Genomic DNA, 276,691 nt, shown 5'->3' on the forward strand with positions numbered 1-276,691 from the left:
TATGGAGATATCTGTTTATCTGCGTCCATTTTATGCCCATATATGAGATCTCTGTCGCTTTTTGTTTGTTTCTTCTTTAAGCAGAATACACAGCCTGCTTATTTATGCCCATATATGGAGATCTCTGTATCTGTCTGTCTGTGTCCCTTTATGCCCGTATATGGAGATATCTGTTTATCTGCGTCCATTTTATGCCCATATATGAGATCTCTGTCGCTTTTTGTTTGTTTCTTCTTTAAGCAGAATACACAGCCTGCTTAAATCTGCATCATTCAAGTCATCCTCCCAGTCCCACGCTTTGTCGCTTGTCTTATGTTTGTCTTTGTCTCTTTTATTTTCTTTTTTGGAGCGGACCCCATGAATGCCCCACCCTTTAATGCAAACCCCAATATACCTGTTGTCATAGGACCCGTTTTGACCATCTGTTAGCCTTTGTCCCCACCCTTTAATGCCACCCCCAATATACCTGTTGTCATAGGACCCGTTTTGACCATCTGTTTGCCTTTGTCCCCTTATGCCCATATATGGAGATCTCTGCACACACAGTACCGGTTGACCATCTGTTAGCCTTTGTCCCCACCCTTTAATGCAAACCCCAATATACCTGTTGTCATAGGACCCGTTTTGACCATCTGTTTGCCTTTGTCCCCTTATGCCCATATATGGAGATCTCTGCACACACAGTACCGGTTGCGGAAAACTCTGATGTCAGACATCAGCTCCCCATTCGGGGATTCATTTTATGCCCATATCTGGAGAACGCGCGTGCCGGTGGGAAGAACGGTTCTCGAGATTCACATACATACATACACATTCACAGAGATTTTTTGTTGACTCATGCGGCGTACGTGATGTCAGAGCCTTTTATGAAGTGATGTCACAATGAGTCAGCGATTGTGCCGATTTCCTCAGGGACAGCCTGATGTCAACAATCAGCTCCGCGTAAGGAGATTCCGAACGTTTCGCGCCGCTTCGGGAAAACCGCATGCCGAGTCGGGCCGAGGCCCGGCACTGCACTCCGCGCGGCGGCGGGGAACGCGCGTGCCGAATCTGAAGCCGGTGGGACGAACGGTTCTCGAGATACGCGGATTACAAACAAACAGACAGACAGACAGACAGAGATTTGTCGCATTTATAGATAGATTGATTTTGGCAACACAAAATCTTTCTCAAATGTCATAAATACATCTACCTAACATCTGAAACAAGTATTGGTGCCTTAGTATACTCGTATGCAAATTTAGATCATGTAATGTAGCAAATTTGTTGAAGGAAATGCTTCAATGTAAGTGATTGTCAGTGACTGTAATTTTGTTATAATGACAAGTAAACTTGGTGTCTATTTGGATTTCACAGCAAGAGAAACTCAATGGACTTATCTTCATGATTGGGTGTGTCTGGATCTTAATTTACATATTTCCAACATGGACGCCACCCGCCACCCTAGAGCTTTACTATGACATTTACAGTGACAGCAGGCTGTTATGACAAAAGCAATATGAACACATTTGGTCAGTTTTACCTCTATCAAGAGTTGTGTGGATGATTGCGGAGAAAAATCGGAGAAAACGTACATACAGCTAAATGTATCTTAAAGATGACATTTTTAATTCATCACATTGCTGAACCACCTACTCCCAAGTGTTTCTTGTCAGCAAGCAAAGACAGACAGAAGTCCAGGTCTCCTGAGCACTGGGAAGTTGGAGATTCTAGAGACTTCATCAGATGTCTTGGCTGAAGACCTTTTACTGTAGGTAGAATAGCTTCCAACATCACAGTTGCTGAATGCTCCTCCAGATGCAGAAACTGGTTTACCTGGCTTTTCAGCATTCTGTGTAAACTTTCACCCACAGGCTAGCATTATTGGCTAACTTCCACTCATCCCAGCATCGCCAACTGTCTGATCCTTCCGTCCTCAGAAAAGAGATGAAACGACTCTTCACTACATAAGTACACTATTATCACTGGAGATCAGACAGCACCAAGATGAGTTTGGCAATGTAGTCCTGTTGCTGGGAGGCTTCCACCAAGCTCACAACTACTGAACATGAAGGCTATTTGCAAGATTATCAGGGATGCAGGGGCAGATGATCTGCTTGTTGCAGCAAGTCTTTGTCGAGAAGGAACTGTCAAGAAGATGTTTGTTGAAAAGACATAATACTACCAAACTTTACATGCCCTCAAAGTCCTGTTTGAAAAAGAGATAACTGGCAGAAGTTAGAAATGACGAGGCATCCAGAGATAGCAGTCTTAGGAGATCAGCTGCTGCTTTTCAGGAATCATTCAATGGGCAACCAACTGCAGTCCTCTGGGCAAACTTCCTGGAGATGTCAGATATTCTCCAAAGGTTTATCTACTACGAGCGGGAAGGTGACTGGACAGGACGGAAAGGTGACTGGACAGGACATCTCTGTGAATCAGCAAGAATGCTACCCTACCTCACTTTAGTAGGCCACTACAAGTACGGGCAGCAATCTTTACCTTTGTATTTGCCTTAGATGAAGAAATTACCGGAAACCGCTTCAGAGGTATATGAAGCACTGATGGCAGGTGTATATGTCACAGTTAGTTTGAGATTCAGTTAGATTGAGAACAGGAGCACTCGTTTCTGTGCACAATGTGGAGCAGGCGCCGCCTCCTTCGGGGAACTAGGAATAATTTGACTGAGGTTAGGGTTAGGATTAGGTTTAGGCATAGTTTTACTGAGGTTAGGTTTAGGGTTAGGTTTAGGGTAAGGGGTTAGGGTTAGGGTTAGGGTTAGGTTTAGGGTAAGGTTTAGGGTTAGGTGTTAGGGTTAGGTTTAGGCTAAGGTTTAGGGTTAGGGTTAGGTTTAGGGTTAGGGGTTAGGGTGAGGTTTAGGGTAAGGGTTAGGGTTAGGGTTAGGCATAGTAGCATTCACCAGCGTGGGACTAATGCAGTCAAATGCTCTACCACTGGGACATTAGGTGAACAAAAACAAGCGCTCCTACCCCAATCTAACTGAGTTACCCAAACTAACTGTAACATATACACCTGCCGAGCAGATGGCAGCCACAACAGTAGTGTTTCTTTTGACATGCTACTGGAACAGACATATAATGCTGATGCCAAGGAAGCAAGCAGTCTGGATGGCATTACACTCAGCCCTGTCTCTGCAGAGCTCAAGTCTATGCTTCACCTCCATCCCTCACCATGTCAGCAGTGGACACTAACCCATCTACAGTGACCACATCATCCTTGCTCAACATATCTACAGGACAGTGTGCTGATTCCACAGTCAAGTGTTTTGCATTTTGTTCACTAACCTAAACCTGTACAGTATGTCTGCAAGACTGTCTTGTACTGGTTTATTTCAGTGCCAGAACAGGTCGGAAACAGAGTGTCAGAACTGTGAGAATGTTTCAAAAGCAACAAGCTTTATGGGATGATGACTCTGATTAAGCAAGGGTCATTCATCACCATGCTGGCTTTTGGTGGAGATTCATGTTGAAATATCTTTTTTGCCACGGACATACTAAATGAGTGGACAATAATATATACCAGAAACACAAAGAAGAGCAAGCCCTGAATTACCATACAATCTCAGAGTTAAGGGCGTACTAGTACTGGTTGGACTCCTACTATGCCAAAATGTCACAATGTCATAGATATTCTGAAGAAAACCTGTCGACTTCGAATTCAGTAATTGGATCTAATGATCAAAAACAAGAACATTATAATATATAAAATCAGCCACTGACACATTTTGTCCGTAGTACAGACATATTAATGACCCCTGGATGAACGTGATAGGGATGAGTAATATACGCACCATGTCACCATGTAAAATTAGCTAAATACTTGTTTTATTTCAAGATTTGCTTATGCAATATATACATGTGGGAGGAAAACGCTTAACATTTGCTGTATTTTGTCACAGCACAGCCTTACGTTTACTTATGCTGCCAACATTTGTATGCCTTTTTGTTTTGGTTGGGGGGTAGTCTCGCGTTGCCAGACAACTATTCCACAATCTCCGAATGCTATATGGAGTCTGGGACGGCAGCTCCCGAACGGCGAGTATCGGAAGTAGCCAGTGCTGTTAGTCCCCTGGTAGTCCCATTGGAAACATAACAGAAACACAATAGCTCAGACAAAGTCATTCGAGCGGCCTATTCTTGTTATGGGTGTATAGTTTAAGAAAACGTTTGAAAACATCATGGAGGCAACACCAACAACACCAGAGAAAGACAAAATAACGCCCCCAGAAATATTGAAAGGAGACATAACGCTTCCAGTAGGACATGTTATTGCTACTGCACCAAGGGAGCGGTTGCGTCACATCCGCTTTATCTCGCACTCATCGTTTCTATTTCCGTTTGCCAGACTGTATGCCGGGAGCATTTGCCCAAATCGCGGAGGCAACAGTCTGGCCTTGCGAGACTAGTTGGGGGGTGTCTTGATGTAACCTACAAATGACAGATGTTGGGACAATCTGTGGTACTTAAATACATATTTTATACCTGACATGACCTTTTGTGCATTTATTATAGTCTTGTCCATTTTGTGATTTTCTCCAATTTAGGGGGGTGTGATAGCAGTTTGATTGATTTTCATCCATTTCTGGCCAAGGTACCTTTCATTACACAGTTGGCTGTGTTATGTATGAGACATAAGCTTTTAGCTAAATTTACTGTGTGTATGTTTCATTTTGCTGGGTGCCAATCACATACTGTACAATGAGGCGTTTTCTTCAACAAATTTGCTATATTTCACGATCTAAATTCACTTATGAGAATAAAAAGGGACCAATACTTGTTTCAGATGTTAAGTAGATGTATGTATGACATTTGAGAAAGATTTTGTGTTGCCAAAATCAATATAGTACATTATACAAACAAAAACAGCAGCACAAGATTTTCGTTTTTTTGTTATTCACTTTTATATACAATTCTGGCTGGTGACAAAAGTCGTGCAGGTTTCGTGCGGAGAACTTTTAACCCAAAGTCCACAGGGGTATTGTCTATGCAAAAATGCATTGAATGAGTAGTGCCCAGACGTGGGAACGAAATTCATTTTCTAAGCACTTTTCCTTATAATGCAATACGGCCTAATGGTTCCGAAACGCTTTAGCACGAAGCAACGTGTTGTGAGCGGCATTCGTTTTCTAATTTATGGACTTTGAAAGTAAATTACTTTCAATCATTGCATATTTTTCATAACTTGGCCTATTTAATATAAAGGTATAGTAAATATGTACTAACTACAAAGGAAAAAAAGGGGGACATGGTTAATCCTACAAGAGCGCAAACTAGGCACTGTGCTGCCGCCGCATCCGCGGGTACCGCAATATTTGAATTTGATGCCAATGCTTTTGTACTTTACCTCAAGTAAAGGACAGGCAGGACTTTGTTGCACGCAACAGTGCACATCCAAGCAATTCACACTTGAATGAAGCGTTCCAAGAAGGGGTTTAACCAACTCTCAAAGAAAATGGACATAAGAGAAAGAGCAGCTTCCTAAATTCCTCTTGCTGCTGTGACAAAACACAACAATGTATTTGTATGTCTGACTGGCTGTACAGTTAACAAGCTTCTGCTTCTCCTTAAGGCTGCCTCAAATCGCCGCTGGTCCAAGGAGGTAGACCGATCACTGTATGCCTCCAGAGTCTACGCCTCCAAGGACCCCAACCTAAGCCCCATCGTAGAGACCCTGTCTTCTAACAGACGCTTATCTAGACGGAGTAAGACCGAGGAATGCCACACAAGTCCAAATGAACCTGTCGACACTTGCTTAGATGTAAAAATCTCTAACACTGTGAGTATGTCAGAGTCGGCAGACCCAATTCAGGGACTAGCTGGAAATTACTTCATCGTGCAGGAGGGTAAGCGGTCCGTGCGTCGTAGCCTGAGGAACTGGCGCAAAGTGGATCTCAGTGACACCTGCGCGGAAAGTAGCTTAGGGATGGCCTGGGTCCCCCACACCTCCCCAGACTCCATCAGGGCGGTGCGCAGGAGGTTACGTGGACAGAGCAGCGCTGCCTTACCCCTCTTGGATGTTCCCACCTCATCCTGCTCTTCCTGAGGAGGGACATGGCTCAGTTCTCTCCCATGTCCACCAAGTACATCAGCTCCTTGGACTTAGATTTAATTGATTTTACAGTGACACAGTTTTTTTTAACAGTAAATTGCTACTTAAAATCAGTGTGCATATTCAAATGTCCTTTTATTAAGCGTGCCTGCCATGCAATGCAATGGCAAAACACTTATTGTAATCCGCCATACTTAAGTAAGTCAGTAAGTCATGTTCTTGCAAATTTCTGCACGTAATAACTGCCGCACGATTTACGCCACCGCCGCAATATATACATCAAAACGTGCGGCTCGGCCGGGAATGGTGTGCTATTACTTTTCTTGCCGATCCGTGTTACTATTACGAAGTAATTCGCAAAAAACGACGCCCAAAAACCCCATTAACTTAGAATGGGGGAAATTTCGGCACGTAATAACTGCCGCACGATTTACGCCACCCCCGCAATATATACATCAAAATGTGCGGCTCGGCCGGGAATGGTCTGCTATAACTTTTCTTTCCGATCCGCGTTACCATGGCAACGTAATTCGTAAAAAAACTACGCGCAAAAACCCCCATTGACTTTGAATGGGGGACTCCGAAAAAAAACCCAGAAACTTTGGCCCGACATTACTCTGACATACTTTTGCCTAGCAACGTCACTTAAACTTTAAAATGCACACACAACTTTGGTCTTTTTCCGGCCAATAGGGATGAGCTGTAATTGATTAAGCCCCGCCCCCTCTGTATTCCTATTGGCTGGGTTTTAAACAGCCACTACTCCAGTTCACAGCATGGTACCGTCTTGAAACTTGGTGTCTGGACTTAAACGGCCAATAGGGACTTATTACTTAAGCCCCACCCCCTCTTAAGCCCCGCCCCTATCTTCCTATTGGCTTAGCTTTAAACAGCTTTATCTCCAGTTTGCAGCATGGTACCGTCTCGAAACTCGCTGTGTGTACTTACATGGCCAATAGGAATTATCTGTAAATGCTTAAGCCACGCCCCCTCTGTCTTCCTATTGGCTGGGCTTTAAACAGCCATGTCTCCACTTCCCAACACGTTACTGGTCTCAAACTCGGTGGCTGGTCCCACAGTCCCAATGGCTAACTGCTAATGCTAATTGCTACTTTTGCTAATGCTAAGCTAAATATGCTAATGCTAACAAATGCTAACACATGCTAATGCTAACAAATGCAATTGCTAAAAATGTTAATGCTTACAATTGGTAATGCTAACCATGCTAATGCTAACACCAACTGCTATACAAGGTTGCACACACTTAGCGAGCTGCAGGCACACTTAAAATTTCTTAGAAATTTTCTTTTCTAGTTGATTTTACAGTGACAGTTTTTTTTACAGTAAATTGCTGCTTAAAATCAGTGTGCATATTCAAATGTCCTTTTATTAAGTGTGCCTGCCATGCAATGCAATGGCAAAACACTTATTGTAATCCGCCATACTTAAGTAAGTAAGTAAGTCAGTAAGTCATGTTCTTGCAAATTTCTGCACGTAATAACTGCCGCACAATTTACGCCACCCACGCAATATATACATCAAAACGTGCGGCTTGGCCGGGAATAGGTTGCCATTACTTTTCTTTCCGATCCGCATTACCATGGCGACGTAATTCGCAAAAAACGACGCCCAAAAACCCCATTGACTTAGAATGGGGGAAATTTCGGCACGTAATAACTGCCGCAAGATTTACGCCACCCCCGCAATATATACATCAAAATGTGTGGCTCGGCTGGGAATGGTGTGCTATTACTTTTCTTTCCGATCCGCGTTACCATGGCAACGTAATTTCAAAGTCTTTTGAATGGGGGACTCCGAAAAAAAAAAAAGAAACTTTGGCCTCACATTACTCTGACATACTTTTGCCTAGCAACGTGATTTAAACTTTAAGATGCACACACAACGTTGGTCTTTTTCCGGCCAATAGGGATGAGCTGTAATTGATTAAGCCCCGCCCCCTCTGTAACAGGAAGCGCCCTTCGCCAAACAGGAAGTGCCTCTACATCTCATGAACCGTTTGTCGTACAGATGCGTGGATGGTTTCATATGACTTGATTAAGAGTCCTTGACCTTAATTGGGGCCTATTTCGCCAAACAGGAAGTGCCCCTCACCAAACAGGAAGTGACCCTTTACCTCGTGAACCGTTTGTCGTACAGACGCGTGGATGGCATCAAATGACTTGATTAAGAGTCCTTAAAGTGATCCCTGGCTAATACGACAAATATGCCTTAATACATTATAATAGTCCTCTATAACTACAATGTAAAATTAAAAACACCTTAAATATTTTATTTCTCAGAGAAATAACAAATCTTTCACTCAATAGGGGAAATGCCTGTCGCAAGTTGATGATGTCATAAATGTTATGTGTGATCTATCCCTATGGAATTTACGGCATGCATGTGCAAAAAACACATTTGAAATATTGATTTGATGCTCATATTAACCATAGGAAATATTACGTTTGTTTTTATTTTCACATGCATGCCATAAATTCCATAGGGATAGATCACACGACATTTATGACATCATCAACTTGCGACGGGCATTTCCCTTGTTGAGTGAAAGATTAGCTATTTCTAGGAGAAATAAAATATTTAAGGTGTTTTTAATTTTACTTTGCAGTTATAGAGGACAATTATAATGTATTAAGGCATATTTGTCATATTAGCCAGGGATCACTTTAACCTTATTTGGGGCCTATTTCGCCAAACAGGAAGTGCCCCTCACCAAACAGGAAGTGACCCTTGATCTCGTGAACCGTTTGTCGTACAGACGCGCGGGTTGCGTCAAATGACAAGATTAAGAGTCCTTAACCTTATTTGGGGCCTATTTCGCCAAACAGGAAGTGCCCCTCACCAAACAGGAAGTGACCCTTTTTCTCGTGAACCGTTTGTCGTACATACGCGTGGGTGGCGTCAAATGACTTGATTAAGAGTCAACCTTAATTGGGGCCTATTTCGCCAAACAGGAAGTGCCCCTCACCAAACAGGAAGTGACCCTTTATCTAGTGAACCGTTTGTCGTATAGACGCGTGGGTGGAGCCATATGACTTGATTAACACATGGGCGGCCAAGGTTTATAACATTTATAGCTGTTGCTGGTGCCACCATTGACTTACGTTATGTTTTGATGAGCCCCGCAAGCTTCGTGCGTGTGCACGTGCGTGTCCAGAGAAGATTGAGGAGGTACTCCATTTGTTTACAAACGCTCGCGAAACTCGCGGTAAAAAAATCGCGGTAAATTCGCGGTAAAGTGTCGCCGTGAAAACAATCAGCTCTCTGCCTCCATGGGGCTGTTTTTACCTCATTCTGAGAAAAAGCTGTTCTTATGTTTCAAAGTAGAATCTAAAGCCATGTAAAATCCTTCCGTGTGGGGAGAGACAGGGGGCTTCCTGCCCTGGCTGGGTGACGTAATGGATTCAGGGCATGCAAAGGGAAGCTGCGGTCTCGAAAAGTTAACTATTTGTTGACTCGTCCCTCGACGATATAACTTCCTGTGGCAGGGTGACATCTAGTGGCCAAATCTCGTCCCTGAACGAGTTTGGCTCCCCAAGTGTTAAGAGTCCTTAACCTTAATTGTGGCCTATTTCGCCAAACAGGAACTGCCCCTCTCCAAACAGGAAGTGACCGTTTATCTCGTGCACCGTTTGTCGTACAGACATGTGGGTGGTGTCATATGAAGAACCATAATGTTAAAGCTTATGCAAAAAATGCTAATGTTAAAAAAATGAACGCTAATGCTAACACCAACCGCTACACAAGGTTGAACAGACTTAGCGAGCTGCAGGCACACTTAAAATTTCTTAAAATGTTCTAGTTTTAATTTTATCCCCCAATGTCCTTTTTATTTTAATTTTATCCCACATGTTTTAAAATATATTAGAAGTGCCACTCTGGAACCCTGTTTGATATTCAAGCCCTACGTGTCTAAGTGACATGTACCGGTATACAACTTTGATATTTGCCATAACACCTGCAACAATATGGGAGAATATTAATTTATTTTTAATTATTCATTTTCACAGTGTCATTGAATTAAACTTTTTTTTAAATTCGGTGCGTGCCCACACTTCCAAATTTAGCACTACAACACTGGCCAAAAGGAGCTCACTTCTTGGTGAAAATGCTGAAAAGCTTGTTTTCCTCTATTACAATCTGCCACTGGTTGACTATCAGTACTAGTTAAAAAAAAAAAAAAGCAACAACACGTTTTGTTTTTTCATTCAAATTATTTTGGAATGCAGCTTAGTGGAGAGTGAGACTAAGAACTGATAATGGTGCCCCAGCAGCCAGATTGATAATACAGTAGCACCTTTGTTTTAATTTAACTTGAATGCTGCAGAGCTGCAGAGAAAGCAGACATATACTGCTACTAAGTTTACAGATGCAGTACATTTGAGTTGTTTCACTTTTATGTTGGAAGTAATTGTATGTATTGTACATTCTATGCTGCTTTCTTTTCTTTTGTTGCTTCATGAGATTCCAACTTATTAAGTGTGCCTGCTATGCAATAGCAGAACACTTATTGTAATCCGCCATACTTAATGATAATGATCCCACAAATTTCGGCACGTAATAACTGCCGCACAATTTACGCCACCGCCGCAATATATACATCAAAACGTGCGGCTCGGCCGGGAATGGTGTGCTATTACTTTTCTTTCCGATCCGCGTTACCATTGCGACGTAATTCGCAAAAAACGACGCCCAGAAACTCCATTGACTTTGAATGGGGGACTCCGAAAAAAAACCAGAAACTTTGGCGCCAAATAACTGCCATACTTTTGCCTAGCAACGTCATTTAAAATGTAAAATGCTCACACAACTTTGGTCTTTTTCCGACCAATAGGGATGAGCTGTAATTGATTAAGCCCCGCCCCCTCTATAACAGGAAGTGCCCTTCACCAAACAGGAAGTGCCTCTATAATTCATGAACCGTTTGTCGTACAGACTCGCGGCTGGTGTCATACATTTTTTTTTCCTCAAAAATTTTTTTTTCTCAAAGATTTTTTTTTCCTCAAATTTTTTTTTTCTCAAATTTTTTTTTCTCAAATTTTATTTTTCTCAAAAAAATTTTCTCAAAATTTTTTTTTCTCAAATTTTTTTTTTCTCAATTTTTTTTTCTCAAATTTTTTTTTCTCAAATTTTTTTTTCTCAAAATGTTTTTTCCTCAAATTTTTTTTTTCTCAATTTTTTTTTTCAATTTTTTTTTTCTCAAAAAACTTTTTTTTTTCTCAAAAAACTTTTTTTTTCTCACAAAACTGTCGTTAAAGTGCGACCCGTGATAACGGCCAAAAATGCGCCAAAACGCCACTAATTAGTCGAAATGGCTGACTTCCTGTTTGGTTTCTGATTGGCTGCTGGCCTTGTGACGTGGGTAGAGCTGCGAGGGCCCGGTCATCGCTGCTTGCAGCTTTAATTCATTAATCGTCCATGACCTTAATTGGGGCCTATTTCGCCAAACAGGAAGTGCCCCTCACCAAACAGGAAGTGACCCTTGATCTCGTGAACCGTTTGTCATACAGACACGCGGGTTGCGTCAAATGACAAGATTAAGAGTCCTTAAACTTAATTGGGGCCTATTTCGCCAAACAGGAAGTGCCCCTCACCAAACAGGAAGTGACCTGTTTTCTCGTGAACCGTTTGTCGTACAGACATGTGGGTGGTGTCATATGAAGAACAATAATGCTAAAGTTTATGCAAAAAAATGCTAATGTTAATAACGCTAATGCTAACACCAACCGCTACACAAGGTTGCACAGACTTAGCGAGCTGCAGGCACACTTAAAATTTCTTAGAAATTTTCTTTTCTAGTTTTGTAATGTAATGCAGCTTATAGTGGAGACTGGAGACTAAGAACTGTTAATGGTGCCCCAGCAGCCAGATTGAGAAAATAGCACTTTTGTTTTCATTTAACTTGATTGCTGCAGAGAATGCAGACATATACTGCATGTTTACAGGTGCAGTACAGTAACAGTTGAGTTGCCCAGCTGCCAGACTGCTAAAAAGCTGGCCTTTGTTTTCACTTAATAAAAAAAGGGTTCAAAGCTGCAGAGAATGCAGACATAATGCAAGCTTACAGATGCAGTACACTAACTTGAGTTTCCAGCTGCCAGACTGCTAAAATGGCAGGCTTTTGTTTTCACTTTTTTTTTTAAAGTTCAATGCTGCAGAGAATGCAGACATTGCAAGTTTACAGATAGTTTTGTTTGTGTGTAGACAGTGTATGTTTTACATTCTATGCTGCAAAGAGTGTAGGGGTTGTGCTATTTTTACTAGGGCTTCTGTTACAGCCTACCCCAAACCCACAAGCGGTGTGCCTTTTTACTGTTGATTTGCACTGCACCACAATCAAATATGCCTTGTTGCCTTCAACCTACTTTGGTCATGTTCAGTATCTTAACCACATAAAACCTGTTCTGTATCTTGCCACTTATAATTGTGCCAGAGATCATTAATATGCAGTGTTGCGTATCACAGTTTCTCATCTGTTGTTTGCCTCAGAGAGACCTGTTAATTTGTCTAGTAGCCTATCCTGTGGTTTTGGTTGGAGTTGATGTTCAGCTGTTTTGAGCAATTGTCTTTGAAAATGTTATTAAAACACATTTCTTGAAGGTTCTGATATATTTTTCATTTTATTTTTATTTTTATTACAAAACGGCACCATATATATATATATATAATGAAATATCGGTATCGTATCGGTATCGGTGTCTAGTACTCTCCAACATCGGGAGATCGGTATCGGGCGAAAAATATGGTATCGGTCGGGCTCTAGTAGAGAAACCGTTATTAGAGCACGAAGGGTTCCCGAAGGGTTCCCAGTTTGAATCCGGCTCCCACTGAGTTAATGTCGAAGAGTCCTACTGCACAACTGATTTCCATCACATTCGCATGGCATAGACATTTCTCTTCAGTTCAAAGCCATTTTCCCCCCTGCTGCAAATTATGAATGAAAGGGCCAATAAATATCTGAAACCCAGCGTTTTGGCCTAGCCTAGCCATGTGCTTGTCCAGTAGAGAGCGCTAGAGCAGTAGTTCCCAAACATTTTCGCCTGTGACCCAAAAGAGAAATTAGACATTAAGCTTGGGACCCAAACTAGTGAAAACAGCTGATCTGCAAGCTCACAACAATGCACGAAGCGACGTGTTGTGAGCTTGTAGATCGGCATTTGTTTTTTTTAATTTATGGACTTGATTAATGAAATTACTTTCAATCATTGCATATTTTTATATTCAGGAAAATCATAGCTTTTTTAAAATGTTATATAAACAAAACGTCGACGAAAAATAGTTTTCCCTTTTATTTTTCTCCACTGTAAATAGCCATTTTGTATTTGCTGATGACATGTATTATGTGTTAATATTCCATGCTCTGTTGATGAATTGAATACACATTTTTTGTGTTATCCTTTTAGCCTAAATTAGTAAGTATCCAATCAATCATTCGATCAATCGATCAATCACCCAGGCGGACCCAGAAGCGTCATCGCAGAGCGGGGGCTACGACGTGGACATGTTCGTGGAGACCCCCGACTATGACCTGATCTGCACCATATGCCAGGGGGTCCTCTGGACGGATTAATTGATTTACACAAGCTACAGTCCCATGCGTGTCTGGAGGTGTACAGAAGTCAACGTGTCATGGTGTCCAGCATGGCCGTACACAAGAGCATGATCTACATCGGCTGCTATGATGGATGTGTCCTAGCTGTGGCACAACTGGACCTGAAGTAGAACCTCCACTACTCAAACCCTCAACACCATAATTCTCGTCCAAACGGATTACTACAGACAGGCAGTCAATTGAAGTAGGGAGATGAGTCGGTTTTTGCATCTTACAGTGGCTGAAGAGGTATACTGTCACCACAGACACCAACACGGTGGATACATAGAACTATAGAGAAGAACGCCTTCAATCATAATGGTTGCTTATGTATTATTATTATTTATTTTTTCTCTTAAGGCTTTGCCAAAAGATCGGATCGGGATCGAATCAGGAGCAATAATTTGTGATCGGGATCGAGATCGGAAACAAAAAACGTGATCGGGGCATGCCTAGTTGCTGATTGTCCATTCCAAACTGAGAAGGTTTATACCATATGCCTCGTCAACCAGCCTCCTACTGAAGCTACGTTCCATTTGCACCGGATCAGAATTTCAGGAGAAGGCTGGTTTACGAGGCTGATAGGGCAGGGGTGTCCAAACCTTTTTTCAAATAAAAAAAACAAGCCCAAAGGGGACGGACGGACGCACGCGCGCGCGCGCGCACGCACGCACACGCACACGCACGCACACACACACACACACCTTCAGATTCAGCCAATTGTCAGCTACACACAAGATGGGCTTTCCTGGCACAACCCACTTTCAGACAGAAGTGTGTCCAAAGAGCAGCGCATTAAATGTGTGTTGGTATTAAATGTGTGCATTCTGCTAAAGATCAGATATCAATTTGCCTTTGACACCTTGCCCTCCCCCGAGATCCTCCTTTTGATTCATGAGGATTACAGTGAATCAGTGACACTCGCGTCACCCCAGTACTGGACCGGACTGGACTCATACACAGAGGCAGAATACCAGTTGGCCATAGACTAGTGGTGTAAAGTAACTAAGTATTTCCAATACTACTTTACTTCTACTCCACAACATCTCGGATCCAAATACTGTACTTTTACTCCACTAAATGTATATGAAAACTTTAGTTACTAGTTTCTTTGCAGATATAAATCATATTATAAAACAAATGAAGCACGTTTTTCCACCACTGCTCAGTGTGAACTCCCCTTGTTGACTGTGTTGAAAACATTTACATACCCCCCCCCCCCCCCCGTATCTACCATGATTCCCCAACCATTCCAACTGAAAAGCACGAGAAACGTTTTGTTTAAGGTACTGAAGACAGGCTGTATGAAAAATACAGTGACTCATTCAAAGCAGACAAATCCTTGGAGGTTAAAACGCCAAAGCTCAACTTGAAGCCCTATCAAGTGTAAGAAAGTAGGCGCGCCAACATCTCAGACTGCTGCACAACTGATTTCCATCCTATTCGCATAGCATAGAAATTTCTCTTCAGTTCAAAGCCATTTTCCCCCCTGCTGCAAATTACTGCCTATAGCTAAGGGCCAATAAATATCTGAAACCCAGCGTTTTGGCCTAGGAGACCAGCCATGTGCTTGTCCAGTAGAGGGCGCTAGAGCAGTGGTTCCCAAACGTTTTAGCTTGTGACCCAAAAGAGAAATTAGACATTTGCTTGGGACCCAAACTAGTGAAAACAGCTGATCTGCAAGCTCTCAACGCTGCACGAAGCGATGTGTTGTGCGCTTGTTTTCTAATTTATGGACTTATTTATTAATGAAATTACTTTCAATCATCGCATATTTTTATATTCATGAAAATCATAGCTTTTTTTATGTTATATAAATATTTAAAAACAAAATGTAGACAAAGAAAAACATAATTAAGGAACCTATAAAAATATGTCTGCAACCCACAAATGGGTCCCGACCCAGTGCTTACAGTCACCACTCTGCGTTTTCCCATCCATCTGTCTTTTTTCCTCTAGTGGACAGATGGATGAACTGACCAGGAGGTACAGTACTCCTGTCACCCATTGGATCAAATTCTATATGTTTTTAAATAGGGAATGCGGTATCGGTACTCGTGGTATCGGTACTCGCCCCGATACCGGCCTATTTTGCGGTATCGGTACTCGTCCGATACTGCTCACAAAGCACCCGAGTAACCTGTGTTCCACCACTTCGCCTTTCTCTCTCTCTCTTAAAGTATCAAAAGTAAAAATACAAAATGTTTGAGCATAGCAGATCTAGAAGATCATGCACAGTACAGGAATTTCCATTGGCTAAACCTGAAAAAAAAAGTGAAATGTGTGGCAGTTGTACCATGTTCTGGGAAATCAATGCAATTTAATGTGTTATATACAGCCAGAAAGTGAGGAACATCTGATAAAAAAAAAAGAAAAAAACATAATTTAAAGACATTTTGTATTATTAATTGTACTCGTATCGGTACTCGGTATCGGCGAGTACTCAAAATGAAGTACTCGTTCTTGTACTCTGTCAGCAAAAAAGTGGTATCGGGACATCCCTATTTTTAAATACTTCCCCCATGTCAGAGGCAAATATTACCAATTATTACTCTACTACTACAAAGCATACATGACATTAAGCCCCATCCTTTTTCTAGTCGTACATAATCTACAAGCTCACAAGACGTTTTTGAGCGGTGGTCACAGCACTCCTAAGTTTGAGTGTGTGTAAGGTAGGTTTGTTACTATGCATGTGGGACTGTGGGTACGTAGCCCGAGCATGAGCTGCAATACCACACACACACACACACACACACACACACACACACACACACACACACACACACACACACACACACACACACACTTTGAATACAGGACTCTATATTGTGGTATTGCTACTTTTGCCCGAGTAAAACATATAAATGAAATAAATAAACAAATAAAGAAACAAATACAAATAAAAATTGAGTACTTCTTCCACTGGTCTCACACAGTCAGACATCGGGATACCCATCTGCCAAATTGTCACCACCCACCTCTAGCCCAAACACAACTAGACTGTCAACACTTAATGTCAGTAGGCGGAGATCTGTGAAAGTCTGACTACATGAGACCATTATTTTAGTATATTGTGATTGACTATATAGTCAATCACAATATACTAAAATAATGACAATATTATTGTCACAATAATCAAAAGAGCAGATCTACAAGCTCAAAACACGTCGCTTCACGCCGCGGTTTGAGCTTATAGATCTGCTACATTAGCAATCTGAGTCCTGGAAAGTAATAATTGTGGACATTCGATTTGTTCCACCACGGGAACAGAACCATGTTTCAAGCGAAGAGTTAACAGAAGTGAAGCTCTCCGTTCACACACACAGAGCTGCTGTGCCCTTCACAAAATCTGGATTTCTTTTCCATTTAAAAAAGGTCTCAAAAGATGAGTTAAGCCCTTCTGAAGAGCTTTTCAGGGCATGAAGGAGACCAAACATGGTGGTACTCGCTCGTGCCAAACCGAGAACAAGACACTCGGTACCTTATCCACACCGTCGATGACAATGACAGCGTCCACCACTCAGTACCTCCGCAGTGACAGTGACAACGGTCGCCCGTGGCGTTGTGATGAAGTCAAGTCTCCACCTCATCCTCTTGTACAACCTAGGGGGGGAGAGAGAGAGAGAGAGAGAGAGAGAGAGAGAGAGAGAGAGAGAGAGAGAGAGAGAGAGAGAGAGAGAGAGACTTGAGCACGTGGTGGATGAAGTAGGCCAAAGATTAATTATTTTGGTCGAATGTTCTCAAAAAGCTATCAACGCCGGGTCACGATAGCAGATCTGCAAGCTCACAATGTCCCGTTTGCCAAAAGTGTGCCTTGGTTCAAAAATCCATCTGGGAGAATAGTTTGGTGTTGGTTCCTGAAGGCAAGGCAACTACAAGTGTGTTTGAGCTTTACTAAGGCATTCAATGGTTCTCAACCTTTTAAAGCTATACTGTGTAAGTTGCTCAACTAGTGGTCAGTAGCAGTAGAGCAAACCGCGGTCGCGTCTGCTTTTTTCGGCCGTTTTTCGCCGCGGACCGGGCATTCAGACCACCGCGTCCGCCTCGCCGAGACCTATCCATAGAGGTCTTTCGTGTCCCTCTACGAGCCTCGGTTGGGGAGTTACATGCTAGACTCCTAGCCCAGTGTAAACACTGCAGTGTACTTCCTGAAGAGCTCAGCAGTGTATGATCTGGGCTTTGATTGGCCGGTAGGGAGACACATGTACAGAATGATGCCAAAACAGCCCCGGTCACGGCCACCAGGGCTCAGTAGAACACATATAAAGAAAAGGCTTTGGGAGCTGAAATTAACAGAGTGGGGGTTCTAAAACTTTAGCGATTTAATAGTTAGGACAATTTTAAGATATGTTTTATAAAAAAAGTTACATTGTATAACTTTAAGGCTGCAACCCCCCAAATAATATTTTAACTGGGGACCCCCCACCCTGCAGAGCACTAAGAGTTGAGGCATTAACATTTTAGTTTATCACGGTTTTATTGTGAAAATAGCAGCTCTACATGCTCACAACACGTTGCGAGGCGTTATGAGCATGTAGATCGGCTATTTTCATTGCCTCTGATATTTGACAATTTGGCCAATGTTTAATTTGTCATTTTAGAGGTATTAAAAAATCCTTAAATTGTCTCTGTGCTGATACCCTCTATACACTTAAACTGGACAACTGAATTTCCCCCTTGGGATAATAAAGGTATCTATCTATCTATCTAAACTTTATGCTGGTTTGTTTACTGTTGAGTGAAAAAACAATGTTGCACATTAAGTTAATCATCTGGGGACCCCCTAAAATAATTTGGGGACCCACCTAGGGGTCCCGACCCACAGGTTGAGAACACTGTTCTAGTCCACCATTTCCCAAACAGTGTGTCCAATTTTTATGGGTTGTGAGGAAATTACGATTTAATAATTTCAAAAGAAAAACATTAAAGATTATTCACAAAAAAAAAAAAAGCAAAATCCATTCATTAGAGGGCAAAAAAGTATATGCATTGCGACATTGTGCGCTTGCAGATCTGCCATTTTCAAGACGAATCTCTCTTTTGGGTCTCAAGCCAAAAAGTTTGGGAACCACATGCACTGAAGCCCAATCTAGTCCAGCTTTACAAACAGGCTTCAATGCCCTTTCCCCGACCTCTGAATCCAAATCCCCCCGTTAACCAACTATGCCATTTTGCTTAGAGAACTGCCACAGAAAACCAAGCTAGCATTTAGTCACTGTCGGCAGAAACCTCCATGTTTCAAATGTACTTTGTCGCACAAAGCTAGTGAAAACAGCAGCTCTACAAGCACACAACGCCTCGTGTTGTGTGCGCTTGTAGATGGGCTTGTTTCACTACTTTAAAATCATGATAAATGAGGTTTTGGACGTAATGTACAAGGTTTCCACCCGACAACAACGATTTGCACTGAGTGAATGCTGTACAGTAACCCACCTGTCAGGCTGCAGACTAGCCAACTCCAAACTCCAGCTTAGGCCTCCTAGGATCGCTGAACTCCACTCCCTCCAAACCAGCATCGTCTTGAGCTCTGCAGTGCTGCTAGCTCCGCTGTCCCTCTGCGGTGTGTAGGTGGTGCACCTCCTACCTAAAAGGGGGGATAAAATGAATTGAGTGGCTCCTGAGTAGATTTATTTTAAACGGTCAAGATAACATTTCCATGAGTTTTGAATAAAACAGCATAACACAAATAAGTTCTATTGCTTTCCAATCAATAACACTTCACAAGATCAGCATGGTTAAATGTGCTAATGTTTTATTATTAACCACACATGAACCAGATAGATAGATAGATACCTTTATTATCCCAAGGGGGAAATTTACCCTCCCTATTCTGGTGAACAAATGGCTGTTTTATAAGCTTACAAATTGCTGCAATTAGACACTTTGTTGGCTTGTAGATTGGCTTCCTGCAAAGACATTGATTATAGAAGGAACAAAGTATAGGGGGCAGGGTGGTGCGTTCTTTTTTGTTTAAGTTCTGCAATAGAAAAAGTTAACAGAAAACATTTTTAGGTTGGATCCCCAATTTCATACAATCAGGTCAGAACAAAACGGACCTGGAAATTAATTTGGCAAACCACCCAAAAATGTATTGTGTGTTTATTGGAGAGCTGGAGAGACCCCTGTTACTAAACAAACACTCTGTTTGCAACGATTACATCCATTTATATAGCACTTTAACAAAGAACTTTAACCACCTCTTATAGCTTTATTTACAACTAAACACTGCCAACCTGAGGGAGATCAAATGATTCACATGATTTTTCAGGGGCATCAGGGGATGCAAGTACCACCCCCTGGTGTTCACTTTTAACTTCAAATTAACTGATTTTATGCATAATTATTGTTCCCAACCATGAATAGTTTTTGCCCGTCCATCTACATGTGATGTTTTATAATTTAGATAAGTATTTTATTGTATGGAACCATTAATGTATCAATTACTTTCAACGTGGCATCCCCATTTTAGGAATGGCATTATAGTCGAACATTTTCCAACACTCTTTTTGCCCCCAAACAAATAGTGAAAATAGTGGCTCTACAAGCTCTCAACGTGTTGCCAAGAGACGCGTTGACAGCTTGTAGATCCACTATTTTTGCTACTTTAGAAATGGAGCTTAAAGGGGCACACTGGTTGTGAGGAAATTATGTTTTAACGATTTCAAAAGAAAAGAAAAAAGAAAACATGCACAAGTTAACACAAGTTAAAGATTTTCGAGATAATTCCATTAAAAAACGTCCATTCATCCACAAATCCATTCGAGGGCGAAAAAGTAGGCCTATATGCATCGCGACGTGTCGTGTGCTTGTACAGAAGATCTGCCATTTTCACTATCAAATTTCTCTTTTGGGTCTCGAGCTAAAATGTTTGGGAGCCACTGAAGCCTGTTTGTAAAACTGGACTAGATTCTATTTCACAGTTGACAAAAAGGCTTCATTGCCCCTTGCCCCGATCTCTGAATCCACGTGCCCCATTTACCCGACTGCCACAGAAAACCATAGCTAGCATTTAGTCATTGTCGGGCAGAAAATGTGTCAAATGTGTACGTTTTATCGTCAAGTAAAGTCCTGCTTCATCACACAAAGCTGGTGAAAACAGCAGATCTACAAGCACAACGCCTCGTGGTGCAAGGTGTTGTGCGCTTGTTTCGCTACTTTAAAATCATGATAAATGCAAGACCAGTGGTTTTGGACGTAATGGAACAGGTTTCCACCTGACAACTACGAGTCAATGCTACAGTACAGTAACCCACCTGTTGATGTCAGGGTGCAGACTAGCCCACTCCCAGCTTGGGCCTGCTAGGATCGCTGAACTCCACTCCCTCCAATCCATCATGGTTGTCTTGAGCTCTGCAGTGCTGCTAGCTCCACTGTCCCTCTGCGGTGTGTCTAAATAGGTGGTGCACCTCCTACAGGGATGTGCAGAGAACATTAGAGAGGCAGGGGCTGACATTTCTAAAAGGGCCTTTTGGTGGAAATATCGAAAATAGCAGACCTCCAAGCTCACGTTGGCTATTTTCACTGAACTAAGCATAAATCAAGTTAATGCTAGCGATGTGGCCTAACAGATTTCTACACAGAGAGGGCAATTGTTTCAACACTAGAGGTTCGCGGCCCTTCGGGCCGCTCACATCTAGAGTCCACGCCCGCTTTTTTTTTTTTTTTAATTAAAAAAAAAATTTTTTGATTTTTTTTTTTTTTTTTTTTTGAAAAAAAAAAAAGGTTTTTGGAATAAAAAAAAGTTTTGGCCTAATTGTGTTATTATTGTTACTGTAATAGGCCTGCCAATGTTTTATTTTCATTATTTCAATGTTTTCATTTTAGCAACACACACACACACAGACAGACAGTATCTTGCTGTGAACTCTAGATGTGAGTGGCCCGAAGGGCCGCGAACTTCTTGTAAGATACAGGCTCTCGGCTAGCTAGCTACAGGCTCTCGGCTAGCTAGCCCAGTAACAGTGGATTCTAGTTTGTTAATTCCAGAAGAAAAGCTTGGTTGCTGGTTGGCTATTTCATCTTCCCCCCTGGACCCAGGGTATGGTATATAGCTGCATACCCCTGCCATACCCAAGTGACGCCCCTGATCCTAGCGATTGAGTCTCTCTCTCTCTCCTCTCTCTCTCTCTCTCTCTCTCTCTCTCTCTCTCTCTCTCTCTCTCTCTCTCTCTCTCTCTCTCTCTCTCTCTCTCTCTCTTCTCTCTCTCTCTCTCTCTCTCTCTCTCTCTCTCTCTCTCTCTCTCTCTCTCTCTCTCTCTCTCTCTCCTCTCTCTCTCTCTCTCTCTCTCTCTCTCTCGCGCCCCCCCCCCCCCCTTCCCTCTTGTAACCGGAGACTCTCTCTCTCTCTCTCTCTCTCTCTCTCTCTCGAATGAGCGGACGGCATAGGGTTGTGGGCGGTATTCCTTACGTTCTTCTCCCTACAAGGTACGTTCTTCTCCCTACCGTTGAGTCGAAGTAGAGTTGGAGTGGATGTCAGAGTGGGCGTGGACGTTTTTGGAAGTGGGATGCGGCAATAAGCCCATTGTAAATATAAGATACAGTGTGACGCTGCATTCAAGTTTGGACAAGGCAATTCTCTCTTCAGAATGCCACCTTCAGGTATGGCATTTCTTTCAACATAGTAAAAACTCCATTCATGGTCTGGGGAGGGCACTTTTTTACAGATGGGTAAAAGGGCAGGGGCTCAAGCCCTCTTTGATGTCTATGCATGCACGTGCTTGACCTATCGGCTCCACTATCACTATAAAAGGGTGGTGGGGAATTTAGCCTCGCGTAGCCAGGCTTACTCATCTGTGAAGAGAAAAGCCTGGTGACAACATCAGGCAGAGACCGTTCAACTTCCGCCGCGAGAATTTCACCGGAAGACTGCAACGCATTACGTAACGTCCGTTAAACTAAGCACTTCCGCTACTTCCGCTAGAACCAACCGGAAGTTATATTGTGGCCAGGGTGGGGGAGGGGGGAATTAGCTCCAGAGTAGGTTTATTTTAAACAGTCATAACATTTCCATGAGTCTAGGTTTGAATAAAACAGCATAACACAAATAAGGTCTATTGCTTTCCAATCAATAACACTTTTCAGATCAGCATAGTTAAATGCACTAATGTTTTATTATAACCACATGAACCCTAGCATCCCTCTCTATTCTGGTGAACAACAAATAGCTGTTCTATAAGCTTACGAGGTGCGGCAATGAGACACATTAACATGTAGATCAGCTTTCTGCAAAGACATCTGTGATGGAAGGAAAAAGGTAGGGCCGTAGGGGGCAGAGCGGTGCAACATTCTCTTTTTTGTTAAAGATCCACTATAGTGGTCAGTGTCACAGTCTCTTCAGCTCTTTAGTAATCAGAATATTGTAAGGTTGGATCACCAATTCATACAGTTAGTGATGTGACCGAATATTCGGCACCGAATATTTTCGGCCGAATAGTGCCAGAAAACACATATTCGGTTTCGGTTCGGTTTGATTTTACAGCCGAATAATTATTACCGAATAGTACCGAATACCAAATACCGAATATTACAGAATACTGAATACCGAATACTACCGAATACTACCGAATAATGTATAGGATATTCAATATATATATATATATATATATATATATATATAATATAACAATAATTACATTGATATTTCTTTATGATGCAATAATTCAACTATATGGAATGTTAATATTTTGAGACATAATTTGTCTTTTATTACAAATTTAATAGACAATAGTAAATACAATTCTACACAAAAATAAATATGTTATGTGTGCATTCAAAAGTGAGAAATAAATGTTTTATGGAACCATATGGTGATTATTATTTAAGTTGGGTTTTGCCATAATCATGACTTTTGCCATAATCAGGTAGCTTTACAACAAAGGTACAGCAATGGTGCAAAAAATAGTAATACAAAATAAATCATATGTATTATTCGGCTATTCGGTATTCGGTTTTCGGCAAAATGTTTCCAATATTCGGTATTCGGTTTCGGCCAAGAATTTTGCTTTCGGCACATCCCTACATACAGTCAATGAGACAACTCATGTTGCAGACAAAATGGAATTTGTATTGTACGTTTATTGGAGAGCTGAGAGACTCCTGTTACTAAACAAACCTGGCAGAGATCAAATGATTCACATTATTTTTCAGGGGCATCGAGGATGCAAGTACCACCCCCTGGTGTTCACTTTTAACTTCAAACTCACTTATTGTATACATAATTATTTCCCCAACTCTGAATAGTTTTTGCCCAGCCATCTACATGTGAACACACTTACCCCTCCATGTTCATCAAGCAGCCCCACCTCCCTGTCCATCTCCAGTTGTTGGGTTTGATTGGCTATGGGTGGCTGTTCCTGCAAAGACATACAGACATTAGAGTAAAAGTACAAAAGTGTTGCCATCAAAATATACTACTGTAGGAGCAAGTAGTTAATGTATATGTCTTTCTGACTTGCCTCTCCACGTTCAGCAAGCAGCCCCTCTTCCCTGTCCATCTCCTGTTGGCGAGGCTGTCCCTGCTAAAAACAAGCAGACATTCACTCAGCAATGTGGGCTTAGCCAAGACAATAACTTGCTCCCTCCCTGTCATGTCAGTAAAGTGATTTGAAATGAAACATTACACATTACACAACATGTATTACATTAACAGTTAACTATGAAAACCAGCACATCTCGTCCATGCATCTCTGTAGGTCATCATCTGTAGGTCATGCCTGAAAATGGTTTCCCTGACACATCACTGTGACATCACAGGTCTATGGGTTTTTCGCTCTGACATCATGCTCTGGCTTCACTGTGATGGCACACTAACAGAACCCCTTTTATGCCCATCTATGGAGTTCCCTGCTGTTCTCACTTACCTCTCCAAGTTCATCAAGCAGCCCCTCCTCCCTGTCCATCTCCAGTTGTTGGGTTTGATTGGCTATGGGTGGCTGTTCCTGCAAAGACATACAGACATTAGAGTAAAATTACAAGTGTTGCCATCAAAATACACTAATGTAGGCAAGTGTATGTTGTGTATTCATAATCAAGGTCAGATCACGGGTAAAGAAATAGCATCTCCAAATTTACTTTACTTTGTTTACACCACTGACTGCATAATGCTTACCAGTTCAACTATTTCACAGTCACTGGCTGAGTGATCTGTGTCTATCACGGAGGGTTCACAGTCACTGGCTGAGTGATCTGTGTCTATCACGGAGGGTTCACAGTCACTGGCTGAGTGATCTGTGTCTATCACGGAGGGTTCACAGTCACTGGCTGAGTGATCTGTGTCTATCACGGAGGGTTCTTCCTCCGAGTCCAACTCTGAGGACGAGTCAGAGGATGAGGCTAGTTGGAGGGCAAGCCCACACTTCTGGGGGGTTAAAGAAGCAGCCCTTCCTTCAACAGCAGACATCTAGAGATTGAAATGGATTATAAATATATTTTTGTGTCAGTAATTCTTAATAACTTCTCATCACTATAATTCTCACTTACCTCTCTGCTTTCTTCTCTGCTTTCTTCACGCAGGCCCTGGTCCCTGTCCATCAACTGTCGGGGTGGCATTGATTGATTTAATACTTCATATTTGATAATTATTAGACAGCAAAGTAAACAGCACAGCAACATGGCTTGGTTGGCAGCTGTAGGATTTGAATTCATGGCTTGCATTTGTAGTCCTACAGCAGCCATGTTGAGGACCCTGGACCAACACAGGTTTTCTGATTGGTGTAGATTAGAACATTAGTTCTATGCCAATTAGTGAGATACTTGTTGCACTAACTAGCATTGACTGCTATGGTCACTTTTGATTTGGACACTGTACTATTTTGATAGTTGTTCTTAAGGACACTGTGTGTGTGTGTGTGTGTGTGTGTGTGTGTGTGTGTGTGTGTGTGTATATATATATATATATATATATATATATATATATATATATATATATATATATATATATATATATATATATATATATAGGTATATAATGTGTTCCCTCTCTTGATGTACCTTGCTCTGTATTCTGTTCTTGTTTTGTTGTTATTCTGTAACTTTTGTAAATAACCTTAATCTATCTAGACAAATTGAAATACCTGTTAGTCCTCAACAACATGGACGTGTAGGACTACACATGCAACCCATGGATACTTTAAGTTTGCATAGAGGACTACATTTGAAACTCATAATTAAATAGGATAACAAAGTCCTAGCTTGTTTCCATTGTAGTCCTGTCAAGAGCAATGTGAGCTTAGCAAACAATGCTGACAAAATAACGTGCTCCCTCGCTGTCCTGTTTTTACTTGAGTAAAAGTAGCATTACCAGTACCAAACGTGTATAAAATAGTAGCTCTTAGGCCTACTATTACAGTAAAAGTACAAATGTGTTGCCATCGAAATTAAAGTAAAAGTACTTGACAGGTGAAGTGGTTAATTTGTTCTGCATTACATTCATCTAAACCTGCTAGACACATTCTCAGGTAAAGTAAAAGTATCTGTAAAACTAGACACATTCTCAGGTAAGGTAAAATTATCTGTAAAACTACACACATTCTGAGGTAAAGTAAAAGTAACTAAAATGCACATTAATTTACACCACTGACTGCATGATTGATGCTTTATGCTTACCGGTCCAATTTGGGGGACAGGGCAAGCAGCCACGCTGCTTCCCTGGAGAGGAGCTGTGTGTTTGGGCTGGGGCTGGGGGGAGCAGCAGCAGCAAACATGTCTGTAATAGTATGGCATTTTTTGGCATCTTCTAATCTTTTTTTCCCTCTGCTTTTCAGCACCCCCCTTGCGTTTTCTTGGCAATGGCATGTTTCTTTTTCTCTCTCTTTCTCTCTCCCAACGTCGACAACAACACACTACACACTAGCCAGCTTTAAAATCTGCACACCTGCATCTGCCTGCTAATCAAACACAGCAGCATGATCCACCGGAGGATCATGCTGCTGGAGGATCCGCCGGGGGGGGGGCGCTGCCACACTGTATCCATATAGACACGCTCCTCTCTTCCAGCGGCCGCGTGGTCCTAGTGCCGGCGGCGAGTTTTGAAACTCTACGCTTGCTAAGGGAAAACCACGCCCCGCACTCATTTTGAAGCTTGTGATTGGCTGAACCGGAGGTAGGGAGCGCTCCATTGTAGTCACTTGGACCGCGGAGGAGGTGAATAGAATGCGTTTATCGTGGGCTTGCCCAGGCCGTAAAATATAACGATTGCATTAACCACGGCTTCGTAACTTGTGCGGCCGGCGGAGCGCCGCTCGGGCGCGAAGAGCAGGACCAAGGACCGCTGGCCTTCGCCCCGCTTGCAATGTCGTGGACAATAACTGCCGACGCTGTAGAAAACGAGCGCTCCTTCCCTTAGCAAGCATAGAGTTACTAAACTCGCGTGCCGGCGGCCGGCCCCATTTGAGGCTTTTTTCCTCTCCTTTTTAGAATCTAGCGTCGCGGCGGCCCAACTGGTGGTCCGCGGCCCACGGGGGACAAAACGTACGCGACCCCCCCCCCCGTCTCTTACGCCGCTAAAATATTTGACACATCAAGTATTCTGGAAAAAATATTATGATCAGATATTTCCAGATATGACCCGAGGTAATTTATGGAACGTATACTTGACAAAATTAAAATTACGCCTGTACAATATTTGTCTCCATGATATATATTTGGTTCATATTTGACCAGATATGGCATTTTTATGGAACACAGATATGCATCAGAAATGTTCTGTTTCATGACCTATCGGTATCAGTTAAATATCTCACCCAAAACATGCCAAATGGCAAAATCTGTAGTAAGTATATTTGATATGAAAATCGTTGATGATATATGCTACAGATATTGTCATTATTCTTGTCAAAATATGCAGTCAGTATTCATTGCGACCGTCAGGGAGCAGTTTACTATGAAAACCTCCACCGGCCGTCCGTCCGTCCGTCCGTCCGTCCGTCCGTCCGTCCGTCCGTCCGTCCGTCCGTCCGTCCGTCCGTCACACGTCACACCTTTGTTTGTGTACGGTGTGATGTCATATATCTTCAGTATGACATCACACCACATGTGTACACAAACCTTTGTGTACGTTGCTGTGGCAACAGTCTGTTGTTGCTGGTCTGTTAGTGTACGTTAGCAACCACCTTAGCAACCATGGTTTTACCCTAGCAACCAACTGTTTACCCTAGCAACCAACTGTTTACCATAGCAACCATGTTTTTTTACCCTAGCAACCAACTGTTTACCATAGCAACCAGATACGCAGAGCAGGGATCTCCATATATGGGCATAAACAGGTGACATCACACTGATGTCAGATACTCAGAGCAGGGATTTCTCCATAATATATGGGCATAAAAGGGATTCTGTTAGGGATCTCCATATATGGGCATAAAAGGGATTCTGTTAGGGATCTCCATATATGGGCATACAAGGGATTCTGTTAGGGATCTCCATATATGGGCATAAAAGGGATTCTGTTAGGGATCTCCATATATGGGCATAAAAGGGATTCTGTTAGGGATCTCCATATATGGGCATAAAAGGGATTCTGTTAGGGATCTCCATATATGGGCATAAAAGGGATTCTGTTAGGGATCTCCATATATGGGCATAAAAGGGATTCTGTTAGCTGTTAGCGATCTCCATATATGGGCATAAAAGGGATGCTGTTAGGGATCTCCATATATGGGCATAAAAGGGATTCTGTTAAGGATCTCCATATATGGGCATGAAAGGGATTCTGTTAGGGATCTCCATACATGGGCATAAAAGGGATTGTATCCCAGATGATGCCCTGTTAGGAGATCCACACTAACAGAATCCATATATGGTCCTACCGACAGCTGCTATAAGCCAACCCTGGCGATAAGGTCTGAGTCGAAGAAATGCTTCTTTCCTGGCAAGAATTGCCCCTTTATACTGTAGGGCTCGTTTGTGTATTGTATGACATCACGCCACATCATCGGCTGAGGACTGTGTGTTGTCATCATATCTCCATATATGGAGACATAAGTTGCTCATGTAACCATGGCAAACTGTCAACTGCCCGTATGTCTTGATAATTGGTAAAACAAACTTTTGGCCTATTTGTGGAGATAAGCGACCAACGGTCGCTTATCTCCCGATTAGGGAGTCTTACTGGTATTTTACTTCATTATACTTTGTATATGACAAGGATATGTATACTTTGTCCATATTTGATAAGATATGGTTGATGTCAGCAAAACCTTAAATATGCCTCAGAAATGGTCAGTATTCTCTAGCAGATCCACTGTAAAGATATGACTTGAGGTCATATATAAACTCACTATTTGACACATCAAGTATTCTAGAAAGAATATTGTGATCAGATATTTACAGATATGACCTAAGGTCATTTACGGAACATATATATGACAAAAATAAAATATTTGCTTGTGTAGTGATACGCGGAAGCGGGGATTAAACCCAGGACTCCCACTCGCCAGCCCAACGCACAACCAGTCGTGCTAATAGGGCTGAGCCCGATTAGCAGGGCTGTTGTCGCTGGTTCATGGCTGATACTAACTGTGGGGTGCTACATTCACCCCTCAGGTCTTTTGGAGCGCGCACTCGCGCTTCACACATCACGCCACGGACCGCCGCACACGACGTGGCACTGTTCCTCCTCACGAGGGCATCACGCTCCTCATCCTGCCGACAACGCCAGATGTAGTGATACGCGGAAGCGGGGATTGAACCCGGGACTCCCACTCGCCAGTCCAACGCACAACCAGTCGTGCTAATAGGGCTGAGCCCGATTAGCAGGGCTGTTGTCGCTGGTTCATGGCTGGTACTAACTGTGGGGTGCTACATTCACCCCCCAAGTCTTTTGGAGCGCGCCCTCGCGCTTCACAGTTCACGCCACGGACCGCCACACACGACGTGCCACTGTTCCTCCTCACGAGGACATTGCGCTCCTTATCCTGCCGACAACGCCAGATTGTAGTGATACGCGGAAGCGGGGATTGAACCCGGGACTCCCACTCGCCAGTCCAACGCACAACCAGTCGTGCTAATAGGGCTGAGCCCGATTAGCAGGGCTGTTGTCGCTGGTTCATGGCTGATACTAACTGTGGGGTGCTACACTTGTATCCTAGTACACCATATTGTCTTCATGATGTTTATTGGGTTCATATTTGAGTTCATATATCGAGGGCTTGGAGCGCAAAGGGCCTATGTGACATTTTCAGAATTTTACAGGAGAGCAAAAACAAAGTTTTAATTGACTGTAACTATTTTATTAAAAACAACATGCGTAAGCAGTCTGTACTTTTATACATATTAAGCTAAAAGGAATTGATATTTTAATAGTTATATATATAAAAAAGTACAAAACAATTTAAAAAAAATACAAAACTAATACGTGTAAGCTAAAACGTCACTTAGGCCCTTTGCGCTCTAACATTGTATAGCTTTTTGCTTCACGTTTAGGGTCTAAGTGACATTCAGAAAATAATAATACTGGACCAGAGACATTAACTTGTTAGTAACTGCTCCGATCCACACCAAACTTGGCATGAACACTAATCAGGGGCCTGCCATCAGAGTAGCCACACCAGGGGCCACATTTGGCCCCCAGTTACAAAAACAGAGGCCCCTGGGGGCCCATGGGTGCCAAAAGTGCACCGTTCGTCCAATCTGCGCCAATCTTGGCATGAACATTGTTCAGGGGTCTGCAATGACAATAGTCACATGAGGGGCCACATGTGGCCACCAGGGGGCACAATAGGGGCCAACTCAGGGGCCCCTGGGGGTGCTAAAGGTGCACCGTTGCTCCAATCTGCACCAAACTTTGCACAAACACTGTTCAGGGGTCTACCATGACAATAGTCACACCAGGGGCCACCTCACAGGCCTTATCAGGGTCCCCAGTGTACCATATCAGGGGCCCCCAGGGGCCTCGGGTTCCAAAGGCACACCATTGCTCCAATTTGCATAAACTTAGCATGAACACTGTTTAACACTTTCAGTGCCAGGGCGTCATATGACGTCCGACACGACCTTGGCAATGATGCCAGAAAATAATATTGGCGTCATATGACGCCAGATGCTTTTTTTTCATATTACAGTAGTACAGTGTTGGATCTATGCGGTAACCAAGATACAGCCCTTTTGGACGATGGGACGGTCGTCATGCATGACAATTCAGTGGCGTCAGTTCAGAACAAGCTAAGGTATGGCAACATGACTGGTGTCTGGTGAAGACACCAGTCATGTTGCCATACCTTAGCAACAGGCACGATGAAAAGTACATTTTTATTATTTCCCCCTGTCAAGGTATGGCAGCTGCATACCCCTGCCATACCCAATTGACGCCCCTGCATGACATCACACGCTTATGTGACCAAATTCAAGCATGCTGATTGGCCGGTTCCCCCCAGAAACAAGGGTCTCAAAGACGAGTTCAGTGACTTTTACCGTCCGGACACAGCAATCAGAGGGAGAGAGAGATATATTGAGAGAATGAGCTAGAATTAGTTATAAAATCATTAGATGTAGTATTATTTAGAGAGATAGAGATAGAGAGAGAGATCGGAAGGTAGAGGTTTTACCTCCGCTGATCAGAGAGCAAGTCATGGCCGCACATGGAGACCAAGCAGGCAGCCGAACCATGCCCCGTGGCCGTGGACACCACCAAGCCCGCAGCCTGCTGCTGCCCAGCGCCGCCACCGACCATAATCAAAACCCGAAGCACCAGTTGGACTTTCGTTTGTTGCTGCGCGGCTGCGTTTGGGACTTGACTGAGGCGACGCGTGAGGATGAACGGTGATGCCGTTGAACGCTGATGCCGGCGATTTGAAGAGAATTCTGTGTTTTTGCTGCTGTGTCGGGGGAGCCAAGGAACGTCGCCAGCCATCCACAGTGGACGGAGGAGCTACGGCGGTGATCCGGACCGGAGGCAGGCTGTTTGGAGCAGTGTATCATCTTACGGCGCCCACCGGCTGCACCGATAGGTATGGCCCCGGAGAGCGGAGTTGCAGCGGGCGCTAATACACCCAAATGAGGCCGTGCGTGGACTTAGCCAAGGAGGACGACCCGGTCGCTGCGGTGTGTGTGTGCTGCGATCAGCGAACCGGGTAAGCATTATAAAGCTATGCTTTTTACGTTTCAATATGTTCTATACGTCTGTCTGTCTTTCAATGTTATATGAGATCAGTGCTGTGTTCTGGGGACTCACCGGGGACTACCCTCCACACCTCGCCCGCCGGCCTCTATACCTCCGTGATGGAGGAACAATAAAATATGAACGGCGTCTGCCCTCGTGAACCTTTCAAAGTAGCGTATTTGATAGGGATTATGTACTATAGCGTCTGCCCTGGCCAAACGAATAGTAGCTGATCGTATGCCCTCAAAAAAAGTCTTGAACACACCACTGTATGATATGCATAAAGTGTGTTCCTGTGGAAATGAGCCATGAATCTGTAGGTCTACTCTAATGCAAGCTTGTAATACATTCTTCAATCAATCAATAACCGATGTCAATAAGCCTGACCTGCTATTGTTTTTTTTCCACGTAGGGTGCATTTGGTAATATACAATTCAATTCAAAGGAGCGTTATTGGCATGAGAAAACATACGTTTACATTGCCAAAGCAAGTATCACACATACAATAAAACTAGACCAGGTCAACCTGGTTGTGCCAGACCCCCTGTCTGTCATCATCATTTATGACATCATGGCTTTTGTAGGCATGTCATCATCATGTCATCATCATATATACCCTTTATATAGAAAACCAGGACAGACAGACAGACCGACATTTGCTTATGTAGGCCTACCCATTTCATGGGTCTGGCAAAAAACAGTTGAAAATATACAGTTGGAGGGGGTACAGCATTGTTCAAACAGAGCTATGTCGCATTGTCATTGCCAGACCCATGAAATGGGTAGGCCTACATAAGCAAATGTCGGTCTGTCCGGTTTTTCTCCATAGATGGTCATGATGATGACATGATGATGACATGAGGGAGGGATAGACCGACAGACAAAGCCTTCATGTCATCACAATGTCACAAATGATGATGACATGAGGGAGGGACAGACAGCCTATAAAGGGACAGACAGCCTATAAATGTACCATTAAATTTATAGGCCCAGAGGGTTGGCAGAACCGGGGTCTGGCACAACCAGGTTGACCTGGTCTAGTTTTATATATATACAGGGTACAAATGGCAGCATTATTTTCCTCATAGTACATAAAGGTATCAGCTCTGTTTCATACTGTATGTGCAGTAGGTCTAGATGTCAATCCATGGTTTGTAGTAGGTGTATGAAGTTCCTCCAACTTCTTCCAGTAAGAATACATTTCTTTATAGTTTAGTTTTTTATTGTGTGTGTATACCTAGATAGATAGTTTAGTAATACAATCAGTGTGTGTGTGTGTGTGTGTGTGTGTGTGTGTGTGTGTGTGTGTGTGTGTGTGTGTGTGTGTGTGTGTGTGTGTGTGTGACATAATAATCTATCAAATCGATCTCAAATCTGTATCAAATTTGTATCAAAGCAGAGCCTATAGAATTCAGTGGCCACGTATATATACATATATACATTTGAAATTATTTAGACTAGTGAAAACAGCCGATCTACAAGCACACAACGCCTCGCTTGTAGATCTGCTGTTTTCACTACTTTTGTGCGACAGCCTTTGCTAAAGAACATACAAATTATACAGAAGCACGTTCATTTAGTATTTTGTATTTATTTCTATCATATACAGGGCCCGTGGAGTCTGACTGGATGGAGGAAGGATGGGAGCCCGATCTGCAACCAGACCAATGACAACGCAGAGGACAGTATGATGGCGGAGATAGCGAGAGCGGAGGAGTCAGGCATAGGTCATACACACTGTAGGTTCGCTGCCTGGACCAATGTCACTCTAGGGGAGCTGAAGAACTTTCTGGGACTTCTCTTCCTCACAGCTATCGTTCACAAGCTGGAGATTGCCATGCAGTGGTCAAAAAAACATTGCCATGCCGTACTTTCCCAGAACAATGGCAAGGAACAGGTACCAGGCCATTTTGAGGCACCTGAGGTACACACACGCGCACACACACACACACACACACACACACACACACACACACACACACACACACACACACACACACACACACACACACACACACACACACACACACACACACACACACGGTGAACAGTACCATCTTTGACCTTTATTTGTGATTTCTTTTTTTTTGGAAATATTTGTAAATATTGTTGAACATAAATATGTTCATGCTGGATGTGTGAGGTACTCACCAGGGTTAGGGTTCGATGTTGCCATAAAATAAAAGGTTGACATCGCTTTTCTGACTTTTTGTCTTCCTGACCTTCTAGACCAGGTAAAAACACAGTGAATTCACAGTGCATAGTTCTATCAAAATGTAAGGCAATTTCTACCTTCTGAGTCATTTCATACTTTTTCACTTTGCCCCCTTGAAACTAGACGATGGTACAATATTTTTTTAACTTTTTTTGCACATAATGAAAGTAGGCATGTCATTCTTTCTGTCAAGGGTACTTGTGTTCCGTTACCATTTACCAATTTGTTGCTATGGCTTCCTAAAGTTTTTTTTCTTTGAACTCAAATATCTCAGAATCTAGATTTCTGAGGTTATTGACTGGTTTGCGCAGTGCGCACTCTCGAGCACCTATCTCCAAAACCGGTCACCGAAATCACTCCAAAATTTTTTGGGTAAAAAAATAAATCCTCTTTTACCAAACCTCCCATTTTTGTTCCGATGTGAATATCGGATCATTTCCAATTTATTCCCTGGAATTGGGGCAGAAATGAATGGGACCTAATGGTGGCACTGGTAAGGGACGGGGGGCAGGGGGGGCTGGCACTCAAAGTGTTAAGGGTCTGCCATGACAATAGTCACACAAAGGGCTTCACCAGGGGCCCCAGGGTGCAAGTGGCCCCTGGGGGCCCCGGGGTTCCAAAGGTGCACCGTTGCTCTGATCTGCACCAAATATGGCACAAACACTGTCCATGGGTCTACCATGACAATAGTCACACCAGGGGTAACCTCACAGGCCTCATCAGGGGCCCCAGTGTACAATATCAGGGCCCCCCAGGGGCCCCGGGGTGCCAAAAGCACACTGTTGCTCTGATCTGCACCAAATATGGCACAAACACTGTCCATGGGTCTACCATGACAATAGTCACACCAGGGGCCACCTCACATGCCTTATCAGGGTCCCCAGTGTACCTTATCAGGGGCCCCCAGGGGCCCCGGGTTCCAAAGGCACACCATTGCTCCAATTTGCATAAACTTAGCATGAACACTGTTTAAGGGTCTGCCATGACAATAGTCACACAAAGGGCTTCACCAGGGGCCCCAGGGTGCCAGTGGCCCCTGGGGGCCCCGGGGTTGTGACTATGCCCTGGTGTGACTATTCTCAGGGCAGAACCCTGGACAGTGTTTGTGACAAGTTTGGTGCGTAATGGGGCAACAGTGCGCCTGTGGCACCCAAAGGCCCCTGGGGACCCCTAATGTGGCCCCTGGGGGCCCCTAATGTGGCCCCTCGTGTGACTTTTGTTGTGGCAAACCCCTGAACAGTGTTTATGCCACGTTTGGTGCAGAGTGGACCAACGGTGCAACTGTGTCATCCAGGGGCCCCTGGGGGCCTTGATTTTGCACCTGGGGGCCACACATGGCCTCTGGTGTGGCCACTCTGAATGCAGACCCCTGATTAATCTTTTTTTGGTGCGGATCAGAGCAGTTTCTGGCAAGTTACTATCTCTGTTCCCTTGTGTTACCCAGGGCCCACCAGGGGCCCTAATGTGGTCCCTGGGGGCCCCACAAGGCCCCTGGCGTGACTATTGTCATGGCAGGCTCCTGAACAGTGTTGGTGCCAAATTTGGGTGCCTATTAGGGCCACGGTGTGTCTGGTTTGGTATTCTACACGTGCACTAAAGCCTTTTGCGCTCCAAGTTCAACTGAAGGGTTTCACATGAGCCTTTTTGGTTTTTAAGCTTTATTTCAAAAAGTAAAAGTTATTATTACGAAAGATTTTCACCATCTGATAGAGTTCGCAGAGACCTTTAAAATGATGTAAAAAAGTCATTTTTGCAAAAAATGTCACATAGGCCCTTTGCGCTCCAAGCCCTCGATATGGTGCATATAAAAAAAAGTCCGGATATGTGACGGAAATGTCCGTATTCCAGAAAGAATCCAAATTAGATATTTTGGGATTCTTGCTCTTTTCGCCCAGTGTATATTTTAAGGAATTTGAATCTAGTCTACATTTATTTCTTGGTACAATGACTTAATTGTATGCTTTATTTTTATGCCATTGCATTTTCAGTTCAGGTCAACATTCTATTTCATTAATGTGCTGGATTAACAATATTTCATTCTCAGAGTTTTGTACTTTAAAGTTTAATGCACCATACGTTATCAAGTATAGAAGTAACTAATAACTAATTGCAATTATAGTACGTGGAAACTCTTTGAATTTTACTTGCTTTGTAGTGCAAAAATAAATCAACTTTAATGAATGACATTCAATGGTGTTTTTTATGTGCTATTATTCTTAGTTTTGTATTACTTTTATCTTCTTATAAACATGTGGTCTGAAGCAGTGGTTGTGTAGCATTTTTGGCTTGAGACCCAAAAGAGAAATGTTGTCTCCCCAGGACCTACAAGTAAAAATAGCCAATCTATAATCTGTAAACTTGTAAGCTCTGCTTTCACTACTTAAAGAAATGAGACTATGTCTTTCTCTCCATAACAGTGGAACTTGTTGTGATTTGGCACTGTAATCAAAATTAATTTAATTGTCTCCTCAGCTACAGTACAAAACATGAAACAGAATTATGTACAAAATTTTAAAAAAAATTAAACAACGTGTGTGTCCCTGCCCTGGTACGAAATATTTTCAAATTTATGTTTGCGGTCTAATTATGCATCAAGTTTGGGAGGTCCTTGTGAAAATGTTCAAGAATTAGGAACATAATGGAACATGTCAAGAGTTATTTTGCATCAAAGTAGGAATGCTAACAGTGACATCTAGTGTTGTCATTATGTATACAATCCCAAACCAAGTAAGATGAGAGCCCAATACATTTTTCAAGATATAGGCTAGAATCTTCTCTAACAAACGGTTGGGCAGGACATTGAAGGGCTCCTGTAGTAATATAATGTGGGGTTTTTATTAGTTTTTTATTTGAATGTATCCTGTCTATGTTGTTTAATATCAAAGTTTAGATTAGCTCCACGCTGTAAATGCTACTTTATTATTAGCCTATCTTATTCCACAAGGGAACTTCATTTTTCAGCTTAGCCCAGCTGAGTGCCACCCACAGAGTAGCACTTGGGGGGGTGCAGTTAAGGGTTAGGTGTCTTACTCAGGGACACTTCGACACAATGCTGGGATCGTACCTGGGAGCTCCGGAGTCCTAGGCGGGCTCACTATAGCCTGGTGTAGCCATACTATATCACACACTGCAGTTAACTGCGTGAGTATTAACATGGTTGGATAGTTTAGCTGTGCGAGGGTAGGCTCACTAACCCAGTGTTTCTCAACCACTGTGCCTGGGGACCTTTGGTGTGCCCCTAAGAAGGGTCAAGTGTGCCCCTTGAAACTGCTTGAAAGCCAGTATTGTATTTATAATTTTAAAAATGTCAGCTTAGGTGGTTCGGGCATCTAGTGCGGATGCCCACCGAGCGCCTTCCTAGGAAGGTCCTCGATGCACGTCCCACTGGGAGGAGACCCCGTGGCAGACCTAAGACCAGATGGAAGGATTATATCTCCAGACTGGCCAGGGAACGCCTTGGTATACTCCCAGAGGGAGTGGAGGAAGTTGCGCAGGATAAGGAAATCTGGAAGTCTCAGTTGGAGCTGTTACCCCCGCGACCCGATTCCGGATAAGCGGTTGAAGATGGATGGATGGATGGATTTAAACTAGTGAAAACAGCCGATCTACAAGCACACAACGCCTGTGCTTGTAGATCTGCTGTTTTCACTACTGTTGTGTGACAGCCTTGTATGATGAAGCAGGGCTTTACTTTCCGAAGAAACGTACAAATTATACCCCCGTATTATGTTGGTGTGCCCATGGATTCTTGGGACATGAAAAGTGTGTCCATGCAGAAAAAAGGTTGAGAAACACTGCACTAACCATTCAGCTATGTTTGCCTGCCATGTGATGACACTGACCATGATACATGATAGCCTACTAACATGATACTATCATTCAGTTATCTGTCTCATTTAATATGTTTTAATCTGCACCTTTGAACCTGGTCACAGCACGAAAATGAATCCAGTGAATAATTAACTTTTACAAGGAGTGAAGTATACATTTTGACTGACATCTCAGCAATGTACAGTATGACACTCACAAGTAGAATACAGCCACAGCAGTGTGACAGCTGAGCTCATATGACAAAGCTTATTCCTCTCTTCCTGTGCTAACATGGTAGAGAGCAAGAGGATGAGGAGAGAGATGGAATGAGAAAGAGAGAGACAGAGACTAGTGGAGGATGTGAAGGGTTAACAACTACAGTACAAGGAGGAGTTTCCCTGCAGTGACGCAAATCTAGTGAAATGAAAGTTGAACTGTGGACTGAGGCAGTGCTCACAACAAGCTCTACAATAGCCTACATTCACTCACAACACGACTTTACAATCATAGTGAAAAGGTGAGTACAGCGGATCAGGACTTAATATTCAGTAACTGTTAAGGTAAAACCATGATCTTATCCTATTTTCACTTTCCTTGACAGTCCTCAATTTAAGGTTCAAGGTTCAAGGTTGTACTTTATTGTTACGTCTTTTGTACAGGTACATAAGAGTAAAACTTATTCTTTTTCGGCTTCCTTACAGACAATGCAGTGGTATATAAAATAAAGCAGAACAACAGAAGAAAAAGAAAGTTGCCTAATAATGACTTGGGAAGAAAGAGAGTGCAAAAGGAAAAAGAGCAAAGAGAATGAAAAAAAGCATCCTCAGCTGTGCATGTGCATAAAGTTTGGTGTATTAATGTTACAGTTTGTATGGTTTCCAGGAAGTACAGTAGCAATTCAGTTCAATTCAATTGAAAGGAGCTTTATTGGTATGAGAAAACATTAGTTTACATTGCCAAAGAGTGTCAAAATATAATAAAAACTGTTGAAAATGGGGGAAATATATACAGTTGGAGGGGGTACAGCATTGTAAACAGAGCTGTAGCTCTGTTTACTCTGAGCTGTGAGCTGTAGCTGTACTGTTTACTCTGAGCTCTGAGCTGTAGCTGTAGCTCCGATCTACATGCTCACAACGCCTCGCGTTGCGAGGCGTTGTGAGCATGTAGATCTGCTATTTTCACAATGTTCGCCTCTTGCTTAATTAATATTTGACAGTTTGGCCAACAGTATGTCACATTGTGTCTTATACTGTATACAGTATAGGCCCTGGGACGTGCTGGCCATTGGGAAAAGCGGGAAAACTCCCAAACGGCCGGTTCATTCCCGGCCTGGACCGGCCGGCCATTAGGAAAAAAATCAAATGTCGGCCTTCGTTCCATTTTGGGGGCTAGGCGGCCAACAAAGTAAATCGTCACTGTCGGGCAGAAACCTTGTATCTCCAAGTTTCAAATTTGTACATTTTTTCGCAAAGTAAAGCCCTGCTTCATCATACAAGGCCATCGCACAAAAGTAGTGAAAACAGCCGATCTACAAGCACACAACGCCTCGCGGTGCGAGGTGTTGTGTGCTTGTAGATCGGCTGTTTTCATTAGTTTAAATCATTTTAAAAATAAATGACAAATACAAAACAAACGGTTTTGGACATGCAAGGTTTCCACCCGACAACGACGAAATATAACTCATGTAATTGGCCCACTGGCTTGTCACTTGTCATGATCTGAAATGGCAAATCTTTGAGTACCAGCAGCGCTATAGAGAGAGATCTCTCTCTATAGCGCGCAATGAGGGCCTCTCCAACTCTTTTTCCTGGGCTGAATCAGGGGCCCAGTATGTCCCTGTATAGGCCTAACAGTATATACAGGGTATAAAGCTTTTATACCCTCTCTCCTCAATATGACTTCAGTTGTATACAAAAAAGCCTCAGATTTAAAATGTTAAAGATAGCAGCTCTTATACTGTATGTGCAGTAGGTCTAGATGTCAATCAATGGTTTGCAGTCCTTAGGGTGGTTGTATTCCATTCTCAAGCCTTCTTTTATTGCAACAGTTCACACATCTTGCTGCTGCTGTGTTCACATGTTATATGTTTCCCAGTATGCATGGGAGTTTTTTGTCGTTGGTCATGTTTTCAAACTCACTTTAGGTGCATGTAGTATCGTTAGTTATTGTTCTTTTTATTTATTTCCAGTGTGTAGACATGGCCTCTGCCAGCATTCTCCTGTCTGAAGAGCAGTTCCTGTGTTCTATCTGTCTGGATGTGTTCACTGATCCAGTCACCACTCCATGTGGACACAACTACTGCAAAACCTGCATCACACATTACTGGGACACCAGTGATGTGTGTCAGTGTCCACTATGCAACGAAACCTTCGATAAGAGACCAAAGTTCTCTGTTAATAAAGTTCTTTCAGAGATGGCTGATCAGTTCAGGAAGTCAAAGCTGCGTAAAGACACTTCCAGCTCAAACCCAGAACCTGCTGAACCAGATGAAGTCTCCTGTGACGTCTGTACTGAGACCAAGCTCAAAGCCTTGAAGTCATGTCTGGTGTGTCTAGTCTCTTACTGTGAGACTCACCTGGAGCCTCATCTGAGAGTCACAGCATTACAACGACACAAACTAATCGACCCTGTAAAGAACCTGGAAGACTTTATTTGTAAGAAACACGAAAAACCTCTGGAGATGTTCTGTAAGACTGACAACAAGTGTGTTTGTCAGATGTGCATTAAGTCAGACCACAAGTTACATCAGATTATATCTCTGAAAGAGGCATATGAAGGAAAGAAGGCTGAGCTGGGAACGACAGAGGCTGATGTTAAGCAGATGATCCAGGAGAGACGAGAGAAGATTCAGGAGGTCACACACTCAGTACAGCTCAGTAAGAAAGATGCAGACAGACAGACTGCAGACAGTGTGCAGGTCTTCACTGCACTGATCAGCTGTATTCAGAGAAGCCAGGCTGAGCTCATTGATGTGATTGAAGAGAAGCAGAAAACGACAGAGAAACAGGCTGAAGGCTTCATTAACGATCTGCAACAAGAAATCACTGAGTTAAAGAAGAGAAGCTCTGAGCTGAAGCAGCTCTCACACACTGAAGACCACCTCCACTTCCTCCAGAACTTCCCAGACATCAACACCTCTCCACCCACCGAGGTCAATATCCATCAGTTTTCATTTGTAGGGACTGTGAAGACAGCTCTGAAGACACTCAGTCAGGAGATGGAGAAGGAGCTGCGTGAAGCTGAGCTGAGAATGGTCCAGCAATATGCAGTGGATGTGACTCTGGACCCTGATACAGCACATCCCAATCTCATCCTGTCTGAGGATGGAAAACAAGTGAGTGATGGAAACATAAAGAAGAATCTCCCAAACAACAAAGAGAGATTCTCTGAACATAGACGTGTCTTAGGAAAACAAAGCTTCTCCTCAGGAAGGTTTTACTATGAGGTTCAGGTTAAAGGGAAGACATATTGGACTGTAGGAGTTGCCAGAGAGTCCATCAACAGGAAACAACAAGCCAACAACAGTTACTGGTCTATGCATTTGAGGAATGGAAATGAGTACAGGGCTAATGCTGGCTCTTCAGTCCTCCTCCCTGTAACAGAGAAGGTCCAGACAGTGGGAGTGTTTGTGGATTATGAGGAGGGTCTGGTCTCCTTTTATGATGTGGAGACCAGAGTTCATCTCTACTCTTTCACTGGCTGCACCTTCACTGACAAACTCCATCCAATCATGAATCCAGGTTCTAACATTTTTGGAGGTACAAACTCTGCTCCTCTGATCATCTCTCCTGTCAATCACACAGATTAGACTAATTTAATCTTCAGTTAGTTTTCAATTAAGACAATGTGTCATTCTTACAGATGCATTCTATGGAGAAAGCAATTTGGATAAAACATGTTTTTCTCTTTCTTTCTTTTTTTTTTAGTCTAGTCTACATTTATTTCTTGGTACAATGACTTAATTATTTTTATGCCATTGCATTTTAAGTTCAGTTCAGGTCAACATTCTATTTCATTAATGTGCAGGAATAACAATATTTCATTCTCAGAGTTTTGTACTTTAAAGTTTAATGCACCGTACGTTATCAAGTATAGAAGTAACTAATAACTAATTGCAATTATGTGGAAATGGCTGTGAACTCTTTGAATTTTACTCACTTTGTAGTGCAAACATAAATCAACTTTAATGAATGACATTCAATTGTGTTTTTTATCTGCCATCATTCTTAGTGTTGTATTGCTTTTATCTTCTTATAAAAAAGTGGTCTGAATTTAGTGGTTGTGTAACATTTTTGGCTTGAGACCCAAAAGAGAAATGTTGTCTCCCAAGGACCTACAAGTAAAAATAGCCAATCTATAATCTGTAAGCTCCGCTTTCACTACTTCTCAGAAATGAGACTATGTATAAGAAAGACTTTTCTCTCCACTGTTATGTTAAGTGTGTCGAGACAACTTGTTGTGATTTGGCACTGTAATCAAAATTAATTTAATTGTCTCCTCAGCTACAGTATAAAACATGAAACTGAATTATGTACAAAAATTTAACAAAACATTAAACAACGTGTGTCCCTGCCCTGGTACGAAATATTTTCAAATGAATGTTTGCGGTCTAATTATGCATCAAGTTTGGGAGGTCCTTGTGAAAATGTTCAAGAATTAGGAACATAATGGAACATGTCAAGAGTTATTTTGCATCAAAGTAGGAATGTTAACAGTGACATCTAGTGTTGTCATTATGTATACAATCCCAAACCAAGTAAGACAGAGCCCAATACATTTTTCAAGATATAGGCTAGAATCTTCTCTAACAAACGTTTGGGCAGGACATTGAAGGGCTCCTGTAGTAGTAATATGTGGGTTTTTTATAATTTTTTTATTTGAATGTATCCTGTCTATGTTGTTTAAATCATTTTTAAAATGATAAATACAATACTAGCTTTCAAGCATTTTCAAGGGGCACACTTGACCCTTCTCAGGGGCACACCAAAGGTCCCCAGGCACAGTGGTTGAGAAACACTGGGCTAGGCTCACTAACCATTCATCTATGTCTGCCCCCATGTCATGACACTGACCATGATACAATACATGATAGCCTACTGACATGATACTATCATTCACTCTCCCCAATAAACTTCATTGCTTCCAATTCCCCATTTAATTGTACTTGTACTTTATTCTGATAGTAATCATTGCTATAGTGTTCACTAACAGGGGTCTCCCCATCTCTTCAGCTCTATAATGAAGAGGACAATACATTTTCTGAAGAAAGAAAAAAAAGAAAAAAAAAAGAAAAGTCATGTACCCTACATTTAAATGGCTGTTCTGTTTAATATAACAGAGACATTCAGTCTGTGTGTATATTATATGTTCAACACTTGCTTTTCCTTACAGCCAGCTAGTCACAATCACAAATATTAACAGTTCTAATAATAACTTAGTTATAGTTAATATACGCAACATTACAAAACCACTGGAGGAGACACAATGGACCGTCAAATAATATTTATTTCACTGTAAAGGAATTCATTTAACAATTATAGTTTATAGAAAACAAGAAAAGTACAAAAACAAAACTGGTGTGAAATATCAATATCAACCGAGAATGATTCCTTTGGAATCATGTTCTAAACAAAGACTCCCGATCTTTGTTTTCCTGAGGCAACAGATTCACAAAATGGATGTTTTTATGGGTTTGTGTGTCAGATTGTGTAAATGTTAATGAAGCATTATGATGTCACATTATACTCACATGTTAATGAAGCATTATGATGTCATTATACTCACATGTTAATGAAGCATTATGATGTCATTATACTCACATCCTACACTTTACATCCCCAAATCTACACCTTTAACATGTCAAGACCTGAGGGAGATTCTACCAATCATCTGTCGAATCTATAAAACTCGTACTTTTCGGGATTTAAATTCAAAAGTAACAGATCGACAAGCTCGAAACGCATTGTTTTGGGCAGCGTTTCGCGCGTGTAGATCTGCTACTTTTGTGTGACACTGTCGTATGATCAAGGGTTAAAGGCCAGTACATGCTCCTTTCCGACATTCAAACTTTTTCTTCTGACAGGGAGGTGATGTGTAACCACAAGTTGATGTCATTCCGAACTTCTGACAGTCAGTCTGTCCAAAACTGGTGATTTTTGGACAGACTTCTTCCTCCGTCGGGGCAGAAATCGCTACGTTTTTTCTTTCGTAAATTAACGCCCTACTTGATCATACTACAGCGTAGGGGTGGGCGATATGGAAAAAGACAATATCACAATATTTCCCCAAGCTGTATCACGATACATGATTTTATCACGATTTTGTTTTTTATGGTTATTTTTCAAGTTATTCGACAAAAACTAGACTCTCTGGGTTCCTTTTGGGAGGTCTAAATTGAACTTTACAAGTATGTAACTCTGACAGTATACAAATGAGGGTCCATTTGGTTCCATTTTAATGCTGTCAGAGTTAAGTGGAGAACCTTGACATTTTAAAGTTTGAGAACCACTGATTTAGACCAAAATGCAGGTTTAAATTGAATTCTGCAATGAATCTCTGTATTAACGATTAAACAGGATTTCTTACAAGGCTCCCTCAATTGTATCACGATATATAGGATACCTCTGAAAAGGCATATCGTGGAGACATTGTATCGTCTCAAAGATAATTATCACCATATCGCCCACCCCTACTACAGCGTCGCACAAAAACATTAAAAGTAGCAAAAGTATCACGCTCGAGCTTGTTGATCTGCTACTTTTGAATTTGAATCCTCAAAAGTTAACAATTTTGGAAATAAAGAGGATTCCACCCGACCAGAGATGATGCATTGTGGTCTTTATGAGCTCAAATAGAAAAGGTAGGGGAAGAAAGCTCTCCGTCTCTCGTTTCCGGGTCTGAATGAGGCTGTGATGGCGGGAGGAGGAGCCAGAGGGGGGCGTGTCTGGTCCAATCAGATGACGGGGTTGAGGGCGTCGTAGAGACGCTGCACGGCCACCTCCACCATCTCCCTGAGAGACTCGTCATCAGCACTGCCTTCCTCGTACTCCACCGTCTGCAAACACACCATCATCATCACCATTTAGGCCTAGAATTATTGAACGCTTTAACAGGTGAAAAATAGCAGATATACAGCATTTCAGCTGCAGTACCACCTTTGGCCTGAACTGCGCCACCCCCCCCCCCCCCCACCCCAAAAAATAAGTTTTTATTTCTTTTTTGATGATGACGTCACAATCGGCAGATGACGTCACAATCGGCAGCAAATCTGGATAGCCTGTTTTGAGAACCCGTGGGATACTTTTAACCTTCGCCTTCTCAAAACCAGAGAAAGACACAACGGACTTTGTGAGGATATAAGGTGCTAGTGGTACCCCAAAAAAAGGTTTTAAAATAGGAAAAGTGAAATTTCATGGTGTATCACCTTTAAAGCATATGTATTTTTTGTATTATTTCACTCTATAGTAAAGTCTATGAGAGCCCAACTTTAGACAAATCTGCGATGCCCCAAAGCCAAAATTTTTCCATATGGCATGTTCTAACTGTGTGCCAAATTTCATGCTTCTTTCATAAAGTGCACGATTACATCAAAATACTGCCCGAAACGCCTGGACTATTTTTTATATTACCACTTGAACCCTAACGTCCATATTCTGAGAACCTTTAGCCAAAAATAGCAGATCTACAAGCTCACCTCGCCTCGCATAGATCGGCTATTTTTTGCAAAGAGGTTTGGTGTAGAGGGGAAAAAGAGCAGACTAAGTACAGAGTGAAAGGTCAAGTTTATTAAGTATTGACGGTTCAAGTGGTTAAATATGTGGAACCACAAATTGACATGAATACAATTAAAATACACTGATGATTGTGCTGTCAAACAATAAATCTATATGGAATCTGGGGGTCCTAGCCAGGCGGCTTCGTGATATAATCGTTCACTTTGTGATACAAGTGCCAAATTTTGCACAAAGTTTCCTCTGGACCTACTTTTTCCGAAAAGCAAGTTAGCCACTCAATTAAAAACAAATAGGGTTGGGGTCCCATTGACTTTCTATACAGTAAAATAATACAACAAAATAAATCTGCTTTAAGTAGCAAGTGAGGGGTCAAACTAGGGGTTTTTCATGAGCCTGAATCCAATGCAAGCGTTTGTTTTGCACGAAAAACATTCCTTGGGCTAGAAAGGCCCCCACGAAAGCGTGAAAACCACGGTGAAAAGTGATGACTCATGACTAAACCATAGTTTGTGGTAGCCTTTTCTAGCCCGATGAATGTTTTTTGTGCAAAGCACATGCTTACAATGGATTCAGCACCATGAAAAACCCCTAGTTTGACCCCTCACATGCTATTTGAAGCGGATTTGTATTCTTTTACTGTATAGAAAGTCAATGGGACCCCAACCCAATTTGTTTTTAATTGAGTGGCTAACTTGCTTTCTGAACAAGTAGGTCCTAGCCTAGGCATTGTTCATGCCAAATGTGTTGCTTGTAGCCTATCACAAAGTGAACGATTCTATCAATAAATTGACTTGGGGCCGCTTGACTATCCCTGCTTCATCTCTCTCTCAGCTGAGGGGTCCTTGGCCTGAAAACGTTGAAGACCCCTGGCTGGCCTAGACTAGAGTATAGCCTAGGTCTCATCATTCAACAGACCAGGCTCAGCTGACACCCACGGGTGAGTCCACTCAGGGCAATCAGCGAGGGGAAACAGACTGAACTCTATCCAAGACAAAAGTAATGGGCCAGTGAAGTGGTAGAGAACAATTCAAATAGGAGAGTGGAATGAGACAGACAGTCAGAGACTAGTGGAGGATGTGAAGGGTTAACAACTAACTACAGTACAAGGAGGAGTTTCTCAGTGACGCATATCTAGTGAAATGAAAGTTAAACTGTGAAACGAAGGCAGCGCTCACAACAAGCTCTAGGCTACAAATACATTAATCAAACACAGCTTTTAGGAACACAGTGAAAAGGTGAGTAGGCTACAGCAGATAAGGGCTTAATATTCAGTAACTGGGAATTAAGTTGCAACTGTCTGTATCTAGAAATTCCCCAGTCTAATGTTTTGGTTGTAGGGTTTCCATAGCCCCATATAGAACCTCACCCGTCGCTGCATATTGTTGTGCCCCGAGAAGATTTCCCCGTGGAGGGGGAGAACGCCTCCAGCGTTTAGTAGAAAACACTTTTCCCGAAATTGTATCCACAAAGTAAAGGTAGTTGACGTAGTTCCGAGCTCCCGAATGTTGCATACTGTGACAGTATGCAGCGACGGTTGAAGGTCTATATGGGGCTACGTTCGACCAGAGGAGGCGCTAATGCTGCCATTCCGGCTGCAACTGTCTTCCAGGCTTGTAAACATTGATTGATTGAAGACTTTATTAGAAGTTTGCATAGGAAAAGGTACAGTTTCATGACGGTACAGTTCACTGGTACAAGGTCTACTAAAAGGAGATCCATGAAAAGACTAAGCTTATTTCCACTGGAAACCATTGAAGTATCTCATATAACATTGAATGACAGACAAATAGAACAGTACTATGCAGTAGATATGCAAAGAAAAACAAAATAGAAGACAGTAAGTCTAAACAAACAGTACAAAGAAGGGGCAGGGGAGGGTAGGGTTGGGCTAGGTTCTTTTTTTTTTACCAGTTGCGAATGGCTGCTGCCTGTAAGTGGTTTTTCAGGGCAATTTTAAAGGATGCTAGTGATCCACACTCCTTTGTGGCCTTCGGTAAGGCTTTCCACATTTTGGTGGTATAGCAGAAAAAAGAGTTTGACCCTTTGTTGGTTTTGACTCTGGGTTGAAAGTGATCTGTGGCGCTGCCTCTGGTGTTGTAATTATGGACATCCTTTAGACCGGCTGACAAAACTAGCGATTTTAAGGGGTTGTTTCGTGCCCTAGTTCATGTTTTATGGACCCTTGTTAGGTTATCACAGTCTGGGAGCTCGGAACTACCTTTACTTTGTGGATGCAATTTCGGGAAAAGTGTTTTCTACCTAAACGTTGGAGGCGTTCCCCCGCCCACGGGGAAATCTTTATAGGACCTCGTCTCGGAGCACAACAGTATGCAGCGGTGACGCAATTGTAGTCCTTAGCGGCCATCTTTTGGGTAAAAACACAGGTGTTTCAATTGTTTGAATGCATAGAACTAATGCTTTACTCCAATCAGAACACCTGTGTAAGGCTGTGTTGACCCAAGAAATGGCCGCTCTTAAAACTACATTTGGCACACGCACACCCTATATGGGGCTAGGGTTTCCATAGCTCTGGTCACGTCACCTCCAGTGCTCTGACAGACCCGTCGGCAAATGAATAGACCGCGTTTTCTCAGCCCCTAAGAACGCTCAACTTGAGTCAAAATAAACAAAACTACTTCACTACTCACCAAACCAAAGGTAGTTTTGTGTTGTTGAAAGTCTATTCTCCACGGTGGTGATCCCCTCAGCACCCCACCCAATCTGCAAAATACACTATTTTTGGCATGAAATAAAGTGCATATCCAACTCGACCGCCGCTTATTTCCGGGTTGTGAACCATGTATCTGCGGTGGCCGCTGGGTGGCTCGAGGTGGGTGCGTTTTATTTCATGACAAAAATAATGTATTTTACAGAGTAGGTGGGGTGCTGAGGGGCTCACCACCGTGGAGAATAGACTTTCAACAACGCAAAACTACCTTTGGTTTGGTGAGTAGTGAAGTAGTTTTGTTTATTTTGACTCAAGTTGAGTGCTCGTAGGGGCTGAGAAAACGCGGTCTATTCATTTGCTGACAGGTCTGTCAGAGCGTCACTGGAGGTGACGCGATGTACCAGAGCTAGGTTTCCAGGAAGTACAGTAGCCTGTAGTATATCATTATCAACATTATTATTTTTTTTTTTAATGCTCTATTCCCAATTAGATACATTACTATTTAGCTGTGAGAAGTTATTCATCCTTTTATCTATTTTCATTTTGTGTAGACATGGCCAGCATTCTCCTGTCTGAAGAGCAGTTCCTGTGTTCTATCTGTCTGGATGTGTTCACTGATCCTGTCACCACTCCATGTGGACACAACTACTGCAAAACCTGCATCACACATTACTGGGACACCAGTGATGTGTGTCAGTGTCCACTGTGTCAAACAATCTTCTGCAAGAGACCAGACGTCCTTGTCAATACTTTCATTTCTGAGATGGCTGATCAGTTCAGGAAATCCAAGCAGCTGAACAAAACTCCCAGCACAAACCAAGAACCTGCTGAACTAGATGAAGTCTCCTGTGACGTCTGTACTGAGACCAAGCTCAAAGCCTTGAAGTCCTGTCTGGTGTGTCTGGTCTCCTACTGTGAGACTCACCTGGAGCCTCATCTGAGAGTCACAGCATTAAAACGACACAAACTAATCGACCCTGTAAAGAACCTGGAAAACTTTCTTTGTAAAAAACATGAAAAACCTCTGGAGCTGTTCTGTAAGACCGACAACAAGTGTGTTTGTCAGATGTGCATTAAGTCAGACCACAAGTTACATCAAATCGTTTCTCTGAAAGAGGCATATGAAGGGAAGAAGGCTGAGCTGGGAAAGACGGAGGCTGATGTTAAGCAGATGATCCAGGAGAGACAAGAGAAGATTCAGGAGGTCACACACTCAGTACAGCTCAGTAAGAAAGATGCAGACAGACAGACTGCAGACAGTGTGCAGGTCTTCACTGCACTGATCAGCTGTATTCAGAGAAGCCAGGCTGAGCTCATTGATGTGATTGAAGAGAAGCAGAAAACGACAGAGAAACAGGCTGAAGGCTTCATTAACGATCTGCAACAAGAAATCACTGAGTTAAAGAAGAGAAGCTCTGAGCTGAAGCAGCTCTCACACACTGGAGACCACCTCCACTTCCTCCAGAACTACCCAGACATCAACACCTCTCCACCCACCAAGGTCAATGTCCATCAGTATTCATTTGTAGGGACTGTGAAGACAGCTCTGAAGACACTCATTCAGGAGATGGAGAAGAAGCTGTGTGATGCTGAGCTGAGAATGGTCCAGCAATATGCAGTGGATGTGACTCTGGACCCTGATGCAGCACATCCCAATCTCATCCTGTCTGAGGATGGAAAACAAGTGAGTCATGGAGATTTGAGGAAGAATCTCCCAAACAACAAAGAGAGATTCTCTGAAATTACACGTGTCTTAGGAAAACAGAGCTTCTCCTCAGGAAGGTTTTACTATGAGGTTCAGGTTAAAGGGAAGACTAGTTGGGGTGTAGGAGTGGCCAGAGAGTCCATCAACAAATCAACCATGCAGAGTCCCAACAGGGGATACTGGTCTATAGAGTTGAGGATTGGAAATGAGTACAGGGCTCTTACTGACCCTCCTGTCCTAGAGAAGCTCCAGAAGTTGGGTGTTTTTGTGGATTATGAGGAATGTCTGGTCTCCTTTTATGATGTGGAGGCCAGAGTTCATCTGTACTCTTTCTCTGGCTGCACCTTCACTGACAAACTCTATCCAATCATGAATCCATTATCTAACGATGGAGGTACAAACTCTGCTCCTCTGATCATCTCTCCTGTCAGTCACACAGATTAGACTAATTTAATCTTCAATTAGTTTTCAATTAAGACGATGTGTCATTCTTACAGATGCATTCTATGGAGAAAGCAATTTGGATAAAACATTTTTTTTTTGTTATTAGTTGAAGTTTTCTTATAATGCCATGGCCAAAATAGGAAAAAGGTGTTAAAATATATTGTAAGGAATTTGAATCTAGTCTACATTATTTCTTGGTATAATGACTTTGCTTTATTTTTATGCCATTGCATTTTAAGTTCAGTTCAGGTCAACATTCTATTTCATTAATGTAAAGGATTAACAATATTTCATTCTCAGAGTTTTGTACTGTAAAGTTTAATGCACCATATGTTATCAAGTATAGAAGTAACTAATTGCAATTATAGTACGTGGAAACTCTTTGAATTTTACTTGCTTTGTAGTGCAAAAATAAATCAACTTTAATGAATGACATTCAATGGTGTTTTTTATGTGCTATTATTCTTATTGTTGCATTACTTTTATCTTCTTATAAACATGTGGTCTGAAGCAGTGGTTGTGTAGCATTTTTGGCTTGAGACCCAAAAGAGAAATGTTGTCTCCCCAGGACCTGCTAGTAAAAATAGCCAATCTATAATCTGTAAACTCTGCTTTCACTACTTCTCAGAAATGAGACTACAGTATGTATAAGAAAGACTTTTTTTCTCCACTGTTAAGTGTGTTGAGACAACTTGTGATTTGGCACTGTAATCAAAATTAATTTAATTGTCTCCTCAGCTACAGTACAAAACATGAAACAGAATTATGTACAAAAATTCGTGTGTCCCTGCCCTGGTACGAAACCTTTTCAAATTAATGTTTGCAGTCTAATAATTATTCATCAAGTTTGGGAGGTCCTTGTGAAAATGTTCAAGAATTAGGAACATAATGGAACATGTCAAGAGTTATTTTGCATCAAAGTAGGAATGCTAACCGTGACATCTAGTGTTGTCATTATGTATACAATACCCAAACCAAGTAAGACGAGAGAGCCCAATACATTTTTCAAGATATAGGCTAGAATCTTCTCTAACAAAGGGTTGGGCAGGACATTGAAGGGCTCCTGTAGTAATATAATGTGGGGTTTTTATTAGTTTTTTATTTGAATGTATCCTGTCTATGTTGTTTAATTTCAAAGTTTAGATATAGCTCCATGCAGTAAATGCCACTTTATTATTAGCCTATCTTATCCCACGGGGGAACTTCAGTTTTCAGCTTTTTTCTTCAGTTTTCAGCTCACTAACCCAGTGTTTCTCAACCACTGTGCCTGGGGACCTTTGGTGTGCCCCTAAGAAGGAGTGTGCCCCTCGAAACTGCTTGAAAGCCAGTATTGTATTTATAATTTTAAAAATGATTTAAAATAGTGAAAACAGCCGATCTACAAGCATCTGCTGTTTTCACTACTGTTGTGTGACAGCCTTGTATGATGAAGCAGGGCTTTACTTTCCGAAGAAACGTACAAATTTGAAACTTGGAGATACACGGTTTCTTCCCGACAGTGACGATATTTACACCCCCGTATTATGTTGGTGTGCCCATGGATTCTTGGGACATGAAGTGTGCCCATGCTGAAAAAAGGTTGAGAAACACTGCACTAACCATTCAGCTATGTTTGCCTGCCATGTGATGACACTGACCATGATAGCCTACTAACATGATACTATCATTCAGTTATCTGTCTCTCCAATAAACTTCATTGCTTCCAATTCCCCATTTTATTGTACTTGTACTTTATTCTGATAGTAATCATTGCTGTAGTGGGAGTCTCCCCATCTCTATAATGAAGAGGAAAATACATTTTATGTTAAAGAGCTGGAGAGACTGGGAAACTTCTGTTAGTGATGACTATAAGAATATAGAGCTATTTAACTTATTTCAACAAAAGAAATGTCACGTATGCTACATTTAAATGACTGTTTTGTTACATATAACAGAGAAATTCTGTATGTATATTATATTTTCAACACACTTGCTTTTCCTTACAGCCAGCGAGTCACAATCACAAATATTAACTAACAGTTCTAATAATAACTGGAGTTATAGTTAATATACGCAACATAACAAAACCACTTCCTGGAGGAGACACAATGGACAGTCAAAAAATATTTATTTCACTGTAAAGGAATTCATTTAACAATTATATTCATTTTATAGAAAACAAGAAAAGTACAAAAACAAAACTGGTGTGAAATATCAATATCAACCGAGAATGATTCCTTTGGAATCATGTTCTAAACAAAGACTCCCGATCTTTGTTTTCCTAAGGCAACAGATTCACAAAATGGATGTTTTTATGGGTTTGTGTGTCAGATTGTGTAAATGTTAATGAAGCATTATGATGTCACATTATACTCACATGTTAATGAAGCATTATGATGTCATTATACTCACATGTTAATGAAGCATTATGATGTCATTATAATCACATCCTACACTTTACATCCCCAAATCTACACCTTTAACATGTCAAGACCTGAGGGAGATTCTACCAATCATCTGTCGAATCTATAAAACTCGTACTTTTCGGGATTTAAATTCAAAAGTAACAGATCGACAAGCTCGAAACGCATTGTTTTGCGCAGCGTTTCGCGCGTGTAGATCTGCTACTTTTGTGTGACACTGTCGTATGATCAAGGGTTAAAGGCCAGTACATGCTCCTTTCCGACATTCAAACTTTTTCTTCTGACAGGGAGGTGATGTGTAACCACAAGTTGATGTCATTCCGAACTTCTGACAGTCAGTCTGTCCAAAACTGGTGATTTTTGGACAGACTTCTTCCTCCGTCGGGGCAGAAATCGCTACGTTTTTTCTTTCGTAAATTAACGCCCTACTTGATCATACTACAGCGTAGGGGTGGGCGATATGGAAAAAGACAATATCACAATATTTCCCCAAGCTGTATCACGATACATGATTTTATCACGATTTTGTTTTTTATGGTTATTTTTCAAGTTATTCGACAAAAACTAGACTCTCTGGGTTCCTTTTGGGAGGTCTAAATTGAACTTTACAAGTATGTAACTCTGACAGTATACAAATGAGGGTCCATTTGGTTCCATTTTAATACTGTCAGAGTTAAGTGGAGAACCTTGACATTTTAAAGTTTGAGAACCACTGATTTAGACCAAAATGCAGGTTTAAATTGAATTCTGCAATGAATCTCTGTATTAACGATTAAACAGGATTTCTTACAAGGCTCCCTCAATTGTATCACGATATATAGGATACCTCTGAAAAGGCATATCGTGGAGACATTGTATCGTCTCAAAGATAATTATCACCATATCGCCCACCCCTACTACAGCGTCGCACAAAAACATTAAAAGTAGCAAAAGCATCAAGCTCAAGCTTGTTGATCTGCTACTTTTGAATTTGAATCCTCAAAAGTTAACAATTTTGGAAATAAAGAGGATTCCACCCGACCAGAGATGATGCATTGTGGTCTTTATGAGCTCAAATAGAAAAGGTAGGGGGAAGAAAGCTCTCCGTCTCTCGTTTCCGGGTCTGAATGAGGCTGTGATGGCGGGAGGAGGAGCCAGAGGGGGCGTGTCTGGTCCAATCAGATGACGGGGTTGAGGGCGTCGTAGAGACGCTGCACGGCCAACTCCACCATCTCCCTGAGAGACTCGTCATCAGCGCTGCCTTCCTCGTACTCCACCGTCTGCAAACACACCATCATCATCACCATTTAGGCCTAGAATTATTGAATGCTTTAACCAGCAAAAAATAGCAGATATACAAGCTCACAGCGCGGCACCGAGTGCCGCGCTGCGAGCTTGTAGATCTGCTATTTTTGAAAAAGTCGTGAAAATGTGGGCAAATCTTTGAATATATATATTTTCAAAGCGAACGATTGTGACTCAAATTTTGCTTCTGGGTGGTCCTTGGAACAACATATTTTGACATGGGGGTCCGTGGCCAAATACATGTCATTTTGGGGGTCCTTCACATGAAAAGGTTTGAGAACCACTGACATAGTAGTCTCTCAAGAACAGACTAACTGAGCTCCAGTTAAGTGAAAAGGACCTTTTCTTTGACGATGGCTAGCCAGATTGCTGACATAGAAAGGATTCAAAAGACACTTATAGAATCGGGTCAAAATTCTATTTTCACGATTTTTCAAAAATAGCAGATCTACAAGCTTGTATATCTGCTATTTTTCAATAGTTAAAGCATAAAATAATGATACACAATAATGTGTACCTGTTCTGAATGGGTTAATACCGGTTATTATAATTTATCACTGCTGCCATCTCACTCCACCGTCTACAAACACACCATCATCTTCTTCATGAATACTGGTTCTTATCACTGCTGCCATCTCCATTCTTTTAGCTACAATGATGTCTGGGGGGAGATTTTAGGCCTGAGGCTGATCTATATCAAAACGGTTATATATGTAAATAAATACAAATAATGTTGCTATATAGTAGTACTGTATACTATATAATATATAGCAACATATAAAATGAAACAGATGCAGCATTGTGCTGTCCCAGTTGTGGTCAGAAGTTTACATACACATGTAAAGAAAATGTTTGACTTTCCAATCATTTCTAAAACTATAATGTCTCAATTTTTCTTTACATTTAATTTACATTAATTTATTATGGGTTTTCTGAGAGTTTGATGAAATCTGCTGGGTCAAAAATATACATACAGTAAAGCTAATATGAAATGTGACCATATCCGCTGGGTCAAAAATATACAAACAGCAATGTTAATGTTTGCTTGCATGTCCCTGGGCCATGTTCAACCCAATTAGACACTTTTTGTAATCCACAAGCTTCCGGCAGGCTTCTGGATTAAACTCTGACCAGAATTGGTTCAATTAATCAGCCTCCCCTGACCCTTCTTTGTATTTACCTACTGTATATATTTTTGTCACCGTTTATTTTATTTTATTTACTATTTTTTTACTATATCTACTGCATAGTACTGTGTTTTATCCGTCTGTCATTCAATGTTGTATGACATACTTCAATGGTTTCCTGTGTAAATAAGCCAAGTGCTTTCCTAGGATCTCCTTTTAGTTTACCTTGAACTGTGAACTGTACCGTCATGAAACTGTACCTTTTGCTATGCAAACTTCTAATAAAGTCTTCAATCAATCAATCAAAAGCAACACCACACACACTAGCGCTGTTTCCTGAACAATGAACACAATATGCTATGTAAAATTATAATGAAGTACATTTATTTTCAGTCAGTTCTAACCAAAATGGCTATTATCTCAACGGTTTCCTCGCAACATAATCACTAAAATATCGTCACTGTCAGGCAGAAACCTCGTATCTCCAAGTTTCAAATGTGTATGTCTTTTGGTAAAGCAAAGCCCTGCTTCATCATACAAGACTGTCGCACAAAACTAGTGAAAACAGCCGATCTATAAGCACTGCTTTTTTTCACTAGTTTACATTTTATAGATGATAAATACAAAACGAACGTTTTCGGACATACAGTTTCCACACGACAACGACGATATGCTATAAATATAAGGTGCTGGGAGTGAAAATTATAATGTAGGGGTGCCTCGGATTAAAAAAATATATATATATATATATATATTTATGGGGTGCCCTGAGACAAAAAAGTTTGGGAACCCCTGACCTAGTGTACTGTGTAGGCTACTAATAGAACCATTTGTACACTCTAAGTTACAGACCCATAAGGGTCCATTTGGTTTCTAAGCATTTTCTTTTTTTTGCTAAGACAAAAAGTAATAGTAGTAAATTGACCCCCATTGATTCCGGATGGGGACCCAAATGCATCCGTGTCCCCATCCGGAAAATGTATTGTAATCAAAGTATTGTCTTAGAATGCGAACAAAAACAAAAAGATATTACTACTAATAATACTACTCCTTTAACTACTGGCAACGACTGGAGATGATATCTGATGCTGAAGCCTGTGGTCATTTTAATCCCCTGAACAAATGAGATTATCCCCCCATGTTGGATTAGTGGGCTGCGACCTCCCATTAGACGTGTGTCTAAGGCAGGCGCACACACACTCTCAAACTCACGTCTCACACACACACACACACACACACACACACACACACACACACACACACACACACACACACACACACACACACACACACACACACACACACACACACACACACACACACACACACACACACACACACACACACACAATTAACGAAAAAGTCGACAAGTCGACTGAGTCGACTTCCACCAGAGAAAGTCGATGTGTGCGTCTGTACAGCATTCATACAGTAGGATTGCTTATTGTCAAGGACGGAATGATCCAATATTACAGTGCTACATTACATTTGGTATAACATGGTTCTATTGTGAAAATAGCAGATCTACATGCTCACAAGTGAGCATGTATATGAGCATGTATTTTCACAATTTCTGCCTAATATTTGACAATTTGGACAATGTTTAATTTGTCATTTTAGAGGTATTAAAAAGTCCTTAAATTGGCACTTTACAAATGTTCAGATACCCTCTAGTCTATATACTTAAACTTTATGTTGGTTTGTTGACAGTTGAGTAAGAAAACAATGTTTCACATTAAGTTAATCATCTAGGGACCCCCCAAAATAATTGGGGGGTCGTGTGTGATGTGATGACGTCATCAAACGAAGCGATAAAGTCGACTTCAACTCAACTTTTTACTGAGTCGAGTCGACTTGCAAAAATAACAAGTCGTTAATGCCCTAACACACACACACACACACACACACACACACACACACACACATACTTTTCACTCTGCGACAATTGATTGACAACTTTAAGTACGTAGCTAGCTATACAAGTCCAATTGAGCCCTTTTTCATACTCCGGCTGTTCAAAAAATAGTCGGATCTACAAGCTCACAAGGTGTTTTTTTGTTTTTTTTGACAAAATATTTTTACTTTTTGATACTTCAAGTTAGGAATGGTACGATTATAGTGAGAAAGATACTCATGGTTTCACGATCATCACGACTATTAACGCATAGTGATTATGTTGTGAGGAAAACATTGAGACAATAGCCATTTTGGTTAGAACTGACTGAAAATTACTTTGTACTGATACTAAATATTTTTTCCAAGTGTCCAAATAAATACCAAATATTATCAAATTATCTTGTGGCACCCCTGGACTGCCGCCACGGCGCCCCAGGGTGCCCCGTCACCCACTTTGAAAACCCTGCTATAGAGGCGTTGCAACGTTTACTTAAGTAAAACAAACCAGAGTACACTGTGTGTGTAAGGCAGACCCCCTGTTGATCCCTCTGGCTGTAATCCCTGCATTCAGCCACACCTTAGTGAGCAGTATAAAGAGCCTGGCCTCATCAGAACCTCAGCATCAGTCTCCTCCAGCCTGTCTCATCCCCAGCAGATCTCATCTGGAACCAACCTCCTGACAGCCCAAGCATGGAGTTCAAAGCCAGCGTGGCCTTCCTTCTGATGCTGTTCCTGGGACACTCTCACTCTCACCCTGGCCCGGTAACTACCTCAACACTTACATTATAACAACCTGCCTGATGGCTCAACTCTTACATTATAACACCCTGCCTTAGGGCATTCACAAATAGTGATTTTTAGTATTCGAATTATTCGACCTCAAAGTATTTGAATATTCGACAGGACTGGCCAAACTGTCAAATATTAACTTAGCAAGAGGTGAACATTGTGAAAATAGCCGTTCTACATGCTCACAACGCCTCGCAATATTTATCTGTGGAACCGAGTCACATCAAATGTAATACCTACAATTCCAAGTGCTTAGTTGTCAGGGTGGGGGTCCCCAGTTCAAATATGTTTATTTTGGGGGTCACGGCCTACAAAGGTTCAGTCCCCGACTGGGATATTCGAATATTTGGTGAATGCCCTACCCTGCCTGATGGCTCAACTCACATTTCTTTTGATCGCTATTTTTATGTCTTTATAATATGAAGACAAATACTGTAATCAACACAAAAAACTTTTAATATATATATATATAGTTTTAATAATTGACTAAATCGTTAGTATTATTAACCCCTTAAGCCCCATTTTATACATTGTTATATGCCAATCTATAAGCTCATAATGCGTCACATCTGCTATTTTCACCAAACGTAGCGTAGCCCCCAGCAAGAGTGTCAGACACCCGCTAGTCTCATTCTCAGTGACTGACTGCATAGTGGAAGAACAACGCATGGTGTGTTGCCATGTCTGATTATTATAAGCCACGTTGAGCTTGTTTTTATGTAAAGTTGCTTGTAGGCTAAATAATGGTGGATGCGGTGGTGAGCTTCTAGATTGGCTCGGCCACTTTCAAATAGCCGACGAATATAGGTTTAAAGACCTCACGTGGCCTATATTCACTTATTTAAGCCTTGTTTTCATAGACCTGCTTGCTTATTCCTCTCGCAAAATTTGGCAACACAGTGAACACACCCGTCTATTTTGGTTATAGTAATGAAAACTTACAGAGGCTATTTGCTCAAGCTTGTAGCCTACTATAGTATCTCTTGTTGTGTGCAAAACAATTTGTTCATAAATAAAGCACTTTGTAATTGAAGACGACGGCCAATATTGATGATAATGATAATAGAAAAGAAAATCTTTTTCACCCTTTTTATTTGTATTTTATATTATTATTATTTTTAACCCACGTTAAGGCTAAGAGGCACTGTCATAATTCAATTTGTTAGAAGCAAAATAAAAATCTATTTTTGGAAAGTCAAACTTTTTTTTTTTTTTTTTTTATGCAAAACACCGAACCGTAACGAAACCGTGACCCCAAAACCGAGGTACGAACCGAACCGTGGGCTACACGAACCGTGGCACCCCTAATATTGATGCCAGGTTGACAGTGGTTAAGAAAATGTCATCCTTCCCAAAACCAGTTCAATTAACTACTGCACGCCTACTGTAAACAGTATTACATTGACCGTCTGTTTTCTTTCTATCACAGCACCAGGGAGATCATGGCCCTCATGGTGAGTGCTCCAGTCTCTGCATGCATTCATGTCTTGAATGATGAGATTATTTACACAATGATAACGGTGACACATTTAGGCCTGTGTGTCAACCCATTTAGGCCTAGAATTATTGAATGCTTTAACCAGTGAAAAATAGCAGATATACAAGCTCACTGCGCGGCACCGAGTGCCGCGCTGCGAGCTTGCAGATCTGCTATTTTTGAAAAAGTCGTGAAAATTAAATTTTTAACTGAGCTCCAGTTAAGTGAAATTTGTGAAAAGGACCGTTTCTTTGACGACGGCTGGCCAGATTGCTGACATAGAAACATAGCTTTTTCAAAAAACCTAAAAGGATTCAAAAGACACTTATAGAATCGGGTCAACATTCTAATTATCACGACTTTTCAAAAATAGCAGATGCCGCGCTGTGAGCTTGTATATCTGCTATTTTTCAATAGTTAAAGCATAAAATAACAATACACAATAATGTGTACTCGTTCTAAATGGGTTGATAACGGTGAACTGTGTGACACATTAACTTGACATGAGAGATGTTCTGTTTGCCTCCATAGAGGACATGGGAGAAGAGGAGGACATGGACATCAGCACAATCATCCTGACCATGAACAACGGTTGGTCCTCCGTCACTGACAGGAAACATGACACCGACACAGGAATTATTCCATTGATTCTCAAGCCTTTTTAACCTGATATTCTGATACTGTATCTGTATGTGGATTCTCTGACTGTATATAGGATCTAGGGACTTTCTGCTGGAGGGAGACGTGTTCATTCCCAGGACGAGGAACGCCATGAGATGCTTCAGCAAAACCTTCAGCTGTTATTGGCCAAAGTCTGACAGCGGGACGGTGGACGTCCCGTTCACCTTCAGCTCCAAATACAGTAAGGCTTCCTTGACAGTGTTGTTTTTGACAGCAAGTTTTGATTTAGTTTTAGTCATAGTCTTTTGAATAAAATGCAATTTAGTTTTAGTCATAATAATTTAGTCACCTGAAAAGTTTTAGTTTTAGTCTAATTTGAGTCGACTAAATATCATAAGATTTTAGGCGACTACGGTAAATCTACAGTTGATTTAGTCAACCGAAATTGTCAGGCCTTGATGCCATCGTAATAACAGATTTTACTCTTGGTTGTGTGCTGAAAATAGCAGATCTACAAGCTCACAACTTGTCGCGCTGCGACGCGTTGTGAGCTTGTAGATCTGCTATTTTCAGCACACAACACCTGAGAGGAACCAAACATAAAATGATTCTCTTCTCCACTAGTCCCTCCCTAACGTTTTAGTCTAGGTTTTATTTTGTTGACGAAATTGTCAATATTTTTAGTCTTAGTTTTAGTCATCACAGCTTAGTTTTTATTTTGTTTTTGTCAGTGAAAAAAACGCAGTCGACAAACATTTTTCGTCAGAGTTTTAGTTGACGAAATCAACACTGTTCCTTGAGTCAAGGTTTAACACAGTACGTCTCCAAATACAGTAAGGCTTCCTTGCCTGGAGTCAAACGCAATACGTCTCCAAATAGGCAAATACAGTCCAGTGCTACCATTCTAGGGCTGTGTATATCGCCTCTGTCGGGTGGAAACCTCATATGTCCAAAACTGTTCAGTATTCCAATTAAAAAATAGCAAACATAGCAGATCGACAAGCTCAAAACGCGTCGCTTTGTGCCGCGTTTCGAGCTTGTGGACCCTGCTACTTTTGATGCTTGTGTGTGACTTTGCAGTATGATCAACTTAGGGCAACAATTTAACACCAGATAATAAGTAGGTTTCTGCCAGACAGCAACGATATATAGAATTGATTCAATCTATTGGTTTGATTAACAGTTTCTTCGCCTTCGTTCCAGTCAAGTGTTCCACACATTTTGCTGACATATGTTGCCGTTTGTCTCTCCTCCGTACGCTTGCAGACGAAGACGAGAGGGAGCTGATGCTGAGCGCTATGGAGGAGTTCCACTACAGGACATGCGTCCGCTTCGTCCCCCGCGCCGCGCAGAGGATGTACCTCAGCATCGAACCCAAACACGGGTGAGCCCACCATGCACCGCGTCCACCGCTGCACGCTTGTTAACAGTAAATGCATTCCCAGCAGCATCACACAGCTACTAAAGCCCATTTAGGCTTAGAATTATTGAATGCTTTAACTATTGAAAAATAGCAGATATACAAGCTCACAGCGAGCTTGTATATCTGTATTTGAAGCTTGTAGATCTGCTATTTTTGAAAAAGTCGTGAAAATGTGTTCAAATCTTTGAATATGTATTTGGCCAAATACATATCATTTTGGGGGTCCTTGACATGAAAAGGTTTGAGAACCACTGACATAGTAGTCTCTCAAGAACAGACTAACTGAGCTCCATTTAAGTGAAAAGGACCTTTTCTTTGACGATGGCTGGCCAGGTTGCTGACATAGAAACATAGGTTTTTTTTTTAAAAAAACTTCAAAAGACAATTATGGAATCGGGTCAAAATTCTAAATTTCACGATTTTTCAAAAATAGCAGTTCTACAAGCTCACATTGTAAGCTTGTATATCTGCTATTTTTCAATAGTTAAAGCACAAAATAATAATACACAATAATGTGTAAAATATATAAATATATATGTCTCTAAAAAATGGCATGCCCTGAGACCACATTGGCCTTAACTCAGTCGGTGCCATCTTTAAAATGGGATGACCTCTTATATTGCCGGTTCGCCAACAAAGGGTTAAAAAAATAGTGTGCACGCTGGTGCACACATTCGTGCACAGATCATGCACTATGCATGTGCATGCTTTTCACAGCTTTCAAACAAAAAAATCCGCTTGGAAATCCGTTCAGGCATTCAGGAGAAAGGAGCCCTTATGTTTTCTTCAAATGTAAACAAACATGGCTGCCATGTTTGAAAGATGGGGTTGGTATGGGGGTTAAACATGCAATTTCGCGATCGCGATCATGCCTAGTACACTGTTGGAGGTCCAAAAATCTTTTTTTCAAAAAAAAAAATTTCAAAAAAATCTTTTTTTTTTTTTTATTAATTTTTTAAAAAAGACGTTCAGAAGACGTCTGGCAGGGAGGTCCATAGTGAAAAAGACGTTTTAAAGACGTTTTTATCATAGAAACGTCTTTTTTGGCAGGGTATGAGTTAATGCCCCAGCTGACTGTACCACTTTTTCCTGTGTCTCTGTCTTGCCAACATGTAGACACCAGTGTCTCTTTCTTGTCATGTAGACCAGTGTCTTTTGTTGAGTCCCATCTAGTCTTCATATAACATATAACACAAAAAAACATTCTTAACTCTTTTACTGCTTCAGACGTTCCCGTTCGCCCCAATTTTGACCCTAGCTCGCTGACAATACGAACACTCGTTCTTTTACTTACTTTTGATGACTGTAAGCTGATAACTGGTCGCGCCGCCGTGTACAGTAAAAACATCTCCTGTAACTCCGCTCTAAAATTTCCACCGCCCGTAAACAATAATGGAGTCCCAAATCACTTCCTGGCTGTTTTCTGTGGATCTGATCTAGAAATGCATTTCTACCACTTTTTTGAGTCACGTGTTCAAATACTGGATTCTGATTGGCTAAATTCCGGAGGTTATGAGAGGACAACTGCCGCAAAGTTGTGTGAGGAGATCAATGCGCCTCAGTGTACATCCGGGGACTTCAGGAGGTAGTCGGAACACCTTTCCCCCAACCAACAAATGACGGTGGCAACGGTCCTATGTTTACTAACGTGCATGCTATAGTCGCCGATTTATTTGGATCCAATGCAATCCGCCAACTTTAAAGCCCCTTTTCTCTGAACCTATGCCTTTCTGGAAGCGAACAGCCTCTATTTACGGCCGGAACGGTACTTCTAACTGACGTTAGCTTAGCTGTAAGCTAGACGCATGGATTAGTATGGAGTTGGCGCCATCTGTTGGTGAGTAGAAGATGTTGTTTGTGGAACTATCTGCTGTCTCGCGGAAGTTTTATAGGCAATAATGATTGTAACTTAAGATCCTTGCAAGTTACAACTATGTGTTTTCTTTCATGTATACGGGAAAAAGTGGTAGAAAAGCTATTTACCACTCGGGGTCGGACATTATGCTCTCATAATGTCCTGAGTGAGGGTGCTATCGGACTCGGCTGCGCCTCGTCCGATAACACCCTCACTGCGGACATTATGAGAGCATAATGTCCTCTCACTCGGGGTAAATTGCTTACTTCTATGCTCTGAATGGACAGCAAGCGGAGCGGCCCAATTCACATTCATTCTTTACATAAGGCTGTCCTCTGCCGCCAGCTTGGCTAAAGTACACATATAATCGGTCCAATGAAAATAAAATCGTTTGGAAATAAATAATCAATAGATCTTTTTCTATAACATCGCAAAGGTAAGCTGCTTTTTGCTGGCACTAGCCCCAATAAATAAATAATAAATCTGGCAGTAGAACTGTTAACCCTAAATTCAATTAATTCTTTCAAAGGACCAAAATATTGTTTTATTTGATGGCCTTCCTGCCCTGGAACTTGGCCTTTGTGCCCTCAAACAATGGACAACACCAAAGGCCAAGTGGCCTTGACCCTAAAATCACAAAATTCCAAGCCTGGACAGGCCCATTATAGCTAGGTGATGACCACAAATATACATTTCGATGCAACAATGACTGAACCGAACATGGATTAATCTCTCTCTCTCTCCCTCTCTCTCTCTCTCTCTCTCTCTCTCTCTCTCTATCTGTGTGTGTCTAGGTGCTACTCGTCCATGGGGCGTACGGGGGACAGGCAGGTGGTGTCCCTGCAGAGGTTTGGCTGCGTGCAGCGCGGCGTGGTGCAGCACGAGCTGCTGCACGCGCTGGGATTCCACCACGAGCAGAGCCGCAGCGACCGCGACCAGCACGTCCACATCAACTACCAAAACATCAGGAAATGTAAGAGAATCATGATGGTTGTATAGAGCAGGGTTTTTCAAAGTGGGTGACGGGGCACCCTGGGGTGCCGCGACGGCAGTCCAGGGGTGCCGCGAGATAATTTGATAATATTTGGAATTTATTTGGACACTTGAAACAATATTTAGTATCATTTTAAACTTGAAGTACAAAGTTATTTTCAGTGAGTTCTAACCAAAATGGCCATTATCTCAACGTTTTCCTCGCAACATAATCAATAGAATATCATTACTGTCAGGCAGAAACTTCTGTCACACAAAACTAGTGAAAACTCGCGTTGCGAGGCATTGTGCTTGTAGATCTGCTGTTTTCACTAGTTTAGTACATTTTATAGATGATAAATACAAAACCAACGGTTTTTGACATACAAAGGTTTCCACCCGACAACGACGATGCTATAAATATAAGGTGCTGGGAGTGAAAATTATAATCTAGGGGTGCCTCGGATTAAAAAAATATTCATGGGGTGCCCCGAGACTAAAAAAGTTTGGGAACCCCTGGTGTAGAGTACGTTAACGTAGATAGGTGAGGATGAAAGCCCAGCAATTTTCAAAAGGTTACAAATATGACAGACTGAGTTGACTAACCTCATTCTGGACGGGTACACATTAAAGTGTATTACAGTATTTTACAGTATGTAGTACAGTCATTTTTTAAAAAGATATTTTAAGTTTTTCTGATTATTTTCTAAGAAAGCCAAAGGTGTAAGCTATCAAATTGTTTTGGAATTTTGTTTCTAACTGCTACAGAGGCTGAGTAATACGTTTTCCAGAAAAAAACAGTGGGTAATTTTCAAATCGAACTTAGGGTCTATAAGGCTTTGTTCAAATGGGATTTAGGCCTAAATGGGTTAATTGATTTTGTACAGTTAACTCAAGGAGCCCCTGATGCCCTGGTAATGGCATCTCCAATGAAAATACATTGTTCATGAAGGGCCATTATCTAAATAACTGAAGCAGATTAAAACATAAAAAACATGGCAGGCTAGTACAGTAAGCAACACAGCAGCAGTGAATCAAATGAATAATGGGTGTGTTGGATTTAGGTGTGCCCAGAACTAAATGGGTTTGCCAACGTGCAAACAGAGACAGTAAGGTCAGTCCTATGCAGCCCAGTCATGCTTTTACCCTGCTGTAGTTTCAACTGCAACATTAGGCAAGGCTTTCATTGCCCTTTAAAATGTCTAGGACTAACGGTATGAAATGGTGTTAACCCATTTAGACCTAGAATTATTGGATGCTTTAACCAGTGGAAAAATAGCAGATATACAAGCTCACAGCGCGGCACCGAGTGCCGCGCTGCGAGCTTGTAGATCTGCTATTTTTGAAAAATCGTGAAAAATGTGTTCAAATGTTTCAATATATATTTTCCAAAGCAAACTTTTGTAACTCAAATCTCTGCTTCTGGGTGGTCCCTGGAACAACATATTTTGAGATGGGGGGGCCGCGGCCAAATAAATGTAATCTTGGGGGTCCTTGACATGGAAAAGTTTGAGAACCACTGATTTAGTGGAAGGATTTAAAAGTCGGGTCAAGGATCGGTTCAAAGATATTCAAAGACACACATTTTCACGATTTTTCAAAAATAGCAGATCTGCAGATCTTGTATATCTGCTGTTTTTTAATAGTTAAAACATAAAAATAATGGTTGAAGTGGTTCAAATCTAACGCGACTCGGGCGCGTCCCAGGTATTTGAGAGTTAATATTTCATGCCGGTCCACCTGACACAGTGTCTTCTGCCTCCACAGATTTCAAGGGCAACTTCAAGAAGCACCAGAGCAATAACCTGGACACTCCGTACGACTATAGCTCTGTAATGCACTACGGAAGGTAAGACTATGACTCTATCAAGTCAACGTACTTTTGTTACTGTGCACTAGGGCTGTCACCATTATGACATTTGAAATGACGATTAATTGTCACTCAAATAATTGCAATCAACGATTTAATTGTGTTTTTGTCGTTGACAATTACATTTCTGTTTTGCACATGGCAGATAATGACACACATAACCTAAATATACGAAGAAATTAACTCATACCCTGCCAAACCCGAGGAACCCGAGAATTTCGCGATGTCCCTCCCTGCCACGCCCGAGGAACCCGAGAATTTCGAAGGAAAAAAATTTTTTTTTTTTTTTTTTCAAAAAATGTTTTGGGACCCCAAAAACGTTAGTAGGCATGATAGCGATTGCGAAATTGCTTGTTTAACCCCCATACAACCCCCATACAACTCAGGTAGCAGACCTCCAAGCTCACAACAGTGTAAAACATAATGGCTGCTATCTCATGAATGCCTGAACGGATTTCCATTCGGATTTTTTTGTTTGAAAGCTGTGAGCAATGTGGACACACATGGTGCATTATCTAGGCATGGGTGTGCATGATCCGTGCACTATGAATTACATGGAAGTCTATGGAGACGAATGGCAGTTAAAGAGTACGAAGGTATTGTTAAATGGCAGCATATGAGTTAAGGACATATTTGACAACTTTAGACTTTAAAAAGAACATTGATAGTGGAAATAGCAGATCTAGATCTGCTATTTCCACTACTTTTTTAAACGTTTGAACATACTGTATATAAACACTTTTCAACATGTAAACGATTATGACGATTATCCCAAAATAATTGCGATTATGTCAAATAATTGCGATTAGATGATTATGTAATAATTGTGACGGCCCTACTGCGCACCACTTCTATGCAGTCACCACACACTACCGTTTATTTGTTTATTTGAGCGCCAGCTACATGTATATAGTTACACTGGAGAGGACCTGGTTTCCTCACAATCACAGCGTCCAAAGCCATTCCTCCATTAATTTGCGTGGGGGAAAAGAGCGAAAAAAGCATCGCCCACAAGTGCTTAAAGTGCACGATCCATACACATCGATGTAAGCGCATGTAATCCACTCCGTGTGCAGCCTCCATGTCAACAGTTTTCTGAACGAACCCACCACGGACAGATGCTAAGCTAACTCCTCTGCCTATAATGTAAGTGAACGGGACTGTGGATTAGCCTGCCTCGAAAGGGACCAGAAGCACTTCCGGGTCAAACGATGAGAGAATGATCCTTTTAGATAAGTCGAAGAAGAGACAGAGAAGGGGGTGCCGATATGTTTTGTTTTTTTTTTCTCGATCATTATCATTTATTTCGTTTTGAATGACCTAGTCCGGAAAATTCGTCCGCTACTTGATCCTTCTAAAGAAGTTCGGGCGAGCCGAGGACGGTCAGGCTGAGAAAGAGTTCATGCTTAAATTAATCCTCTTGTTTTCCCCTCTCTGCAGAAAGGCCTTCTCCAAGAGCGCGAGGCTGGAGACCATCACGCCCGTCCCCGACGCCTCCGTCCAGATCGGACAGCGGGAGAGCATGTCCGCCATCGACGTTCTCCGCGTCAACAAGCTCTACGAATGCCCGGCGCTCACAGAGGAGCAGAGAAGGCGAGGGGAAGAAGCGAGGCTTTTCCTCGAAGCCAAGGAAGCCAAGGAAAAGCTAGCTAAAGAAGAGAGCAAGAAGAAGCCCAAGGGCCCCAAAAAAGTATTATTCAAGAACAAATCTAGTCTGTTCTAGATTTGGTTAAGCTATTTAGAACGGGTACACATTATTGTGTATCATTATTTTATGATTTAACTATTGAAAAATAAAAAATAGCAGATATACAAGCTTACAGATCTGCTATTTTAGAAAAATCGTGAAAATTAAAATTTTGACCACTATTTTAGAAAAAAATTGAAAATTAGAATTTTGACCCGATTCTATAAGTGTCTTTTGAATCCTTCTAAGATTTGATTGAAGATATGTCAGCAATCTGGCCAGCCATCGTCAAAGAAAAGGTCCTTTTCACTTAACTGGAGCTCAGTTAGTCTGTTCTTGAGAGACTACTGTGTCAGTGGTTCTCAAACTTTTTCATGTGAAGGACCCCCTCCAAAATGATATGTATTGCCATTGTGTCAAAAACTGTTACTTTTCAGGATTCAAATAAAAAAAAGTAGCAAAACTAGCAGATTTACAAGCTCATTCGTAGTAACCAGTACTTCCTATATGGTTTCCTATCAATTCTGCGCTTCTCCCCCATTGGCAATGGACCCATCTGGCCCTTGGTCTGGTCCGGGGTCTCTCCCTAGTGGGACATGCCGTTTATACTTACAAACAACTGCTGCACAATTGCTTATTTGATTGACACAACTTTCTACATGGCCAAGGGACATTAGCATTGCTGTATGTGTACGGTATTTTCGACCCAGCAGATTTGGTCACATTTTCGGAAAACCCATAATAAATTCATAAAAATAAAATAAACTGTGTGGATTTTTTTTGTGTGAAGTCAACCTATCACAGAAAAATACGAATTTTAGAAATGATTGGAAAGTCAAAACTGCCATGACATGCATGTTCTTACACCTCTCTCTGTGTGTGTGTGCGTGTGTGTGTGTGTGTGTGTGTGTGTGTGTGTGTGTGAGGGGTTTCTTACTCTGGTCACTGGGTTGACGTAGGCGGTGGTTCCATCCACTGTCACACTCAGGCACTTGTTGTCTTTTAATTGGACACACTCCTCCCCGAACATGTCCCTGACGTGGTGACGCACACACACACACACACACACACACACACACACACACACACACACACACACATTAAAGCAAAAATATAATCTCACTAATATCCTAATGTGTCCTAATGTGCGATCTCTGAAACATTACGAAAGGAGCCCCTCCCCCCCCAACACTCACACACACACACGCACGCACTAGAAAAGGTTCCTTAACAATCAACTCAATATTTAAATTGTGATGTTTTAGTAATATTGGCCAAGTTTCCCAAAGCAATTTTAGCCCTTCGTAGCTCACGGATGGTCGTAGAGACCAAGCCCCAACCGTCATGTTCCCGGGTTCACATGGGTTCGGGCAGAGCGACTTATTTAGCCCCCTACAACTACACCATCATTAAGATTTCACAAAGTGCTTAATAAAGTCTCACTCCTGTCTAAATATGGTACAGTATTCTATAATTACCCGTATCCTCGTGTTCTTTAACTCATTTAATGCCAGCCTATCACCACTAGAGGGCGCCCAGTGACCAGAGAATAATAGAGATATGCTGGTAATGCATGCCCAAGCCCTGGAGCCATGACTTGCCAGAACACTTTACTTTGTGCATGTACAGGAAGAGGATGAAGTTAGCTTGAAGTTAGCTATTGGCTACCAAGCATTTTAGATTTAGATTTTCGTCAACTTAGCCATGATTAAACCTTGCACACCTCATGCATGGGAGAAAAAAACAGAGAAAATGAGCTCTAAAGATCCTGGATTGCATTGGAGTGGATGGTAAATATCAGCAAATATCAGCAAATATCGTCCTCTGTAAACAAAGGACAAAAAAAAAAATTTTGAAAAAAGATTTTTTTTTTCAAATTTTTATTTATTTATTTTTTATTAAAAAGCCGAACTAGTTCGGGATTGGCACTCTGGGATGCGATAATAAAGCCGAACTAGTTCGGGATAGGCACTCAATGAGTTAATAAGAAGCCTTATCCGATCACGTTCTGTTTTCCCATTTATTTTCTGGTGTTCCACATGCGCACCAAGCCCATTGAGATAAACAGACAGTGATCGCATAAAAAGGCTTCTTATTAAAGAAAACGGAGGATACGGGTAATTATAGAAAGCTGAATCGTATTTAGACAGGTGTGACCGTGTGAGACTTTATTAAGCACTTTGTTTGTGAAATCTGAATGATGGTGTAGTTGTAGGGGGCTAAAATAAGTCGCTCTGCCCGAAACCATATGAACACAGGAACATGACGATCGGGGCTTGGTCTCTACGACCATGCGTGAGCTACGAAGGGCTTACGATGGGCTAACATCGCTTTGGGAAACCCAGCCATTGTTCCTGCTCTTCTACATATTGCCAACCAGGTGAAGAAATCACAGAGTGAGTCTTTAAACCTTTGCTTTATATGAAACTAGAGGTTCGCGGGCCTTCGGCCCGCTCACATCTAGTTAAAAAAATAAAATAAAAAATAAAAAAAAAATAAAATAAAAAAATAACAATAATAATAAAAAATGGGGGGGAACTATTGTGGCGGAACTATTGTGCCGCAGCGCACGTTTCCGGTCGGACATATTTGACCGCCGGACGCACTTCCGGTGTTGTCCGCAAATCTTTCTTGTGTGGATCAGCTGCCTCTGAGATTGAGTGGGCTGAGTGGGGCTGGGCGTGGGCAGCGTGGGCTGGGTGGAGCGTAACCGTGACAACAGCTGCTTGCAGGCTGGTGCAGGCTTGTTGTATGGGCTGGTGTAGGGTTACAGATCCATTGGCTGGGCGGACGTTAAGATCCCCTGGACTGGGGGACGTTATAGCCAATTGGAGTGCTGCATTTGGTCTGTTGGTGACACTCAAATACCGCTGGCTGCAGTTCTAAAATGTAATATAAGATATCCGAGACCATTACACGCTCTTGCAGATTTATTTTATATAGAGTCTATTTTCACTGTGCAACATGCTGCCATAGAAGATATGCATGGCATCTATGCATCCAAATGAACTTTAGTCCGCATGCACGCACAGACAGACAAAAACAAAAAACAAAATAGCAGACCTAAAAAGGTCAACGGGTCACATGCATGGAGTTTGTACATCTGCTATTTTGTAAGCCAATCATGACATGGTTTACTGGCAGGTTTATAAATTGGGGAAGCAGTACATACTGTAGCATCAGAGCCACTCTCTGGACAAACAGATCCAAGTCCACGTCTTCTTTCTTGGCGTCCAGAACTGGAACACAAAACACCACCACATTAAAGCAGTATTTCACTCAAAAGATAACATCTTTTCCATCAACTTCACACCCCATGAAGCCTTGAATTCTGTAGCATTCCTAAGCCATTAATTTGATAAGCGGGTCATTGGTCAGTAAAGGTCTTTACACACCGGGGGCGAATTAGCGAATAAATTTGCTTTTTCTTTAAAACCCCTTTTTAATGGAAGCTTCCACACCGAGTCACGGACAGCAAGTTTCGAAAACGCAGCTGTTAATTATTCGCTCGTTTCTACTCAAACAAATGTACTTTTAGTTACTTTACAAACCGCTGCTGCTGCTGCTTCTGCTGCTGCTGCTGCTGCAGGGGAACGGTGAGCGATTCTGTGTTGTCCTCTCTGCTGTGATGTGATGGGTTGTGTGACCCAAACAATGCGCACAACAGATCACTTACTGGCATTCAATTTGGTGAATTTAATACGCATATTCGCATGGGAAAAGGCGCAAGGCGAATTCTTCGCATTTTCAGTTCGTTTTCCGCAACACTTCGCTAATTCGCCGGTGTGTAAAGACCTTTAGAGACTCCTACTCAAAACCTACTCAGAGAGTCTCAGAGACTGCCGGTCAGCATATTATTGGCATGCAAACAAAATAAAATACAATACATCAGATTATAGGAATGCAAACAAAAGCTCAGTGATTCCAAGGCTTCATGGAGTGTGCAATCAATAGAAAATAAGTTAATTCTTTGGACACTGTTATAAACTAACTTTATAATGCAACACAACAGTGTCACTTGAATACAATGCAATCATGAAACAACGGCAAGGACTTGAGGCTTCTGATGCAAGTGATGTGGCCAATGACTTAGTACCTCATAACAGTGGACTGGGGAGCTCTGGACCACTTTTTAAAGGGATTACATATATATATATATATATAATATAAATAATATAATATAATATAATATAATACTAGAAATCCGCCGCTCCATTCCTAGGACTTCGCGCCCTCCGGGCGCTCAGGCAGGACTGCTCTATATTTGATCATTGATGCTTGTCTTGTAGCGGGGACTCTGCTGCCGTGCTCTGCACTCACTTGTGGAGGCAGCAGCAGCAGCTGCACATGCAAACACAGTGGTGTCAAATTTCACTCTCTCTCTCTCTCGCTTGCCCGCCCCCCCTCCCGTTGCCTCCTCTCTCTCGTGCTTAGCGAATGAGCGGGCGGCATAGGGTTATGGGCGGTATTCCTTACGCCCTGACGACTACCGACTACCTATGCGACTACCTATGAGTTGAAGTCGATGTAAAGGGGGCGTGAATGGGCTTGGAAGTGGGATGCGGCAATAAGCCCATTGTAAATATAAGATAATATAATATAATATAATATAATATAATATAATATAATATAATAATATTTACAGTGTACCATGCAAAAATACAGAAAATGTAGAATTTATATCAAATGGGCAAATTAACCCATTACATGTGAACACAGTGTGCGTGTTGGTACAGTGTTGTTACAGTGTTGGTACAGTGTGTACTGACACTTCTGGGCCTTTGGGTTGGACTGGACCTCCAGGATCACCGTGGTGACGGCGTCAGCGTACATGTCGTTCAGAGGGTTGGCCATCCACTGGAGGGGGGGCGGAGACACAATGAAACAACCAATCAGCTTCTGTTATGCAGTCTGGGTGTCAAACCTTTTTTCATTCCCAGGATTTCTTTTAACAATAAATATAGAGTCTTCAGTGGTGCATATTATAAGGCAGGCGTCCGGGACCCCTACGGGGTCCTCATAGTTACTACAGGGGGTCCTCCAAATCCTTCTAATCCTTATGTTATCCTTATGTTATATTAACAACTTGAATCCTAGTGACCATATTCTGAGAACTGTAGCCAAAAATGGCAGATCTACAAGCTCACAACTGAGCTTGTAGATCGGCTATTTTGGGCAAAGAGGTTTGGTGTAGAGGGGAAAAAGATCAGACTAAGTACAGAGTGAAAGGTTATTAGGTGATGACGGTGGTTAAATATCTGAAAACACAAATTGACATGAATTCAAAATACACTGAGGATTGTGCTGTCAAACGATGAAACTATATGGAATCTATGAACAGGTTGTGGGGGTCCCTGCTTGATCTCTCTCTCAGCTAAGGGGTCCTTGGCCTGAAAACGTTGAAGACCCCTGTTGTAAGGCATGCTGTGAGGGTTCCTCACCTCCAGAAGCACCATGCCAGCTTCATGGATCAGAGTGATGCTTTTGAACACCTTCACTGTGATCTTCTCTGTTCCATCCAGCACCTCCACATCCCCTGCACACACAATGACACAAACAGTTAGGGTTACAGCCACAAAATCATGGCAAATGCCTTCAGGATACAATAAGCCTGTCACACCTGTACATGTACCAAAAAATAAATAAATGATGACATTTTAAAGTATTGCAATCCAAATAAAGTGATATTTGTGTTTAGTTACTGTACATTTTGTTTTATTATGGTAATAACATTGTGAGCTTCTGCTCTGCTGGCCGCACTGCATGTAGCTGCTCTGAAAGCGAGCACGAGGGCCTCTTTATTTCCCGCTGCCCAGGGGCCTAATGTCATATAAATCCGGCACTGGTCTTTATAAGAAATAATAGTCTGCATCTATAGCGCAGCTCTGAGATGGTATGTAGAAGTGGTTGGTAATGATCATAACAGCTTCCTCTAGGCTAGGGTCAAAGGTGAGGTCTATGACAAATACAATACTAACCTGCTAGGTTCTGCAGCTGGCTGACCAGTAGAGAGATGGGACCAGTGAAGGGAACCGCCTGGGTCTGTTTGACCGTTCCCATGGCCAAGTCTGTGTAGTCTATAGAGAGACAGACAGACAGACAGACAGACAGACAGACAGACAGACAGACAGACAGACAGACAGACAGACAGACAGACAGGGTTGTCAGAATCATGAAACGTTACTTGATGATTCATTGCCATCATATCTGCGATAACGGGTACACATTATTGTGTATTATTATTTTACGCTTTAACTATAGGAAAAATAGCAGATATACAAGCTCACAGCGCGGCACCGAGTGCCGCGCTGCGAGCTTTTAGATCTGCTATTTTTTTTTAAATCGTGATAATTTGTCTTTTGAATCCTTCTAAGGTTTTTTTAAAAACCCTATGTTTCTATGTCAGCTATCTGGCCAGCCATCGTCAAAGAAAAGGTCCTTTTCACTTAAATGGAGCTCAGTTAGTCTGTTCTTGAGAGACTAATATATATGTCAGTGGTGCTCAAACCTTTTCATGTGAAGGACCGCCAAAATGATATTTATTTGGCCACGGACCCCCATCTCAAAATATTTAGTTTCAGGGACCACCCAGAAGCAAAATTTGAGTTACAAACGATCGCTTTGAAAATACATATATTCAAAGATTTGCACACATTTTCACGACTTTTTCAAAAATAGCAGATCTACAAGCTCGCAGCGCCGCGCTGCGAGCTTGTATATCTGCTATTTTTCACTGGTTAAAGCATTCAATAATTCTAGGCCTAAATGGGTTAACAATTTAATTGTGTTTCTTGTATTGAACATTGGATCATATAAATACAAATTACACGGATGCGTTTGCCTTTTTAGGCTTTGTAAATACCGTAAATATTTCACAGGGCAGATCTGACCTATCAAAAATAAATAATGAACTATGGCCAAAACAGGCCATCTTTGATAACTGTATTCTTTGTGGTTATAACCGATCTACAAACTCATGATGCGTCGCAAGCTTGTAGACCTGCTATTTCTACCATTTTTGAAAATGTATAAAAAAACATTCAACTCAATGGAAACTATTCTGATGGTTAGTCAAAAATAATTGTGTTTATCGAATAATTGGCAAATATGCAACAATCATGACAGGCCTAACAATATTAGTTTTCTTTCTTTTCTTCTATTTTTTTTACCCTAAAACAACCATTTCTCTTGTGTGGACAACACAAGTTCTATTATTCAAATTGTACTATACACACACACATCGGTATCGGCTTTGCTGATCTACATGCTAGATCAGGTATTTTCACAATATTTATCTGAGGGACTGAATGTAACCTCAGCTTCAACTCCTACAAGTTGAATTTGATACTGAAGGACCTCAGCCTGCAATCTCCTAATGTTTATACTTAACCCTTTCCAAGCCACGGGGAGCCCCTTAATATTAAAACCGTACTATTTCGGACTTCCTAGGGGGGGGGGGGGGGGGGGGGGGTCTCAGCCGCTCGTCTTTTCCCGTACTTTCCCGTATTTACCGAAATAAATGATTTTCATCCGAAAATCGGCGATCGTCTAACCTTCCCTAGTCACCACTCGTGCATCGATAGCTCTCGCTGGTCTGACATGAAGCAGAAGTGATGTCATGGCCCTTTCCTTCTCCAAGGCAACTTCCCCCTTTCGGTTACTGTCTGTACACGAGTGCTTCTACTGCAGCCGTGCTGGGGGCTATGCTAGCAAAACTTTTCAGTTCTACTCTTGAGTCACACGTGGATTATTTGAGGGGACATTTACGTGAATGGATCGCGCACGCGAAACGCACGGGGACATGATGCGTCAGCCGAATCTCCCACTCTAAGCCAATGCAGATTGAGAATTTCACTGGGAACTGGGGTGAGTATACAACGGGGGATCGCGGTATGGTAATGGGGGATGAAGACCACGTGATATAGCGCTGGATGTCTGGTAAAATGAAAAAAAAAATGTGAAACTTGGAGATACGAGGTTTCCACCCGACAACGGCGATATATACAGTACGTAAATGCTGCTACAGTAACACAATAAATAGAGGAATTTATGGATTTGACGCTGTGATCGGGAATATCGATATCGGCAGATACTGATTCCAGTTGATCGTGATCGGAGCATCTCCAACACACACACACACACACACACACACACACACACACACACACACACACACACACACTTGTTTTTGCTACATACTGAGGACTTTACATTGACTTCCATTCATTAAGTGTGCCTGCTATGCAATAGCAAAACACTTATTGTAATCCGCCATACTTAAGTCAGTAAGTCATGTTCTGGCAAATTTCGGCGCGTAATAACTGCCGCACGATTTACACCACCCCCGCAATTTATACATCAAAACGTGCGGCTCGGCCGGGAATGGGGTGCTATTACTTTTCTTTCCGATCCGCGTTACCATGGCGACGTAATTCGCAAAAAACGACGCCCAAAAACCCCATTGACTTAGAATGGGGGACTCCGAAAAAAACCCAGAAACTTTGGCGCCACATAACTCTGCCATACTTTTGCCTAGCAACGTGATTTAAACTTTAAAATGCACACACAACTTTGGTCTTTTTCCGGCCAATAGGGATGAGCTGTAATTGATTAAGCCCCGCCCCCTCTGTATTCCTATTGGCTGGCTTTTAAACAGCCACTACTCCAGTTCACAGCATGGTACCGTCTTGAAACTTGGTGTCTGGACTTAAACGGCCAATAGGGACTTATTACTTAAGCCCCGCCCCTCTTAAGCCACGCCCCTATCTTCCTATTGGCTTAGCTTTAAACAGCTTTATCTCCAGTTTGCAGCATGGTACCGTCTCGAAACTTGCTGTGTGTACTTAGATGGCCAATAGGGATGAGCTGTAATTGATTAAGCCCCGCCCCCTCTGTAACAGGAAGTGCCCTTCGCCAAACAGGAAGTGCCTCTACATCTCATGAACCGTTTGTCGTACAGACGCGCATATTGCGTCATATGACTTGATTAAGAGTCCTTGACCTTAATTGGGGCCTATTTCGCCAAACAGGAAGTGCCCCTCACCAAACAGGAAGTGACCCTTTACCTCGTGAACCGTTTGTCGTACAGACGCATGGATGGCATCAAATGACTTGATTAAGAGTCCTTAACCTTAATTGGGGCCTATTTCGCCAAACAGGAAGTGCCCCTCACCAAACAGGAAGTGACCCTTTACCTCGTGAACCGTTTGTCGTACAGACGCGTGGATGGCATCAAATGACTTGAATAAGAGTCCTTAACCTTAATTGGGGCCTATTTCGCCAAACAGGAAGTGCCCCTCACCAAACAGGAAGTGACCCTTGATCTCGTGAACCGTTTGTCGTACAGATGCGCGGGTTGCGTCAAATGACAAGTTTAAGAGTCCTTAACCTTAATTGGGGCCTATTTCGCCAAACAGGAAGTGCCTCTCACCAAACAGGAAGTGACCCTTGATCTCGTGAACCGTTTGTCGTACAGACGCGCGGGTTGCGTCAAATGACTTGATTACGAGTCCTTAACCTTAATTGGGGCCTAGTTCGCCAAACAGGAAGTGCCCCTCACCAAACAGGAAGTGACCCTTTATCGCGTGAACCGTTTGTCGTACAGACATGTGGGTGGTGTCATATGAAGAACCATAATGTTAAAGCTTATGCAAAAAATGGTAATGTTAAAAAATGTAACGCTAATGCTAACACCAACCGCTACACAAGGTTGCACAGACTTAGCGAGCTGCAGGCACACTTAACATTTCTTAGAAATTTTCTTTTCTAGTTTTTCTTCCATTCCTGTGGCCTTACCCTAACCCCTAACCCTAAACCTAACCCTAACCTTAACACAACCCCTAAATTTAGTGAGGACCGCAACTTAGTCCTCACTTTCCAAAAATGTCCTCACTCTGTTGGTTAAAAACTATTTCCGGTGCTCACTGGGTAGTAAGAACGGGTAAACACACACACACACACACACACACACACACACACACACACACACACACACACACACACACACACACACAGTCCTTACTGGAGAGGTCGTTGGGGGTCAGGATGTGGTAACTGAAGTTGCGTTTAACGAGGATCCCCGACACTCTCTGACCCTGAGCCGTCTTCTTGTCCGCCAGGGAACCCATCACCTGCAGCAAAGGATCATGGGAGTCAGTGCTTTTGTTACCGATTTCTTGAGTTTACAAAGAATTTCACAAATAACTAAATTGTTATTTTAACCAATCTGTATGGACGAGTAGGTCCACAAGTCTATTGTCTACCATGCTCATTTAATAAGCATGTATCTTTTGCTTGCCAATAGAGCTGGACAATTTGACTTCCAATCAATATCACGATTATTTTAAACTTTGGCTTCAATTCAAATGACTGTCCGTGGTCAAATACATATCATTCTAGGGGTCCTTGACATTAACTCTCAAATACCTGGAACGCGCCCGAGTCGCGTTCGATTTTAACCACTTTAACCATTATTGTATGCTTTAACCTTAGAAAAATAGCAGATATACAAGCTCACAGCGCGGCACCGAGTGCCGCGCTGCGAGCTTGTAGATCTGCTATTTTTGAAAAATCGTGAAAATGAGTGCAAGTCTTTGAATATCTTTGACCCGATCTTTGACCCGACTTCCAAATCCTTCTTCTAATCTAAATCATGCTGCTCTCAAACTTTTTCATGTCAAGGACCCCCAAAATTACCTGTATTTGGCCACGGACCCCCATCTCAAAATATGTTGTTCCAGGGACCACCCAGAAGCAAAATATTTGAGTTACAAATGTTAGCTTTTAAGTAGATATATTCAAAGACTTGCAAAAAAAAATCATGATTTTTCAAAAATAGCAGATCTACAAGCTCGCAGCGCGGCACTCGGTGCCGCGCTGTGAGCTTGTATATCTGCTATTTTTCAGTAGTTAAAGCAGTCAATAATCGTAGGCCTAAATGGGTTAAAAGGTTTGATCACCACTGACAGCAACATAGGTTTATCAGACAACCATTAGGATTTAGAAGACATTTTACATGACCATTAAGTGTCACTCAAATAATTGCGATTAACGATTTAATAGTTTTTTGGTCGTTGACAATTAGCCAGTAGCTATGCCCCTCCCCTAAAAGCTTTTTTCCAATGCTAGCTTAGCAACCGGCAGCTTGCCAAGGCTGTTGCCAAGGCAAACCTTGGCAAGCAGGAAGTTATTCTAAGCTAGCATTGGACAAAAGCTTTTTTGGGAGGGGCATAGCTACTGGCTAATTACATTTCCGTTTGGCTTTTAGGCTTTGAAGTTGCACATGGCAGATATGACACATAACCTAACTATAAAAATATGTGACTGACATATTTGACAACTTTATACTTAAAAAAGAACATTTATAGTGGAAACAGCCGATCTACAAGCTCACAACGCGTCGCATCGCGATGCGTTGTGAGCTTGTAGATCGGCTATTTCCACTACTTTTTGAAAGTGTTTGAAGCTATATGAACATTTCTCAACATGGAAACGATTATGACGTTTATGCAAAATAATTGCTTTTACCTCAAATAATTGCGATTCGACGATTATTGCGACCGAAACCCTCCGTCACACGTCACACTTTTGCCCTGCTCATATCTCCGCAACCGTTGCCCCGATCCATGCAAAATTTTGCACACACGCCTGCCAAACCACAACCTCCACCCAATTCTCACATGGCCCTCTTCTAGCGCCACCATGTGGCCGATTCTTGAAAAACACATTTGTGGACACTGCTCCTACAATTTTTGCCCTAAAATCACGCAAATCGGTACACAGTATGTCTACACTCATCTCATCAACATGGATGTGTACCATTTTGCGCCACCTTCAGGCCGATTTTTTAAAACACATTTTTGGACACTACTCCTACAGATTCTGCTCTAAAATCACGCAAATCGCTACATAGCATGTCTACACTCATCTCATCAACATGCATCTGTCCCATATAGCGCCACCATCAGGCAGATTTTTTCAAACACATTTTTGGACACTGCTCCTACAGATTTTGCCCTAAAATCACGCAAATCGGTACACAGTATGGCTACACTCGTCTCCTCAACATGCATCTGTCCCATATAGCGCCACCATCAGGCCGATTTTTACATACACATTTTTCCACACTTCTACACATTTTGGCCTGACGGTCACTTATCTCCCGATTAGGGAGTCTTACTGGTGTATGAATTGTGACAGGCCTAGGCCTCAGCTCTCAGGCCTAAATGGGTTAAATTTATTTATAGTTATTTATTTTCCCCCGTCAATTTCCCAGCCCTTGTTGCTGCCCAGCGGTGCGAGGCCTGCGCCGTCACCTTGGCCAGCTTCTCTCCTCGGTAGTTGAGAGTGACGGCCTCCGTGTTCCTGGGGCTGTGCACCTCGATGTGCACCTCCTCGTTGTCCTCGTACTCTCTGATGAGGGCCGCCTTCAGGCGGGCCATCTCGTTCGCCTCCCCGTGCACCAAGATCTGAACGCACACAGAGACACACACACACACACACAGACACACCTCCATCAACCAGTAAGACTCCCTAATCGGGAGATAAGCGACCGTTGGTCGCTTATCTCCTGTCACACTGCTGACAGTATGACATCACACCGTACACAAATGACCCTTATATAAGACCGGCATTATCTACCGACAGATTAGTAACAAGATGTCAAAATCATTGAAGGTTTACCCTACTAACCAACTGTTTACCATAGCAACCATGTTTTTTACCTTAGCAACCAACTGTTTACCCTAGCAACCAACTTTTTACCACAGCAACCATGTTTTTTTTACCCTAGCAACCAATTGTTTACCATAGCAACCATGTTTTCTTACCCTAGCAACCAACTGTTTACCCTAGCAACCAACTGTTTACCATAGCAACCATGTTTTTTACAGGGCCTGGGATTGATGACATCAGAAATCTCCATATATGGGCATGAAAGGGATTTTGTTTCTGGAAATATGTCTGTGGGGTGCCACATTTGGAATAAAACACTTACATCACACATCTGGATATCCATACAGCCCATCTAGTTTGCCTGTGTCCATTTATGCCCATATATCTGATGACATTGGGACAATGATCTCCATATATGGGCATAAAACTTATGTTAATTAGTAAAGCCTGGGGATCTCCATATATGGGCATGAGGGGTACCCTAAAAGGGCATCATCTGGGAATAGCAAATATAGTTATCCTAGAAAGTGAAAATCTTACATCAAAGGCCATAACTACCTACCTACCACCATACTGCATTCCTCATTAAACTACCTACCAGTAAGATGCCTAAGGGAGAAAAGCAAAGGGCGAGGTTGCACCATTTCTTGGTCTTCTGGCCAGTGATGTATATCGGACCATTTAACCATATATGGAGACATCTGGTACCCAAAGATATTCACAGATATGGGCTTAATATTGATGACATAAGGGATCTCCATATATGGGCGTAAAAGGGATTTGGTTCCCCTGGCATCACAGGGATCTCCATATATGGGCATAAAATGGATTTGGTTACCCTGGCAACACGGGGATCTCCATATCTCCATATATGGGCATAAAAGGGATTTGGTTCCCCTGGCATCACAGGGATCTCCATATATGGGCATAAAAGGGATTTGGTTCCCCTGACATTACAGTGATGTCAGTGGCTGGTTCTACAGAGGGGATCTCCATTTATGGGCATAAAAGGGAATGTATGTATGATGATGTCAGATATCATAGACGTCATAGGACTTTCACATAACGAATAACTGAGTAAGCATGTAAACCCGTAAAATCTATATTTGGGCATGGCTGATTTATGACCTCATCATGATGACACGAGCAAACACAGCTGAATTGTATAAATGATCAGTGCAGAAACCAACAGAAGTATTTGACCAAGACTCTTCGATTTAAACATCAACAAAGGTGTGACGTTTGTTGATGGTCACGTGTGACGTGTGACGGACGGACAGACGGACGGACGGACGGACGGACGGACGGCCGGTGGAGGTTTTCATAGTAAACTGCTCCCTGACGGTCGCAACAACATATCACCTTCTTAACTCATTTCAGGTCTGCCGGAAACCCTGTTTTACTTCTTTTCCACAACATCTCGGATCCAAATATTGTACTTTTACTCCACTAAGCTCAGAACTAGGGGTGTAACGATACATTTTAATAGAGATTCGATACATATCACGATACATGGTTGACGATACGATACATGGACGATATTGGTTCATTCATGGCGATACGATTCGATTCAATGATTTAAAATCGATATACTAACTATTTAGCAAAGAAATTAACTTATGTTGCAATGATTTTTTCCGGCCAATGTCCCGCGTTGCCATGGTTACCATAGACTTCCATGTAATTGTGCAATTGTGTAAAAAGTGCACGCCCATGCCTAGATGATGCACCACGTGTGTGCAGGCTGTTCACAGCTTTCAAACAAAAAAATCCGCTTGGAAATCCGTTCAGGCATTCATGATTTATGAGCCATTATGTTTTCTTCAGATGTAAACAAACATGGCTGCCATGTTTGAAAGAATGGGTTGGTATGGGGGTTAAACATGCAATTTCGCGATCGCGATCATGCCTAACACATTTCTGGATGTCCAAAAAAAAAATTTGAAAAAAAAAAAATTGATTTTTTTTTTTTTTTTTTTTTTTTCAAAAACGGCCCAAACTTGGGAAACTCGGGGTTGGCACAGCACTAGTACCAATACAAACTCGGGAAACTCGGGGTTGGCACCAGATGTGTTAAATCTGTGTGAAAAAGTGTAGATAGTGAAGGTTTTAATCGATACAATCGATTCGCACTGCCAATTCGATACGATACAAAATTAAACGATATGATTCGATTTTAGCTGTTTTCATTTCGATATACTTAGTTTTTTTAAGTTAAAAACGATATTTCGATGCTGTTACTATATCGTTACACCCCTACTCACAACGCGTCGCAATGTAGATCTGCTATTTTCAAAAGATTTTTATACATTTGAAAACTTGAAAGGGGAGATTCTGAATAATACTTTGTGTACATTTTGATACCAATACTTTTTGTACTTTTACTCAAGTAAATTTTGAATTTCTGACTTTTACTTGTAATTTCTACATCCTCTTGCCTTTGTTACTTCAACAAAGGCCAAGGGTGCTGACAGTAGGCCTGGGTCGTCCAAGTTGATAAGCCAAGGTGGACGGAATAGTTTATCGTGAAGTAAAATGAGCACTCCCTTCCCCAGTGCCGCGCTGCGAGCTTGTAGATCTGCTATTTTTGAAAAAGTCGTGAAAATGTGTGCAAATCTTTGAATATATGTATTTTCAAAGCGAACTTTTGTAACTCAAAATGTGCTTCTGGGTGGTCCCTGGAACTAAATATTTTGAGATGGGGATCCGTGGCCAAATAAATATAGTTTTGGGGGTCCTTCACATGAAAATGTTTGAGAACCACTGACATAGTAGTCTCTCAAGAACAGACTAACTGAGCTCCAGTTAAGTGAAAAGGACCTTTTCTTTGACGATGGCTGGCCAGATTGCTGACATAGAAACATAGGGTTTTTCCAAAAACCTTAGAAGGATTCAAAAGACACTTATAGAATCGGGTCAAAATTCTAATTTTCACGATTTAAAAAAAATAGCAGATCCACAAGCTCGCAGCGCGGCACTCGGTGCCGCGCTGTGAGCTTGTATATCTGCTATTTTTCAATAGTTAAAGCATGAAATAATGATACACAATAATGTGCACCCGTTCTGAATGGGTTAAATACATAATAATATGAGGGCTTGTGGCGACTGTAGTGAAGGTGCAGTAGTTCGTTACCACGTGAGGAGGCTTGAGGGCTCTGATGAACTCGCTGGTCTGCTGGTAGTCGGTGTGAGCAGAGAAGGAGATGTAGTCCACCGACATCTTCAGCTGCAGCTTCTGACCCGACATGGTGCTGATCTCCTCTGGTTCTGTCATGATGTGCTAAAAACACACACACACACACACACACACACACACACACACACACACACACACACACACACACACACACACACACACACACACACACACACACACACACACACACACACACACACACACACACACACACACACACACACACGTCATGCCATCAACATGGATCTGTCCCATTTCCCATATTCCCTCCTGATTGGCTACCATTGCCTCCTAAAGTTTGTGTATGCGACCTGACGGTCGCTTATCTCCCGATTAGGGAGTCTTACTGGTATTAATATATGACATTAACATCTTAACCGATTTAGTGCCAACCGCGAGATGTCTCGCGAAAAGTACTCGAGTACTAGTAGTGCCGATCGCGAGATATCTCGCGAAAAGTAATCTATTACTGTAACGGCGAGTACAATACCGAGTAGAATGGCCGGCGGTCCGGAGACGAAATCCGTCGCTGATTTGTCATCATCACGGCTCCACGAGCACAAAATAGTAATCCCATAACATTGAGGTGGACGGGGGATCTCATCTTTAATGTCCATTATCTCAAAACTACACATTAGAAGCTAGGATGGAGGCAGATGCTCGCTTATGTTACACAGTTATAAAAGCTCCCGGTCGGCCATTACACATTACACGTGGACACGGATCGGTTCCGGCGCATGATCCGATAACGTCAGACCGGAAGTGATTGCGTGGTGGACTTCTGGCCTTCAAAATAAGATAACGGCGGTGATGCCAGCCTGAAGGTGGCATCGTGGACTTTATAATCCGTTAATTTCAGGGGCACTAAATGAGTTAACACATAGCTTGCCAAAAAATCCTTAAGACGCCTGAGGACGTCTTACCTGGTTGCCATGGTTACCAGGTAAACATGCCAAATAGGGGCTGTTTTGGCACCAGGTGTATGTATACAGTATGTATTACATACATTGTAATATATATCCATATATATATATGGACTTCATATTAACGTTTCCGGGAAAGGTAGGGTGCAAAATCAAATCAGAGTAAAGCAGGCTCTCGAGCCATTTAGGGCCTGGGATTGATGACATCAGAAATCTCCATATATGGACATAAAAGGGATTTTGTTTGTGGGAATGATCATATATGGACTTATATTACTGTACTGACAGACAGACTGACAAGCTGTGACATTTCGACCTTTGGCCGCAATAATCTATCTAGAGCAGTGGTCCCTGAGGGGGTTCCAGGTGGTCCCCAGACCAGGCTAAATGATGGAGTTGGTAACCAAATGGACTCGTATTGATCTTTAACTCCAGTGTAAAATTAAACCAAAGGGTCACTGAAGAGTTAACCCATTTAGGCCTGAACACATTATGACGCAATATTTTATGCTTTAAATATTTAAAAAATAGCAGATATACAAGCTCACAGCGCGGCACCAAGTGCCGCACTGCGAGCTTGTAGATCTGCTATTTTTGAAAAATCGTGAAAATTTGAATTCTGACCCGATTCTATAAGTGTCTTTTGAATCCTTCTAAGAGTTTTGGAAAAAAACCTATGTTTCTATGTCAGCAATCTGGCCAGCCATCGTCAAAGAAAAGGTCCTTTTCACTTAACTGGAGCTCAGTTAGTCTGTTCTTGAGAGACTATTATGTCAGTGGTTCTCAAACTCTTTCATTTGAAGGACCCCCAAAATGATATCTATTTGGCCACGGACCCCCATCTCAAAATATCTAGTTCCAGGGACCACCCAGAAGCAAAATTCGAGTTACAAACATTCGCTTTGAAAATACATATATTCAAAGATTTGCACACATTTTCACGACTTTTTTCAAAAATAGCAGATCTACAAGCTCGCAGCGCGGCACTCGGTGCCGCGCTGTGAGCTTGTATATCTGCTATTTTTCACTGGTTAAAGCATTCAATAATTTTAGGCCTAAATGGGTTAAATGATTTTAAATCATAATATAGAGTGTAGAACTGTTATTTTTCAAAATGTTCCCGTCATCTCACCTTTGGTACCAACATCTATTTATACAGCATGGCAGGAAGGGTGGACAGTCACAAAACCTTTCAAAGATAACAAAATATTTGTATGTTTTGGTTCTGAGAGGCTAAATCTCATCAAATGGTCCGTGGTTAAAAAACACTGAATAAAAAAAATGGGTTAGGGTTGATATGAAAAAGGTTGAAAACCAGTGCTTTAGAGTGTTAACAGGAAATCCCCAACCATTCACTTCCACTTTCCCCCTTACTTTGCCTATGTCAACGGTGAGGTCGCCGGGTTCCCCCGCATGGCTTCGCGTCATAGAATTACGCCTTGCTGGTGAGTCGAGCTCAAGTTCATGTGTATCATAATCTGCCGCGGTAAGCTGCAGTTCCGGAATAGGCCACCATTACCTTAGCGCTTCACTTCTCCCTTTTGGTTCTGGGGGCTTGGTGTCTGTCTGTCTGTGTCCTTTTATGCCCATATATGGACTTCCCTGTCAGTGATGGCCAGATATGGAGTCCAAGGTCAGTCTATGATGTCAGTATGAGTCATGTTGATGACATCATGAAACTCCATAGGGTTTTGTGGACTACATATCCATCACATATCCATCTCCATACATGGAGATGTTTGCACAAACACAGAGCCAGACGTAGGAGCTGTTAACAACAACAAAAAAAACCACCAGTGCGATGTGAGCGGTGCAAACACAACACACGTGCATATCTCCTTGTATGGGCCGTTCTGTCTGTGACGTCAGTTACTTCATGTGTATGAGCATTGTTCTCCGTGCACCAAATACGTTTGGCTAATAATACACACAAAGTGAAATGTAGGAGCGCTTTGCACCGCTCAAAAATGAATCCGTGATGATGCGTTCCTTTATTTTCGACGCATTCCTATTTTAGGGTCTGTAGAAAAAAAGCTGATTTTGACCAAAAACGCAACCTGGGAAAAGAATCTGCGATTTTTCAAATCCAACAACCTGGAGGTGATTGGGGCAAAAACATTTAGGGATGACGTCATTTCCGACTGTCTTCTAGCAAACTATCACCGTTCACACGTTGGCAAAGAGCGCCCTCTAGCGTAATAACTGAAGACCCTGAAATGATGAGTTATCTCGGCAATGGCAGTGAACGAATAGAGTCTGGAACGATGGCTCCCGAACGGCGAGTATCGGAAGTAGCCACTGCTGCACGGAACTGTAGTCCCACTAGAAACATAACAGAAGCACACGCGCACAGAGTCATTCATGCAGCATATTCTTGTAATGGGTGTACAGTTTAAGAAAACGTTTGAAAACATCATGGAAGTAACACCAGCAACACCAGAGAAAGATGAAATAAGGAGACATAACGCTTCCAGTAGGACATGTTATCGCTACTGCACCAAGGGAGCGGTTGCGTCACATCCGCTCTCTCGCACTCATCCTTTCTATTTCCGTGCCCCAGACTGTATACCGGGAGCATTCGCAAATCACGTTAGGCAAAAGTCTGGCCACGCGAGACTACATCCTCTTCAATCGCTTGATCATTTTCGGAGCTTCTGTTGCTCCAGACAGCGGGGAAGCGTATGAACATTTCGGGAGGCAGGTGGCGAGTGGCGGCAGCCTGGCTCGCGAGACTAAGCGCCAGCCTAGCAGCCGACGCGGCGGTGAACGTGAATGACCTCCAGACAGTAGGGACAGCTGTGGGTGACGTCGCTCAGGTCGTCCATCAGAAAGGGAATCAGGCAGCACCAGAGGTTGGCCAGGCAACACAGCAGGCACGCCAGCGTGTTGAGGAGGCCCGGCTGGTGTCTGACCAGCGTGACCACGCCCGCCTGGCAGTGAGGGCACACCACGGGCACCGGCTTGGTCCCAAACTCCACCGCCGCCTCCACTCCTCCGTAGGGAGGTAGCGGAGGAGGGGCCGTGTCCACTTCTGGTCCCGGGACGTGGCGGTAGGAGGACGACTCGTAGGCGGGCGGGGGACCTTCGGGAGGCGGGAGAGCCGTTCTCGCGGGAGGAGCCCTCGCTTCGGATTCTGGAAGAGGCGGACTGCCGGTGGTCTTCTCGTCGGGTGGGGAATCACTGGGAGCTTGGGAGTAAGGAGGAGGAGGAGGAGGAGGAGGAGGGACTCCGGACATGCTGGAGGGTGGGAACTCTAAACGGGAGTGGAGGGAGAAGCTCAAGTCTTCTTCAAGTCTCTTTGCGTTCGGCTGCGCCTGCGGTTACCGGACCCTTTGGTCGAACCGTAAAATTGTTTTTTTGTGATTATGCCGGCTTGAAGCTCCTGCTTCTTTCAGGTCTTCTATTGTCTGTCTGATGAATTCAATATAAGCACATCCTTTCCTTATATATATACAGATCAGACTGCTGGCGTGACGTCACACTAAACTAAGTATCGTCATGCATGTTTAGCGACGCCGATTCACGCAGGCAGCCTCCCACTTCCTTCAGTGTCCCGAAGGTGTCCCTGTTGTGCGCTCTGACCTTCTTTTCTGCATGCATTTATTTCTCTCACACATCACCCATTTTCAAGCTTTATCCTTCAGATAAATTGTCCTCACTAATGCTCATTTTGTCTCCTCAGAGGGAGGGCTGTGGACACTTCAGAAAGCTGCCTACCAGTGACATCTTCGGTAGGAACACTTGGACATCTCTACGCTGCCTTCACAACTACGTCGACGTATCTGACCCATATTGTCCTCAATACGAGTCATAGTGTCTGGTACTTTGTACCCGTTGTACCAGTCTGTCTGTGTCCCTTTTGAGCCCATCTGCCCATATATAGAGATATCTGTATCAGTCAGTCCTTGTCCCTTTCATGCCCATATATGGAGATCCCTGGTCTCATCAGAATATAGCCTATTAGCCTATCCTCCTATTAGCTAATGCAACACATGGAGTGTCACAGCCCGTTAAAGGCCCTATTATAGTGTAGTCAGGGGTGATAAGCCATCATCGCGGTGTAGTCTTTCAAAGTCAGAAAACTACATTACATCATTCGCCACAGTGAAGAGCTATCACCGTGAACCCCGCAATCTCCTCTGTTTTTACCTTCAGACATCTCCCCATCACCCTGTTCACTGATTGGTCGATCTAGACCAATCAGTTTGCCCCTGGTTTCAGAGGCACAGAGGCATCATAGTCGCGGTGATAGGACTTCACCGTGACTATGATGGCCTACACTTGTTATCTCATTTTTTGGTGATAGCTTATCACCTAGAATTTGAGGTGATAGCTCTTCACCTTGGACTCTGATAAAGCCTCTGGTTACCCTGGTAACCGATATGCCCCGTGATACGGAAGCCGCGAATGAGCGAAAAAACAACATTTCCCATGATTCCATAACTTATACACAGATCATCGCGGCTGTATTTTCTTCTTCTCTGTGTGAAAGAAAATACTTTGAATGGCCGTGAATGGGAGCAGCTGCGCGCACAATGGGCATGTGCAACGTGCATGGAGCGATCATAAATCTGGTAAATAACATAGGATTAGCCTATGGCGGGTAGAAACCACATGTCAAAATGAACACTGCTCAAGCGGCCAGGTCTTAGCCCAGCGCGAGACGGGTCTCATCGGTCTGTATATACAGTATATATACCTTGGCCAGGGTTCCCTCCACGCTGTATCCGGCGATGATGACGCCGTTCCTCTTGTCGGTGCACCAGCTCTCAAACAGCTCCCTGGACAGGCCGCTCTGCATCATGCCTGGAGACGCCATCACCACGCTGGGCCCGATGTCATCAAAGTGGTCCATGCTCTGTCAGGATGCACAGCAACATGGTAACAACATGGAACGGATACAGGCATTTCAACCCATTAACCCATTTAGGCCTAGAATTAACTAATGCTTTAACTATTGAAAAATAGCAGGTCTACAAGCTCACAGCATGGCACTGGTGCCGCGCTGTGAGCTTGTAGATCTGCTATTTTTGAAGCGGTGAAAACCGCTTCCAATGAATGGCTTTGTGTGTATCACGCCCATACATGGTCATTTCAGTCCAGAATGAACAGGCTTTTTCAAAAACAGAATGTCTGTTTAATTACCATATATGGTGATCTCAGTCCAGAATGAACAGGGTTTTTCAAAAACACAAAGTATGTTACCTTATGTCCATATATGGTTACTCCAGGCCAGAATGAACAGGTTTTTCCTGTCCCGTACGTGTACAATATCAGTCCAGAATGAATAGGCTTTTTCAAAAAGCAAAATGTCGATGTCCCTCCCGGTTAGATGAATGGATACTTTGAGGATTGGTCAAGCTTCACATGATAATTTGGCCTTCAGGGTTTAAAAAATGTAGTAAGCCACAAATACATTCAGAATAGAGGTTTTATCTATTCCGCTTCACTTCGAACCGAGGTTTGATTTTTCAATAGCTAAAGCATTAAATAATGGTTAAAGTGGTTCAAATCTAAAGTGACACAGATTTGCGTTCAGGCCTAAACAGCTTAAACCAATAAGAATGAGAACGCATTATTGCACATTATTACTTCAACCATTATTTTATGCTATAACTATTAAAAATAGCAGATTGACAAGCGTTGTGTGCTTGTAGATCGGCTATTTTCACTAGTTAAATTAGTTTTTAAAATGATTGATACAAAACAAAGGGTTTTGGACGTTTCCACCCGACAGCGAGGATGTGAGCCTCACCTTGAGGTTGCTGATGTGTTATGATGTATTGAGGCAATGTCAGGCTATTTGATATGTATTGCATGGTTGAATATGAGACTCACCTTGAGGTTGCTGATGTGCTTGAAGACGAAGGGGTTGTTGATGTTGATGGCCTTGCGGATCTTCTCGTTCATGGCGTTGACGTAGGTCTGGTAGACGGCCATGCACTTCTTGGCCAGCGCCGAGGCGTAGTAGATGGGAATGTCGTGGAGCTCCGGGTGGTTCTGCCAGTACTCGTCTGGGGAGAAAAACACCAGTTTTAACCCATTTAGGCCTAGAATTATTGAATGCTTTAACCAGTGAAAAATAGCAGATATACAAGCTCACAGCGCGGCACCGAGTGCCGCGCTGCGAGCTTGTAGATCTGCTATTTTTGAAAAAGTCGTGAAAATGTGTGCAAATCTTTGAATATATGTATTTTTTTTTTAAATCGAACGTTTGTAACTCAGATTTGGCTTCTGGGTGGTCCCTGGAACTAGATATTTTGAGATGGGGGTCCGTGGCCAAATAAATATCATTTTGGGGGTCCGTCACATGAAAAGGTTTGAGCACCACTGACAGATACATAGGTTTTTCCAAAACCTTAGAAGGATTCAAAAGACACACAGAGATTTGGGTCAAAATCGGGTCCAAATTTTCCGATTTTTCAAAAATAGCAGATCTACAAGCTCGCAGCGCTTCTAAATCTAAATGCAAAAACTCCACTTATCAAATCCAAGTTCTTTCCAATGAATTATCAAATCTTTTAGGTAAACATTAGTGAACAGTGAACAGAGCGAGGAAAACTATTACTCTGTGAAAATACCAGTGAGGCGGGGGGGGGGGGGTTTAAAGCAGGGGTCTTCAACATTTTCAGGCCAAGGACGCCTTAGTTGAGAGAGAGATGAAGCAGGGACCCCCACAACCTTTTCATAAATTCCATATAGTTTCATCATTTGACAGCACAATCATCTGTGTATTTTAGATTCATGTCAATTTGTGTTTTCAGATATTTAACCACTTGAACCGTCAATACTTAATAAACTTGTCCTTTCACTCTGTACTTAGTATGCCCTTTTTCCCCTCTACACCAAAGCTCTTTGCCAAAAATAGCCGATCTACAAGCGTGAGGCGTTGTGAGCTTGTAGATCTGCTATTTTTGGCAAAAGTTCTCGGAATATGGACGCTATGGTTCAAGTGGTCAATATAAAAAAGGAGAAAAAAGGTTTCTATCACACAAAGATTTGGAGGACCCGCTGTAGTAACTCTGGACCCCCTGTTGAAGACCCCTGGTTTAAATAGTTGTGCATAAATGGTGAAGACGGTCACCCAGAATGAGCAGCAGTTCCTGGGCTCTGCCCAAGGCGAACACGGGGATGAGACACCGGCCTTCTCTGTTGACGATGTCATGGACCGTGTTACAGAACCGAGCCTCTCTCTCCTCTCTCTTCTCATGGATGTGGGTCCCATAGGTCGACTCCTGCACACACACACACACACACATTAAAGGCCCTATCATAGTACAGTCTGGCGTGATAAGCCATCACCGCGGTATCTCTTTTAACCCATTTAGGCCTAGAATTATTGAATGCTTTAACCAGTGAAAAATAGCAGATATACAAGCTCACACTCGGTGCCGCGCTGCGAGCTTGTAGATCTGCTATTTTTGAAAAAGTCGTGAAAATGTGTGCAAATCTTTGAATATTATGTATTTTCAAAGCGAACGTTTGTAACTCAAATTTTGCTTCTGGGTGGTCCCTGGAACTAAATATTTTGAGATGGGGGTCCGTGGCCAAATAAATATCATTTTGGGGGTCCTTCACATGAAAAGGTTTGAGAACCACTGACATAGTAGTCTCTCAAGAACAGACTAACTGAGCTCCAGTTAAGTGAAAAGGACCTTTTCTTTGACGATGGCTGGCCAGATTGTTGACATACAAACATCGGTTTTTCAAAAAAATCTTAGAAGGATTCAAAAGACACTTATGTAATCGGGTCAAAAATCTAATTTTCACGATTTTTCAAAAATAGCAGATCTACAAGCTCACAGCGCGGCACTCGGTGCCGCGCTGTGAGCTTGTATATCTGCGCGAGCGACAGACGGGGGAGAGAAGGAGAGAACAATAGAAACAACATTATAGTCACGGTGATAGGACTTCACCGTGACTATGATGGTCTCCACTTGCTATCTTCTTTTTTTTTTTTTAGGACAGTAGACTGACTGACCTTGTTATCTCATTTTTAGGTGATAGCTTATCACCTAAAATGTGAGGTGATCGCCCTTCACATCGGACTATGATAAAGCATTCAGACACTGGGCTTGTGAGCAGAGTTGTTGAGGATTTGAATCCATGGAACAGAAAAAGTGAATAACAGGTGTCTGAAGTATGTTAGTGAGAGTCAGTAGCAGGTGAGGATACAACAGCAGTGACAACACAGACATGTGTGTGGGGAGAGATTAATATGCATAACAACTAAATTGACCCCAAAAGTTAAAAATAAATGTATGGCTATTGGCTAAGGATCGCCTAGAACGCCAGGCATCTAGCGCCGAAAACGTTTTAACACATCTTGGGCACTGAAAGTGTTAAGGCCACTTGAACCCTATTGTCCCTATTCTGGGGAAAATAGCAGATCTACAAGCACACTGTGCATCACATTGCAATGTGAGCTTGTAGATCTGCTACTTTTGGCAAAGAGAACTGGTGTAGAGGGGAAACAAGATGTCCAGTTTTTTTAAGTATAAATACTCGTAGATACTCGTGTCCAGTTTATTAAGTATAAAAGCAGACTCACAGTGATGAGGATGTCTGGTTTAACGGAGGGAATCTCTGCTGCCATCAGATGTCTGTCCTCCTGGCGAGAGAAGTCTCCTGTGTACAAGATCTGAAGACACAAGACACAGACCATGCATCACTAGGACACTGCTACTAGTAGGAGACAGCTGAGAGAGACAACGTAGGAGAGACAGACAGTTATTAGGAGGCTGAGAGGTAGACAGTAGGGCCTGATTTACACTGCCACCGAAATCTAGCCTGAATCAGATCTGTGTCACATCAAAAGTGGAATCCGATTTAAATGCAGACAGGTCACATTCAGGTCACATGAAATCCGATTTTGAGAAACCACATCCAGAGGTGGTTTCAAATCCGATCCAAATTGGATTTCAGGACATCTGTCTCAGTCTGAAAGCAGTAACCATATCCACCCCATAGAGTTATACGCAAGTCACATGCAAGTCACATCAAACTGTCCAAACGTCACTTGCTGCGCGACCCGAGCGCAGAGCTCCGAATGACGTCATTACAGAGCGCGAGTATTTACTATTTGATTACAGCGTGCTGAGCACATGAGAAAAACAAGAGAGAAGAGAGCAAAACACGTGAACTAAATAGATAAAACCAGAGAGAAGAGCGAAACACAAGAGAAAAGAAAAGAAGGGAGAAAAACAATATTGTAACGTGTGATTGTTTTTGTTGTTGTCGCCTGTCTGTTATGTCGCATTTCCTGAATATAATCAACTAGCCTCAACGTTGTGACGTAACGTCATGACGCCTACGTCGTCACCAAGGTAACCAAAGCAGATATGTATATATGGGCAGCTGCTGTTAAAATCAGTCTGAACGCACAGATCAGATCTGGTCACTTGCAAATGCAGTGAAAAATCGGATTTGGGCTAGATTTGACTGCAGTGTAAATCCGGCCTAGGACAGCTGAGAAGGAGACAGTGTAGGAGAGACAGACAGTAGGAAAGCTGAGAGGGAGTGTAGGACAGACAGACAGACAGACAGTAGGAAAGCTGAGAGGGAGTGTAGGACAGACAGACAGACAGACAGACTAGGAAATCTGAGTCAGACACTGTAGAAGAGGCAGATTAGCCGATCGACAAGTTCACAGCACGTCGCGTTTTCGATGCACTGTGAGCTTGTAGATCGGCTATTTCTGGCACAGATTAAGTACATTGGTAAACTTAGGTGCGTTCCACTAAGTACACAGCAGCGGTTCTCAAACTTGTTTGTCTCAGGTCACCCCTGTAAAGAACCTTTTTCATCTAAGGCACACCTGAATTACACGGTTACTTTATAGAACCTTACATCCAGGTCAAATTACGATAGGTAAATATGTCAGTCTTTGCCCCTAAGATACAGTATGTGTCACAAGGAAGACTTGAGAGAAAAGTGATTTCCATTACGACTGAATATAACTTCATACTTGAACCCCAGTGTCCCTATTCTGGGGGGGGGAAGCATTCACCAAAAATAGCAGATTTACAAGCTCATAGCTCAGCTTGGTTGTGCTCAAAATTATTCAACCCCCCTCTGCAAATCTGGTTGGTTTATTGGCTAAATTCACAAACTGACAACTAAATGAAATAAATAAATCATACAAGAACAATGTAAACAGCTCAACAAAAGTAAAATTATTATTATTATCTTTTTTACAAATTCAATGCTAAATGCCACTTTCACTTTCAATTATTCACTCTTAATTACACCTGAAAACATCTGTGATCAAATGCAATCGACTAATCAAGGGCTTAAATAGTTGCATCAGATGTGCAATCTGGACTGACTAGAAGTTTGACATTCCTTAATCTAAGGAATGGTCAGAAAAGTTCAGAGAAGAGATTATTGCTTTGTACAAAAAAGGAAAAGGATATAAAACAATTGCAAAGACACTGAATGTCCCAAAAAGTTTTGAGCATAGTTCACAAGTTCTAAATCAAAGGAACAGTGGCTAAACTAATGAACACATTTGTCAGAGGGGGTTGAATCATTTCGAGCACAACTGTAGATCGGCTATTTTTGGCGAGGAGGTTTGGTGGTCCGACTTACTGAGGGTTTAAGTTGAAGTAAATTCCCAATATTATTATTATTATCAAAGTATCCTGCAGCACCCTTGCACCCACTTTGAGGACCACTAAAGCCCCTATCATAGTAGGCACCGCGGTGATAAGCTATCCACCGCAGTGCAGTCTTTTTAAGTCATAAAACTACAACATTACGCCATTACTCGCGGTGAAGAGCTATCCACCGCGAACCCCGACACATCTCTCTGTTTTTACTTTCAGACAGATCAGCCCGTCACCCCGTTCACTGATTGGTCGATCTAGACCAGTCAGTCACAGTGATAGGACTTCACCGTGACTGCCAATGGGGCTCTTAAGCCGTGACATCATTTTGTAGTCAGGTGCCAAGCAGATTTATTGTCAATATGGGCAGTGCTGTGTCCCTCACTATTTCAACAGATCCGAGACCAAAATAACGTCTAAAGTATAATTCTACCACTTTTCCTGTCAACAAGAAAGAGAAGACAAATTAGCTTATAGTAAAAAGATTCACGGGCGCTGGTGCCTCTTGGCACCAGAATTTTTCCTCCGCCTACAAAATGATGTCAGACTTAAGAGACCCATGATGGCCTCCACTTGTTTTCTCACTTTAGGTGGATAGCTGATCACCTAAAATTGGCTCTTCACCGCAGACTCTGATAATGGCTTAAGTAGTCTGAGAGGTTTGGTTCACCTTGACTCCTGCGATCTCGATCATGAACATGGCGGCTCCCAGCACGTGGCCAGCGTGGTAGCACCAGAACTTGATGCCGGCCACCTCCTTCACCTCGTGGAAGTTGATGGTCTCGATCTTGTCCATGCTCTCCTCCAGGTCCGTCTCCGTGTACAACATGTCGTCTGCTGAGATGTTACTGTGGACGCACGCACGTGGACGCGCACGCACGCGCACACGCACACGCACACACACACACACACACACACACACACACACACACACACACACACACGGTAAGACATGGGGAAAGCTTAATGTTGGTTACACTGTTTTGTTGCTTTAATAGAACCATATTAGGTCAACTTCCCTTTGTTTAGTTTTATTGAAGTATTAATGTTAAAAAGGCAGACAGTGCAGGAAATGCAGTACGAAAGCTAAGATGCAGGCAGCATAGTGTAGGACAGGGATCTTCAACGTTTTCAGGCCAAGGACCCCTTGGTTGAGAGAGAGATGAAGCAGGGACCCCCACAACCTTTTCATAGATCATGTCAATTTGTGTTTTCAAATATGTAACCACTTGAACCGTCAATACTTAATAAACTGGACCTTTCACTCTGTACTTAGTCTGCTCTTTTTCCCCTCTACACCAAACCTCTTGGCCGAAAATAGCCGATCTACAAGCTCTCAACGCCTCGCAGCGCGAGGCGTTGAAAGCTTGTAGATCTGCTATTTTTGGCTACAGTTCTCAGAATATGGAGGTTAGGGTTCCAGTGGTTAATATAAAAAGGATTGGAAGATTTGGAGGACCCCCCTGTAGTTAACTCTGAGGATCCCCTAGGGGTCCCGGACCCCCTGTTGAAGACCCCTGGTGTAGGAGTAGGACAGGTGAGAGTGGACAACTGACATCAAATGGGGGTCTGTGCCTGAGGCCCTAGCAGTGCATCAAACTGGGGGTCTTTGTAATGAACACCAGAATCACTGCACCAGCCGTATCCCACCTGATTTTGACGCAGTCAGACAGCAGCCAGCGGTAGATGGCCTTGGTGGCGTGAGTCATGAACGTCCTTCCTTTAAAACTGGTCTTCTGCAGGAACCACGGCAGCGCCCCACAGTGGTCCAGATGGAAACTGACAAACACAGAGATAATCAGAATGAATGACTGTAAATAACATTACGTACCATGTGTAAATAATAATTACAATAACTGAATCTTTTGAATCATTTTTAGGGATAGTTCACCCCCAAAATGTTATTTTTTTTTCTATAGATTACTTGAATTCGTGGATATGTTTTTGTTTGTTTTGCCAATAATGTGATGATAATTTATGAAATAACAAGATCCTCATGTATCCACTATCCAGTAAGAGACACAAGGGAGACTCTGTGTCTCCTATTGGATACATGAGGGTCTTTATTATTATCATCAAATTAAAAAATATATATATCCATGGATTCCGCTTGAGCCGACTCAGCGCCGTTCCAAGTTGTAAACCAGCAGGCAATTATAGTAAATCTTCGTCCCCCCGACTTTCGGCACCTCCACGCGGTCCAAGTGAACACAGCTCCCTCCTGTTCGGCCAATCACAAGCTTGCGCGGGCAGGTCTTGCCTTAACCAAGGTGCTTTTTTGATACACGCGAATAGGGGTGTAACGATATAGTAGTAACTGTATCGAAATATCGTTTTTTTAACTTAAAAAATCGAAGTATATCGAAATGAAAACAGCTAAAATCGAATCGTATGGATTTGTTTTGTATCGTATTGAATCGGCAGTGCAAAGAATCGATTGTATCGATACGACCTACTTGTGCACTGTATTTAGCATTTTTAAGAAGACAAAATGAAAAGGAGAGGTTTAATTACTTTTCCCTAAATGTGTGTAATCTCTGGGTTCATATGTCAAGGTGCAGGTTTGTCAATATACAATGTCCATGTATTTGGCAGATAATCACTGTGTTTACTTATTTATATCCATAATAATACATGTTTCCCTTAAAACCCTGCACTATCCACACACCTTTGACACAGATGTAATTGCTATGCTAAATAGTTACTATCTCGATTTTAAATGATTATATCAGTATACAGTTTACAGTTTAGGCATTTAGCAGACGCTTTTAATCCAAAGCGACTTACAATAAGCAGAATCGAATCGCATTGTATCGCAATGAATTAACCAATGTCGTCCATGTATCGTATCATCAACCATGTATCGTGATATGTATCGAATCGCTATTAAAATGTATTGTTACACCCCTACAAGCGAACTACTTCTTTAACCCATTTAGCCCTGAACACAATATGACGCTAATATTTTATGCTTTAAATATAAAAAAAAATAGCAGATATACAAGCTCACAGCGCGGCACCGAGTGCCGCGCTGCGAGCTTGTAGATCTGCTATTTTTGAAAAATCGTGAAAATTAGAATTTTGACCCGATTCTATGAGTGTCTTTTGAATCCTTCTAAGATTTTTGGAAAAAAAACTATGTTTTTATGTCAGCAGTCTGGCCAGCCATCGTCAAAGAAAAGGTCCTTTTCACTTAACTGGAGCTCAGTTAGTCTGTTCTTGAGAGACTACTATGTCAGTGGTGCTCGAACCTTTTCATGTCAAGGACCCCCAAAATTACAGGTATTTGGCCGCGGACCCCCATCTCAACATATGTTGTTCCAGGGACCCCCCAGAAGCAAAATTTGAGTTACAAACGTTCGCTTTGAAAAATACATATATTCAAAGAATTGCACACATTTTCATGACTTTTTCAAAAATAGCAGATCTACAAGCTCGCAGCGCGGCACTCGGTGCCGCGCTGTGAGCGTGTATATCTGCTATTTTTCACTGGTTAAAGCATTCAATAATTCTAGGCCTAAATGGGTTAAAGTACTGTACACAACTATTTTTCAATAGTTAAAGCATAAAATATTGCGTCATAATGTGTTCAGGCCTAAATGGGTTAATATTCCCTGAAGCAAATTCAGTGGAAAATACATGGTGGGGCACAGGAGCAGTTTGAGGGGTACAGTGCCTTGCTCAAGGACAACCCGACAGTTCACAGGAGGTGAACCGCTACCAGACCACTTTTATGGAGAACAGTCAGACAGATGGAAACAGAGAGAGCCAGATGAAATGAAAGCTCAGAGGAGGAGTGGTGACTTACTGACTGATGAGCAGCAGGTCTATCTCTGCGGGGTCGATCAGGTCGATGTAGGGCAGAGCGTCCATCCCTTCCAGCCCTGGATGGATGCCACAGTCCAACTGCACAACAACAACAACACAGAGCAACCCTTACAGTCTGCTTTAAAGCAAACGACTTTTTAATGAATAAAATAGTTATTTTAACCGATCTCTATGGTACGAGTATGTTAATAAAAAAGGTCAACTTTGGTCATGTTTCAGCCAAATTAGAGCCCCATTTGCTGACTTCCATTCCATTATAAAATCTTATTTTTTATGCGCACTGCGCATAAAAAAAGAGGGGACTGCCCCATAGGTCGAACTCCCGTTGGGTCGAACAGCGTCGGCAGGTTAGGTAATCACCCGCGAGCGTCGGCAGGTTAGATAATCACCCGCGTCACGGTTACTGAGGTTAGGTTTAGGGTTAGAGTTAGGCATAGTTTTACTGAGGTTAGGATTAGGGTTTGGGTTAGAGTTTGGTGGTCGATCTAAAGGGTGTTCGACCTGATGACATGTTACCAAAAAAGATGATCTGCCGATCAGTCTAGTGGTTTGCAAGAGTAGCTATAGGCACGTGCGTGCATGCATGTGCAGTGCACACACACACACACACACACACACACACACACACACACACACACACACACACACACACACACACACACACACACACACACACACACACACACACACACACACACACACACACACACACACAGCTAGCCTCCTATAGAGACACGGTTATTTTATATCTTACCATAATCTTTCGTCCTTTGAACTCCAGAATGATACACGACCTCCCGACCTCTTGGCCTGCTCCTCTGCAGACACACACACACACACACACACACACACACACACACACACACACACACATCAGCTTAGTTTGGACAAGTACATTTCCGATTCACTTCAAAAGATGGAATGCCCTAAAGCACTGGTCTGCCGTCTGCAAATGGTTAACTTGTCCTTTTAACATCTAACTTTTATAAAACAAATCTTAAAATGGTCCTAGCTGTTAAATCGCTAAAGTTTTAGAACCCCCACTCCGTTATTTTCAGCTTCTAAAGCCTTCTCTTTATATGTTTTCTATGATCCCTGCCCGGGACCGGTTTTCGCGGAAAAATTGCGTCATCACACTACCGGCCAATCACAGTGAGGGTTATACACTGCCGGCCAATCACAGCGCAGAACATACACTGCCGGGCTCTCTGGTGGGTTTAGGAAACACGCCTTCAGGAAGTACACTGCAGTGTTTACACTGGAGGAGTCTAGCATGTAACTCCCTAGCCCTGAATACAGGACTCTCATATACATGAGAGTCCTGGTGCCGCCTCAACATGAGGAGTAGTGGGCAATCGAGCCCTTAACGGTTTGAGCTAGGAACGTCAGATTTCAAAAATAAACTGCTTACCCAAGCCAACTTTGCTAACGATTTGACGCCGCACAACGTTCATTACACGCCGCTCCCCGGTTGTTGAATAAAACGCATTTTTGTCCGAAATTATTTTGCTTAACATAGGACGTCCGCCTCTAGTGGACAGTCGCGTCATCGCATCATCTCCGTTCACTACAATGATCAACCGGAGATGACGCGACTGTCCACTAGAGGCGGACGTCCAACTTACACAGTATAGCTTTAACACCAGAAATGACCCCCCTCCACCCCAACATATACCATATGTTTTATTGATACTGGTGTAAATGATGTCTTGTTTATTGTGGAATCGTATATTATTGTATGTGTTTTGTCTCGATGAATTGAATACACAGGATCACAATGGTAACAAGCCCTTAGAGCTTTTTGTGTTATCCTTAACGTTTTTTAGCACCCTTGTATAATCCTATGCAGCGCTGTACTATTTGCAAACTATTCAATCAAACAATTGTGAACGTGATTGACAAACAGCCTCAGTGTTGAATTCAGACAGTTCATTGATTGATTGATTGATTGATTGATTGAAGACTTTATTAGAAGTTTGCATAGGAAAAGGTACAGTTTCATGACGGTACAGTTCACTGGTACAAGGTCAACTAAAAGGAGATCCTAGAAAAGACTATGCTTATTTCCATAGGAAACCATTGAAGTATCTCATATAACATTGAAAGACAGACGGATAGAACACAGTACTATGCAGTGGATATAGTCAGGAAAAAAAGGGAAAACGTTTAAAAAAACAATTAGAGAAAAAGTAAAATAAAAACATACTGTAGGTAAATACAAAGAAGGATCAGGGGAGGGTAAGGCTGGGCTATGTTTGTTTTTACCAGTTGCTGCCTGTTAATTTTTTTTTTTTTTTTTTTTTTTTTTTCCTGATTGGTTAGGTGAGCATGTTTTCATGAAAAGAACATGATAAATGTCTATGCAACCACTGAAAACAGCTAGGCTACTAGCTAGTGTTTTAAGAAAAAAAATATTTGCCACAGATAAAAGTATCTGTGGCAAATATCTGTGGTAGACTTTTTTTTTATCTGTAGCTACCATCCACTTTGCATGGAAAAATATCTGGAGAAATATCTCCAGATATCTGTTATCTGGCCCAGTGGGAATGCGCCTTAGAGATATTTGTCGGGACACGCAGCTTAAAAGCGAGACAGTCCCGGCCAAACCGGGACGTCTGGTCACCCTACATTTACTAGTGCTTTTTCCACCTACCAGTGCTTTTTCCACCACTGGTTGAATGGAGCTGAATGAAGCTAAGCTAAGCTAGCAGCGTGCATGTTGTTATAACTGTATTGAACTCACAGAGGACGGATGAGCAGCTGGTCGCTCTCCTCCGCAGGGACCGTTGCATCGGATTTACGCTTGGCCGCCATGTTGTCTCAGCCCCACAGCCTGTCTAACGTTAATATTACCGTTTATTAATAAACACTTTATTCATTCATAACTACTTTAGGGAGTTTTTGTTGTTGTCAGCTTCACGTTCTTGTTTCCACTTTCCTTCCAGTCGCAGAGCTACTGCGTCATAGAGATTGGACGTTCGCGAACGAATCGAGTCTTTTGAACGGCTCTTTGAAATGAACGATGGGATCAGGTGGCCAAATTGTAGTCCGTTTTGAATACAAAATGACGTAGGACGTCATCCGCTCCCGACCGGATCAAAAGCCCGAAATTGGAAGCGATCCCAGGCTAGTTCGCAGTAGGAAGCCGTTCCTTTCTAATGAACAGTGGTGGGAAAAGTACTCAAATTCTTTACTTGAGTAAAAGTATCAATCAATGCTGAAAAGTAGAACTCTGCCACAAGTAGAAGTTTGAAATTGAGAGTAAAAGTACAAAAGTATTGGTATCAAAATGCACTTAAAGGAGCTATAGTGGACTCAGGTAATGTGGGCCATCAGGTAATGTGAGCCAGCCATAGTTTCAGGCTCCTAGCAACTGTGCCTTTAAATCTTTGCAGCCAATGGCTGCACATGTTCTTGCCACAGCTGTGCTTGACACCAACAAGTGATTTGATTGGTCCATAGTCGTTTTGATGGGAGGAGCTAAGCCACACAACAAGACCTGCTGGAAGAATTTGCAAGGTGGGTGCAGAGACACAAAGTTTTAACTTGAGATTGCTAAGGATACTACATCAATGAAAACAAATGCACATTTATAAAAACTGGTGCAAAATGTGTGTTAAGATGTCCTTTACCAGGCATGATGTTGATATTTTGCTTAATGAAATCATTTTTCATAAATAATGACGTTTTTGTAAGTGGCTCACATTACCATAGTCAATTGTGGTGAAAGCTTAGCTGGGCCAGCTTAGGTGGGCCACCTTCATTAGCATTATGTTTTGTGTTAGCTTAGGTGGGCCACCTTCAGAAATGAGCCCTGGGGGTCCCTGGGGGTCCCTGGAGGTGGTCCCCGGGCGGCAGTGCTCGGAGGCCCGCCAGGGACCTCCGGTGGTGGTCCCTGGTGGTCCCTGGTGGTCCCTGGTGGTCCCTGGCCGTCCCCAGGCCCTGTTTTGGGGGCCTGGAGCCGGCCCTGGGGGTCCCTGGAGGTGGTCCCCGGGCGGCAGTGCTCGGAGGCCCGCCAGGGACCTCCGGTGGTGGTCCCTGGTGGTGCCTGGTGGTCCCTGGCCGTCCCCAGGCCCTGTTTTGGGGGCCTGGAGCCGGCCCTGGGGGTCCCTGGAGGTGGTCCCCGGGCGGCAGTGCTCGGAGGCCCGCCAGGGACCTCCGGTGGTGGTCCCTGGTGGTCCCTGGTGGTCCCTGGCCGTCCCCAGGCCCTGTTTTGGGGGCCTGGAGCCGGCCCTGGGGGTCCCTGGGGGTCCCTGGAGGTGGTCCTCGGGCGGCAGTGCTCGGAGGCCCGCCAGGGACCTCCGGTGGTGGTCCCTGGTGGTGCCTGGTGGTCCCTGGCCGTCCCCAGGCCCTGTTTTGGGGGCCTGGAGCCGGCCCTGGGGGTCCCTGGAGGTGGTCCCCGGGCGGCAGTGCTCGGAGGCCCGCCAGGGACCTCCGGTGGTGGTCCCTGGTGGTGCCTGGTGGTCCCTGGCCGTCCCCAGGCCCTGTTTTGGGGGCCTGGAGCCGGCCCTGGGGGTCCCTGGAGGTGGTCCCCGGGCGGCAGTGCTCGGAGGCCCGCCAGGGACCTCCGGTGGTGGTCCCTGGTGGTGCCTGGTGGTCCCTGGCCGTCCCCAGGCCCTGTTTTGGGGGCCTGGAGCCGGCCCTGGGGGTCCCTGGGGGTCCCTGGAGGTGGTCCCCGGGCGGCAGTGCTCGGAGGCCCGCCAGGGACCTCCGGTGGTGGTCCCTGGTGGTGCCTGGTGGTCCCTGGCCGTCCCCAGGCCCTGTTTTGGGGGCCTGGAGCCGGCCCTGGGGGTCCCTGGGGGTCCCTGGAGGTGGTCCCCGGGCGGCAGTGCTCGGAGGCCCGCCAGGGACCTCCGGTGGTGGTCCCTGGTGGTCCCTGGTGGTCCCTGGCCGTCCCCAGGCCCTGTTTTGGGGGCCTGGAGCCGGCCCTGGGGGTCCCTGGGGGTCCCTGGAGGTGGTCCTCGGGCGGCAGTGCTCGGAGGCCCGCCAGGGACCTCCGGTGGTGGTCCCTGGTGGTGCCTGGTGGTGCCTGGTGGTCCCTGGCCGTCCCCAGGCCCTGTTTTGGGGGCCTGGAGCCGGCCCTGGGGGTCCCTGGGGGTCCCCGGAGGTGGTCCCCGGGCGGCAGTGCTCGGAGGCCGGGCAGGGACCTCCGGGGACCCCCGCTGGTGGTCCCTGGTGGTCCCTGGCCGGCCAGAGTGGTGCGAAGGCCCGCTTTTGGGGGCCTGGCGCCGGCCCTGGGGGTCCCTGGGGGTCCCCGGAGCTCCCCAGGCCCGGTTTTTGGGGCCTGGCGCCGGCCCTGGGGGTCCGCGGGGGTCCGCGATGGCACCATCGTGTGCGGGGCGGCGAGCCGGTTCCAACGGTACCATTATTGAAATTAAATTCAATGAATGAAATTAAATTGACCTCCAAATCTTGTTTGACTGTTTTGCTTTGATTTGCTTTGGCTCATTATAGCAGATGAGTGGCTCACATTACCTTATTAGGGTTAGGGTAAGATGGGCCACTGACAAAAATATGATTTAATATAAAAATACACTAGATATGCAAAATATAAGCATTGTTTCTGGTTAAGGCCGTCTACATATATATTATATATATGTTTTATCGATGTGCATTTGTTTTTTACTCACTTGTCAAACTTATAACTGACAAATTAGATATGTTTGGACAATGCAATTCTCCTCTGCAGGCTAGTTTTGAGACATTGCTCTTCCCACCAAAACAACCAAAGACCACTCAAATTTTGATTGTTTTGTGTCAAGTACAGTTGTGGCAAGAAACATGTGCAGTCATTGGCTGTTAAATTTTAAAGAGCTAGGAATTAATGGGGGTCAACCCTAAAGTGGCCCATTTTAGCTGATCAGGTGGCTCAAAAAACCTGAAAAGTGTTAATCTTGAAAATGTGTGACATTTTAAGCTTAAACATTTAAAAAAAAATAACCATCTAATTTTCCTACATACATTTAACACAAATATATTAAGGACAGTCTATATTAACTATAAAAAATACATTCAGCGTTCTGCACTGCTTTTTCTTAGTTTCCCAGGCGATTTACCAAAAAGCGGCCCACATTACCTGAGTCCACCCTAGTCAATTAACTTTTTCTTGAAAAACGGATGCTAAAATTAAAATAATGTTTTGAAAGTATTTTATAAAAAATAAGCTTCATATATGTGTTTCTATTCAAAAATTACCACAAAAAGCGTAAAATAATGATAAAATAATCATTTTGGCCATTGTCAATCCGACACTTTGTTTACATTCTAGTCTATAGACTAGGATGTAAACAAAGTGTCGGCCCTACAATGAAAAAGGTGACTATAGCTCCTTTAAAGTAGGCCTACCATCAATAGTAGAAAGTATTCATTATGCAGAATGTCCAGTTTTCCAATGAATAAAATGTAGAAAAAACATTTGAAAATAGCAGGTCTACAAGCTCACAATGTGTCGCAACGCAATGCATTGTGACCTTGTAGATCGGCTATTTTCAAATGGCGGAAATGTGTAGGCCTACTGTAGTAGAAATAAAAAGACATTTGATAGAGAGTGAAAAAAAAAGACTATCTAAGTAAGGATAGTAAAGTACAAGATCTCCCTCTGAGATGTACGGTAGGCTATATATTATATATGGCCAAAATGTAAATAGGGTTGAAGTGATTTGTAACTAAAATCAAAATCTACAAAGTAACTAAATAACTCGCAGGGGTCTTCAACAGGGGGTCCGCGACCCCTAGGGGGTCCGCGGAGGTACTGCAGGGGGTCCGCGAAATTATTGCTTAAAAAAAAAGTTTTCAAAAAATGTTTTTTTTTTCTTTTTTTTGCCTTTTTACACATTTATGTTAAAAAAATAAATCATGATTCTATCCATTTTGAATAGCTTGAATACATGATTACTATGCAATTGACAGATTGTTGATATTATTGACATTTGTTTTGTTTTTTCGCGGGGCACTTTTGCCGTGGAGGAGTCTTTTCACCTACCTGTCTGAGCCATTTTGCCTACCCTCAATTCTGCTGTCAGACTGTCCATGTTTTCATATTATCTCTTTGTCATTTAAATATTATAGTGACTGTGACAGTGGTATTACATGTCAAACCTACACACGGCTATCCTATGCACTCCATAGTAATCACATATTAGCCTACAGAGCTATTGGAATCAGGTGCGCCCAAATAATTAATTAATCCATGTCCCGATACTATACATTCTTTGGTGCAGTATTGAACAGTATTGTAAAATGAACAGTATTGTAGGCCTATATTGTTTTAACATTAGGCTATACAAAATATATATGTAGGCTATTAGCCTATATAGGTCTATATAAGATATGCTACACCCACCCTACGAGGTGGTAGGGGGTCCCTGCTCCATCTCCCCATCAGTTTGGGGGTCCCCGGCCTGAAAACGTTGAAGACCCCTGAACTAAAGTAACTAAAATGAGCCAGTCTTTTGAACGGCTCTTTGAAAGGAACGGATCCCAGAGATCCGGCTCACTTCAAAGAGCCATAAATCCCATCTCTTCTGCGTCACATCTGCGTCCAGCAGATTACCAAGGTCCTGATTACCTTGGTCCTGCTCTTCGCCCCCGAGCGCCGCAGGCGCGAGTGGCCGCGAAGCCACGGTGAATGCAATGAGTTACGAAGCCGTGGTGAATGCAATTGGCCTGGGCAAGCGCACGATAAACGCAATGATAATTGGGTTTTGGTGCACCTCGCGCGGTCCAAGTGACTACAACCGAGCGCTCCCTACGTCCGGTTCAGCCAATCACAGGGGGCTTGGGGGAGACCGGAACCAGACCGGAACAGGGACGCGTGATTACAGGTCCAACCATAGATATATATAAAGGCTAGATAGCTCACGCCCGCTGTTGGCCAATGGGGACTGACGACGCTACAGGTCGGCCATCTTGGGACAGGACCGATCGCCCAGTTTAACATTCATTTCTATAGTGCATGAACTATTTAAATGACCAGAGCTTGCTCAATTTTCAACCTATTTTGAAACGGATTGGTTTGTTATAAACCTAAGAAACGTAGCTACGTTACTGTATACTTAGAATAATTATAACCATGGATTTCCATATGAAATAACATTAAGTATATAGGTAAAGTAAAGCAATTAGCTATACACACTGTATTTATATTGTAAATATAACATGTAATAGTTCCATTATTAGCAATATTTATATTATTTAATACATTATGTATTAAATGTTTCAATGTATTTATTTAATATAAAAAACTGTCTCATTTGGCTTATATTTATTTCATATAAAATAGTCTCATGTTGCCATTCTGTAAAATATGAGATTAGAGATGGGGCTTCAAGGTTATTTTATTAAGGACATAACAAAACCAAATAAACCTCTTTTTTAACTAAAATAATACATTTTATTTCAGCACTGCAAGTCATTTCCCAATCAGTAACATGACCAATCCTCCCCTCCCTCTGAAATCAGACCACTAACAGCTAGACGAGTACATACATAATATATACCAACTATAGTCATAACAGCAATAATCATGATATATAATAATCTTTTTTTTTTGTGTTAAACCCCATGCTGCACAGGTAGCTTTTGGTGGCCCTTGATATTGAAGTAGGCTACATGCAGTACACCTGTTTGAAGGTTCAATGGACCAATATTGTATTGAACAGCTCAACAATGATCAATGAGGTTGGGGGTTAGACTGGAACTGTTGGGGGCTGTTGAGAGGGCGGTGGTGTGGCAGTGTAGAGAGACAGACAGGATTTACCATCATCAAGTATACCTGTAGCATTAACTGAATAGCAAAATCACAGTGGGTTCCTTTTCTCAGATGGCATTCAGTGCACTACTCATGGGCTCATACGTTCTTGCTTGGAGTCAACTTTAAATGTAAAGCCTAAAAAGGAGGTAAACCAGACTCAAATACATTCATTGGGGGAGAAATGACCCATTATTTAACATCTGCATTACTTACAAGACTACACAATTATAGAATGTAGAAGAATGTTTTATTTGATCATTGTTTGCCTGTTATCTCTCCTATGGTACCAGATCAATACAGCATGGAATTGTGGATGAAATGTTTATATACATATATATATATATATATATATATATATATATATACAGTATAAACCACTGAGGAACATTGGCTCGAAGCCAAAATTAGGCTTCCGTATGTGCACACAGAGTTTGAGCGAATGGCCTTTAAAAAGGACTGTTTTGGGTAGTCATTTTAGCAATATGGTGCAGCCTCAGCTTAAAAAACAGGGACATAACTAACTTCATCAGTGTATGGTGGTGACTGTCAATGCCTGAGCAAAAACACATCCTCTGAACCTATCCTCCTATCCTATGGGCTGTTTTCATCTGGATTCTGCAGATGCCTGGCGAACGACCCACTCTGCTGCCTTCACCATGCCTTCAGAACAGATGGTATCACCAGACCTCCATTGCTTTTCAGGGTCAGCAGGTGGTAGCTCTTGTCCTTACAGGCAGATTCAGCATCGGTCACAAGGCTGGCCCGGCAGACATCACAGGACAGCTTCTTCAAAGAGCGTCGCACAACAAATCCTGAAATTAGCAGTAGACAGATTATTATAATATTATTAATATTATTATTACCCCAATAAATTTACCCCCATTGATTCCGGAAGGGGACCCAAATGCATTCGTCCCCATCCGGAATCAATGGAGGTAAATTTACTATAATCATTTTTTTGTGAAGAATGTGACAAACACAAAAAGAAATTATTGAACTCAAGTCTCCATGGTGTGAATAATCTATATAAAAAAAGTCGTTTTGGGGGTGAACTACTCCTTTAAGGATTTATGTAGGATGTATGTAGGCCTATGTACACTATGTATGTATGCATGTATGCATTAGCCTATGCAAACTTTGAGAATAAGACAACCACAATAAAAGAATTAAAAAGTGTGTAAACAGGTGGTAGAAATATTTCTAAAAGCCAGGGTCAACAACACTCTTGCAATGTTATTATCTCACAGCCCTGTTGTTCCTGTGAAGCAGAACTTGTATTGTACATAATGATTATCCTAATTATAATATAATATTGTCATATTTGTGGCAGGTGATCCCACAGGTTCCATTTGGATAGGCCTACTCCTTTCATTGGAGCAGCCATAGGCATTAGGCAGCAAAACAATCAGGCATCTTCACAACAGACTTAAGTTCACATACAGTAGCCTAGGCCTATTTCTGTAAACAAAAAGCCAGCAATTCCCTGTATCAATGTATCTAAATGTAAGATATTTTTAACAAACCAAACCGCTTGGAAATCATGTAATTCTGCCTCTCCCACCATTGTAACTTTGCTGTCAACTTTGTAATAAGATATAGGTCTAGCTCACACTCACTGACTCACAGCCTCTTTCTTGTCTCTTAGCCTGCAGCTAAAAAATACAACAATATCCACACAAAGAAATGTAATTTAGACAAAAGATTAGTTGTCATGAAATCGTTATTGGTCTCAGGAAAACCTGATAATATTTGAAAATCTCGATTGTTGTTGTCTTGATGAACTTGTGCAAGCAGCCATGTCACTTAACTATGCTGCATGCTCTTTTTTCGAAATGAAAAGCTTCAATTTCAACATGTCAACCAGCCTGAGCTCATAGCCACGCTAATAATGTTTGTAATAATCCAAACCGTTAGTAAATCGGTCAAGATTTCAGAGAGTAAAGAGTATTTAAGTGTGCAGATCACTCACCTTACAGGCACAATACAACGGCAGGACGCGGGGGATGGTCCTGTCCTAAGATGGCCGCCAGTGAACGACGCCGCCGACTCCGCCTTGCGCCATCTAGCCTTCTTATATATATCTATGGGTCCAACTGGGAAAGATGGATAACCACGCCCCGGACTCATTTTTGAAGCTTGTGATTGGCTGGACCGGACGTAGGGAGCGCTCCGTTGTAGTCACTTGGACCGCGCGAGGTGCACCAAAACCCAATTATCATGGCGTTTATCGTGCGCTTGCCCAGGCCTTACGGCCTGGGCATAAATATAACGATTGCATTCACCACGGCTTCGTAACTCGCGCGGCGCTCCGCCGGCCGCGCGGCCCTCCGCCGGCCGCGCGGCCCTCCGCCGGCCGCGCGGCCCTGGCCCGCTCTTCGCGGCCACTCGCGCCTGCGGCGCTCGGGGGCGAAGAGCAGGACCAAGGTCCGCTGGCCTTCGCGCCGCTTGCAATGTCGTGGACAATAACTGTGAAAACGAGCGCTCTATGCCGTTTCCATCCATCTTTCCCAGTCGGATCCGTAATCACGCAACAGGGACAGCCTTGGGCATAGCCGCGTGATATCTAAAGGTAACGGCATTAGTACGGCATACACGAAGGGAGCGCTCGTTTTATGGTTAGATGTCACAGTTATTGTCCACGACATTAAGTTATTGTCCACGACATTACAAGCGGCGCGAAGGCCAGCGGACCTTGGTCCTGCTCTTCGCCCCCGAGCGCCGCAGGCGCGAGTGGCCGCGAAGAGCGGGCCAGGGCCGCGCGGCCGGCGGAGCGCCGCGCGAGTTACGAATCCGTGGTGAATGCAATCGTTATATTTATGCCCAGGCCGTAAGGCCTGGGCAAGCGCACGATAAACGCCATGATAATTGGGTTTTGGTGCACCTCGCGCGGTCCAAGTGGCCGCGAAGAGCGGGCCAGGGCCGCGCGGCCGGCGGAGCGCCGCGCGAGTTACGAATCCGTGGTGAATGCAATCGTTATATTTATGCCCAGGCCGTAAGGCCTGGGCAAGCGCACGATAAACGCCATGATAATTGGGTTTTGGTGCACCTCGCGCGGTCCAAGTGACTACAACGGAGCGCTCCCTACGTCCGGTTCAGCCAATCACAGCGCGTCTTTTCCGGGACTTGCCGCAATGCCGGTACGTTTCAATATCACGCGGCATAGCCAGACGCGTCACACATAGATATATATATCTATGGCGTCACATCTGGCCACCGGTCCTTGTTCTAAACATGTCCGTGTGTGCACATATGGGGAACTCTATGGTTCCGCGTCGATACATTTCATACCACAGTTACAAACTACTAACAAATATGCAGAGGTAAAAGTACTCACAATTCTTTCCTAATTAAAAGCATCGATACTAATAATGCATAGAAATACTGTGTTACAAGTACAAGTTCGGCATTAAAACATTTACTTGAGTAAAAGTACAAAGTTATTGGTAATATCAAAATGTACTTAAAGGTAACCTCTAACTTAAAGGAGTAGTTCACCCCCAAAATGACTTTTTTTTCCTATTGATTACTCACCCCATGGGGATTTGAGTTCAATAATATTTTTAGTTTTATTGTTCCAATAATTTGAGTAGACTCTTTGTAAGCCCATTGATTCTGGATGGAGACTCAATGCATTTGGTTCTCCATCCGCAATGGGGGTACATTTATTATAATCAAAGTATTGGCTTATGCAACATAAAACTAAAAGTATTATTGAACTCAAATCCCCACGGGGCGAGTAATCAACAGATTTTCTTTTTTTAATTTTGGGGCTGAACTAGGCCTACTCCTTTAAATAGCAGAACTACAAACTGACAACGCGTTGCATTGTGAGCTTGTAGATCGTCTATTTTCAAATGGCTGAAATGAATATAGGGCTGAAGTGGTTTATGCATGTTTTGTAATAAGAATCCACATCTACAAAGTAGCCTAATTAATAACTAAAGTTTTCAAATAATTATTGTGGAGTAAAAGTAGAATATTTGGATCCGAGATATTTCTAGTGCCCCACGCTGTTTGTTGTTGTTTTAGTACAGTATATCGCAGACCATATATATGCACTCAACTGTACGTGAAATGCATATATTAATTTCAGTGTACAAATACTTCAATCACTGAACACGTCTACTGCAAGAGTAGCCTATAAATACTCCCTCAGTAACCTCATTTAGCCTATAGGCCTACTCTAGAATGTATAGCTGTTGAAAAAGAGGGCATGTCCAATAAACAACATTAGCTCAATATCATGAAGAATGTTGCACTTTAGAACTGCTGTCCAGAAACTGCTCAACCCAATACTGATAATATATAAAATGCATTTGTATTATTGTTAGGCATTATGAGATGACTCATTCTGGGATATGTCACTTAAAGGGGTACTGCATGTCACCTAAAGGGGTACTGTCACTTTAAAAAGTCATCTTAAAATATGATTTAATATTTTTATGATTGTAATTGTGGGAATGCGCAATTATAAGCCAATCAAATTAATTGACTGTACTTAGACTACTTACTGCACTGGTCAGCTGTTGTTGGGGAGCGAGGGGCAGATTACACTGTGACATGAGTCATCACAATGATGGCTCGACCAGCTCAGCGTTCTCAAAGGGCCCGAAAATGTAGGCCTAGCCCTAACTGGGCCCTATAACTGGGCCGGCCAGAGGCCCTGTTTTGCCTTGCTAATTAGCATTTTACGGCCCCAAAACGCCAATATGTAGTCCATAAGGACATACATGGGCATTCCCCGATGATGCCCTGTTAGGGCAACCACAATAATACGATCCCTTTTATGCCCATATATGGAGATCCCTGATGTCAGCAATATTAAGCCCATATATGGGAATAGAGCAACAAAGTTTGAAGTTTGACGTCATTTACACATCATAAGAACTGTACGTGTTCCAAACAAATGATCACAGCGGTTTGACTCATCTGTGAATTATTTTGGTCAAAGTTGATCCCATGCCAAAGTTCCAGAGCTCGCCCAGCAGTCTGCTGTCACCCAGGCGGATGCATTTACACGCCCATCTGCACGTACCCATTTCTCAAAGTGAGGCCTGGTGGGGGTCCCTGAATGAATAACCACTTGAATTTTATACTCTGGAGTCTGGATATTGAAAAATAGCTGATGTACAAGCTCACAATGCATTGCATAGTGGCCTGCTTGGATTTTCTATATTATTGAACACAAATAGTTTCTGGTGACTGATATTGTGAGGACGGTTAAATGAATATCATAGGCTATGTAAATACTGAATCAAGCAACTTAAAAACTGTCTAGCCTATTATATATTATGATGTAATAATGTTGACCTCTCGCACAGGACAAAGCATGCAGAGACAAAGCAGAGACGTCAGCAGATCAGGAATACAAATTTGAAAAGTTTGATTGAAAGATCAATATTATATCAGCATGTTTACACACCGTCAGCACTGGTGATGTTCCCAGCACAGTACTACACTTTGAACCCTATAGGATTAGACATTTAGAGATAAGATTCAGGGTCTGGAATTAGAGTTAAACATGATTTAACCCATTTAGACCTGAACACATTATGACGCAATATTTGATGCTTTAACTATTGAAAAATAGCAGATATACAAGCTCACAGCGCGGCACCGAGTGCCGCGCTGCGAGCTAGTAGATCTGCTATTTTTGAAAAAGTTTTGAAAATGTGTGCAAATCTTTGAATAGATGTATTTTCAAAGCGAACGTTTGTAACTCAAATTTTGCTTCTGGGTGGTCCCTGGAACTAGATATTTTGAAATGGGGGTCCGTGGTCAAATAAAAATCATTTTGGGGGTCCTTCACATGAAAAGGTTTGAGCACCACTGACATAGTAGTCTCTCAAGAAAAGACTAACTGAGCTCCAGTTGAAGTGAAAAGGGCCTTTTCTTTGACGATGGCTGGCCAGATCGCTGACATAGAAACATAGGTTTTTTGGAGCTGTGTGGAACACAAGCTCCCTATACGTGGCTGTGTGTGTGGCCGTCCGTGTCTGTCTGTCTGTCTGTCTGTCTGTCTGTATGTAGCCTCAAAGTTTGGCACGCTACTCCTCCCACAGTTTTTGCACCACACACTCGCGCCATATGTCAAATCGACCGGCTTACTTGGGAATCGTGTGCTAGTAACTTGCTAAGAGAAAGGTTCTATAGTTTAATTGATATTAATTTATTAGTGAATTAATTTTCCCCATTGACTTATAATGGGAATTGCAAAAACTCACATTCAAGTATTTTTCTCTCGTAAACCATAGGAGCTACAGTTTCAAACCTCGGAGAGGAGATTCATAATGATTTTAAGAATGAATCCAAAAATAATTACATCACTCGGCCTCATGGTGGCGCTATAACGGCCCACTTTGCGTTTTGCCCCGTAACTCTTGAACCGTAGATCGGAAAATTAAAATTCTTTTTTCCCTGGATTCCTTGGGTCAAGACGCATCTCCCCATATAGGCCACGCCCATTTGCAGGATAGATTTTCCGCCATCTTGAATTTTCTCCAAAACACACTTTTTGCACCTTTTCCTACATATTTTCTTCAAATGTCACAAAAATCGGTACACATGATCCTGGGTGACCAGAGAGGTGCTACACACACACACACACACACACACACACACACACACACACACACACACACAGCTCCACTTCGAACAGAGGTTCGATTTTCGAAAAACCTTAGAAGGATTCAAAAGACACTTATAGAATCGGGTCAAAATTCTAATTTTCACGATTTTTCAAAAATAGCAGATCTACAAGCTCACAGCGCGGCACTCGGTGCCGCGCTGTGAGCTTGTATATCTGCTATTTTTCAATATTTAAAGCATAAAATATTGCGTCATAATGTGTTCAGGTCTAAATGAGTTAAGTATACTGGCCAGTGTCTTGGCTCATACACATCACAGCGTGACTCATTGATGTACAGTAGATCTGCCATTTTCTGGTTTTAGGCTTAAGGCCCTTTTCCACTGGCAGCGATAACGATGACGATAACGATTTTAAAAAGTGGGTTTTCAATTGAAGTGGATCGGCAGCATCCACTCAACACCGATACAGACAACGATAGCCGACAACTACATCGTTAGGATCAACAACGATGTGGTTAAGATCACAGTGATATGGAACTGTGTGTTTGTGTGTGTGTGTGTGTGTGTGTGTGTGTGTGTGTGTGTGTGTGTGTGTGTGTGTGTGTGTGTGTGTGTGTGTGTGTGTGTGTGTGTGTGTGTGTGTGTGTGTGTGTGTGTGTGTGTGTATCCATCACATGAGGACTAAGCAGTGTTTCTCAAATGGGGGTACGTGTAACCCTAAGGGTACGCAGAGGTACTACAGGGGGTATTTGAGAGAACATTAACTTTACTGTTATGTTAAATGATAAAACATTGATGAATGTATGTGAACGTGCTGCTCCGTAAAGCTTTAAACCAAATTAAGTACACATTTTGACTAGCACAACTGTTACTGAATAGAAAACAGGCTACTTACTTTAATTTTCAACATATTGACATAAAAACTGTACTTTCGACGTCAGTATTTTCTAGTCAAAATGTTGTTGTCGATTAAAGGATTCAGCAATCAAGAAAAGGGGGTACTGAAGCCCAAAAGGTTTGAGAAACACTGGACTAAAGCATGTCTTGTTTACTGAAACCTATCTGCCTATAGGTTTATCTTTATGCTTCTTCATAGTGAAGTTGATACTCTCTGACGAGGCAATCTCTAAAACCAGTTGAATGGATGACGCAGTCAGCAGTGGTTTATCAACAGGTTTATTTCCGTTCCGGCAGGTGACAAATAGCACAGCAGAAGCAGGCAATGTTCACAAGATCATCTCCATCCAAGTCTGCCCTTTTCCCTCTCAATTCAATTCAATTCAATTCAATTCAATTCAATTCAATTCACTGCTGTGCTATACTTCTCCGGTCTTCTGTATGCCTCTGCCCATGCCACAGCATTGCTCAAACCAAGTTGAGATTAAGGCCAGGATTTGGGGAAGAACACATGCAAAGCATGTCAGTGCATGGCAAGTTATTTAAAAACGTGCAAGGCAAAGAACCTGAAAACCTACCACTTCTATAGAGAATGGGACGGACTATTTTTCCCCACTCCGTTTGTCAAAAGTAAAAAAAAAAACTTCGGCACTCCTGCTTTTACGGAACACTTCAGCCATAGTTATAGATATTATTACATTACATAGTAGGGGTGTAACGATATAGTAACTGCATCGAAATATAGTTTTTAACTTAAAAAAATCGAAGTATTTCGAAATGAAAACAGCTAAAATCAAATCGTATCGTTTGAATTTGTATCGTATCGAATCGGCAGTGTAAAGAAAGAATCGATTGTATCGATACTACCTACTTTGTATTGTATTTAGCATTTTTAAGGAGAAAAAATGAAAAGGAGTGGTTTAATTACTATTCATTTCCATATAGCTACACTGGACTGATCGATAACTGTGTGTAATCTCTGTTCGATATACAATGTCCATGTATTTGGCAGATAATCACTGTGTTTACTTATTTATATCCATAATAATACATGTTTCCCTTAAAAACCTGCACTATCCACACTTTTCACACAGATTTAATTTCTTTGTTAAATAGTTACTATATCGATTTTAAATCATTGAATCGAATCGTATCGTATCGTCATGAATGAACCAATATCGTCCATGTATCGTATCGTCAACCATGTATCGTGATATCGAATCGCTATTAAAATGTAACGTTACCCCCCTATTACATAGTAATAGTGTTGACCTCTCACCCACACAGGACAAAGCAGAGATATGAGCAGCCACGTGCACACATAGACATGAAAGGGGGCTTGAGCCCCTGCCTTTTTATCCATCTGTAAAAAAGTGCCCTCTCCAGACCATAAATGCAGTTTTTACTACAGTGAAAGAAATGCAAATGCCCTCTTTCCATGCCATACCTGAACATGATGCATCATCTTATTTTCAAAGAATTGCCCTACTGTGTAGAAATCCATGCCGTACGCCACATCTCCAGCATTGCCTTTTTTATGCTTAGTTTAGTGTGTCATCAAGTATTGAAAATAGCCGACCTCCAAGCTCACAACGCGTCGCAGCGCGACACGTTGTGAGCTTGGAGGTCTGCTATTTTCAATATTTTCATCAAAAGGCCCTTTTAGAAATTTCAGCCCCTGCCTCTCTAACATTCTCTGCACGTCCCTGGACACGAGTCACCAGCTCCTGAACAGTGAATAAGAGAGAGCCACATGACAAGGCAGCATGCCAGGTCAGCAGCTTAGATTGCAGATGTAGATTTATTAAGTTAGATCGAGGGTCAGCAACCCGCGGCTCTAGAGCTGCATGCGACTCTTTAGCGCCGCCCTAGTGGCTCCCTGGAGCTTTTTAAAAAATATATGAAAATGGAAAAAGATGGGGGGGAAAATATATATATTTTTGTTGTAATATGGTTTCTGTAGGAGGGGCGTAGAATGGGCCATGGACCCCCAAGGGAAAAAGAGAAAGATAGCTGAGGAGAACAGAGGATTCAACAGTTTTTGGACCGACTCATTTGCTTTCATTGCCAATGCGGAAGGATTGCCTGCATGTTTGCTTTGTAATGAGAATTTATCAAATAACAAAAAGAGTTATGTGGAAAGACATTTCCAGGGAAGGCATGCTACATTTGGCTACAAATGTTTGTAGCCTACTTAGTCATTTTGATAGTAGGCTAATATAGCTAATATAGACACTTAACACAACAGCATGTGTTGCCTTCAAGGCTTATATAAGGCTTTTAATTTTTTGCGGCTGATTAGTTTTTTGTTATTTTGGTCCAATATGGCTCTTTCAACATTTTGGGTTCCCGACCCCTGAGTTAGATCAATATGATTAAATTACACAAGCTACACTTTGAACCCCCTCCAGACACACAATCAGTTGGCTCCAAACATGCTTCTCCACGCCTCCCTCCACCCAAATGAGAAACAGGAACAGACTATATCCCCCCACCAATCAATGCTAGGGTCTGAACGTCCCATAAATACGCGGCGTCCCACTTGTCTGTCTTCAGAGTTCTGAGCTTCAGAATGAAGGCCGCTTTGCTTCTTTTCCTGTTCTGTCTGGCGGAGGCCGACGACATCCGCTATGAGGTCAACGCGCTGTTCAAGCAACTTAACTCTTATACTGCTTTGAACGTTCCTGTTCGCCCCAATTCTTGAGGTCGAGTAGGGCCAATACGGGCGTTCGTTCGTTTGATGTTTTTTATGGATTATGATAAAAGACGTCCTTGCGCAACTTTTGAATGCATAATTGGTCGTGGTGTCGTTTTGAGGACAGCCGGAAACCTTTCATAAAAAAAAAAAGTAAACAGACTGTCCTGGCTCCGCCTGCCCAGAGCGACTCTGCACCAGCCTAGCTGCCAGGGGCGTCAATTGGGTATGGCAGGGGTATGCAGCTGCCATACCTTGACAAGGGGAAATAATAAAAATGTACTTTTCATCGTGCCTGTTGCTAAGGTATGGCAACATGACTGGTGTCTTCACCAGACACCAGTCATGTTGCCATACCTTAGCTTGTTCTGAACTGACGCCACTGCTAGCTGCTAGCAGGCTTGAGGGACTATATTGTTTTATGCATCGGGCTGTTAGTAGAGAAAGAGAGAGAGAAACGTTGGTAAAAGCGATCATTTTGTCGGAAATCAGTTGTTTTATAGTATTAGTAGTATAGTAATTGTAGTAGGTAGTAGTATTTAGCAGTACTAGAATATTGAGATGTATTAGGCCAACTCAGCCTCAACTTGCTGGTATCATTCCGCCGAAGTGCGACCCTCCCCCCCTGGCCGGAGCAGCAGCCAGCAGCAGAGCAGATCCACGGATAGAAACAAACTTTGTTAGAATTAGGATTACAAACCTACCCGCGTTGGTGACTCAGGACCAGGCAGCGCCCACGAATGGTGGTGGTGGTCGTGATGATGATCATGATGATGATGATGATGATGAAGAAGAAGAGAAAAAGATCACTGTAGCCGTTGGTATTGAAGATAAAAAGATTGAAGATGGTGCCAGTCGCGAAGAACCGGGGTCCAGAAGTGGATCAAGAGCCTCGTGATATTGTGGAAACCGATCCCGACGGAGCTCGACCCCCGTGTAGGATGGATCCCCCCGCCCGGGGGCTCACATCGCCGCAGCAGCAGAGACCCATGTACCGCCGCCACCGCCGCGAAGAGACAGACGAACTGGGCGATTTGGCCAATGAAGAATGGCTTCCGCGTAGAGACCCCTCGGAGAACAGAGGCCACGATTCTACTGTCCAAAGTAAGACTTCCAATCCAGTGCATGTATGTATTGTATAGTTGTATACTGTATATAGTTGTATACTGTGTGATAACAGAGCATCCGTGTGGAACTGGAAGCCTGGGATGGGGGGATGGTCAGTGATCAGTGAGATAGGGTAACGGTTTTCCATTGCGACGTGTTGCCACTCCGACATTGGGATCCGGTCTAGAGCCCGCCTACTGCATCCGGCTATTTACACGTACACATACATGCAAGAAATGTTTCCGTATCCGGACCGGATCAGTAACTTGATCCAAGCAGTTAGGATCCACGTGCTTGGTTTGTTTTTGTCGCTACTCAGGACACACGTGGAGTTCCTATCACGCGCGTGCACGTACCGCGTGTAGTGTACGTGCACTGCACAGCCTACTAGGATTATTTGATGGGAATTTAGGATTTATTGGCTTAGTTTGTGTGTGCGTGCGTACGATGTGTGTGAGAGAGAGGGAGAGGTTTCTTTTTATCGTCATCATCATCATCAGTAGCTGATGATGTAGCTTTTCAGTTCAATTCAAAGGAGCTTTATTGGCATGAGAAAACATACGTTTACATTGCCAAAGCAAGTGTTACAAATAAAAACTGTTGAAAATGGGGAACATATATACAGTTGGAGGGAGTACAGCTTTGTGTAAACAGAGCTATGTTGCATTGTGACATTTTATATAGGTATACAGGGTATAAAGGGAATTTCACTGTGACAGTAAATGCATGGTAACTATTTACTATAACTGCATTTTATGTTATATATGAACTTATTGTAAGTCATTTGCTAAATGTCAAAATTGTAAATTGATTTGTTTAGATATAAACTATTTGATATTTTCCTGGCTATGATTTTAGATGATGAGTCGACGATGATGATGAGCCTACTTCTTCATTTCCACATCGTGGAAAAACAAACTTTTTTCTGTAAATCAGACTTAGCACCATGCACATGCTCACATAGACATCAAAGGGGGCTTGAGCCCCTGCCCTTTTATCCATCTGTAAAAAGTGCCCTCTCCAGACCATGAATGCTGTTTTTACATAATTACTATATATATATATATATATATATATATATATATATATATATATATATATATATATATTTGTGTGGTAAGCAGGAAGTGCATAGAATGTTAGAGAGGCAGGGGTTGACATTTCTAAAACGGCCTTTTGATGAAAATAGTAGGCCCCCAACCTCCACGCATTCTGCTGTGACGCGTTGTGAGCTTGAAGGTGTACTATTTTTCATGTATTTTATAGTAATTATGTATTTGTATAATTTACAGATCGACCATGGGCTCGTGTACGAGTTCAGCAGACCCGGTGGAGCCCTTCCGGAGGAGCCTGGCTGGAGTGAAACAGAATGGAGCCCCAGGCCCTGTGCAGGCTGAATGACACACACGCACGCACGCACGCACGCACGCACGCACGCACACACACACACACACATATACACTCTGTACTGTAGACATGTAGTGTCACAGTAGTGTCACAGTGAGATAAAGAGAACCCTGAAAGCTGAAGCAGGATTCAGGCTGAAGCTCATGTCACTGTGTCAATGTTCTGCACTGCTCTTACTACTGCTCTTACTTCTCTTACACACTAAAAGTGTGTAAAAAGACACTTTTTCTTGTTTTTATTTTTTTGAATTTGTTTGTAAACAACCACTGATCATAGGTGTGATGTTACTGAAGCCAACAATAAAAGGCTAAAGAGAGATTTCTGCCTGAAAATGTATTCTTCACAAAAATGCATTTTTCTCAGCTTTATGTTCTCAAAGAGCTGTTTTTAGGCCACATTCTGCAGCTTCTAGCTAATGAACAGAACAAGATAAAAACTCGAAATCTTTTTCTGTTGCAAAGTAGACATTCTATTTTTCGTTGCCATATAATTGTTGTCTTTATAGTCGAAACCAAATTTCTCCAGTAGGCCTTCAAAGATGAGCGACAATTCTCAATTTAGCTGGCAGTGGATTGAGCTTTTTGTTCAATTCTGTGGCAGTAAAAGAGTTAAGAGCAGCCTGGAGGACAGGCTGAGCAGCCTGGAAGGACAGCAGAAGAGCAACCTGCAAGGACAAGATGGAGGTTAGAATTATTTTATACTTTAGCTATTGAAAAATAGCAGATCTACAAGCTCGCAGCGCAGCACTTGGTGCCGCGCTGTGAGCTTGTAGATCTGCTATTTTTGAAAAGTTGTGAAAATGTTTGAAATTGTTTGAATATACCGGTATGTATTTTTAAAGCAAACATTTGTAACTCAAACTTTGCTTCTGGGGGTCCCTGGATCTAAATATTTTGAGGTGGGGGTCCGTGGCCAAATACATATCATTTTGGGGGTCCACTGACATAGAAACATAGGCTTTTTAGAAACCTGTTAGGATTTAAAAGACATTTATAGAATCAGGTCAAAAATATTCAATCTGTGCCGCTTGTATATCTGCTATTGCATATCTGCTATTTAGCTTGTATATCTGCAATATTATAATATGAATATGAATTTGATCAGAGCGCCGCGTTTTTTTTTTCAATTACTTTTTTGATGACTCTAACATTCATTAGAAGGACAATATCAGCCACCAGAAGCAGGGTGTGTGTTTTCAATGAGTTTCATGGTTAAATGGAGTTTGAAGGTCTTAAAAATGAAGGCTTATAGAAGTTATACATGTACAAAGTGGAATGTGATTCAAATGTTTCCAGTTGTCAGTACCTTTACTTCTTCTCCACTACATTTCAGACTAAACTATTGTACTTTTTACTCTAGGCCAGGATCAGCCATGTTTGTGAAGCCCCTGCTGGACGTCAGGGACTTCCATACTAACAGCTCAGATACCAACATAGAGACTGTCACGATATGCCTGCCTGAGATCTCCATTACCTTGCTGTATAAACCACCTGCTAGCCCCTTTGTATGGCCTGAACTACCACCTAAATGTAGGAAGAAGCATGCTGTGGTGATTGGGGACTTTAATTCCCACCACACAATGTGGGGATATGACTCAACCAACAGCGATGGTGAACTAGTTGAAAGTTGGATGGAAAACACAGGCTTGCAGCTGGAGCTCATTCACAACTCTAAACTCCCCAAGTCCTTCAACAGCTGCCGCTGGAGAAGAGGCTACAACCCTGATCTGTGCTTCATCAGCCAGAGACTAGCACATCTGACTGAGAAAACGGTGCTGAAACCGCTCCCCAAGTCACAACATCGACCAATCTCAGTCACGATCAAACCTGCCATCACAAAGTCCGAAGTACCCTTTCGACGCCGTTTCAACCTCATGAAGGCCAAATGGGACGAATATAGCGAAGGAATGGAAAAAGCCTTAACAGACATTGAACCCACACCTGACAACTACACCATGTTTGTTCAGGCTGTAAAGAAGACAGCTTGCGCACATATCCCACGTGGATGCCGAAAAGAATATATCGCAGGCCTCACAGAGGAGTCGTCACAGATGCTGGAGTGCTATGAACTGGAGTTTCAAAAGGACCCTTTTTCAGATGCCACTAGTGAACTGAGCGACACACTCATGGAATCCCTAGGGAAGGAAAGGCGGAAAGCCTGGCAGGATCTTGTAGAGAACATCAATATGACCCAGAACAGCAAAAAAGCCTGGTCTACAATCCGGAAAATAAACGGTGATAAGATCACACCACCGGCTATATCCGATGTAACACCAAACCAGGTAGGGAGCCAACTGGTGGCCAATGGGAGACGAGCGGAAAAGCGCAGGGCTAAAGGACAACACCATCTCACCACCATCCCAGGCAGTCAGCAGAACATGTCTATCCTAACCAAGCCCTTCACCTTTGAGGAGCTTGAAGCAGGACTAAGCACCATGAAGCTGGGCATAGCTGCAGGTCCTGATGACATACTGACCGAGATGATCACTCACCTGGGCCCAGCCGCCAAACAATGGCTTATGAACATGTATAACACCTGCCTCCAAACCCAGCACATACCAACAATTTGGAGGAAAGCCACCATCATCGCTCTCCTAAAACCTGGAAAAGACCCCAACCTCCCCAAAAGCTACCGGCCCATCTCCCTACTATGTATCACCTACAAGCTGTTCGAGAGACTACTCCTTACCCGACTATCCCCCCAGATAGACGCTGAGCTGATTAAAGATCAAGCTGGTTTCAGACCCGGAAAGTCTTGCTCAGGCCAACTGCTAAACCTCACCCAATACATCGAGGACGGCTACCAGAAGAAGCTGATAACAGGCGCTGCCTTTGTAGATCTGTCGGCAGCTTATGACACCGTCCAACACAGGCTGCTGATCAAAAAACTTTTTGACATGACAGCGGACAACAAACTGTGCAATACAATCAGATGTCTTCTGAGCAACCGGATGTTTTATGTCACACTCAACAATAAAAAAAGCAGATGGTTCCACCAGAACAACGGGCTGCCACAGGGCAGTGTCCTGGCACCTCTCCTCTTCAATGTCTATACCAACGACCAGCCCCTACCAGAAGGATGCAGCAGGTTCATCTATGCAGATGACCTAGCCACGACAACGCAGCAGCATACCTTCCCAGAAGTTGAGTCAACCCTGGAAAGAGGACTCTCAGATATGTCTGTGTACTATCTGGAAAACCATCTGCGTCCAAACCCTGGGAAGACCCAAATCTGCAGCTTCCATCTCAAAAACAGGGAGGCTAAACGGGAGCTCAACGTGACTTGGGACGGAATAAGGCTCGAAAATCACCAGCACCCAGTCTACCTGGGAGTAACCCTAGACCGTACCCTCAGCTACAAGGAGCACATCAAGAAGACGAGAGCTAAGGTGTCAACCAGGAACAGCCTCCTGCGACAACTGACTAATTCAAAGTGGGGAGCTCACCCAAGTACACTACGTACAACGGCACTAGCCCTGTGCTATTCCACCGCCGAATATGCCTGCCCAACTTGGTACAAATCAAGTCACGCGCACAAAATAGACCCTATCCTAAATGAGACCTGTAGGATAGTGACTGGGTGCATTAAAACAACCCCCCACCTGACATCCGCAGAGCAGTCATCGCCAAAGCAGAACGCACAAAGCAGGCCAACGACAACCGGCACCTACTTCATGAACACTATGCCCCCCAGAAACGACTCAAGTCCAGGAGCAGCTTCTTAGACACCACTGCAACACTGGAGACCACGCCATCTGCTGCCAGGATCACTGAGTGGCACAAGCAGTGGAACAGCCTGGGCAGCCGGACAACGCAGTGGACAGAGAGAGGCATCACCCCTGAGGAATGTCTCGCTACTGGCCATGATCAACCTTGGGCTGTCTGGAAGACATTAAACCGTCTGAGAGTCGGCGAAGGACGATGCAAGGCATCCATGAAGAAATGGACATTAGCATCTTCTGATGCATGTGCGTGCGGCGAACCACAAACTATGGAACACATCATGAGATGTAGATATGCTCCACAATGTACTGGACATGACCTGGCCGAGCCAAATGCCGCTGCACTCGCCTGCGCCACCCACTGGAAAGATGTGATATAGATGATGGCCGGACACGAGGAAGAAGACTCTAGGCCTACTACAATTATGTGAAAACTTTAGTTATTTTGTAGATTTTGATTATTATTACAAAACATAGAGTAACCACTTCAGCCCTATAGGCCTACATTTCGGCCATTTGAAAATGGCTGTTCTAAGCTCACAATGTGTAGCAAATAACAATGTGGCGCATTGTGAGCTTGTAGAACGACGAGATTTTTACATCAAAACTTGACCTTCTGCATAATGAGTATACTTTCTACTTTTGATACTCTAAAGCTGGTTGCACACTGCTGCGTTTTTCGGGCCGAATATCGGAGTGAATTTCGGAGCACGCAAATAAAAAAATCAAACTCACTTTATGTCAGTCACGTTTGCACTCTGCCGTCCGTTTCGCGCACCACTCTGTCCTTTGCTCTCTCTATCTCTCTCTCTCCTTGCCCTGAAAAACGCATTTCGCAACGAAAAACGCAGCAGTGTGCAACCACCTTTTGTCCATTTGGATGCCAATACATTTGTGCTATACCGTAACTCAAGACATTTTTACCAGACTTTTACTTGTAACAGTATTTATAGATTGCAGTATTACTACACATTTACCCATTAGAACGGGTAGGCCTACACCTTATTGTGTATTATTATTTTATGCTTTAACTATTGAAAAATAGTAGATATACAAGCTCACAGCACGGCACCAAGTGCCGCGCTGCGAGCTTGTAGATCTGCTAGTTTTTAAAAATTGTGAAAATTTGAATTTTGACCCGATTCTATAAGTGTCTTTTGAATCCTTCTAAGGTTTTTTTTAAAAACCTGTGTTTCTATGTCAGCAATCTGGCCAGCCATCGTCAAAGAAAAGGTCCTTTTCACTTAACTGGAGCTCAGTTAGTCTGTTCTTGAGAGACTATGTCAGTGGTTCTCAAAACTTGTGAAGGACCCCCAAAATGATATGTATTTGGCCACGAAACCCCATCTCAAAATATTTAGTTCCAGGGACCACCCAGAAGCAAAATTAGAGTTACAAACGTTCACGTAAAAAAATACATATTCAAAGATTTTCCACACATTTTCACGACTTTTTCAAAAATTGCAGATCTACAAGCTCACAGCGCGGCACTCGGTGCCGCGCTGTGAGCTTGTATATCTGCTATTTTTCAATAGTTAAAGCATTCAATAATCCTAGGCCTAAAACCAGTGAGTACTTTCTCCACCACTGAATTTCACTCGTCAGTTTCTCTGTGATCTCTTTCAGATATGGCTTCCAGGCTGTCTGCCAGTGAAACCAAGATGGACCAGCTCCAGACCAGACTTAGTGAGAGTGAGAAGCTAGTCGAAGAGCTGCAGAAACAAAAAGCAGGTGCAGTAGGGGTGGGCGATATGGAAAAATACAACATCACAATATTTTCCCAAGCTGTATCACGATACACGATTTTATCACGATTCTTTTTCACGTTGGTTTTTATGGTCATTGTTCAAGTTACTTGACAAAAACTAGACTCTCTGGGTCTGGGTATGTAACTTTGACAGCATACAAATGAAACCAAATGGTTTAATTTGTATCCTGTCAAGGTTAAGTGGAGACCTTGACATATTAAAGTTTGAGAACTTCTGATTTAGACCAAAATGCAGGTTTAAATTGAATTCTGCAATGAATCTCTGTATTAACGATTAAACAGGATTTTTTTACAAGGCTCCCTCAATTGTATCGCGATATATACGATATCTCTGAAATTGCATATCGATATTTATCACCATATCGCCCACCCCTAAGGTACAGTATTGAGAATATTCTACAAACCACCAAAAGTCTAAATATCTGAACTGATGCTTAGTTTAGACAATCTGGATGTTCCTCGGAAGCACATTTGAAAGTATAGGCAAATTGATTCTGTATTGGCAAAGGTAGGGGTAAGTGGTCAGGGTACTAAAGTATCGTTCGATTTTCAATAGGAATTCAATTTTAAAAAATCATTTTTCTCTCAATTTTTTAATTTTCCAGCTCCCCATAAAATCAAATATTGGTTCATTTTTCCAATTTTCTAGCTTGCAAAAAAATCAGGAAAATGCTTCAATTTTGCTTCAATTTTTTAAATGTGTGATTCGTCTTTGTCATTATTTGATTTGGAACCGACAAAGGAAAAACATCTTTAAAAAAGGTATTTTTCATTTTTTACCACATTACGAATATCAAAAAATTGACCAATTTTTTCAATTTTCTAGCTTGCAAAAAAATCAGGAAAATGCTTCAATTTTTTAAATGTGTGATTCATATTTGTCATTATTTGATTTGGAACCGACAAAGGAAAAACATCTTTAAAAAAGGTATTTTTCATTTTTTTACCACATTACGAATATCAAAAAATGGACCAATTTTTCAAATGTTCTAGCTTGCAAAGAAATCAGGAAAATGCTTCAATTTTTTAAATGTGTGATTCGTCTTTGTCATTATTTGATTTGGAACCAACAAAGGAAAAACATCTTGAAAAAGGTATTTCTTAATTTCTTACCCCATTACAACAATCAAAAAATGGGCCCATTTTTCCAATTTTCTAGCCCACAAAAAAGTCAGGAAAATGCTTAAAATTTGCTCAATTTTTTGAATGTGTGATTCATATTTTGGCATTATTTGATTTGGAACCGACAAACAAAAAATAGGCCCATTATTCAATTTTCAAGTCCAGGAAAGAAATCGTCATCATGAATGTCACGTGACCACGTGTCAAGTCACATGGTACACAACTTCAAAATAAAAGCTGTAGGCTAGTCTAACATCCAACAAGTAATAGGATCAACATGCAGGCAGGCAGGGGGTCCATGAGGGGTTTACAAGGGGGTCCATGGCTGGTTCCCAAAGTGTGGTTTGGGGACCCCCAGGGTTTCTATGGCTGGTTCACAACAGCCTGGTACACGTACAGCCATGGCTGGTTCCCAAAGTGTGGTTCGGGGACCTCTGGAGGTCCATGACGGATTTCCAAGGGGGTCCATGGCTGGTTCTCAAAGTGTGGTTCGGGGACCTCTGGGGGTCCCTGAGGGGTTTCCAAGGGGGTCCATGGCTGGTTAGCAATAAGTGTGTTTAATTGCGACCGTAGTAGGTCGCAGTTACTTTTACACTCTCTACTATCCAAACCTCCACCAGCCGTCAGCCTGTCCTTCCCTCCGTCACGTCACTCGTCACACGTCACACTTTCCCCCTACTCATATCTCCGCCACCGTTGCCCCGATCCATGCCAAAATTTCCATACAAACTCCTTGCCTGCCAAACTACAACCTCGAAGGACCCCCGGAGCTCCAGGGACCCCCAGGTCCCTGGGGGACCCCCAGGTGTAAAAAATGACCAAATGTGCAAAAAAGACCACCCCAAAGGGGCTGCTCACGGGGAATTCCCGGGGACCACCGACTCCTGGTGCTCCAGAACGGATGCAAAAGTGGTGGCGCCCCCAGTGGAGGACCCCCTCCACTGCAGCTCACATAAAATGCCTTAACTCGGGCTAGGAGCGACCGGGAGAGCCGGGGCCGGTACCTATTCGTCCGCCTCGGCAGCGCGGAGACCCCACCTCTCATTTCTCATATGGCCCTCTTCTAGCGCCACCATGAGGCCGATTCTGCAAAACACATTTTTGGACACTGCTCCTAAAATTTTTGCCCTAAAATCACACAAATCGGTACACAGTATGTCTACACTCATGTCATCAACTTGGATCTGTCCCATATAGCGCCACCTTCAGGCCGATTTTTTAAAACACATTTTTGGACACTGCTCCTACAATCTTTGCCCTAAAATCACGCAAATCGCTACACAGTATGTCTACACTCATCTCATCAACATGGATCTGTCCCATTTAGCGCCACCTTCAGGCCGATTTTTTTAAACACATTTTTGGACACTGCTCCTACAGATTTTGCCCTAAAATCACACAAATCGCACAGTATCTCTACAGTCATGTAATCAAAACGCATCTGTCCCATCCAGCGCCACCATCAGGACGATTTTGGTAAAACAAACTTTTGGCCTTTTTGTGGAGATAAGCGACCAACGGTCGCTTATCTCCCGATTAGGGAGTCTTACTGGTAGTGTAATAGGTGAAATAGTGTAATAGTGCATTCTTATCAAAACCTCCACCAGCTGTCAGTCTGTCAGTCAGTCTGTCAGTCAGACTTTCAGTCACACTTTTGCCCTTCTCATAGTGGTTTTGGCTGCCAAACCACTACCCCATTTCTCCCTCTTCTAGCGCCACCATGAGGCCGCTTCTTGCAAAACACATACTTTTTTGGACACTGCTCCTACAAATTCTGCCCTAAAATCACGTAAAGCGGTACACATTATGTCTACACTCATGTCATCAGCATGGATCTGTCCGAGATAGCGCCACCATCAGGGCATCCTAAAATCACGCTTTGCTGTGATTTTACGCTTTGCGTGATTTTACGGCAAAATCTGTAAAAGCAGAGTCCAAAAATGTCTTTGAAAAATCGCCCTGATGGTGGCGCTATCTTGGACAGTGTCAACCCAGTGTAGACATACTGTGTACCGCTTTGCGTGATTTTAGGGCAAAATTTGTAGGAGCAGTGTCCAAAAATGTGTTTTGCAAGAAGCGGCCTCATGGTGGCGCTAGAAGAGGGAGAAATGGGGGTAGTGGTTTGGCAGCCAAAATCACTATGAGAAGGGAAAAAGTGTGACTGAAAGTCTGACTGACAGACTGACTGACAGACTGACAGCTGGTGGAGGTTTTGATAGTAACTGCAACCTGACGGTCGCAATGACACTATTATATTATTACACTTATTACAATATTACACTATTACCCTTATTGCGCTATTACACTACCAGTAAGACTCCCTAATAGGGTGATTTTAGGGCAGTGTCCAAAAATGTGTTTTCAAAAATCGGCCTGAAGGTGGCGCTATATGGGACAGATCCATGTTGATGACACGAGTGTAGACATACTGTGTACCGATTTGCGTGATTTTAGGACAAAAAATTTAGGAGCTGTGTCCAAAAATTTGTTTTGCAAGAATCGGCCTCATGGTGGCGCTAGAAGAGGGTCATGTGTGAATTGATGGGTGGAGGTTGTGGTTTGGCAGGCAAGGAGTATGTGTGCAAAATTTGGCATGGATCTGGGCAACGGTTGCGGAGATATGAGCAGGGCAAAAGTGTGACGTGTGACAGACAGACAGACAGACTGACTGACTGACTGACGGACGGACGGACGGACGGACGGACGGACGGACTCAAAGCTGGTCGAGGTTTTGATAGTAACTGCGACATAACGGTCGCAATAACATTTATGCTATTTCAATATTACAAGTAATGCACTATTACACTATTTCACCTATTACACTACCAGTAAGACTCCCTAATCGGGAGATAAGCGACCGTAGGTCACGTGTATACACAAAGAGGGCTGTAACTGCCATTGGTTCCTAGTTGTGTGGGCAATGTGTAGACATACTGTGTACCAATGTGCGTGATTTTAGGGCAAAATCTGTAGGAGCAGTGTCCAAAAATGTGTTTAGCAAGAATCGGCCTCATTGTGGCGCTAGAAGAGGGCCATGTGAGAAATGAGGGGTGGGGTCTCCGCGTTGCCTTGGCGGACGAATAGGTACCGGCCCCGGCTCTCCCGGACGCTCCTAGCCCGAGTTACGGCATTTTATGTGAGCTGCAGTGGAGGGGGTCCTCCACTGGGGGCGCCACCACTTTGGCATCCGTTCTGGAGCAGCAGGAGTCGGTGGTCCCCGGGAATTCCCCGTGAGCAGCCCCGTTGGGGTGGTCATTTGGTCATTTTTGCATATTTGGTCATTTTTTACATCTGGGGGTCCCCCAGGGACCTGGGGGTCCCTGGAGGTCCGGGGGTCCATGGAGGTTGTAGTTTGGCAGGCAAGGAGCGTGTGTGCAAAATTTGGCATGGATCGGGCCAACGGTTGCGGAGATATGAGCAGGGCAATAGTGTGACGTGTGAGGTGTGACAGACAGAGGGACAGACAGACAGACAGACAGACAGACGGACAGTTTGTGCAGGCTGTGATAGTAAGTAGCGACCTACGGTCGCAATTACACTTATTGCTAACCAGCCATGGACCCCTTTGGAAACCCCTCAGGGACCCCCAGAGGTCCCCGAACCACATTTATTGCTAACCAGCCATGGACCCCCTTGGAAATCCGTCATGGACCTCAAGAGGTCCCCGAACCACACTTTGGGAACCAGCCATGGCTGTACGTGTACCAGGCTGTTGTGAACCAGCCATAGAAACCCTGGGGGTCCGCAAACCACACTTTGGGAACCAGCCATGGACCCCCTTGTAAACCCCTCATGGACCCCCTGCCTGCCTGCATGTTGATCCTATTACTTGGATGTTAGACTAGCCTACAGCTTTTATTTTGAAGTTGTGTACCATGTGACTTGACACGTGGTCACGTGACATTCATGATGACGATTTCTTTCCTGGACTTGAAAATTGAATAATGGGCCTATTTTTTGTTTGTCGGTTCCAAATCAAATAATGCCAAAATATGAATCACACATTCAAAAAATTGAGCAAATTTTAAGCATTTTCCTGATTTTTTTGTGGGCTAGAAAATTGGAAAAATGGGCCCATTTTTTGATTGTTGTAATGGGGTAAGAAATTAAGAAATACCTTTTTCAAGATGTTTTTCCTTTGTCGGTTCCAAATCAAATAATGACAAAGACGAATCACACATTTAAAAAATTTAAGCATTTTCCTGATGTTTTTGCAAGCTAGAAAATTGGAAAAATTGGTCCATTTTTTGATATTCGTAATGTGGTAAAAAAATGAAAAATACCTTTTTTAAAGATGTTTTTCCTTTGTCGGTTCCAAATCAAATAATGACAAATATGAATCACACATTTAAAAAATTGAAGCATTTTCCTGATTTTTTTGCAAGCTAGAAAATTGAAAAAATTGGTCAATTTTTTGATATTCGTAATGTGGTAAAAAATGAAAAATACCTTTTTTAAAGATGTTTTTCCTTTGTCGGTTCCAAATCAAATAATGACAAAGACGAATCACACATTTAAAAAATTGAAGCAAAATTGAAGCATTTTCCTGATTTTTTTGCAAGCTAGAAAATTGGAAAAATGAACCAATATTTGATTTTATGGGGAGCTGGAAAATTAGAAAATTGAGAGAAAAATGATTTTTTAAAATTGAATTCCTATTGAAAATCGAACGATACTTTAGTACCCTGACCGTAAGTGACATTATTTGGTTAAAACTAGAAGGTTTTTAAAGCTCTACACTTTGGTAGAGGTTTGGCTTGTGTAGCTACCTTGCCATGATGTAACTCCAAAGGTGGACAAAAAGTAATACAAAAAAAGAAAATAGAAAATAGAAAATCATTCAAAATATGCTCATCAATGACTTTTGACATTGCACAGTTGAACAGCTCTCAAAGTCCCTCTTTTACTAAAACAGTGACTTTGAGATCTGTTCTATCGTACAGTCATCAAGGACACTATTTTGAATGATCAATTTCTAGTCAATGCAGAATATTCCCCACATTTGGAGTTACATCATGGCAACGTAACTACACAACCCAAACCTCTACCAAAGATCCCCCCCTTGTACAGTATCTCTATATTGTGAAGTTCAGGAGTCATTTTGAACAGTCTGGTGAGGAACTCTACTGCTGCCTCTCCTAAACCAGGGCTTTTCAAAGTGGGTGACGGGGCACCCTGGGGTGCCGTGACGGCAGTCCAGGGGTGCCGCGAGATAATTTGATAATATTTGGAATTTATTTGGACACTTGAAAATATATTTAGTATCATTTTAAACACAAAGTTATTTACAGTCAGTTCTAACCAAAATGGCTATTATCTCAACGTTTTCCTCGCAACTTAATCACCAAAATATCATCACTGTCGGGCAGAAACCTCGTATCTCCAGGTTTCAAATGTGTACGTCTTTTGGTAAAGCAAAGCCCTGCTTAATCATACAAGACTGTCGCACAAAACTAGTGAAAACAGCCGATCTACGATGTGAGGCGTTGTGTGCTTGTAGATCGTCTGTTTTCACTAGTTCAGTACATTTTGTAGATGATAAATACAAAACGAATGGTTTTGAACATACAAGGTTTCCACCCAACAACGACGATATGTTATGAATATAAGGTGCTGGGAGTGAAAATTATAATGTGCCTCGGATTAAAAAAATATATATTTATGGGGTGCCCTGAGACAAAAACGTTTGGGAACCCCGGGTCTGGACCAACTGCCTTCCTATGCTTCATAATCCTCATGACATAATTTAATGTTAATTACCTGTGGGTATTTATGATTGATTGCATGTGATTGTATTGATTGTGATATTGTATCGATTTCAGCCCACCTTGCTCAGCTGTCCACCGTGCAGACCCAAGTGCAGAAACTGAGCAGTAAGTACTGTATTGTATAGGCCTATATATTGACTTAACACTGATGCTATTCTTAACACTGAATCTGAAATGTAAAAGTGAGTTGGTAATGTCACACACGTAAAAGATAACATGTATAGTATTAGTCACATGACTTTACCTTGAGCTGACATTTTATTAAAAGGCCAATTCATGTCTTGATTCCAAGTAGATTAAAGATCTGTATACCGGTCCTCCTGTAATGTCAACTGAGACATAAATGCTACAGCATAGGTTTTTCAAAAAATCTTAGAAGGATTCAAAAGACACTTATAGAATTGTATCAAAATTCTAATTTTCACGATTTTTCAATAGTTAAAGCATAAACTAATGATACACAATAATGTGTACCTGTTCTAAATGGGTTAAAAAGCATCACAGAGATCAGATCCCACCTTTATCAACAAGTTTTGTTCAAAGAGCTCCTATACTTGAACAGTACCTCACAATGGCTGCTATATATATACCGTGTATATATATATATATATATATATATATATATATGCTTGAGTGTTTAGTATAATTCATAGTTTTTGAATTATTAACAGTTGTTTCGTGTTCCTGTGTTGACAGACAAACCACAGGTGGCCTTCTCTGTTGGCCTGGGCCAAAGTGTTGGACCGCATACTATTGACACAACTGTGATCTATAGGAATGTCACCACCAACATCGGCAACGCATACAATCCAATCCATGGTGATTATCTTCATATTATTTGGTCCTCACTAATGTTAATTACTTTGCGCCACTATAGATAACTTCAGTGAACTATTTTCAACCCAGTTCACTTCAGTAACAAAAAACAGGTTAACTTTAGCTGTAATATGGTTCTCTGACCTAGAACAAAAGTGTGTTGCCTTAACTTGCCTATACCAACCACACTAATTAAGATTCAAGATTCAATAACTTTATTGCCATGTCAACAAGTTGATAGGAATTTGTCTTGGTTCACTCTCAACATAAAACAAAAAACAAAAACAAGGACAGTGCACATATACAGACATCCATAAACACACAAAAGTAAACAACAGGAAACAATCCCCAGCCGCAGTTTAAAGTGCTATATACATACAGTAAATGAATAAGTGCATAACGAGTCAGTGCAAGTTCAGGTGTCTAATAGCTAAGGGGTAGGTGCTGTCTCTGAAGCCAGATGTTTTGCTTATAATGCTTCTGTATCTCCTGCCTGATGGGAGGAGATTGAAGAGGTAGTGAGCGGGATGAGAGTTGTCTGCTATGATTTTATTAGCCTTCCTAATTATTCTTGTGGAGAAGAGTGATGAGAGTGAGGGGAGTCCTATGATCTTTGATGCTCGGCGTACCACCCTCTCTAGCTGAGTCTTGTCCTGGGATGTTGTGTGACCAAACCAGACAGTCAATGAAAAGGTGAGCACGCTTTCAATGGTAGCCCTATAAAAGTGGGTCATGGCTGCTTGGCTGACCCTGAACTTTTTTAGCTGCCGCAGGAAATAGAGCCGCTGGTGTGATTTTTTGATCTTTAATTAGTGTGGTTGATTGTCATTGTACACACCTTAGTTGGTTGTCCCACACAAGCCGCCACAGTCTCGTAAATCATGATTTGGGGTGATGCCAATCAAAGTGGCTGCTACTGGGGGTCCTGACCCACAGGTTGAGAACACACTTTAAGTGGTGTTAATGAACTTTACATACACTAAATAATTACACAGCTTACACATCTTGCTGTCAGTAGAAAGCTTGTATGTCCAAAACTGTTACTTTTATATAAAACAAAGAAGCTGTTGTTCCAATGGATTCTAATGTAGTTATTCTTTTACAAACTGTTGTTAATAGTTTTCAGTATAAAGTAGAGTGATACTTAATATCACTCTGATATTTCACTTTCACTAAATCAGGCTTTTATGAACACCCTGAACAGTTTTTAATTTGATTGATTAAATATTTAGATATTTCATGTAAATGTTATCAGGCCCTCCTCCTGCAGGAGGCCTCCCCATACACACCCATTGTAACTTCAAACTCCATTTCAACCATGATGATTCATTAAAAACACCATTATTTTTTCTAATGACTCATAATACCCTCCTAATACGTGAGCAGGCTGTTTTATTTATTTTGAATATTGTATTATTGTATCTATTTATTTTTCCATTTTCCCAAAGAATTATTAAAAATAAATGAAAAAAGTTATCAAAAAAACTCACGTATTAGGAGGGTAGTATGAGTCACTAGAAGAAATAATGGGTGTTTTTAATGAATCTATCCTGGTTAAAATGGAGTTTGAAGTTTACAATGGGTGTGTATGGGGCCCTCCTCCTGGAGGAGGAGAACTGATAGCATTTACATCAAATATCTAAATATTGAATGAAGCAAATTAAAATCTGTGCAGGGTGTTCATAAAAGCCTGATTAGACAATAAAATGACCAAAAGTTTGTATTTTTTAATTTTTTAAATGAAATATCCCTTTAATGGAAAAAAAGAAACATACACATGTTCGGACAAGGTTTCTGCCCGACAACGATATGTAGCAGATGTGCGATTTGTTTATTATTATTAATACATTATCATTCTGACAGGTATCTTCACATGTCCAGTTAAAGGAGTCTATCTCTTCATGTTCACTGCATCTCAACATGGAGCATCAAAGGAGTATCTGTCCATCCACATGTACAAAAATGATGAGAAAATCATGCATGAAGTTGGTTGGAATAATCACGGATATTGGGCATCCATTTCCAATGGAATTATCATAGAGCTGGAGGAGAGAGACACAGTTTACATGAGATTACCTGCTAGATGCAGGCTCTATGCCACCTCAGCCAGCAACCTGAACCAGAACCAGTGGAGTGGTGTTCTGGTCTAACGCTGTTACTACCAGTACCAGGGGCGTCGCACCAAATTCTGGGCCCTGGGTACAAGATTCATAGGGGGAGGGGGTTTAACTATTGAAAAATAGCAGATGTACAAGCTCACAGCGCGGCACCGAGTGCCGCAGCTTGTATATCTACTATTTTTCAATAGCTAAAGTATAACTTAAGGCCCCTCCACCTTGGGCCCTAGTAACTCAGTCCCACTTTCCCCCCCTTTGTGACGCCCCTGACTGGTACCATTATAGAGTGTGTACTATGTAACACTCAACTTTGCTGTTGCTAGTTTGATTTCTCCAGCATGTGCAAAGGAATATTTTACCTCCAGATTGTGATCACTAAAAATAAAACAAATTAAGGAACAAATGCTAACAATGAGGACCACAGAGCAACGTTTGCATTTTCTATTAAGGTTACTATACTGTAGGTTATATATATATATATATATATATATATATATATATATATATATATATATATATATATATATATATACATACTTGTATTTTGTTTTATTCTTCTCAATTAACCTACACATTGAAATCTAAGAAATTGTTTTAGGGATGATTTTTTTTTTCCTCCCTGGTTACTAATACTTATGAACAATATTTGATAAAACTATGTTTTTAATAATGGTTAAGGTTTTAAATACTAAGTATAACGTTGTTGTTAGATGGCATGAATCAATGATTCATTTAGTAAAACGTAAGCATGACACAAGAATGTGTTCGTAAAACAGAATCTCACCAACCGGTCTGTATAAGTGGCACACTCGATTTTCGAATAATGAAGAATGTTACTTAGAAGAAGTTAGAACTTCTATAAGCTATTGCAGCCCTAAATGGCACCGGATATTTAGCTGATTGGGTTGGGAGTTATCTACTACTTTTATTCTTTTCTAATTATTGCTTTTGTTTATGATTTCTTTGAACTTGCATTAACCTAATTGTCAATAAATCTTTTTGGAGAACTATTAGAATTAAGAGTGCTATTTTAATTTTATCTGGTGACTAATTCATATTTCCTAGCTATTTCAATTTCTATATGGAACATGTGGTTATAAATGAGTAATGAACAAATTGTATAGAGAAGAACATATCCAAGTAACAGTGGTCCGCCTGTGTGTGTGTGTGTGTGTGTGTGTGTGTGTGTGTGTGTGTGTGTGTGTGTGTGTGTGTGTGTGTGTGTGTGTGTGTGTGTGTGTGTGTGTACACTTTGATAAGGAGATTCATTCCACAGCCGTTCTGAATGAAAGAGTGGCCTCTGTATTTCACACTGGCTCAGAAAAGTTGGGAAAAAATCACACTTGTGTGAACTGACAACTACATAATATCATATAAAAGCTCAAATATACACCACAACTATAGCAACAACGACAGTGGTAGTTGGGATCACTTTCGCGATTTGATATGAAACACAAACTTGGAGAGAGTACAGAGTTACAAAACGAGGATTTGTTTTTCCACTGTTTATTCACTTTGCACTATACTTGTTCACTCTATTCTCTTTGTTGTATACTAAATATATATTTGCATCTGAAAACCTTAGTGTAAACATTCCATTTATCTTGCAGTATCAGTGTGCGAGCAGCATAGTTTTTCCGTCTAAATACCCCCTGTTTGGAATATCTTTTAACAAGAGCTCAAACTGTTTCTCTCATTCTGTTGTTACCTTACCTGTTGTTGCTATACCAACATCATTTAAAGTCACATTTTCCCAATCAGGCCTGTGACCTTCAGTGAGTTCTACACCCTGCTATATATGATATCACAACCTGATAATTTACAGTCGCATCTCAGAGCAATAAAATAGAGCTGTTGTTCAATTGTAGCCTATTTTTTATTTCATGAATTTAATAAATATGATATGTTAACATTCCATCTAAAACGGTCCCAAAAATGCCTGTTTCATAAAATCCATACCATACATAATAATAATCACAAAGTGCTTTACTGGGAAAAATAATCTGGACATTTTGAATGCAAAATGTGCAGTGAGCATGCTCAGTCTATAAAGCATCAGTGATCATCACAACCACATAGATAGCACACAGCTCTTATCTTCTACTATTTGTAATACATTACTGAAGTCCTTGAGGGATCTATATTTAAACTCATAGATCACAATATCTTTGATTGATTGAAGACTTTATTAGAAGTTTGCATAGGAAAAGGTACAGTTTCATGACGGTACAGTTCACTGGTACAAGGTCTACTAAAAGGAGATCCATGAAAAGACCATTGAAACCATTGAAGTATCTCATATAACATTGAATGACAGACAAATAGAACACAGTACTATGCAGTAGATATGTAAAGAAAAACAAAAAAGAAAACAGTAAGTCTAAACAAGCAGTATACAAAGAAGGGGCAGGGGAGGGTAGGGTTGGGCTAGGTTCATTTTTTTTTCAGTTGCGAACGGCTGCTGCCTGTAAGTGGTTTTTCAGGGCAATTTTAAAGGATGCTAGTGATCCACACTCCTTTATGACCTTCGGTAAGGCTTTCACAGACCCCCGCCAGCAGGTGGCGATAAGCATCAATGATCACTGTCCATGGGCGAAACGTCGTTATCCTAACCCGGAAGTTTTCGCATTGTTTATGTTTCTTGATTTCAACCGATTCCACCCATAGATATTTCCACCAACCTGCCAACAACCGATCCTCGAATTGGAGAAACAATCTGAGCCTGGACTGTGTTTCCTTCTTAACAGAACAACAACAGAACAATGGCTGACATTGAGACACTGAGACTGTTCGTTAATGAACGACTAACTGCTGTTGCCGAGGATATTTTATCCGTCTTCATCAGAACTATAGTTCAGTACCAGCAACAAATAATGGAGCTTCAGCCGAGACACATGGATTATTTCAACCCTGAAGACAAGTCTCGTAGATCAGGTTCGTAAATGAACGTACCGATCTGAACTGTGGATTATTGTGTTGATGTCTCTGTTAGTGCTGAGTTCAGTTGTTTGTTCCCTCAGACATGGCAAGAAAACATTCTGGGCACAGTGGGCTCTACTATAGGGAAACCTGGGCTCCTTGGAAGAATGGGCTCGCCGCTCTAGAGAAATCTGCGACTGGCAGAGCAGTATTGTTGGTGAATTCTTTGGGGACGCTACGCACACGTTTAGCTGTGCTGTTTATTCCAGCTTTTTCCTGTGCACACTTATAATACATTCTTAATTCTTAAATCAATCAATCAACCACAAATGCCTAGCCATAAATCATAACTCTTGTAGTAATGTATGGCTTACACAAGCTGTACCTCGTTGTAAAGGTGAATAATCAACGATAAAAACGATATAAAACACGATATCAGTTGGTATTATTAAAGGGGAGATATAATGGACCGAAGTCAAGTTTCCTTACTTTTTGTGGGTAGCTTATAGAAACAGTAAGAGTTATGTTATGTAAAGTGATGATATGAATGAAAGACTTCAATGCTTGCTGGGTACTGTAATATGAACACACAGTTCCAGGTGCTTTGTGATGCACTGTAAATGCAATAAAAAATATTTGAATACATGGTTGATGTAATTTGATCGTGAGTAACTGATTCTAATTAAATAAATACGATTAAATATATTGTACTATCATGGGCATCTAAATATGATGCCGTGGGAATTTTATATAAATATGTTGTATTACAGTGGAACGGTGTCTAAATATGATGCTGTGGTATAATTATGTAGAAGTACATCTGTGCACCGTGAACATCCGAATGATGCAGGGGATTTCTATAGAAGTAGATTGGGACCTAAATGAATACCATAGAGATGCTAGTGTCAGAAAGTGATGTCTGGGGCATTTGACCAATCGGCCATATTTGACAAGTTGGGCATGAGAAGAACATGTAATTGTCTCTCTCACGCAATCGTCATGACATACACATACACATACACTGCAACTAGACAGACAAGCAACCTTCCTCTATCTGGCTGGCTCTGCCCTAAATGTGTGCAGCTAGATTACTTATTTGGGTCATATTATTTCCAATGACCTTTCAGATGACAAGGACATATATAGACAGCGTCAGAAGCTGTATACTACCCACCTTTGGTGTTGCTACAGACAAGGCAGCATCAGACGTCTCACAGTGATTGACTGTATGAGGCTGCTGTTGAGAGCCCCGAGAAACTCCAGTGCAAGCCAGATGTTATGTACAGGTTTAGCCGCAAATTGCAACACTAGATTTTTTATAATCGGATGAATCTAGGGTTGCAATACCTCCCATAGGCAGCCAATGCATCAAAACGTTATTTTGCTATCTGATTGTATTAAACGACGTCAAACTCACCAATATTGCGGCTCTATGGAAAGCTTGGAATTTACTCTTGCTATCTGCAAAGTGTTTGTTTCTGAAAAATCCACCGTATAATTGTTATGATTTATTTTCTGTCAAGAAATCCGAGCAGACATGGTTTATTTTCTAAGTGTTGAACTTCGGAAGTGCTTGTCTTCTATAACGCCATGTCCCACTGCCTCCTGCATAATGTGACATTTAGAACCAGGTGGTCACAGGACCGTTGAGGGATTTTCCACGAGCGCTTCCAAACTTGAGTTTGAAGTCGTTTAATACAATCAGATAGCAAAAAACTGTTTTGATGCATTGGCTGCCTATGGGAGGTATTGCAACCCTAGATTCGTCCGATTATAAAAAATCTAGTGTTGCAATTTGCGGCTAGTACAGGTTTATGTGTAGGGCATCTGAGTCAGTTAATGACATAATTGCTGTTATAACGGACCCTACACGCAGTTCTGTCAGGTTCTCATCTAGACTGTGGAACCATTGGCGCACATGTCTGTATGTCAGAACTGAAAACTTGGGCTTGGTGCATTGTGCTTTTATTTTTGAAATTATTTTATCATTAGTTTTTTTGTTTTTTTTTTGTTTTATTGTATTGTAACTGATATGGATCTTCCTGGGTCTGAAATAAAGATTGAATTGAATAACAATAATAATAAGCAAGAAAAGGTTATTAAAAGGCATTTGTTCCAATGACTATCCTGACCTGTCACAAACAATAGCAAACTGAGCAGCAATGATGTTGAATATTAGTTTGTCTCTATTAAACCCAAACACTTTTTATTAATGAGAAGTAGATGTTTGTGTAAAGAAAGATGTGTTGTTTAAACAATGACAGAATCCACTTTTTTTTTTACTTACCGGTATGCTAACTAACAGTGTCATTTTGAGGATTATTGACAATATTTGCACTTACATCATGGCCAGGTAGCTACACTTTCAACTAGAGATGTTACCGATCAATCGGCAATGGATCGGATCGGGCCGATCAAAGCGTGATCGGCGATAATCGGTGGTTTAGATCAAAAGGTAAATTCACCGATCCGATCCGATCGGTGCAGCCGATCAACCAGCCGTTCAGTATGCCCACTTGAGGCCATTTTGGGGTATTGATTTCCACAGTGCTGAAGGAATAATTAGTTACTGCTATGATAATAAATACATAGTAATGCTGGTAAATAACTATAAGGCAAATATATAAATGAATTCATGAGTGAATTAATTAAAGTTAAAATATTAACATTTAGAAAATATAAATAATATATAAATAATAACTTGATCGGATCGGTGATTGATCGGTATCGGGTGATCAAACTTTTGTGATCGGTGCTCGGTGATCGGTTCCAAAAAACCTGATCGGACCTTCCCTACTTTCAACATAGAAACATAGGGGGGGGAAGTATAAACTTGCAGTGAGGGGAGTCTTACTTTTATACTAAATCAGGGTTTCTGAACCCCACCCAATTTAATATGGGTAATTAGGCTATTCATGACTCAAACTTTCATTTTTATTTAGTTTTTCTTCTTTCTTTTTTTTCTTTGTACTTGGTAGCACTTTGCTCCCAATTAAAAAAAATGTAGGAGCACCAGCAAAGAATCAGGATAATAATATGTAAAAAACCAGTAAGGCTCCCTAATCGGGAGATAAGCGACCGTAGGTCACTTATCTCCACAAATAGGGCAAAAATGTGTTTCGCCAAAATCTTCCTGATCCATGTTGATGACATGAGTGTAGACATACTGTGTAGTGATTTTCGTGATTTTAGGGCAAAATCTGTAGGAGCAGTGTCCAAAAATGTGTTTTGCAAGAATCGGCCTCATGGTGGCGCTAGAAGAGGGCCATGTGAGAAATGAGGGGTGGGGTCTCCGCGTTGCCTTGGCGGACGAATAGGTACCGGCCCCGGCTCTCCCGGACGCTCCTAGCCCGAGTTACGGCATTTTATGTGAGCTGCAGTGGAGGGGGTCCTCCACTGGGGGCGCCACCACTTTGGCATCCGTTCTGGAGCACCAGGAGTCGGTGGTCCCCGGGAATTCCCCGTGAGCAGCCATGTTGGAGTGGTGATTTGGTCATTTTTGCACATTTGGTCTTTTTTTACATCTGGGGGTCCCCCAGGGACCTGGGGGTCCCTGGAGCTCCGGGGGTCCTTGGAGGTTGTAGTTTGGCAGCCAAGGAGTGTGTGTGCAAAATTTGGCATGGATGGGAGCAACGGTTGCGGAGATATGAGCAGGGCAATAGTGTGACGTGTGAGGTGTGACAGACAGACGGACAGACTGACTGACTGACGGACTGACGGACTGACACTTTGTGCAGGGTTTGATAGTAAATGCGACCTACGGTCGCAATAATATGTAATCAACATTTTATTTATTAAAAACGATATAACAGTGTGGTTTGAATACATGGTAGGCCACCACTGTAGCTTTATTTAATATCCTGGCGCCAAGATGTATAATGTAGTGTCCTGGCTTGTCTCTTATCTATCTTGTATAAAACAAATGGCATATGAATAACATAAAACAGAATTGGCTGAAAATGAATTAAAAAGTCTTACATTTATTTTCAAGCTCTGCTGGTGGTAAAATCTCCATTCTAGACAGCAACTAACTATACAACCTAACACACAAACTCCACCAGTACTACAAAACAATGAGACAATGAGGGGGTTCTATGAATAAATACATATAACTATAAAACTAAGCATTTAATGGATTGTTTCTTTCATTCTCTACTCTGCCTAGATGTCCTCCCTCTCTGTGAAGAAGAGGTGGTTTCACCTGAACAGCAAGAGAGGAGCTCCAGTCTGGTCCGGGAGGAACCAGAGCCTTCACAATCACGGATTAAAGAAGAACGAGAGGAGATAATTAATCGGCCAGCGAAGGCTGATGTGTCAGCATTGACATTATTAGCAGTGAAAAGTGAAGATGATGAAAACAGAGAGGCAGAGCCTCTAGCCAGCACCTCAACTGAACACATGAAAACACAAGCAGGTGTAGAGGACTGTAGGGCAACAAAACCATCTAGTGATGTCCAGCTCCTCTCTTCAGACTGTTCCGAATCTGACACCGAAGACAGTGATGTGTGGCTGGAGACCAGAGAAGCTTCCTCGGTTTTAAACACTCTGAAATTGCATGAGACACAAAATGTTGAAGGACAAAGGTTGTCTTTGAGCAACAACCTCTCCCAGGAACTGAATCCATTAAACCCAACTTTAAACACAAGAAGGCTCACAGGGGATAAATCTTTCAGTTGTACAGTTTGTGGCAAAAGCTTTGGTGGAAAAAATGACTTAAAAAAACATGTGAGGACTCATACTGGGGAAAAGCCCTTTATTTGTACAGTTTGTGGCAAATCATTTAATCAAAATGGAAATCTGAAGAGACACATGGTAATACATACAGGGGAGAAGCCCTTTAGTTGTACGGATTGTGGTAAAAGCTTTGGTAGAAAAAATGACTTAAAGATGCACATGAGGGCTCACACAGGGGAAAGTTGGTTGTACAGTTTGTGGCAAAAGATTTAATCATAATGGAAGTCTGAAGATGAAAATGAGAATTCACATAAGTGAGACACCCTTGTAGAACATAGGTTTTGATGTACATGGGATTTACAATTCTCATGCCCTAAAAAGACAGAACATTTTCAATGTAGTTTTCTTAAATCTGCATTCTTCCCCGCAACAATTTCTCTTCAGTGAAGAGTAAAGGCCAGTCCATTCTCTCTCCGAAACCAAACTTTCCGTCCCCGAGTTCCGACTTTCCGACGTGCATCTTTCCAAACTCTAATTCGGTGTAATGGTTTTCAGAAGTTCCGACTTCCGAGTGACGTAATTTTGTTGTTGAACTGGACCTTTCAGACGAAAAGTTTGGTTTCGGAGAGGTTATGGACTGGCCTTAATGGATGACAGCAGTGAGAACATGTCTAGATTAGAAGTATAGCACTCTGTCTGGAGGTACTACAACTGCTACATTTTAATAGAATGTAGTTGTGAGAAATTAAAGTTGGGTGGGGGAGATTTCAATTAAATCAGTCTGACTGTCTCTGCCAAGAGCCCAAGACAGTCTAAAGTGGATTAGTATAGATATATGAATGTGCTGTGTGGGTTGGTGTTATGCCCTAGTCTAGGGACGCCTAATGCAGCATTTATCCTACCCATTGTCCTAACATAAATTTTAACATGAATAAAATGCTCAGACACCAGTAAAGAGTTGCTTGATGTATGTAGCTGGAATGAACATAGAGGCTTCTTGGCAGGTGAGAGGGGCCAGCATGTTAACTTTTATTTTTGTATGAATCGTGTACAAAAGGACCCCAGTGTAAACAAGCCACTGTGCTTTCTTGTGGTTTAAATCCTATTAGTAGACCTTGTATCTGAACTGTGTTGTCCTGTACTTTTCCTATGCAAACCTCTATGTATTCAATCAATCAATCAGTCAATCCAAGGTTTGTCTCAGATCAGTGTAAAAACTGAGGGGATCTGACAGAGAGGAACTCTGCAAAACACTGAGGTGTCATGGTTTGCAAATATTCTCCTCGTCGTTGAGCAGTGTGACTGTAGTGTACGTGGCGTGTAACTGATGCACTGTAGCTTAATGCAATTTAAGCAAGCAGTGGTGTAAACCTCTTATTATATGGGTATTTAAGAACAAAACCTACTTTATTTTAATCTACTTTAAACTTTATTGCCTGTGCCTTGGACTTTTTTTCTTTACATTTGAAATCGAACTGAACAAAAGAAACAAGAACACAGGCCTAAAGTTTAGAGGAGCATGCTTGTGTCTGGAAAGTTCAATTCTCCAGTCTGGCTGGGAAAAACACTGGGCAGGGAAGTGAATGTGAACATACCTCACTCAATATGCTTTAAAGAATTGTTGTAGTATTTAACAAAACGATTACTTGCGTCCCAGAACGTCCCCTTGTGGTGGAGTATGTAATGTATTGTCTTGGTGTTCCATTGGGGAGCTGCAGAGGACTCTTGTAATTACGTTATAAAGAACACCTGCCGTTGCTGCCCTCTGGCAGAGACGCGAGACGTTCAATTTGGAATCACACCACAATTCTAGGCGGAGACGCTAGTTTTCACTCCCGTCGGCAGGTTACTCACCAGCGTTTTATTTTTATTTTTTACATTTAGTTTCTGACCTAGCCATAGTGAATTTGAACAGAGGTGGTTATTTATTTCTTGATTATGACCTTTGGCAATCTTAATCAAATTTGTTTTTTTTAGGTATATGTTCCCAACTCAAATGCAGGAAATGGTGGGACAGTTGGGCATTTAGAACATGTGGGCAATCTTAATTTAGGTGCCACTTGTCCTTGTGCCCACATGTCCCTAGTGCCCAGATGTCTCCACCCCTAAGTGCCTACTTGTCCAGGTGCCCACTCGTCCAAATGCCCAGATGTCCATGTGCCCACTTGTCCAGATGGCCAGTCATAACACAAATATGGTGCCCAGATGTCCCTAGTGCCCCCTGTCCCACTAGTATTCGTATTTTCTCCTCATTATGTTCTGTTGTGTGTATTTAGAGTTGTTATTAATAATTTGAAATGAATATTTCCAGCATTTTTGGATGAGTGGGGAACATAGGACCTTTTTTGGGTAAGTGGGGAACATAGAACCTTTTTTGTGGGGGTAAATGGGGAATATAGAACCTGGGGAATATAGGTAAGGTCCCGTTCTGGCCGTTTGTAGTCACCTGATGACTAGAACATGACGTAAGTTATTTCCGCTCCTGACTGGATCAGAACCCTGAAAATGGTATTGATAGGGTTAGGTTTAGGCATTAGATTTACTGAGGTTAAAGTTAGGTTTAGGCATATAACCATGCCCACCTGGGCGAAACACCTGGGAAAGAGGGAGTCCCTTTGGCAGTGGGCGTGGTTTACTGGTGCCACTAAAAACAAAAATCTCCCATTCATTTTCCCCATAGACTTTTACAAAAATATTGATATCAATTCTTTTTAGCGTAGAATCAAGCCTAGAATCAAATAACTACATGACTTTATTTGCATGTAATTTATCTTCTACAATGACTTGTAATATTGACTCTAAATCCTTGAGGGAACTAAATTACATGAAAGTCACGGATCACAATATCAAATGGAGCTGCACAGACCTCCGCCAGCAGATGGCGATAAGCACCAATGATCACTGCCATCATGTGTGAAACGTTAACCCGGAAGTTTTCGCATTGTTTATCTTTCCAACAACCTATGGTTGCCAGCTCATACTCTAACTGGAGATTATTATAACCAATTGTTTCCTATTTAATTAACAGAACAACAACAGAACAATGGCTGACATTGAGACACTGAGATTGTTCGTCAATGAACGACTAACTGCTGTTGCCGAGGATATTTTATCCGTCTTCATCAGAACTATAGTTCAGTACCAGCAACAAATAATGCAGCTTCAGCGGAGACGCATGGATTATTTCAACCCTGAAGACAAGTCTCGTAGATCAGGTTCGTAAATTAACGTAGCGATCTGAACTGTGGATTATATATTGGGTCGAAACTGGCGGTACTGGCCCCTGTGAAGGAAAAAAATAAAAATCCAATATGACTGACTATCCTCCTGACCTGCCACAAACAATAGCAAACTGAGCAGCGATGTCGTTCACCCCTTGAAAATGAGTGTGTCCCTGCCCCAAGCATTTATGGGGGTTTGATTGATTGATTGATTGATTGATTGATTGATTGAAGGCTTTATTAGAAGTTTTGCATAGGAAAATGTACAGTTTCATGACGGTACAGTTCACTGGTACAAGGTCTACTAAAAGGAGATCCATGAAAAGACTAAGCTTATTTCAACAGGAAACCATTACAGTATCTCATATAACATTGAATGACAGACAAATAGAACACAGTACTATGCAGTAGATATGTAAAGAAAAAAAAAGAAAACAGTAAGTCTAAACAAACAGTAAGTAGCCTATATACAAGGAAGGGGCCTGGTGTACAAGATACACTACACCACTATGATACCCAAGTACCTGTCAAAATACGTTATAAACGTTAAGGATGTCCATAATTACAACACCAGAGGCAGTGCCACAGATCACGTTCAACCCAGAGACAAAACCAACAAAGGGTCAAACTCGTTCTTCTGCTATACCACAAAAATGTGGAATGCCTTACCGAAGGCCATAAAGGAGTGTGGATCACTAGCATCCTTTAAAATTGCCCTGAAAAACCACTTACAGGCAGCAGCCGTTCGCAACTGGTAAAAAAAACTAACCTAGCCCAACCCTACCCTGCCCCTTCTTTGTATATACTGTTTGTTTAGACTTACTGTTTTCTTTTTTCTTTTTCTTTACATATTTACTGCATAGTACTGTGTTCTATTTGTCTGTCATTCAATGTTATATGAGATACTTCAATGGTTTCCAGTGGAAATAAGCTTAGTCTTTTCATGGATCTCCTTTTAGTAGACCTTGTACCAGTGAACTGTACCGTCATGAAACTACCTTTTCCTATGCAAACTTCTAATTAAGTCTTCAATCAATCAATCAATAAGGATTGTTGACAATATTTGCACTTACTGTAGGTAGCTACACTTTATGCAGTCTTTTAATCTACCAAATGTCAACATAGATTTAAAAAGCATAAGCTTGCAGGTGCCTTACTTGTATACTAAAGCACAGTTTCTCAACCCCACCCACTTTGATTATTAGGCCACAGACCTCCATTCTTGTTTTTGAAGCGGTGAAAGCCGCTTCCAAGGAGTGGCTTTGTGTGTCCCATGTGTGTCCCCCACGTTCATATATGGTCATTTCAGTCCAGAATGAACAGGTTTTATCTGTCTGTAAATGTTTGTCCCATGTGTGTCCCCACGTCCATATATGGTCATTGGTTTTATCTGTCCCGTACGTCCAGAATATGTGTGTAGTGTCCGTCCCGGTCTGATGATTGGAGGATTAAAAATGTCCAATGAGACCATACTTTGAGGATAGGTCCAGCTTCACATGACAATTCGGCCCTCCAGATAAAATCATTCATTCAGAATTCTGAATTCTGAAGCTCTAGAACACAGCTTCACTTCGAACCGAATGTATATACAGAGTTCATAGCTCTAGAACACATAGAATAAAAGTTCACCGCTTCACTTCGAACAGAGGTTTGATTTTTTATTATTATTTGTACTTGGTAGCACTTTAAAAATGTAGGAGCACCAGCCCAAAGTGTACCCACCAAAATCTAAGGAGCACCAATAATATATAATAGATGTTTAATGATTACAAACAACTATATACAGTAACGGTGTGGTTTGAATACATGTTATGCACACTGAGGCTTTATGCCAAGATTTATAATGTAGTGTCCTCCTGGCTTGTCTGTGCCTCATCCATCCATCCATCCATCCATCCATCTCTCGGATCGAAAGTGGCTTGCTATCTTTCCTATTGTGTATAAAATCATATGGCATATGATTATATTCTCTGTTTCAAAATACATTTCTTGTACAAAATATAACTGAATTGGCTGAAAATGTCAACAAGCCTTCCATTTATTTTCACAGGCTGTTTCTGCTGGAGGTAAAATCTCCATTCTAGACTGCAACTAACTATACAACCTCACACAAACTCCACCAGTACTACTAAACAATGAGGGGGACTATGAATAAATACATATACCTATTAAGCATCTAATGGATTGTTTCTTTCATTCTCTACTCTGCCTACATGTCCTCCCTCTCTGTGAAGAAGAGGTGGTTTCACCTGAACAGCAAGAGAGGAGCTCCAGTCTGGTCCGGGAGGAACCAGAGCCTTCACAATCACGGATTAAAGAAGAACGAGAGGAGATAATTAATCGGCCAGCGAAGGCTGATGTGTCGGCATTGACATTATTAGCAGTGAAAAGTGAAGATGATGAAAACAGAGAGGCAGAGCCTCTAGCCAGCACCTCAACTGAACACATGAAAACACAAGCAGGTGTAGAGGACTGTGGGGCATCAAAACCATCTAGTGATGTCATTGTCCATCTCCTCTCTTCAGACGGTTCCGAATCTGACACCGAAGACAGTGACGTGTGGCTGGAGACCAGAGAAGCTTCCTCGGTTTTAAACACTCTGAAATTGCACGAGACACAAAATGTTGAAGGACAAAGGTTGTCTTTGAGCAACAACCTCTCCCAGGAACTGAATCCATTAAACCCAACTTCAAATACAAGAATGCTCACAGAGGATAAACGCTTTAGTTGCACAGTTTGTGGCAAAGGCTTTCGTGGAAAGAATGACTTAAGAAAACATGTGAGGACACATACTGGGGAAAAGCCCTTTATTTGTACAGTGTGTGGCAAATCATTTAACCAAAATGGAAGTCTGAAGAGACACATGGTAATACATACAGGGGAGAAGCCCTTTAGTTGTACAGATTGTGATAAAAGTTTTGGTAGGAAAAATGACTTGACGATGCACATGAGGGCTCATATAGGGGAAAGTTGGTTGTACAGTTCGTGGCAAAAGATTTAACCATAATGGTGAAAATGAGAATTCACATAGGTGAGACATCCTTATTGTAGAAAAGGCCCCACAGTTATAGATTTAAGCACTTAATTATTTGTATTATGTTGTCATTCTAATGCTTTCTAATTCACGTTATAGTATTTCCAGTCGCAGTTGGGTCAGGATAGTTCCTATACATACAGAATTGTATTTGGATATACAACTACTATTCTAAACTCTGGCATATTGTATGTATCTCTCCAGCTAGATGACACCATTTGACTGGTTTTGATGGGTTATTATTGGTGCATTGTACCTTTTATTAATGCACTTATCTCTGTCTCTATATTCTGTACATTTCCAGAAAACAACATAGCACATAAATGTGTATTGTTGTTGAACTGTAACTACTACATGTCTGTGACTGCAAAGGGAGAAAGTAAAAGGAGAAACCCCAGCATCAATCCTCTCTCTGTTCTCTTCTTTACTATCTGGAATAAGGGCTCCCTAAGGTGATGTTCTGGCCGACACACCAACGTGAACCTAGTGAACAATAGCAATCGCCACCCCAAGTTCAGCATAACTACATTTCCTTCACTGCATTGTAGAACAAAGGCTTTGGTCTACATGGGGATTACAATTATCATGCTCTTAAAAAGGGGCCAGTCTTAAAAATCTGCATTCTTCCCTGCAACAATTTCAAGTAATGGATGACAGCAATGGGAGCTTGTCTAGATTAGAAGTATAGCACTCTGTCTGGAGTTACTACAACTGCTTACATTTTAATAGAAACGCATGATATTCAAAAGATGAGAATTCACCAAACGAGAGGGTCTTATGACAGAGAATACCGGTAAGTTAATGTATTGGAGGTGTAATTGTGACTAATTGAAGTTGGGTGGGGGATGTTTTAGTTAAATCAGTCTGACTGTCTCTGCCAAGACAGTCTAAAGTACATTATATTATGAATGTGCTGTGTGGGTTGGTGTTATGCCCTAGTCCAGTGGTTCTCAACCTTTTCATGCCGCGACCCCCACAATAATCATATTTTACCTGGGGACCCCTCCACTCCAACGAGCACTAAGAGGCATTGAGGCATTATATTTTGTATAACACGGTTATATTGTGAAAATAGGCGATCTACATGCTCACAACGCCTCGTGTTGCGAGGCGTTGTGAGCATGTAGATCTGCTATTTTCACAATTTCTGCCTCTAATATTTGACAGTTTGGACAATGTTTAATTTGTCATTTTAGAGGTATTAAAAAGTCCTTAAATTGTCACTTAAGAAATATGCTTAAACTTTGTTAGTTTGTTTACTGTTCAGTGAGAAAACAATGTTGCACATTAAGTTAATCATCTGGGGACCCCCCAAAATAATGACCCACAGGTTGTCCTAGTCTAGGGACACGCCAAATGCAGCATTTATCCTCCCATTGTCCTAACATTAATGTTAACATGAATAAAATGCTCAGACACCAGTAAAGAGTTGCTTGATGTAGCTGGGATGAACATAGAGACCTCCTGGCAGGTGAGAGGAGCCAGCAGGTTCCAAGGTGGGTCCCAGATCAGTGTAAAAACAGTGAGGGGATCTGACTGCTGAGAGGGAGAGGGGGTGTGAACGAGGCAGGGACCATTCTTTAAAAGCTATCAGAATGCACTAAACAAAGTGTCAGGAACTCCACAAAATGGTTTGCAAATGTTCTCCTCGTCTTTGAGCAGTGTGACTGTACGTGATGTGTAACTGATGCACTGTAGCTTAATGCAATTTAAGCAAGCAGTGGTGTAAACATAGTTAAGTGAAAAATGTATGGTATAGTAGTATTAGTGCCTCATGAAAGTCTGAAATCACTTTGTTGTGCATGTAATGACAGATGTCAGGGATAATAATGTAGCGTGAGGCTGGTAATTATTGGAAAATAAGCTCAGACAGGGTTCGACAGGACTGTAAGTTCTGCTTCACCCTGGGTGGATTTATCATCCAATAATAATGACCAACTCACTACATTATCCCTCTTATTATGGTTTAAAGGTATCCCTGGCTAATACGACAAATATGCCTTAATACATTATAATTGTCCTTTATAGGTCTAACTGCAATGTAAAATTAAAAACACCTACATTATTGTATTTCTTCTAGAAATAGCAAATCTTTCACTCAATAGGGGAAATGCCCATCACAAGTTGATGTCATAAATGTCATGTGTTATCTATCCCTATGGAATTTATGGCATGCATGTGCATATAAAAACAAACATAGTACTTCCTATGGTTAATATGAGCATCAAATCAACATTTCAAATGTGTTTGTGTTTTTTATTTGCACATGCATGCCATAAATTCCATAGGGATAGATCACACATGACATGTATGACATCATCAACTTGTGACAGGCATTTCCGCTATTGAGTGAAAGAATAGCTATTTCTAGAAGAAATAAAATATTGAAGGTGTTTTTAATTTTACATTGTAGTTATAGAGGACAATTATAATGTATTAAGGCATATTTGTCGTATTAGCCAGGGATCCTTTTAACAAAATCTATCGTTTGAAACAATATTGTTTCTGCTTTCATAGCAAATAATCATGGGAGGAACAATTACTGAGAACAGTTATTTGCTAGACATACGGTATAAGCATGCAGAATGATTACTAATATCCACTATAGTATTCAACAAAGCCATGCACAATATTATCCTTCAAAGTTACTACTGCTCAGTACCTTCATTCCTGATCATGATGGATGTTGTATCAGACAGGTTGCTGGATAGAGAGAGGATAGGAGAGAGGTATGGGGAGGAGCATAGAACAGGGGTCTTCAACAGGGGGTCCCCAGAGTTACTACAGGGGGTCCTCCAAATCTTTGTGTGATAGAAACTTGTTTTTTCCCCCCCTTTTTTTATATTAACCAGGAAGTACAATAAATGAATGTTGAAACCAAGGTCTTTTTGACCAGAATGATTGTAATCCTAATTTAGACCAAGGCTATAATTGTGTTGGTCTGAAAACCCAATTTCTCTGCCAACTTCTCATGAGCAAAAACAACTAAAAGCACAAAGACTGAAACCCCTTTCAACTGCTAGCAATGGTGAAGAAATCCAAAGGAGCAAAAAACTACTTTGGAGAAATGAGCATAACAAATCCCATGTCATCTTGTTCAGACTCCAGAGACTGAGGCCTAGCCCTAGACCAAGTCAAATTGTAGGTTCGACTGAGACCATCAAAACATGGTCTTGAGATGGGACTGGAGTGCCACAGTACTATACCACAACTTTCATACTGTGTATTATACTGCAGCACTGTAAATATCACTGCGTTTCTGAGTAAGTTGGTGAGTGAGCGCTAGGTTGGCAGTACTCACATTTATTTTTTATTTAAAAAAATGTTTTAGCAAGCATATCTGTATTGCACAACACTGTCCGCCCCTTTAATTCCTGTTTTCAGAATCAGTGGGGTCAAATAGTGTAACCATTTTTATTAAATTACCACCCACCTTGTCTGAGAAAAGGGGGGCGGACAGTTCCTGGCAAGCAAATCTGTATTGCCTGTCCTCCCCCTTTAATATGTGTTTTTCTCTCAATCAAAACATTATCATTTATTCACTTGCTGCTGTGTTCTACACAATTTTCATTTTGAAAAAGTTGGGATTATATGGTAGCAAATAGCAATAGTTTAACAAAACAATGACCTGTGTCCCAGAATAAACCTTTCTCTATCCCCCCCTTGTGGTAGAGTAGGTAATGTGAAGCTTGTGCCATTGGCAGAGCTGCTGAGGACTCTTTTAGGCCTAGAATTATTGAATGCTTTAACCAGTCTGTGAGCTTGTATATCTTCTATTTTTCAATAGTTAAAGCATAAAATAATGATACACAATAATGTGTACCCGTTCTAAATGGGTAGAACATATTCTGTTACTACCCTCTGGCATAGACATTTCATCTGGATTTTCACAATTTTGTTTAGTAATGTTTTTAACAGGGGTGGTTATTTATTGACTGCTCATCAAATGTCTTTTTGTAGTATTGAGGCATAATCCATCCATCCAACTATCTTCAACTGCTTATCCGGAATCGGGTCGCAGGGGTAACAGTTCCAACTGGTATTTCTAGAGTTCCCTATCCTGAGCACTTTCCTCCACTGGCACCGTATAATAAATGTATTAAACCACAGGGATTTTGCTTCACGGTTGAAAAGCTGTCACCTACTGAATTGACACATTCTGGCTTGGAGTTTATATAAGAAAGGTAAGCAGCAGGAGCTTAACTATTGTTCATAGAAAAGACTCTTATTTAGTGCTACATACCAACTGTATGGTCTTTTATTGGAAGATCAATAGGCTAGTATTGGCAGTGGATCTTACTATTACATCACTCACGGTGAATATCCTTCCCAGATCCTTACCAAACGGTAACACAGTGCCTAACTTTAGATTAAAGAACATTCAAACCCATTGAATGTGAAATGTATTCAAATTCATTAAAAACCCATGGTCAATTTAACCATATTAACAGTTCCTACATTTAATGAAACTACACCAAACCCATGCCTACATTTATTACAAGAATTAACAATATATATATATATATTATATATATATATATATATATATATATATATTTTTTTTTAGAACACATTATTGTCTATGGGCATATAATATAATATGGGAGTCTTGACATGAAAAGGTTTGAGCACCATGCACTGGCATAGCAACATACAGTTGGTTTTCCCAGAAAACTGTTAGGATTTAGAAGAAATAAATCAGCCTCGGTCGGCCCCGAGACCACAGGTGCATGCTGTGAACACTTGTTAACATTAAGGTATAAAAATACCCCCCAAAATATATATATATATATATCGTTGTTGTCGGGTGGAAACCTTGTATGTCCAAGACCGTTTGTTTTGTATTCATCATTTTTAAAACGAACTAGTGAAAACAGCAGATCTACAAGTACACAACACCTCGCAACGCAAGGCGTTGTGTGCTTGTAGATCAACTGTTTTCACTACTTTTGTGAAACAGCCTTGTATGATGAAGCAGGGCTTTGCTTAATGAAAAAGCATACACATTTGAAACTTGGAGATACAAGGTTTCTGCCCGACAGTGACGATATATTGCAAAGATATTGATATAACACATTATTTATCAACCTCTTTCTGCGGGAATTCACTGTAGAATGATATGCGTATCACTCATCCGGGTATCCTGGGACCGTCGATGGCGGTCGGGATTACGAATATTTCACACTCTGTTCGGCCCGGAACTGCTGCCCACCTTCTGTGCAATGCACGATGGGACACTGGAAACTTGTGGATACATGAGCTTTCAGGAGGAAATCAATAACCAAGTCAGTCTACTTCAGAGGTAGGCAACCTTTGGCACAGGTGCCAAAATTGGCACAGGGGAGGGTGATCACTGGCACACTGGCAGAAGTGTGAGATAGAGGGTTTATATTTTAAAATAAAATATTGTTTTAAACGTGGTCAATTACATTAAGTCACCCAATTTGTAGTCTCGCGTGGCCAGACTGTTGACTCCGCGATTTGGGAAATGCTCCCGTAAACAGTCTGGGGCACGGAAATCGAAACGATGAGTGCGAGATAAAGCGGATGTGACGCAACCGCTCCCTTGGTGCAGTAGCAATAACATGTCCTACTGGAAGCGTTATGTCTCCTTTCAATATTTCTGGGGGCTTATTTCGTCTTTCTCTGGTGTTACCTCCATGATGTTTTCAAACGTTTTCTTAAACTATACACCCTTAACAAGAATAGGCCACTCGAATGACTTTTTCTGAGCTATTGTGTTTCTGTTATGTTTCCAATTGGACTATAGTTCATTAGAATGACTTAGACTGAGCTATAATTGTGTTTCTGTTATGTTTCCAATGGGACTACAGTTCAGTGCAGCACTGGCTACTTCCGATACTCGCCGTTCGGGAGCTGCCGTTCCAGACTCTATATAGCATTCGGAGATTGTGGAATAGTTGCCTGGCTACGCGAGACTACCCAATTTGCAACAAATTACATCCTGCACATTATTCTACATTCATTAAAACTCTGAACTCTGGGGATGGAGTCCGGAGATAGTTGGATTATTACTCTTGAGTCTAATGATCGTGACAATGTCCTGACAATCAAAATATGTCTGAATTTTGATGGCGTGTCATTAAAATGTATGCTGCCATCATGGCACTCGATCTAGATAATAAAAACATGGCACTTCATTTCAAAAAGGTTGCTGACCCCTGGTCTACTTAAGTAACCATTCAATCATTAGACTGACTTTCAGTGGCAATAAGAACATTCTGAAATCAATTATTTGAATTAAAACCCTCTTAAACTGAATGCGTGAAACACTTAAGGAGGTAAAGATTTTATTAAATTGTAGGAAAATCGCATGCGTACATGTCCTGTTTTGACTTGCATGACATCAACATTCTACTCACCCAGTCAGCAGACTGACTTGTCTTATGGGTCAAGTTTGCATTCAGATAATGTCAGCCTCAATGCTAGAATATCATTTTAGTAAAAGTGGATAATCGAGTAACATGGGAGGGATTAGCAAATCTTTAAAGTGCTAGCATAACTCCAGTTATGCAAAAATGGTGCAATATGGCAAACAATTTGCTCATCCCGTGGCTGTGACTAAAGGCAAGACAGTGAAAACATGTCCAACTCCATTTCTTCATCTCACAGATAATATATATTGACTCAGAGAAAATACTTTACCAAAATATAGGGATATTTGCGACCCAAATCCATGCAAAGGTAAATACTAAACAGTAGGCTACTATAGTAGCAAGTGTCATGTGTTACATCTTTAATTAAGGCTCATGTGCTTCGACTCCTGTGTATTACAGCCCTTTTATCTTCTCTTAAAACAGAAAATAAATCAAACCGTTAACATTTTAACCCATTTAGGCCTAGGATTATTGAATGCTTTAGCTGTTGAAAAATAGCAGATATACAAGCTCACAGCGCGGCGCTGTGAGCTTGTAGATCTGCTATTTTTGAAAAAGTTGTGAAAATGTGTGCAAATCTTTGAATATATGTATTTTTAAACTCAAATTTTGCTTCTGGGTGGTCCCTGGAACTAAATATTTTGAGATGCGGGTCCGTGGCCAAATAAATATCAGTTTGGGGGTCCTTCACATGAAAAGGTTTGAGCACCACTGACATAGTAGTCTCTCAAGTCAAGAACAGACTAACTGAGCTCCAGTTAAGTGAAAAGGACCTTTTCTTTGACGATGGCTGGCCAGATTGCTGACATAGAAACATAGGGTTTTTCAAAACACCTTAGAAGGATTCAAAAGACACTTATAGAATCGGGTCAAAATTCTAATTTTCAGGATTTTTCCAATAGTTAAAGCATAAAATAATGATAATGTGTACCCGTTCTAAATGGTTTTAAGTTACACAGTGACCATGGTGCGTCTGTGAAAGGTCAGGCCGGTGTTAGGTGTTGATATGGCGGAGGACTCGGCGGAGGGACTGTCCGTCCCGCGCTGTGCACATGGCTGGGAGGGGTACGGGCTCCGTCTTGCGGTCAACCGTGTTGAAGCGGCACTTCCTAAGATGGTCTGACATGCTGGGGAGGTCCGAGAAACCCCAGGAAGACACCAGGCTGAAGCCAGTGCTGAATTTCCACACCTGAAACCGAAAAATTATGAAGATGAACAAAGAGGATATTGCATTGTAAATGTTTTCCACACCTGAAACAGGTCAATCAAAAACAAAAGAGGTTGTTGCATTGTAAACGTTTGAGGATTATGGTTTTCCTTTACATATTGCAATGTTGTCTCATTAAAGGGGAGGACCACCGATTTTCAATATTGAACTATGTCATTAATATAATTTAGAGGAGTTGTGTGGAAATGGAAAAAAAAGTTCCCCCCCTTCTGTGTTGCCTCCCCACCTATATGTTCCTAAAACCCTGAAAGTGCATGTGTGCATGGTTTAGCTCTAGTCTGCTTAGAATGCAGCTAGTTTTTCTTTGATTTCTTTTCCCGCTTTTATGTTTTCCCCATGATGATGTCATAAACATAATGATGATGGTAGATGACACATTTTCCACCAGGGAAGTGCTGGGCCCCTGATTCAGCCCGGGAAAAAGAGTTGGAGAGGCCCTCATTGCGAGTAGCTACTCAAAGATGTGCCATTTCAGATCATGACAAGTGACAAGCCAGTGGGCCAATTACATGAGTTAAATTTTGTCTTTGTTGGGTGGAAACCTTGTATGTCCAAAACCGTTTGTTTTGTATTTATCATTTTAAAAATGATTTAAACTAGTGAAAACAGCCGATCTACAAGCACACAACGCCTCGCGGTGCGAGGCGTTGTGTGCTTGTAGATCTGCTGTTTTCACTACTTTTGTGCGACGGCCTTGTATGGTGAAGCCAAAAAATGTACAAATTTGAAACTTGGAGATACAAGGTTTCTGCCCTACAGTGACGATTTACTTTGTTGGCCGCCCAGCCCCCAAAATGGAACGGCCGACATTTTATTTTTATTTTTTTCCTAATGGCCGGCCTGGACCGGCCGGGAATGAACCGGCCGTTCGGGAGTTGTCCCGCTTTTCCAAATGGCCAGCACGTCCCTGTTTTCCACCAATCAGGATTTAAGCAGTCACACCTGGCCTGAATCCAAACTCATTGGACTCTGAGCTGGGTGTGACCACACACATGTTGCATACAGGATAAATCAGTCATCCTCACACATACTCTGTGCCTCGCTCATGACAAGCAACAGTTCTGTGCATAACCGTAGTCCCAGGTATCCTCTGTCGTGTGTGTGTGCGTGCGTGCGAGCACTTACCCTGTTTTTTACCTGCCATGACACGGCACCGTGGATGTTGGGGGAACGCCCCCGCTCCCACTGTAGCTCCACGATACCTCTGGCCTGGAGCATGCTGCCACACACCTCCCTCATAGTCCGTGACACCATGGACAGCTGGCACAGGCTGAAGCTGTCCAGGAACCCAGCTATATGCCACAGTATCTCGATGGGCAGCCCGCTGAACTGGTCGGAACAGGAGGCGCTCTGAAGCTTCGTCCCGGGGCACTGCTGCACCCCGAAGGACCTCAGCTGTCGGTCGTGGACGACCTTGGCCCCCCGGGTGGACGGGTAGAACCTCCGCTGGGAGAAGGTGCAGCCGTAGTAGGCCAGCGGACAGCGGTGCTCCATCCAGCCGTTGAGGCCCGCGTGGATGTCGCCGTGGACGTTTGTGAAGTGCGACGAGAACTGGTCCCTGCGGAACGACTGGCCGCACACAAACGGGAACATGTGCTGGTAGCGCGGGTTGGGGGGCAGGTAGCGGTTGTGCGGAACCGCCTCCACCTCCAGAGCCTCCAGGACCAGGCCGAGGCGGAGCGTGCGGAAGGGGCTGGGGTAGGAGAGCTGGGGGGCGGCGTGGTCGCAGGCCGACGCCGAAGCCATGTCGCCCACCCTGGTGTTGGTCACCAGGATCGCTGCTGGGAACGTGAAAGTCTGCGTGCCGAAGTCGACGTGGTACCCGTCGACGTAGATCGTGTCGGAGATCCTTCGACATTCTCTGGACTCTTCTAAGCAGAAGAGGAGGGCGGCCGTGATCAAGTCGATCTCCCCGAGACCCATGGGGTCTTCCTCCTGCTCCAGGTCAGACGTATCCACTGCTTTGTCCTCCATTTTGGGACAAAACCTACAGAGCGAGCGGCCGGGGAGCAACGCCCTCCTTCCGTTGGACTGTGAATACTGGCCAAAGCCCCTGATGAACTGGTTATTGTGCAGTTTGCGTTCCAGACCTCGGTCTTCTAAAAGCACCAACCCCCTGTCCTCCAAGACGACGTGACCGGCCCTCTGTGCGATACCGTGGCTGACAGGCAGGGGTGGTGACAGCGGAGAGTTCAGCGGCTGTAAAACAGAGGGCTGCTGAGCAGCAACGTGGGTGCCCTCCTGCACACAAGCTCCCATAGTTCCCGACAGCGGTCCTTTCGCTGCATGTGAGATCTGCATCTGCGCTCCATTCTGAGCCCCTCTTCCACTCAAACAGCCACAACAAACAGTCTGCTCAACCATCTCTTTTGCGGCACAAGCCACAGCAGCCAAGGCTTCCGGCTCCTTGTGAAGATCCCTTTTCCTGACACGGCTCTCCCCGCTGTCCTGTACGGTGACCCCGTTCTTAACCGCCACGCCGTTGTCAGAGTAACCGGCACTGCTGCTGAAAATATCTAAGGCGGCAGCTAGACTCCTCGCCGTCTCCACCGTGGCCTCGTAGAGCTTGCTGTAGTGCTCCTCGTTCAGACCGTTAATCCCGTTCGCTATTTTCTCTTTCGCCGAACACGGCGGGTGCAGCTGCGGTGGAGCAGGCGGCGACCGCGACGGCGCCTCAGAGGCGGGCGCCACAGAAGACGCTGCGGGCAAGGAGGCCGAGTCGTCCCGCTTGCTCTCTGCGACAAGCGCCTCTCTCTCCGCTGTGGGAGCCATGGCGACCACTTTGAGGGACTCCAGCAAAGTGCGCTGGTCCTGAAGGGCGAGCGCCATGTCCAGCTGCTCCACCTCCTCCACGCCCCGGCTCAGCGTCTCGTAGGAGGTGTAGTCCAGACAGCTGACGGGCCATCTGTTCCACTCCATGGTGCAACACACCACCCCCGCCGGGCACACCTCCAGGTGCGCGGACATGCGGCTGCGCACCAGGGTGGAGGGGCAGCCGAAGCCACTGTTCAGGCACGGAACCCTCTCCAGCGGGCACAGGAGGCGGTGCTCGGTGGCTTTACACGAGTGGAACACGGATCCACACGCCAGCGGACAGGCGATAAGATCACAACAAACGCCTGGACTAGGCTTGGCCGTGCACCGTTGGTTCACACAGGACATGCAGTGGGTGTGGGGTTCCTCCATCTTCAGCAGGACGTGAGAGGACTGGAAAACAAGCTGACAAAGAAGGGAATAGCGTTAGTCGTTGTTTGTAATTTTGAACGTTTGAAAGAGTGCATGCACCTGTGCATTCAACTACTCTTATTATTTACATTTACACTGTCACTGCATATGGTTGCAAATAGCTGTGGAAATACAGTGGTGTAAAGTAACCAAGTACTTTTACTTAAGTAATGTATACTTAAGTACAATTTTGAGATATTTGTACTTTACTTGAGTATTTCCAATTTCCAGTACTTTTACTTCTACTCCACTACATCTTGGATCCAAATGTTGCACTTTTACTTAACTACATTTATTTGAAAACTTTAGATAGGCCTACTAGTTACTAAAACTAAAGTACATAAACCACTTTAGCCCTATTTTATACCTTGGCTATTTGGAAATAGCCGATCTACAAGCTCACAACGTCGCATCGAGCTTGTAGATCTGCTATTTTCAAACATTTTGTACCTTTACTTTTGATACTTGAAGTACATTTTCATGCCAACACTTTCATACTGTATTACTGTTAGTCAAGTACATTTTGAATTCTGGACTTTTACTTGTAACAGAGTATTTCTATAGGCTATTGCAGTATTGCTACTTTTATAAACATTTTATAACATTTTGTAAAATATGTGAGTAGTTTTTCCACCACTGTGGAATTCTGATGCTTCATCTGCACGATGAGAGCAAGAAAGCACAAAAGGAGGAGCGCATCTAAGTTGGTGAGGTATTGACTGACCACGCAGATAATAACGGTTGAAAAGAATGCAGGACAATACATTTACATTTGCCTGTCAAACGGGCCAGTTATATGGACACCTATTAGCCCTCTTTATTTTGGTAGTCACACGTTTTTTGGCACAGCTGAACGCACCGGTGGAATATCAGACAGCTAACCAAAGAAGAGTCCTATCCTATTTCTTATCAAACATGTATAATGTAATATTATTGGTTTACATGCGGGGAATTCTTGAGATTTGCTGACAAACAACACCTTAGCCCAAGAAGAGCACATAAAGCAGTTTAATGTTTTCCTGGAGCTTGTCGTGCAGCTCTAATAACAACTCAACTTATACTGGCTAACGGTAGCAGGCTAGCTTTCATTGTCAGGCCACAACAACAGCCAGCTGAGAAGTTAAAGCAGTTTATTACAGTGTTACTATTGAACATCCAACTGATCCGTTTATTCGCCAGGCAAGAAAGCCAACATCTGCTTACCTTGTCGTTTTATCAGTGGTCAAAGCAAACTTAAATTCGTTGGATTTGATTGCATTGGAATGGAAATGTACAACTAGTAGGAGACACACAGGCTACATCCTTCCTAGAACGGTATCTCGTTGGTATCATACCAAGGATACGACCGTGACGTCACAAACAGTGTGTCCGTGCTGCTGTTAGCTTCGCCTTCATTGGTGGAAAAAGTAGGCTACGCAAGTAAAAGTATCAATACTGCAAGTCTGCAACCTAGAATAACTGTGTTACAAGTAAAAATATCAATACTGCAACCTAGAAGAAACTGGAGTGAAGCCATCCGACTTTGCCAAACGGGAGGTGAAGTGAGCCGACGTCCAAAGTTCGCTGCGCATCATGTAGTAATTACCGTAGGAGCTCGCTGGGGCTGTGACGAAAGCAGGCAATGGTCCTGAAAGATACATAACGTATCTTTTGAGTCTGTTTTATCAACACAAAGCAGCTCTACGTTTTACCCTATAACTCTATGGGTTTACCCAGAGGAAAGTAACTAATTATTTACTCAAGTACTTTTAATTTACCAGAGTATTTTCTTTTTTTCTCAGCTTGTAGATCTGCTATTTTCAAACATTAGTAGGCCTATTTTTACTTTTTCTACTTTTACTTTTATTCCAATACTTTTGTACTTTTACTCAAGTACATTTTGAATTTTTACTTGTAACAGAGTATTTCTATATTGCAGTATTTATACTTTTACTCAAGTAATGAATGTGAGTACCACTGGTTTTACCTCATACTATAATCCAACAATAATAGTAGGCCTAATAATAATAATAATAATAATAATAATTAATTGGCTAATCATTGACAGCAACTTAAAAAAAAAAAAAAAAATCAGTGACCTCATTTTGATTGGATAGTCATGATATTTGAATATTCATGATATTTGACATCTATCTATCTATCTATCTATCTATCTATCTATCTATCTATCTAACCATTACGGCCAAGACCCTTGCAAATTAATGCTGTCCTTTGCCGCAGCGTGATTCACACTTGCAAGGGAATTCCGTCCTTGTCCCTTTTATGCACATATATGAAGTACCCTGGTGTCATAAATATTAAGCCCAAATCTGGGAATGCCCATATATGGACTTATTGTGCCAATCTCATGTGGTCTATGACATCAGACATCTATGATGTGAGACATCAGTCATCTCCATATTTAGGAAAATATGGCCAGATTTTGGCCAACTTAAACAACCAACCAGGCATTGGCTGTCTGTCTGTCTGTCTGTCTGTCTGTCTGTCTGTCTGTCTGTCTGTCTGTCATATATTACTTAGACAATTTCTCTGAAAATAAAATAAAAAAAGACTCCACAATAGGTTTGTTCACAATTCCAATTGGAATCAACTCACATTATCCAACTGTACATGTGATAACAATTTTTTAAGGTTTTATTGTAGAAAGTGCCTACAGGTAATATAGTAATAATATAGTAATATAGACTTTCTATGGAAAACTTCCTTCATAGGTTTGTTCACCATTCCAATGGGAATCAACTAACAATGTCCCAATATACCTCTGATAATAGTTTTGTAAGGTTTTACAGCATAAATGTGGAGTAATATGGAGAACCCAGATGTATGGAGAACCGAGATGACTGGAAACAACGATGGAGGGCTCGTCTGAGGACGACCTAGATAGATAGATAGATAGATAATATAGCTTCAAAGTGGCCTACAACTACTATAGTAATAATACAGTAATATAGACTTTCTATGGACTTTGAGCTTTAACCAAAACACTTCCTTCATAGGTTTGTTCACCATTCCAATTGGAATCAACTAACAAGGTCCCACTGTACCTCTGATAATAGTTTTGAATGGTTTTACAGTGGAAATGTGGAGTAATATAGCTCCAAAGTTGCCTACAACGCACATATTTTAGACACTTTCTCTGGACTTTGTGCATTAACCAAAAAACCTCCTTCATAGGTTTGTTCACCATTCCAATTGGACACAACTAACAATGTCCCAGTGTACCACTGATAATAGTTTTGTAAGGTTTTACAGTAGAAAAGTGGAGAAATATAGCTTCAAAGTTGCCTACAACGCACATATTTTAGACACTTTCTCTGGACTTTGTTCATTAACCAAAAAACTTCTTTCATAGGTTTGTTCACCATTCCAATTGGAATCAACTAACAATGTCCCAATATACCTCTGATAATAGTTTTGTAAGGTTTTACAGCATAAATGTGGAGTAATATAGCTTCAAAGTGGCCTACAACTACTATAGTAATAATACAGTAATATAGACTTTCTATGGACTTTGAGCTTTAACCAAAACACTTCCTTCATAGGTTTGTTCACCATTCCAATTGGAATCAACTAACAAGGTCCCACTGTACCTCTGATAATAGTTTTGAATGGTTTTACAGTGGAAATGTGGAGTAATATAGCTCCAAAGTTGCCTACAACGCACATATTTTAGACACTTTCTCTGGACTTTGTGCATTAACCAAAAAACCTCCTTCATAGGTTTGTTCACCATTCCAATTGGAATCAACTAACAATGTCCCACTGTACCTCTGATAATAGTTTTGTAAGGTTTTACAGTAGAAATGTGGAGTAATATAGCTTCAAAGTGGCCTACAACTACTATAGTAATAATACAGTAATATAGACTTTCTATGGACTTTGAGCTTTAACCAAAACACTTCCTTCATAGGTTTGTTCACCATTCCAATTGGAATCAACTAACAAGGTCCCACTGTACCTCTGATAATAGTTTTGAATGGTTTTACAGTGGAAAAGTGGAGAAATATAGCTCCAAAGTTGCCTACAACGCACAAATTTTAGACACTTTCTCTGGACTTTGTTCATTAACCAAAACACTTCCTTCATAGGTTTGTTCACCATTCCAATTGGAATCAACTAACAAGGTCCCACTGTACCTCTGATAATAGTTTTGAATGGTTTTACAGTGGAAATGTGGAGTAATATAGCTCCAAAGTTGCCTACAACGCACATATTTTAGACACTTTCTCTGGACTTTGTGCATTAACCAAAAAACCTCCTTCATAGGTTTGTTCACCATTCCAATTGGAATCAACTAACAATGTCCCACTGTACCTCTGATAATAGTTTTGTAAGGTTTTACAGTAGAAATGTGGAGTAATATAGCTTCAAAGTGGCCTACAACTACTATAGTAATAATACAGTAATATAGACTTTCTATGGACTTTAAGCTTTAACCAAAACACTTCCTTCATAGGTTTGTTCACCATTCCAATTGGAATCAACCAACAATGTCCCACTCTACCTCTGATAATAGTTTTGTAAGGTTTTACAGTAGAAAAGTGGAGAAAAATAGCTTCAAAGTTGCCTACAACGCACATATTTTAGACACTTTCTCTGGACTTTGTGCATTAACCAAAAAACTTCCTTCATAGGTTTGTTCACCATTCCAATTGGAATCAACTAACAATGTCCCACTGTACCTCTGATAATAGTTTTGAATGGTTTTACAGTGGAAATGTGGAGTAATATAGCTCCAAAGTGGCCTACAAGCTACAACGCACATATTTTAGACACTTTCTCTGGACTTTGTGCATTAACCAAAAAACCTCCTTCATAGGTTTGTTCACCATTCCAATTGGAATCAACTAACAATGTCCCACTGTACCTCTGATAATAGTTTTGTAAGGTTTTACAGTAGAAATGTGGAGTAATATAGCTTCAAAGTGGCCTACAACTACTATAGTAATAATACAGTAATATAGACTTTCTATGGACTTTAAGCTTTAACCAAAACACTTCCTTCATAGGTTTGTTCACCATTCCAATTGGAATCAACCAACAATGTCCCACTCTACCTCTGATAATAGTTTTGTAAGGTTTTACAGTAGAAAAGTGGAGAAAAATAGCTTCAAAGTTGCCTACAACGCACATATTTTAGACACTTTCTCTGGACTTTGTGCATTAACCAAAAAACTTCCTTCATAGGTTTGTTCACCATTCCAATTGGAATCAACTATCAATGTCCCACTGTACCTCTGATAATAGTTTTGAATGGTTTTACAGTGGAAATGTGGAGTAATATAGCTCCAAAGTGGCCTACAAGCTACAACGCACATATTTTAGACACTTTCTCTGGACTTTGTGCATTAACCAAAAAACCTCCTTCATAGGTTTGTTCACCATTCCAATTGGAATCAACTAACAATGTCCCACTGTACCTCTGATAATAGTTTTGTAAGGTTTTACAGTAGAAATGTGGAGTAATATAGCTTCAAAGTGGCCTACAACTACTATAGTAATAATACAGTAATATAGACTTTCTATGGACTTTAAGCTTTAACCAAAACATTTCCTTCATAGGTTTGTTCACCATTCCAATTGGAATCAACCAACAATGTCCCACTCTACCTCTGATAATAGTTTTGTAAGGTTTTACAGTAGAAAAGTGGAGAAAAATAGCTTCAAAGTTGCCTACAACGCACATATTTTAGACACTTTCTCTGGACTTTGTGCATTAACCAAAAAACTTCCTTCATAGGTTTGTTCACCATTCCAATTGGAATCAACTAACAATGTCCCACTGTACCTCTGATAATAGTTTTGAATGGTTTTACAGTGGAAATGTGGAGTAATATAATCCAAAGTGGCCTACAAGCTACAACGCACATATTTTAGACACTTTCTCTGGACTTTGTGCATTAACCAAAAAACTTCCTTCATAGGTTTGTTCACCATTCCAATTGGAATCAACTAACAATGTCCCACTGTACCTCTGATAATAGTTTTGTAAGGTTTTACAGTAGAAAAGTGGAGAAATATAGCTTCAAAGTTGCCTACAACGCACATATTTTAGACACTTTCTCTGGACTTTTTGCATTAACCAAAATACTTCCTTCTTAGGTTTGTTCACCATTCCAATTGGTATCAACTAACAATGTCCCACTCTACCTCTGATAATAGTTTTGTAAGGTTTTACAGTAGAAATGTGGAGTAATATAGCTTCAAAGTGGCCTACAACTACTATAGTAATAATACAGTAATATAGACTTTCTCTGGACTTTGTGCATTAACCAAAAAACCTCCTTCATAGGTTTGTTCACCATTCCAATGGGACTCAACTAACAATGTCCCAATGTACCACTGATAATAGTTTTGTAAGGTTTTACAGTAGAAAAGTGGAGAAATATAGCTTCAAAGTTGCCTACAACGCACATATTTTAGACACTTTCTCTGGACTTTGTGCATCAACCAAAAAACTTCCTTCTTAGGTTTGTTCACCATTCCAATTGGTATCAACTAACAATGTCCCACTCTACCTCTGATAATAGTTTTGTAAGGTTTTACAGTAGAAATGTGGAGTAATATAGCTTCAAAGTTGCCTACAACGCACATATTTTAGACACTTTATCTGGACTTTGTGCATTAACCAAAAAACCTCCTTCATAGGTTTGTTCACCAATCCAATGGGACTCAACTAACAATGTCCCAATGTACCTCTGATAATAGTTTTGTAAGGTTTTACAGTGGAAATGTGGAGTAATATAGCTCCAAAGTGGCCTACAACGCACATATTTTAGACACTTTCTCTGGACTTTGTGCATTAACCAAAAAACTTCCTTCATAGGTTTGTTCACCATTCCGATTGGAATCAACTAACAATGTCCCACTGTACCTCTGATAATAGTTTTGTAAGGTTTTACAGTAGAAAAGTGGAGAAATATAGCTTCAAAGTTGCCTACAACGCACATATTTTAGACACTTTCTCTGGACTTTGTGCATTAACCAAAAGACTTCCTTCTTAGGTTTGTTCACCATTCCAATTGGTATCAACTAACAATGTCCCACTCTACCTCTGGTAATAGTTTTGTAAGGTTTTACAGTAGAAAAGTGGAGAAATATAGCTTCAAAGTGGCCTACAACTACTATAGTAATAATACAGTAATATAGACTTTCTCTGGACTTTGTGCATTAACCAAAAAACCTCCTTCATAGGTTTGTTCACCATTCCAACGGGACTCAACTAACAATGTCCCAATGTACCTCTGATAATAGTTTTGTAAGGTTTTTGGTTGAAGCTCAAAGTCCGGAGAAATTGTTTAAGTAGAATATGGAGTTGTAGGCAACTTTGGAGTTATATTACTCCACATTTCTACTGTAAAACCTTACAAAACTATTATCAGAGGTAGAGTGGGACATTGTTAGTTGATACCAATTGGAATGGTGAACAAACCTATGAAGGAAGTTTTTTGGTTAATGCACAAAGTCCAGAGAAAGTGTCTAAAATATGTGCGTTGTAGGCAACTTTGAAGCTATATTTCTCCACTTTTCTACTGTAAAACCTTACAAAACTATTATCAGAGGTAGAGTGGGACATTGTTAGTTGATACCAATTGGAATGGTGAACAAACCTATGAAGGAAGTTTTTTGGTTAATGCACAAAGTCCAGAGAAAGTGTCTAAAATATGTGCGTTGTAGGCAACTTTGGAGCTATATTACTCCACTTTTCTACTGTAAAACCTTACAAAACTATTATCAGAGGTAGAGTGGGACATTGTTAGTTGATACCAATTGGAATGGTGAACAAACCTATGAAGGAAGTTTTTTGGTTAATGCACAAAGTCCAGAGAAAGTGTCTAAAATATGTGCGTTGTAGGCCACTTTGGAGCTATATTACTCCACTTTTCTACTGTAAAACCTTACAAAACTATTATCAGAGGTAGAGTGGGACATTGTTAGTTGATTCCAATTGGAATGGTGAACAAACCTATGAGGGAAGTTTTTTGGTTAATGCACAAAGTCCAGAGAAAGTGTCTAAAATATGTGCGTTGTAGGCAACTTTGAAGCTATATTTCTCCACTTTTCTACTGTAAAAGCTTACAAAACTATTATCAGTGGTACATTGGGACATTGTTAGTTGGGTCCCATTGGATTGGTGAACAAACCTATGAGGGAAGTTTTTTGGTTAATGCACAAAGTCCAGAGAAAGTGTCTAAAATATGTGCGTTGTAGGCAACTTTGAAGCTATATTTCTCCACTTTTCTACTGTAAAAGCTTACAAAACTATTATCAGTGGTACATTGGGACATTGTTAGTTGATTCCAATTGGAATGGTGAACAAACCTATGAGGGAAGTTTTTTGGTTAATGCACAAAGTCCAGAGAAAGTGTCTAAAATATGTGCGTTGTAGGCAACTTTGAAGCTATATTTCTCCACTTTTCTACTGTAAAAGCTTACAAAACTATTATCAGAGGTAGAGTGGGACATTGTTAGTTGATTCCAATTGGAATGGTGAACAAACCTATGAGGGAAGTTTTTTGGTTAATGCACAAAGTCCAGAGAAAGTGTCTAAAATATGTGCGTTGTAGGCAACTTTGAAGCTATATTTCTCCACTTTTCTACTGTAAAAGCTTACAAAACTATTATCAGTGGTACATTGGGACATTGTTAGTTGGGTCCCATTGGATTGGTGAACAAACCTATGAAGGAAGTTTTTTGGTTAATGCACAAAGTCCAGAGAAAGTGTCTAAAATATGTGCGTTGTAGGCAACTTTGGAGCTATATTACTCCACTTTTCTACTGTAAAACCTTACAAAACTATTATCAGAGGTAGAGTGGGACATTGTTAGTTGATACCAATTGGAATGGTGAACAAACCTATGAAGGAAGTTTTTTGGTTAATGCACAAAGTCCAGAGAAAGTGTCTAAAATATGTGCGTTGTAGGCAACTTTGGAGCTATATTACTCCACTTTTCTACTGTAAAACCTTACAAAACTATTATCAGAGGTAGAGTGGGACATTGTTAGTTGATACCAATTGGAATGGTGAACAAACCTATGAAGGAAGTTTTTTGGTTAATGCACAAAGTCCAGAGAAAGTGTCTAAAATATGTGCGTTGTAGGCAACTTTGGAGCTATATTACTCCACTTTTCTACTGTAAAACCTTACAAAACTATTATCAGAGGTAGAGTGGGACATTGTTAGTTGATACCAATTGGAATGGTGAACAAACCTATGAAGGAAGTTTTTTGGTTAATGCACAAAGTCCAGAGAAAGTGTCTAAAATATGTGCGTTGTAGGCAACTTTGGAGCTATATTACTCCACTTTTCTACTGTAAAACCTTACAAAACTATTATCAGAGGTAGAGTGGGACATTGTTAGTTGATACCAATTGGAATGGTGAACAAACCTATGAAGGAAGTTTTTTGGTTAATGCACAAAGTCCAGAGAAAGTGTCTAAAATATGTGCGTTGTAGGCCACTTTGAAGCTATATTTCTCCACTTTTCTACTGTAAAACCTTACAAAACTATTATCAGAGGTAGAGTGGGACATTGTTAGTTGATACCAATTGGAATGGTGAACAAACCTATGAAGGAAGTTTTTTGGTTAATGCACAAAGTCCAGAGAAAGTGTCTAAAATATGTGCGTTGTAGGCAACTTTGGAGCTATATTACTCCACTTTTCTACTGTAAAACCTTACAAAACTATTATCAGAGGTAGAGTGGGACATTGTTAGTTGATACCAATTGGAATGGTGAACAAACCTATGAAGGAAGGTTTTTGGTTAATGCACAAAGTCCAGAGAAAGTGTCTAAAATATGTGCGTTGTAGGCAACTTTGGAGCTATATTACTCCACTTTTCTACTGTAAAACCTTACAAAACTATTATCAGAGGTAGAGTGGGACATTGTTAGTTGATACCAATTGGAATGGTGAACAAACCTATGAAGGAAGTTTTTTGGTTAATGCACAAAGTCCAGAGAAAGTGTCTAAAATATGTGCGTTGTAGGCCACTTTGAAGCTATATTTCTCCACTTTTCTACTGTAAAACCTTACAAAACTATTATCAGAGGTAGAGTGGGACATTGTTAGTTGATTCCAATTGGAATGGTGAACAAACCTATGAGGGAAGTTTTTTGGTTAATGCACAAAGTCCAGAGAAAGTGTCTAAAATATGTGCGTTGTAGGCCACTTTTAAGCTATATTTCTCCACTTTTCTACTGTAAAACCTTACAAAACTATTATCAGAGGTAGAGTGGGACATTGTTAGTTGATACCAATTGGAATGGTGAACAAACCTATGAAGGAGGTTTTTTGGTTAATGCACAAAGTCCAGAGAAAGTGTCTAAAATATGTGCGTTGTAGGCAACTTTGGAGCTATATTACTCCACTTTTCTACTGTAAAACCTTACAAAACTATTATCAGAGGTAGAGTGGGACATTGTTAGTTGATACCAATTGGAATGGTGAACAAACCTATGAAGGAAGTTTTTTGGTTAATGCACAAAGTCCAGAGAAAGTGTCTAAAATATGTGCGTTGTAGGCAACTTTGGAGCTATATTACTCCACTTTTCTACTGTAAAACCTTACAAAACTATTATCAGAGGTAGAGTGGGACATTGTTAGTTGATACCAATTGGAATGGTGAACAAACCTATGAAGGAAGTTTTTTGGTTAATGCACAAAGCCCAGAGAAAGTGTCTAAAATATGTGCGTTGTAGGCCACTTTGAAGCTATATTTCTCCACTTTTCTACTGTAAAACTTTACAAAACTATTATCAGAGGTAGAGTGGGACATTGTTAGTTGATTCCAATTGGAATGGTGAACAAACCTATGAAGGGAGTTTTTTGGTTAATGCACAAAGTCCAGAGAAAGTGTCTAAAATATGTGCGTTGTAGGCCACTTTGGAGCTATATTACTCCACATTTCCACTGTAAAACCTTACAAAACTATTATCAGTGGTACATTGGGACATTGTTAGTTGAGTCCCATTGGATTGGTGAACAAACCTATGAAGGAAGTTTTTTGGTTAATGCACAAAGTCCAGAGAAAGTGTCTAAAATATGTGCGTTGTAGGCAACTTTGGAGCTATATTACTCCACATTTCCACTGTAAAACCATTCAAAACTATTATCAGAGGTAGAGTGGGACATTGTTAGTTGATTCCAATTGGAATGGTGAACAAACCTATGAAGGAAGTTTTTTGGTTAATGCACAAAGTCCAGAGAAAGTGTCTCTAAAATATGTGCGTTGTAGGCCACTTTGAAGCTATATTTCTCCACTTTTCTACTGTAAAACCTTACAAAACTATTATCAGAGGTAGAGTGGGACATTGTTAGTTGATACCAATTGGAATGGTGAACAAACCTATGAGGGAAGTTTTTTGGTTAATGCACAAAGTCCAGAGAAAGTGTCTAAAATATGTGCGTTGTAGGCCACTTTGAAGCTATATTTCTCCACTTTTCTACTGTAAAACCTTACAAAACTATTATCAGAGGTAGAGTGGGACATTGTTAGTTGATACCAATTGGAATGGTGAACAAACCTATGAAGGAAGTTTTTTGGTTAATGCACAAAGTCCAGAGAAAGTGTCTAAAATATGTGCGTTGTAGGCAACTTTGGAGCTATATTACTCCACTTTTCTACTGTAAAACCTTACAAAACTATTATCAGAGGTAGAGTGGGACATTGTTAGTTGATACCAATTGGAATGGTGAACAAACCTATGAAGGAAGTTTTTTGGTTAATGCACAAAGTCCAGAGAAAGTGTCTAAAATATGTGCGTTGTAGGCAACTTTGGAGCTATATTACTCCACTTTTCTACTGTAAAACCTTACAAAACTATTATCAGAGGTAGAGTGGGACATTGTTAGTTGATACCAATTGGAATGGTGAACAAACCTATGAAGGAAGTTTTTTGGTTAATGCACAAAGTCCAGAGAAAGTGTCTAAAATATGTGCGTTGTAGGCCACTTTGAAGCTATATTTCTCCACTTCTCTACTGTAAAACCTTACAAAACTATTATCAGAGGTAGAGTGGGACATTGTTAGTTGATTCCAATTGGAATGGTGAACAAACCTATGAGGGAAGTTTTTTGGTTAATGCACAAAGTCCAGAGAAAGTGTCTAAAATATGTGCGTTGTAGGCCACTTTGAAGCTATATTTCTCCACTTTTCTACTGTAAAACCTTACAAAACTATTATCAGAGGTAGAGTGGGACATTGTTAGTTGATACCAATTGGAATGGTGAACAAACCTATGAAGGAAGTTTTTTGGTTAATGCACAAAGTCCAGAGAAAGTGTCTAAAATATGTGCGTTGTAGGCCACTTTGGAGCTATATTACTCCACATTTCTACTGTAAAACCTTACAAAACTATTATCAGAGGTAGAGTGGGACATTGTTAGTTGATACCAATTGGAATGGTGAACAAACCTATGAAGGAGGTTTTTTGGTTAATGCACAAAGTCCAGAGAAAGTGTCTAAAATATGTGCGTTGTAGGCAACTTTGGAGCTATATTACTCCACATTTCCACTGTAAAACCTTACAAAACTATTGTCAGAGGTAGAGTGGGACATTGTTAGTTGATACCAATTGGAATGGTGAACAAACCTATGAAGGAAGTTTTTTGGTTAATGCACAAAGTCCAGAGAAAGTGTCTAAAATATGTGCGTTGTAGGCAACTTTGGAGCTATATTACTCCACTTTTCTACTGTAAAACCTTACAAAACTATTATCAGAGGTAGAGTGGGACATTGTTAGTTGATACCAATTGGAATGGTGAACAAACCTATGAAGGAAGTTTTTTGGTTAATGCTCAAAGTCTAGAGAAATCGTCTAAAATATGTACTTGTAGGCCACTTTGGAGCTATATTACTCCACATTTCCACTGTAAAACCTTACAAAACTATTATCAGAGGTATATTGGGACATTGTTAGTTGATTCCCATTGGAATGGTGAACAAACCTATGAAGGAAGTTTTCCATAGAAAGTCTATATTACTATATTATTACTATATTACCTGTAGGCACTTTCTACAATAAAACCTTAAAAAATTGTTATCACATGTACAGTTGGATAATGTGAGTTGATTCCAATTGGAATTGTGAACAAACCTATATTTGGAGTCTTTTTTTATTTTATTTTCAGAGAAATTGTCTAAGTAATATATGACAGACAGACAGACAGACAGACAGACAGACAGACAGACAGACAGACAGACAGACAGACAGACAGACAGACAGACAGACAGACAGCCAATGCCTGGTTGGTTGTTTAAGTTGGCCAAAATCTGGCCATATTTTCCTAAATATGGAGATGACTGATGTCTCACATCATAGATGTCTGATGTCATAGACCACATGAGATTGACACAATAAGTCCATATATGGGCATTCCCAGATTTGGGCTTAATATTTATGACACCAGGGTACTTCATATATGTGCATAAAAGGGACAAGGACGGAATTCCCTTGCAAGTGTGAATCACGCTGCGGCAAAGGACAGCATTAATTTGCAAGGGTCTTGGCCGTAATGGTTAGATAGATAGATAGATAGATAGATAGATAGATAGATAGATAGATAGATAGATAGATAGATAGATGTCAAATATCATGAATATTCAAATATCATGACTATTCAATCAAAATGAGGTCACTGATTTTTTTTTTTTTTTTTAAGTTGCTGTCAATGATTAGCCAATTAATTATTATTATTATTAGGCCTACTATTATTGTTGGATTATAGTATGAGGTGGTACTCACATTCATTACTTGAGTAAAAGTATAAATACTGCAATATAGAAATACTCTGTTACAAGTAAAAAATCTAAATGTACTTGAGTAAAAGTACAAAAGTATTGGAATAAAAGTAAAAGTAGAAAAAGTAAAAATAGGCCTACTAATGTTTGAAAATAGCAGATCTACAAGCTGAGAAAAAAAATTACTCTGGTAAATTAAAAGTACTTGAGTAAATAATTAGTTACTTTCCTCTGGGTAAACCCATAGAGTTATAGGGTAAACCGTAGAGCTGCTTTGTGTTGATAAAACACTCAAAAGATACGTTATGTATCTTTCAGGACCATTGCCTGCTTTCGTCACAGCCCCAGCGAGCTCCTACGGTAATTACACTACATGATGCGCAGCGAACTTTGATCGTCGGCTCACTTCACCTCCCGTTTTGCAAAGTCGGATGGCTTCACTCCGGTTAGAAGAACTGTGTTAAGTTAAAGTCCAGAATTAAAAAAAAATATATACAGCTATATAGGCCTAGGCTAATATAGGCCTACTTTAGTAAAAGTATAAAAAATAAAAGTAGACTACTCATTATGCAGAAGGTCCCATTTGAAGTTTTAATATAAAAATATATGCAAATATTTTGAAAATAGCTGATCTACAAGCTCACAATGCGTCGCATCCAGTGCCAGATCAGAGCAGTTGTGGCAAATTCGTGTTTTGTGAGCTGACTCATATGTTGAATCATATGTTGAATCATACATGGGGTTTCAACCGGTGGTGAGGTATTGCAGGTGGTCCCTGGCCATTCAGATTTTTATTTTATTTTATTGTATTTGTATAAATAAATACATTTACTTTTACTTGTAGGCTATTTGCTACTCTTCTTTCCTGTTTGCATGTGAATAATATGAGAGAGGACTTGGGCTGTCCAGCTTGGTCCAGGGGGAAAAAATACTGAATATTTCTGCGAGATCAATAATGGTAAACTATAATGTATTAGCTGTGTGTCAATTAAAAGGGTCCACGCTTTAAAGTGTGCAGCTTTAGGCTCGATAAATAAATTCCCGTTTTCGCCAGTAGAGGGCAGCCATGACACATGGCTTACTGCGATCCCATCTATGCTCCCAGCACAGCCATTCATTTAGACTTAAAGGAGTAGTTCACCCCCAAAATGACTTTTTTTCTCCTATTGATTACTCATGCCATGGAGACTTGAGTAGGGGAGAGCGGGGTAAACTGAGACACCGGGTAAACTGAGACACCCCCTGTATCTTGGCAATGGAACACATTTGTGGTCATGTGAACATTATATTTTCAAGCCCCTTGAATTCCCCACTTGCCATGAAGAGAGAGAGAAAACATGCTTTTTTCACCAAAAAAATGTTTTTTGCATGTAAAAGTAAATTTTCTTGCTGTCAACATAATCAGCTGTTGTTGGAGGGAGAACATTTTATATCATACATGTTGATGAACTACCAACTTATAAATCAATGTGATAGATGCTAGCTGAAGATTACCCTGAATTGATAAAAGATATCCCTTTTCCCAAAATGTGGCTGTGGGGTAAAGTGAGACAATTGCTTCGGGGTAAAGTGAGACACTATCTCACATTATCCCAACATGATAGACAGGGAGAAAGCTGTAAAAACCTGATTAAAGGGTGTACCATACTTTTCTCAGTTGATTCTTATGTATTTTCCCCTGTAGAATCCATTTCTGATATATATATATATATATTGTATTGTGCAATTAATTAGATAATTAGCATTCTTGCCTAAATATGATAATTATCTCATTAGTTATGCACAATACAACAATATACTTTGCAGAAATGCATTCTGCAGGAAAAATACATAAGAATCAACTGAGGAAAGTTTGGTAAACCCTTCTATCAATTTTTTATAGGCTTTTTCATTTTTTCTTTCTGCCCATGTTACACATTATTTGACACATGGGTGAAAATGACAGGACAAACCCTATGAAAAGAATGTCTGCTTTAATGTACATTTTTGTATTGTGCATATTTAACCTGGTTAACCGGGTTTTTGTGTTTTCATGGTAGTTTTAAAGTGAAAAAGGCGAGTGGATCACTTTACCCCGTTGATTTCTCTGGTCTGTCTCATTTTACCCTGGTGCTGGGGTAAACTGAGACACAAGACCACTTTTTTTAAAACAATCATATTTTCACTGCCTTTTGTCTTGAATACATTCTGATAACTTCCATTGTTAGGAAACATCCCAAATTACTGGGAAATGTGTACATTTTTACTGATATATCTTTTAGTTTGCCTGTGTGTGTGTGTGTGTGTGTGTGTGTGTGTGTGTGTGTGTGTGTGTGTGTGTGTGTGTGTGTGTGTGTGTGTGTGTGTGTGTGTGTGTGTGTGTGTGTGTGTCTTGTTTCTTAATTTGCTGTCATAAAAATGAATGCTAATGCTGATGTGACTGTAAACTTATGACTGAGCTATACAGTTGGGCTTGTAGATCGAGAGAGAGAGAGAGAGAGAGAGAGAGAGAGAGAGAGAGAAAGAGAGAGAGAGAGAGAGAGAACACTCACTTCTCACTTTATTCTTATAATGTTGTATTATTATTTATACATTAAGGAAGGGGTCTTCAACGTTTCCAGGCCAAGGACCCCTTAGTTGAGCGAGAGATGAAGCAGGGACCCCCACAACCTTCTCTTAGATTCCATGTAGTTTCATTGTTTGACAGCACAATCAGTGTATTTTGGATTTATGTCAATTTGAGTGTTCAGATATTTAACCACTTGAACCGTCAATACTTAATAAAGTTGGCCTTTCACTCTGTACTTGGTCTGCTCTTTTTCTCCTCTACAAAACCTCTTTGCCAAAAATAGCAGATCTACGAGCTCACAACGCCTCACGCTGCGAGGCGCTGTGAGCTGGTAGATCGGCTATTTTTGGCTAATGTTCTCAGAATATGGACGCTAGGGTTCAAGTGGTTGATATAAAAAAGGAGAAAAAAAAGTTTCTATCACACACAGATTTGGAGGACCCCCTGTAGTGACTCTGAGGACCCCTTAGGGGTCCCGGACCCCCTGTCGAAGACCCCTGCATTAAGGTATGGAGTCATGTGTCCTATGGAGAGCTTAAATGAATGGTTCATCATTACATTTATTCATCCTCCGGTTCCTCCCTGGTTGGCAGCTGGTTCCTTCCAAGTATGGGTAACTCGAGAGATTCTGGCCTCCAGTTACACATGACTCGCTGGTTCCACAAAGAATATTCTATGGGTCTTCAAGGTCTTCAAGGTCAGCCAGAAGGGAACAGGAGAGAGTCTGGAGAGGCGGAGGCATGCACCGGAGAGAAGAGGAATGAAGATCCGCAGGAGTAAAACAATATGTGAGTCGTGAAGAACGGATGTAAGGAGTAGAGATGGTGGAGGTGAAGGAGTTTTAATACCTGGGGTCCTCTAGATCCAAACTGGTGGGGGGTGTGGAAGAGAGGTGAAGAAGAGAGTGCAGGCAGAGAGAACGGATGGAGGAAGGCAGGGGTGTCGCACCAAATTCTGGGCCCTGGGTACTTTAACGATTGAAAAATAGCACATATGCAAGCTCACAGCGTGGCACCAAGTTAGCTTGTAGATCTGCTATTTTTAAAAAATCTTGAAAAAGTCTTTGAATACCAGTATTTCAAACCCTTCTAAGGTTTTTTAGTTTTGTTTCTATGTCAGTGGTGCTCAAACCTTTTCATGTGAAGGACCCCCAAAATTATATGTATTTGGCCACGGACCCCCATCTCAAAATATTTAGTTCCAGGGACCCCCCCCCCCCCCCCCCCAGAAGCTAAATTTGAGTTACAAATGTTTGCTTAAAAAAATACATATATTCAAAGATTTGCACACATTTTCACGACTTTTCAAAAATAGCAGATCTACAAGCTCGCAGCGTGGCACTCGGTGCAGCGCTGCAAGCTTGTAGATCTGCTATTTTTCAATAGCTAAAGTATCCACAACTTTCCAACATCCCATCGTGCATTGCGCAGAAGTTGCACGGAGCTTCCGGCGCCACAGCCGAGTGTGATCTACAAGCTCACAACGTTTGCATCTGCGACGTGAGCTTGTATGTCTGCTGTTAACCGGAAGTGTGGTGCAAAAAAATCTCCAGTAAATTCCCGCAGAAAGAGGTGGATAAAATAATTCCAGGCCCCTCCACCCCCCTTGGGTCCTAGTAACTCAGTCCCACTTTTCCCCCTTCTTGTGGCACCCCTGGAGGAAGGTGTCAGGAGTGATTTGTGTGCAGAAAGGTACAGGCAAGAGTGAGAGGGAAGATGTCTGAGACAGTAATAATGAGAGCAGCCATTCTGTAGGCTACGGCTTGGAAACGGTTGCACTGACAAGAAGACAAGATGTAGAGCTGAAAGGATGGCAGAATTGAGGATGCTACAATTCCAATTAGGAGTAATAATCTCTCAAGACAGATTCTGCTAACGGCATCTGTCTGCGCTACTGCCATAAACGTGTAATATTGTTGTTTTGTAGGAATGAACCACAGGAGCACGCAGATGGAGTGGACTGAAAAGGGGAGGAGCAAAACTAGAGTTCCTGTTCAACACAGAAATTACATTAAAGGACAACTTTGTTTTTTTACAACAAGGGTTCATATTTTAGATTGTAATTAGAGAAAAGAAAAAGTGAGTGTTAAAATGTTTTCATTTGCTTCGTTCTATCGTTTTATCACGTTTACCGTGCTAAAATGTGGGGCATGCGTACGCATGGGAGAATGCGTACAAGTGGCTAAATATGTCTTTTTAGACACAATAAGCCAGCAGTTTCTTTATTGCTATTTACAGTAACACTACTAGCCCCCATAAGTCACATCCAACCATGAAAGGTTGCGTTGTATCTTGGTAATGGGCTTATTCTGTGTAAAATGACATATTTAGTACTTATACGCATGCCCCCAGCCACTGAAATAAAAATCTCTAAAACAATAGAAAGAAGTAAATGAAATCATTTTAACACTCACCTTTTATATTCTGTACAATATGAAACCTTGTTGTAAAAAACAAAGTTGTCCTTTAAAGGATTGGCCTGTTAGAAGGTTGGGGGATAAAATAAGAGAAGTGAGGTAAATGGTTGCGACCATCAGGGAGCATTTAGTATGAAAACGTCCACCTCATGTCCGTCACACTAATGCACAACATTTCGTTACCTATAGACTTCAGTTTCTCCCTCCCATTCCATCCATGCAGGCAGGTCACAAAAAGTTGTACAGTAAGTAACATATTTGGTGCAACAGTCACTCACATGGGTCTGTGCCGCGTCGCTGATTTTCAGTCAGCTATGAAGCTCTGTTGTTTCAGCACGACCTGGCGGTTGCTTCTCGCCCTTAGGGCATCTTACTTGTTTGGACATGTGCAGAGGAGCGATGAGGGGTACAGAGGATGGATGAGGGGTACAAAGGATGGATGAGGGGTACATTTGGAGAAGGATGCTGAAGGTAGAGCTGCCATGCAAGGGGAGAAGAAAAAGGCCAAAGATGAGCTTTTATCATGGCTGCGGTGAGAGAGGACATACGGGTGAGAGAGGACATACGGGTGGTGAGAGAGGACATACGGGTGAGAGAGGACATACGGGTGAGAGAGGACATACGGGTGGTGAGAGAGGACATACGGGTGAGAGAGGACATACGGGTGGTGAGAGAGGACATACGGGTGAGAGAGGACATACGGGTGGTGAGAGAGGACATACGGGTGGTGAGAGAGGACATACGGGTGGCTGGACTGAGTGACTGAGAAAGATAGATAGTAGATACCTTTAAAATTCCAAGGGGGAAAATCAGTCGCCCAGAGACAGCACAGCAGTTTAAGGTTTACAAAGTTACATAGAAGTATGAATAGGAAAAAGTACTGTTGTGTACAGTAAAAAAGAGCAAGGCACAGTAAAAAGAAGAATATATGCATAAAGTGTCAAATACAGTCAACACTGCAGTCAAGCTATACTTAAAGCACAAATTACTGTATCCATGCCGTGCCAAACAAAAGTGTTCAAACAGTCAATGCTAGTCAAAAGGCACAATAAAAAGAAGAATATATACTGTACATAAAGTGTCAAAAACAGTAAACGCTCATAAGTGTCACTTCACAACACAAATAGCAATACTTAAAGCACAACTTATCAATGCAGTGCCAAACAAAAGTGTTCAAACAGTCAATGCTAGTCAGTGCTACACAAGTATCTCACAGGAAGACGCAGATAACAGAAGCAGATGTCGAGATGGAAACAGATGATCCCTTCGGCGACCCCTGATGCGATTTAGCCGAAAGAAGATGATCAGGCAGTGATGACACTCGAAGCACTTCATGATGACTGGTGTGAGTGTACGCAACATGTACCATAACCGGTCTGGGTATGGTCGTCACACTTTTTTATTCTGACTCGAATTGCTCATCAACAACACATCTGATGATAATCACTCCTGTAATGGAAGGAAGCTTAAAGAGGTGGTGCCATAGTTTTGTACTTTTTCTGTTTTGTATGTGTCTATGGAGTTGACATTACTCTAATACAGTGTTTCTCAACCTTTTTTTCTGCATGGGTACACTTTTCATGTCCCAAGAATCCATGGGCACACCAACATAATACGGGGGTGTAAATATTGTCACTGTCGGGAAGAAACCGTTTCAAATGTGTACGTTTCTTCGCAAAGTAAAGCCCTGCTTCATCATACAAGGCTGTCGCACAACAGTAGTGAAAACAGCAGATCTAAGCATACAACGCCCGTTGTGTGCTTGTAGATTGGCTGTTCTCACTAGTTTAAATCATTTTTAAAATGATAAATACAATACTGGCTTTCAAGCAGTTTCAAGGGGCACATTTGACCCTTCTCAGGGGCACACCAAAGGTCCCAAGGCACAGAAACACTGCTCTAATAGACCCCCAGGTGTGGTTATAATGTGCAGATTTGTCTTTCCTGTGTATTTTTGGTTACTTCCTGAAAGCTGAAAGACGAAAACACTTCTTAGCCATAGTTGAAGCTATAAATAATGTCATGTTCTCTCGGTCAATGTGTAGAGATAGATAGGCTACTGCAGACACATTGCTGGAAACCACTCTTTACACTAAACTTTAAAGAAGGCTATTGCTCCAGTGTTGAAATTGTCTCTCTTAAACGTCACTATTAATCTGGTTCAATACAGCACGAAGCAGTGCCCCGGGTATGAGCAGAGCTATTGACATCACGACTCCTCTTCTCTGCACAAGTTAAGTTGTACATTTCAGAGCCTGGCCTGTGTGAGTCATGACTCAACCCCAATCTGAGAGAGCCAAAGGCTGTTCTATCTCTGCTATGACTGGGCTACATCCCTGTTCTATCTCTGCTATGACTGGGCTACATCCCTGTTCTATCTCTGCTATGACTGGGCTACATCCCTGTTCTATCTCTGCTATGACTGGGCTACATCCCTGTTCTATCTCTGCTATGACTGGGCTACATCCCTGCTATGACTGGGCTACATCCCTGCAAGTGATGCTGCATGGGGAGGAGGTGTGAGCATCAAAGGACAACTTGTTTCTTTTTTTTACAAAAAGGGTTCATATCTTAGATTGTAATCAGAGAAAAGAAAAGATGAGTGTTAAAACGTTTTCATTTACTTCTTTCTATTGTTTTAGCCATTTTAATTGCATGATTTCAGAGCATGCATGCAAGTGCCTAAACATTTCTTTATTCTATATACAGTAAGTCACATCTGCCCATGAAAGATGGTGGTGCATCTTGGGAATGGGCTTATTGTATCTAAAAAAGACACATTCAGCCATCCCCCCAGCCACTGAAATCAATGTCATTAAAATTGCTAAAACGATAGAGAGAAGTAAATGAAAACGTTTTAACACTCATCTTTTCTTTTCTCTAATTATAATCTAAAATATGAACCCTTATTGTAAAAAAAATTGAACCTCGGTTCGAAGTGAAGCGGTGAATTCTTATTCTATGTGTTCTAGAGCTATACATTCTATCTTCTAGATCTATACTTTCTATGTGCTTTAGTTCTATATTTTCATGAATTCTGAATGAATGAATGATTTTGTCTGGAGGGCCAAATTGTCATGTGAAGCTTGACCAATCCTCAATTCTGCATGCACGGGACAGACATGGGACAGACAAAGCCACACCTTGGAAGCGGCTTTCACGCTTAAAAAAAAATAAAAGAAAAAAAGGTTGTCCTTTAACCAATAAAGGACTGGATTGTCTCACGAACTGTTATATAATATTGGTCATATATTGGTCATCATATTCCTACTCCTAGATTCAGCAGCACCTTTAGTGGTCGCTGTCAATGTAAAATGCATCTTATTCTCTCTCACACACACACACACACACACACACACACACACACACACACACACACACACACACACACACACACACACACACACACACACACGTCTACAGACAGTGCGCGTGCGTGAGCACATGCACGCTCCAGCTTGTTGTGACTTACTGCTCTAACACCAGATGGCGGTGCGGGTTTCTAGAACTAGTTTGATGGCGTCGCTCTCCATGGTGCTGAAAATATTGGGAGTGAGCAGACCAATGACAGCCAGGCTTATAGGCTACACGGCGTCTTTTTAAATGTATAGTGACTATACATTTAAAAAGACGCCGTGTAGCCTATAAGCCTATAGTGTATAGGTCTATATATAATCGAACGGGAAGGCTTCTAGGGCCCTATATTCATCCATGCCTTACCCCTATTCCCTAAAACGCTTTTGCCATTTTTAACTATTTTGAAAAACATTTCTAAATATTTCAAATAGCTGATCTACAAGCTCACAAGGTGACTCTATTTGAAGTATTTTAAAATGTTTTTCGAAATAGTAAAAAAAAAGGCAAAGAAGTTTATGGATAAGAGATAATTAAGGCATGGACGAAATAGCTCCTAATCTCAAATCCAACCCCCGCCCTTTAAGTGATAAAAACGTGCTTCTGACCGGTCCGTGTTATGCTTGTCTGCAGCATCTCATTACACAACTGGTTGTTGGGCTAGAATAGTAACCAATAGTGACAACCGTGGCACCCCCCCCCCCCCCCCCCCCCCCTCTCTCTCTCTCTCATTCTTCCCCTCAACTCTATCTATAGGCGATATGTCTCCAGATGTTCAGTTAAAATGAGGTTTGTTTGAAAGAAGTAGGTTATAACTATCATAGACATACAGGTATACAGTTACCTATGTGTATTATAGTAGCCTATAAATGTGTAGTGGGCCTATATGGTATGTACAGGTATATGTAACCTTCACTTCACGCACATCCGACCTCACATACAGGCCACTGCAGAGAGGCGTATCGAGAGGGCCACTGGTTCATCCACTTATAATAAAAGCTTGCTTCTGTCACAAATCATTCCAGAGAGTCCAACTATGTCATTTCCTCTACCACCTGTGATTTTATAGACCTATAGCCTATCTTGGAACGTTTGTCTAGAGGACAAAAACCTGTAGATTTGACATAGATCCAAAAGTAGCATCTCTAAAAATTAGAGTAGGCTGTATTCCAATCTGAGTTCCCAGAGGTCTCTTATAGCTATATTTAAACCCAACATTGTTATAAAACAGTAGATCAGCTGTGCAATGTCTGGAATTGTTCTTATGGCCCGATTTTGAGTATAGGTGGCGGGCGGGTTTTTTTCCTCGCGCGCGCGCGCGCGCGCTGTGTGTGTGTGTGTGTGTGTGTGTGTGTGTGTGTGTGTGTGTGTGTGTGTGTGTGTGTGCGTGCGTGTGTGTGTGTGTGCGCGCGCGCGCGCCGTGCTTGCGTGCGTGAGTGCGTGCGTGCGTGTGTGTGTGTGTGTGTGCGCGCGCGCGCGCGCGCGTGTGAGATAGTGCATGTGTTGTGTAGACTGTACGGAGAGAGTTCGTGCATGCGTGCGTGAGAGAAGAGAGAGAGAGGGGGGGAGGAGAGAGAGAGAGAGAGAGAGAGAGAGAGAGAGAGAGAGAGAGAGAGAGAGAGAGAGGAAAACTCAAGTATCACAGCCAAGGACCGCGCGCCACAGACAGGATCGAGGGAAGCACGCGATGTCTCGAGGATTCAGGTACGTCTCAAGTTCTGATTTACCTGCTACAGACTACACGAGGCAAGGACTGGATGTTCAGTTTTCATATGAAAGAAAAACGGAGGCAATTATTGTATTCTATTAACACCGATGCCCCGCCAATATGTTATCCACCAGCCGTATTCGATGCAGTCTGTTGTCCGTGTTTTGCATATTGCCTTATCAAATTTCGTCTGCTGATAATTGCGTGACAGAGTGACTGGCACTCCTTTGGATAATGCATATTGATGCGGAATGGAAATATAATGTCAGGCTAATTCTAGACTTTAATCCAGATTATTCGAACCAGCTCTGATGGGACCGCTGTTCTCATATCTAGGCTATTAGGCAGGTAATAGCCTACACGATTCTAATGTGTGTCAAATCATTTTTGAACAATTGAACCTAAAGAGAATGATTGATAGCCCATCAGGCGCTGCTCCGCAGATGTCCTTGTATATCTGTTGAACGTGCGCTGTCCATGGTGCTGGACGGCGTCTGGTTTTCCTCAATGGAAAGAGTGCATGGGTAGCTACACTGTGATGGGTTATAATGGTATTATTGTTATTAGCCTAATGAAGTCACCAGCCAATGGTGTTGTATAGCCTAAATGGAATCAGACTTTTTTTATTTATTTTAAGGCTATAGGCCATGGAGCAAAAGCTGCAACACTTTTCTTTCAAACACAATAACGAAAAAATGTACTTAAAGTACCAAAAGTAAAAGTACTCATTATGCAGAATGTCCCATTTCACAAGTTCAAAATATATACTAAATACTTTTGAAAATAGCACATCTACAAGTTTACAATGAATGCACCTCAGAGCTTGTAAATCTGCTATTTTCAAAATGGCCAAAATGTATGGCTGAAGTGGTTCATCTGTATGTTTTGTAATGATAAAGTAACTAGTAACTAACGTTTTCAAATAAATGTAGTGGAGTAAAGTACAATATTTGGATCCGAGATGTAGTGGAGTAAAAGCATGGAAATTGGAAATAATCCAGTGAAGTGCAAATACCTCAAAATTGTACTTAAGTACAGTCAGAGGCGTCAATTGGGTATGGCAAGCTATGGCAGCTGCCATACCTTGGCTACCGGAGGAAATTATAAAATGTACTTTTCATCGTGCCTGTTGTTAAGGTATGGCAACATGACTGGTGACCAGTTATGTTGCCATACCTTAGCTTTTGCTGAACTGACGCCACAATGTAGACTACTTTACACCACTGCTCCCAAGTGGCTGCGTTTCATGACAGTCGATGTTCCCATTATCTCCGCAGGTGTGCGTGGCTGTGTTCCCGGCAGTGCGCTCACAGGCCGTGGTCACTGGGTTGAACGTGGATCTATACCGACACGCAGCAGCTCATAGAATGCCTGCACAGCTGCCGCGGCTCAGGCGATCGTGTGGAATAACAACATGGCACGCGTAAAGATGGCCTTCCCCGTGCTCCTGTGTCTCCCCGCGTTGCTCCTCCGCGCCCTCGTGCTCTCCCACAGCAGTCGGATCGGCGAGCGGGCGGCGGTGCCGCGCGCCGTCTCCCGCTCCGTCGCCCGGCTGGACGGAGACGTGATCATCGGCGCGCTCTTCTCCGTGCACCACCAGCCCTCCGCCGAGCGGGTGGCCGACCGCAAGTGCGGGGACGTCCGCGAGCAGTACGGGATCCAGCGCGTGGAGGCCATGTTCCACACGCTGGACCGGATCAACTCGGACCCCAACCTGCTCCCCAACATCAGCCTGGGCTGCGAGATCCGGGACTCCTGCTGGCACTCCTCCGTGGCGCTGGAGCAGAGCATCGAGTTCATCCGGGATTCCCTCATCTCCATCCGGGATGACAAGGACGGGTCCAAGTGGTGCATAGACGGCACCCCGTCCAACCAACCCCCGCCCACCAAGAAGCCCATCGCCGGCGTGATTGGACCGGGATCCAGCTCCGTGGCGATCCAGGTGCAGAACCTCCTCCAACTGTTCAACATCCCTCAGATCGCCTACTCTGCCACCAGCATTGACCTGAGTGACAAGACCTTGTTCAAATACTTCCTGAGGGTCGTGCCCTCGGATGTGCTCCAGGCCCGGGCAATGCTGGACATTGTCAAACGATACAACTGGACCTATGTGTCGGCGGTGCACACTGAGGGTAAGTCTCAAGTCAATTCACTTAGGCCTACCTGTGTAGAATGTTAAAATTGCAAGCCTTGGGAGTGAACGTGGGATGTAGGCCTAAAGCTGACAAGATGATTCCATACAAAACAGGTTATTATTATGTGAACCATCTAAAAGTTTTTGTTGATCGAAGACAACTCAGTAATCTATAACACTTTCTGGCATTTTGATTCAATGCTATGAAGCCATTCCATTCGAAAAGACGCAACAACTTCTTACTAGTTTGTTTCCGTCATGGAGCCAAAACCCACTGTGATAAACAGTATACAGTAGATCTACACTGCATGGAGATTAAGGGGGCAAGTTAGTGAGATCCTTTTAATTGGATGTGAGGAGCTACAGCAGGGGTGGGCAACTGTTTTGGATCACCTAGCCCTTTCCAAGGCTGCATGGCGATATCACCCAGTACCAGACAGTGAAAGCCACCATTGCTTATTCAAAAAGTCAATAATTGGATATTAAAACCTAACAAAGATTGATGACAAAAGATATTTCCTCTATAATCCAAGGAGCAACCTTTTCGGGCACAAGCCCATAAGTCAAGGTCACACTAGATCTTCAAGACATGGTTGCCAACCCCTGATCTTCAAAATTATGTCCATGTTTTAGCCATTTTGATTTAGATTTCGATTAAAAAATATATTTCATTATTTCCCCACTTATGTTTGACAGTAAACTGTTGAATACATCTGAATACATCATGCATGAATGGATTACTGAGTGGGTCCAAAGGGATCAATGATCCCAATAAACCAGAGTGAAGTCATCGTTATAAACATTACATTTTCACCACAGAGTCAAAGGGCTCAGTCATTTCATTTGTGTCAATAACTGTTCCCCAAAAGGGCCATTACCAGAGTGGCCAAACTGAGAATGCCAGTAATACTTCAATGAGATGGGTGAGGAGTTAAACTTAGTCTTGTCTTCCAGTGATTCTCAACCCTTTTATTTTCAAGGATTCACGGCTTGATACACAGTAGACCACAGACCCTCATTTTGGACCCTAATCTATCCTATCCACTAGTTGGATGTGGGAATCACTTCCTCCACTTGCTGTTGCTGCTGTGTGAGCCTCAGAGCCTGTGACACCTGAATCTCTGCATGGTGATTGATTACACGGTGCCTTATTTGAATCAGCAGTGGAGGAAGTCCTTTTCCCCATCAACCTCACTGGGACACTTGGGGAGCGTCTCGCTGTTTCTACATGTCATCTTTTCGACAACCAAACCTAACTCAAACCCGTTTAACCCTAACCTCCGTGGGGTGAGGGCGCTATCCTGCCGACGCTCCGTTGTCGAAATGTTGCGTTGTCGAAATGTTGCGTTGTCGAAAGAGCGAGATTTTGCCGGAAACTTGTGGTATATTGCAGTGTTTCTCAACCACTGTGCCTGGGTACCTTTGGTGTGCCCCTTGAAACTGCTTGAAAGCCAGTATTGTATTTATCATGTTAAAAATGATTTAAACGCCTCGCGGTGCGAAGCGTTGTGTGCTTGTAGATCTGCTGTTTTCACTACTGTTGTGCGACAGCCTTGTATGATGAAGCAGGGCTTTACTTTCCGAAGAAACGTACACATTTGAAACTTGGAGATACAAGGTTTCTTCCCTACAGTGACGATATTTACACCCCCGTATTATGTTGGTGTGCCCATGGATTCTTGGGACATGAAAAGTGTGCCCATGCAGATAAAAGGTTGGGAAACACTGGTATATTGGCTGGCGGACCATGGCCACGTCACTCGGACTCAGACATAACCATAAACAAACCAAATACACCCATATATAGGCATGTCACTATGACTCAGACATAACCATAAACAAACCAAATACACCCATATATAGGCATGTCACTATGACTCAGACATAACCATAAACAAACCAAATACGCCCATATATAGGCATGTCTCCATGACTCAGACATAACCATAAACAAACCCGATATGCTCATATACAGTATAGGCATATATGGAGATCTTGGTTGTCCAGAGCCAACAGATCCGACCACTATACGCGTGTTGGCAAGGACTTGAGGGCGTGCGGTGGCCGCCACCGAGTTGTTCGGATCTGCGGTTGTCCAGAACCCCCGATCCGACCGATATGTACATATATGGGCTTATATGGATATCCAGTTGTCCAGAACCGCTGATCCAACCAATATGCCCATATTTGGGCATGCCAATACACAGGGTATATGGGGATTATACTAATAACACCAGGAATCTCCATATATGTGCATGAAAGGGATTCAGGTAGACAGACAGATACAGAGATCTCCATATATGGCCATGAAAGGGACACAGACAGACAGGTACAATGACAAAGCCATGACAAACACCATGAATCAGACATATCAGTCGGATGGGCGGTGTGATGTCGGTATGAAGGTTGCAAAGCTGCCTGAACCTCTACTGTAAAATCCTCAGTACATTTAGCCCAGGGAGTGTACAAATGGACCCGTAAGGTTTACGCGTCCATTTGGTTCTATCTGTACCCTCTCTGAGTTACAACACTCATGCTATGATGAAAAGTAACAAAGCAATATTTCTTGCCGTACTTGAAACTGTTTAACACATTTGGAATCAGTTTGACTTGCAATTATGATAGACGATAGTCTATTATATTTATCGAAGTCAGTCTGTTGCTCACGGCACTCCCTGTCTTACGGAAACTCTCCGGTTTGCTCATCGTTACAGCACTTTTGCATAAGATGCAGAATAATGCGTTAAAAGAGAGAAACAGGAGTAATTACCGCATAGTCAATTACCTCCGTGGCTCTTCATTAAAGTGCCAGTGAAACACAATCAAGTGATGTGCTCCCAAATTATGCCTGACGGGCTGCATTACCCAGAACACCCTCTGAGGATTTAAGGACTCAAGGGCTTTGGAATGTCTTAGTATGGGAGAGGGACATGAGGAGACTGGGTTTGGGGAATGTAGTACCTTGAGAGATTGCCAGGGGGCGTCAGGTATCTGACATTCAACAGAGTATAGGAGCCTCTGGGTTTGGTGATCAAAGTCACAATGTAAAGATAGAACATGTTTGTAAGAGAGAGCAGTTATTGTTGTTACTGTTGGAGTCTTAACCACTTGAACCCCAGGGGGGTCCAGGGGAAAAATCCACCTAAAATGCATGCCCTAATTGGAACTTGGAGATATGAGGTTTCTGCCCGACAGTGACGATATATTCTTTTTTACATTGGTTCCCATGTGAATGGAAATTCCCTAAATGCTCATAAATGCTGTTTTACAGTTGAATAAATAGGAACTACAGCCACTGATTATCAGTTCAGAAGTAAAATCACAACAATAATCTGCCAGGTCAAGACCATCCACTGAGCTTTTTAGGAACCCTGCTGAAAATCCACCTGTTTGAACGTCTGTCTTTGTAGCTGCCTTTATGAGTTATCTCTGGTCACGAATGACTAAAACATCGTGACACTATTTTTTCCCCACCACCTTAGACAAGTTCAAATGTAGCTTGTTTCCCATAGCAACAGCCAGAGAGAGGTCTGCAATTGCATAAATTTCCCGGTCCAATTACCAGCAGACTGGCAGGAATACACAAAGCAGGTTTCGGGGGGCCAGTGTCAAGTGAGCAGGTAACTAATGCACTTCCACCCACCTATCCCACAGTAGAAAGAGAACGATTATTGCTATCATGATGCCATTTTCCAGGGGGAGACCGAAGCGAGGCAACTGAAAATCATCATCAAAGGACATTAGGAAAACCAACACAAGGGCCCGTTGTGTGCTAAAGTAAATGCATTAGTCTGGTGCCCAACTCTGCCTCTATATCTTCCCTGTTTAATAAAACCATACCAAGCCCAGAAATATATGGGTCCTACTACTCAGGCGCACACACACACACACACACACACACACACACACACACACACACACACACACACACACACAGTGTACTGTGGTCCACTTTCTTGGCCAAGTTATTCAGCTCAAACTGCTTCTCAGGGCTGTCGGTCAGGTTGTTGTAGCACCAAATAAGGCCAACCCTCATTTCCCCTTGTGGCTTTCTTTACAGTCAGTCAGCTCTCTGACTGTCAGTGACTGTCATTATCAAAGGACCAGGGCTGCAGCCTGGTGGGTCAAAGTTGTCACACAGGCAGACAGAAAAGTGCTCAAGGACAATACAGGAGCAAGTAGCTTACAATATGTCTGTTTCTGTTTTGCCCTATTTGTGGAGATAAGTGACCTACGGTCGCTTATCTCCCGATTAGGGAGTGTTACTGGTTAATTTGTGTCTATAATTGGAACAATGCATAGGTACAATAATGACAAGCTTATTGCGACCGTCAGGTCGCACTTACTATCAAAACCTCCACAAACTGTGAGTCAGTCAGTCAGTCAGTCCGTCCGTCCGTCCGTCCGTCCGTCCGTCCGTCCGTCCGTCCGTCCGTCCGTCCGTCCGTCCGTCCGTCTGTCTGTCACACCTCACACGTCACACTATTGCCCTGCTCATATCTCCGCAACCGTTGCCCCGATCCATGCCAAATTTTGCACACACAGTCCTTGCCTGCCAAACTACAACCTCCAAGGACCCCCGGAGCTCCAGGGACCCCCAGGTCCCTGGAGGACCCCCAGATGTAAAAAATGACCAAATGTGCAAAAATGACCCCAACGGGGCTGCTCACGGGGAATTCCCGGGGACCACCGACTCCTGGTGCTCCAGAACGGATGCCAAAGTGGTGGCGCCCCCAGTGGAGGACCCCCTCCACTGCAGCTCACATAAAATGCCGTAACTCGGGCTAGGAGCGTCCGGGAGAGCCGGGGCCGGTACCTATTCGTCCGCCAAGGCAACGCGGAGACCCCACCCCTCATTTCTCACATGGCCCTCTTCTAGCGCCACCATGAGGCCGATTCTTGCAAAACACATTTTTGGACACTGCTCCTACAGATTTGGCCCTAAAATCACACAAATCAGTACACAGTATGTCTACACTCATCTCATCAATATGGATGTCCCATATAGCGCCACCATCAGGCCGATTTTTTGAACCACATTTTTGGACACTGCTCCTACACATTTTGACCTAAAATCACGCTGCGACCTGACGGTCGCTTATCTCCCGATTAGGGAGTCTTACTGGTATTAATATGATGCTTCTAGAATCATAAGGTATGTCCATTTGTTAGGGTCCATTTGGTTCCATTTGTACACTGTCAGAGTTAAATTAACATTGATTTTACTACATAAATTGAGGTTTCAGAGATAGAAATGCCATTAAATGGGGGTCCGTAGCCTAATGCATGTCAAACTGGGGGTCCTTGAAATTAAAATGGTTGAGAATCACTGCTAGCCATACAAATATTCTCTTATATGAGGAATTGGGGGTCCCTGGCACATCTTTTCAAATGGTGGTCCACAGGCTAATAATTGTCAATTTGGGGGTCCTTGACATGAAAAAGTGGTTTAACTTGGTGGGCTCTGGTTTAAGCTTGGCTTGTTTAGCCTTGGATCAAGACAGTCATCGGTCAGTCTTATATCGAGGCTGGCTATGGACTGTTATGAGTAAAACATGATTTTATTTATTTTATTTCATTTTTTTGGTGGGAGAACGGATGCTGGTCGTTCTCAGGAAGAGTATGTTAGTGACAGAGTAGCCGCAAATTGCAACACTAGATTTTTTTTTTAATCGGTTGAATCTAGGGTTGCAATACCTCCCATAGACAGCCAATGCATCAAAACAGTTTTTTGCTATCTGATTGTATTAAACAACATCAAATTCACCAATATTGTGGCTGTATGGAAAGCTTGAAGTATCCTCTTTCTATCTGCAAAGTGTTTGTTTCATAAAAACCCAGCGTATTCATGTTATGAGCTACTTTCTATCAAGAATTTCAGTTCAGGTGATCATCTTTTCTAAGTGCTGGAGTTTGGACATTGCGTTATTGAAGACGAGCGCTTTTCGAAGTTCAACACGCTGGGTTTTTATGAAACAAACACTTTGCAGATAGAAAGAGGATTCTTCAAGCTTTCCATACAGCTCCAATATTGGTGAGTTTGACGTCGTTTAATACATTCAGATAGCAAAAAAACTGTTTTGATGCATTGGCTGCCTATGGGAGGTATTGCAACCCTAGATTCAACCGATTAAAAACAAATCTAGTGTTGCAATTTGCGGCTAGTGACAGAGGTTGGTTGTTTGTGTTGAGAGACACGTCACAAGTAAATCCTTGGAATTGGAAATCAATGGGCCTACTCTATGTACAGTACAATATATGTACATTATAATTTTGGCCATTGCTTGGAAAGAGGGTACCAGTCATGTGGATATAAAGCTATTAAGTAGTTTTTGTTTATTTTGTTTGTAGGAATACATTTGCCTTCTGTGTGTACAGTGTACTGTGCCTATGAATAGGATGGGGCAGCTGTACGCTACTGTATTTTAACATCATATGGTGGAGAGAGAGACAAATATTTTCTGAGTGGTACTGGTAAAACAATAAAATAAGAACCTCTATGCCTAAACCTAACCCAAACCCTAACCCTAACCTCAGTAAAGCTATGCCTGACTCTTACCCTAACCCTAACCTTAACCTCAGTAAAACTATGCCTAACTCTAACCCTAACCCTAACCTTAACCTCAGTAAAACTATGCCTAACTCTAACCCTAACCCTAACCTTAAAGGAGTCATCCAGACCAAAACACATATAGGGTTAAATCTGTCTTTTATCATACCCCTTTATATCTGCTTTAGTCGATTTTTTTCATAGCTGCCCCTGTTGCTAGATTTCGGCTGACCCTGTTGCTAGATTTCGCAGGCCCTCTCATAACTAACAGAGTAGATAGACTTTACTAGTGCGGTTATTTCATCAGCTTCAAAGTTAGTATTTTTTTGATTGGATTTTTAACGTCCTGAGACCAACCAAACCGCTGTTTTGACCTCACAGGCACCCTTACTTGTCAAACGGCTTCTGCTCTGCACCAGAGCAGGGAGAGGAGAGGCTAGAAAGGGAGGGGAGGGAGGGGTTGGTTTGAAGTAAGGGTGCCTGTGAGGTCAAAACAACGGTTTGGTTGGTCTCAGGACGTTGTGTAAACACAATCCAATAAAAAAATACTAACTTTGAAGCTGAAGAAATAACCGCACTAGTATAAAGTCTATCTACTCTGTTAGTTATGAGAGGGCCTGCGAAATCTAGCAACAGGGGCAGCCGAAATCTAGCAACAGGGGCAGCTATGAAAAAAATGGAATAAAGCAGGTATAAAGGGGTATGATAAAAGACAGATTTAACCCTATATGTGTTTTGGTCTGGATGACTCCTTTAACCTCAGTAAAACTATGCCTAACTCTAACCCTAACCTTAACCTCAGTAAAACTATGCCTAACTCTAACCCTAACCCTAACCTTAACCTCAATAAAACTATGCCTAAACCTAACCCTAACCTCAGTAACCCTAACGCTGGCGAGTAGCCGACGTGGGTGAACGGAAAAGAAGCGCTCCTTCCTCCACCGTCTCCTAGGTTTGGAATAATAGCTGCCTGTATGGGCTGTCAAGGCCAGAAAGTAGTTATTTTGCCACTCAGTCTGCGTTCCTGCATAACCTCCGGTTGGTATGATGACATGATTTGTTTTTGGGCTTTTATGCCTTTATTGGATAGGACAGTAGACTGACAGGAAATGGGGGGAGCGACATGCGGCAAAGGTCATCCGGATCGGGAATCGAACCGGTGACGCCGTCAGGCATTAATGCCTATGTGGTATGCGCCTGGACCAGTAGGCTAGCGGGCGCCCCCGGTATGATGACATGTGCATACCCTCATATTGTGTTATCCTGTATGTGAATCTTCAAAATGAGATATTTTATGTCAATATTGCTAATATTGATCATAAGTCGAATTTTGCTTAAAAGTAATCCAAAAGTAGCTTCATCAGGTACTATATACGGCAGGGGTCTTCAACAGGGGGTCCGGGACCCCTGGGGGTTCCTCAGAGTTACTACAGGGGGTCCTCCAAAACTTTGAGTGATAGAAACTTTTTTTCTTCTTTTTTATATTAACCACTTGAACCCTAGTGTCCATATTCTGAGAAATTTAGACAAAAATAGCCGATCTACAAGCTCACAACGCCTCGCAGATCGGCTATTTTTAGCAAAGAGCTTTAGTGTAGATGGGGAAAAGAGCAGAATAAGTACAGAGTAAGGTCAAGTGTATTAAATATTGATGGTTCAAGTGGTTAAATATCTGAAAACACAAATTGACATGAATCCAAAATACACTGATGATCGTGCTGTCAAACGATTAAACTATATGGAATCTATGGTTGTCCCTGCTTCATCTCTCTCTCAACTAAGGGGTCCTTGGCCTGAAAACGTTGAAGACCCCTGATATACAGTATGTCACCTGATAAAGCTATGGCAAAACGCGTTGTGCTAATAAATAATTTTGCAGTAAGCGGTTGTCCATCGTAGTTCCCTGAAGTGTTGCAGTCCCTTCTTATGGAAGGTCTCTCATTGTTCTATACTTACTTACTTACTTATCCCCATTACACCGGCTGGCATATAGGGCAGCAACAAAGTTCCTCCACTTGCATCTGTCTTTGGCCATCTTCTCTATGGTCCCCCAGCTCAGCTTGTGCTGCTGGAGCTCCTTCTCCACTGTCCTACAGTACAGTAGCAACTACTGGAAAAATATGCTGTTGGCGTATAGAATATGCCAAACTTTTTGCACGTGTACATCTGGATGCTCTTTTCTTTTCCTGTTGCTCTTTTGCCCTTTGCACTCCTTTATCCTTTATTTTTTCATCTTTTTTTTTTACGTCTTACTATTATTTACACCTTTTTAGATTATTATTATTATTACTTTTAGATGTGGTTTGCTGTTATTATATTGTTTTTTGATATACGACTGCATTGTCTGAAGGATGCTGTGGTGGAATTCAGATCAATCAATAATCATGAGAAAATGAGGAGACAAGACAATTATATTAGGTGGTGGTGGTGGTCAAGTTTATGATATCATGGACAGAAGTACAATTATCACTCTGGGCAGTGGTAAATGAGTTCTGCCAAGAAGAATGCTCCGACACTAGAGTTATACTGTGTGGCTTCAAGGCCTCTGGAACGAGCTGTACCATAACAAGCTAGGCTTTACCAAAACAATAGTTACTGAGGCCTACTAAAGACCTCTCTACTCCTAACTATCAGATATTAGTATCATCATAAAGACCTAGATATTAATATAATCAATGAACACATGATCTACTCTATAACGTCACACATAATCAATCATGATAAACTCTAATCTACGACAATGCCAAACAAAAACAAACTTTACTCTTATGTACCGGTACAAAAGACATAACAATAAAGTACAACCTTGAAACCTACGTCATGTTATTTTAGTCCTCCCTTTCTTCCTTTTGCCCTCTGGGGTCCAGTGTAATGCCACTCTAGGGATTGCGGTGATGTCCATTCTGAGGACATGGCCAATCCAGGTCCACCTGCGTCTATTGATTATACAGTGTATGTCGTCTTGTTGGGTGATGTTGAGGAGGTTCTTGTTAGAGATGGTCTTGGGCTAGAATATACGCAGGATTTTGCGCAGGCATGAGGTGTGGAAAGTGGATAGTTTATGGATGTCGCTTTCTGTGGTTTTCCAGCATTCTGCACCGTATAGCAGTGTTGAGAGCACGCAGCTTTGGTAGATCCGGAGCCAATCATATCATTTTTCTATAGCATATAATATATATGTGTACACATGTATGTGTGTGTGTGCGTGTGCGTGTGCGTGTGCGTGTGCGTGTGCGTGTGCGTGTGTTCTAATCTCATAATGCAAAAAATATATGTTTTTTTTGGCCCCCCTGGTACATCGTTTTTTTCACTGACGAAAACTAAATAAAAACTAAGCTGTGATGACTATAAATCTAAGACTAAATAAATATTGACAATTTCGTCAACAAAATAAAAACTAGACTAAAACGTTAGGGAGTGACTATAGTGGAGAAGAGAGTCATTTTATGTTTGGTTGCTCTCAGGTGTTGCGTGCTGAAAATAGCCGATCTACAAGCTCACAACGCGTCGCGCTGCGACGTGTTGTGAGCTTGTAGATCGGCTATTTTCAGTACGCAATCAAGTGTAAAATCAGTCATTACGATGCCATCAAGGCCTGCCAAAATACATTTTAGTCAACTAAATCAACTGTAGATTTAGTCGCCATGAAACCTTATGATATTTAGTCGACTAAAATTAGACTAAAACTAAAACTTTTCAGGTGACTAAATTATGACTAAAACTAAATGACATTTTATTCAAAAGACTATGACTAAAACTAAATCAAATATCTCTGTCAAAAACAACAATGGTTATGCTACCAGAGAGAGAACTGAATCCTTTTCTCCATCCAACCACAGGAAGCTATGGCGAGAGCGGCATGGAGGCCTTCAAGGAGCTGGCGTCCCAGGACGGCCTGTGCATCGCCCACTCAGACAAGATCTACAGCAACGCGGGAGAGAAGCACTTTGACCGGCTGCTGCGGAAGCTCCGGGAGCGCCTGCCCAAGGCGCGCGTGGTGGTGTGCTTCTGCGAGGGCATGACCGTCCGAGGCCTCCTCATGGCCATGAGACGCCTGGGCGTGGCCGGGGAGTTCCTGCTCGTCGGCAGGTAGGTCCAGGGGCGTCACGGGGGTGGGGGCGGGTGGGACTGAGTTAGGGCCCAAGGTGGAGGAGGGGCCTTAACCCATTTAGGCCTACAATTATTGAATGCTTTAACTATTGAAAAATAGCAGATATACAAGCTCACAGCGCGGCACCGAGTGCCGCGCTGCGAGCTTGTAGATCTGCTATTTTTGAAAAGTCGTGAAAATGGGAGCAAATGTTTCAATATAGATTTTTCAAAGCAGACTTTTGTAACTCAAATCTCTGCTTCTGGGGGTCCCTGGGACAACATATTTTGAGATGGGGGTCCGTGGCCAAATACCTGTAATTTTGGGGGTCCTTGACATGAAAAGGTTTGAGAACAGCATGATTTAGAGGAAGGATTTAGAAGTCGGGTCAAAGATCGGGTCAAAGATATTCAAAGACTTGCACTCATTTTCACGATTTTTCAAAAATAGCAGATCTACAAGCTCGCAGCGCGGCACTCGGGGACGCGCTGTGAGCTTGTATATCTGCTATTTTTCTTAAGTTAAAGCATAAAATAATGGTTAAAGTGGTTAAAATCTAACGCGACTCGGGCGCGTTCCAGGTATTTGAGAGTTATTGTTTTATACTTTAGAAAAAAAAAATAGCAGATATAGAAGCGATATGCAAGATATACAGCAAGCTGCGAGCTTGTAGATCTGCTATTTTTGAAAAGTTGTGAACATGTGTGCAAATTTGTAACTCAAATTTTGCTTCCGGGATAGCCCCATATAGAACCTCACCCGTCGCTGCATACTGTTGTGCTCCGAGATAAGGTATCGCTGGGCTGGCCCGGTACGCCTCCACTTCGAGTTAGAAAAGACTTTTCCCGAAATTGTATCCAAAAAGTAAAGGTAGTTCCGAGCTCCCAGACTATGGCTATCCCAGGGTACATAAAACATGCACCAGGGCATGAAACAACCGCTTAAATCGTTAGTTTTGTAATGTTTTCCCCAGAAAAGCCCCTGGCGTAGTCTCGCGTGGCCAGAATGTTGCCTAAAACGCGATTTGCAAATGCTCCCTGACTACACAAGACTACAGTACTGGCAACAGTTCCGGTTAGGGGTGTAACGATATAGTAACTGTATCGAAATATCGTTTTCAACTTAAAAAACCGAAGTATATCGAAATGAAAACAGCTAAAATCGAATCGTATCGTTTTATTTTGTAAAAAAAATAATAAAAAGGAGGGGTTTCATTACTTTTCCTTTCCATATAGCTACACTGGTCTATCGATAAATGTGTGTAATCTCTGGGTTCATGTCAAGGTGCAGGTTTGTCAATATACAATGACCATGTATTTGACAGATAAACACTGTGTTTACTTATTTATATCCATAATAATACATGTTTCCCTTAAAGGAGTAGTTCACCCCCAAAATGACTTTTTTTCTATTGATTAGTCATGCCATGGAGACTAGAGTTCAATAATATTTTTTGGTTTTTGTCACATTCCTAAGACAAAAATGTGATAACAATACATTTACCCCCATTCGTTCCGGATGGTGACCCGTTTCGAAACGGGTCACCATCCGGAATCAATGGAGGTAAATTTACTCGAATCAAATTTTTGTCTTAGGAGTGTGACAAAAACCAAAAAATATTATTGAACTCTAGTCTCCATGGCATGACTAATCAATAGAAAAAAAGTCATTTTGGGGGTGAACTACTCCTTTAAAAACCTGCACTATCCACTAGGGGTGTCTTCTAAAAATCGACGAATCGACGCGTCGTTTTAAGCCCCGGGAATCGACGCCAATTGTTTGAGTCGAAGCGAAAATATATATTTTTTTATATCACCAGTTATAGCCTACTACTGCCAGTACTGCGGTGCACTGCTGGACTGGTGTGGTGTCATGTACTTCCAATGAGAAGTAGCAATTGGCGAACAGTTATTTATTGTCTCGCACCAGTACAGCGTCGGGTTGAAAGTGAGACGGAACGGCCAGAACGGTTCAGAACCGCCGCTTCGTTAAAACATTCAGAGCCGGGACAGTGTTCCGTTAAGAGGAGGAAGCACGCTGTCAAAATCCCATATTAAATAACCTGCCACAGCACAAACGCGCGTCCACGAAGTAGTAAACAATCTTCTAAAGTCAAATTAACATACACAAGTGTAGGCTACAAGTTACATTTTCTAATTAAAGTGCTTCTGAATTGTTCCAGTGTTGTAATCCATGATGAATGATTGTGTTTCGCTGTGTTTGCGTCCATGACATGTCCACACTACTGGCTCTTGCGGGAGCTGTGCCTCCACCTGTTTATGATCAGTTTCTGAAATGAATCCGTTCTCGACACTGACTCATTACTCTGTCAGTGCTCTGTGTCCCGCGACTGCGGACTGGATCCCATCGTTCATTTAAAAGAGCCGTTCAAGAGAGCGGAATCGTTCGCGAATGTCTCATCTCTACTGCACGCTGCCGAGAGACGGGGCAGAGTTGAAACAGCGGAGATGTTTTATTTGTTTTAATGGTGTGTTATAACTCTATGGTTGTACACTGCTATGCAGATAACATTTATGCTCGCGCACCGATATCACCGAAAACACTGTGTATTCAATTCATCTCTTAATGTATTATTCTATTATGTTGACGTGGTTTAAAGCAACACTTTTTTTTTCTTTTTTTTTTACACAAAGTAGACTATAAAACGATTCGTCGACGCGTCGGATTAACCCCCGCGACTCGAATCGACTTCATAAATCCTGTGTCGAAGACAGCCCTACTATCCACACCTTTCACACAGATTTAATGTCTTTGATAAATAGTTACTATATCGATTTTAAATCATTGAATCGAATCGTATCGTGTCGCCATGAATGAACCAATATCGTCCATGTATCGTATCGTCAACCATGTATCATGATATGTATCGAATCGCTATTAAAATGTATCGTTACACCCCTAGTTCCGGTTGAATGGGAAAACAGCTCAGCGATACCTTTATAGGACCTCATCTCGGAGCACAACAGTATGCAGCGACGGATAAGGTTCTATATGGGGCTACTTCCGGGGGGTCCCTGGAACTAAATATTTTGAGATGTGGGTCCGTGGCCAAATACATATTATTTTGGGGGTCCTTCACATGAAAAGGTTTGAGAACCACTGACATAGAAACATAGGGTTTTCAAAAAACCTTAGAAGGATTTAAAATATTCAAAGGGTTGCACACATTTTCACGATTTCTCAAAAATAGCAGATAAACAAGCTCGCAGTGAGCTTGTAGATCTGCTATTTCCCAATAGTTAAAGTACCCAGGGCCCAGGATTTGGTGCGACACCCCTGGGTAAGTCGGGAATCTCATTTCTGGGTTCGATTCCTGCCGGGGGACGCTGTGGGGTTGGCGATAGGGCCTTTCTGTGTGGAGTTTGCATGTTCTCCCCGTGTCTCCTAGGGTGGATGCCCTCACAAAAAACATGCAGTAGTCCTGGTTTCTATACTACCTCCCCCTAGCCAGCCAGGTGCTCCCCAATTCCCCTGTCGCGGTAGGGGGAGAGCGGAAACCAGGAATACAGGTTAGGTAATTGGCAATCTGAGTTCCCAGAGGTTCTGTTTCTCGCCACTAGGGGGGCGAGAAGAACCTCTGGGCCAAAACTATGATATTCCTGGGCAGGAAGTTGTCCCAGGCTCAGAATCTGAGCTGGGACAATACAGGAAGTAGAGCCCTGTGCAAACCTTCAAAACATTCAGAATAGAAACCAAACAAAAACACTACAACAATATGCAGCCCATGTTTCAAGGTGAATCCTACAAGACTAGGTAATTGGCACTGGGTGAGAAAATGGGTTGCAGAACCGTGGGATAAAAAAAAGAAGGGAATCTCGTTTCTGAATTTCCGCTGGGTTCACTGCCCGCGAGCCGGTGTGGGATCGTTGAGAGCCAGGGACAAAAGCTCCATAGGGCGGGTAGTGGCGTTGCAGGGTCGCTGTACAGTCTGTGTCAGTGTGCACGTCGTCGCCAAGGCAACGCTGGAAGAATTAGCCCACATTTCGATTGTGTGCCGGCGAGAGAACGTTTCTCCAGTGATGAATAATTTGTATCCATCAGAGATGGGAAACTGTTGAGGGGAAAGCCGCCTCGTTTTTGCAACCTCCCCCCCTCCCCCTCCCGACCCGAGGCACTCTTCCGCTCGCATTCTGCTCAACAAAAACATGGAGCGATGGTGGAATCGCCACGCACCGTTATGAAGACAGAACCGCGCGGTCGTACGGGTCCGTTTAAAGCCGCGGTGAACACGACGGATCGGTTTAAACCGTAACATTGCTGTCGCCGTTGTCGGGTGGAAACCTTTTATGTCCAAAACCGTTCGTTTTGCATTTATCATTTTAAAAATGAATTAAACGAGTGAAAACAGCCGATCTACAAGCACACAACGCCGTCGTTGTGTGCTTGTAGATCGGCTGTTTTCACTGACTTTGTGCGACGGCCTTGTATGATGAAGCAGGGCTTTACTTTGCGAAAAAAAAAATACACATTTGAAACTTGGATATACGAGGTTTCTGCCCGACAGTGACGCTATGATGGCCTTTGTTCTTGGTGTGATGATGACATCTCCTCGTCCTACTCTCTCCAATGTGTCCTCCTTTCCCCTCTTTTTCCCTGCCTCCCCCCCCCCCCCCCCCCCCAACTCACCTACTTTCTCCCTCTCTCTCTCTCTCTGTATGCCAACGCTGAGCGACACTGAGTGACTGTAGCCTTAATCCTTCTCATTAGAAAAGGCCCAGCAGAGCCACCTCACACTTACTGTACCCAACTGGATGTTAAGCCATAAGATAAGATAGGATAGCCCCTAAGGGAGAATTGAAAAAGGCGTGTGTGTGTGTGTGTGTGTGTGTGTGTGTGTGTGTGTGTGTGTGTGTATATATATATATATATATATATATATATATATATATATTAGGGGCGCAACGGTTCACAGAATTCACGGTTCGGTTCGGTTTGATATTTTGGTGTCACGGTTGGACACTTTTTCGATACAAAAAATGAACAGAGATGTCCTTGATTTATAAATGTATTTTTATAACTATGTATTTTTTGTTTTAACTTTGAACAATACGGTATACAATCTGGTAGTGGTTCTCTAATTGGGCTCTGCGGACCCCTAGGGGTCCTTGAGGGGGTTCCAGGGGAATGTGGATATGGAGTGGTATTGTATTGTATTGTTCGCTACAGGGTCATTCGGTTCGGTACACCCTCGTATTGAATGGTTCGATATCGATACAAGTATTGTTGCAGCCCTAATATATATATATATATATATATATATATATATATATATATAGTACACACACACACAAGGTGCACACAGCAAAGACAGACAAACAGACTGATCGATTGATTGATTGATTGATTGATTGATTGATTGATTGATTGATTGATTGATTGATTTGCTGAACGCAGCATGAACCCAACACAAAATCGGTGGGATGGACAGGAAGATTTGAAGCGAGACACACAGCAGTTAAGCTCTGCTTTGGCTGTACTAAGAGTAATTAATACTCTTAGAGTAATTATACTCTTAGTACTGCAGCATTGGCCAGTTCAGTCTGGTCACTCTGTTCTGTTTGCAATAGCCTGGTCTCATTTCCCTGGCACATTCCTTGTTACTGTATGAGCCTCTGGTTGCGCGTGTATCACAACTCACAAACTAAAGGTGTCTCTTTGCTGTGTTTTTTTTACTAGCCCTTACCCGTTCAAAGATATGAGCTCCGAAATGATGTGCAGTGTGTGGGTTATGGGATGTGCACTGTGCACACAGTATATGAGGGATGGAAAGTAACTTTAACTGGTGCTTGCATGCTAATATGTAGGAGCATCAATGTAAGAAATACCCGTTCCATTTAACGGCTACAGAGATACTGTGTACCGATCTGCATGATTTTTGGACAACATCTGTAACAGGGCCAGAACCCCCCCCCGCCCGCCCGCCTGCCTGCACACACCCCCCCCCCCCCCCCCCGTGTGTGTGTGTGTGTGTGCGTGTGTGTGTGTGTGTGGGTTTGTGTGTGATTGTGCATGGCCTGTACAACAGCGCCCCTCCCTTAACATGTGTGGTCACAAAAGGTACTGTAGGCTAAATAGATATAGATACACCATAAAAATGCTAATATACAGCATACGATTTGTGAAAGTGACAAACGGGCTTCACAGTTATGTCAGGTGTGTTCATATGCTGATGGTGATGCGATTTCAGATCAATTGCTCCAGCCACTGAGGAGAAACGCTGTGACAGACAGACAGACACTCACTCACTCACTCACTCACTCACTCACTCAGACATTCGCAAAATTATAGTATAGATATGACATTTTTGAATAGAAACACATACCTGTATATGAAGCCCAATATTTTTTTATAACATATTTTCGAAACATTATTTTTATTTAATCGCCCGTTTTTCAAGAAAAAGTTGACTATAGCTCCTTTAACTAGGCAAAAAACTTCAAACAGCCCTGATGAGTTTTTGCATATTTGACATAATTTACAATGTGTTGTTATTTTAACTGAATGCAGTTTGTCTCGTTGTTGCCTCGTTTAATGTTGTATGTGCGTGAACCTGATACACTCAGAGATAAATGTGCACAGTAAATGAGGGATTGAATGTAGGAGTCTATGTTGGAGAACCCAGACCGGTGCGCGTTGGGCAGAATTGCCACCATTGATGGCCAGTTGTGCAATACCTGTTGTATCCGTCTGTCTGGCTCTCTTTTACTCCCATAAAATTTACAATTTACAATTTAGGCATTTGGCAGACACTTTTAATCCAAAGCGATTTACAATAATAAGTACAACAACAATACAACAAATGCATAGGAATACCAGTAAGACTCCCTAAATCGGGAGATAAGCGACCGTCAGGTCGCATGTAAATATCGGCCTGATGGTGGCGCTAAATGGGACAGATCCATGTTGATGACATGAGTGTTGACATACTTTTTACGGCCTCGTGGTGGTGCTAGAAGAGGGTCATGTGAGAAATTAGTGGAGGTGGTGGTTTTGCAGCCAAGGAGTGTGATATTCATTTCCCCCATTCTGCCCCCTTCCAGGACCTTCCTATACAAACCCATTATAACTTCTATCATGGTTAAAATGGAGTTTGAAGTTATAATGGGTTTGTATAGGAAGGTCCTGGAAGGGGGGGAAATGAATATCAAATATCTAAATACTGAATGAAGAAATTCAAAAACTGTCCTGGGTGTTCCCAAAAGCCTGATTAGACGATAAAATGACAAAAAAGTTTTTTTGAAAGTGAAATATCCCTTTTAAAGGAGTAGTTCACCCCCAAAATGACTTTTTTCCTATTGATACGCCATTTGAGACTTCAATAATGAAGCCCCCATAATAAGATAATATCTTTTTGTATTTGTCACATTCCTAAGACAATCATTTGATTATAGTAAATTGACCCCATTGATTCTGGACGGGGATCCAAATGCATTTGTAATCAACAGGGGAAAGAAAAGTCATTTTTGGGATGAACTTCTGTAAAGCAAGTTGCTTCTTCAAGACCACGTTGACTTCCATGGGGAATGAATTGGACGCTGCTTTACCCCCCGCCTCCCTCCAGGTAAAGCACAGGTAACGTGCTTTTTATGTGTGTCCGAGGCCCCAGGGTTAAAATAACACAGAGGTGTAGAAATGCATCGTGGGGAAGAGGTAGGGGTGGGCGATATGGAAAAATACAATATCATGATATTAGCCCAAGCTGTATCACGATACACGATGTTATCACCATTCTTTTTCACCTTGGTTTTTATGCTTGTTTTTCAAGTTACTTGACAAAAACTAGACTCTCTGGGTTCCTTTTGGGAGGTCTCAATTGAACTTTACAAGTATGTAACTCTAACAGTATACAAATGAAACCAAATGGACCCTTACGGGTCCATTTGGTTTCATTTGTATACTGTCAGAGTTAAGTGGAGACCTTGACATTTTAAAGGAGCTATAGTCAACTTTTTCTTGAAAAACGGATGCTAAAATAAAAATAATGTTTCGAAAATATTTTATAAAGAAATAAGTACATGTGTTTCTATTAGATTAGGATGTAAACAAAGTGTCGGCCCGACAATGGACAAAATGATTATTTTATCATTATTCTACGCTTTTTGAATATAAACACATATATGAAGCTTATTTTTTTATAAAATATTTTCGAAACATTATTTTTATTTTAGCATCCGTTTTTCAAGAAAAAGTTGACTATAGCTCCTTTAAAGTTTGAGAACTGATGATTTTGACCAAAATTCAGGTTGAATTGAATTCGGCAATGAATCTCTGTATTAACGATTGAACAGGATTTTTTACAAGGATCCCTCAATTGTATCACCATATATACGATATCTCTGAAAAGGCATATCGTGGAGACATTGTATCGTCTCAACGATATTTATCATCATATAGCCCACCCCTAGGAAGAGGCGTTGTGAGGTGTTTATGTTGTTCTGTGCTCTCTCTCTCTCTTCTGACGTACAGTAAATGCTGCATGAATTATCCATGGTGACGCCACCCTGTTACACCTTTTCTCCGTCTCTCCTTTTCCCTCCTCCGTAGGACATGTGAGAGTGCATCTGTTTTTAGCTTTTTTGTGGCAGAGTCTCCACGGACGCATGGAGGGAAGCATGGCTTAGCTTCTCCTCTTCTGGGTCACGAGAGAGAGAGAGAGAGAGAGAGAGAGAGAGAGAGAGAGAGAGAGGAGAGAGAGAGAGAGAGAGAGGGGGGAGAGAGAGAGAGAGAGAGAGAGAGAGAGAGAGAGAGAGAGAGAGAGAGGCAGATAAAGAGAGATGACTGTGATGGTGAAAATGACAGGAAGAATGGTTCTGGCCCGACACAGATGCCAAACGTGCGTGTGTGCGTGTGTGCGTGTGTGCGTGCGTGCGTGCGTGCGTGCGTGCGTGCGTGCGTGTGTGTGTGCGTGCATGCGTGCGTGTGTGTGGGCGTGTGTGCGCGCATGCAGGAAAGGCGAGGAATCTGGCAGATGGATATTAGCTCTTCAAAGCAGAGCCTATTCATTTATTTTCTGGGCTGTCATCCTCCACCGTGGTGAGAGTAGCAGCCTATTGTGTCTATGCAGTAAACAAGCATCAATCTGCTCTTACAGTACTACTGGTATCTTTAAATCTCTCTCACACACGCATGCACTCACGCACGCTGGACCTATTAATTTGTCCCCCACTTTTTCCTCCGATTGTACTATCTTTGTGGGGACATGAGGTCCCCACAAAGTAGTAATTCCCTGTCCACACACACACACACACACACACACACACACACACACACACACACACACACACACACACACACTAAGGCAGGGGTCTTCAACAGGGGGTCCGGGACCCCCAGGGGGTCCTCAGAGTCACTACAGGGGGTCCTCCAAATCTTTGTGTGATAGAAACCTTTCTTTCTCCTTTTTTTATATTAACCACTTGAACCCTAGCGACCATATTCTGAGAACTTTAGCCAAAAATAGCTGATCTACAAGCTCACAACACCTCGCGCTGCGAGGCGTTGTGAGCTTCTAGATCGGCTATTTTTGGCAAAGAGGTTTGGTGTAGAGAGGAAAAAAGAGCAGACTAAGTACAGAGTGAAAGGTCAAGTTTTATAAGTATTGGCGGTTCAAGTGGTTAAATATCTGAAAACACAAATTGACATGAATCCAAAATACACTGATGATTGTGCAGTCAAACAATGAAACTATATGGAATCTATGAACAGGTTGTGGGGGTCCCTGCTTCATCTCTCTCTCAGCTAAGGGGTCCTTGGCCTGAAAATGTTGAAGACCCCTGCACTAAGGCACAGATAGAGTTCGGGGTTTTTGAGTATTTTAAGTATTTTTCTGAAGAAAGGGATATTTCACTTTCAAACATGTTTGGGTCTTTAAATGTCCTTGGAAGACTGCTCTGTGCTTTGATTGAAAGGGACATGGGTGGGTTAGAGGCTTCAGTCATTAGTTAACCAGATTATGATGCATGTCTACTGCTATGTTGTTTCTCTCTCTTATGAGTGTTTCCTATGAACCCTAACCAAGTCTTGAATTATGACTTAATTGGTTCATTTTCTCTGTTTTTGAAATAGTGACATTTTTAGACAAGGGCACTCACCAGACCAGCAGAGCAGATCAGATGCACGTGTTTGCGGACGAGTCCAGTGCTGCTGGTAGTTGAGCCTGAGGTCAGCTGTGCATGGGTGATGGCCCATATATTCTACATGCTATATGTCGCCTCAGTAATAATAATAATAATAATAATAATCTTTATTGTCCCCGAAGGGAAATTTGTCTTCACAGTCTGTTCAAACAAGAAACAACACATAGCCAAATAACAACACAAACATATCACATAGACAAATCATCAGTACCCCACTGTACAAAAAAAAGAAAAAAAAAAACCCTCTTAGCAACGGGGGCGATTGTTTAGCAGATTTTTAAGTGCAGCAATGGCTGTATCTTCGCCCAGATGGCATTAGATCGAAGTGGCGATGCAGAGGATGGTCAGAGTCACTTGTTATTGAGAGTGCTAAGCGTGTAATGGCCTTATCGTTCATATCAGACAGCGTGGGTGTGGGAAGTCCAATGATCTTGGAAGCAATACGGGTAATGCTGTAGAGTTTGTTTCTAATAGTTGGGACTCGGGTGTGAGCCTTGCTGTGAGAACATGAGAGCTACTCAGTAGGGGTGTAGCGATATAGTAACTGCATCGAAATATCGTTTTTTAACTTAAAAGATTTGAGTATATCGAAATGAAAACAGCTAAAATCGTATTGTATCTTTAGATTTTGTAGCGAATCGAATCGGCAGTGCAAATAATCGATTTTATCGATACTACCTTGTGCATTGTGTTTAGCATTTTTAAGAAGAACAAATGAAAGGGGGGGGGTTTAATTACGTTTCCTTTCCATATAGCTACACTGGTCTATTGATAAATGTGTGTACTCTCTGGGTTCATGTCAAGGTGCAGGTTTGTCAATATACAATGTTCATGTATTTGGCAGATAATCACTGTGTTTACTTATTTATATCCAAAAATCTGCACTATCCACACCTTTCAGACAGATTACATTTCTTTGCTATAGTTACTATATCGCTGAATCGAATCATATCGTATTGCCAAGAATGAACCAATATCGTCCATGTATCGTATCGTCAACCATGTATCGTGATATGTATCGAATCGCTATTAAAATGTATCGTTACACCCCTACTACTCAGAGGTGGAAAAAGTACTGACACGTCTTACTTGAGTAAAAGTATCAGTACTGCATCATAGAAATTCTCTGTAAGTAAAAGTCCGGAAATCAAAATGTACTTGAGTAAAAGTACAAAAGCATCCATCCATCCATCTTCAACTGCTTATCCAGAATTGGGTCGTGGGGTAACAGTTCCAACTGAGATCTCTAGAGTTCCCTATTAGTCCGGCTGCCCCTGAGGTGGGGTGTGAAATTTGTATATAGTTTTTTTATTGGCCTAAAATATTGTCTATATACAGTCATGAATCCACCTGCTGACCGCCTGTCAGCATTGAGCAATTTATTTTATGGGGGTAAACATTTGGGCCCATTCACTTACTATACACTATAGTACCAGTAAGACTCCCTAATCGGGAGACAAGCGACCGTCAGGTCGCATCGTGAATTTAGGGGAAAATCTGTAGGAGCAGTGTCCAAAAATGTTTTTGAAAAAATCGGCCTAATGGTGGCGCTATATAGTACAGATCCATGTTGATGACATGAGTGTAGACATACTGTGTACGGATTTGCGTGATTTTAGGGCAAAATGTGTAGGAGCAGTGTCCAAAAATGTGTTTGAAAGAATCGGCCAGATGGTGGCGCTATATGGGACAGATCCATGTTGATGACATGAGTGTAGACATACTGTGTACCGATTTGCGTGATTTTAGGGCAACATCTGTAGGAGCAGTGTCCAAAAATGTTTTTGAAAAAATCGGCCTGATGGTGGCGCTATATGGGACAGATCCATGTTGATGACATGAGTGTAGACATACTGTGTACCGATTTGCGTGATTTTAGGGCAAAATCTATAGTAGCAGTGTCCAAAAATATGTTTAAAAAAATGGGCCTGATGGTGGCGCTATATGGGACAGATTCATGTTGACGGCTCTCTTGGCGCCACCGAGACAGACACGTGGGTACCGGCCCCGGCTCTCCTGGTCGCTCCTAGCCCGAGTACAGCATTTTATGTGCGCTGCAGTGGCGGGGGTCCTCCACTAGGGGCATCCATTCTGGAGCACCAGGAGTCGGTGGTCCCTGGGAATTCCCCGTGAACAGCCCTGTTTGGGTGGTCATTTGGTCATTTTTGCACTTTTTGGCGGCGGCGGAAGGGGGTCCCTGGGGGTCCCTGGAGCTCCGGGGGTCCCTGGTGGGGTGGAGGTTGTGGATTGGCAGGCAAGGAGTGTGTGTGCAAAGTTTGGCATGGATCGGGGCAACAGTGGCGGAGATATGAGTTGGGGAAAAGTGTGACATGACGGACAGACTGACAGACTGACTGACAGACAGCCGGTGGAGGTTTTGGTAGTAACTGCGACCTGACGGTCGCAATAAACGAAAAAAAACACCACCCAAAAATCTGCTTTAAAGGAGTCATCCAGACCAAAACACATATAGGGTTAAATCTGCCTTTTATCATCCCCCTTCATACCTGCTTTAGTCGATTTTTTTCATAGCTGCCCCTGTTGCTAGATTTCGGCTGCCCCTGTTGCTAGATTTTGCGGGCCCTCTCATAACTAACAGAGTAGATAGTCTTTAGTCTAGTGCGGTTATTTCTTTAGCTTCAAAGTTAGTATTTTTTTATTGGATTGTGTTTACACAACGTACTGAGACCAACCAAACCGCTGTTTTGACCTCACAGGCACCCTTACTTGTCCAACAGACAAGAAGATCCTCTGCTCCTCCCCTCCCTATATGCTCTCCTCTCCCTGCTCTGGTGCAGAGCAGAAGCCGTTTGACAAGTAAGGGTGCCTGTGAGGTCAAAACAGCGGTTTGGTTGGTCTCAGGACGTCGTGTAAACACAATCCAATAAAAAAATACTAACTTTGAAGCTAAAGAAATAACCGCACTATAAGACTATCTACTCTGTTAGTTATGAGAGGGCCCGCGAAATCTAGCAACAGGGGCAGCTATGAAAAAAATGGACTAAAGCAGGTATGAAGGGGTATGATAAAGGCAGATTTAACCCTATATGTGTTTTGGTCTGAACGACTCCTTTAAGTAGCATGTGAGGGGTCAAACCATGATTCTGAATCCATTGCAAGCATTTGTTTGGGATGAAAAACATTCCTTGGGCTAAAAACAGTCCCACAAAACAATAGTTTAGTGATGAGTCATCTGTCACTTTTCACAGTCCACTCATCACTTTTCACACGCTTGTGAGGGCCTGTAAATTAATTCACCCCCTGCTAACATTGCCAATTCATAATTGAATCTTCTCTGGTTACTGATAGTATACAAAAAATGATATCGTCGTTGTCGGGTCCAGAACCGTTGGTTTTGCATTTACCGGTATCATTTTAAAAATGATTTAAACTAGTGAAAACAGCCGATCTACAAGCACACAACGCCTCGCTGCTTGTAGATCTGCTGTTTTCACTACTTTTGTGCGACGGCCTTGTATGTTGATGAAGCAGGGCTTTAATTTGTGAAAGAACGTACACATTTGAAACTTGGAGATACGAGGTTTCCACCCGACAACGACGATATGGTAGGCCTATGATAGTTCTTCATGTATCAGGTTACATATTATATACATTTTTATTAAAGTGTATCAGTTGGCATGGCACGCCACAGAGCAAACAAACAATCGGCGAACGTTTCGGCGTTAAGCCTTCATCAGCGTTGTATACAGAAGTCACCGGAAGTGTCATTTTATAGTGTCCGCAGGAAAGACAACTTCCCATGTCTGTGTGGGCGTTCTTAACTTCAGACCAACTTATACCACAAGTGCAGTCGAAATGCAGACTCATATAGCTCAAAATTAATTATACACATTTATACAATTAAATACAATTTCCTAGAATATCAGAGTTCTTTGTAGTTTGTATATAGGGGTACATTTCAAAAACAAACAAAAGACAAGAATAAAGTTCTATACCGGCCACACTGAGGCACATCTGGCTGAGTCCTTATTAAAGGAGGGATAGAAATAGAGACTTAGCTAGACAAGAAGTAAAAAAGTAGAAAAGACAAAAAACATTTTGTACTGCTGCTGCTGGGGAACAAACAAGAAGAATTCATTCTACATTATATTATATAGGCCTAAATAACAGAATAGATGGCTAGTCTATCATCTTGAAAGAAATTCAATTTAATTTACAATTTACATCCACCCCTCTCTTAAAAAGGTAGTCATTCACGCTACACTTCAAAGACAAGGGGACAAACAAGCCTAGAACTAAATACCAGTTCAGAGTCTCGTCAAAATACATCTTAATGGAAAAACTCATCATAGCTTACTTAGAAAACACTCATATACGGTCCATCTCAAGAAACAAGAAATACAAGAAAATACATTTAAAGGTTTATAATAGGCTACTGGTGTCTTTTTTGCGATATAGTTCTTTGTTAAGTCTCATAGAGCCAAAAGGCTTAGATATTCGAGAGTTCCTTCTTTTTTCTTCATTATAAAGTGTAAAAGCCATCACCAGACCAGACCTGGAGGGTTTCATTGAAGTCAACCCAAGTACCTTACACAGCCAAGAAAGGCTTATTTGCGAATAGGTTCTTTTCCAAACCGGAGGTTTGTAACTGTCTTCTTCCCAGGGTGTAGACAGTGTTCTTCTCAGGGTGTAGACGGTGTTGTAGCGTCCACAGCGTGGCGTCCTCTATCGGGTGAGAAACGTAATAAGAGGACATCCATCCATGAGCTTGGCGCATTCACGGAGGTCCCCTACTGACGATAATCCCTCTGGATCAGTAGTCGTCGCGTCTGTGTTTTTTAGATCCCCCGGTCCGTCTTGGTGAAACTGCAGCGTGCCATCCCACGGGAGGTGCGTCGCTCGGGTTGAGAACATCTTTACAGCAAGAAAGCAAGCACGACTCCAAAAAATCTTCACTTCTTAACCATTTTACCGGGTGCACGGTCGGGAACATAACTTTAGAAGAAGAGGATACCAGCACTCACGGAATTGACATTTTAGGGCACTTTTATTAAAGTGTATCAGTTGGCATGGCACGCCACAGAGCAAACAAACAATCGGCGAACGTTTCGGCGTTAGGCCTTCATCAGCGTTGTATACAGAAGTCACCGGAAGTGTCATTTTATAGTGTCCGCAGGAAAGACAACTTCCCATGTCTGTGTGGGCGTTCTTAACTTCAGACCAACTTATACCACAAGTGCAGTCGAAATGCAGACTCATATAGCTCAAAATTAATTATACACATTTATACAATTAAATACAATTTCCTAGAATATCAGAGTTCTTTGTAGTTTGTATATAGGGGTACATTTCAAAAACAAACAAAAGACAAGAATAAAGTTCTATACCGGCCCCACTGAGGCACATCTGGCTGAGTCCTTATTAAAGGAGGGATAGAAATAGAGACTTAGCTAGACAAGAAGTAAAAAAGTAGAAAAGACAAAAAACATTTTGTACTGCTGCTGCTGGGGAACAAACAAGAAGAATTCATTCTACATTATATTATATAGGCCTAAATAACAGAATAGATGGCTAGTCTATCATCTTGAAAGAAATTCAATTTAATTTACAATTTACATCCACCCCTCTCTTAAAAAGGTAGTCATTCACGCTACACTTCAAAGACAAGGGGACAAACAAGCCTAGAACTAAATACCAGTTCAGAGTCTCGTCAAAATACATCTTAATGGAAAAACTCATCATAGCTTACTTAGAAAACACTCATATACGGTCCATCTCAAGAAACAAGAAATACAAGAAAATACATTTAAAGGTTTATAATAGGCTACTGGTGTCTTTTTTGCGATATAGTTCTTTGTTAAGTCTCATAGAGCCAAAAGGCTTAGATATTCGAGAGTTCCTTCTTTTTTCTTCATTATAAAGTGTAAAAGCCATCACCAGACCAGACCTGGAGGGTTTCATTGAAGTCAACCCAAGTACCTTACACAGCCAAGAAAGGCTTATTTGCGAATAGGTTCTTTTCCAAACCGGAGGTTTGTAACTGTCTTCTTCCCAGGGTGTAGACAGTGTTCTTCTCAGGGTGTAGACGGTGTTGTAGCGTCCACAGCGTGGCGTCCTCTATCGGGTGAGAAACGTAATAAGAGGACATCCATCCATGAGCTTGGCGCATTCACGGAGGTCCCCTACTGCCTATTATAAACCTTTAAATGTATTTTCTTGTATTTCTTGTTTCTTGAGATGGACCGTATATGAGTGTTTTCTAAGTAAGCTATGATGAGTTTTTCCATTAAGATGTATTTTGACGAGACTCTGAACTGGTATTTAGTTCTAGGCTTGTTTGTCCCCTTGTCTTTGAAGTGTAGCGTGAATGACTACCTTTTTAAGAGAGGGGTGGATGTAAATTGTAAATTAAATTGAATTTCTTTCAAGATGATAGACTAGCCATCTATTCTGTTATTTAGGCCTATATAATATAATGTAGAATGAATTCTTCTTGTTTGTTCCCCAGCAGCAGCAGTACAAAATGTTTTTTGTCTTTTCTACTTTTTTACTTCTTGTCTAGCTAAGTCTCTATTTCTATCCCTCCTTTAATAAGGACTCAGCCAGATGTGCCTCAGTGTGGCCGGTATAGAACTTTATTCTTGTCTTTTGTTTGTTTTTGAAATGTACCCCTATATACAAACTACAAAGAACTCTGATATTCTAGGAAATTGTATTTAATTGTATAAATGTGTATAATTAATTTTGAGCTATATGAGTCTGCATTTCGACTGCACTTGTGGTATAAGTTGGTCTGAAGTTAAGAACGCCCACACAGACATGGGAAGTTGTCTTTCCTGCGGACACTATAAAATGACACTTCCGGTGACTTCTGTATACAACGCTGATGAAGGCTTAACGCCGAAACGTTCGCCGATTGTTTGTTTGCTCTGTGGCGTGCCATGCCAACTGATACACTTTAATAAAAGTGCCCTAAAATGTCAATTCCGTGAGTGCTGGTATCCTCTTCTTCTAAAGTTATGTTCCCGACCGTGCACCCGGTAAAATGGTTAAGAAGTGAAGATTTTTTGGAGTCGTGCTTGCTTTCTTGCTGTAAAGATGTTCTCAACCCGAGCGACGCACCTCCCGTGGGATGGCACGCTGCAGTTTCACCAAGACGGACCGGGGGATCTAAAAAACACAGACGCGACGACTACTGATCCAGAGGGATTATCGTCAGTAGGGGACCTCCGTGAATGCGCCAAGCTCATGGATGGATGTCCTCTTATTACGTTTCTCACCCGATAGAGGACGCCACGCTGTGGACGCTACAACACCGTCTACACCCTGAGAAGAACACTGTCTACACCCTGGGAAGAAGACAGTTACAAACCTCCGGTTTGGAAAAGAACCTATTCGCAAATAAGCCTTTCTTGGCTGTGTAAGGTACTTGGGTTGACTTCAATGAAACCCTCCAGGTCTGGTCTGGTGATGGCTTTTACACTTTATAATGAAGAAAAAAGAAGGAACTCTCGAATATCTAAGCCTTTTGGCTCTATGAGACTTAACAAAGAACTATATCGCAAAAAAGACACCAGTAGCCTATTATAAACCTTTAAATGTATTTTCTTGTATTTCTTGTTTCTTGAGATGGACCGTATATGAGTGTTTTCTAAGTAAGCTATGATGAGTTTTTCCATTAAGATGTATTTTGACGAGACTCTGAACTGGTATTTAGTTCTAGGCTTGTTTGTCCCCTTGTCTTTGAAGTGTAGCGTGAATGACTACCTTTTTAAGAGAGGGGTGGATGTAAATTGTAAATTAAATTGAATTTCTTTCAAGATGATAGACTAGCCATCTATTCTGTTATTTAGGCCTATATAATATAATGTAGAATGAATTCTTCTTGTTTGTTCCCCAGCAGCAGCAGTACAAAATGTTTTTTGTCTTTTCTACTTTTTTACTTCTTGTCTAGCTAAGTCTCTATTTCTATCCCTCCTTTAATAAGGACTCAGCCAGATGTGCCTCAGTGTGGCCGGTATAGAACTTTATTCTTGTCTTTTGTTTGTTTTTGAAATGTACCCCTATATACAAACTACAAAGAACTCTGATATTCTAGGAAATTGTATTTAATTGTATAAATGTGTATAATTAATTTTGAGCTATATGAGTCTGCATTTCGACTGCACTTGTGGTATAAGTTGGTCTGAAGTTAAGAACGCCCACACAGACATGGGAAGTTGTCTTTCCTGCGGACACTATAAAATGACACTTCCGGTGACTTCTGTATACAACGCTGATGAAGGCTTAACGCCGAAACGTTCGCCGATTGTTTGTTTGCTCTGTGGCGTGCCATGCCAACTGATACACTTTAATAAAAGTGCCCTAAAATGTCAATTCCGTGAGTGCTGGTATCCTCTTCTTCTAAAGTTATGTTCCCGACCGTGCACCCGGTAAAATGGTTAAGAAGTGAAGATTTTTTGGAGTCGTGCTTGCTTTCTTGCTGTATACATATTATATACACACATATGCATAACTCCTCAACAACACGTGTTCTGAGAATGACAGTGTTTAGGGAACACGCCCACCCGTCCGCCTGCCTGCTCTCTTGCAATTAACCGCGTTCAGCCTCCGTATCGTGTTAATTCTGTCTGAAAGCTGTTATTACTAAACGCAATTTGCATAAGCTGCTTTTCCACTTGACGGCGGTCGTGACTCCTTTCTACCCATCTTGCAGACGCAATTTTGGTCTGGTTCCCATTTCATTCTTCTTTTTAATGCACTCCAGACAAAATGGACACGCTGAGATTGGAAAAGGGAGGCTCTGACTGTACTCATGCAATACTGTAGCTTTGCACTAGGGCATTCACCAAATATTTGAATATTCGAATATCAAAGTCACTATTCGACGTTGTTCACCAAAGTCGAATATTCGCTTATTTTTATTTTTTTATAGTTTATATAGGTTGGCTAGATAGGAAGTCATAAAAATGAGTTGTCAATGCCCCTGGTGGATGAATTTGTTAATGCTCTATACCAGGGGTTCTCAAACCTTTTTAGGCCGTGTCCCCCAAAATAAACATATTTGAACTGGGGACCCCCACCCTGACAAGCACTTGGAATTGTAGGTACCGGTATTACATTTAATGTGACTCTGTTCCGCAGATTGTGAGGCGTTGTGAGCATGTAGATCGGCTATTTTCACAATGTTCGCCTCTTGCTTTCTTAATATTTGACAGTTTGGCCAGTCCTGTCGAATATTCGACTATTCGAATACTTTGAGGTCGAATAATTCGAATACCAAAAAACACTATTCGTGAATGCCCTACCGTGCACGAGTGACCACTTCATTTTTGTGGCACTGCTGAAGCGTAGTGCAGGTCAGGAACGTTACAGTATATGGCGTACTGTATGTCACACGCCTTTGACTCTGAGCTGGAATAAATGACTTGTTTAGGGAGACGGAGGGAGTTGTAGTGCGACACGTCTAACTGGCTTCCTCCTGTCATCACCAGGGCTTTTATCCGCCCTACATCTCTGAGGAGAGAATATGAAGGATGTGAAATTCTGCCTATTCATGTTCTCTTGCAAGTAGCTGAGCAAATAGTGAACTGTGAACAAAAAGATACCTTATCGCGAGTAGCAGCAGCAGCGCTAGCAACAATACTGAATAGATGAACTCTGTTTTTTTTTTTGGTCCATAACTGTACATCTACATACAACTGAGATGCCATTTGAGTTTGATCAGACATAGTGCCTTCTTAAATCTGTTTCAGTAAAATGGTTTTAAACAAAATGACAATAAATCCAATTTAATTGTATAAATCACTGGTTCTCAAAGTGGGGTCCGGGGCCCCCAGGTGTCCTTGAGGGAGTTCGAGGGGGTCCCCAGATAAATGATAGTGATGGTATGTAACCAAATTGTAAATTGGGTATGTAACCAGATTGGTTCCATTTGTACTCAGAGTTAAATTAACATTGATTTTACGTTATAAATTGGGGTCTCAGAGATAGAAAAAACATGAAATGGGGGTCCATAGCCTAATGCATGTCAAACCGGGGGTCCTTGAAATTAAAATGGTTGAGAATCACTGCTAGAGCCTTACAAATATCTTTTCAAATAGGGGTCAACAAGTGTCAATTTGGGTGTCCTTGACAGAACCACTGGTATAAATGCATTTTACTCACTGTGTAGAGTAACAGAAGATTGAATTGCTTGTAGTGTGGATTTTATTGTTCAGACACATGTAGTTTGTGTCATTTATTAGTTGACTTTTGAACCGGAGCTTAAAGTTCTCTGTAAGTAGGCCTACTGTAGTTCTTTTCTTCTGTTTAGCTGTCATTAATATATTACATTTATGTTCAGATACCCTGCAGAGGCACCTTTCAAATACAACAGTTACTGGAGTAAGAGAGGAAACGACCGTTTTGCCTACCCAGGTCGGAGATGCGAGAGACTAGGAAAGTCTTTTGTACCGGCTGCCCTTAAAGGAGTAGTTCACCCCCAAAATGACTTTTTTTTTTCATTGATTACTCATGCCATGGAGAGTAGAGTTCAATAATATGTTTTGGTTTTTGTCACATTCCTAAGACAAAAATTTGATTCGAGTAAATTTACCCCCATTGATTCCGGATGGGGACCCGTTTCGAAACGGGTCCCCATCCGGAACATATGGGGGTAAATTTATTGTTATCACATTTTTGTCTTAGGAATGCGACAAAAAACTAAAAATATTATTGAACTCTACTCTCCATGGCATGAGTAATCAATAGAAAAAAAGTCATTTTGGGGGTGAACTACTCCTTTAACTCACCCACTGCATATGACGAGTTTGACGAGCTATATTTATGGGTCCACTCTGCTTATGACGAGTATGACGAGTTATCAATTAGCTTTAATAACTATAAAACAAAAAAGTATGATCGCCGATTCGCCGTCCATAGCGCTCTATGGACCGGCCCTATTCACAAAAAACGGATCTGGATGTTCCAGACCGGAAATGGGGGGGCGGGACAACGACGCCTGTATCCTGTCTGCCGAAATCCCATCCGGTTTAATGTTACACAACACCAGCGAAATGGCAGGCTGTTTACCGTCGTAGCTTACCGTGACTGGATCGTATTGTGAATGGAATCGGTGAACCATCGCGCAATGGATTCGCGCGCGCGCCCACGTTAAAGGTAGGCAAAATCCTGGCGGTGTGGACCATTAGAAGGGTCTTAAAAATAGCGGTGGGTGAGTTAAGCTGTACAACGAGACACATAACGGATGATTCAAGGACTTCCTTCCTAACCTAGACTTACGGAACTATTAGCTGTATTGACTTTGACCTCTAAGGACCTTCCAGGGAGGGTGCTCATGTGCGTCTGGCTGTGACACGCTTCCTAGTTTCTTCTTCTTTGAGCTGTTTTTGTTTTTTTCCGCACTGATTAGGTTGTGTTAGTAGTTTCTGAGTATTTTACTTTGTTTAACAATGACAGTGAGATACTTGTTGCACTAACTAGCATTGACTGCTAGGGTCTCCTTGGACTCTTGATCTCTGTGGACACTGTACTATTTTGATAGTTGTGCCCTAAGACACTTTATGTATATATACTGTATATTTATATATTATTCGCCCCCCCTCTTTTGATGCACCTTCTCTTTACTGTTACAGTACTGTTCTTGCTATACCACTGGGCAACTGAGTTTCCCTCTTGGGATAATAAAGGTATCTATACATGTATCTATCTACAACAAGAAATAGAAATAGGATAATTACAGGGTCCTATTTCTACAGGGTGCAGCTAAACTGCGATTTGAATATTGTCTGTGTTAATGTCTATCTAATTCAGAGCTCATGCATTATATAACTGCACACCTAGTTGTCTATATAGTCTCCCGTATAGCCAGAGGATCAGAGATCTACACCGACCACTGCCGGTAGTCACATCTAAATTCAACGTATGGGCTAGAATTTATGTGGAAACAATTCAGAGATTTAAAAAAATAACTGCATTGCAGAACCAACGGAAAGACTGTAGGGCGGTCCTTTATATTGGGGTGGTTTCCAAACCAGTAGGCATAGGGTTGTTAGTGTAGTTGCTGTTCTGGCCCCTATGTTGAGTTTAGATTTTCCCAGGAGAAGGCTGAGATTGTCTGGCTACACAAGACTATACTCAACCAACTATATAAATATCTAAAGATTGTTCAGGGATGCCACACCATTATTAGACTCTACGGCTGTTCTTATGCCCTGAGACATCATTGTCTGTACATCCGACCACCTTGAGGGAATGTCATGACGTTTGGCACAACAAGCCACTTGGAGTTGGACTTGAGGATGAAATGATTAAAAAGAGCGGACAACGGTCAAGGTCACCGCTACCTCACAGAGATGTTGCGTCGCGTTGTGAGTTTGGCTATTTCCGCCGTACGGAGAAGTATGAAAAATTAGGCTTTGTGCATGGCATGCATCATGCAGGGTTCCCACGGTCATGAAATTCCTGGAAATATTTTGAAATTAGAAAACTATTTTTCCAGTACTGGAAAAGTTTTGGAATTGATCAATTCCTGGAATTCCTGGAAGGTCCTGGAAAAAATAGCTATGCATTGTCTTTGGTTATTAATTTTGTTAATACCTCTGAAATGACAAATTCAACATTGGCCAAATTGTCAATATTAGAGGCAGAAATTGCAAGCTCTTAAAGAGTGGTCAAAAGTCCAAAACGCTTTGTCACATGATTCATGTTCAATCCATTCAGACGTGACGATAATACAGTATATTCAATCTGATTCTTTAACCATTTAGAACGGGTACACATTATTGTGTATCATTATTTTGTGCTTTAACTATTGAAAAATATCAGATATACAAGCTCACAGCGGCACTGAGTGCGATCTGCTATTTTTGAAAAATCGTGAAAATTAGAATTTTGACCCGATTCTATAAGTGTCTTTTGAATCCTTCTAAGATTTTAAAAAAAACCTATGTTTCTATGTCCGCAATCTGGCCAGCCATCGTCAAAGAAAAGGTCCTTTTCACTCAACTGGAGCTCAGTTAGTCTGTTCTTGAGAGACTACAAGTGGTTCTCAAACGTTTTCATGTGAAGGACCCCCAAACAGATATTTATTTGGCCACCATCTCAAAATATTTAGTTCCAGGGACCACCCAGAAGCAAAATTTGAGTAACAAATGTTCGCTTTGAAAATACATATTCAAAGATTTGCACACATTTTCACAACTTTTTCAAAAATAGCAGATCTACAAGCTCGCAGCACGGCACTCTCGAGCTTGGGTTAAACATCTTACCTTTGAAATATGTGCATCAGAAATGGTCTATTCTGCAAGTCTACCATGCTACTGGTGTTTGGACACTGAGACGATCCATCACCACCTCTGTAAAGAAAATAATGTCCTTGGAATGAATGGTGTCGTTGCCACTCTCTCTTTACATCACTCTCTGTGAGACGCGTGGCTCCAAACAATAGCTTCTTCTCTGACAAAAAAGCTGACATGTCAGAAATTCCTGTTTCCCAAGATTTTAATTATATACATTTTTTGTGGCTATGTGTAGAATGTTTGTCTTAAAATGCGGATCCAGGGTGTTGAAAGTCATGATTTGCATATGGGTTTATGTTACACAGAGCAAAGGGAGCGCATCAACACGTGCAATCTGAATATTTATAATGCCTCTGGTTTCAGTTGAAAGCAACAACACACACTGTCAAGGACGCCTCTCTCCAGTTGATGCCTTGGCTTTGTTTCCAGTGTGTGTGAGTGTGTATGGGTGAATGACACTGGAGTGAGCAGAAAATAGCACACTGGCCTGGACTTATATTATAACACTGAGGCTGAAATGCAGTTCCTTGTTCATGTAGATCCCACTGTAGCACACTTCACAGTATAAAGATATGTAATGTAATTCACACTAGTGTTGTCAAAAATATCGATTTATCAAAAAGTATCAATTTTGAATATAGTATCGATTTTCAATATGACTTTTCCATACTATCGATATCGATACTCAGTTTTTACCTCTCGTTGGTTTACACCAACATTACTTTCATGTGTAATCCTTCCTACTTTGGCTTATTCCTAGTTATTTTAAAGGCCTATTTGTACTTAGAATGTGAAAACATCAAAGGCAGGCCTTTAAAAAGTGCACTACCATCTACCTCAAGAAGGTCTGTATTTTTCTTTAAATAAAAATAAACATTTTTGCACTAAAATCACCATGGTTGCGTGGTATCGAAAATAGTATCAAGTATCGACATTTTTCAAAATATCATATCGAAGTTAGAAATCCAGTTTTGTGACCAGCCTAATTCAAATAGACAAACATGCGTATCTGTCACACACACATGCTAATGTCATACAGACATATATACGCAGGCATGACGCACACAATGACAACAAATCACTGGTCGCCACTATTAGACACAGTAGAAGTAGTACAGAACAAACAGCGGGATCTGGTGGCGAGGCGGAATGAATTCTCTCCCAGCGGTGCTCCCTGTCAATGGAGAGGCGATAGATCTCCAAACTCAAACTGGGGCATGATGAATAAGTAAACGCCGCCTGGATGGGCTTTTAATGGCTCCCAGCTCCACCGGGGTCCTCGCTCCGTCGCCTCGGGAGAGACCTGCTGCTACCATGTGAGCTAACAACCCACTGCTGCTGCCACCGCTAAATGAACTGCATCACATGGAGAAGAGAGGAGATAGAACAATAGTAGTATGGGAAAGACTTTGGGGAGGTGTTAGAACAATAGTGGGGCAGGTGTCGAATTCTGGCAGCGCTTGTTGCTGCAGCGTTAAAGTAACGTTTTTAACACATTTCAAATACACATTATTGTTTTATGCTTTAACTATTGAAAAATAGCAGATCTACAAGCTCACAGCGAGCTTGTAGATCTGCTATCTTTGAAAAACCGTGAAAATTAGAATTTTGACCCGAAGTGTCTTTTGAATTCTTCTAAGGTTTTTTGAAAAAAACTATGTTTCTATCTCAGCAATCTGGCTATAGCCATCGTCAAAGAAAAGGTCCTTTTCGCTTCACTGGAGCTCAGTCAGTCTGTTCTTGAGAGACTACTATGTCAGTGGTTCTCAAACCTTTTCACGTGAAGGACCCCCAAAAATGATGTTTATTCGGCCAAAGGCCCCCATCTCAAAATATCTAGTTCCAGGGACCACCCAGAAGCAAAATTTGAGTTACAAACGTTCGCTTTGAAAATACATATATTCAAAGATTTGCACACATTTTCACAACTTTTTCCAAAAAATAGCAGATCTACAAGCTCGCAGCGCGGCACTCAGTGTGAGCTTGTATATCTGCTATTTTTCACTGGTTAAAGCATTCAATAATTCTAGGCCTAAATATCACAACGTGTTGCTACTGTAGCACCGACTGCAGCTTGTGTTAGAAACACAACTGACAGTGAAATTACCTCCTTAACACCAACCACTGCTGCATAGAAATGACAAAGACAACACATGATTAAGAAATACAGGTGATGCAGAACAAGTAACAGAATGAGAGAAAGTGCTGTTGGGAGGCGAAAATTACTTACTGTACTAATGTATGCAATAAGGAACAGCACAGTATGTGTGTGTGTGTGTGTGTGTGTGTGTGTGTGTGTGGGGGGGGGGGGGGGGGTACAGTTAATTTAACTCTATAACTGTGTAAAAATTGACAATTTCAAATTAACACTGAGGACTTCACTGTGTAATGAGAATTTACACCCCAGTAGTCTGTGAGTTACAGGGAAAATGATATACTGTGTATGTTTTTTTTTCTTTTTTTACACAGGTCTGAGGGGTGGGTGGGACTTTGTATGTTCTTTGTATGTTCTTTGTATGTTCTTTGTATGTTCTTTGTATAATGTAAAACCAATAAAAAAGACGGTGATCAAATTAGGGATGTGACGATACGCGATATTATCGTTTATCGTGATAAAAAAACACTCAAGCTAATCGTACGTGGAGATTTAATTTATCGTGATATCGTCCTCCGTCATGCACTGGGATCAATTCACCTATTTAATTTTCCGAGCTGCATATCCGGTACCATTTAAACCCTCTATAATTGGTAAAAGGTACTTATAATATACGTACGTACTTGATACAGTCTTTTTTCCCCACTCTCTATCAAACATCTTTGCCCAAAAAATAGCCGATCTACAAGTTCACAACGCAACGCATTGCGACGCGTTGTGAGCTTGTAGATCTGCTATTATTTTGGCAAATGTTCCACCCCCGGATGATAATGGATGTTTGGGATTTTTTGATTATCGCGATAATATCATAAATCGCAATTTCTTTGGTCGCAATAATCGTGACATGAAATGTTCATATCGTCCCATCCCTAGATCAAATAAATCTTCTACTCGGGCATTTATAGCAATCTGGTAAATGGTGACCCGTGGCCGTGACCATAGAAATGTATATTTCCATTTATACACTGCAGTAGCAATAAGATAAGATGTGTATTTGTCACTGTATGAAACATACAACGAAATGTTGTTTAGTGCGTCGCATCCACATAACAAACAACAGCATCAACAAAGACAAATAGATACACTGATAGAGCAACATAATGCCATAAACGTTAGTCCATTCATAGTTCATAGTCTCCTGACAATAAAAAACATCCATAATGCATATACTAATCCTCAAAGTCGTCTTGAATAATACAATATTAAGGTAATCATTTCATAATTCATATAATATTGCACTTGCCCAGTAGTCCATAATACACATGGCATCATAACCAGAGAGAACACAGTTTATGTGTGAGTTAGGGCTGTCACAATTATTACATAATCGTCTAATTGCAATTATTTGAGGTAATCGCAATTATTTTGCATAATCGTCATAATCGTTTACATGTTGAGAAATGTTAATATAGTTACAAACACTTTCAAAAAGTAGTGGAAATAGCAGATCTACAAGCTCACAACGAGTCGCATCGCCAGTAATGTCTTTCTATGTTTAAGTTGTGTACCATGATTTCCATGTGCAACTTCAAAGCCTAAAAGCCAAACAGGAATGTAATTGTCAACGACAAAAACAATGAAATCGTTAATCGCAATTATTTGAGTGGCAATTAATCGCCATGTAAAATGTCATAATCGTGACAGCCCTAGTGTGTGTGTGTGTGTGTGTGTGTGTGTGTGTGTGTGTGTGTGTGTGTGTGTGCGTGCGTGCGTGTGCGTGCTTGTGTATGTGAATCCAACAATACTTTCACAGCCTTTGGAAAAAAAGCAGTTTGACAGCCTGTTGGTCCTGGCCTTAATGACCTTCAGCCTGCCTGATTGGAGGTGTGAAACAGGTGGTGTCCAGGGTGTGAGGGGTCCTTCAGTCTGCCTGATGGGAGGTCTCAGGGTGTGAGGGGTCCTGATGGGAGCTCTGAAACAGGGGGTGTCCAGGGTGTGAGGGGTCCTGTGGGGCTGTGTTTCCATGCCAAACACTGAACAGGGAGGCTTCTGTTTGTTCCATATGAAGATGTGTTCGTTATGGTTATGGTATATCCAGTGGCCAGGGACGTGCAGAAAATGTTAGAGAGGCTGGGTCTGACATTTCTAAAATGGCTTTTTGGTGGAAATAGCGAAAATAGCAAACCTCCAAGCTCCGAGCTTGGAGGTTGCGTGATACCACACAGAACTAAGTATAATCAAGTCAATACTGGAAATCTGGCGTAACAGCATGGATTTCAACACATAAGAATCTGCATTCAAGTTCAGGAGTCAGGACAAGGCAATTCTCTTGAATGCTGCCTTCAGGTATGGCATGGAAAAAGAGGGCATTTGCATTTATTTCACCATAGTAAAAACTGCATTCATGGTCTGGAGAGGGGACTTTTTACAGACTGATAAAAGGGCAGGGGCTCAAGCCCCCCTTGATGTCTATGTGTGCACGTGGCAATAATTGTAGGTGGCTGTGACTGTGACCATAGATAGACAGCCTATTACCGATCTACTGCCGATCCGACGCGAGTGCGGTCTATAGCCAACACCAACTCAGGACTCCTGAATTGTGGTCTTCAGCTCTTAAAGAGGTGGTGCCATGATTCCCCCCCCCCCCCCCCCCCCCCCCTCTAAAATATGATTATCTACTATTATGATTATACTAGGAGGAAGATTTTTTCCAAAAAAAGTGTACAGAAAGAGTTAAAATGATGTTTTTATGTGGCTACACCCATCAGTTCATTGGTATGCGTGGTTGTCATGGTGGGTGGTGACCCAGCTGAAGTTAGCCACATCCACGTATGTTGGGTGAATGGTAATTAGGGGAGGGGTTGATTCTGTGATGTAATAAGTATCTGTGTTTTTGGACCGGCACGTTTGACCCCACAAGGTGGCAGCCTACAGCTAAAACCCAAATAGAAAGGCAATACATAATTGCTCATAACAACCACACCTAGGGGTCTAATGAAGTACTGTCAACCTCCTAGACACATGAAAACCAGAAAAAGTACAAAACTATTGCACCGCCTCTTTAAGTGTTGCTAGCTCTGCCACCGTGCCGAAGTGCATCTACGTAGGCGGTTGCGCTTCTTGCTTTTCCTGGCTTTGCCCTGTGTTGGCTGAGCTCCCACAGTGTGTCAGTTTGCTTGCCTCTATAGTTCCAGGTGCCGATCGCAGTGCCCTGCCGGCCTCATCCTTCTCTCTCTCTGACTGTGTCTGTGATCCGCGGTACATGTACTTTAGATCCCAGAGGACCAGGTTTCTGACGCCGTCCATCCATGTGACACCTTGTGCCATTCCTAGCATTCGTCTCCATCCAGGGCTCTTTCTGTTGTGAGCAGACCCATACAGCAGTAGCCTAGTTCCAGACCCTGAATCGCTAGCCACACCCCTTTAAATTTTTATTTTGGCGATTCAGGGGTCTAGAATTGCTCTCATTGAAGAGGCTTTCCTCGTTCGAAAATCTGTACGGCGAATCAGCGTTGTGAATCAGCGTCTTGTGATCAGCGTGGGTGGGGATTTCCCAGAACTCATGTACAATTCGCCGCCGCCGGACGGGAACGCGCACATCGCATTGCGGTAAAATGCGGTAAATTGCGGTAAAATGCGATCGTATCGATCTCGCTATGAAACATCAGTAGCTGACATGTTATGTTGTGTTTGATTACTAATTCGTTGTGCTCCTATTCCTGCTGTTTCTTTGGTTAGCAAGTAAGTAGCACTAGCAAGCAACAGGCTAGCCACTAGCCAGCCACACATAACAACACTACGTCATCTGCTTTGCTACTGCTGTGTTGGTCAGACGGTGAACCAATCGCAGAAGACTGCATCTTTGGCAACGCCCATCCTTGAAATTGCCTTAGATGAGAGCAAGTTCAGACTGAATAATGGAGTGAAACGAAATGTTAATTCAGGCTGAGTGTCAGGCTAATACAGCAGTACTGTACTAGGTCATTCACCAAATATTCGAATATTCGAATATCAAAGTCACTGTTCAACGTTGTTCACCGAAGTCGAGTATTCGCTTATTTATTTTTTATTTTTTTGTTTTCTCTTTAGGAAATATATAGTTTAAAAGCTTGGCTAGATAGGAAGTCATAAGAATGAGTTGTCAATGCCCCTGGTGGATGAATGTGTTAATGCTCTATACCAGGGCTTCTCAAACCTTTTTAGGCCGTGACCCACAAAATGAACATATTTGAACTGGGGACCCCCACCCTGACAAGCACTTGGAATTGTAGGTATTACATTTAATGTGACTGTTCCGCAGATAAATATTGTGAAAATAGCAGATCTGTTGCGAGGCGTTGTGAGCATGTAGATCGGCTATTTTCACAATGTTCGCCTCTTGCTTACTTAATATTTGACAGTTTGGCCAGTCCTGTTGAATATTCGACTATTCGAATACTTAGAGGTCGAATAATTCAAATACTAAAAATCACTGTTCGTGAATGCCCTAGTACCTACTGTATCTACTATACCCATACAGCAGTGCTGTATGTATTGTATCTGCTATACATTGTCAAGACTCTATGGTTATGGAAAATATTGACTCTCTCCTCCTCTTTCATCTTAAGGAAGGTACTTTGAGGAGACTCTTCCCATTCATTCTCCAGGGGGAAATTGTGCATGTGATTAACTCTAGCCTGCCAATTAATTCATGGCTTCATAAATATACAAATGTGCTATCACACTGAAACTGGATCATCTTAGAAGACAGAAGGAGTTTGCACTGCAGGCTACGCTACCTCAAGAAACGATCCAGTTATTTAGCTGCTCTAAACAATGCTGTAAAACAAGGGTCTTCAACAGGGGGTCCGGGACCCCTAGGGGGTCCTCAGAGTTACTACAAGGGGTCCTCCAAATCTTTGTGTGATAGAAGCTTTTTTCCCAGCTTTTTTATATTAACCACTTGAACCCTAGCGTCCATATTCTGAGAACTTTCGCCAAAAATAGCCGATCTACAAGCTCACAACGCCTCGCAGAAAGGTTTGGTGTAGAGGGGAAAAGGAGAAGACTAAGTACAGAGTGAAAGGTCAGGTTTATTAAGTATTGACGGTTCAAGTGGTTAAATATCTGAAAACACAAACTGACATGAATCCAAAATACACTGATGATTGTGCCTTCAAACGATGAAGCTATATCGTCACTGCCGGGCAGAAACCTCGTATCTCCAAGTTTCAAATCGGCACGCTTTTTCCGTAAATTAAAGCCCTGCTTCATCATACAAGACTGTCGCACAAAACTAGTGAAAATAGCAGATCTACAAGCACACAACACCTCGCGGTGCGAGGTGTTGTGTGCTTGTAGATCGTCTATTTTCACTAATTTAAATCATTTTTAAAATGATAAATACAAACGAACGGTTTTGGACTTACATGGTTTCCACCCGACAACGACGATATTCTCTATGGGTTGTGGGGGTCCCTGCTTCATCTCTCTCTCTCTCTCGACTAAGGGGTCCTTGGCTTGAAAACGTTGAAGACCCCTGCTGTAAAATATGAAATCTCAGGAATGAATCACATCCCGGTTATTAATCATGGGGCTTTAGAAGAAGTATAAATTGTAGAAATATTGAACATAAGTGTTTAGTGTGTGTGTGTGCGTGCGTGCGTGTACGTACAATACATGGTCCCTATACCTGTAATTGAGCACTTTCAAGTTTACGTCAATCTTCATGATAGCAGAACAGAGACTAGTGTAGGGGGTTTGTGCCTCCTGGTTTGCCGGGGGTCCACACAAACATAGTCTCGCGTGGCCAGACTGTTGCCTCCGCGATTTGGCCAAATGCTCCCGGCATACAGTCTGGCAAACCGGAATAGAAATGATCAGTGCGAGATAAAGCAGATGTGACGCAACCGCTCCCTTGGTGCAGTAGCAGTAACAAGTCCTACTGGAAGCGTTATGTCTCCTTTCTTTATTTTTTGGGGCATTATTTCGTCTTTCTCTGGTGTTGTTGGTGTTACTTAAGAATAGGCCGCTCGAATGACTTTGTCTGAGCCATTGTGTTTCTGTTATGTTTCCAATGGGACTACAGTTCAGTGCAGCACTGGCTACTTCGGATACTCGCCGTTCGGGAGCTGCCGTTCCAGACTCTATATAGTATTCGGAGATTGTGGAATAGTTGTCTGGCTATGCCAGACTAACACAAACACTACAGGCCATCTCTGTCGCTGCACTAGCGACTCCTACTGGTCAGGTCTGGTCAGGGCACCTGTTCAGTAGGGTGGTGTACCCCCCACATGCTTTGTGCCAGTGTTTCTCAAACTTTCACATTTCAAGGTCTCCCCCCTTAACTCTAACAGTGTACATATGACAGTGTACAAATGGAACCAAATTAACCTGTTAGGGTCCATTTGTACACTATCAGAGTTACAGACCTGTGTGGGTCAATTTAGACCCCCTCAATCAAACAGAGTCCCTGGAATGTGCCGTCCTGGGGAACTCCTCACTGTCAGGTGAAAAGATGTCACACACTACGAGATACGTGAGTGTTATTATATAGGACCGACTGTAGAAGTGACAGTATCAAAGGAACTAGAATTACGTGAGGAATAGTGAATTCGCATAACTACAAAAAATTACTAAAAAACTACAAAAACAAAATAAATGGGGGTAACTTTTCTTTTTTTTAAGATTTGTTGTTGGGCTTTTATGCCTTTATTGATAGGACAGTAGACTGACAGGAAATGGGGGGAGAGATGGGGAGCGACACGCGGCAACGGTCGTCTGGGTCGGGAATCGAACCGGTGACGCCGCCAGGCGTCCATGCATGCCTATGTGGCAATGCCTAAGTGACAAAAAAAGGATAGCTGATAACAGAAATATATGTACTACTTCCCCTTGTCTTTGTTGCTAAACTAGCTGGTACTCGTTGTACCTTGCAACAAATAGTGGGCCTATCCTACATGTGCTATTTTCAGGCGCAAAAACTAAGAGGAGTTGGAGACATATATTTGGAATCTATTTGGACACTTGATACTAAAAATATTTAGTATAATTTTAAACTTGAAGTGCAAAGTTATTTTTCAGTCAGTTCTAACCAAAATGGCTAACCAAAATTATCTCAACTCTTTCCTCGCAACATAATCACTAAAATATCGTCACTGTCGGGCAGAAACCTCGTATCTCCAAGTTTCAAATGTGTACGTCTTTTAGTAAAGCAAAGCCCTGCTTCATCATACAAGACTGAGAGTCGCACAAAACTAGTGAAAACAGCCGATCTACAAGCACACAATGCCTCGCAACAGCATTTTATTGATGATAAATAGAAAACGAACAGTTTTGGACATACAAGGTTTCCACCCGACAACGACAATATGATATAAATATAAGGTGTTGGGAGTGAAAATTATAATGTAGGGGTGCCTCGGATTAAAAAAAATATTAATGGGGTGCCCTGAGACAAAAAGGTTTGGGAACCCCTGGACTAGACAGTATGAAGTTATTATGTACAGGTCCATTTGGGTCCACTCTAAGGGTCGATTCACACTCTAATAACTGTCCAAACCCAAATATGGGTCGTCGTCCCCGGTTCGGGGGGGGCGTCAACCGACTAAACTCGGCTCCACGGTGCTGCCGAAATGTTGTGACCTCCCGACTTCATTTCGGTACTCAGCGGTGTCTTCTCATTCATTCAGCCCGGCTTCAAGTTCATTTTCTCAGCTATGAAGCCAAGGAAACAGCGGTAATTTGGGAGGGAGACACGCCGACTTCCAAATGCTTGTGTGGCCGTGATTTGAGCATCGCATAGCGGATACATTGAGAGTGGAGGCGCGTGCGCGACACACACACACACACACAAACACACACACACACACACACACACACACACACACACACACACACACACACACACACACACACACACACACACACACACACACACACACATTTCTCGGCCACAAACGTTTTCATGCCACAGACCTCCAATATTTACATGCGACTTCGGCACTAGCCGTTAAGAAAGTATGGATGAACTCCCCCCGAACCTAAATAATTTCGGGTCGGGGAGCCCTCCCGAATCAAAATTAGTTAGGCTCCTTATTAGAGTGTGAAACGACCCTAACACTCTCTGGGTTAAATTTACATTGGAAATATGAATTTACACATTTCTCGTTTCGGCCCTTAGCCTTAGAGTGTCAGGAGTTCAGGAGCCCAGTAGGGATCATCCTGACAGGAGGACATTTCACCTCATCACACGCTCTGACGTGAGAGACGCAACCAAGCATGTCTACCTCTGCAACACCTCCTGCATTATTCATGTGGAGTTGAATAACAATTCTTCCATCACTCCTTTTTTTTCTCTTGCTCTCTCTCTCTACTAACCCCCCCCCCCCCCCTCCCCCTCCCCCAATCCCAAATCCAATCTGTTCTCCACAGCTCTGTTGGGACAGATAAACACACGCAGATAAGCGCACACTCACTCACGCGCACGCGAACACACACACACACACACACGCACACGCACACGCACACACACACACACACACACACACACACACACACACACACACACACACACACACACACACACACACACACTCTGTCTCTCTCTCTCTCTCCTTCTCTCAGACACACTAACGCAAGAGAGAAAGAAATTAAATGAACTCGTGCACTTGAAGAAGGAAATGTGACTATGTGACTGAGACTAGCAGATTCACGTGTCTCTGGTCTTAAAAGGATCCCTGGCTAATACGACAAATATGCCTTAATACATTATAATTGTCCTCTATAAACTACAATGTAAAATTAAAAACACCTTAAATATTTTATTTCGTCTAGAAATAGCTAATCTTTCACTCAATAGGGGAAATGCCTGTCGCAAGTTGATGATGTCATAAATGTCATGTGTGATCTATCCCTATGGAATTTATGGCATGCATGTGAAAAAAAAAGAAAGAAAAAAAAAACACATTTGAAATATTGATTTGATGCTCATATTAACCATAGGAACTATTACGTTTTTTGTTTTGTTTTTTTAAATTCCATAGGGATAAATCACACATGACATTTATGAGATCATCAACTTGCGGCATTTCCCCTATTGCGTGAAAGATTAGCTATTTCTAGAAGAAATAAAATAATTGAGGTGTTTTAAATTTTACATTGTAGTTATAGAGGACAATCATAATGTATTAAGGCATTTTAAGTTGGTTAGGAGAGGGAAACAGATGTCTCAGTTGAAATCGCCATCTCAAAAGGAAAATCACTGCAAAGTCTACAGTATTATTATTTATTACCCAACCATGTATGTAGCCCTCAAAAGATTTGTCATTCTGGTTTGAATTCCATTCAAAGGTAGTGTCCTGAACCCGGGACCTCCATCCAATTTCTACAAGCTCTCAAACTGGGAGTTTGTGCAGGGGCATCAATTGGGTATGGCAGGGGTATGCAGCTGCCATACCCTGGGTCCAGGGGGGAAAATAAAATGTACTTTTAAATATAAATCCATGAATGTCTCTTTGTCTATCTATGCTGTGTATTATGTTGTTAAATTACAGTAAAATAACTACAAATGCAAAATTTAACATAATGGTCACTTTAACAAGGTATTATAATTATATTCTCAACACTTGTATTCTCCCCAGCTTGACGAAATGGTACATTCCAGGCTGCCATATCCAGCCCAAGAAACCGTAGAAACCTGTGTAAAAAACCCGTAAAAAGTCAGGTTTTTTTTTCAGACATTGTGAAAATAGCCGATCTACATGCTCACAACACCTCGCAGCGCGAGGCGTTGTGAGCATGTAGATCTGCTATTTTCACCATAGAACCGTGTTATCCAAAATGTAATGCCTATTTTCCATGAGGACTCCCATCTTTGCCATACCCTAGCTTTTGCTGAACTGACGCCACTGTGTTTGAGGTCACGCAATCCCATTGGCTAACTGCCTCCCTGGAACATTACCCTGACCCAGCGTAGTCTAGTATGAGAGTGGCGACACTAGCGTTGACTCCCGCTGTAAGAATGGAATGCGGAAATGCCCATTCTATCTCAATGCGATAGTTCCAATGTTTGGAACTTCCTCGTTGAGCGAGATCAAAACCGGACGCGACTCTCTTCTTCTACGGTTCTGCTCTGACCTTAACCTCACCAAAAAAAATCCCTAAACGTAGCAATTTGTAAAATAATGCCTAAACACAACCGTTATCGACCTCATACCTAAACGTAACTCACATAATGCCAAAACACAATGATTTCAATGTAATACATGAAATTAGGTTAACTCCTCACGGCTCTGGCTGTTTTTGCAATGCATCATGGGTATTAGCTAGTTATGGCACTGCTGGTTCAGGAGTCACTACGTAATTTAAATGATTATTCTAGGATATGGGATAATAATGCTTTCATATTATAATGATTTATCATACTATTATAACCAGTAAGACTCCCTAATCGGGAGATAAGCGACCGTCAGGTCGCAGCGTGATTTTAGGGCAAAATGTGTAGGAGCAGTGTCCAAAAATGTGGTTCAAAAAATCGGCCTGATGGTGGCGCTATATGGGACATCCATATTGATGAGATGGGTGTAGACATACTGTGTACTGATTTGTGTGATTTTAGGGCAAAATCTGTAGGAGCAGTGTCCAAAAATGTGTTTGAAAAAATCGGCCTGATGGTGGCGCTATATGGGACAGATCCATGTTGATGACATGAGTGTAGACATAGTGTGTACCGATTTGTGTGATTTTAGGGCAAAATCTGTAGGAGCAGTGTCCAAAAATAGTCCAGTCATTTTAGGGTTAGACCTAGAACAAATTGCAATAGTAGCAAACTCAACTGATTTTGTATCCTCATTATGTCCTTAGTGAGGGAAAAAAAGTCCCAAGGAATCCCACCGGGGCAAAGTTTTGAAAACGACCTACCTACCTTCAATTACTATACACTACAATATAACGGAAAAAATGACTGAAAAAAAATCTGCTTTAAGTGGGATATGAGGGGTCAAACTAGGTGTTTTTAATTATTCTGAATCCATTGCAAGCATTTGTTTTGCATGAAAAACATTCCTTGGGCTACAAACGGACCCCAAAAGACTGAAAATTGATGAAAATTGACATTTTGAGTGGCCATTTCTGGCCCAAGGAATGTTTTTCGTGCAAAACAAATGATTGCAATGGATTCAGAATAATTAAAAACCCCTAGTTTGACCCCTCACATCCCACTTAAAGCAGATTTTTTTTCAGTCATTTTTTCCTTTATATTGTAGTGTATAGTAAGTGAAGGTAGATAGGTCGTTTTCAAAACTTTGCCCCGGTGGGATTTCTTGGGACTTTTTTTCCCTCACTAAGGACATATTGAGGATACAAAATCAGTTGAGTTTGCTACTATTGCAATTTGTTCTAGGTTTGGCCTAATTTTGGCCTAAAATGACTGGACTAAAATGTGTTTTGCAAGAATCGGCCTCATGGTGGCGCTAGAAGAGGGCCATGTGAGAAATGAGGGGTGGGGTCTCCGCGTTGCCTTGGCGGATAAATAGGTACCGGCCCCGGCTCTCCCGGACGCTCCTAGCCCGAGTTACGGCATTTTATGTGAGCTGCAGTGGAGGGGGTCCTCCACTGGGGGCGCCACCACTTTGGCATCCGTTCTGGAGCACCAGGAGTCGGTGGTCCCCGGGAATTCCCCGTGAGCAGCCCCGTTGGGGTGGTCATTTGGTCATTTTAGCACATTTGGTAATTCTTTACATCTGGGGGTCCCCCAGGGACCTGGGGGTCCCTGGAGCTCCGGGGGTCCTTGGAGGTTGTAGTTTGGCAGGCAAGGAGTGTGTGTGCAAAATTTGGCATGGATGGGGGCAACGGTTGCGGAGATATGAGCAGGGCAATAGTGTGACGTGTGAGGTGTGACAGACAGACTGACGGACGGACGGACGGTCGGACGGACGGACGGACTGACTGACTGACTGACTGACTGACTGACTGACTGACTGACTGACTGACTGACTGACTGACTGACTGACTGACTCACAGTTTGTGGAGGTTTTGATAGTAAGTGCGACCTGACGGTCGCAATGATTATTCTAGGATATGGGACTGTTTGCTGCGCCTGAAGCAGCCGTCTTTAATGGAAATCTAAGCTTGTTGAGAAGTGTGCTGTATATCTCTTGTCCATTCTAATGGGTTCTAATGTACTGGAGTTAAATTTTCCTTTTGCTCTTTTAAATTGTCTTCTAACCGCCTAGAGTTTACTTTAGACGGACAGGGATATATGGTGAACTAGAGACCTTGTGACTCATTCTCTCTCTCTCTCTCTCACTCACACGCACGCACACACACGCGCGAGCGCGCACACACACACACACACACACACACACACACTTCTCCGTCACCCCGAACATCTTATCTGTGTGAGGTAATTGGGTCTGTGGTGAGTCATTCCCTAATTGGTGGTTAGCTGTCAATAGTGCAGGTATTTCAAGGCAGTAGCCTGAAGCCCGCGTTAGAGAGACAGACAGAGAGACCAGAATGGAGACAGAACTCACTGAGATTCACCAGAGCATAGCTCAGGGCCACCAATTTTTATCTTTTAATCTTAGGGCCTCACTGGCTAACTTCATACCCAGACGCTTTGTTTGATGGAAATTCTCCCACAAAGTTTCACCCAAGGAAACCGCCAAGCCAGGATTGTTTATGTCAATGTTTTAATTGGGGCTTATGGTGGATTTGGAATAAGCCACCAGCCAATGCTCTCAAAGCCAATTTAACCACAGAGTGAAACGTGGCACAAAGCTGGATCTTTGTGGATTATTTCGATGAAAATCACACATGAAAAGGTGTAGTACAATCTTGTGTTAGTGTTATATTGCATGCTCTTGTTAGAGCACACTTTCTTGCTGTTTGACAGGGTAGTATAATTTAATAATCCAATTTATACTACTATGTGTCAGGTTACACTTTCTGTTTTGCATTCTGGTTTATTTCACTGCTTCAGGGGTCTTCAACGTGTTCAGGCCAAGGACCCCTTAGTTGAGAGAGAGATGAAGCAGGGACCCCCACAACATTTTCATAGATTCCGTGTAGTTTCATCGTTTGACAGCACAATCATCAGTGTATTTTGGATGCATGTTAATGTGTGTTTTCAGATATTTAACTACTTGAACCGTCAATACTTGATAAACTTGACCTATCACTCTGTACTTAGTCTGCTCTTTTTCCCCTCTACACCAAAGCTCTTTGCCGAAAATAGCCGATCTACAAGCTCACAACGCCTCGCGCTGCGAGGCGTTGTGAGCTTGTAGATCGGCTATTTTTGGCTAAAGTTATCAGAATATGGACACTAGGGTTCAGGTGGTTAATATAAAATATAAAACTCAAAGATTTGGAGGACCCCCTGTTGTAACTCTGAGGATCCCCTAGGGGTCCCGGACCCCCTGTTGCAGACCCTTGCTTTGATCTCTTTCTTTGCTTCACTCGTTCTTCTTATGCAGACAGCTTTACACTTCCCTTCAGTTATGAGATCTTTTCTATCTATTATTACAAACATATATTAAACACTTAAACCCTATATTCATTTGGCCATTTGAAAATAGACCGTCTACCAGCTCACAATGCGTTGCATCGGGACACATTTTCAGCTTGTAGATCTGCTATTTTCAAAAGATTTTTATACATTTGAAAACTTGGACATGGGAAATTCTACATCATGAGTACTTTCACTTTTGGTACATTTTGATGCCAATACTTTCGTATTTTTAAGCCCTTTGCACACAGGCGCGTTTATCCGCGCGGATAAAACGGACAATTTCATTTTTTAAAAAGAAAACAATGATTCTCTACGACCTCATGCACACCGGATCCGAATTAGCCGTGCGACGAGTGGCTGCGGCCTTTTTTCTCGATCGAACTCAGTTCGATTTGTGCGTCTTGTCGCATGCGGTAAAAAAACTCATCACTCCTTTTATGACTCCTTTTGGGATCCGCAGCGCCGATTCCGCACAGCATTGCACACCAAATCCAATGCATTTTATTCATGCAGCAAACGAAAAAAAACGCAACTGTCCTGTGTGCAAAGGCCTTTACTCAAGTACATTTTGAATTCCAGACTTTTACTGTTAACAGAGTTCATCGACAGTACATTGCAGTATTGATACTTTTGTAGATTGATACAACATTTGAGTAATTTTTCCTATCTATCTATCTATCTATTTATCTATCTATCTATCTATCTATCTATCTATCTATCTATCTATCTATCTATTTTTCTATCTATTAGGGATGGGACAATATGAAAATGTCATATAACGTTTATTGTGACATCAAAATCCATTAAACTGGGGCGGAACATTTGCCAAAAAATAGCAGATCTACAAGCTCACAACGCGTCGCGTTGCGACGCGTTGTGAGCTTGTAGATCGGCTATTCTTTGGCAAAGACATTTGATAGAGTGAAAAAAAGACTGTATCAAGTACCGGTACGTATATTATAAGTAACTTTTACCAATTATAGAGGGTTTAAGTTGTACCGGATATGCAGCTCGGTGAATAAAAGGTCAATTGATCCCAGTGCATGACGGAGGACGATATCACGATAATTTAAATTATCGTGAGTGTTTTTTTTTATCACGATAAACGATAACATCGCTTAACGTCCCATCCCTACTATCTCTCTCTCTCTCTCCAGTGACGGCTGGGCAGATCGTGAAGAGGTGGTGCAGAACTACGAGCAGGAGGCGGAGGGCGGCATCACCATGAAGCTGCAGTCGGAGGAGGTGACGTCCTTCGACGACTACTTCCTGAAGCTGCACCTGGACACCAACACCAGGAACCCCTGGTTCCCCGAGTTCTGGCAGTACCGCTTCCAGTGTCGCCTCCCAGGACACCCCCAGGAGAACAAGAAGTACAAGAAAGTCTGCTCTGGTGAGGCTCAGCTCTGAGGGAGAAGACTGTACTGCAAGGTTCCCCAATAGGCCTGCGGGGGGCTACTGTCTGGCCCCCACCAACCCCAGTAATAATGGTGGTACGAGAGCAGCAACAACACTAGTATATCGTCCCGTTGTCGGCTGGAAATCTCGTATCTCCAAATTTGTAGGTTATTTTCGCAAATCATACGAGGCCGTCGCACAAAAGTAGTGAAAACAGCAGATCTACAAGCACACAACGCCTCGCACCGCGAGGCGTTGTGTGCTTGTAGATCGGCTGTTTTCACTAGTTTAAATCATTTTTAAAATGATAATTCACAACGAACGGTTTTGGACATACAAGATTTTCACCCGACAACGAGTAACGGGAACGCCACCGTCGCCCCCTGCAATGTTGTGGCCCTCGGCTTGGTACCCTAGACATGATTCGGCCCTTGGGGAAAACTATTCGGGGAACCCTGCTGTACTGGCATAGCCACGCGTAGCCAGGCCAATCTGCCACTGCAAAGAAAAATGGCCCTTGGCAGATCGGGAGAGTGTTTTCTGCGCGTGTTTCCTAAACCCACCAGGCTTGAGTTAAGACCCGCCTCGCGGAAACGCGAGAACTTCCAGGAGTGGCTGAAATCCTTGCCGGACACATGGAGGGTGGATAAAGTCAGACCTAGTAAAGGCATGAAGACAATTTTAAAACTTGTACTGAGAAAAGCCTGCATTTGCACAATGCACAGCTATTAAAATTAACTGTGCTTAAAAAAAAACGTGAAACTTACTTTCTACTGTGCTTTAAAAAGGGAAAACTTTGTAACTTTGCCAAAGAGAAAAACGTACTGAGAAAGCTATTAATTTGTCACTACTGTGCACAAAATAAAAACTCTTACTGATTATCAGTTAAATTGTTATAGTTTGGATATGGCTTTGGGCGTATTATGCTACGTGTATTATTGTAATGGATCGGTAGGTAGTAGGTACAGTATTGCTTTGCACTAAGAGCACTAAGTCTAACGTTCATATGCACTTTCAGGATCTTAACTCAAGCCTGGTGGGTTTAGGAAACACACGTTTTCCGCAGGTCTTTCAGTCCGAGTCAAAGGGTGCATTCGGAAATGCCACTCCCTGGGGGAGAACACTGAGAAGAACCAGACTAATATCCAGGCAGTGATATAGTCTGGCTATATGCCAAGCTAGTACTGTCAGGGTTCCCACGGTCATGAAATTCCTGGAAATATTTTGAAATTAGAAAAATATTTTTCCAGTACTGGAAAGGTTTTAGAATTTATCAAGGGTCCTGGAAGGTCCTGGAAAAAAATAGCTATGCATTGTCTTTGGTTATTGATTTTGTCAATACCTCTGAAATGACAAATTAAACATGGGCCAAATTGTCAAATATTAGAGGCATAAATTGTAAAAAATAGCCGATCTACATTCTCGCATGTAGATCAGCTATTTTCACAATAGAACCGTGTTATACAAAATTCCTCAACTCTTAGTGCTCATCAGGGAGGGGGGTCCCCAGTTAAAACATGATTATTTCGGGGGCCACGGCCTGAAAAGTTTGAGAACCACTGGCATACACTACCTGACTTTGGGCATTGCGCATAGGAGTAAGCGACCTGTTATTGAGCTGAATTATTGTTATATCGTCCTGGAAATTGCGTTAAATATTCTGGAAAAGTTTTGGAAAAGTTTTGGAAATGAATTGGTAAAAATGTGTGGGAACCCTGTACTGTCTGGCAAAGATAAAATGCAGGCCCTCCGATAGTGTTCTTTTGAAATTGGAAGTGGTTATTTTGTTGACAGAAGCGGTGTGATTTTTTACCCCCATCTTTTATTTCATGATTTTTGCAATCATTAAAATTAATGGACGTGGACAGCCTCATTTTTCTCAATGCTGGCACTAAGCAGTGCTGTCAGTGAGTGGGTTATTGAAGTGGATTCATGATTGCACATTCTGAAAGGTAATGGAATACTGTGTGCTTTCTCCCTTTTCCCCCGTGTGAATATTCTCTCCGCTCGCCCACTCAAGGTGATCACGGTAAATTCAAAAGAATAATAATAATGTTTTAATCATATTCATAGCCAGACTGTATGCAACAAATCAAGTGACAAGAAATGCTACGCTTTGTCACATTCAAAATGCACAGATTGACATGCTTTCAATCAAATGGTGAATGTGAATCACTAACTTAATGGGTTGATAATGCATGCATACTGTATGACAAACCTTTCCCTGTGTTATGCCAGGTGCCCTCATGTCAAACATACTCATGTAATGTACAGTAATTGCTTCACTTTTAATGTTAATCTCGATAAGTGGGGCTTACTCCGAGCAATAGAATTACCTTTGCTTCTCGACTCTCTATGTTACTGTTTTCCATCAATCTTTTTTTATTTTAAATGTATTTCTTTCGTTTTTTCAAGATCTTCAAGGTGGTAAGTGCATATTTCTAGCCATAATGCAGGCGGTTTTTTCACATGCACTGTACTGTGGCCTATCAGCATCTCACTCCTACAGGATGTAAAAGAGTTTGACTGATGTGTCCACGAGGATTCCCTCAGGCCTGATTTCTACTTGGTTGCGAGCCGGCGCCACGCAGTGTAAATAGCTGGTCTACAAGCCCATAATGCACCGCAGCGTATGCACATACATGCACACATAGACATCAAAGGGGGCTTGAGCCCCTGCCCTTTTATCCTCTGTAAAAAGTGCACTCTCCAGACCATGAATTTAGTTTTTACAAATGGTGAAAGAAATGCAAATGCCCCTCTTTCCATGCCATACCTGAAGGCAGCATTCAAGAGAATTGCCATGTCCAAACTCTCTTGAACTTGAATGCAGCATTTTATGTTGAAAGAATTGCCCTCACTGTGTAGAAATCCATGCCGTACGCCACATCTCCATGATTGACTTGATTATGCTTAGTTCAGTGTGGTATGAAGCACCAAAAATAGCCGACCTCCAAGCTCACAACGCGTCGCAGTGCGACGCATTGTGAGCTTGGAGGTCTGCTATTTTCAATATTTTCACTAAAAGGCCCTTTTAGAAATTTCAGCCCTTGCCTCTCTGACATTCTCTGCACGTCCCTGCCGCAGCGCTATTTTCTGTGCATGACGCTGGCTCACAACCAAGTAGAAACCAGGCATCAGATCGCTTAGCTTAGGGAAAATCTGAGAGATCTTGAAATTGGTCCCCAGCTCTAGCCGGGGGTGAGGACTGTATCGGTCAAACTCTGCTATAGAGCACAGGGCTTGTTTTTGAGTGGTAAGAAATATACATATAAAAAAGTGCAAAGAGGAATGATTCCCCGTTATACACACTGTACAATCCTGAGCATTCATTTAACTTGGACAGCATACTCTTAAAGGCCCATTCCCACTGGGCCAGATAACAGATAAAAAAATCTCTTTCTCCAGATATTTTTCCATTCAAAGTGGATGGTAGATACAGATAAAAAACATATCTACCACAGATATTTGCCACAGATACTTTTATCTGTGGCAAAAACATTTTTTATCTGTATCTACCATCCACTTTGAATGGAAAAATATCTGGAGAAAGAGATTTTTTTATCTGTTATCTGGCCCAGTGGGAATGGGCCTTTAGGCCCATTCCCACTGGGCCAGATAACAGATATCTGGAGATATTTCTCCAGATATGTTTCCATGCAAAGTGGATGGTAGATACAGATAAAAAAAAAATCTACCACAGATATTTGCCACAGATACTTTTATCTGTGGCAAATATTTTTTTTATCTGTATCTACCATCCACTTTGCATTGAAAAATATCTGGAGAAATATCTCCAGATATCTGTTATCTGGCCCAGTGGGAATGGGCCTTTACAGTGTATTTGATGCTCAGGGTTTCGCAGTGCCCAGTTGGCCCCCGACGTATAGACACAGTCCATCACACCCTCTGCATGTCGCTGTCAAAGACACAATGTCTCTGTCAATCAAATGCACTGTCTTATAGAGAAACACAGAAATGGAAATTAATGAATGAATGAATGAATTTATTTATTTATTTGTCTAGCGCTTTTCCCAACATAGTTACAACTGCTTTACATGCATAACAGCTTTACAGCTGTTAAAAACAGCAACATCATACAAATAATAAGAGTAAATAAAAACATTAAAAATGCAGTTGTAGTCAGCCCATAAAACAATGTAGATGTGTTTTCAAAAGCGATTTAAAAGAGGACACTGACTCTGCTCGCCTAAGAGCCATGGGCAATTGGATTACATTTTCTATTAGCCTCACAATAAGTTGTGAGCCTGTAGATCTGCTATTCGCGCCGCGCTACTCTGTTGTACGATGGAGTATAAAATAGAGCTGAAGTGGTTGGAAAAAAAAAGGAACAAATGAATGAAAAATGGCATTGCTTCAGTAGGTTCTACTCTGTGGAAGAGAAACGCTAAAATGCAACACTGATGACTGCAACATTTAGATTTAGTTTCACTGCGTGACAGCGCTTTTACCACACTCACAGACATCCCAACTTGGAGATCAGCATTTCCGGGAGGTCCCCTTCGTTTTTTTTTTCTCGGATTTTACTCATTTTTCTACGGGTGAAAAAGGGTTAAAAACTGTTAGAAACTGTTCTGCACGGTGGCCGAACCATTTTAGGCTTAATATAATCGGGTTAATTTATAGCATGATGTATTTCTTACCTATTTGGAGAAAGTTCTGTCACTATCACTGTGAGACACACAACAGCCTGCCTGCAGGCTGCCGTGCTTCGCACAGGCTGCAAGATTGACAGTTTGACGACGAATGAGAACACATTTATTTGCATCGCGGGTCGCAGATCCGGTTCTAGACCGGACCCAGGCGGAGGCAAGCATTTGCGGGAGCGGCCGGGATTTCCGGGAGATTCGGTGCTACTCGCGGGCGTCCGGGAGGAGACGCTGATTTCCGGGACACTCCCGCAACATCCGGGAGACTTGGGATTCATGGAGGGCCCGCAGTGAATCCTTGTACCCAGGGCCCAGAATTTGGTGCGACACCCCTGATTTTACTGTAAAACAGCTGATGTCTGTCCACAATATACAGCACATTTACCAGATCTGTTTTCAAAGATGATTTGCTCAATGTGGAAACACACCAGTCGCACACAGATTTTGCAGCACACTATTTGTTGTGTCATTACCCCCACTGTGCAACTGCACCCCACAACACTGCACAAAACGTGCAAGCCTGGCAGCCTCCCCCCGACAGCAAAATCCAAATCTATACAGAGTCGAACGACGACCAATGAAAATAACAGATTTTCAACAGGAAACCTTTCGGGAGAAAATGTGTTACTTTCTGCGAATGTTCACAGAAAATACAACTTTAATACAAAGTCGTTTGACAAAGTACAAATCTGTCATCATTTCTCAACACTCTCCTCCCGCCAGTGTTGTTTTTGACAGCGAATTTTGATTTAGTTTTAGTCTTAGTCTTTTGAATAAAATGTCATTTAGTTTTAGTCATAATTTAGTCACCTGAAAGGTTTTTGTTTTAGTCTAGTTTTAGTCGACTAAATATCATACGATTTTAGACGACTAAATCTACAGTTGATTTAGTCAACTATAATGTATTTTGGCAGGCCTTGATGGCAGCGTAATGACTGATATTAAACTTGGTCGCGTGCTGAAATGTGCCGATCTACAAGCTCACAACGCGTCGCAGCGCGACGCGTTGTGAGCTTGTAGATCGGCTATTTTCAGCACGCAACACTGGAGAGCAACCAAACATAAAATGACCAGTCCCTCCCCAACATTTTAGTCTAGTTTTTATTTTGTTGACGAAATTGTCAATATATTTAGTCTTAGTTTTAGTCATCACAGTTTAGTTTTTATTTAGTTTTCGTCAGTGAAAAAAAACGCAGTCGACAGTTTTAGTCGACAAAATCAACACTGCCTCCCGCTTTGACACTGTCCTCTCTTCCCCCCTGCTAAAACAGGAGACGAGAGCCTGCGCGAGAACTACGTGCAGGACAGCAAGATGGGCTTCGTCATCAACGCCATCTACGCCATGGCCCACGGCCTCCATGACATGCACACGGAGCTGTGCCCGGGGCAGCCGGGGCTGTGCCCGGCCATGGACCCCATCGACGGCAGCAAGCTGCTGGACTTCCTGCTCAAGACCTCCTTCAGAGGCGTGTCGGGGGAGGAGGTGTACTTCGACGAGAACGGAGACACGCCCGGCAGGTGAGGAGACCAGGAGGAGCGCTGTGGGGAGGTGGTGATGGGCAGGGGCGTCACAAGGGGAGGGGGAAGTGGGACTAGAGTTACAAGGGCCTTAATTATGTTATACTTTAGCTATTGAAAAATAGCAGATATACAAGCTCACAGCGCGGCACCGAGTGCCGCGCTGCGAGCTTGTAGATCTGCTATTTTTGAAAAGTCCTGAAAATGTGTGCAATACTTTGAATATATATGTATATTTTGCTTCTGGGGGGGTCCCTGGAACGAAATATTTTGAGACGGGGGTCCGTGGCCAAATATTTTGGGAGTCCTTCACATGAAAAAGTCTGAGGAACACTTACATAGGAACATAGCTTTTCCAAAAACCTTAGAAGGATTTGAAATATTCAAAGACAAATTCTCACGATTTCTCAAAAATAGCAGATGTATGAGCTTGTACCGGTATATCTGCTATTTTTCAATAGATAAAGCACAACATAATGCCTAATAATGCGTTCCCAGTCTAAATGGGTTAAACCCCCTCCTCCCCCTATGAAGAACATTCATGGGGGGCCCGCAGTGAATCCTTGTACCCAGGGCCCAGAATTTGGTGTGACACCCCTGGTGGGAGGTGACAGGAAATGGGGAATGGGAACAGGGAACGGCGAAAAAATCTGTTCTGATCTGTGTCTTTCTCTCTCCCTATTTGCTCTCTTGCTCAGTCTTTCTCTCTCTCTCTCTTCCTCTCTGTCTCTCTCACACACTCACGCAAGCACGCACGCAGTCACACACTCATGCCATGCATGCACAGATTGCACGCACACATGCACTCACACACACACAGCATGTAATGAGTTCAGACTGGAACAGATCAAGTCTATCGTTCCCTGCAGAAGTCATTTCCATTTACCTTCCAGCAGACACAACCTGACAGTCACAGAATGCACTCCTGTCATTTCTCTTCCAGATGTCAGGTGTAGCAGAAACAGCCTCATTCAATATCCACTCCATGCCACACTGTTGCAGCACCGGCACGCTGTGAGCTTGTAGATCTGCTATTTTCTGTACGCAGCACACGGAACCAAGAATAAATTAGGCATTACCTCTGCTCATCATGCGGAAAGAAATGATGTATTATGTATAACTTATTATGCTCATAAGCTGTTAATGTGATGTTTGTTATAAAAAAAAATCAGTTGTTTGATTTGAATCATTACATTAGGCTACCTGTCACTCACTCAATTCAATTCAATTAAGGGCTTTATTGGTATGTGAAAACATACGTTTACATTGCCAAAGCAGAAGTATACACAATACAATACAATACAATACAATACAATACAATACAATACAATACAATACAATACAATACAATACAATACGAACAAAGTATGTACAAGTGAAATGAGTGTAACAGTTTTTCAGATGCAGAGAAGATCTCTTGACATTCCAAGTTTAGCATGGCACCATGCTAATCTTCCCTGTATCGTTCCAATTTTAGCACCACTTTTACCCTGCCCACCCCATAGTCTCAATAGAATCCACCCCAAAAGTACCGCCCCCTTCTCTTCAGTTGCCACTTGCCAGTAAACTGAAATGGAGGACCGGTACTATGGACCCTGGTGTGACATCACACTCACACCAGTGCTCTTTTCAGGAGAGAACCATTCGGACACACCCACTCATCACAAAAATGAAAATCAAGGCTTAGAGTTAATTAATTGTAATTTGTTGGGTGGAAAAATACACTGGGAATAATAAAATACACGAAAGTTTATTTTTTTTATTTTTTATGGTGTAGCATCTCTCCTTGGCAACTACTGCACCACGCACCACACACAAACACACACACGCTATTTATTATGTCCATGAATTAAATACAGAGGACTTCCAACGTGAAGAAGACCGTAAAAGGTCTTATTTGGGATGTTTCCATTTGATATCCTCACTCCTCACTCACTCTGTTCAGCTCCTCATCTTCCTCTCCTTCCTTACTTTTCTCTTGACCAATCATGTTCCGCCCTCCCTCAGGTATGACATCATGAATCTGCAGAACGTGGGTGAAGACCACTATGACTACATCCTGGTGGGCTCCTGGCACGAGGGCTTCCTGAGCATGGATGACAACAAGCTGTGGTCCAACAGCAGTGACATGGTGCGCTCGGTCTGCAGTGAGCCTTGCTCCAAAGGACAGATCAAGGTGTGTACCGGTACATGACCTGTGCCAACTAGTGTCAACTAGAGCATTCACGAATAGTGATTTTTAGTATTAGAATTATTCGACCTCAAAGTATTCGAATAGTCCAATATTCGACAGGACTGGCCAAACTGTCAAATATTAAGTAAGCAAGAGAAGAACATTGTGAAAGTAGCCAATCTACATGCTCACAACGCCTCGCAACGCGAGGCGTTTATCTGCGGAACCGAGTCACATTAAATGTAATACCTACAATTCCATGTGCTTGTCAGGGAGGGGGTCCCCAGTTCAAATATGTTTATTTTGGGGATCACGGCCTAAAAAGGTTTGAGAACCCCTGGTATAGAGCATTAACAAATTCATCCACCAGGGGCATTGACAACTCATTCTTATGACTTCCTATCTAGCCAAGCTTTATAAACTATATATTTTTTTAAGAGAAAACAATAAAAAATAAAAAAGCGAATATTCGACTTCGGTGAACAACGTCGAATAGTGACTTTGATATTCGAATATTCGAATATTTGGTGAATGCCATAGTGTCAACCACTTAATGTTGTTGAGTCCCTCATAAGTTGCGTTTCCATAAAGCTTGTTCGAAAATAGGAAGTGAATTTTCAGAAATTCGAAAAAAGAAAAAGCGAATTTAGCCTGTTTCCATCCACTGATTAAATGCGATTCATGGGAGACCTGGTGTAAATGACTTCCGTGGGCCTGCACACAGTGCACAGAGCTGGGATCGGGCTGATTTTTTCAGACCGAACCCGAGATGTGACCGACAGCTATTTGTCCGCCCGAATCGACGTCTCATCCCGCAAGTTTCTGCGTCTGGAAGGCGGCTGATCTGCAAGCTCACAACGCGTTGCGGATGCAAGGTGCTGTGAACTTGTAGATCGGTCACTTTTGGCACGCAACACGGTGTGACGACGATAGCCATAAATTATAACTTCCAGCAGAGGGTGCTAATATTCCGACGTTTTGTCTCTCCTGGAGTTATAACGCAGAGTCAAATTAGCTCTCGCTGGTTGAGCCTCCACGTCCCTAATCGCCTCAAAACATGTTTAAATCATGAAGTTGCTCACCTCATCGTCGAAACAGCTTTATATCTACCTATGAGCCCACTCGTTGGCATGTGTTAGTCCATATGTTTCTAATAAATTAATGTTTACTAAAACTTCTCCGAGACTCGCGTTTCCTCGTCGGAATCCTTCCGCCTTCAGAACGCTTCAGAACTACAGAACGTTGGAATACTTCCGCATACAAAAACGTCATGTCCTAGTATGAGCGAATCGCAACGGCGATCAACGTCACGTGATATGTTCGGCCATTTTTACCCAAGCAGTTCAAAAACAAGGAAAGCGATGAGACTCGGTGAAGTTTTAGTAAACATTAATTTATTAGAAACATATGGACTAACACATGCCAACGAGTGGGCTCATAGGTAGATATAAAGCTGTTTCGACGATGAGGTGAGCAACTTCATGATTTAAACATGTTTTGAGGCGATTAGGGACGTGGAGGCTCAACCAGCGAGAGCTATTTGACTCTGCGTTATAACTCCAGGAGAGACAAAACGTCCGAATATTAGCACCCTCTGCTGGAAGTTATAATTTATGGCTATGACGATGAAGTGTTAGCCATGATTTACTTGGGTGGTGTGACGGACGAGGCTTGCACACAACAGCGCCGTAAAATAAACATCCGATGCAAGGTACAGTAGTTGGGAACACGGCGCCAAAAAGTTAGGAGCTCCCTTCAGCCAAATCGATACCATGCGAGTTCAATGCATTTTAACTAAAAACCTATTCGCTTAAGCCCCTTTTCGACTGCAGCTTTAGCACCACACCACACCACACCACACTACACCACACCACACCACACTGCACCACATAAAAAATATCTACATTTTCCATTACATAAAACTATCGGTAAGAAACAAATTGACCCTTTTAACTGTGATTATAATACAATATAAATTTGTATTTCAACTATCCTTAATTATAATACACTATAATGGATTATAACTGTGATTATAATACACTATAAAGTATTAATGTATTACTATGATAATTATAATACACTATAATAGATTATGATAGTGGTTATAACACAATATAATCTATTATCATGTTTTACAACTATATCCTGGTGGTCTAAATGAAAAGTCAGTGAGTGATCAGTCATTGTGAAGTGTTTGGCCCTGTTTGGCCCAGCTCAGACCTACTCTAGATTGGATACTTTTTAGTACCACGTTTAGTACCACTTTCACACCACTCTACCCAGGTCCTTGTAGTGGAAAACCTGGCACAAGTGGGCGGTGTGGAGTGGTGTGGAGTTGGGCCAGTGGAAAGTGTTTCCATTTCCCTTTTGCGCATTTACTTTTTTTGATAAATCCTCAAAATCCACCTCCTCCAAGCGCATAAATGTTTTTGCGAATAATGAAAGTTCATTCGAATTTTGAAGTGTTTCCATTAAAAGATTGATGCGCAAAAGCCTTAATGCGCAAAAAACTGCTTTATGGAAACGCCACCACATTCCCTCAGGACTCTATACTAGTGGCCTTTCTGTTTTCGCCCGGCATTAACCCATTCAGAACGTGTACACATTATTGTGTATCATTATTTTATGCTTTAACTATTGAAAAATAGCAGATATACAAGCTCACAGCGCGGCACTTTTTGAATCCTTCTAAGATTTTTTGAAAAACCTATGTTTCTATGTCAGCAATCTGGCCAGCCATCGTCAAAGAAAAGGTCCTTTTCACTTAACTGGAGCTCAGTTATTTTGTTCTTGAGAGACTACTATGTCAGTGGTTCTCAAACCTTTTCATGTGAAGGACCCCCAAAATGATATGTATTTGGCCACGGACCCCCACTTCAAAATATCTAGTTCCAGGGACCACCCAGAAGCAAAATTTGAGTTCCAAACGTTCGCTTTGAAAATACATATAGTCAAAGATTTGCACACATTTTCATGACTTTTTCAAAAATAGCAGATCTACAAGCTCGCAGCGCGGCACTCGGTGCCGCGCTGTGAGCTTGTATATCTGCTATATTTCACTGGTTAAAGCATTCAATAATTCTGGGCCTAAATATCTTTGCTGAAAATAGCCGATCGCGACTTATTGTGAGGTTGTCTCCCAGAATATGGATCTGCTACTGGGGTTTAATGCTATTCATGGCCTTTGGATGCAGCCTACTTCAGCAGTCAGTGGGTGGGATTGGTTGTGCAGAGCAACATAATGGCTAACAGAACGCTTAGGAATGTTCAGCTTTGTCTGTGCTGAGCCAGTTTACAATAAGTGAAACATCAGAGCAAATGGCATACAAACAGCCTCTCAGACCTGGGCATTGTGCGGCCCTTACAGGGTTAATGGCAAATTACAAAATGAACACATTTTCTCATTTTACCTCATGCATGGACTAAAGCTACATTTCTTTTATTTTGACGTTTTTTATTCATGTATATATGGACGAAATGCGTACATCAGCACTTGTGTGTGATCATTGGATCGTAAAATGGCTAAAGTGGCTAAAAAAAAGAAAAGTCGATGCCGAAGGCCGGGTTTTCATCAAAAATTGGACTGCTAAGTATTTATTTACTCCTTACTAAGTCGGAGGTATAGCTGTGTGTTTAGTTTCCTCGGAGCACATCTTGCGGGGAGCACATCTTGCGGGGAGCACTGCCTTTTGGCCCGGCCCTCCACAACATTTTCTGTTGTTCATGTGGCCCCATGGAAAAAATAATTGCCCACCCCTGGGCTAAATGGTCAACTAAATAGAGGGTAAAGTAAACAAGTAACTGCTAAACACGTGATTAACCAACATAGATCTGCATAGTATAAGTAACATCAGTGAAAGCTAGCATATGGCTGGACCGTGTATGCCCAGTCATTAATGAATGTGTGACATTGTTGGCAATTTGTAGAGGGATAGTCAGTGGGAGTGTCTTGCACGGTAAAATGGTCTATCACACATTTTATAACACAAGTCTTCTTGACATTTACAGCGAGAGTCATAACAAACAATGCTGATTCTTGAGCAGCAACCTCCAAAGGAAAGGCCCCTATGACTTAAATAGGACAAATGCAAACTTTTTAGGCCCATATCATCCCATAACATCTTCCAATCAATCATTTACGTCAGGTTTTTGGGTCTGTTGATCAATGTTGAGGAGAAAAAAACCTTTAATTAAACAAAATCACAAGTATTTTTGATCATTTTGTATAAACTGTCCAAAATGTTATTACTTAAAGAAAGAATACAGACTCCCTGAGATCTGCTTGGTGCTCTCTTCCCTTGTAGATTTTGATTATTATTAAACATACATTAACCACTTCAGCCCTATATAGATTTCGGCCATTTGAAAATAGCCTATCTACAAGCTCACAATGCGTCGCTATATGCGACACATTGTGAGCTTGTAGATCGGCTATTTTCAGAAAAGAGTATTCATCCATTTTGAACCTGTGAAATGGGACATTCTGCATAATGAGTATTGAGTACGTTTACTTTTGGTACTTTAAGTACATTTTGATGCCAATACTTTTTCACTTTTACTCAAGTACATTTTGAATTCCGGACTTATTTCTATATAGCAGAATTGGTACTTTTACTTAGTATTTCTATATAGCAGAATTGATACTTTTACTAAGTATTTCTATATAGCAGAATTGATATTGTAACGACCCTGCAAGAGATGCGGTCGTAACTCGCTCCACCAAGCGAGCTAGCTCTCTTGGCGTTGCGGGTTGCTTGCCTTGTCTGCTGAGTGGGGGGCCGGGGTTCGAACTTCCGTTTGGAGGCGAACTTCCCCACTCAGTTTGCTAAACATTACAATACTTTTACTTAAGCCACCACTGGCTATTTTGATATAAATAATTAAAGGACAACTTTGTTTTTTTACAACAAGGGTTCATATTTTAGATTGTAGAGAAAAGAAAAGATGAGTGTTAAAATGTTTTCATTTACTGCTTTCTACTGTTTTAGCGATTTTAGTTTTTTGATGTCAGTGGGTGGGGGCATGCGTACAAGTGGCTAAATATGTATTTTTCGACACAAAAGCCAGAAATGTCTTTGTTACTATTTACACCAGCCCCCATAAGTCACATCTGCCCATGAAAGATTGCGGTGCATCTTGGGAATGGGCTTGTTGTGTCTAAAAATACATTATTTAACATCACTAAAACGATAGAAAAAAGTAAATGAAAACATTTTAACACTCATATTTTCTTTTCTCTAAAATATGAACCCTTGTTGTAAAAAAACAAAGTTGTCCTTTAAGTAGTGAAAGCACATGGATCAGCTGATCAGTCAGGATAAATACAAACTAAAGGGTCCCAGCATGATAGTCTTTGGGACCACCAGACCCTTACAGTAAGTTTGACAAGCCATGCATTAAGGTACCTGCACAGGCCTTAGTTATCAAACCATCTCACATAACATTTTGACACTGCTACTTGCAGTCTTTCACTCTCTGTCAGGAAACCGGTGACAGAAAGATAACAAAAAGAGGGAAGTATGACTAAGTATCAGAAGCTGCATTTTTACTATCAACTGTTTTCCAATATATCATATCAGATGGACAAAAAGTTGCAAAATAATCATTCTAAAGTAATAAGCAGAAAGATGCACTATAAAGTGCACAATAAAGGAACTTAAGCCTAAAATAATAATTCTCAAAGTGCTGCTAGTGCAAACAAAAGAAAATAATAAACTGTAATGTTGTCTAATCTTCATGGTAGAGTATGTTAATACAATATAACTTGTACAATCAGGGTGGTTGTATTTTGTCACCCTGCTCTTCTATTGAGACATTTAAGGTCTTTGCACACTGCTGCGTTTTTCGGGCCGAATATCAGAGTGAATTTCGGAGTGCGTGAATAAAACAATCAACCTCACGTTATGTCAATCACGCTTGCACACTGCCGCCCGTTTCGTATTTATTTTCGGACCAGGGTTGATTTTTCCCGATTTTCGCAGCTGTCCCACTGAGTCCCTTGGTCTCTCTCTCTTTCCTCTCTCTCTCCCTGGCCTACGGCTTTCGGATTTCCAAAACGCAACGAAAACACGCAGTGCAGTGTGCAACCACCTTAAGATCGTGTCATGTCAGGTCAAGTCTCACCTAAAGACACAGGATCTGACAGAATGTTGACCTGAGGGTCAAGATTCAATTTATCCCCTGAGCAAGCAGGCAGGCTCTGTTAGCTCAAAAAATTGTAAAAATGTCAGCACTTGTGGCCGCCAATGCCGTGGTGGTTCCTCAACTTGCTACCTCAACTTGATCACTCAATAACATATAGTATCGTCACTGTCTGACAGAAACCTCGTGTCTCTGGGGGGCGCCTGCTGGCCTAGTGGTCCAGTCGCATACACACATAGGCTCTGATGCCTGACAGCGTGTTGCGGGTTCGAGCCAAAAATAGGGCGACAAGAAATGATAAGAGGAAAGAGCAGTGCTAGGGGTGAAGTAGAGTCTGAAGAGGTGCGTTTCATTCTGTGGATGGAATATGGGGAATGAGTCTGCAGTCCTGACAGAGGGGGAGGCTGGGAGTCTCTGGTCTAGGACACAGTAGGGCCTTTTCCACCAGCAATGAACCGGTTCTGGTTCTTTCTCCCGCCTATGGGATGAACCAGAGGTGCGCTTTTCCACCAAGAACCAGAGTTGGTTCTGAACCGTAAAAGTTGGTTCGGAACCGGAAACCACAAAGTCCTTGGTTTTTGTGGTTCCAGAGCCAAATACTTGGCTCTGGTTCAATCTGGTGGAAACGCAAGCCGGTTCGCAAGAATGAACCAAGGTTACCAAGAAAGTTGAACCGGCACTGGTTCTGGAACCGGTTCTTTGCCGGTGGAAAAGGCCCCTGTAGTGTGGGCCCAGGGAGTCATAGGGAAAGTAGAGACAAACATCAAGGATTGCAAAGGGAGAGATTCAGTCCAGGTGGATCACACCCAGAACCAGTCCTTTCTGCATCTGTTGAAAAGATGTTTCACACACTGAATAAATCAAGAAAATAATACATATATAAATAATTAAATGTATAAATAAATTAATAATGCGTGTGTGCATGTGCATATATTATATATAAATTATACACACACACACACTAGGGCATTCACCAACTATTCTAATATCAAAGTCACTATTCAACGTTGTTCACCGAAGTCAAATATTTGCTTATTTTTTTATTTTATTTTATTGTTTTCTCTTTAAAAAATATATAGTTTATAAAGCTTGGCAAACATGTGTATATACTGTATATGCCTATGCAAAATATTATCGTAAATAGTAATAATGTATATCTAAACATTTTCATCAATGCAATTGTTTTTATTATTACTAAGATTCCAGTTTAAACATAGCAGCATTTATCATGTTTGGTTTTGTTCAAATTTTAGAAAACCTCATCTCCCCCCTTGGATGAGATAACCTGTTCCTCCCAGTAAATAGAAACAGAGGTATTGAGCGTAGCTGGAGGAAATGCCCTGATTCGCCTCATCCGTTCTCTGGCCAGACATACAGTAAATCCCCTGAGAGGGGAATGCATCCTCTGTCCTGCAGACTCTTGCTTCTCTGTCTCCCTGCTTTGTTTTGCTGCCCCAGTTATCATCACCCTTCTTTTACATATCCCTGCACCAGTAACAAACATCTAGTGCGTGAGCAGAGTGTAAATTCGTCTGGCCTTGTTTTTGTATGTCTGGAGCTCAGGAAGGAGGCAGCTACTCCCTGAAAAGCACCAACACAACGTTATTGTTTTGTATCCTCTTGATATCTGATTATTAATGTATTTATTTTAGATCACGTCTCAATTTTTTATGTGACCGAACGTCGCAGTTTAGTATGAGAAACAAACATATCGTGTCTCCGTCCGTCCGTCTGGCCGGCCGTGTACACTTTTTTACGGTCTATGGGTTTGCCACGGTCTATGGGTTTGACATCACACTCTGACATCACTGTGATGTCAGGGGAACCACACTAACAGAATCCCTTTTATGCCCATATATAGTGATCCCTGATGTCATCAATATTAAGCCCATATCTATCAGGACTTCATATGGGAATGCCCACATATATAGGCCACATCAGCCACATACCACACTAACAGAATCCATGTATGGCCAAGGCAGATGACCAAGACAGCCCATATCTGTGTGGCTGGTTCTACAGACAGGGATCTCCATATATGGACATACAAGGGATAGTATGTATGATGTCAGATGTCATAGACATCATAGGACTTTCACATAACGAATAACTGAATAACGAATAACTGAGAAATCATGTTTGGGGTCTCACAGCATATCTCCATATACAGTACATGGATCTCCATATATGGCAACCAGGGGTCTACATATGGGTAAGATGGCCAAGACATGTCGCCCTAGGCGTCTTAAAGCTTTATCATAGTGAAAGGTGAAGAGCTACCACCTCAACTTTTAGGTGATAAGCTATCACCTAAAATGAGAAAACAAGTGGAGGCCATAATAGTCACAGACTCACCGTGAGTCCGTGCCTCTGAAACCAGGGACAGTGATTCGTCAAGATCGACCAATCAGTGAACGGGGGAGAATGGGGAGATGTCTGAAAGTAAAAACAGAGGAGAGATGTTTAGGTTTGTGGTGATAGCCCTTCACCGCGGCTAATGACATAATGTTGTAGTTTTCTGACTTACTGGTTTATGTATTTGTATTCCATGTTGTTCTGTTCCTTACCATAGCCTCTGCTGGTGTTGGGATTAACGGCTGTGCTTTCTCTAATGTCTGCGCGCAGGTGATCAGGAAAGGTGAGGTGAGCTGCTGCTGGATCTGCACGACATGCAAGGACAACGAGATCGTCCAGGATGAGTTCACGTGCAAAGCCTGCGAGCTGGGATGGTGGCCTGATGATGAGCTGGAGGGTAAGTGAGGCACTGTCTCCATCCCACGTCCTGATGATGAGCTGGAGGGTAAGTGAGGCACTGTCTCCATCCCACGTCCTGCTTACTCTGAATACCCGTCAGCAGGTATTCAGAGTAGGTGTTAGGGCATTCACCAAATATTCGTATATTCAAACATTCGAATATCAAAGTCACTATTCGATGTTTTTCACCGAAGTCGAATATCAGCTTATTTTTCTTATTGTTTTCTCTTTAAAAAATCACACCCGTGTGAACTGAGCGGTGGTCGTGGAGGCTGTGCAACAGCACTACTGGGTGGGTGCAGCGGGGTTAGTGTGCTTTACAATGCTGTAGTTTCTTCACACACTCTAATTTATTTGACCCTAAAACATTCAGTTTGTTAATAATAATAATAATACTTGACCACACATGCTGACCCACTCTTCTCCCCTGTGTGTGTGTGTGTGTGTGTGTGTGTGTGTGTGTGTGTGTGTGTGTGTGTGTGTGTGTGTGTGTGTGTGTGTGTGTGTGTGTGAGAACAACAGCGCCCCTCCCTTAACATGTGTGGTCAGAAAAGGTACTGCAGGCTTGAGGCTACATACACGGACGGACGGCCGGACGGACGCATACACACACGGCCACGTATAGGAGACTGTGTGACCACCGCTCAAAAATATGTAGTTTATAAAGCTTGGCTAGATTGGAAGTCATAAGAATGAGTTGTCAATGCCCCTGGCGGATGAATTTGTTAATGCTCTATACCAGGGGTTCTCAAACCTTTTAAGGCTGTGACCCCCAAAATAAACATATTTGAACTGGGGACCCCCACCCTGACAAGCACTTGGAATTGTAGGTATTACATTTAATGTGACTCGGTTCCGCAGATAAATATTGTGAAAATAGCAGATCTACATGCTCACAAGGCCTCGCAATGCAAGGCGTTGTGAGCATGTAGATCGGCTATTTTCACAATGTTTGCCTCTTGCTTACTTATTATTTGACATTTTGGCCAGTCCTGTCGAATATTCGACTATTCGAATACTTTGAGGTTGAATAATTCGAATACTAAAAAATCACTATTCGTGAATGCCCTAGTAGGTGTCATGTTTTTCATTCTTGCAACAATAACATACAATACAGAAATCGCTAGTCATATGTTGTTGTTGTTAGATCTTGGGGGCTCAAACTTAACACTACAGTCCATATCTCCTCACTGCCACTGGCTCATTACTTTATAATTAGATCTATTACTGGGAGACATTCTTTTCTACAGAACTGTACACAGAAACAAACAACAATACAAATCAGCACACAAAAATGCAGTAGTGTAAAGGGTTATGGTTTAGATTAAGAACCGCCATCCCAAATCTTTCAAATCGGCCTCATGGTAGCACTTCACATTCTGGCGTATAACTGTTGAATCGGATTCCTCGGATCATGATGCAACTCTCCATTTAGGCCGCACCCATTTGTGCTGTGGTAGTAATATTTATAGTGTAACAAATAAGTGTACTGTATGTAGTCTACAAGAAAATCTCACTAGGCTACTACATTTAGATGTACCTGCTGCTGTCAATCTAACAGCTGACAACCATGGACTGTGACCTCCACTTCTCCTCTGTGTCAGCATAAAACCTGTACTAAGTGATACTATACATGGTCATTGCAACTTAACCAGTCAGCCTTATTATAAACTGTATGGTACTAGTATAGATGCTTAGATTCTATCTCCGTCTAGGGAGAGCACTTTGGTGTATAAAAGGTGTCCCATATGACACTTCAGGAGGAGTTCTGCCCAACAGGGCAAAGCTCTGGCCAGCAGGCCAGAGCTCTCTATGCTGTGTATGCTGTATGCTGTTTCTCTGATGCTGATGAATCTTCTTCAATAAATGGTTGACTTCACCCTGACTGGATATTAATATTTTTCTATAACAGTTGGCGACCACGAAGGGACCAATATTTCATCTTTACCATAGATGGATACTTGGTCAAAAGAACTCTGGGTTGAAGGAACATTTTTGGAAAGGAGATTTTTGAAAGCAGACCTAAAGCAGGTCCACCACCATGAAGAACAAAGAGGAGACCGCTACAGAAGCAACTTGCAAGCTATGCAAAACCAGCAAGAACTGACTTTCAAGCAGATCTACAAGGTCGAGACCTCACAGATTAACAATAATCTTGTGATGACTGCAGCCTGTGGTGACAAGGAGGGCAGATTGCTATTCACCAACATGGAGAGCAAGTCGGGCACCAAGAAACAACACAGACTGACAGCGGAGGTGACGAAATCGACACCATGTCGAACACCAACATGACTTTTGCCACAGTAGGAGGGGACGAAGCCAAGGAGACACACATGCGGTGTGAGAGCCACTGAACTGGAGCCCCCCAGCCCAGTGGAGATCCAACAGAAGCAGAGCTAACCACCACAGGCCATAAGCCAAATGAAGATGGGCAGATGGAGGACAACGCCATGAAGACTACAACAATTATATGTTTGATATGAAGCTGAGTAATTTATATAGGAATAATATTAGCTAAAAGTTGAGATCTAAAATATGAGTCAACAAGGCATTTGCCACTAATGTAAGAATATTTGGTTTTATAGTCTAAACTCTGTTGTTTCAACATTGAAGAGTTGTCAGGCAGCTCCGGGAACGTGGTGACTGTCAAGGAAAACGCTTGAGTCAGACGGGAGTACATGCGGGCTCTTGATTTTGTAAAACAGAGTTTCAAAGTACAAACAAATATAGATTCACATTTACTAAATTCTAACTTTCTCATATCTCAGCGGAAAAGTTCTGTTTAAGAAAAGAAAAAAACAGTACCTGTGTAACTCAGGGTGCTATTTAATTATAGCTTCACGGGGGAACCGTGGTAGACTAGAAATACCTTGCATGATAGAAGGTGTTTGCCGTATAGAACTCGGACGTGTAATACCTTAAGTCAAAGGTGTTAGCCGTGGAACGCGGACGTATAGCTATTTAACATATAGCTATCATGTGGAAATCATGAATTAATTATTTAAATTGCTATATCAACATGTAATTGTCTGAAAGGTCTATTGATTTGGCACTCTATAAATATCCTGTTGTATGTAAATGAATAGAGTATTCATTCACAAAAAAAAAGGATGGAATGTGGTAGTAATATTTATAGTGTAACAAATAAGTGTACTGTATGTAGTCTACAAGAAAATCTCACTAGGCTACTACATTTAGATGTACCTGCTGCTGTCAATCTAACAGCTGACAACCATGGACTGTGACCTCCACTTCTCCTCTGTGTCAGCATAAAACCTGTACTAAGTGATACTATACATGGTCATTGCAACTTAACCAGTCAGCCTTATTATAAACTGTATGGTACTAGTATAGATGCTTAGATTCTATCTCCGTCTAGGGAGAGCACTTTGGTGTATAAAAGGTGTCCCATATGACACTTCAGGAGGAGTTCTGCCCAACAGGGCAAAGCTCTGGCCAGCAGGCCAGAGCTCTCTATGCTGTGTATGCTGTATGTTGTTTCTCTGATGCTGATGAATCTTCTTCAATAAATGGTTGACTTCACCCTGACTGGATATTAATATTTTTCTATAACAGTGCCTAACTCGATTTCCTGCCATTTCTCTTCAAAACTCCCCTTTTTTTTTAAATCGCATACAGGTCAATAAGTCAAAGCATACAGAAGTGCCACAACCCTGGTATGCTACAGATTCTCACAAATTGCTACACATTATCTCTGGAGTCAAGTGATCAATATGTATCAGTCAGATCTCTTATTCCATTCTGATAGGTATCATGCTTTTGCCTAAACAAACCCTTTACTATAATCTCTTCAGTCTATGGGAAATACACAGTTCCTGGCAGAGCGGGAGTTAAATGAACGCTCAGTATTTTACAGTCCATCTCTCCTCTCTCTAACCCAATCAACCCAGACGACCCTCAGCAGTTCAGAACCACCCTAACAAGGCAACATAAATAGCACTTCTTCATCACACTCTATTTCAACACCATATATCCATACAGTATGTGTTTTGTCATATTAATCTTCCATCAGCGGCTCTCTCAGCTGATAACATCCCCTCCCCCTTCTCCTCTCTACCTGCCAAACACTTCTTCACTTAGTTGGCTCTCTGCCAGGCTGCTGTACGATTTCTCTTGCCTCTCCATTAGAGATGGACCGATTGCAAAATTCTTGGCCGATAGCGATCCCCCGGTTTTATGAAGGTCTGACCTGCCAAAAACAATTTTTCCGATACCGATTTCTTTAGCTAAGAACTAGAAAATAGGGTTGCTCCAATACCCCTTTTTTTCAGGCCAAGTAGGCCTACAAGACATACTTCAATTTGAGTACCAATAAGCTAGAAGAACACTAATGCCAAATCAATCACAATAGTACAATATCCAAAATCACAGACAATATCCAGTCTAATATGACCGTCTGGACTAGGCAGGAGGAAAGCAGGTGACGCATGCTTTTTTTCCCCCTTCTTTTTGGAGACGACATTGACACAGTATTATGGAATATATCCTTACATTGCAAAGGTAATCAGCACCATCTGTATTATGTAGGCTGCCACTAAGTAGACTGGCTGCTACTTGCTAATGTTTACTTTAGTCACAGGACCAGAGCATCATGCTGTGCAGTGCCATAGACACAATTGGCATAAAACCGGTATTTATGTCAGTGACCTACCGGTCACCGATTCGGCCGGTTTGATATCATACCTGCCGATTTGGCCGATTCCGATTCCCATCCCTACTCTCCATCATTTGTTGCGGCCCAGCATTTATTTAGACAGCAAGCTGCTGAGCTGAGAGATGCCCTCAGTTCCCGGGTGAGCAATTAACACAGCCAGAGTCCTGCCCCCCCCCCCCCCCCCTCCCCCCTTCATTCTGATTATGAGAGCTTGTGTGAATATGTTTTTACGTCGACCTATACATTCAATTGGTTGTGGCTTTTTAAAAGGTCCTTTGAGATCCCTTGCCATTTGTTGTTTTATGTTGAGGTCAAGACAGAGTGCGCTGAGAGAAGGGGTAAGCAGGAGTGAGTGTGTATTTGAATTATTCAACGGAAAGCTACTTAAAGCTCTGGCATGACAGTATAGGTTTTAGAGGCATAACGGATTTGTGAGAAAGGATAAAGATAAGTGCATTTTCATCTTTGCCAACCTTGGCCATTTGGACCGTGTGTCAGTCTGATGTCCAGATAAGCTAAGCTGGGTGGTCAAAAGAAAAGGTGATAAGAGTTCTCAGGAGTGCAGCTAAGGTATGGCAACATGACTGGTGTCTTGCACGCGCGTGAAGCCAGTCATGTTGCCATACCTTAGCAACAGGCATGATACATTTATTTACATTTAATTTTTTCCCCCGTTTCTACGGTTTCTTGGGCTGGATATGGCAGCCTGGAACGGTTGCAAGTGCAGCTAAACTTGGCATGTTAGTAAACGTGCCACAATTAAGAATAATGCATTGCACCTGTGCAGCTGACCTGCGGAACCTGGGAATATACCATTTTTTCAAGATGGGGAGAATAAAAGTGTGGAGAATATAATTATAATACCTTGTTAAAGTGACCATTTTGTAAAATTTTGCATTTGTAATTATTTTACTGTAAATTTAACAACATAACCAGAACAGATAGACTAAGAGACATTCGTGGATTTATATTTAAAAGTAACTTTTATTTTCACCCCCTGGACCCAGGGTATGGCAGCTGCATACCCCTGCCATACCCAATTGACACCCCTGTTTTTGAGTGCAGTTCTTTCATAGAATTGTAACCAAGTGATATCTTTTGCAGTATATTTTTATACCATGCAAATTCACATTTGGTTTAATTTCGGAAAGATTAATGAGGCAGATAACCTAATGAGAGAAAACTACATTTCGATTGATAGATTGCTGGTTCTTGTCATTTTCATATTGAACAAATGCCTGTGGTTTTCCCTATGCGTAGGCCTTGGCTGTGATGGCAGTGACTGTAATGCTATTAGGAGCGGTGCATAATTTGTGGGCTTTTAAACCGACTCGAGGGACATCAACGTTCTTCCATTAAGCTGCAGGAAGTTCCTCTGTGTGCTGGATGACAAATATACTACTAGTGTGTCATGAATCATTACTTATGATGATCAAATATTCACAGGCACAAGTAACACACACACACATGCACACGCATGGTCGCGCGCACACACACACACGCACGCACGCACGCACGCACGCACACACACACACACACACATGCGTGAGTTCTGACAGGGCTACAGCTTTTGTGTCGGTGTGTGTGAATTAGTTCTCCCGAATGACAGGGCCATCTTTGAAGTGTCATGATGTCACCTCCATTACCGTTATCACCTCCCCGGTGTCTCTAAATCTGCTCTTTTCTCCTGCTTCTGCATCGTTATTCCTTGATATGGTCTGATGTTTTCTAAAAGAATACCTGTGTGTGTGTGTGTGTGTGTGTGTGTGTGTGTGTGTGTGTGTGTGTGTGTGTGTGTGTGTGTGTGTGTGTGTGTGTGTGTGTGTGTGTGTGTGTGTGTGTGTGTGTATACACATTTAAGATCCTGTAACTTAAACATACATATGGGTAGCCCCCATGGGACTACAGGTATTATAGCAGGGACTGTACTGCTCGGTTATGTATAATCTATGGACATAAAAAGGATTTCTCATTTTGTACTTGCTGTATTTAGGGGCTGTACATTTTAAGTACTTTTTATGGTAATCAGTAAAACAGACCTATTATGACTTATGATGGGGGACAAAAAATGTAACGGGTATAACAGGGGTCTTCAACAGGGGGTCCAGGACCCCTAGGTGGTCCTCAGACTTACTACAGGGGGTCCTCCAAATCTTTGTGTGATAGAAAGCTTTTTTTCTCCTTTTTTTAATGAACCACTTGAACCCTAGTGTCCATATTCGGAGAACTTTAGCCAAAAATAGCAGATCTACAAGCTCACACCGCCTTCCGCTGTGAGCTTGTAGATCGGCTATTTTCGGCAACAAGCTTTGGTGTAGAGGGAAAAAAGAGCAGACAGCAAAAGTACAGAGTGAAAGGTCAAGTTTTATAAGTATTGACGGTTCAAGTAAATATCTGAAAACACAAATTGACTCCAAAATCACTGATGATTGTGCTGTCAAACGATGAAACTATATGGAATCTGGGGGTCCCTGCTTCATCTCTTTCTCAACTAAGGGGTCCTTGGCTAGCCTGACACTCAGCCTCAATTGACATTTCGTTTCACTCCATTCAAAAATGTAAAGGGGTGTGGCTAGCAATGGGGGGGGGGGGGGGGGTCCCAAACGTTTTTGTCTCAGGGCACCCCATAAATATTTTTTGAATCCGAAGCACCCCTACATTATAATTTTCACTCCCAGCACCTTAACTTTATAGCATATCGTCGTTGTCGGGTGGAAACCTTGTATGCCCAAAACTGTTCGTTTTGTATTTATCATCTATAAAATGTACTAAACTAGTGAAACAGCCGATCTACAAGCACACAATCGCGAGGCGTTGTGTGCTTGTAGATCTGCTGTTTTCACTATAGTTTTGTGCGACAGAGGTTTCTGCCTGACAGTGACGATATTTTAGTGATTATGTTGCGGGAAGAAAACGTTCAGCCATTTTGGTTAGAACTGACTGAAAATAACTTTATACTTCCAAGTTTAAAATGATAGGCCTACTAAATATTTCTTCAAGTGTCCAAATAAATTCCAAACGTCACCCACTTTGAAAACCCCTGCCATAGAGACACAATAATCAGGCTGGTAATCTTTCCTTCCGATCTTTCCCAGGCTGCCAGCCGCTGCCTCTGAAGGTCCTGGACTGGTCGGCCCCCGAGTCCATCGTGGCGGTGGTCTTCTCCTGCGTGGGCATCCTGGTCACCGCCTTCGTCACCCTCATCTTCATCCAGTACCGCGACACGCCCGTGGTCAAGTCCTCCAGCCGCGAGCTGTGCCTGATCATCCTGACGGGCATCTTCCTGGGCTACATCTGCCCGTTCACGCTGATCGCCCGCCCCACCGTGGTCTCCTGCTACCTGCAGCGCCTCCTGGTGGGCCTGTCCTCGGCCATGTGCTACTCCGCCCTGGTGACCAAGACCAACCGCATCGCCCGCATCCTGGCGGGCAGCAAGAAGAAGATCTGCACCAAGAAGCCGCGCTTCATGAGCGCCTGGGCCCAGGTGCAGTGTTGATTTGGTCGACTAAAACTGTGACGAAAAAAATGTTTGTCGGCTGCATTTTCTTCACTGACGAAAACGAAATATAAACTATGATGCTGTGATGACTAAAACTAAGACTAAATGTATTGACAATTTCGTCAACACAATAAAAACTGGACTAAAACGTTATAGGGAGGGAGTAGTGGAGAAGAGAGTCATGTTATGTTTGGTTGCTCTCGGGTGTTGCATGCTGAAAATAGCCGATCTACAAGCTCACAACGCGTCGCAGCGCGACGCGTTGTGAGCTTGTAGATCGGCTATTTTCAGCACACAACCAAGTGTAAAATCAGTCATTACGATGCCATCAAGGCCTGCCAAAATACATTTTAGTTAACTAAATCAACTGTAGATTTAGTCGACTAAAATTAGACTAAAACTAAAACTTTTCAGGTGACTAAAATTATGACTAAAACTAAATTATATTTCATTCAAAAGACTATGACTAAAAAACTAAATGAAAGTTTTGCTGTCAAAAACAACATTGCCCTGCAGGTGGTCATCGCCTCCATGCTGATCAGCGTGCAGCTCACGCTGGAGATCGCGCTCATCGTCCTGGAGCCGCCGGCGCCCATCAAGTCCTACCCGAGCATCCGCGAGGTCTACCTCATCTGCAACACCAGCAACGTGGGCATGGTGGCGCCGCTGGGCTACAACGGCCTGCTGATCCTCAGCTGCACCTACTACGCCTTCAAGACGCGCAACGTGCCCGCCAACTTCAACGAGGCCAAGTACATCGCCTTCACCATGTACACCACCTGCATCATCTGGCTGGCCTTCGTGCCCATCTACTTTGGCTCCAACTACAAGATCATCACCACGTCCTTCTCCGTCAGCCTGAGCGTCACCGTGGCGCTGAGCTGCATGTTCTCGCCCAAGATGTACATCATCATCGCCAAGCCCGAGAAGAACGTGCGCAGCGCCTTCACCACGTCGGACGTGGTGCGCATGCACGTCGGAGACGGGAAGTCCGTGACTCCCGCCGGGAGCAGCAGCCTGTTCAACATGTTCCGCCGGAAGAAGACTGGATCTGGCAACGCCAAGTGAGTGACCTTCTATGAGGCTTTATGTTACGCTACTTACAAGGTTCCCCAATTAGTTTTCCCTCCCAGGGCTGAATTATGTCTAGGGTACCATGCCGAGGGCCACAACATTGCAGGGGGCGACGGTGGCTTTCACGCTACTCCAGCGACAGTTCAGATATCATTGTTGTCGGGTGAAAATCTTGTATGTCCAAAACCGTTCGTTTTGCATTTGCGGTATCATTTTAAAAATTATTTAAGCTAGTGAAAACAGCCGTTCTACAAGCACACAACGCCTCGCACCGCGAGGCGTTGTGTGCTTGTAGATCTGCTGTTACTTTTGTGCGACGGCCTTGTATGAAGAAGCGGGGCTTTACTCTGCTAAAGAATGTACACATTTGGAGATACGAGGTTTCCACCCGACAATGATGACATACTAGTGTTGTTGCTGCTCTTATACCACCATTATTACTGGGGTTGGTGGGGGCCAGACAGTAGCCCCCCGCGGGCCGCAAATGGCCCGCTGGCCGCCTATTGGGGAACCCTGCACTACTAAATGATGCTTATTGGGGTGTCTGTGCAGATCAAATGATAATTTGAGGCCTGAATACTCAAATGGTGGCTGTGAATCATCTAGTGATCTCCTAATGTTTTATTTTGTGAATCGGCAGTATCATGCGTAGAATATTTGTACCGTAAATGATAATTATTTCGATGACAAGAGTGAAAGAATGTAAGAGTGAATTCATATTGTGGAATCTTTAATGCAGAGATGATTTTGAGTCTTCAGGCATCTTGCTATCAACACAGTTTATTTTCTTCTCAGCACCTCAATGTGTTTCATGTCAGTCTTTATTGTCAAATTGTTTAGATGGTACAGTTTATAAATGAGAGGAAGAATTAGATATGACACATGCCCTGCCCCCTTAGAATACAATATAACTTGGCTGTCAATGGAGATTCAATTTAATAAAGGCTACCCAAGTGTAACTTGGGTATTGATTAATTTGAGACCAGTAGACCATGCTGGTGATCTCTAATGATGATTAAGGTATTTTTTTAACTCACTTAAATGTTACCAACACACTTCTATTGAGACCCCACTTACGCTTTGATTTATACTTTGTTGTACGACAGTGTCCTGTGGCGAAAATAATTTATGTTTTCGTCGCATGACACTGGTATACAATGGAGTATACATTAAGCATATAGGCCAGGGCCATTTGGGGGGCATTATTGCTTATAAAGGCATACCCCATATAGGGACACCAGGGTTAATGTGGTTAAATATAAGACTTGCATAAAACTCTGTTGAGATCCGCAGCAAAGACACAGCAACAACTGTCTTAAAGTAAGCAACTGGACAAAGAACGAGACGGGTCCAACTAAAATTATCTCTCTGTGTTGTCTTTCACCCTTACAACGCTGTGTTGTAACAACTTTAAGCTGTATAGAGTACTGGTCTGATGGAGTGATATAGCCTGGCAAATGTCTAGGCTCAGGGTTCTAGAACCCCTGGCCTGGAGAGCTACTCTGTCAAAATATCTTGGTGCAGTATCTAGAGCATACATGGGCAAAAGGCCCACCTTCTCTTAATGCGGCCCGCAGGTTAATACCGGAATACTGATATATTATTGATTTCAGCTGTTACCATTCCAACCATGACCTGCTTTGATTCCGTCAGTCAATATTAGTAGCTTAATGGCTAGTATAGTAGTATTAAAATGTATTTTTTTATGTCCAATGTATTTGTATATAGGTTCATAGAGTTAACATGACTATTTAACTTAACTAAATGCATTTGAAATTAGATAAAAATGTTACATTTCAGGATTCCAATTCAAAAACAACAAAAACTAATTCAGGACTCAATTCAAAAGAAGCGAAAATAGCCGATCTACAAGCTCAAAACGCATCGCACGCGATGCGTTTTGAGCTTGTAGATCTGCCATTTTTGCTTCTTTTGTATGAGATACTAGAATGACATAGTAGGACGTAGCAATATGCAATGTGGCCCTCTGGAGTGAAGGTGGAAATATAGTGGTGGGCAACTTTGATGATGGTGAGGCCATCATCAAAGTTGCCCACCCCTGATCTAGAGGGATCTGGTATATAGTAAATTCCTGAGTGCTCATTTAAATCTGAGAGTTGAACAATGGTCCCTTACACTCTCAGAGTGAAATGAACACAGGATGTACAGTCATTTTGTCAGCCAAATGATGGTTGAGTCAAATGACCAACTGTTTAGCAGACATTTGGTGGTTAGTTTGCCGTCTTGCCCATGTGGCTGGTAGGGTGAAAGTCTCTTTAGAGCAGTGTTTCTCAACCTTTTTTCTGCAAGGGCACACTTTTCATGTCCCAAGAATCCATGGGCACGCCAACATAATAGAGGGGCGTAAATATCGTCACTGTCGGGAAGAAACCTTGTATCTCCAAGTTTCAAATGTGTACGTTTCTTCGCAAAGTAAAGCCCTGCTTCATCATACAAGGCTGTCGCACAACAGTAGTGAAAACAGACGATCTACAAGCACACAACGCCTCGCGGTGCGAGGCGTTGTGTGCTTGTAGATCAGCTGTTTTCACTAGTTTGAATCATTTTTAAAATTATAAATACAATACCGGCTTTCAAGCAGTTTCAAGGGGCACACTTGACCCTTCTCAGGGGCACACCAAAGGTCCCCAGGCACAGTGGTTGAGAAACACTGCTTTAGAGAAATCTGTTGAGATTGTTGGGCAGCCAGATAATACCCTTTGACAACGTAGCCTCCAGGTGGGACATTTGCAACCCTTTTGGTTTTGGTTTATTCTGAATTCCTCTCACATTTAAAGGACCGTACTGGCATCACGGCATTCCATCGTTTATTCACACACTGAGACCACATATCCTTGTAGACCGTTTTTCTGTAATTTCCACTTTCCTTTTTTATATTGTGTATATTCACATTTCACATCTCATTCAAATGTTACTGAGACTACGTGAACATAAACTTAACCTTGACTAAACTTGACTGCAGCGATAAGATCCCATTTCCAGATAAAATGCAGTGCTTAACCACTTAAGCCCTACTTTATAGTTTGTCATACAGCGGTGTTGCATAGCATTAATAGCTTATCTAAAGCTCACAGAGGTTGTAGATTAGCTATTTTCATTTTAATAGCGATTTGATACATATCACGATACACGGACGATATTGGTTCATTCATGGCGATACGATACGATTCGATTCAATGATTTAAAATCGATATAGTAACTATTTAGCAAAGACATTAAATCTGTGTGAAAGGTGTGGATAGAGCAGGTTTTTAAGGGAAAGATGTATTATTATGGATATAACTAAGTAAACACTGTGATTATCTGCCAAATACATGGACATTGTATATTGAAAAACCTGCACCTTGACATGAACCCAGAGATTACACACATTTAATCTCTGATAGGCCGGTGTAGCTACATGGAAAGTAAAAGTAATTAAACCACTCCTTTTCATTTTTCTTCTTAAAAATGCTAAATACAATGCTCAAGTAGGTACTGTAGTATCGATACAATAGATTCTTTGCACTGCCGATTCGATACGATACAAAATAAAACGATACGATTCGATTTTAGCTGTTTCCATTTCGATATACTTCAAAATGTTTAAGTTAAAAACGATATTTCGATACAGTTACTATATCGTTACACCCCTAATGCTAGGTTAAAAGTGGTGAAAGTAAAAAAAAAAAAAAGACAAAATCCAGTCTTGAAATTCTACTGTCAATTTGGCTTGTAATGCAAGGATGGGTGTAGTTTTACACACCTTTTCAACATGAAATGTAATGAAAGAAGTGGGTAAGAACCAAATTAAAAGCGATCTAAAAAAGAAAAGCCCAGAAAAGCGTCTACCTTTATGTGCAATATGTGGTTGATGTTGTGAAGAGACAACGGCATCGTCGTGATGCCATATGGTCCTTTGACAGTTCTCAGCATGAATGCTTCTCTGTCGTCCCCTCACTAATCACATCCTCTCCCCACTTTGCACTAAACTGTGTGTCATTTTCAGGCCGGTTTGAGCACTAGCAGAAAATATGTTGCGAGTGCATGTGGCACATTTCAGCTCGATAAGCACTAAAGATGCACAGATTTAACCCATTTAGAACGGGTACACATTATTGTGTATCATTATTTTATGCTTTAACTATTGAAAAATAGCAGATATACAAGCTCAGTGCCGCGCTGCGAGCTTGTAGATCTGCTATTTTTGAAAAAATCGTGAAAATTAGAATTTTGACCCGATTCTATAAGTGTCTTTTGAATCCTTCTAAGATTTTTTGAAAAAACAATGTTTCTATGTCAGCAATCTGGCCAGCCATCGTCAAAGAAAAGGTCCTTTTCACTTAACTGGAGCTCAGTTAGTCTGTTCTTGAGAGACTACTATGTCAGTGGTTCTTAAACCTTTTCATGTGAAGGACCCCCAAAATTATATGTATTTGGCCACGGACCCCCATCTCAAAATATTTAGTTCCAGGGACCACCCAGAAGCAAAATTTGAGTTACAAACGTTCACTTTGAAAATACATATATTCAAAGATTTGCACACATTTTCACGACTTTTTCAAAAATAGCAGATCTACAAGCTCGCAGCGCGGCACTCGTGCCGCGCTGTGAGCTTGTATATCTGCTATTTTTCACTGGTTAAAGCATTCAATAATTCTAGGCCTAAATCAGCTGAATGGCTCTGACACTGTTCATAATGCTCTCCCCTGCGGCACATTATGAACCACTATAAACGTGTGAAGTGCCACCATTGGTTAAATGTTTGGAGCTAACGATCAGACCCTGTGCAGTGCTATTAACGTAAGATCATGTCAAGTATTTTAACATGCGTTGTGCTTAATTTATACTCATGCGTCATAAGTCGATGCCGCGTGCCGAAAGTTGCTGATCTACAAGCTCACAACACCTCATCGCGAGCGTGAGTGATGGTAGATCGTCAACTTCCGGCTTGCGACAAAGTATAAATCAGGCTTACCCAGCAAGCACGGTCCAATCAGTGATGTCTCGATCGGGGCCAGATCACAGCCCATATGGGGACGATCTTGACGTCATTACCAGGACGTCTTATGGACTTTATTGTTTGACAGGATTTATGTTGGTTGAAATCAGGTGATATTCTAGGTCAGATAAATATCATAACTAGTTAGATATGTCCCAGAATATAACCTTATATGCTCATATTTCAACTAACATTACAAACAATAACAATAATCCTCTCAAACAAAAAAGTCCATATGACGTCCTGGTAATGAAGTCCATATCATCCCCATATGGGCTGTGATCTGGCCCTAATCGAGACGTCACTGATTGGCCCCGGTCCTGACCGTGCTTGCTGGGTTAAGAAATGTTGAAATATTGCTGTTCTGTTGGTCAACTGTTGTTTTGATGTTGTTTTGTCTGCAAACCACACCTCCCTGTTTTCCCGCGATAGTAACTTGGGTCTTTATCTCGTTTATAGTTCTAATGGCAAGTCTGTGTCATGGTCTGAATCAGGTGCAAGACACCCTCCGAGGGGGGGGAATGTGTGGCACAGACTGTCTGTGCATGTGAGGAAACAGGAAGCCGGCTGGAATCAGACGGCGGTCATCAGGCCCCTAACTAACACCCCCGACCCCCACAGCTGTGAGCCCGCCGCCCATGACCTTGGCACAGACCCCCAGCTCCTCCCCCACAACAACAACCCACCCGACTCTAAGGCGACTCTGCGCAACGCGGCAGAGGAGGACGGCGGCGGCGAGGGGGACGGCGTGCACCGCCCTCTAGTGTGGACCCCCGCCCCCACCACCCGCCCCGGAGCGTGTCGCCCCGAGCTGCCGGACTCCGACTCGGGAACGCCGGCTTCCCATTTGCCGACTCGCTTAGCAAACTGCGCCGCCGCCGAGCAGCGCCCCCAGGGGGCGGTGGTGGACACGCACACCTCCGGCGTCCCCGTGCTGAAGGTCGGAGCGGCGACGGATCAGCCTCTGGTCTCGGCTCTCGCCTCTCGGCTCCCGCTGCAGGGGGCTTTCGGAGAGGAGGGGTCCGAGGGCGAGGAGGAACGGGACCTCTTGCGCAGCTACGCGTTCGACGAGACCAGGGACGAGGACATTTACGAGGAGGAGGAGGGAGGGGAGGATCTGACGCTGCAGAGCAAGTTGACGCTGCTGGAGGATTCCTTGGCTCTGTCTCCCCCCTCCCCCTTCAGGGACTCTGTGTGCTCTGTGGGGGGGTCTCTGTCGGGGTCCCCCGCCGCCGAGTCGTCCACCGGAAGCCCGCCGAGCTCCGTCTACACCGCCGACATCCTCCAAGACTTCAGACAGAGCTCCTCGACACTGTGAGAGCACTAACGGGCACTGCTGACACACAATCACTATCAGCACACGCACACGCACACACACACACACACACACACACACACACACACACACACACACACACACACACACACACACACACACACACACACACACTAGGGCATTCACCAAATATTCGAATATTCGAATATTGAAGTCACTATTCGACGTTGTTCACCGAAGTCGAATATTCACATATTTTTCTTTTTTCTTATTGTTTTCTCTTTAAGAAATATATAGTTTATAAAGCTTGGCTAGATAGGAAGTCATACGAATGTGTTGTCAATGCCCATGGTGGATGAATTTGTTAATGCTCTATACCAAGGGGTTCTCAAACCTTTTTAGGCCGTGACCCCCAAAATAAACATATTTGAACTGGGGACCCCCACCCTGACAAGCACTTGGAATTGTAGGTATTACATTTAATGTGACTCGGTTCCGCAGAGAAATATTGTGAAAATAGCAGATCTACATGCTCACAACGCCTCGTAGATCGGCTATTTTCACAAAGTTCGCCTCTTGCTTACATTTGACAGTTTGGCCAGTCCTGTCGAATATTCGTCTATTCGAATACTTTCAGGTCGAATAATTAGAATACTAAAAATCACTATTTCGTGAATGCCCTTACACACACACACACACACACACGTTCACGTCACACACACACGCATCAAACACTTTCAACACATTAATGCCGGATAGATCAACTATTTCACAGGTTTTTACCTAGTTGTTATTTTTCCTTTTCTTACTGAGTCTGTCATTTACTTGCTTGGGATTTTACTTCTCTGCTTTTATTGAAGAAGGGTTATGTAGATAAAAACAGAATAATAACCGTTGAGGATTGCTTATGCTGATGAAGGGCTGGGTGTCTTCACAGCCTTTCTGTACACGCTGAAACTGGGAATAGTGCCAAAACTAGCCAGCGATTGTGCCAAAATTCTTAGGGATTAAGAAAAGCTTAAAAGCACAACAAAGGATGTAGCTGTTATTTTCACATTGTCGTGCAATCAAACGGCCTACTGTATATACAGTAGGTAACACATGGAGGGAAGCCCACTTGATGTATTGCACTCTAAGCATCGCCCAAACTGATTCCAAGGACTTCAGTGGCTAGAATGCATTTACTGCCAGATCAAATTAGCCTTGCACAGACACATGTCCTACAATGTACACGTGCAGCTCTGTTTATGTGCATCGCAGTCAGAGCTGGATCCAGAAGCTATTTGCTTCTTTTTTGTCTTTTAATTTTTTTTAAATACTTTTTCATAACGCCAATGTTAATAAGAAGCATTCACCTCAGCTTTCACACTTCTGACCTCATTACATTTCTAACAGTTAACGGGTACACATTATTGTGTATCATTATTTTATGCTTTAACTATTGAAAAATAGCAGATATACGAGCTCACAGCACGGCACCGAGTGCTGCGCTGCGAGCTTGTAGATCTGCTATTTTTGAAAAATCGTGAAAATTAGAATTTTGACCCGATTCCATAAGTGTCTTTTGAATCCTTCTAAGATTTTTTGAAAAACCTATGTTTCTATGTCAGCAACCTGGCTAGCCATCGTCAAAGAAAAGGTCCTTTTCACTTAAATGGAGCTCAGTTAGTCTGTTCTTGAGAGACTACTCAGTGGTTCTCAAACCTTTTCATGTGAAGGACCCCCAAAATTATATTTATTTGGCCACGGACCCCCATCTCAAAATATTTAGTTCCAGGGACCACCCAGAAGCAAAATTTGAGTTACAAACGTTCGCTTTGAAAATACATATAGTCAAAGATTTGCACACATTTTCACGACTTTTTCAAAAATAGCAGATCTACAAGCTCGCACAACTTGTATATCTGCTATTTTTCACTGGTTAAAGCATTCAATAATTCTAGGCCTAAATGGGTTAAAACAAGGTACAGTATGATGGATACACATTTCAATCAAAGTATTGCAGGGTCTGTTGAACACTGTAATGCTGATTATCACTTTTCAACTGGAATTCCAGTGAAGACTTGCGCTGTATGATATTATGTTATATGGATTTAATGTGCCAATCAAAGTCTCTTATCAACTCTCCCCCTGCTTTCACTTTTTTACTACGTAGCTCAGGGGTCTTCAACAGGGGGTCCGGGACCCCTAGGGGGTCCTCAATTACAGGGGGTCCTCCAAATCATTGTGTGATAGAAACCTTTTTCTCCCTTTTTTACATTAACCACTTGAACCCTAGCATCCATATTCTGAGAACTTTAGCCAAAAATAGCAGATCTACAAGCAGATCTACAAGCTCACAACGCCTCGTGCTGCGAGGCGTTGTGAGCTTGTAGATCAGCTATTTTTGGCAAAGAGCTTTGGTGTAGAGCGGAAAAAGAGCAGACTAAGTACAGACTGAAAGGTCAAGTTTATCACTTATTGACGATTCAAGTGGTTAAATCTGAAAACACAAATTGACATGAATCCAAAATACACTGATGATTGTGCTGTCAAACAATGAAACTGGGCCTATATGGAATCTATGAAAAGGTTGTGGGGGTCCCTGCTTCATCTCTCTCTCCACTAAGCGTCCTTGGCCTGAAAACGTTGAAGACCCCTGCTGTAGCTTATAAAGGTTTGCTTGATTGTAGGTGATGGTGTTTACTGAATTTACACAAACCATGACCTAGCTGAGACCTTTTTGAATAAGCACGGGTTGTGATAACGGCTACTTCTGCTTTTCATGCTGTGTTTTGATGATATGATCTCATGTTCTCTGAGTTGTTACTTGTGGAATAATAATACACAGTAATGGTATAAGTTCTCAAACTTTGTAATACTGTAATACTGAACCATCTCTTATTTTTTAACACGGGTGGTATGTTTGTAATATCAATAAATGTTTATATATTTAGAATGTTAACAGGAAGAAAAGAAAAAAACGTGCATACATTTTGAAATTGTCTTACAAGATACTTGTGAAGGAGCAGTGTGTCGGCATTGGTTTTGAGTACATTTTAAGCTAACTTTATAAATCGACTGTATTCTCTTGCAAACGTTCAGTTGTAAAAGTAACCAATGGTTAATTGCTTCTTTTAATGAGATTATTGTTTTGGATTTCTGCTTAAATCTTCGTAGCCTACAGTATTATACAATTAAGCGGTTTACTCAGTCTTAAGTTTCTTAGTTAAAATGCAACTTTCCAAGTACAAGAATAGCCTATATGATGTACACATTAATATAGTGCAATTGTATTGTAATTCCAAATGTTTTTCTTTTTTGGTCTATAATAGTGTAAGTTGTTTAAAGGTTTTAACCAGTGTAAAGTAAAGGTGCCACATGTTTAACACTTTCAACGCTAGAATGAAATAGGCCTTCATGTTTTGGGCAAGCTGAACAATGCTGTAAAATAAAACAAAAGTATTTATATTAAGAAGACTTTGATTACCGCCTGCTATAACCTAATAAGAACACACTTCTATGACTTGGATGTTACTATCAATGATATACTAATGTCAACCAGGTAAAATTCTCAGCGTTAATGTATCCATTTGTAACCAAGTGTATACAAAATAACTTAAAGTTCTTATCCTGGACCAGGAGGTATTCATGGGTTGCATTTGTAGTCCTAAACCGGCCATATTGAGGACCAACACGGGTGTTCAATTTGTCTGATTGGCATAGAACCAATGTACTACGTTAATCAGACCACCTGTGTTGGTCCTAAAAATGGCTGGTGTAGGACTACAAATGCAACCCATGAATGAATAAACCTAGCGAATTGCAGCTTTAAATTAAAGGAGGACTTCACCACTTTTCAACCTATCTTCATATAATTGGTCCTCACTAATGTTCATGATAAAAATAGCACAATTGTTCTACTTGGTCTGTGTCTAGGAGGAGAGCTGTGGGCAGTTCAGAAACCCATCTACCAGTGACATCATCGTTAGGCAGATATTTCTTTTTTTAAACAAGATTTAAAAAAAAATATATATATAGATTTGTATTATCGTGAGAACAATGGCTTCCATTATAGCAAAGTAACTTTTCAGGAATAGAAAGCCTGCCGTTTCTATTAGCTTGGATTCCCCATCGATGATGTCACTGGTAGGCAGCTAGGTTTAGTCCTCCTATGAGACACAGACAAGGATTTATTTATTTATTTTTTTGCTATTTTATCATTAACATTAATGAAGGGCCAATTATATCAAGATAGGTGGGAGGAAACAAAAAGTTGTCCTTTAATATAGGCCTATATATTTTTACAGACAGTGAACATACAGTTATAAGCCACCACTGATATGCAAAACATTATCTTTGTAAAGCCAGAACAGAATGAGTTTAAATGGGGATATGTTTGTTAATTGGCTATCAGAGAAAGAAGTAGTCTATATCAGTGGTTCTCAAAGTGGATTCTAGGGACTCTGTAGGCTACTTTATGGGTCTACATTGACCCATACAAGTCTGTAACTCTGACAGTGTACAACAAATGGAACAAAATGGCTTCATTTGGTTCCATGTGTACACTGTCACAGTTTAGGGGAGACCTTGAAATGTGAAAGTTTGACAAACACTGGTCTATATCAGTGGTTCTCAACCTTTTCAGGCAGCGACCCCCAAAATAATCATATTTTAACTGGGGACCCCCCCCCCCCCCCAACCTGATGAGCACTAAGAGTTGAGCCATTACATTTTGTATAACACGGTTCTATTGTGAAAATAGCAGATCTACATGCTCACAACGCCTCGCAACAATTTCTGTCACTATAATATTTGACAATTTGGCCAAGAAAAAGTGAGTGCTAAAATGTTTTCATTCGCTTTGTTCTATTGTTTTATCGTGTTTGCTAAAATGTGGGGCATGCGTACGCATTGGGGGCATGCGTACAAGTGGCTAAATATGTCTTTTTAGACACAATAAGCCAGCAGTTTCTTTATTGATATTTACAGTAACACTTCTAGCCCCCATGATAAGTCACATCCAACCATGAAAGGTTGCGTTGTATCTTGGGAATGGGCTTATTCTGTTTAAAATTACATATTTAGCCACTTGTACGCATGCCCTCAACCACTGAAATAAGAATCTCTAAAACAATAGAAAGAAGTAAATGAAATAATTTTAACATGTTTTTTTTTTAATCTATCTATAAATGCGACAAATCTCTGTCTGTTTGTTTGTTTGTTTGTAATCCGCGTATCTCGAGAACCGTTCGTCCCACCAGCTTCAGATTCGGCACGCGCGTTCCCCGCCGCCGCGCGGAGTGCAGTGCCAGGCCTCGACCCGACCCGACTCGCGGTTTTCCGAAACCGGCGCGAAACGTTCGGAATCTCCTTATGCGGAGCTGATTGTTGACATCAGGCTGTTCCGGAGGAAATCGGCGCAAGCGCTGAGTCATTGTGACATCACTTCATAAAAGGCTCTGACATCACGTACGCCACATGAGTCAACACAAAATCTCTGTGAATGTGTATGTATGTATGTAATCCGCGTATCTCGAGAACCCTTCTTCCCACCGGCACGCGCGTTCTCCAGATATGGGCATAAAGTCTGACATCAGAGTTTTCCGCAACCGGTACTGTGTGTGCAGAGATCTTCATATATGGGCATAAGTGGACAAAGACAAACAGATGGTCAAAACGGGTCCTATGACAACAGGTATATTGGGGTTTGCATTAAAGGGTGGGGCATTCATGGGGTTTGCATTAAAGGGTGGGGCATTCATTCCCTATTTCAAATTCGGCACGTGCGTTCCCCACCGCAGCAGGTAGTGCAGTGCTCGGCCTCAACCCGACCCGACCCACGATTGTTTGAAAAAGCGACAGAAATCTCATATATGGGCATAAAATGGACGCAGATAAACAGATATCTCCATATATGGCATATATGGGCATACAATGGATGCAGAATCACAAAGATCTCCATATACGGGCATAAAAGGGACACAGACAGACAGATACAGAGATCTCCATATATGGGCATAAAATGGATGCAGATAGACAGATATCTCCATATATGGGCATATATGGGCATAAAATGGACCCAGAACTATAACTGCAGTGATCTCCATATATGGACATAAAATGGACACCGACAGACAGATACAGATATCTCCATATATGGGCAAAAATGGACACAGGCAGACAAATGGTCAAAACGGGTCCTATGAAAACAGGTATAATGGGGTTTGCATTAAAGGGCGGGGCATTCATTCCCTATTTACATTGTTCCGAGTTGGCCAGGTCGCCGACTAGACGCTGGGCCGCCCGAAGCTTCTAGTATTCTTTAATTAGGCCTACTGTCTAAAATAATGAACCCTTGTTGTAAAAAAAACTAAGGTTGTCCTTTAAACTTTATGATGGTTTGTTTCCTGTTGAGTGAGAAAACAATGTTTCACATGAAGCTAATCATCTGGGGACCCCCCAAAATAATTTGGAGACACCCCTGGGGGGTCCAGACCAACAGGTTGAGAACCACTGGTTTATGTGTGTGGAGTGTGTATTCATTCACAGAGAAGAACACTGTAA

The 276,691-nt window shown here is 42.1% G+C and overlaps 7 protein-coding genes across 8 annotated transcripts; 5 read left to right on the top strand and 2 right to left on the bottom strand.

The window, feature by feature from the left end:
- Nucleotides 1–38,269: 38,269 nt before the first annotated feature.
- Nucleotides 38,270–41,966, top strand: LOC308300558 (zinc finger protein RFP-like). Of its 2 annotated transcripts, none has more exons than XM_080744422.1 (2): nt 38,270–38,296; nt 39,968–41,966. In XM_080744422.1, the coding sequence occupies exon 2, from the start codon at nt 39,977–39,979 to the stop codon at nt 41,585–41,587; it is 1,611 nt and encodes a 536-aa protein (XP_080600548.1). In that variant the 5' UTR covers nt 38,270–38,296; nt 39,968–39,976; the 3' UTR covers nt 41,588–41,966. The 2 variants fall into 2 exon arrangements, with proteins under 2 accessions (XP_080600548.1, XP_080600547.1); XM_080744421.1 differs by having other exon boundaries at nt 38,278–38,339.
- A 6,767-nt stretch (nt 41,967–48,733) lies between these two features.
- On the top strand, nt 48,734–50,329 carry LOC308300345 (zinc finger protein RFP-like; the record flags this gene model as incomplete). Its single annotated transcript, XM_080744161.1, has 1 exon — nt 48,734–50,329. One exon carries the CDS (start codon nt 48,734–48,736, stop codon nt 50,327–50,329), a length of 1,596 nt encoding a protein of 531 aa, XP_080600287.1.
- A 2,096-nt stretch (nt 50,330–52,425) lies between these two features.
- LOC308300145 (cleavage and polyadenylation specificity factor subunit 3-like) lies at nt 52,426–101,895 on the bottom strand. Its single transcript, XM_080743949.1, has 18 exons — nt 101,702–101,895; nt 99,713–99,776; nt 98,939–99,036; nt 96,781–96,909; nt 95,801–95,978; nt 93,075–93,164; nt 91,608–91,758; nt 90,362–90,537; nt 89,223–89,381; nt 83,538–83,684; nt 80,047–80,199; nt 77,754–77,862; nt 73,711–73,809; nt 73,174–73,268; nt 72,502–72,589; nt 70,905–70,971; nt 68,670–68,766; nt 52,426–53,990 (listed from the first exon to the last, which is right to left on the bottom strand). Exons 1-18 carry the CDS (start codon nt 101,770–101,772, stop codon nt 53,889–53,891), a joined length of 2,073 nt encoding a protein of 690 aa, XP_080600075.1. The 5' UTR covers nt 101,773–101,895; the 3' UTR covers nt 52,426–53,888.
- Nucleotides 57,729–67,768, top strand: LOC308301330 (low choriolytic enzyme-like; the record flags this gene model as incomplete). Its single annotated transcript, XM_080745281.1, has 8 exons — nt 57,729–57,800; nt 59,257–59,281; nt 59,836–59,895; nt 60,020–60,166; nt 61,192–61,309; nt 63,998–64,176; nt 65,943–66,024; nt 67,486–67,768. The coding sequence occupies 8 exons, from the start codon at nt 57,729–57,731 to the stop codon at nt 67,766–67,768; spliced, it is 966 nt and encodes a 321-aa protein (XP_080601407.1).
- A 15,796-nt stretch (nt 101,896–117,691) lies between the features above and the next one.
- On the top strand, nt 117,692–136,176 carry LOC308300528 (complement C1q-like protein 2). Its single transcript, XM_080744376.1, has 6 exons — nt 117,692–117,852; nt 121,013–121,087; nt 125,752–125,856; nt 132,838–132,888; nt 133,480–133,602; nt 135,463–136,176. The coding sequence occupies exons 1-6, from the start codon at nt 117,768–117,770 to the stop codon at nt 135,747–135,749; spliced, it is 726 nt and encodes a 241-aa protein (XP_080600502.1). The 5' UTR covers nt 117,692–117,767; the 3' UTR covers nt 135,750–136,176.
- A 20,401-nt stretch (nt 136,177–156,577) lies between these two features.
- On the bottom strand, nt 156,578–161,684 carry LOC308300671 (F-box only protein 30-like). The gene is made up of 3 exons (XM_080744554.1): nt 161,619–161,684; nt 158,316–160,409; nt 156,578–157,151 (listed from the first exon to the last, which is right to left on the bottom strand). Exons 2-3 carry the CDS (start codon nt 160,374–160,376, stop codon nt 156,957–156,959), a joined length of 2,256 nt encoding a protein of 751 aa, XP_080600680.1. The 5' UTR covers nt 160,377–160,409; nt 161,619–161,684; the 3' UTR covers nt 156,578–156,956.
- A 23,915-nt stretch (nt 161,685–185,599) lies between these two features.
- On the top strand, nt 185,600–270,187 carry grm1a (glutamate receptor, metabotropic 1a; the record flags this gene model as incomplete). Its single annotated transcript, XM_080744163.1, has 9 exons — nt 185,600–186,317; nt 196,709–196,958; nt 237,123–237,358; nt 243,305–243,551; nt 245,559–245,727; nt 254,491–254,617; nt 262,390–262,778; nt 263,310–263,857; nt 269,329–270,187. 9 exons carry the CDS (start codon nt 185,600–185,602, stop codon nt 270,185–270,187), a joined length of 3,543 nt encoding a protein of 1,180 aa, XP_080600289.1.
- Between the last annotated feature and the right edge of the window lie 6,504 nt (nt 270,188–276,691).

This window comes from Nannobrachium achirus (genome assembly GCF_963921795.1).
Source record: "Nannobrachium achirus genome assembly, chromosome: 16".
Classification (NCBI taxonomy): Eukaryota; Metazoa; Chordata; class Actinopteri; order Myctophiformes; family Myctophidae; genus Nannobrachium; species Nannobrachium achirus.

What these genes read in the sequence shown, in the direction of transcription:
- LOC308300145 (XM_080743949.1), bottom strand. Translation starts at nt 101,772, where the DNA reads ATGGCGGCCAAGCGTAAATCCGATGCAACGGTCCCTGCGGAGGAGAGC. An exon ending in TCAAAGGACGAAAGATTATG is followed by an intron (nt 99,037 to 99,712) that starts GTAAGATATAAA and finishes GTTGTTGTGCAG; the next exon opens with TTGGACTGTGGCATCCATCC. An exon ending in TGGAGGGAACCCTGGCCAAG is followed by an intron (nt 83,685 to 89,222) that starts GTATATATACTG and finishes GTGTGTTTTTAG; the next exon opens with CACATCATGACAGAACCAGA.
- LOC308300528 (XM_080744376.1), top strand. Translation starts at nt 117,768, where the DNA reads ATGAAGGCCGCTTTGCTTCTTTTCCTGTTCTGTCTGGCGGAGGCCGAC. An exon ending in CCTGCAAGGACAAGATGGAG is followed by an intron (nt 121,088 to 125,751) that starts GTTAGAATTATT and finishes GATCTCTTTCAG; the next exon opens with ATATGGCTTCCAGGCTGTCT. An exon ending in GCTGCAGAAACAAAAAGCAG is followed by an intron (nt 125,857 to 132,837) that starts GTGCAGTAGGGG and finishes TATCGATTTCAG; the next exon opens with CCCACCTTGCTCAGCTGTCC.
- LOC308300671 (XM_080744554.1), bottom strand. Translation starts at nt 160,376, where the DNA reads ATGGAGGAACCCCACACCCACTGCATGTCCTGTGTGAACCAACGGTGC. An exon ending in CATGGCAGGTAAAAAACAGG is followed by an intron (nt 157,152 to 158,315) that starts GTAAGTGCTCGC and finishes TTTCGGTTTCAG; the next exon opens with GTGTGGAAATTCAGCACTGG.
- LOC308300558 (XM_080744422.1), top strand. Translation starts at nt 39,977, where the DNA reads ATGGCCTCTGCCAGCATTCTCCTGTCTGAAGAGCAGTTCCTGTGTTCT.